We start from the raw sequence: 278,811 nt of genomic DNA on the forward strand, positions 1-278,811 counted from the left end.
GGTCCACGGGCCCTAGAGACAACAGCCAAAGTGCATCCACTGGCCTTCACTTCCTGCCAAGTGTGTACAGTGGCCGTCACCACAGGGCTGCTCCTTAAGGAGGTGGCAGATGAAGGGTGTACAGTGGCTGTCCCTTCCTTCCCGGTGTGTACAGTGGCCATCACTGTGGGTCTGCCTTTCCCTGGAATACCAGTCAAAGTGCGTTCAGTGGCTGTCACTTCCTCCCCGGTGCATACAGTGGCCGTCGCCACAGGGTTGGTTCAAGGTGTGGCTGCAGCCGAAATGCATACAGTGGCCATCACTTCCTGTCCAGTGCGTACAGTGGCTGTCACCGTGGTGCTGCTTGGGACTGTACAAGGACAAGTCTCACTCCGATCCTGGCAAGGGCTGGCCAGGCTATGATGTAGTCAGCCGGGACTGCATTCCTGCTGGTGGCCATGCTGAGGGGAAGAGGGGCACAGGGTCGTGGGGAATCTAGGCCCATCTCGCTTGGGCATTGCGCTCTCCATATGCGCCTCCCCGTGGTCTTCTCCTGGAGTGTGTGTGGGGCCGTGGGTCCCTCCTGGGGTTGGAGTTGTGACAACCCTCCCTGGCCTTCCCGTGGGGGTCGGCATTTCAATATCTATCTATCTATCTATCTATTGCCAGATGCATTAATCCCTTGTAATGGGGTGTATAAAAAGCCCGCGTTGCTTAAGCTGCCGTCACACTGGGACAAAAGTGGCTAACATGCTAGCCAGTTTTGAGACCCGCCAGCCAAACTGACTCACGGTGAGCGAGATTTCACCTGCGAGGCAAAATGGATAACAATTCTCGCTCACAGCTTGTTGGTGGGATTAGAACTCAAATGACCCTATATTAATTTTGTAATTGGTGAGAAAATATTCTGTTATTCACAGAAGGAAATTTTAACTAAAATTAAGTAAATACAATTTAATTCTTGTGGTTTTTATTCATTTTTATTTTTTCTTGTAACATGAAATAAATATTCGAACAACACAGAGTCTGTCTGTTTTGTCTCTAAACAACAAGTAGAAATCGGATTTCGATATGGATCCTGTGGCAAGGAAAACTCTGGAAGACTGTCTTGTGGCTCTGGAGTTGCTAAAGTACTTGAGGCGGTTACAGAAACTGAGGAAAAGGGGGTGGGTACTCCATGGTGGTTTGTTTACAAATGACCACGAGGTGCCAAGACAGACAACACTGTCAGCCGTTTCGGCTCACAAGAAAAACACACGAGTGTGACAGACACTCGACTCTGCTAGCCATTTTCACTTGCAAAACTGGATCGCATGTTAGCCACTTTTGGTCTAGTGTGACGCCGCCTTTAGAGGAAAAGCGGAGATGCTGTCTTGGTTCAGCGGTAATGTGCGCGTGTATGATGCACGGGGGCCTGAGATCAAATCCCAGCCAGACCACTGTGATTAATTTGTTAAGTTTCCCTTCAGTTATTACAATGGTGGCAGCAGTGGGATGTGAGGCGGGGCTAGGTTGGCAATTTGATGTTGGTCCTTGGTTAGCTGACAGCGTCCCTGTCCTTACCTCCCGGGGATGGGCTGTTTCGGTGCGATCCACAGCCTCCTGATGGTGGTCTCCGATGCTTACTCAACCCCGTGTGTTCGAAACTGACCAAATTAATCACCAAGGGGAGAAAAGAGGGATGTAATGGGGTGTATAAAAGCCCGCATTGCTTAGAGGTAAAGCGAGGATCCTCTCTTTGGCTCAGTGGTAACGTGCACGCATATGATGAGCGGGGGTCCGAGATTGAATCCCGCCCAGACCACTGTGATTAATTTGTTAAGTTTCACTTCAGTTATTACACCCTTATACGGGGTGGCCACAAACAAATCGCCTCCACGCCACCCTGTCCCCGCCTTTCATGCCCTGCTTCTAATTCACACACCCCATCCCTCCATCTCATCCTTGGCCTTCCCCTCCCTCTCATCCTTGGCCTTCCCCTCCCTCTCTCCCCCTCCACCTCACTCAAATACACTCTCCTAGTCAGTCTCTCACTCTCCATCCTCTCCACATGGCCAAACCACCTCAGTGTGTTTCTCCTAATGCTTCCTATCACATCCACACCACAACGCTCCTTCACATCCTTATTTGTCAGTCTGTCTCTCCATGTGACTCCACAGGCTTCTCTCAAATAACTCGTTTCCACTGCTCTCACTCTTGACTTGTGTCCCTCCAACAAAGTCCAAGCTTCACTTCCATACGTCAGATTTGGTATCACAATACTGTCATGTAATAACTTTTTCACTTCCATGCTAACTTCACTGCCACTGCCTTCAAGGAACCAGCAACCTTTCTTCCTTGTTGTACCCTTTCAAGTACTTCACCCTCCAAACTTCCATCCTTACTCATCACACTACCAGGTACTTAAACGTACCCGCATTTTCCATTTCCTCATCATCCAACCTCACTGTACATTCACTGACTTCACCTCTCTCGAAGACCATAACTTTACTCTTCCCTACATTCAACTTTATACTGTACTGTATATGTATATATATATATATATATATATATATATATATATATATATATATATATATATATATATATATATATATATATTTCAATAACAGAACGGAGGAAGGAAAAACAAATGAATAAAAAAAATAATCCATACACCAGATTACTGGTATCTTCTGTTCATAAAATATCTGTAACAGTTAGATTTGAACAGCTGTGGGTTGAAATTTGGAGGGAAGCAACTCTGGGAAAGCGAGTTCCAGAGAGATGCAGTTCGGTGAATGAAAGAGTTCTGATAGTCAGAAGTTCTGCAATATGGCTGGGTGACATTCCAGTCATGAGCGCTACCAGATGCCCGTGTAGCACGAGGGAAGGCATGGAGAGGTGGCACCATGGACGCAATATATATATATATATATATATATATATATATATATATATATATATATATATATATATATATATATATATATATATAATGTGTGTGTGTGTGTGTGTGTGTGTGTGTGTGTGTGTGTGTGTGTGCTATGCTGGGTGTTTTTAGGTCGGCTTCCCGTCCTAGAAACATCTGGCGTGTAGTTGGGTCCTTTACTAGACCGGATTTAGAACACAAACATAAGAGGAACAGGGCATAAAAACTCCGGGCAACAACCTACACGTGCATTCACCAATTCTAAATTAAAGGAACAACAAACAATCTCACAATATTTATGTTACATCAGTCCTTGGACTGCTAATCAGTTTGAGCATATCGCACAGGATACGAGAGAGACAATCGGTATTATTATATCACGGTGAGTGCGTGTGGGGAGAGTACACTGTCTCTAAGTCTACTAATACCAAGTCGGATCACTTCCATCTAAAACGGGTCCAAGCTGGTGCAGGAGGCGGAGCATCGGAGTGACGTCAGCTGGCACGAAACCCAAGTTCAGTTGATGCCTGACCGTGGTCATGAATGGATGTATGCTGCACTCTCCAGATCATGACACATTTTCAGTCCGAAGTGAGGGAAGGGACTGAAATGTGTGAGGGAAGGTATGGGGGTGTGAGGGAACCTACTGCTATGTTATAATGTTAAACGAGTCTGTATTTCTTCCTTCTCCATTTTCCCTTATTATAAATGTTTAATTTGAGTCTGCCCTTTTATACATTTTCTGTTACTTAAGCTGACTGACGTCACACACAAGCCACGCCTCCCTGCGCCCTGAGGGAAAGTGAACCGATTTGGTATCAGTAGACTTAGGTCTCTAACTCAGTGCTGTATGCTGGGGGGGGGGGGTTAGATCTAGATATTCCCCCAGCACAGTCTCTCGCTTTGGTGGCTCGCAGTTCTGTGGGAGTTCCTTGATTCACTGTTAAACACACTTTCTAAGAGTCTTAACGAGTGTGAGTCTGGTCACTGCAGGGGGTGGGGGTGGGAGAGCTAAGTTGCACGATACATTGGCACAATCATAACAGGGGGGGAGGAAGAGAGAGATCACAGATGGTTTGTCACTGTTGCACTGAATGGGACTTCTCGCGTCTTTCCACTTGGCACTGTATGGCATTATAAGTCACTTATTCACACACACACACCTGAATCACTTAGTCCCGGGCAAGGGTGAGGGTCGTCTTCTTCGGGTTGGGCGTGGTGAGGGGGCCCTTATGTTGGGGGCAGTGGACAGAGATCTGGCCCACGGGACATGGGCCAAACCTAGGTCTGCTAATACCAAGTTGGTTCACTTTCCCTCAGGGTGCAGGGAGGCGTGGCTTGTGTGTGACGTCAGTCGGCTTCAGTAACAGAAAATGTATAGAAGGGCAGACTCAAATTAAACATTTATAATAAGGGAAAACGAAGAAGGGGAAGAAGTGCCGACTCGTTTAACCGTATAACATAGGAGTAGGTTCCCACAAACCCCTTCGCCTTCCCTCACACCCCCATACCTTCCCTCACACCCCCATACCTTCCCTCACACCCCCATACTTCACACATTTCAGTCCCCTCACTTCGGACTGAAAATGTGTCATGATCTGGAGAGTGCAGCATACATCCACTCACCACCATGGTCAGGCGTCAACTGAACTTGGGTTTCGTGCCAGCTGACGTCACTCCAATGCTCCACCCTGTGTGCCAGCTTAGACCCATTTTAGATGGAAGTGATCCGACTTGGTATTAGTAGACTTAGGGCGGAAACTGGGGAAACCTCTTCCTGGGGTGCTGGGGGCGCCGTCAGGATCCCAGAGATTGCGGTCCCCTTCATAGTGTCCCACCGTCAGGACAGGGCTGTGGTGTTGTCTTGGGGAGGGGTCCGTCAGGGGCAGGTCATCCTCAGGCACCAGTTGCAGGGAGAACAGCCCCAGGGATAATACAGGGCCTCTCCACAAGTCCATGATCAGGTCACTCTCTGTCTGGGGGCTGCCACACTCGAGTCTGCTACAGCTGTAGGGGGAGAGATGTTGTGAAGTCACAGGGGATGAAGGGCTTTGGTAGCTCCCCTCCCTGGTGCGGCAGGAGGCCGTCGCCAAGGTCCTTTGGGAAACAGGAGGAGGGCGGCTGGAGGCCGTCCCAACCCTCTTGGTGCGGCAGGAGGTTGTCGCCAAGGTCCTTTGGGCAACAGGAGGAGGGTGGCTGGAGGCCGTCCCAATCCTCTTGGTGCGGCAGGAGGCTGTCGCTGAGGCCTGACTTCCTGATGGGACAGCAGATGGGGCGCGGCTGGAGGCCATAGCCTGAGTCCCGTATGAAGGGTGACGTGCGGGCGTGGAGTGGCTGGAGGCCATCTCCCGTCTGCAGCCGCGGCAGGAGGCCATCACTGGTGTCGTGCCCTCCGTGTCTCCTGCAGGTGGAAAAGGGATTTACCCTTCTTCCCCCATGTGCAGCTGGAGGCCATCACAGGCCCTGAAGGTGGAGTGTGTGGTCCAGGTGGAGCGGCTGGAGGCCATCTCTAAGGTGGAGTGGCTGGAGGCCATCTCTAGGGCGGAGTGGCTGGAGGCCGTCTCCTGGTGTGGGCTGCTGGAGGCCATCTCCTGGTGTAAGCAGCTGGAGGCCGTCCCTGGGGTGCTGTATGGAGCGTAAGGTTCAGCTCCACCTCGAAACTGACGCAGGCCGGGCTGACGAGAGGGTAATGCGCCTGAGCTGAGGTGTTCGGGTCAGACCGGTTCTGGGGAGTAGGGGCACGCGGCTACTAGGGACTTGCGCCCATATAGCACAGACGTCCCTCTCGTTCCGACTAACCCTCCATTGTCGCCTCCTGGGGGTGTCGTGTGGCGCTGGATGTTGCCATTTCAATATATATATATATAATTAAAATGCCCGCCGCCGGACCACTCACCCCGCCACCCCCCACCCCACCACCGGGCCGCTACCACACCACCACCCCAGGAGGACACAATGGTGGGGCTAGTGACCCAGGTCAAGAGGGTCACCGGGACACTACTGCCCTGAGCCCCTTTTCCCCGCAACTATCCTGACACCAGGTGACCGGAGAATGCCAACAACCTTGTGGGCGGGACAACCATCGCCAGAATTGGGGTGGGACTGAACAAGCTTCAGTCCCAAGTAACGTCTTGGCAACGGCCATAGTTACACCCTCAAGGACAGGAGGCCCTAGGCTACGGCCTAATGTGTGCACCAGGGCGGTTGTGCCCTTAGCCACTTCAAGGGCAGGAGGCCCTAGGCTACGGCCTAACGTGTGCACTAAGACGGTTGTGCCCTTAGCCACTTCAAGGGCAGGAGGCCCTAGGCTACGGCCGAACGTGTGCACCAGGGCAGTTGTGCCCTTAGCCACTTCAAGGGCAGGAGGCCCTAGGCTACGGCCTAATGTGTGCACCAGGGCGGTTGTGCCCTTAGCCACTTCAAGGGCAGGAGGCCCTAGGCTACGGCCTAACGTGTGCACCAGGGCGGTAGTGCCCTTAGCCACTCCCAGGGCAGGAGGCCCAAGGCTACGGCCAGAAGAGTGCACCAGGGCAAGGGGGCCCTTAGCCACTCCAAGGGCAGGAGGCCCAAGACTACAGCTAGAAGTGTATAACAGGGTGAGAGGACCTTTGGCCACGGCTGTAGAAAACCCAGGAGAGAGAGTCGCCTCTGCACTTCCCTCCCTGTACATAGGAGAGGACACGGACTCCGTGGACCTTCACGACCCGGGAGTGTTGCCCCGGAGGTGTCGCCAGAGTGGTGGCAAGGACCGAGACCGGGCCTGCCTCCCACGCCTGGGAAATCTCTGTTCTTTGCAGATACCAGACGGAGACGAGGCCGCAGCCCAACCCTGTCGGCGCTTCTCCCAGCAGACGATCGCACCCCCAGGACCCCCAGGCGAGACCAGCAGACTACAGGCAAGGGTAACCCAGACTCCCTCACCCCGCGGAGCCGTAGACGACAGGCCCGCCTCCTCCAGCTATTTGGCCCCAGTCCCGAGGGCCACCTCTCAGGTCGAGGCCCCCAGACAGGAGGGCCTCCCTGCACCCCACCAACGAGGCCCCAAGGCAAGGGCCTCCACTCAGGTCGAGGCCCCCAGACAGGAGGGCCTCCCTGCACCTCACCAACGACCAGGACCCGGGCAGTGACTCCCCTGCGGGTAGTTTGTTGCCCCTTGCAGGTAGAGTCCCCCTAGGGCCCTCTCCTCACGCCCCGACGACAGAGTGTACCCCACCCAGGAAACACGGGTAAATAAGTGACGCCCCTTATAGCGAGAATAAGCCAGGGGAAAAGAACAGTGAACAGTGACCGAGTGAGACCAGTGTAAAACCCGTGACAGTTGTTATTAACCTAGAAGAACTCCATACCCGGCAGAATAGAAAAGTGCTTGGACCGCCAATAAGAGAAGTTAGAGTAATTGTACAAGCCCCAGAATAAAAGAACTTTCAGTAATTGCGAACGGAGACCAGGGTGCGCGGGAGAATCAAAAGCTTGTGTGAAGTGCCGCCGCGACTAGGTGACTGTGTCAAGTGTCGCGATCCGCACCCTGTCTTCTTTATAGTAGTATTTCCCCCAAGGACTCTTAACCTTGTTTATTCCCCTTGTTCTCAAGTGAATATATGTTTTGGCTTTAAATGAAATACTGGTATCTCCATATATAATTAAAGACATTGGTATACATGTATAATATCGTGTGTTAAGTGTAACTGTATCTTGTGGTATCAAAGTCTAACTCTGTCCCTGTCTCCTGTATCTTAAATATCACTCTGTGTTATATTGTAACAGTGTAGAATTAAGGCAATAGATGTGTTAAGGTATACTGCCTGGTTTTTATGTCCTGTTCATTTGTTGGTGCTTTACTTCCGGTCCGGAAGGAGGACCCCGCTCAGTCGCTAGTGTTTTTAGGACGAGAAGTCTACCTAAAAACACACTATATATATATATATATATATATATATATATATATATATATATATATAACGCTATTTATATTGGGATTTGTTACTAATGGGTCAATCTACAGTATGTATATTTTGCAGGATCTAGAGTTGAGGTGGAGTTATTGCCAGAGCTGATAAGAGCTCGGTGGTTGTGACCTACTTCTCTATTTGCTGATATGCCCTGCAGTGAATATGTAGTAGTCAGGCTTAACATTGCATAAAGGTTCGACCGCATATACATACTTTTTAAGTGCTAGAGCAACCAAAGTAGCGAGCAGCTACGGCGCATGAGCAAAGGCTCCGACCAGTCACCAGCCGCTGCCGCAGCAACCAACAATATAAACATTAGTGGAGAATTGGACATCGGAGTGTGAGTACGGAAGATAAGCGTTACGACCATTTATGTGAAACAAACGAGGAGTGTTACTTTAGTTTTATTGAAGTGAAACCAGTTAACCAAAGACTAAGCTTGCATTTGGGCTGCTTCTTAGCAACACATATTTATTGCAAGTGAGCGATCGCAATCTCTGAAACTTATAAAAGGAAAATGTTGCTGAACCTGAAGGGTGCCCAGAAAAAGTGGGATGCTCTTTTCCCTACACAATGGAGCTTCGCGATATTTATCCTCTACATGGCGTTATTTATCTGTCAGGGTAAGTAATCTTGTTATACTTGAAGTTTATCAAAATAAATTGTATACTTCCAGAGTGTCACCGTAATTTAGCATAGCCCACATTGCCTTGGCGATTTGGCCGGCATTTTCAGTTTTGTAATTTAACAAGCAGCAACGTTGGGTCTGGTTAGTACTTGGATGGGTGACCGCCTGGGAACACCAGATGCTGTTGGCATCCCTACGTCAAGTGGGGTTGGTGGAAGATTAGTGCTCCTCCCTGTAAAACAGTTAACTCTAAGCCCTTGGCCACCCCGTCTGGGATACATCGCGTCTGGCAATGAATGAATGAATGAATGAACTAAGGTAGTTCACGTTCAAATGAAACTGGGACAGCAGTAACATGAGTGTGATTATGCAGAGCTGCCAGTAAACCAAGTGAGTAAACACTTTGATGAATGGTGCAAAATTTTAGCGTCGAAAGCATTCTTACTAATGATTGGAAAGCTGCTTAGAGTTGTTTGGGGAAATATTAGTTTTCTTATAGCTCATTTGTGATTGTCGTGATAGCCTCTGTAATTAGACAGACTGTCATGATAGAAAAATGGGTTTTTAACCAAGGGCACATCCAGGAGGGAGGAAAAGGAGCCAACGGACCATAGCTACCCTTATTTCCCTGCTTCAGTTAAAGGGGGAGCTGGCAGAATATCATTTTGCCCTCCCCAGGGGTCAGTACATTCATTGTATAATGAGAGGAGTGAAATACCAGTGCAGTACAGTATTTAGTACTGTGCACTAACTTGGCATTAAAGCAATTCAGCTCATCAAATTGTGATTTGTGATATCTTGTGTGGAAAAACCCTCAGTTCCAGAAGTAATTTTCCATTAGAGGAAATTGTGAACATCTCTATGTATCTATTGCCAGATGCCTTAATCCTATACGGAGTGGCGGCCAACAAATTGCTTCCATGTCACCCTGTCCCCAGCCATTTCAATGCCCTGCTTCCAGCTCAAACCCCCCATCTCATATACCTTTCCACTCCATCCCTCCATCTCATCCATGGCCTCCCTTTCCCTCTTCCCCCGTCCACCTCGCTCACATACACTCCTTGTCAGTCTCTCACTCCATCCTCTCCACGGCCAAACCACCTCAGTGCGTTTTTCTGTAGGTCATGCACTTCATCATAACTTGACCCAGATTTTTTTTTTTTTTTTTTTTAATCTTTTGCAACATAGCTAACTAAGGCAGAAGACAGTGTTATGATTCTTCATCCATGACATAACACCTTTTATGATGGGCACCATATTCTAGCATTAATCTGTTGTTACATCTCAGCATTGATACTGGAGATATGGGCAAGTAAAATTATAAAAATGTATACCATACATTTATAATAGTGTTTTACTTTGCATTTTTGTGTCTTCAGGGATCATAGTGAAGTCATCACAAGAGGGTGATCATAGCTACAGCTACAACACTGTCACTGTTGTCCTGCTCACAGAGGCTACCAAGCTAGTCGCCGCAGTCATCATCTACCTCAAGGAGTACGTCAAGGTGGCTGTAGGGCAGGGATGGTTGATATATGCTACACAGGCCACATCCAGCCTTGCAGATACAGTAATTTTTTAAGTTCATAATGGTCTTCCTTTATATCTGGAAGCAATAGAAAATTGTAGGCATTTTGGCGTAAAATAAGACCATCAAGTTTTGATAATGGCGTGCCTCATGTCAGGAAGTACCTTAGGGATGCCATACGTTACAAAGTTTTTTTTTTTTTTTTTTTTTTTTTTTTTTTTTTAGGAAATGGAAATCTTGGGATCAGGTGAGGGGATGGGGGAAAGGATTCAGTTGTCAGCACACAGCTTGTGTGTGCATCATTTAGTCTAGTCAAGGACAAAGTCATAAAATATTTCGCCTCTTCTACCTCTTACTTTCCTAACTGTCTAATACTACTAGCTGAGAGAGGCATGGTGTGGTATTTGTCTCTGCCCATAGATTTTTTTTTTTTTTTTTAAGTTATGCGATAAGGAGAAAGTAACAGACATCCCCCAAGTGTGAAGTTGATGCAATAGAATAATAAGCATACCGGTACTTTTTTCCCTGACTTTAAATCACTCTTCTTTCCACCTCACAATGTACTGTAACCACAAGCACATCATTCCAGTAAGTAATTCCAGTTCTTGACATTATTTCCTATCTCTAGCAGTTTTAAATCTTTGATTCTGGTGACATTTTTTTTCTACCATCTGATTATTTTATTCAGTTAGTAAATCCTGCCATTGAAGGAATTGAGTAGGCCAAGACTAGGGTACAGTACAGTATCAGACTTGTCCAGTTTGAAAAGTGCATTCTGAGCTTGTCAAAATAAATCATCTGGAGATAGCAAGAATAAAATACTGTACGGTATACAAAACATCATCAAACCAAAGGGGTTAACCCTTATTTTAGGCTCATGCATACATTTGCAGAAATCTCACTTTAGGATGGTGTTTTATGTACTAATCTAGTATTTCCAGTGGCTGTATCTGTTGCTGAAGTTCAGAATGGAATACAGTACTTTGCAGTGCATACAGGACTTGAAGAAGCGTCCATCCATTATCCAATCCTACATTGCCCCGTGAGGAGCGTAGGAGCCCAGAGCTAGGCAAGTTGGTCCTGACATTTAAGATGAGAGTGACCAACCTAACTCATCCCTGAGTGGCATTATGTGAGCAATAACCCCAACCATCCCTTGGATATAAACCTTCACCAGCTCATTCCAATTGGAGCGCTGCAATTACCCGCTAAACCACCAGGCGCCATAATTTGGTTATATGGTTACCACCCAGAGTAGTAAATGGTTTCCTGGTGTATAGGAAACCATTCGGCTTGTCACTTAGTGTAGAGTCACCCACAAGCAGAAGGAACAGGAAAGAATGAAGGAAAGAAAGACAGAAGGGGGAGTGTAAAGTCACCTGTAGGCAGAAGGACAAGGAAGGAATGAAGTAAAGAAAGACAGAAGAGGAAGGAAGGAAAGGAGGGAGGAGAGGAAAGGTTAGACACCTGGGAGTAGCACTACATTGAGTGAGTGGATAGTGAACGCCCCCACCTACCACATAAGAAGTGTCCTTTTATATGCCGATATTTATTTTTTATTCATTTGATGTCAGTTTCATTTTTTGTTTACATTGTTGTTACAGTCCAGAGCATAATTTTTGTATTATCTGATGTGAATAACTCACATGGCTGTCATCATAATCATCATCATCATTTCAGACACTTTGCTCCAGTCTGGGAACCCTGTGATTGAGGATGTCGATTGCAGAACTGTCTCAGTGCTACTCTGTTCTCACCTGCTGTTCTTGGTCTCAGACACCTCTTCTTTCATTTTCCCCATCAGTATACTGCTCCACTCCTCTTCCATTCTACATCAGGTCTGCTGATTCCAGTGTTACCCCCAGTCACACTGTCAGAAACTTTCTTTGACACACTATGTACTATGGGTCACAAATGTATTGGTGCAGAGGGGGTCCAATGCCTTCCGAAAACATTCGAACAACTGTTGCTGTTTATGAACATCTCATTGTGCATGAACATCATCTGTGTATATAAACATAACATTTGCTATATGTTTGCAAGAGGATATTGCTAGTTAGCAATATATGACACCTCTCAACATCAGGGCTACCAACATGTGGTAGATGGGACACTAATATTTCAGTGACCTTCTTTCAGTGGTCGCAAATGTTTCATGCATATTGTGCACCCATAGTTTTGAGACCAGTAGTACATTCATTGATTATATGCATCCCATATCAGTGAATTTCACCATATCCATTCATTAGCTAATTCTGCATGTTTCTTCTATCACCCATTCTACCATTCCAAACTCTGGTACTCTACATTACTTACTGTCCACCCAGGTTATTCATGTAGCTGTTCAGAAGGTCATTTCTACAGCCTGTAACACACAGAGTTCTCTAGGTTACACTCACATACTAGTGTATTGGCAGTATTACTCTTTAATGCAGGGTTCTCTACACCTCCATACTAACCTTCTTACCCTTCAGTAAGACTGTCAAGGTCTGTAATTACTGTTCTCCCCTGAAGTGAACTATCTTGAACCTCACACTTTGTTTGGCCATGTTTACACAATGCAGCTTCCCAAAATATCAAAGTGTCAGCCCCCTCAAACACTTTAATTCCTGCTTGCACCCTGCAGTTCATCTTGCATCCTCCTTTCTGTCGTGTGCTGCATACCAAAGTTTATTATGTTAGTCTTTCTTTTCAGATGCCATTATTTTGCATTTGTTTGGTTTCTCCAGTTTTCTTCTGATGCAGACTCGGTATGACTCGTATGGTAACTTGCAAACCACTCACTTTCTCCCATCAAAATACAGACAAGATTAGTTTCTATGTACTGTATTACCATTTAATTCTAGTTTCTCTCCTGTTCATATTGCCCTCAATAAAGTTGCATAATAAAAGCAGTGCATCCAACTGATTACCAGTGCTTCCCACGCCTTTTTGGCATACCACACATGGCCACTCCCCCTCTTCTTTGACAGTACCACCACCAACCCTAGATACCATCACTGTTGTTTTATCTGCATTTACTCTCGGGCCCTTCTGCCCCACACTATCTCTCCACTTCCTAAATCTTTCCTCTGCCTCCCTTTCATTCTCAGCAATCGACACCAAATTGTCAGCATACAACACCTACAGACGTCCATCTCTGAAGTCATGTTAGAGGGCTTCAGTCACCATGATAAACAATAAGGGGCTCAACACTGACTCCTGATGTATACCAGCATTCATGGAAAACTTATGACTCAAAGCCTCATGCACTCTACCGGGATGTGAACACCCACATACATAGTCATAACCACTCTAACCAGCCATTCCTCAGTCCCAAGCTTTCTCATTGTCCACTTCACCACCTTCCTAGAGACTCCAAAGTTCTCCAAATAAACAAAAACAGTACAGATCCCTTCTCTTTCCTGTGTATTTTTCCTGAAGCTGTTGAACAATGAATATGGCATCTGTGGTCCCTTTCCCTGGCATCTCATCAATATTCACCTTTTCTCTAATCATACCATCTAGAGCTTTCTCCATTACCTTCATTGTCTGATCCAGAATTTGTATGCCTATAATGTCTTCTTTCCAGAGCATCATCCATCCCTGTGTACACATTTACAGTCACACTCTTTAGCCAGTCATCTGGGACAGCATACTCATACATAACTGTATTCATCAAACCAGTAACTAACCCATCCTATATCTTCTGAGGCCTTCCACATTCAGCAGTCAACCCAAGTACACGTGCTACCATTCCCAGTTGTAGCCTGCCTACAGTATTGTCCTCCTCACAGTAGCAGCATCAATCAAAGGCCAAACATTGGATCTGCTGGCTCCAAACCTTCCCTGTTCCAACCCTACTCCTCATTCAGCATCTGGTTATAATGGTCTCTCCAGGCATCTTTAATATCTTCATTGTTCACCATTGCCTTCCATTCATCATTCTTCACACACTTTCACCTATAATATCCCAATTTTCCCTCCTCATTTGATTTGCCACTTTGAATATATTCTTCCTTTCAACACTATTTTGGTTATTCAGTAGAAGTCAGAGACTCAGATATTGCCCTGTATATCACTTTTCTAGCCTTGCGCTTAACAGCCAGGTATTCCACTTTGTTACTACCCCTTTTCCATTCCTGGAAAAGCAGTCTTTTCTCCTTAACTGCATCCTCAGCACCCTCATACCACCACCATGTTACCTTTTATATATATATACGAGGTGTGTCAGAAAAGTTCCAGGACTGATGACACAAAAGATATATTTCAAATCCAAACTACAAACTACAAGTTGTCCCCTTCGAAGTAATCCCCCTGGAGTCTAAAGCACTTTCCCGTCCTCTGCCACGCCTCCATGCACTCCTGGAAGGATTCTTCCGGGATCCTCCGCAACACTGTCGTCATGGCCATCTTGATGTCTTCCACGTCTTCAAAACGGGTCCCCTTGATGACCCCTTTGAGCTTAGGGAAGAGAAAAAAATCACACGGAGCCAGGTCGGGTGAGTAGGGAGGTTGCTCCGGCACGGCAATGTTCCTCTCGGCCAGGAACTGTCGGATGCTAAGGGCACTGTGAGCAGGCGCGTTGTCATGGTGAAGCAGCCACGAGTTGTCCTGCCACAACTCTCGTCTTTTCTCGCGCACTGAACAAAGCAAACACTGCAGGATCTCTTTGTAGGCGTGCTGGTTAATTGTCTGGCCCTGTGGCAAGAACTCGGCATGGACGATGCCCCTCACATCGAAGAATGCGATCAACATGACTTTGACTTTGGACTTCGACTGTCTTGCTTTCTTCGGCCTTGGTGACATCGGACTTTCGCACTGAAGGCTCTGGCGATTGGTCTCCAGGTCATACTCGAAGATCCATGACTCATCACTGGTGCAGACTCTCCTAGCAAGTCTGGTTCGGTTTCAAGACACTCAAGGATGTCCTGACACACCTGCATGCGCTGATCCTTCTGGTCATCATTCAGCAGCTTCGGCACCATCTTTGCGCAGACTTTCCACATACCCAAATCTTCAGTGATAATCTTCCAGACACTGTCCCGGTTCATGCCCAGCTCATTTGCGATCAGTCGAACAGTCAACGGACAATCGCCACGCTCAATCTGTCTGACGCGCTCAACGTTGGCCTCAGTCCTGCTCGTTGAAGGCCTTCCGCTCCTGAGGTCGTCTTCCATGTCCTCGCGTACCTCTTTGAACCTCTTGTACCACTCAAAAACACGTGAGCATGACATCGTCTCATCTCCGTACACTTGTTGCAGCATTCCTAGTGCTTCAGAAGTTTTCCCCAACTGGACCAGAAACTTCAGGTTGGTTCGTTGCTCTGTGCTCATCACTTGACGGCCTGAAACAGAGGACATGTATACAAAAGCATGTGAAAAAAAGATCAATGGCTGCAGAGAGCTGAGATCACAGTCATATACTCCCTGGATATTACGTCACACGGTGACACAACCCGTTAATCCCTCTCCCACTCATAGCTCACACGCACACTCAGTCCTGGAACTTTTCTGACACACCTCATATATATATATATATATATATATATATACACACACAGTAATCCCTCCATTAGCTGATGTAATAGAGCCAAAGGCATGTCTGCAAATTGGGTCTGTCCGGATAGTGGGCCCCAGCCTCCTGAACTGGTACTTGTGGACCCTAACCCAGCCTAACTCAGAAAACCACCTTCATAACTCTCTACCGGACATGCATAACACCTATTTAAGACCCTGTTCACAGAAGTAAGGGACAGAAAGTATGAAATAAATGAAAAGGAACCAGAGAATGAGAAATTAGAGGCGAGTATGGAAAATTTTTAGCGGTGTACAGGGTACTTACAACATGTCCTTGGCCGTTCGTTACAAAAGTTAACCTGCCTCCTCTAAGGCTCTGGCAGTGGTGAAAATGTTCTTGAAGCACGTATAGTAATCCAGTGCTGTGCTGCACCTAATCCTTTGCACTATGAGTTAAAATTGTTTAACACTGCACATTCTGTTCTTGATTGCACCACGCCTGTTTCGACCACCAGTTTCAACCGCCAGTTTACACTCTGTACTTACTGTAAGCCAAGAAACCATTTACAACGCTGGGTGGTAACCATATAACCAAACCATATGTGCTCCCTACGTGTCAACAAGTGGGTTGGTGTCCCTCCCTGTAAAACAACTAACTCAGTGTCAAATGGCCACCCTTTACGGGATTATGGTGTCTGGCAATAGATAGATAGACTTAATCTTTGCACCCTAAATTCTGATTTCATAACACTGCACAACACTGTATATTCTTATGTGGTCAAGTGGTGAGGTATCACAGTTTATTCACTGTTTATTCACAAAAACAAGCACGTGCAGCATCCCTTGAATGAGAGTCTAGTCAGGACTGTAGTTAGGTGGTAACTGGGGAGGGATGGGGGAAGCAGCAGCGAGCGTAAACACAGCTGTTCTGCACTGCGTGCCAATTTCAAAGTATGGTTGAAAAAAATGGATTTTTTTTTTTTTTTTTTTTTTTTGGGGGGGGGGGGGGGGGGGGTCCAAAGGCCTGGGCCCAAAATGTCCAGTAAGTGGGGGGTCCGGATACTGGGCGTCCAGATAGTACAGGGATTACTGTATATATATATATTGCCAGACGCCGTAATCCCATACGGGGTGGCCACAAACAAATCGCCTCCATGTCACCCTGTCCCCTGCCATTTCACTGTCCTGCTCCCAGCTCACACCCCACTCTCTCATATACCTCTCCACTCCATCCCTCCATCTCATCCTTGGCCTTCCCCTCCCTCTCTCCCCCTCTCCTCGTCAGTCTCTCACTCTCCATCCTCTCCACATGGCCAAACCACCTCAATGTGTTTCTTTTAATCCTTCCTGTCACATTCACATCCAGGCCACAATGCTCCCTCACATCCTCATTTGTTAGTCTCTCTTTCCATGTGACTCCACATGCTCCCCTCAAATAACTCATTTCCACTGCTCTCACTCTTGACTTTTGCCCCTCCAACAAGGTCCAAGCTTCGCTTCCATACATTAGAGTTGGTATCACAATACTGTCATGTAGTAACTTTTTCACCTCTATGCTCACTTCCCTGTTTTTTGTCACTGCTTTCAAGGAACCAGCAGCCTTTCTTCCTTTTTGTACCCTTTCAAGCACTTCACCCTCCAAACTTCCATCTTTACTCATTACACTACCCAAGTATTTAAATGCACTGACATTTTCTATTTCCTCCTCATCCAACCTCACTGTACATCACTGGCTTCACTTCTCTTGAAGACCATCACTTTACACTTCCCTACATTCGCATTTAGATTCCGTTTCTCACACACTCTCCCAGACTCATCCACCAAGCCTTGCAGCTCCCCTTCGTCCTCACTTAACAACACAGTATCATCTGCAAACAACAGTACAGGGAGTTTCCAGACACTGCCCTATCTCATTAGGGCCACTCCAGAATCCACTGCCCTACTTTGTATCTCTTTTATAACCCCATCCATGTACAGATTGAACAACCATGGAGACATGACACATCCCTGTTTCAACCCAACCTTCAAATAGAAAAATTCACTCTATCCACTCACACTGCAGCCTTAGCACCTTCATACATATTCTTCGCAGCATTCAACAACTTCCCATCTACTCCATACATTCTTAATACTTTCCACAATCCTTGCCTATCCACCCTGTCATGTGCTTTCTTTAAATCCATGAAGGCCGCATACAACTTCTTTCCTTTCTCTAGAAACTTTTCCATTAAAGATCTAAAAATGAATATCTGATCTTCACAACCTCTTCCCTTCCTAAAGCCTCCCTGTTCTTCTCCAACTAATTCCTCTGTTATTTCCCTAACTCTGTCAGTAAGTTTCTTACCATATACTTTTCCTATTGCACTAAGAAGACAAATGCCCCTATGATTACCACACACTTCATTTTCCCCCTTTCCTTTGTACAGGGGAATAATTATACCTGACTTCCAATCCCCCAGGACTCTACCTTCCTCCCAGGCCAGTCTGCACATCTTCCACATCCATTCTTCTACTATCTCTCCCCCATGCTTCAGCATTTCACCACACATTCCATCAATTCCTGGGGCTTTCCCCATTTTTATTTTCTTCATTGCTTCCACAGCTACCATCCTACTGAGTTCTTCCTGTCTTCTCACCTCCCTCCTTCTCCCAGCCAGTCCCCAGCCACTTGTACTAGCATTACTTTCATTCTCTGTGTTCAACAATTCCTTCAAGTGTTCTCTCCATCTGCTCACTTTTCTCCCTTCTCCACTAGTAATCTACCATTTTTATCTTTCACTCCCCTGCTAACTTCATTGCCACTGTCTCTAACTCTCTTTACCTCTTTCCAGAACATTTTCTTACAGTCTCTCCACTTTACACTCAAATTCCTTCCAAATTCCTCATCCGCTCTCTTCTTACACTCTCTCACCAATCTTTTCACCTCTCTCCCCCTTTCTACATATAATTCTCTCTTCTGTCTCTCAACTTCTTCCACACCCCTATTTCTCATCCATTCATTATATGCTATCTTCTTTGTTCCACAGCCTGTCTCACCTCTTCATTCCACCATGCTGTTCCTTACACCCCCTTTCATCTTTTCACCCCACACACCACCTCACATGCTGCACATATTTCTTCTGTGAATATCTTGCACACACCTTCCATGTCCCCCATCTGCTCCAATTCATATTTACCCAATCGTTCCCCCTTTTCTCTCTTATATTCTGCCTTTCTCTCATCCTCTTGTAACCTTTCCACTCTCCATGCATCTACTCCTTACTCCCATCCTTACCTTCTTCTCTTTCTCCATTTTACTTGGACCTCGATTCTGACCATCACGAAGTGGTTGTCCGAAAGTCCACTTCCCCAACCTCTATATGCTCTTGCATCCACTACACACTTTCTCATCCTTGCATCCACACACACATAATCAATCATTGCCTTCTTTTAAATCAGTTTATCACCCACCGTTCTCATCCCTCACCATGTATACTTGTAGATCATTTTGTGCCTGAAGAGGGTATTAGCTATCACCAATCCCCTCCCAGCACAAATGTCCACTAAAGCACTGCCATTCTTATCTCTCTCAGCAGGCACACCCCACTCACCAACTACTCCATCCTTGTTAACATTCCTTGCTTTACCATTTATATCATCAATCAAAAACGCTCTCTCATTCCTTTCAGACTTTTCCAAGCACACTTCCACATTTGTGCAGAACTCTTCTCTCACTTTGCTTGCACGGTCTTGCATTGTACACGCACACAGTCGCCCACGTGTAGTCCAACTTTTAATCTTACCCACACAATCCTTGAGCCAACTGATCAGTACTCTCTTATATTCTCCGTCCATCAGTTACTCACAACGATGCACACTCCTTTTGCCCTCTCATATATATATATATATATATATATATATATATATATTATACAGTATATATATATATATATATATATATATATATATATATATATATATATATATTTATATATATATATATATATATATATATATATATATATATATATATATATATATATATATATAGATATATAGATATATATATATATATATATATATATATATATATATATATATATATATATATATAGATATATAGATATATATATATATATATATATATATATATATATATATATATATATATATATATATATATATATATATATATTATATATATTATATATATATATATATATATATATATATATATATAGATAGATAGATAGATAGATATATAGATATATATTATATATATTATATATATTATATTATATATATATATATAGATATATAGATATATATTATATATATTATATATATATATATATATATATATATATATATATATATATATATATAGATAGATAGATAGATAGATATATATTATATTATATATATTATATATTATATATATATATATATATATATATATATATATATATATATACTGTATATATATATATATATATATATATACCTGTATATATAGATAGATAGATATATAGATATATATTATATATATACAGTACCCTCGCGTCCAGCACGGTAATATTGTCATGCATGGGTCACGTGTTGGACCAAAAACGTATTGGACTTACAATAGAGCTTATGGGGAAAAATGAATTATGTCAGCAACCCTAGGAAAAGTCACCCTAAATACCTACCATATACCTATACATATGTTGATACTATTGTAATTATAATAAATGGTACTGTGCTATGAATGATAACTAACCTTTTAGGATATTGTTGGTGGGCTTGCTGGGAATGGAAGGTGGTATCCAAGGCTGTAGGTAGTCCTACTGGGTCCCCGGAGGATGGCTGCTGGCGTCACTAGCGGGTAATGGCTGTTGCTCCTCCTCAACCTCCCTCATAAATCCTTTGAAATCACACTCAGAATCACTATCTTCGTCCACAGCCATGGAAAGTCCTGCTTCTGCCTGTCCTAGCACTCTGTAATCCTCGGCAAAATGCATGCTTCTCGCACTGTTGCCAGAGCCCCGTCTCGTGACTGTGGAAAGTGATCGCTGTTGCTGACTCGGTAGAGAATAAGGAGAAGCAACTTTGTTTATAAACTGGTATGCACGCTGATGAGAAGGGTTTCAAAATGATTGATATTTATTCTAAAATATTAATATGTATTCAGTGTCAGGCTAAATGTTCAATGCTGTAATACAATACATTCTCTGTCGAGTCACCTGGGTTTTGGTCACACTTGTTTTGCCCGTCGTATCCTCGGCAGGAATCCATCCAGATGAATTCCAAATGCCCGTGGTATCATCGGCAATTTTACCACGTTACCATTCCGATTTACCATCGTATCCTCGGCAAACCTGGTATGAAGTGCCGTGTGATAGCCTTCGGCTGCCAGGATCTTGTCTTAGTTTTTTATTATGATCCTCACATCGGCTTCATTCATGTCATAGGCCTTGGCAATGTCAACTTTCCTCTCCCCTTTCTTCTTCCTCTTGATGCTTTCTAGCTTGGTGGCCTGAGGGAGGTGCCGACGCTTCTTGGGGTTCTCAGAAGGCTTCCTAGGCATCGTGAGCAGGGTAAAATGCAGTAACAAGGGCAGAAAATGCAGCAAGAAAAAAGCACCTTCCAATGCAATTATGCGACTGAGTGGCGCTGTGGCGGGAGAAATATAAACAAAACATCACGTGACACCAGAAGAGTTTTTAATTGGGCGGGATCACGTCACGATAGCGGGCGGGGAAGGCTACTTGATCAGAAGTTTTCATTGGCTATCATCATCATGGGAATGTCCAGTATGACCGTGTTGGACCGGGGGTGATCGTCCTAGAGTGAACTCTGCGGATTTCGCCCACTTCTTGGAGCTCTGTGTGTGTTATGCTAACACACTCGTGTTGCAGTAATTAAATCGTATTAAATAATACTAATTAATTGCTCTCTGTGCTGGACCCGAATCGTGCTGGACTAACGCATGTTGGACGCGAGAGTACTGTATATATATATATATATTTATACAGTATATATCCTCCACAAAGGTGCCTGTAAGAAGTCTTATAATGTAGAGTCAGCCAAGAAAAAGGAAGATAATGCTTTGTGTCATATTTATGAAAGGTGACTAATTTTGGGAAAATATATTCCATCATCAGATCTAAAAGTTTAAAAAGCACACATTACGGTACAAAAATTTTGCCATACATCAGTTACATTTACATTATTGGAATATCACATTATCAGTTATAAAGAAAATATCTTTCTAAGGTTAAATGTCAGGACCAACTACCTAGCCCCGGGCTCCTATGCTCCTTATGGGGCAACGTAGGATTGGATGATGGATGGATGGATGGATGGTGAACTTGGAGTGAGGACTGAATTCTATAAACAAAAAACAGTCGAGCAAAACTAAGGCATGGATTCCTGATGCCTCTAAGAATAATCAGGTGGATAGTTCAAGACAGTAAAGCTTAAAGCTTTAGGCATGGATTCAGGAAGCTAGGTATCATCATTACACTAGTTCAGAACCAAAGTAGAATTAAATATGATATTGAGTTGTATAGATTTGTATGATTCATAGTTATTTAATGAAGATTTAAAGTTATGGAATGATTGATGGATGGATTAAAATTATCGATATACATTGCTTTAAAATTCCCAAATCAGGCTTGCTATTCAAGTCCTTGTGAGTTTTAAAACTTTTAGATTTGGTGATGGGATATGTTTCCCTGAAACTAGTCACCTTTGATAAATATGAAGTGGAGCATTATCTTCTTGGCTGGCTACCTGTACACTATACCAGTTTGTGTGTGTGTGTGTGTGTGTGTGTGTATGTACATACAGTACCGTATTTCTTGGTGTATACTGTTCTCCGGCGTATAACACACACTCTAGTTTTCAAGAGAGGATTGTGAAAAAAAACTAGGTCTAGGCCTAGCCTAACAAGAACCTGAGGCTGCAGGACTTCCATTATCCTTACCACAATGTTTTGTTGGATACTTACTGTGCTGCTGTTAACAAGTTTCTTTACAAATAATAGCACTCTAATTTCGCATGTACCAGTACCTGTATCATTTCATGCAATAGCATAAAACGATACAGGAGAATCTGAAATCCCAGAGAAAAAATATCAAACCACTCAAAACAACCACCATATGACATTTGCTTTGGTGTGGCAGGTGCCTGACACACCAGCTGCCACATGGCAGTGTTACCAAAGCTGGTGAAAATTCCATTGTAACTCTGACATCATATTCCACTGTTCTCTTTACTTAAAAGCAAAGGAAGTTGCTATTTTTTTATGAATACTCATGCAGCATCATTATTTACAATATAAAGTTAGCAGACAAATCCGTTTAGGAGACATTGCCTTTTTTTTTTGTTCATGGTGAATGTATTTTTTAATTTGCACATTTTACTTTGCCTTTTTTTATTCATGCTGAATGCATTCTTAAATCTGCATTTGGGATGTTAATAATGAAGCTCAAGCACATGGATATTTTCTTTTCCCCAGAAGTAACTTATGAAATATGAATGAATCACTCCTAACCAATATGGGTGTAGTGCTATAGTTTAGCATGTTTTAAAGTCGAGCTTCGTGCTTTTGAAGTTTTCCGTTTTGGCAACACTGTCCATATAGTTGGTGGTAAACAAACCATTCAGAACATCGTCAGTCATGTGAAAAGCATTTTTTGGTTTAAAAAATAAAAATGCATGTTACATGCGGGGAAGTACGGTAGAGAGAAAGAGAGAGAGTATCACATTAAATAGGAGTGCAGAGAGAGAACAGTCCATTCACAGGCCAACATTTTGATTGAACACAAAGATTGATGATTTTTTTTTTTTTTAAACATATAGTAGGAAGAACTGGGAGTGTGGAAAATGGATAGATTCAATTTTAAAATTACTATAAAGTACCCAGTAGTGTATTAATACACGAAAGAGTAATGTAGATGTAAGGCACTGTACTGTACTTCATTCTTGCAGCACCTGAAGTCTAGTTTTTCATGTTAAGTCTATAACTCTAATTTGTCTGCTTGATTTGACTTTCTGAGACGTCATTTAGTATGATTCATTTTAGATGTATACAATACCTGTAGATGAATTATTTTGATAAAATATGATGTGTATGTAAAGGTAACAGACTGAAACATGAATGGTATAATTAACCCCTTTCATCCAGTTTTTTTTTTTTTTTTTCACCCAAAATTATATTATTCTATTTAGAAGAGCATTCGTATAATAAGAGATAATGGTGGTTATACCTAACACCTGTTCAAAATGTGTCCAGAACTGAATAAAGCTGCCAGTTTTTATTGTGGCCTCAGACTTCTTTGGGCTTGGGCTTGGACCCTTTGGACTGCAGACAGAAGTTGCCCTTCTCTTACAGTCTGCCATGTTCTTTTCGGGGAGTAAGGAAAGAGGTGAGAGATGTATGTGTAAGTGGTCGTCGGAGCTTGGTTATATCAGTGCCACTTTGTGAAGGCATCCCTTTCCAGCTCCATGTCTGTATGTGTAAGTGGTCACTGGCACAGCTTGATTATATCAGTGCCACTGTGTGAAGGCATGTCACTCAAGCTCCATGCCTGTAAGCAGCAAGAGTAAAATGGGGAAATGTTGGATTGAAGGGGTTAATATAAAGTGTGCTGGCTCTGGTGGTGTTCTTTTCATTACCCTGTCTTCTTTGTGCCACTAACAGCAGCATGTATTTTTGCAGTAATAAGCTTCGTACACTCATCTCTGACATCAAACTCCATGTCAGAAGTAAGTAAGTTCTTTATTTATTACTTTGAATAGGTGTATATAGCATTTGTGTTTACATCTAGTCATATAGTGAAGGATATGAAAATTTTGATGTAACAGTTTTTATTCAGAATACTGTAGGGTAATTTTTCCTGTGTTGTCATTTTTGCAGTTTAGTCCACAATATCAAAAAAGTTTGCCTTATAATGCTCATTAAACAGTTTCCCAAATTTACATTACTGTACAGGTACTAGGTACTAGGAAAAAGTTGATATTCTGGAACACACCCATGGTTAATGAATGCAGAAATTTATGGTATCTGTTTGTTTTTAGTCACGTACAGTACTTTTTTTTTTTCCCCCAGAGAAATGTGGTCAAAAGGACTTGGTATACTTTGTTATCATATGTCAGTGATGTTTTCAAGGGGAGGGATTCTCAAGGATATTTGCAATAAATTCCCAGTCGTAATTGTGATTTGTTTTCCCAAGAAGGACAGGGAAAGGAAAGAGTAAAGTTGACCTGGCTTCCTCGTCCCTCAAACAGAAGTGAATAATGGTTACAAGAGGAAAGTATTCACGAAAATATATCGTGAAGCAGGGTACTTGCACCAAGTTTGGGATAATTGCACCAATTACTGTACCTGAGAATGTCCATTGTATAAACAGTTGCCAAAAAAACTTTATGTAGTACTTTAGTTATTGAAATATAATCATGTGGAATTTACTCTGTACTCATTGTTCTACATAATCCAAAAATTTCAATGTTACATGCTTGTTTTGCACTTTTTTTTTTTTTTTTTTTTTTTTTTTTTTTTGAAAGAAATGTTTATTATCAGCTTTTGTTAAAAAAAAATGCTGGAAATGCTAAGATTTGGTGCAAAATGAATAAAGCTGCCTGCATACTTCAAAATGCTGTCAGTAAATTGCAGACAGTATTAGATATGGAATGGCAGTCATGTGAATTTATAGCTTTGAACATATAGTTTGCAGTCCCTTATATACACCAATGGGACAATTACTCCAAGGTTGTATGGGGCACATGTAGTGGCAGTAATAGTTTTTGTGAATTTACTGGTATTTCTCACACTGAAAATAAATAGCTAATGAGTTATGTTCATTTACAAGTAAATTCAAGCAGTAACCAATAAGATGGTGAGGACTTACAAGCCACAGCTGTGAGCTGGAAAACGGTGATTGTTCTAGTGCTCTATCCAGGTTGAGGCAATGGCAAAGAATATCATTATACTGTATAGGATTTTACAGAGTTGTAATGTAACCAAACACAGTAAAATTTACTTAAGTAATGTACTTAAGTATCTTTTGTGGGTATCTACTTCTTAAAAAGTACACATTAACTTAAATATTGTTTCAAGTACTTTTACTGATGATAATAATAATAATAATCTGGCCTTTTGTTTCTCAAAAGCGCCAGTTCTTCCTTTGGAAATTCACTAGCGCTCGACACATACATTATTTTTACAATTACAAGAATTGTGACACTTCTTGTATATAAAACAAGCTATATCATATATACATGAAAGTGGCAATAATTAAACCCTATAATCATCCATCATAGTACCTCTTTCCAGGTCATAGCATTTTGAAAAAAGAAAGGCTTTCAGCTGTCTCTTAAAGGATTCAACAGTAGAGAGTTGTCTTATGGACAATGGCAATCTGTTATATAGTCTAGGGGCTCTATACACAAAAGAATGATCAGAGAAGGACGACTGGTGAATGGCTCCTGGCTCGTCAAGACACAAGGAATCATCTTCACTATGTAACATCACACCCGGGTGTGCCGATGGGAGTTTTAACAATTCAGCAAGATACTTCAGTTCACCAAACTGAAGAACCTTAAATGTAATAAGACACAGTTTAAATTCAATTCTAGCCTTTATTGGTAACCAATGCAACTCAGTCAGAAACGGGGTAGTTGAGGTTCTTGGTGGGAGACCAAAGATAAGCCGTGCTGCCGTGTTCAACACAGACTAAAATTTTGTTAGTATATTATTTGGAAGACCAACCCACAGTGAATTACAATAATCAACACAAGACAAGACCACTGTATGGACCAATGTTAAGAGGCACCGTCTGTTCAGGAATTTTCTCACAGAGTACAGATTTCTGATACATAAGTTACACCCTCTTACAACCTGATTAATATGTTCTTTGTAATTTAACTTAGAATTAAAATAACCACCCAGATTTTGAACAGAACTGACTGAATGAAGCTGTAACACGCCAGTGTTCAAAGCCAGGGCGTTGTCAGTGTCATCACCCCTTCTGTTTCCTCTGATGATGATGATCTCAGTTTTACCATCATTCAGCTTAAGTTTCCTTTTAGCCATCCAAATCTTAATATCAGACATTAGAGATTCAAACTTTGTCTTAGTATCGTTGATATCTGACATCTTAACATAGAGCTGGGTGTCATCAGCATAAAAATGATAGGACACATCATGAGCATCAAGTAGAGATGATAAACTACTTGCGTAGATAGTGAATAGAATTGGTCCCAAAACTGATTCTTGAGGGACTCCAAATAGAAGGGGAGCAGAATCAGAGCTTGCGTAATCAACAACCACTCTCTGAGATCTGTCCGACAGATACGACTTAAGGAGCAAAAGGACACTATCACGAATGCCATAAAAATACAGATCATCCAACAGTAGTTTATGATCAGCTGTATCAAAAGCTGCAAACGGATCCAGCAGAACTAGGAGAGAGGACATCCCATGACAGGTGTTTGCCACCAAGTCACTCTGAATCCTTGTTAGTGCAGTTTCAGTTGAATGATATTTTCTGAATGCTGACTGAACAACTGGAACGACTCTGTTGTGTTCCAGTAGTGGTACGAGTTGATCAAGTATGGCCCGCCCAATAATCTTGGATAAAAAAGACAGGTTAGAGATGGGACGATAATTTGTCATGCTCTCGGCATCAAGGCCAGGTTTCTTAATTAGGGGCCTAAGCAAAGCACGTTTCTCAGACTGCACAAAATTACTTTCTAAGAAGCATTTAAGCAACGTTGGGTCTGGTTAGTACTTGGATGGGTGACCGCCTGGGAACACCAGATGCTGTTGGCATCCCTACGTGTCAAGTGGGGTTAGTGGAGGATTAGTGCCCCTCCCTGTAAAACAATTAACTCTAAGCCGTTGGCCACCCTGTTTGGGATACATGGTGTCTGGCAATGAATGAATGAATGAATGAATCTATTTATTATGTTGCAGATGAAGTCTGCAGCGTGCTCATACACACCAAGCAGTTGTGACATGTTACACGGATCGAGTGAGCAAAATGTTTTATTAAGTTCTCTGATGTAACATTTGACTTTGTTTACATCCAGCGGATGAAATGTTGAAAGCAAATAATCCCCATTTGCACCTTGGCTGGAAGTCAACTGAGTACGCTTCACTAGGGGAACTGCTGTCTAAATCACTTCTTATGCGAGATATCTTACTTGTAAAAAATGAGGTAAAATCAGAAGCCAACTGGGTATCAGATACAGAAGTTGGTTTAATAATTACATTCCTCCGACTAACCAAGTTGTTCACAACTGCAGACAGTTTTTTTTTTATCACCACCGCATGAATCAACTTTATTTTGATAATACCTAGCCTTTTGGGTTTTTACAGTGTGAACGACTGCTCTTCTCGCAAAAACATAACGCAAACGAGTTACTTCGGTCAGCTGCAAGCGCCACTCACATTCTGCCTTTCTGCATTGTCCACGCAAAGATTTAATGGATGGACCATACCACGGAGAATTATCACGTACAGTGATTGTTTTTACTACCTCAGGACAATAATGGTCAAAAATTGACCTAAGCTCGTTGTTGTAAATATCAACCAATTCATTGAAAGAAAGACTTGAAGAATCAGTGGAGTTTAAACATTCATCAGTTTCAAGACACATCAACTGGCGGTCAACATTCTTGTAATTTCTGAACCTGATGACCTTTTTATATGAAGGGGATTTCGGTAATTCAAAACTAAGAGTGATCAGAGCATGATCAGAGATGAGGGGATCAAATGAGTCAGCCTCCACATCTGATATACGCCTGCAACCAACAGGGGACAAGATCAAGTCAAGGACATGTCCTGAGACATGAGTTGGATTACTCACATGATTGAACAAATTGTTTTGGGTGATCAACTCAAGGAATTCTGAAGAAAATGGTTTTGACTCTGGACTGTTAACCCAATAATCGAAATCACCACAAACAAGAAGTCCTCCAGGTTTAAGAGAAAACCCTTCAAGAAACTGCCCAAACTCCTCCATAAAACCTCGATCTCTACCCGGATGACCTGGTCGATAGACAATTGCAATTCTAATGGTATTCTGATGGAAATTTATTAATACTTCAATAAATTTAAATGAAGATGGGGTCAGGTCTGAGTCAGAGAGAAACGTTTGCAAGTGCTTCCGAGTGGATGAGTGCTACGCCTCCTCCCGGATAATCAGCAGCAGGCCTGGGAATACTAATAATAGAATGTGTCTTAGGCAAAGCATTACAAATAATATCTATATCAGACTCATACAACCAAGTTTCAGTCAAGCACTAAATGTCAAGCTCGTTCTGATTTAGAATTTCATTAATATAGTCTATCTTATTATGGATAGAATGAATGTTTAAAAGACCCATCCTTAACTGGTTCAAGAGGGATGTAGTCAGTTTTTTGAATGGTCAAAATTGGTGTTTTCAGTCAATTTATTCCTATGAGAAGTTATAATTGGACAGTCTCTACTTGATGCAAAATGGGCAACTGACTGTGAATTTGAATTAGCATCTTGACGTCTTAAAGAAGAGCAGTTGATGCATTTGGGAGAATTTCTGTTACTACAATCCTTAGATTTATGGGCTCCAGCACAAAAAACACATTTAGGTTCATTATTTTTCCTTGAACATCTCTCAAATGTATGACCAAAGCCTTGACAGTGATGACACTGTGTAACCCAGAATCTATTGAAAGTGCGGCATCTTGTGAGATCTACATAGATGTAATTGCCATGTTCTACAGTGGAGGATCTCACCTCTGATTTTGCCATACATCAGCCCAAATGGTGAAGTGCATTGTGTTTTAATATTTCTCATGGTTAGTCATTGCCCCCCCCCCCAATTATATCTCTGGCTGCACCCACGTGTGTGTGAGAGAGAGAGAGGTGATGGAATAACTCAAATCTGATGTATTCAAGTGAGTGCTGTTTGCCTATAATAAATACAAGGTTTCTGGACTGTTGCAGATTTGTTGAGGTCTGTGAGCATTGTGCTTTGATCATAAATGTTATGTCTGGTTAAGGAAAAGCTGATTCCCAGTGTGACGTGATGGTAAATGAAGAAACTTGAATTGAAAAGGGATTTTACTTTTTCCTTGGTGCAAGAACAGAAAAAAGAGGTAAATGCACAAAGAAAGTGGAAATTGCAGTACAGTAGCACATGGAAAATAGTGGATGGTGCTTTGAGGGCTTTGATACCTATCAGAGGTCTGAGTGTTGAGGCTGCAAGAGCATTGCATAGAAGTGTTGTAGTGCCCACATTAAAGTATGGGTGTGTAATTTTACTGTGGCAGGAGAATGAAAGGTCATGAGTAAGAGCAGTGGAAATGGGGCTATTGAGGAACATATGTGAAGTCCGTGAATTAAAGAGTGCAAGATGCGTCTGTGAAAGATGAGGAGTTAGGAAGTATCTTGGCAGCAGTGCTGAAGAGAGTGCGCTACAATGGTATGTTCGGTTGAGAAAAGATATCAGTTGGATGATAAAACAGGTATCTGTGAGTGCATCTGAAGGTGGGAGAGGGCATGATAGGCCAAGAGGATGATGGATCAATATAGGAAATTAGTGAGAAAGAGGGGTATGCAGTAGAGGTAATTGAACTGACAGGAGTGAGCAAGTTTTCAGATTGTCCTTGTCTGATGGTAACGTGAATAACTGTTATATACAGTATGTATATACTGTTCATATATACAATATATATACAGTAACCTCGCGTCCAACACGCGTTAGTCCAGCACGGAGAACAAGTAATTAGTATTATTTAATATGATTTAATTACTGCAACACGAGTGTGTTAGCATAACATGCACAGAGCTCCGAGAAGTGGGCGAAATCCGCAGAGTTCACCTCTAGCACGATCACCCCCGGTCCAACACGGTCATACTGGACATTCCCATGATGATGATAGCCAATGAAAACTTCTGATCAAGTAGCCTTCCCCGCCCGCTATCGTGACGTGATCGTGATGCCGCCCAATTAAAAACGCTTCTGGTGTCATGTGATGTTATGTTTAAATTTCTCCCGCCACAGCGCCACTCAGTCGCATAATTGCATTGGAAGGTGCTTTTTTCTTGCTGCATTTTCTGCCCTTGTTACTGCATTTTACCCTGCTCACGATGCCTAGGAAGCCTTCTGAGAACCCCAAGAAGCGTCGGCACCTCCCTCAGGCCACCAAGCTAGAAAACATCGAGAGGAAGAAGAAAGGGGAGAGGAAAGTTGACATTGCCAAGGTCTACGACATGAATGAAGCCAACGTGAGGACAATAAAAAATCAAGACAAGATCCTGGCAGCCGAAGGCTATCACATGGCACTTCATACCAGGTTTGCCGAGGATACGATGGTAAATCGGAACGGTAACGTGGTAAAATTGCCGACGATACCACGGGCATTTGGAATTCATCTGGATGGATTCCTACCGAGGATACGCCACATATGTTAAAAATTAACAAACATACCATATGTAGATAGTTTTTGGTATGAACTGGATGATTGGCTGAAGAGTGTAATTGTAAATGTGTATAAAGGGAAGGGTGATGCCCTGGAAAGAGGAAATTATAGAGGTATGAAGTTTTTAGATCAGATAATGAAGGTAATGGAGAGAGTTTAAGAAGATATGATTAGAAAAAGAGTGAATACTGATGAGATGCAGTTTGGGTTTATGCCAGGTAGGGGGACCACTGATGCTATATTCATTGTTCATCAGCTTCAGGAAAAATATATTGGTAGGAGAAGGGATCTGTATTTTGTTTTTGTTGATTTGGAAAAGGCCTTTGACAGAGTCCCTAGAGAGGTGGTGAAGTGGGCAATGAGAAAGCTTGGCTTGGAGGAGTGGCTGGTTAGGGTAGTTATGGCTATGTATGTGGGTGCTCACACCCAGGTAAGAGTGAATGGAGTTTTGAGTGATGAGTTTTCCATGAATGTTGGTGTGCATCAGGGGTCAGTCTTGAGTCCCATGTTGTTTATCATGGTACTTGAAGCCCTTTCACATGACTTTAGAAACAGACTCCCGTGGGAGTTGTTGTATGCTGATGATTTGGTGTTGATTGCAGAGAACGAAAGGGAGGTGGAGGAAAGGTTTAGGAAGTGGAGAGATGGTATGGGGCACAAGGGTTTAAGGGTAAATGGAGATAAAACAAAAGTGATGATATCTGGAGTTGGTGGCGGTACTGTCAAAGACGAGGGAGAGTGGCCATGTGCAGTTTGCCACAAGGGCGTGGGAAGTAATTCCATCTTGTGCGGTGTGTGTGATAAATGGGTGCATAAAAGATGTAGTGGTATCAGAGGTAGACTGTGAGATAATGCTGATTTTATGTGTACGGCGTGTCAGGGTGAGCAAGTGGAGATTGTCAGACATGAAAGGATTGAACTTGCTGGTGAATCTCTTGAGTGTGTGGAAGAGTTTTGTTATTTGGGAGACATGTTGTGTGCTGGAGGTGGGGCTGGAGCTAGCTATGTGGCTAGGGTGAGAAGTGGTTGGAAGAAGTTCAGGGAGCTCTTGCCTCTCCTGATTTTGAGAGGACTCTCCCTACGTGCTAAGGGGTCTTTGTATGCAGCATGTGTTAGGAGTGTAATGCTGTATGGTAGTGAGACCTGGGCAGTGAAGGAGGAAGATATTCGCCAGCTCAGATGTACAGAAATGACACTGATTAGGTGGATGTGCAGTGCGTCCCTGCGTCCAAGGCCTGGAGGGGCTGGGTTTACGATGGAGGAGTTGAGAGGTAGGATGGGACTGGAGTGTATTGGCGTTGTAATGAGGAGAGGTAGATTGAGATGGTTTGGACATGTGGAGAGGATGGGGGATGATAATTGGGTGAGGAAGGTGAGAAGTGTTAATACTGGGGGTGAGGTTATGAGATAGACCGAGAAAGCCATGGGACGAGGTCATTAAGTGTGATCTCAGGGTTAAGGGACTGAACAGGGAGGCTGCAATGGATCATGCAGCGTGGAGAACCACCATTAGGTGACCCAGGCTGACACATGCAAGCATGTTGGAGCCTTTAAAAACGAAAAACGTAACTGCAGATTACCCTGATGGTCCGGACAATCTGCTAATTCAGACAACCCTTCCCCCCATATAGTCCAAATGAGAGAGGTTCTACTGTGTATATATATATATATATATATATATATATATATATATATATATATATAACAGAACAGAGGAAGGAAAAACAAATGAATAAAAAAAAATCCATACACCAGATTTATTTACATTTCCTTATACTGTATGGTAAAACCTCACTATAACGGACTATTTGGGGCCCAAGTCAATCCGAAAAAAGTGAAATTCCAATCAAAGTGACATCCGGACTTCCCCATACTAACTTGGACTTTTTCCGATGTATCAGACATTAGTACGGATCGCACCAACGATTTTTAAACTGTTTTCACCATCATTGCAGTACTATACTGTATTATACATTCACTACAGTAATCAAATGGTATAATCTATCTATCTGTCTATTGTCCGACGCCATAATCCCGTAAGGGGTGCCATTTGACTTTGAGTTATTTGTTTTACGGGGAGGGGCACTAACCCTCCACCAATCCACTTGTTGACACATAGGGAGCACATATGGTTTGGTTATATGGTTACACCCAGTGCTGTGAATGGTTTCTTGGCATACAGGAAACCATTTGGCTTGTCACTCAATGTAAAGCCACCTGTAAAGGAAAGAAAAGCAACAAGAAGTGACAGGAAAGATGGGAGAAATAGGAAGAGAGGAGGGCAGGCACAGAAAAAAAATGATAAAGACTAAGGAAGAAGTAGGCAGCACTACATCAAGTGAGTGGATGATGGTCGCCGCTACCTACCACTACATGGAATAATATATATAATAATACTGTACTGTACACTGATAAACATGTGTTTTATTTACTTTGTTGTGGTGAACATAGTTGAAGTGGTCAGGCAGACTGGGCTGCTTCTGCCTTTATCGGACTTTTTCTGATATACAGTATAAGAATTTAGTCCAGTAGCTCCTTGATTCCAATGAAAGTGAATTCAGGTCTATTGAGGTTTTACTGTATTATTTTCATTATATGCACCATTTACACTTCACTAGCAGCTAGTTCATCACTTGGAGGTTCTCCAACTTCAACTGGAGGTCTGGAGTAAGCACATTATCTTTGGCAGCGCGGCATGACCCAGATTTGCATCAGATGGGTACTTTCAGATACTGTCAGCGGTTGTTGTTGATAGATGGTCCATTTTGGTGTAGAATGGGTGGATACATGGAGCATTTATAATATGGAAATGCAATCTGGTGTATGTAATGCAGCCATAGTCGAAACTATGATGATGGGATTAATTTTACATATTTTCACATTCACCTTCTTTTTTATATTTTATTGATATAAGGCATGAGAATGGAGGAGGGGTATTCATCATCCCATTTTTTGTCACACACTAAGGGCGGACTGAAACAATTTTGCGCAAATTGCGAAATACCGTGTATATACAGACTCGGCAATTTATGGTACTGTGAGTTAGTCTGTATATTTATTTGGCAATTTTGACACTATTGGTTTGTCCATATATATACAGACACAGCACAGAAAGCATGAACTTGACTAAAATATTGTAAATGAAATGATAGCTTAAGTCGTTAAGTTGGGTACTTTTAACAGCTCTGGTTTACACTACTTGATCAAGCTTGAAAACATTGCATAGATATTCACTGTTTTTGTAAAATACAGCAATAGAAAGTGCAGCCTGGGTTTCATACTTTCAAGGAGACTGAGGTCCCATACACTGCTGTCACATCTACGGAGCAGACTGTTTTGAAATTAGAAAAACCTGAGTTTGTGAAAGGGAGACACATCTTTAAAGATATTTTTGTTGACTAAGGTCTCATTGTACTGTATACTCAATTGCATACTCTTTGATGCTGCCAATACATTTTCATTAGATTTACCATTGATTCTGTTTATACTACATGTTTTTCAATTATTTCACAATGTTCTGTTCCCCGCAATGATTTAATGTTTGTCTGAAGGTTTAAGTGCCATTGGCAAACAGCATTTTTTTCATAAAAATACTTTAATTTTTATATAGACCAGCATGATTGACCCACAGCAAGGTATATTGCACCATCACGTTTTCCCTTACATCAGTGAAGTTATTATTTTGTGCCGCAGCTCTGTTTTCACAGTGTAATTTCTCATATCTATGCCAACAACTTGAGGTGATAAACTGAAGCAAATCACATTTACAGTTTCAGTGACATTAATAATGAATGACAAAGCAGCAAAAAACTGGCACAATGGCCCTGCCGTATGGTATTTGGCTTTAACAGGAAGGACAGGGAAGAGAGAGTACAGAATTTTCCATACCATACCTCTTGTTTTTCTAGCAAAAACATGTGTGCTTTACATTATGACAGGGAGTCTATTGTAAACATGTTTGTGAATCACCCCAGAATGTCAGCTTTTTCCATATGACTAATACTGTAATTTGGGGGGAACTGGCAAAGCAGCACCATAGGTAACTGGAACTTCAGTAGGCAGATTTTTTATATGCCGTGAATTATTTAAAAAAAAAAAAATTGTCAAAAGACCCAGGATGAAGTCATAGTGTGTCCTCAGGGATAAGAGACTGAATAGGGAGGCTGCCAGAGATCAAGCAGCATGGAGAGCTGCCATTAGGTGACCAGAGCTATCACATACAAGCACGGTGGAGCCTTTATAAATGATACAAAAATAGGTGACAGTGGGATCTTGTCGTAAGTGGTTTTTGAGCATTATGCCATATTTATGTGTTGCTGGTAATAATGATGACTTGTGGTTCTTATAATACTAGACACAGAAAGGTTACTGGATGTCCATGTAATTACAGTAATTGATGAAACAAAAGTGGTGATATCTAGGGATGATGGTGGTGCTGTGAAAGTGGGGGAAGTGTGGCTATGTGCAGTTTGCCACAAGGTTGTGGGAAGTACAGTAACTCCATCTTGTGCAGTGTTTGTGATAAATAAGTGTAAAAGAGATGTAGTGGTATTGGAGGTAGGATGCGAAATCATGCTGATTTCGTGTGTGCAGTGTGTCGATGAGTGCATGTAAAGATTGTCAGGAGTGTTAGGATTGATCTTACTGGAGAAGCTGAGTGTGTGGAGGAGTTGTTTTATTTGGGGGATGTGTACCTCTGTGGCTAGGGTAAGGAGAGGTTGGAAGGTCAGTGAGCTGTTGCCTCTGCCAACATAAAGAGGGTTTGCCTTCCATGTAGAGGAATCTATGTGCATGGCGTGTTAGAAGTGGAATGCTGTATTGTAGTGAAACCTGGGCATTGAAGGAAGAGGATATTCGTAGTTTCAGATGTATGGAAATGAGAATGTTAGATGGATGTGTAGTGCATCCTTGAATGTAAGGCCTGAGGGGACAAGGAAAATGATTGAAGAGTTGAGAGGAAAGATGGGACTCGGATGTACTGTTGTTATGATGAGGAGGGATAGATTGAAATGGTTTGGGCATGTTGAGAGGATGGAGGATGACAGGTAGGTGGAGAAGATGAGAAGTATGATTTTATGTGTGCAGCATAGCGGTGAGAGCAGGTGGAGATTGTCAAGCGTGAAAGGATTGAACTTGCTGGTGAGTCTTTTGAGTGTGTGAAAGAGTTTTTTTTATCTGGGAGACATGTTATGTGCTGGAGGTGGGGCTGGAGCTAGCTCTGGCTAGGGTGAGAAGTGGTTGGAAGAAGTTCAGGGAGCTGTTGCCTCTACTGACACTGAGAGGACTCTCCCTACGTGTTAAGGGGTCTTTGTATGCAGCGTGTGTTAGGAGTGTGATGCTGTATGGTGGTGAGACCTGGGCAGTAAAAGAAGAGGATATTTGCAGGCTCAGACGTACAGAAATGACAATGATTAAGTTGATGTGCAGTGCACCCCTGCGTGCAAGGTCTAGGGGGGCTGGGTTTACGGTGGAAGAGATGAGAGATAGGATGGGACTGGAGTGTATTGGTGTTGTGATGAGGAGAGGATGGGGGATGATAATTGGGTGCAGAAGGTGAGAAGTGTTAATATTGGGGATGGGGTTGCGAGGGATAGACCGAGGAAGACGTGGGACGAGGTCATTAGGTGTGACCTCAGGGTTAAGGGACTGAACAAGGAGGCTGCCATAGATCGTGCATTGTGGAGAGCCACCATTAGGTGACCAAGGTCGACACATGCAAGCATGTTGGAGCCTTTAAAAACAAACTAAACAGACCAACACAAAATCAGGGGTAGAGTTGTGAGAGGCAGACCAAAAAGTCCTGGGACAAGGTCATATAGTGTGTGTGACCTTACAGCTAAGGGACTGAATGGGAAGGCTGCCAGAAATCAAGCAGCATGGAAAGCCACCATTATGTGACCAATGCTGACCCATGCAAACATGTTTGAGCCTTTATAAACGATACAATACAAATTTTAATACTATATTGCACAATGAGAAAGTAAAAGAGTGTTGTGGTATTGATATTGATGTGATTGACAGTGTTGAGAGAAATACAGTGCTTAGAGATGGTTTGGCCATGTGGACAGGATGGAGAATGAGAGGCTGACTAGAAGAGTGTGTGTGAATGAGGTTGTGGGGAAGAGGAGGAGGGGAGACCAAGGATGAGATGAAGGAGGTCGGTGTGAGTTGGAGGGAGGGCATCCAAACAACAGAGGACAGGGCAACTTGGAGGTGATTTGTTTACGGCATCCTCTTACAGGATTAAGGCATCTGGCAATAGATTAATTGATAGAAAGATAGGTAATGTATTTTGAAGTCATACCACAAAGAGTAAGTTTGATGACAAGCATTGTAAAAGTATAATATTATTTGCCCTCCTTCAGTGTACTGCTTGGTGGAACTGGGTCACTCCGACTGACTGAATGCTAAGTCGTAATTGCATGAAGTTCATCAAACTTAATGTATGAGGTACGAATGGGTCTCCTTAGTTATTGGTTACATTGATCCTCGAGTCTAATTACACTTTGCCCATAACTGAGCTGAAATGGGTTAAGGATCCATGTCAGGTAAGAAAGAATGTGCCCCAGTTCTTTACAGTCAAAGCTAATGTTGTACAGTTAGACCCATTTTGTTTCAATTAGTTGTTTGATTTTTAAACTGCTGATGAAGTAACATTTTCTTCGCATGTTTGTGATTCATTATAAAGATGTTTTGAAGTCAGATTTTGTGTGTGTGTGTGTGTGTGTTTTGACCCTGCAGTCAAGAGCCAGAAGTATGTCTCACATAAAGTTGTGTCACATAAATGTGTGCCTGCATACATCAAAGACTATAGTATTGTATAGTTTTACACGTTTTCCATGACACTTCTTTGTAGCTAACAGCAGGGCCTGGAAGAGACTCAATGGAGTCTTAGTACAGTACTAAGAAATGTTACTGGTCCCCCAACCTTCAGCCATACTTAATCTCCCCTCCCCCAGTAAATAAAAAATATTAATTCTGACAATATGTTCTATTCTGTGAGGTTAAAAGTACAGTAGACCCTCACTGTACCAGACTACCATAATTGGAGGAAGCCTGCTCCGATAAAGCTGATAATCTGGTATATTTGATGGTCCACCCCCCTGAAGTGGGATTTTAAGCACATACTGGAAAATTAAGGAGTAAAATCCATTCCCCCTTTGGGGCTAAGATGCGAATGAATGTGTTTGAGTGGATGTGAAATTGGGAGTGTGTCGTCCTGTCTCGGCTACCTCCCTTTCCTTAGGGAAAGCAGCCTAGGTATATAGATAGATAGATAGATTTTACAATTTCTTGGTCCATAATTTCACACCATGTCAGCACTTCATAATTAGCACAGTAATACCATAGTCAGGTATAAAAACTCTGCAGTCGTGATGGGGAGAGGGCCGGGTTGGGGTAAGAAAGGTAGGAAACTCATGTATTGTACATAGTACGTGTACAGATGGATGTACACTGCTCACACTCCCACACTTCTGATATGCTGTAGACTGAATTAACTGTCATTTGTCATCACTATTTGGCAAAGATGGTTTCTGGTGGCTCGTGTCACATCTGGTTGAGAGAATCCTGAGATTCTGTGGGTCGGAGTCCTGGAGGCTCTACTGCTGAAACTTGAGGCTATGTGGAAGCTGGCTGAGGATGATAATGCTGCAGACACATTGGAGGTCTCTGACTGTGTGTGGAGCCTCTTGGCAGCAGGAGAGGACACAGGCTTGAAAAACTGAGAGATCTTTGCCTGGATCTTCCTTGACACCTATAGCTGTATTAGCTCCAACCTGTTGGGCTGCATGACCTCATAGTACAGAGCCAGAGGCCTTCCAGCTTTGTCTGACCACTGTCATGGTCAGAATGATGTTTTTAGCATCAGTGGCTGCTGCAAGGGACAGTCCAAGTGCCTCCTTCTCCTTCTTTTTGTCTTCTTCGTTTGCTGGTGTCATGTCTTCATGTAGTTCAGCCATAGTCTCCTCTTCCATCTGGTGATGGTAACCAGGCACACCAGCATCCTTATCCAGCTCCTTATCCAGCCACTCTTGCAGCTCCTTCTCAGCAAGGTTCACCTGTCGTGCAGCCGCCATCATTTCTGCCATCTTTAGTGGCTCAGACCCCTCAGAATCATGCAGTGCGGCTCAAACCCCTCAAAATCATGCAGTGGTGTTGGAGGCTTGGGGGTTCTGAGGAATTTGCACTACCCATTCTTTAGCATGGCAAGAGACACTTTCTTCCATGCCTCTGCCCAGTTAATGATGGCACACTTTCTTCCATGCCTCTGCCCAGTTAATGATGGCATTCTTGAAGGTGTATATCTTGAAATTGTGCTGGGTTTTCTTGCCTCTGGTGTCCTCTTAGTCTTCTTGGTCCATCCCATGCTCAGTCATAGTGAGACAGTGGTGCAGATAAAGGCTTCTGTAATGCTTTTATTTTTATTTATTTATTTATTTATTTTTTCCATGTCCCCTGTTTTCGATAAAGGCTAAGGCATTGTCCCTGGGTAGAGGGCTTTGGTTTTGGAGTGTGTAGCACTTTATGACCAGATGCCCTTCTTGATGTCTACCGATGACCCTTGGGTGGACTCGAACCTCCGACCCTTCGTTCAGAGCGCTTTGTCCCACTGAGCCACGGCTGCTACAACTAGCAAGGTGACAGGAGATTGCTACCTCTTCCAGCAAGGCAGCTTGCCCTGACAGGAACTCACAACTCTTCGGTCTTGAGTCGGGCACTCTACCACTGAGCCTCCATGCCTCTTTGCAGTCTCTATAACTCCTTGGTCTATAAGCTAGATAAAGGCATTGGTGTTGGCTGGCAGGAGCAAAGCCTTGATTTGTCCATCCTTGCTGCAGAGCTTGTTGGAGGAAGGATGGGCTAGTGCATTGTCCAACAGCATCACTTCCTTCATGTCACCAGGACTGATGCCATACCACTGTTGGTGTTGCCTCATGGAAGGGTAGAAGCTGTGGTGAAACTAGTCATTAATGATATCCAGAGTAAGCCAGGCAGACTCGTTCCCATGGTACTCCACATGAAACCTGGCCATGATGTCCATGATTGACTTGGGTCACTTTCTCTTACCTACCATGACTGGCCGTAGACATTGAGAGCCATCCACATTGGCACAAGCCAGAATGGAGAGATACTCCTTCTTTTTGTATACCTTAAAGTGCTGCCAGTATCTTTGAAAACCCAGGTATTTTGAAGGAGAGCATGTCAGAAGAGCCCAGTTTTGTCAGCGTTGTAAATTTGCAACTCATGCAAGCCTTCATCCTCCATCAGCATCTGAACATAATGGACAAACAGCTCCACATCATTGATGTCAGTGCTGAGCATCTCTCCAGTTATGGCCTTGTTAAAAATGCCATGGTACCTCCTGAACCTCCACAGCCACCCATCACTACACTTGAAATCTATGACCCCAAGGTGAGTAGCAAGCCTTTGTGCTGCATATTGAATGTCCAGGCCACGCACAGGGATACCCTCAGCTCACTCCTGCCTGTACCACTTACATATCACTTCATTGAATTTCTCATTGGGTAACTTCCTGGTCCTGAACAAATTCTTATCCTTCATCATGCCATCCATTTTCTTCATTATCTCCGCTGTTCTGTCCTTTGCCTTCAGGATGTCTTGCAGGGCATACCTCTTAAGGCCATACTTGTGAAGGAAGTTGCCCATGCTTGTGCCTTTCTCATGCGCCTCGATCACTTTCACCTTCTCAGCAGTGGTCATAATAATTTTCATTGCTTTTTCAGTAGAGGAGTTGCAAGGAGATTTCTTACAAGAAGCATTTTTTCACTCATTTTGGGAAAACACTTTCCACACTCAATGGTTGTGAGATATGCAGGCGGATATGTCGATGCAACAGAAAATGCAGCAAGGCTGAATATGTGGTACAGTGTGTCCACATCCTCTGATCCCACCCAGGCCTACCGGAAGCAGCCCCACCCAAAACACCACTGTTTCCCACCTGCTCCTCCCAAACATAGCCCAATTGGGTGGGAAAGACCACCACCAATGTTGTTAATTGCATACTGAGTCACCCCACAGGTGGCGAGCAATCCAGTAAGCCTGCATTATATGCCCCATGTAATGGATAGTGTACATTAAAGTCAAAAGAGTGTGAGGTAGGTCCAGAGTCGTCCGGAAGGTCTGTCTGATTCTTTCCCACTTAACATGGTTTGTCTGAGAGCCTTCAAAATGTCTGTTAACTGTGATATCCAGTCTGCCAAGGGCCGCTAAAGTGAGGGTCTATTGTATTATCAAACTTATTGGGTCAAGATTTTGTGTGATGTTGAAAAATATTTACTGCATATTGGTAAGCCCCTGACTTGTTGTTGAGGCCTACCCCTACACTCAGGCCCCAGTGTTTTGGTACCATGAATACCCTTCTCACTCGGGCCCCAACTAACAGCATATTTTTAGTGTGTGTGTGTGTGTTTTAATTGCAGCATGGCATTCAGGGTGGAGAGATGGCAGTTTTAGGCCAAGTTTAAGTAGACAGATCACTTCTAGTTCATAACAGGCAAAGCTAATACTTATTGTGTTGTTGCAGTCCTGGGGTTATACCTGGTGCCATCATTGCTGTACTGCCTCTACAACAATCTGGCCTTTGTCAACCTAACTGTCTTTGACCCCACCACCTACTTCATGCTCTTACAACTGAGAGTTGTCATCACTGGCATCATTTTCCAGGTAGTGGGGATGTGTCTTAGACTGATTGGTTTGAGAAGTGATTGTTGTCTGAAATGTTGACATTTGGTCTAAAGCTGGTTAAGGACCAGTTCCATGGTGTTTTATTTTTATTTATTTATTTATTTATTTTGCATTATTGATACCATACAGTAAACTGGGGGGGAATGGTATATCAGCTGTATAGATAGCAATGGAAAAGGCATCCCCAGTTGTGTGCTCCTGAGAGGCAGACCACAAATAGGATGGATGGATAGTGTGAAGAGAGCGCTGGATGTGAGAGGGATGTCTGTTGAGCAAGGAAGAGTGGCTGTGCGTGACAGAAATAAATGGAGAGAAATTGTGAATGAATAAGTGATGACGCAGCCCTGAGGGGATATTCTCCCGCATTTGGTCTGATCAGCTAGTCAGGTCAGGTGCGGGTAAGGGGATGGGTCTGTTATGATGTGGCAGGGGTAAACCAGTTCTGCTGTCGGGCCCTGCTGCGGATGTCACTGATTGCATTGCGCAGTTGACCCTTGTGCGGTGTGATGCGGTGAGGATCTGTCCGTTCTCCCCTTTGGAGCTAAGATGCGAATGAATGTGTTTGAATGGATGAGTAAATGGAGAGTGAGTCGTCCTGTCTCGGCTACCTCCCATTCCTTGGGGGAAGCAGCCTAGGTATATAGATAGATAGATAGATATATATATGCAGTTCTTCTCATATATACTACTGTCAGCAGAGAAACAGAACATATAGAAAAAAAGCACTTATACTGAGGCTATAGTATACTAGTGTATACGCTGCTGGAGATGGATGCCTACATGTGGTGGCACTATTATCACTGTGTGGTGGAGGTGCCTGGTTATATAAACGTCTCTCAACTCCCTCCCTGTTCTCCCCAGGAGGAGGATAGTTTGTCTACAGGAACGGGTAGCCTCAACCAGCAGTCCACTGGGTTCACGTTCCAATGAGCCTGAGGCTGCAACTATTCCATGACAACTAAATATAGAGTCAAAGGGGAAGTGTATATATGACATTGTCATTAGAAGTCAGGTATGTGTTGCAAAAGCAAGTAGTAAGAGAATGAGAGCAGTGGAAATGAGTTATTTGAGAAGAGCATGTGAAGTTACATGGAGAGAGACAAATGATGAAGTAGTGTTGTGGTACTGCTGTGAATGTGATTAAAAGCATTAAGAGTATTTCTTAGATGGTTTGATCATGTGGAGAGGATGGAAAATGAGAGACTGACTATGAGAGTGTGAGTGAGGGGGAGGAATGGAATGGAGAAATGTATGGGAGAGGGTTTTGTGAGTTGGAGAGAGGGCAGTTAGATGGCAAGAGATAGAGCAATGTGGAGGCAGTTTGTTTGTGGTCACCACAAAAATGAGATTAAGGCATCTGGCTGTGGATAGATAAACAGACAGTAATTGGTACTGTATACTGTTTTACTCTTATTCCCTGCATAAATAATCAGCTTGGACTGCTTTGGTTTAAGAACAGTGCTCAAAATACGGGAATGTGGGGAGTTTGATGTTGTCACACATAATGAAGACCCACGGAAATAGACTGTGCAAGAGAACCCACCATGGCTCATTATAAGACCCCTTCATATAATGCTTTCATCATTGTCATGAGGGATAACATGAAATTTGTTAACAAAGTTCATTACATTGTCAGGAAGGTCCAAGTCATTAAGTTTATAATATTGTTCCAAAACTTATCACATGATGATTTTTAGCCCCCCTTATGTTATTCAGTGGTGTGGATTTATGGAATCACTTGTAATATGCCATCCATCCATCCATCATCCAATCCTGTGTTGCCTCGAGAGGAGCGTAGGAGCCCAGGACTAGGCAAGTTGGTCCTGACTTTTAAGATGGTAGTGACCAGCCTCACTCATCCCTAAGTGGCATTACATGAACAGTAAACTCCGACCACCCCTTGGATATAAACCTACACAGGCTCAGTCCAACTGGAGAGCCTTAATTACCCACTAAACCACCAGGCACCATAATTTGGTTATATGGTTAGCACCGAGCGTAGTAAATGGTTTCTTGGTGTACAGTCTCTCGTAAAAGAAGTGATCCCTCGCTAGCCAACCCCTCCACATTCATCAGGTAACACTGTAACCTTTACAGCTTCAGGTGATTCGAGCTGGGCTTTGAGATACTGCACCTGAGTGAACCCCAACTCGAATTCAGTTTCACTTCCTGATGAACCAATGTAGCTATGCCATGTGCGTAAATGCTTTTCATAATATTGCTTTGTATATTAAATAATCACACCATAGTGCAAGTAGCAAATCATTTGAATCAGTAGATAATTTAATGTAGAACACTTTCATTATGTAGCATGTATCATTCACATTAAAACATGATGAGTGGATGTATGAAAACAGTTATGATGTATCTGTCAGTGATTTCCAACTATTCCCTACACACTTCAGAACATTCCATTGAAGTGATTGTTATAACTTTCCCCCTGTAAACTAACCTGTGACGTTACATTTAAAAATTTAATGTCACATAACCGACTTGGAGTTTCCATGTCGGTACACCTCCCCAAATAACCAATAATTACTCTTGTACTGACCCCCACGTTATAAACAACTTAAGGCTTTAAAAAAAAAAGAAAAAAAAAGTCATTCACATGAGGCTGCTTATTTTTAAAGGCAGCATGTCTTTATGGTATGTAATATTAAGGTAAGCTTCAACACCGAGGATGAGGTGGAGGGATGGAGTTGAGAGGTATATGAGGGAGGGGGGGGTGAGTTGGGGGGAGGGTAGTCAAATGGTGGGTGACAGAGCGACTTGGAGGCGTTTTGTCTGCGGCCACCCTTTGCGGGATTAGGGCGTCGGGCTATAGATAGATAGATAGATAGATAGATAGATTCAACACCATGATGAAATTGGGACACTTCTTTGACATAATTATAGTTTATTGTTTTGATGAGGTGTGCAAAAACAACTGTGATTTCGACGACCTTGTCAGAAGAAAAATTTTCTTTGATGCCTAATCTCCCTCCAGTTTGTGACCTATTACTGGATAAATTAAATTACCGTGGGAATGATACAGTTATATCTAAAACAGTAGTTGGCTACTAAAATAAAGTTATACTTCTCTTAGGCTGAGTTTCAGATCACTTCTGTAGAAATACTGCATTATGTGCCTCATGACATTTACATTTATGGTTATGTATTTTGTTTCTCTAGAAGAATAATATGGCATTGTAATAAACTACATCAGTGTTTCATTCTTGTGCAATAAGTCTGAGATAATGCATCCTCCTAATATCTTACACGAAACTTTAGCATTTCACTGTTGGCACCGTAATTATCGTGTAGTACAAGAAGAGTTTTTACAGTAGCAAGGTTATATATCAGTGTCTGAGTTGCATTCTAATGTAGATACCACCTTTATCATCTCAGTCATCGAATTTCATAGAGTATGTCTGGTCTTCACGATATACAGTAATTTTAATGTCCGATAGCTGTAGAGATAATATCACTGAATTCAGAGGCTGCAATCTCCATCGTAGACTGTAATCCCAAAGCTTGAAGCTCAAGAGCTGAGTTTGTATGCCCAGCTTAGTATCCATATCAATAATTTCTCCTCTGTAGCCTACCACATATCTGTGAGTGAAGTGATGTGTCAGTGCCAGAGTTAACGCTAGCTTGTCCACATCTCTACAACATATGCATGGGTGAAGGGGATGTGTCACTGCCAGGGCGAGCTCTAGCTTGGCCACGTCTCTACCACATGCGAACGCTAGTCTGGCCACGTCTCTACCACATGCAAACGCTAACCTGGCCATGTCTCTACCACATGCGAACGCTAGCCTGGTCACATCTCTACCACATATGCGTGGGTTGAGGGATGTCTCCCAGCCAGAGCGACAGCTAGCCTGGTCACATCTCTACCACATATGCATGGGTGAATGGCTGTGTCAGTGCTAAATCACTTGCTAATCTGGCCATATCTCTGCTTCATATGCATTGTTGAGGGAAAGTGATAGTGCGTGAATACTCCTTTTCCTGGTTACATCAAGTTCATGGGTTACTGTAGTAGTACACTTATGAATTTCAGAAGGCTTAAGTTCAAAAGGATGGAGGGCATATTCGTGTGCTGGTTCAGTTTGTCTAAGGTCCTACTTTTGGTGGCAATAGGCCCTGTGGGTTGCCCGTGAGTGCACGTTTACACATGCACACATACATACTCGCATACATGCAGACATGCACACACACATGGGTGCACGCACACATGCATACACCCACGAATGCCTGCATACACCCACGAATGCCTGCATACACACACACATACACACGCACACCGGGCACGGATTCTGGGTAGGGAGAGGCATGGGGGGGCATGTGCCCGCTTTCTTTAGGCAGACCAATTAATATTTATGGTAAATGAACTATGACAGCAAGATATAACTATTAAGAATCTTACATAAATGCTTTCATGAAATCATTTCAGTGAAAAGAGAGGATTGGTGATGAATTGTGGAGGGTTCAACAGTGAGTTATCAAGAGTTCATATTTGTAAATCCAGAAGGAATCATGCCACCGTTTTCCAGAGTGCTGCATCTAGCTCTGACCAACCCCCTTCCACATCCACTCACCCCCTGTCCTACACCAAGACATAGGCCTCCCCCCCCTCCCCCCCCCACACACAATATCCACGCATGTTTCTTTGCGGTAATATGATCCTCTTCATTGCTGCTCAGTTTTCATTGTTTTCTGCACCAAAAATCTGAGCCTCTGATTAATGGAGGTTGGACCCATTTGTCCCTTGCACATGTGTTAAGACTTCACACCCTCAAGTATGATGACGTCTAATTATTTTGTTTGCTCATTATTGGTACGATTTTACTTCGTAGATTTATTTTTGGGGTGTTCAATAATAGTACTGAAAAATCCCTGCCACCTTGAGGTCATTTGTAAATTATATAGGATTGCCTATTGGTAGTCAAATAAGTATTATCATGTAATCGTGATGAAGGGGACACTGTTGTTTTATGGAACATTTATACCAAAACTGTGATGTTGCATGTCGGTTAGGGCAACCACTGTCCTGATATGCGGTGGTTTTGGGGCATTGAGTCCATGACGTATTCACTGTAGTTATTATTGTATTAAAAAACTACAAACACTGACACTTCTGGTTGTCATTACCTCTGCCAGCAAAGTTGGACGTGGTTATGTATTCGTCTATGTTTGTTTTTTTGTTTGTTTGTCTATGTGATATCTCCAAAAGTCCTCAATAATTTTCATTGAAATTTTGTGGTAGGTCGGGCCATAGCCATGAAAGAATTGATTACCTGCCACAGTAGCAAAGCTGGTAGTGTTTTCGGTTTGTCTGTGTGTCTGTTAGCACAATAACTTCGCAAGCACTCAAGATATCATCACAGAATTTTACAGGTGTGTATAAGGGAAAAAAAATCGATCAAGAGTTCAAAATTGGCGAAAGTAGGTCAAGGTCTGTGTGTCTGTTAGCCCAATAACTTTGCAACCACACAAGATATCATCACAAAAGTTTACAGGTGTGTAGTAGAGATGAAAATGTCCTTCGTGTTCGAAAATGGTAAAAACAGGTAAAGGTCTGTGTGTCTGTTACCACTGTAACTTTGCAACCGCTGAAGATATTATCAAAAAAATTTACAGATGTCTGGTAGGGATGAAAATCTCCGACGAGTTCAAAATTAGTGAAAGGTCAAGGTCGAGGCCATTTCCCCAGCTGCACTAGATATGTATCAGCTGTCAGCCATAGTTAAATTTTGGGGCGGATCCGGTTCTGGATCCAGATCCTATGTATTCAGCACAATGTAAGTTCTCAGTGAATTTCAATTAAATTTTGTGGAAAGGCAGGCCATGGCCCAAAAAAGAATTAAATTTTGGGGCCAACCTGGATCTGGATCCGGCATTGGTGGAGGCATGCGCTCTGTGAGTGCTTTCTAATCAAAATAAGTGGTGCCCATGACTTCTTATTATATGCACCAAAGTCAGAGAATTTTCTCATCATAATGGATGTTAGCACAATGTAATAGCAAAGTCTAACAAGGCAACCTTCCATCATCATTGTGTCGGAATAGTATGAAAAAAAAATCATGCACTTATTTTTTGATATATAGTAAATTGTTAACACATGTGCTACAATTTGATTAGTAGATAAGAAGTTATGGACACCACTTAAGAAATTATGGGCACCACTTACTTTAATGATGATCAGAAGCGCCAGTGCGTGTGGTTTTTAATACTGTACAATAATAATTATATAGAGAACAGGTTATGGGCTCAGTACCCAAAGACCATCATATTTGAAGACAGTGGTTGCTCTAACCGACATCCAACATCTTACTTTTGGTATAAAAGTTCCATAAAACAAGTGTCCCCCTCATCATGATTACATGATAATACTTATTTGACTACCAACAGGCAATCCTATGTAAGTTATGAATGATCTCAGGATGGCAGGGGTTTTTCAGTACCATTATCGATCACTCAATAATAAATTTACCAAGTAAAATCGTACCAATAATGAGCAAACAAAATAATTAGACGTCATTGTACTTGAGGGTGTAAAGTCTTAACACATGTGCAAGGAACAAATGGGTCCAACCTCCATCAATCAGATGCTCGGATTTTAGGTGCAGAAAACAATGAAAACTTAGCAGCAGTGAAAAGCATCACAGTACTGCAAAGAAACATACACGTTGATATTGTGTGTTGGGGGGGAGGCCTATGTCTGGGTGTTGGAGGGGGGGTGAGTGGATGTGGAAGGAGGTTGGTCAGAGCTGGATGCAGCACTCTGGAAAATGATTCTTTCTGAATTTACAAATATGAACTCTTGAAAACTCATTGTCAGACCCTGCACAATTTATCACCAATTCCTTCTTTTTATTTAAATGTTTCTATGAAAGCATTTTTGTAAGATACTTAATACTTATATTTTGCCGTCATACTTCGTTTTTAATAAATATTCATTGGTCTGCAAAAATACGGGGACATACACCCCCCACGCCTCTCCCTACCCAGAATTCGTGCTTGGTGTGCGAGAGAGAGAGAGAGAGAGAGAGTGTGTGTGTGTGTGTGTGTGTGTGTGTGTGTGGATGCACGTGCGTTCATGGATGCCTGCGTGCATGTATGTGTGCGTGTGTGTGTAAAAGAACACTCATGGGAAAGCTACTGGGCCTTTTTTTTTTTTTATGTGTCCGACTCTGGGCAAAGGCTTCAGGGCCTATATCTCGGGGGCAGTAGCCTATCCCAAGGCCCAGTAGTCCTCCTACACCTCCACATGTCACCACTTCGGCGCTAATACCCACCGTCCATATTGAATACATGCTAGGGCTGTCTCATACAGGACTGGTGTATTGGTACCATAAGTAGGACATTAGGGAATCTAAACCAGCACATGAATATGTCCTCCATCTTTTTGAGCTTAAGCCTTTTGAAATTCGTATGTGCACAACTATGGTAACCCATGAACTTGTATGTGACAGAGATGTGATCAAGAAAAGGAGTGATCAAGAACTGTCACTTTCCCTCATCAGTGCATATGTGGCAGAGATATAGCCAGATTAGCATGTGACTTAGCACTGACATGTCCCTTCACCCATGCATATGTGGTGGAGATGTGGCCAGGCTAGCTGTTGCTCTGCAGATGAGACATCCCCTCAAGCCATGCATACGTAGTAATGTGACAAGGAAAGTGTTCACTTTAACACTAATCAATTTCCTCAGCCCATGCATGTGGTAGAGGCATGGCCAGGCAGGCGTTCACTTTGGCATTGACACATCTCAACCTATGCATATGTGGTGTAAGTAGATGTAGCCGAGGGGTATAATAATACAGAGAAGGTTATCTGGCCACCAATCTCGATAGCGTGGTTTTAGGTACGTGTAGTGAGATAGGGCACTTGATTATGGATCGTTAAGCTCAGCCAGAATTAAGTAGTGAGACGTAGTGTCAAAGAGGTGAGTTACAGCACTCTTGGGTTACAAAGTTTATTGCACAAAGTTATAAAAAAAAGGTGAGCTACAGTTTAGTAGTGCGTGATACTAACGTCTGACCTTCTCACCAGCCCTTCTCTCCCCTTCCTCTCTCTAACCCCCTTTGTCCCTGTATCGAACCCTCATGTTAACGGGCCTACTTTCCAACCCCTTCTTCTGATCTGAAGGGAATCTCTCCGACATTATATAGAGCATAGGGAGGATGTGTATGGTAAATTTCCTGTCACATAGGCTAACTGGCTAGGGCTGGTTACTCCACGTGTTTCGATATGTCATGAAATTCTTGTTCATCTGGCCTATGAGGAAGTTTGAGATACATCGTATGTTAAGAATTCTTGATGGTCTGGGACAACAAGGGTTGTGGATATACATTATGTGAATTGACATTCCTTCTCTAACTCTTCCGACTTAGACATAACTACCTTTTCTACATATTGTTACCTATAGCTATACACGGTAGTTATATATATAATATTGTGTTATGCTTACAGTGGTAGAGATGTGGCCAGGCTTGCGTTTGCTTTGGCACTGACACATATCCTCGACCCATGCATATGTGGTAGAAACATAACCAAGCTAGCTTTCGCGTTGACACTGACACACCTCCTCAACTCACACATAATGCGGGAGAAACATGGCCAGGCTTACGTTCGTTCCGGCAGTGACACATTCCCTTCACCCACACATAGGTTGTAGAGATATGGATAAGCTAGTGTTTACTCTGGTACTGGCACATCACTTCACTCACAGATATGTGGTAGGCTACAGAGGAGAAATTATTGATATGGATACTAAGCTGGGCATACAAACCCAGCTCTTGAGCTTCAAGCTTTGGGATCACAGTCCACGATGGAGATTGCAACTTCGAAATCAGTGATATTATCTCTACAGTTATCAGACATTAAAATTACTGTATATTGTGAAGAACAGGCATACTCTATGAAATTCAGAGACTGAGATGATAAAAGTAGTATTTGCGTTAGAATGCAACGCAGACAGTGATACGTAACCTAGCTACTGTAAAAATTCTTCTTGTACTGCATGATCATTTTGGCGCCAACAGTGAAATGCTGAAGTTTCATGTAAGATACAGTATTAAGAGGATGCATAATTAAATCTAAGACTTATTGAACAAAAACATATCACTGATGCAGTTACACATATGAGTGCCATAATATTTTTCTGGAGAAACAAAATACATAACCATAAATGGAGGAATAAATGAATAAACGAACGATAATGCAGAAATTAATATTCTGTGAAACTGTCACGAGGCACGTAATGCAGTAATTCTATAGAACCGATCCGAAACTCAGCCTAATAGAAGTATAATTTTCATCTTTATTTTAGCAGTAAACTACTGTTTTCATTACAACAGTATCATTCCCACTGTAATATATTTTATCCAGTAATACATCATAAATTGGATCCATAGGTATACATGGTGAGTGATGAGAAGGGTGGGTGGTGACCTGAATGAATGGAAGGCAATGATTGATTATCTGTGTGTGGATGAAAGGGTAAGAAGGTGGGTAATGGATGGAAGAGTATATAGAGGTTGAGGGAGTGGACTTTCGGACCACCATATGGTGGTTGTCAGAATCAAAGTCCAAATGAAATGGAGAAATAGAAGAAGAGAAGGACAGGAGGAAGTAGTTCTTACAAGGAGGGTGGAAAAGTTACAAGAGGATGGGAAAAAAAAAAAAAAAAAAAAAATATAAGGGGGAAATGGAGGAGTGATTGGGAAAAAATAGATTGGAGCAGATGGGGAGCATGGAAGGTGTGTGCAAGATATTCACAGAAGAAATAATGTGAAGTGGTGTGTGGGGTGAAGAACAGATGAAAGGGGGTGCAGGGAACAGCATGGTGGACTGAAGAGGTGAGAGTGGCTGTGGCACAGTAGAAGAATGCATATAGTGATTGGATGAGAAACGGGCATTGAAGAAGTTGAGAGATGGAAGAGAGAGTTATATGTAGAGAGGAAGAGAGAGGTGAAAAGATTAGTAAGAGAGAGTAAGAAGAAAGTGGATGAGGAATTTGGAAGGAATTTGAGTGTAAAGTGGAGAGACTGTAAGAAAATGTTCTGGAATGAGGTAAAGAGAGTTAGACAGGGTGGCAAAGAAGTTAGTTGGGGTGTGAAAGATAAAAATGATAGATTACTAGTGGAGAAGGGAGAAAAAGTGAGCAGATGGAGAGAACACTTTAAGGAATTGTTGAACATAGAGAATGAAAGTAATGCAAGTATAATTGGCTGGGGAATGGCTGGGAAAAGGAGGGTTGTGAGAAGAGAGGAAGAAATCAGTAGGATGGAAGTTGTGGAAGCAATGAAGAAAGTTAAAATGGGGAAGGCCTCTGGAATTGATGAGGTGTGTGGTGAAATGCTGAAGCATGGGGAAGAGATAGTAATAGAATGGATGTGGAAGATGTGCAGATTGGCCTGCGAGGAAGGTAGAGTTCAGGAGAATTGAAAGTCAGATACAGTCAGGTCGCCTAAGGCGCAGTTAATTGGTTCTGGACTGCACCCGTTCCATAAAAAACTGCGTCATACAAATGACTAAACCTGTGCGAAAAATGCAGTTTGGTTCTGGACGTTTGCCCAAAGTCCCCCTTTTTACCCCACTTTTCCCGATTTTCCCCACTTTACACACTCACACAAGCAGTCAGTCCATGCATGTATTACAATACATAATAATAGTCACAATACATACCGTAACAATAGACACATAAAACGGGAGGATGATCAGATAACAAGCGGTCTGGCTACACACTGAGTGGGGCTTGAACGGTGAGCAGCGAAGGCTGAGGTTCATTCTCCAGCCACCAGGGGAATTTGCCCGCGCATTTCAAACCTTGCCACACCTGCGCCATAGGCATAGTTTATGTGTGTGGTTTGTTTTGGGGGGTCTGTCACCTTTCCGTGTCATAGAAAACTGTGCCGTAGAGGCACACCCCATAGGCGACTTGACTGTATAATTATTCCCCTGTGCAAAGGAAAAGGTGAAAAGGAAGTGCGTGGTAATCGTAGGGGCATTTGCCTTCTTAGTGTAATAGGAAAAGTATATGGTAGGATACTTATTGACATAGTCAGGGAAGTAACTAAGGAATTAGTTGGTCATGAACAGGGAGATTTTAGGAAGGGAAGAGGTTGTGTGGATCAGATATTCATTCTTAGATCTTTAGTGGAAAAGTTTCTAGAGAAGGGAAAGAAGTTGCATGCAGTCTTCATGGATTTGGAGAAAGCATATGACAAGGTGGATAGACAAGGATTGTGGAAAGTATTAAGAATATATGAAGTAGATGGGAAGTTGTTGAATGCCATGGAGAGTATGTATGAGGATGCTAAGGCTGCAGTGTGTGTGGATATTGAACTGAGTGAATTTTTCTATTTGAAGGTTGGATTGAAATGGTGATGTGTCATGTCTCCATTGTTGTTCAATCTGTATATGAATTGGGTTATAAAAGAGATACAAAGTACAGTAGTGGACGTTGGAGTGGCCCTAGTTAGAGGGGGCAGTGTTTGGAGACTGTGTGTACTGTTGTTTGCAGATGATACTGTGTTGTTAAGTGAAGACAAAGGGGAGCTGCAAGGCTTGGTGGATGAGTTTGGGAGAATGTGTAAGAAACGGAATCTAAAGGTGAATGTAAGGAGGAGTAAAGTGATGGTCTTCAAGAGAAGTGAAGTCAGTGAATGTACAGTGAGGTTGGATGAGGAGGAAATGGAAAATGTGAGTGCATTTAAGTACTTGGGTAGTGTGATGAGTAAGGATGGAGGTTTGGAGGGTGAAGTGCTTGAAAGGGTGCAGCAGGGAAGAAAGGTTGCTGGTTCCATGAAAGCAGTGATAAGAAACAGGGAAGTGAGCATGGAAGTGAAAAAGCTACTACATGACAGTATTGTGATACCGACTCTAACATATGGAAGTGATGCTTGGACCTTGCAGGGACAGAAATCAAGAGTGAGAGCAGTGGAAATGAGTTATTTGAGAGGAGCATGTGGAGTCACATGGAGAGATAAACTGACAAATGAGGAAGTGAAGGAGCGTTGTGGTGCGGACGTGGCTGTGGATGTGATAGGAAGCATTAGGAGAAACACATTAAGGTGGTTTGGCCATGGGAAGAGGATGGAGAGTGAAAGACTAATGAGGAGAATGTATATGAGAGATGGAGGAGGGAAGAGGGAGGGGGAGGCCTAGGATGAGATGGAGGGATGGAGTGGAGAGGTATATGAGAGAGGGGGATGTGAGCTGGGAGCAGGGCAGTGAAATGGCTGCGGACAGGGCAACAAGGAGGCGATTTGTTTGTGGCCACGCCTTTACGGGATTAAGGCATCTGGCGATACAGTAGATAGATAGATAAATTAGGCATCAAAGAAAATTTTTCTTCTGACAAGGTCATCGAGATCACAGTTGTTTCACAATCCTCGTCAAAACAATGAAGCCATAATTATGTCAAAGAGATGTCCCTATTTCATCATGGTGTTGAAGCTTACCTCAAAATTACACATCATGAAGACATGCTGCCTTTAAAAATAAGCAGCCTTATGTGAAAAACTTTTTTTTTTTTTTTTTAGCCTAAGATGTTTATAATGTGGGGGTCAGTACAAGATTAATTATTGGTCTTTTGGGGAGGTGTACCGACATAGAAACTCCAAGTCGGGTATGTGACATTAAATTTTTAAATGTAACATCACAAGTTAGTTTATGAGGTGAAAGTTATTATAATCACTTCAATGGGATGTTTTAAATTGTGTTGGGAATAGCTGGAAATCACTGGTAGATACATCATAATTGTTGTTATGCATCCATTCATCATGTTTTAATGTGAATGATAGATGATACATAATGAAAGTGTTCTACATTAGATTATCTACTGAGGTCAAAAGATTTACCGCTTGCACTATGGTGTGATTATTTAATATACAATGCAATATTATGAAGAGCATTTCCACACACAGCATAGCTACATTAGTTCATCAGGCAGTGAAACTGAATTCGAGTTGGGGTTCGCTCAGGCATAGTATCTCAAAGCCCAACTCAAATCACCTGAAGTTGTAAAGGTTACAGTGTTACCAGATGAAATGCAGAGGGGTTGGCTAGCGAGGAATCACTTCTTTTATGAGTGACTGTACAGGAAACCATTTGACTTGTCACTCAGTGTAGAGTCATCCATAGGCAGAAGAAAGAGGAAAGAATGAAAAAAAGAAACATAGAAGAGAGAGTATCAAGTCACCCATAGGCAGACCAAAGAGGAAAGAATGAAGGAAAGAAAGACAGAAGAGGAAGAAGGAAGAGTGGAAAGGGCAGACATCCGAGAGCAGCACTACATTGAGTGAGTGGATGGTGAGTGTCCCCACCTACCACCGTAATATGCTGACTGTATTAAAAGAAAAAAAATTTCAGTATGCTGACTTTAATTAACATTTTTTTTTATCTCATTCACAAGAAAATTTAGAAATATGGTTCCCTATAGGTCATGATTTAGGGGAGACTTTAAAGATGGCACAGAGCATATACTGTATATTTAGATTTTAAAAATATCTAATATTGTGAATACCCCTGTTCCTGCATTCTGAACCTTTGAATAGTGTGTTGGCTTCTGTTACCCACTGCTTATGGCCATATATTGGGGGAATTAAAAAAAATTACTGAACAGGCCATACAGCACGCACCTGTAAAAGGCTTGCTGTACTAGCCTTGCCCCCTTTTCCTGCATGGAAGGCTACCACTGTTGAAGGTGATGACCTCCCCAAATACAATAACCTATTTTGAACACTGGTGAAGAAGTTAATTTAGTTTTTATCTATGTGTTTGTGCGAGTTATTACTATGTTCATACTAGCGTGTTCTTTCAGGTAGTGTTCAAGAAACAGCTGAGTAAGCGTCAGTGGGTGTCCCTCATCATCCTGACTGCAGGGTGCATCATAAAGCAGCTGAGCATCCCTGAGAAAATTAGTATTACTGACCCCACATCCACCACACCTATACTCTCAAAGCTGGCCAGTAACCTACTCTCTCCCAGCATCCTCCTCATCTTGTTTCAGGTGCAGAAAAATGTTCTTGTACTGTTGGCTTCTGTATATCAAGCAGGATATATGATAGTTAATGGCCTGGTAAGAAAATATTTGATGAGAAGAAATGTTTGGTATAGTTTTCGGTCTCACTGGTAGTTACCAACCATAGTGTTTTTTTTTTTTTTTTAAATAATGCTAGGAAGAAGGAACCAAAGGCTATGAGCCCACAATAACTGTTCCTTCCAAGAGAAAAACAAATTACAAGAGAGAGCCAAATTCAAGATCCGATCATTTCGAGATGCCTGGACACAGTGCGTTTGAAAGACTGGAGATCATAGCTAGCAGTAAATACAAGCAGAGGGAGACAGTTCCAGAGTTGACCTGGTACATATGTCATAAAGACTTTGTAGTTACTTGTAGAGAAGTATATTTTAGACTTGTGGTCGAGCGGCTTTTATATCTTGTAGTAGCTTCCCCACCAGATGTCATGTAGTGACGGGAGAGGTAAAGAATAGTATGGGACTATTTTTATTTGTCTTGGAAATATTAAACAGGTCTCTCACACGGAAAGAGTATAAGTCCCGGGTAGCTACCTCCCTGTCTCGCTATCTCTCTCTCTCTCTCTGTTCTAAGGCTAATCTCCGTCTCGACCTCTCTCTAGGGTCGCTTGTCTCCTTCTAAACTCTCTTTCCTAAAATCTGGTGTAGCAGGGGTGTGTCACGTGTGTTCCTCATGGTTACCAGATCTTTGTTCACGAGAGGACTGCTGACAGCTAACTGCATCATCTCCTTACTGGCCGCTGTCGTCAGCTTTCCTCAGTGTTAAGAGTGTGTAAGCATGTTTAGCACTGCTCGATTCTCGCAGACACAACACCTTCTCATCATCTGACTCCCTGCTTCTATCTGTCTCTCTATCTATCCATTTATCTATCTATCTATTATGTAGTCCTACATTTGCTCGGCCGCGCGAAAATGGCGTACCATCGACATTTAATAGTTATAATATATTAATACATACTACATACACATTATAATGAACTTATAAGCTAATTAAGTGAAATACATAATATTGTAAAGTAACATAATTGTATGAATATTGTATACATATATTATTCATAGTAAATAGTGATTATTCAGTAATATTACATTTTAAATAAGTTGTATACATATTTGAATAAATGCATTAAAGTAAATTATTTAACTGTAATACAGTATGTACTTGGGATATTATAGTGAAATGCATACATGCAAGAATAAAAATAGTTTAAAATTAAGATTATTGTAAGAGTTATTAATATTTCATTCAAAGATAATGGTACTGGTCTGTCATATATGGGTCATTCTTCTTTGTATTATTATTATTATTTTTTATTATTTTTTTTTTTTATATATATAATTAATACTATATACAAAATATATACACTTCATTCAGGGTGGTTAACTGTGATGTTAACTCTCCCCCCACTAAATAATGACTCCAAATTAGCAATTCTTGCATGCATTCTGTGCATTGCGAACAGCAGTACTGCAATTACAATGCAGATGATTATAAAGACAGAAGGTGCTTGGCTATACACGTACAGTAATATGGGTTGAACATACTCAAACTCAAATCTTCCCAGGGCTTCATTGTTTCATTGATCAGCTGCATAGTTTCAAACTTAGGTGAAGTCAGCTTAATACTTGTGCTCATGTTTAAGTTCATATTAGGCAGTTGGTGGAAATGTTTGTGTGTATGGTTGATAATGGCGTAGTGATTGATGGTGGAAAAAGTAGACATGGATGGTGTAAAAACCGCACAGTAGTCTGGTGCTATGTATAATCCTGAGGCTGATGTATGAGATGGTGGTATATCTGGACAGACTATGTAAACTGTTTTGTTATGAGGGAAATAAAAAAACTGCGAGTGTCCAATGCGTTGATGGTGTACAAGTTTATCTGGAGCAAAAGGGAAGTTGCAATGATGATGAATATTGTTATTGCTGATGATAGCCATTTCACAAGGGACTGTATCAGTAGGCTGAAACGTGAAAATGTACGCAGGACAAAGATGAACAGCATGTAAGGATGTGCGGCACTTTCACTCAGTCGTTGACTCACTTGCGAAAGTGACAGTGTCTCGTCTCTTGGAGACCATGATGAGTTCGGTGTCTGTGTTGATGTTGATGATGACCAAAGTGTTGTTGTTTCTATAGGGGAAGGGGTGTATTTGGTATACTGTGAACAGGTCTTCAGTGATGAATGGTACATGAACTATCACTGATGTTGGTGTTAGTGTTGCTTCTAAGTACGGGTAATATTGCATAAATTCCCTACTGCGGAACAATGGCTTCAATTTATGTTTATGTATGCCTTGACTAACTATCTGACGTAGCTCATGAACTGGGAGTAAGTCATTTGTGATCTTGCCATCACCAGCATTCGAAATTCCTTGCATAAGTGCCCTGAAACGATCTCTAGTGTTCTCTAATTGTAGTAGAATCGTGTCAATATGTTCTGTGATGATGGAGAAGTGCTGGAAAAGAGTAACGTTGCCCTCTAATTCATTTATTTTATCTACACTCTCGAGAGCTACGTTTTCTGCTTGTTTCAGATTTTTCACAATTGTCTTCATTGCTGAGTTCTGTCCTGTGATGAATTTATCCTGGTATGTTAGTACCTGAGCTATCTTATTAAATTTGTTGTTTATTTCTTTAAGGTCATCCTCTGTAGCCAATCCAAAGATGTTCCCAAGAACTGCGCCGCCCAGATCGAACAAACCGCGCTTTTGGCGAGTACGTGTGATATTGTTCCTGTCGCTCAGTACCTCCGTTCCATAAGATGGGAGATCTTGGATCATGACGAGCATACTTGACTTCGCCTGTTCTAGTTTCCATTTCGCTAACTTCACCATTTCATCCACTTCCTTGGTGTTATGTGCTTGTGAAACATAATTCCCTATCTTGAAGTCCAGAGTTCGCATCGGCGTTGCAAGTCTTTCTAGATAAGTAGGTAAGTCATACAAGTAATCTAGACTTATTTCAGTACTCATGACGTCCTTGACGATTGTAGTCGTGGCCGTTGGAGCTATGAGGCATCCTTGTCGTACTATATGCTTGGGGTCTAGGTGCGCATATACTCTTACTATGTATAGGAGAATCCATAGCATAAGTCCCTTCATCGTAACCTACCGAAAAAAAAAAATCTATTAATTTCCTATAAAGCTGTGGTTGATGATAGTGATGATGTGCGTTACGGTTGGCTGTTATTTCATTTATAGAAGGAGTTTAAATCGATATTTAATTCTCGTAAATGATGTACTGTAGATTTCATTGGAACAGTTGCACCTATGTTCGATTGTTTGGTATATGACCTTAATTTCTTTTTGTAATCATTGTTGTGTTCTTGCTTGGTTTCTTGAGGTACGTTCACCTGTTCGGTTGTATCCAAGGCTGAATAATTATGTGATAATTCCCTTGAAACTCGTTTTAAATGGTCAATATGAACTTGTTTTTCCTCACCACTTGAAAGTGACTTAATTAAAACTTTGTTTGCTTTTATGTAAATTACTCTGTATGGGCCCTCAAATTTTGGGGATAATTTATTGTCTCGTATGAATGACTCCGTAAACAATGTCTCCTAAGCTGATAGGTGAATCTTTTGCCTTCTTGTTAAATGCCTCCGTCATTTCTTCCTTGGACATCGTTAATTGTTTTTTCACTCTTTTGTGAATGTCCTGGAATTCACGTAAACGGAGTTTAGAGTAATCATCGTAATTGTATATAGGCATGCTGTCACCTTCTAGGAGCTCATATGGTAATTTTTTATCTGTGCCATATATACGGTAATGAAATGTGGTGTGTCACCAATGGATTTATTTATAGACCCATTAATGGAGGCCTCTACTCTGGGAATCCAATCATCCCAGCTTGCATAATTTTCACTGAGAATGTGTCGTAGCACATCTAATACCTTTTTATTTTGTCTCTCTACCAACCCATTCGATGCTGGGTGATAGGCCAAAACGTTAACCTTTTTGATGTTGTATTGGTTACATATTTCTTGTAAGATCTCAGAATTAAATTCTCCTCCATTATCACTTATTAATACCTTTGGGGTAGTAAAGCGACATATTACATTATCTGTTATTGCCTTTGCTACGGTCTCTGCTGTCTTATCTTTAATTGGAGCTAAAATGACATAACGGGAAAAACGATCCGTTGCTACGAATAAGTATAGGTTATTATTGTATGATAATGGCATCTTGAGTAAATCAACAGCGACAGCGTCCCATGGTTGATGTGGTACTGGGTAATTACCCATCGGTGCAGGTGTGATTGGGTATCCTTTGTGTTTCACACATGATTCGCATCTGTCTATATGATTGTTTATATCTCTTCGTAATGAAGGCCAGTAATATAATAGCTGGGCTTGGTTGAATGTCTTATCCTTTCCAGGGTGTCCTGCATGTGGGCTGTCGTGTATCATTCGTAATACTTGGGGTATCATGTCATTAGGTACTACCAACTGGTTAGTATTTCTTTGGCGTTTTGGGTGTTTAGAGTTCATTTCATTCATTCATTCATTGCCAGACGCCATGTATCCCAGACAGGGTGGCCAAGGGCTTAGAGTTAATTGTTTTACAGGGAGGGGCACTAATCCTCCACCAACCCCACTAGACGTAGGGATGCCAACAGCATCTGGTGTTCCCAGGCGGTCACCCATCCAAGTACTAACCAGACCCAACGTTGCTTAACTTCGCTGATCGAACGGGAAGCGGTGTACTCAACGTGGTATGGCCGTTAATTTTGTATAATGTATTATTGACCATTGTGAATTGTTCAAGTGGGACATGAAGTTTGGGTAATTGTATGTCATCTCCACTTTCTAACTTGTATATTACTTTTGACCATACTGGGTCAAGTCTTTGTGCCTTTGCGATATCCTCGTGGTTTGGGATATTTCCTTTGAGATCTAACGCCGCGACCTGAATTGTGTTCGGGTTCCTAGATAATGCGTCAGCTACTATGTTCATTTTACCTTGTATATAATGAATTTGTACATTGTAGTTTTCAACTGTACATTTCCATCTTGCTCTCCTCCCAGAGAGGAGTTTTTCTTTAAACATACCCACCAGTGGTTTATGGTCAGAGAATAAGTGGATTTCGTAACTATATACCAAATCTCGAAACTTTTGTAATGCAAAAATCACTGCAAGTGCCTCTAAGTCTGTAGTGCAATAATTTTTCTCCGCACCTCTTGTTTGTCTGCTGGCAAATGCAATTGGTTGATTCTTTCCTCTTTTATCTTCCTGCATCAGTACAGCCCCTAATCCTTTAACTGATGCGTCTGTACAAATAAGAAATGATTTCGTGTAATTCGGATATGCTAAACAAGGTGCATTTGTTAGTTTAATTTTTAGATTGTTAAATGCCCTTTTTTGTTCTTCTTCCCATTGGAATACAGCATCTTTTTTGAGTAGTTGGAATAGAGGGAAGGCTATATGAGAGAACTGTGGTACGAATGACCTATAGTACCCAGCCAGACCTAAAAATTGTCTAACTTCGTCAGTCGTAGTGGGTTCAGGAAAATCTCTCACTGCCTGTATTTTGTCATCAGTGGTGTGAATACCATCAGAACTTAATTTGTGGCCTAAGAAATTTATTTCCTTAAAACAAAATTTGCATTTAGAAAGTTTAATTTTTAATCCAGCATCACTAAGCTTTTGTAAGAGTAAGTCTAATTTCCTGAGATGATCCTTAATATTCTTCGTTGCGATAATAATATCGTCAAGATAAACAAATATTCCTTGTCCTAAAATTCCGGACAATACGTAATTCATAAGACGCTGGAACGTACCGGGGGCTGTCCTCAGTCCCATTGGCATTCTTGTATATTGATAATGGCTTCTGTTTGTTGAAAAGGCAGTGTATTTACGTGACTCCTGAGATACCGGAATCTGATAGTATCCGTTTAGGAGATCGATGGTCGAGAATATATTATTCTCAGGACCAATATTCTGTAGAACATCACTTAGCAATGGCATGGGAAATCTGTCTGGTATAGTGTGATTATTTAGTTTACGGTAATCTACTACCGCACTCATTTCTCCATTTCGCTTGGGCACAAAGAAAAGGGGAGCGTTCCACGGAGAAACTGAAGGCTCAATAATTCCAAGCTTTAACATTTCATCGACATACTGATTTGCAAGTGTACGTTGGGAGTGTGGTATGCGATAAGCTGGTACGAAAATTGGTGGTGTTTCTGGGTGCACATTAATCATGTGATTAATCAAGTTAGTACACCCTAATTGTTCTCCGGGCAATGCTACGGTGTCCCTGTGTGTTTCCAGCAGGGTTAACAAATCATTTTCTTCGTCAAATTCACCTGAGTGAATTAAATTCTTTTATTCTTTCTCTATCCGTAGATTTTATCTCACTTGTTACTCCACCAATATTTATTTCCTTCACAGGGGCGAAACATTTTTCAATATTAACTATGCAAGTTCCCTTCTTCAACTGAACTTCCCCATTCATGTGATTAATAATGAATATCTGAGTTAGCCCTTCGTCGTTCGTATGACATAATGCGTTTTCTACTGACAATCCCTTTACTTTACATAATTCTTCTAAGACAAGAACAGTACTATTCCGTAATTTGCTCTTTATGGTAACCTTCATGTATGAATTAGGTGGTATAACCAAATCATTAGTGAGATGGGCTGGAAAAATTGATAGATCAGTACTGTTATCTGGGTCACTAATTTTGGAGGATGGGGTTGCTGGTGTAAGTGGATTTATACACTCATCTGTTTGTGTATGTTTGTTTAAGCCTTTAATATTACCAATTCTTTTTGGCTCTCTTCTACCAATCGGTGAGGGCTCTGAAAGTATTTCCTCTATGAATTCATTATCAAAGTCTATTCCATTCATTTGTGGGAGTATAGTTATGTTCTCAGTTCTCATGGATCTTAAGCCCAGTAACATATGAGCTTTAATTGCTAAGTTTTCAACAATATAGAACAATGCAGAGAATGGTCTTGTAGTTTCTGTGAAACTGAGATTTAATCTTATCATACCTTTTACTGTAATCTCTTGACCATCTACTGTGTATAATTCTAAATCAGCTTCATCCAGAAAAGTTACTTTCTTTTTATTTTTAAGAATTCTGTTTAGTTCTTCATGTGTTATTAAGTTCACTGGAGAGCCTGTATCTAAAAATAAGGAAACGTTTTGATCCTCACATACCGCTGGTAACAAGATACACTCATTTCCCAACATGCCTCCTATGTGAAGTTTAACCTTGTTCTTCTTTACGTTTGTTCGTTTTTTGTCATGACTTGGTCTTCCCCCGATTTGAACATAGACACAATTTTTTCTACTGTTTTGCAATCACTAGTCCAGTGCCCTTGGTATCTATGATGCCTACAGTAAGGACCAAATCCTTGTGTCTTTTGATTATCCTCTTTTGCCTTGATAAAGCATTCATACCTTGTGTGTCCTGGTTTTGCACAGTAATGACACAGAATGGACCTATCCCTTGACTGTGACCTACGAGGTGATTTCCCATAAGAAGCGTTGTTTATGGCGCGAGACCTGCTCGGGCTGCACGAAAACTTATGAAACTGCCTGTAGGAAGGCGTGTGGGAACGAGGTCTAGGCGTCTTTGTTTGTTTGGGCTGCCTCATTTCTGGTCGCGATCGATTTTGTTCTCTGTTTGGGGTCGGTGTAGATGTTTTCACAGCTGATACTGTCTCAGGTACCCTGATTCTACCAGAATGTGCATGTGTGTCGACCACACCTGCTTTACTGCACTGCATCTCTACCTCGTTCATTAAGTCTAGTAAGCACATTCCTGGGGTGTACGCAATCGTTTTGGCGATCTTAAGGGTCCTATCAGGTAATTTACACAAGGCAGCTACATAACCAATGATGTCCACGACGAGGTCTGGGGACATCTTTCCATCATCTGTTATCCACTTAGAATTCTCCAGAGTAGCTAATAGGGTTCTCTTGATTGTGGAGACATCAGCAGTTATTTCACTGAGCACATGGTTTGTAGTGTGCTCCCTTACAAGATCTACAATTTTATGTAATTCTGGAATTATACCTGGCAAGAAGTTCATACCTCCAGAAAATTTCTTCAGAAATTCAGTTTTAAATTCATCATATGTCCTAGCACGATGTAGCTTATCGGAGCGCAATAAATTGCTTGCTGGACATCTTTCCTGGCTTATGCAAGATGAAAAAATAGCAATTTTCTCTTGTTCATCTAGTATGTGGTGCTTGATGAACATTTGTTCGCACTGACTGATTAATGAAATGACATCAATGCGATCTTTGTCTGTGCCAGAGAATTTTGGGGCAGTCTTATCCTCGTGATACACAAAAACGTGAGGTGTGGTTTTTAGATCAGCAGTATTTGTTTCTTGATTCATTTTTAATGATTGCCCTGTTAATTCAACTTGTACGAGTTTATCGTTATGTGAGGGAATGGTGGAATATGTATGACCGGACCAGTGAACCCTGTTAAGTATATTGGCATACGTATGCAAAGCAGCTGCAAAGTCGTCACTCTCTATGTCTGAAGGGGTTTCCCACTCATCATCCGAAACTCCCGTATTTGTTTCTTTATCTTTAACGTGTGGTGAGGGTTGTACAATGGGTGGGCTGTCTCTTAATTGTGAGTCTGATGTTGTGGCAATTTGTGTGTCATCTGGTATTAACGTGGGTGGTGGCGAAAATATTCCTGTCATTAAGATATGATGTTATGAAATACGCCTCTTGTTTATTTATGTCCTAGCAAACTAGATGAGTAAATAAGTTGAATATAGCTAATTTTAGCACTGAGAAGAAATGAGCAAGTATAATTTTACCCACTTGATACAGATCGTAGAGGTGTGTCGATACAAAAGTCGATCTCGGAAGAAAATACAGGTTTGATTGAAGATCTCTTGATAATTCTAGTGGTGTGTTGATGGACGATATTACTCAAGAAACTCCATGGCCTGGTATTTGTAGTGGTTAACGGCTGTCCCAGGCAAACCTCAGCATAGAACGTCGAATTTCCAACTTAACTGTGAAAATAAGTGAGTATGAGTAGGAGCTATGTGAATAATGAGTAATGAGTAGTGGGTGAGAAGTGCCTGGTGTCAGTCACACGTTGCTTGGCATGGCAGACTCGCGTTTTGATGTCATCTCAGCACATGGTGACGTCGGCTTCCCACACTGGTAGCTGTGGTGAGTGAATGAGTAGCGATGAGTAACTTGAGTGAAGACGAGTGAGTAAGATGAGTTGTGAGTCGTGTCTCACTCTTCGTTTGTTTGTTCCGTTTTTCTGTGTCGATGTTTTCTCGGTCCTTTTCTCTAGTGATTTACTCGTTGTGGGATGAAGACTGCTGCTACTTGTAGGTGCGTGTAGAAGATTATACAGACGACGTAGAGTTGTTAATTGTAGTTGATTGTATATGGCTGTAGTTCGCTGATTCGTCGTAGACTTGTAGACTATTTGCACTGTAGGCTGTATTTTGTAGGATTCAATGTAGAACTGAAGCTAATCTTGTAGTCTTGGTTGCTTTTGTAGAAATTTGCTTTTAATTCGGAGACGATGTCCGCAGATTTGCTGGTTTGTCGTTAAGCTACTTGCAAGGCTTCGAGTGATCTCTTGACCTCTGCATCAGCGTAATGATCTGGGAGACGGAGGGGGCTGGATGGAGAGAATACTGTCAGGAGCTGATGTTGTTGGTTGTTTTCAATCTTGATATTTTGTAGGAATTTAATGTTGATTCGTAGACGAGGTTCGTATACGTTTGCTGCTACCAAATGTCATAAAGACTTTGTAGTTACTTGTAGAGAAGTATATTTTAGACTTGTGGTCGAGCGGCTTTTATATCTTGTAGTAGCTTCCCCACCAGATGTCATGTAGTGACGGGAGAGGTAAAGAATAGTATGGGACTATTTTTATTTGTCTTGGAAATATTAAACAGGTCTCTCACACGGAAAGAGTATAAGTCCCGGGTAGCTACCTCCCTGTCTCGCTATCTCTCTCTCTCTCTCTGTTCTAAGGCTAATCTCCGTCTCGACCTCTCTCTAGGGTTGCTTGTCTCCTTCTAAACTCTCTTTCCTAAAATCTGGTGTAGCAGGGGTGTGTCACGTGTGTTCCTCATGGTTACCAGATCTTTGTTCACGAGAGGACTGCTGACAGCTAACTGCATCATCTCCTTACTGGCCGCTGTCGTCAGCTTTCCTCAGTGTTAAGAGTGTGTAAGCATGTTTAGCACTGCTCGATTCTCGCAGACACAACACCTTCTCATCATCTGACTCCCTGCTTCTATCTGTCTCTCTATCTATCTATTTATCTATCTATCTATTATGTAGTCCTACACATAAATGAAGGACTGGGATTAACAGTTAACTCTTGCATTAGAGATTTGGACAGAAAAGGGATGAGAGTGTTGCCAGACAGGTGCTATGTGCCCATCGTAGTGGTGGAGGGGTGCAAGCAGATAGTTCAGAGGAGCAGTGACCATTGAAGTAGCAATAGAAAAGAGATCAAGATGCATCAGTGAGGCAAAGAAACAGAGGTTGGAGGGAGCTAGTAAGTGGAGGAGAGTTACTGAGACGAAAAGCTTTTGACTCCACTTTAGGTATGGAGTTGGCTTTGCACACCTAATCTCTTGGAAGCAGATTTTACAAGACATGTAATATGATCTTTCCAAGATAAATCCCTAGAGAATGAAACCCCAAGTATGTTTAAACATGATGCAGTATTGAGCTGGATATTATTGAACATTAGTGGGTACTCCTGTGGAAGATTTTGATGGGTTGATAGGTGTAAAAACAGTCATTGATGCATTAAATATAACAAGATTACTTTTACCCTAGTCAGAGGTACAAGCCAAATCAGACATCAGGTGTGCCGTAGCCTCATCCCTTGTTTGTTGAAGTAACTGCTGAGATGGACACTGCAGAAAGCAAATGGAAAGGTGAAAAGTGAATCATCAGTGTACGAGTGGATAGGGTTAGATGTACAGCTTAGAAGGTCATTGAGGAATAAAAGGAAGAGAGTTGGTGATAGGACAGAGCCCTGGGGAACACTTCTGTTGATAGATCTAGGAGAAGAACAGTAGCCGTCAACAACAGCAGCTATAGAATGTCTAGAAAGGAAGTTAGAGATGAAGGCACAGATAGAAGGTTAGAGGGCAGTTTGGAAATTAGAGATTTATGATAGACTCGATCGAAAGCCTCTAAGTTCTCAAGTGCAGTGGCAAAGCTTTCACCAAAGTTCTGAGAGGAGGATGACCAGGAGTCTTAAAAGTAGGTGAGAAGATCGTCAGTGGAGTGTCCCTGATGGAACCCATACTGATGATCAGAAAGAAGGTTGTGAGAAAGATGCTTTAAAAATTTTTTTTGAGACTTAGGATATGAAAGCATTTGGGCAATAGTTAGAGGATTGGGAATGGTCACCCTTCTTTTGGGCATGCTGAATGAGGGCAAACTTCCAGCAAGAAGGCAAGGCATAAATTAATAGACAAAGGCAAAAGAGTTTACCTAGGCAGAGTGTAAGCACAGAAGCACAGTTCTTGAGAACAACAGGAGGGACCCCATCAGGCCCATATGCCTTGTTAGTATTGAGGCCAGTGATGGCAGAAAATACATCAGCTGAAGAAATTTTAATGTCAGCCATGACAAAGTCAGAGGGGGGAAGTGATGGAGGAACAGCACCAGAATCGTCTAAGGTGGAATTGGAGGAGAAAGTCAGAATGAAGAGATCTGCGTTATCAGTAGAAGAAACAGCTACATAGCCATCAAAGTGGAAAAGAGGGAAAGATGATGAGGTAACGTTGTTCGAAAAGTTTTTTGGCAAGGTGCCAGAAGGAGCGGGAAGAATTTGAGCTGGAGAGCTCAGAGCATTTAGTACAGATGAGTGTGGTAGGTGGGGGCGCTCACCATCCACTCACTCAATGTAGTGCTGCTCTCGGGTGTCTGCCCTGTCCTCTCCTCCATCCTTCTTTCCTTCCATCTTCTTCTATCTTTCTTTCCTTCATTCTTTGCTCGTCCTTCTGCCTACGGGTGACTTTACACTCCCTCTTCTGTCTTTCATTCCTTCATGCTTTCCTCTTTCTTCTGCCTATGGGTGACTACACTGAGTGACAAGCCAAATGGTGTCCTGTACACCAGGAAACTACTACGCTGGGTGGTAACCATATAACCAAATTTTGGCGCCTGGTGGTTTAGTGGGTAATTATTGTGCTCCAATCGGATTGAGGCGGTGAAGGTTTATATCCCAGGGGTGGTTGGGGTTTGTTGCTCACGTAATTCCACTCAGGGATGAGTGAGGCTGGTCACTCTCATCTTAAATGTCAGGACCAACTGCCTAGCCCCGGGCTCCTACGCTTCTCATGGGGCAACGTAGGATTGGATGATGGATGGATGGATGGAAGGAAATTATTTTTAGCAGAGCGAAGGACAGACTAAAAACAATCCCAGGCAGAAACATAAAAAAAGATGAGATCCAGGGGTGGGTTGGCTCCAGTACCTTTTGTAGGCCTTCTTCTTCTTGTGGACAGCATTAGAACAAGCCTGTTTAAACAAAGTGATCTTTGCAGTAGTTATAGGATATGAGAAAGGAATGTATGCTTCCATGCTCAAGAGAATAACCTCTGTAATGCTCATGGCACACTCAGATGGCTCTCGGTCATGGAAGCAATAATCATACCAGGGAAAATTAAAGAAGTACTGCCTGAGAGCCTCCCAATCAGCAGCTCCAAAGTTCCACAAGCAACGTTCCTTTGGAGGGTCCACAGGCCTTACTGGAGCAATAGGACAGGTTAAGCTGGTAAGGTTGTAGTCGGAGCCCAACGGAGAGGAAAGATTAACAGTGTAAACGGAAAGATTAGTTGTGTGGAAGAGGTCAAGTATGTTGGAGCTCAGAGAAAGGAGAAATGGATAGGATGTGTTCCATCATAGAAGTAAGATAGTCGAAGAATTTTTAACAATCAGTAGACTATAGGGAATTAGTACACATCACAGATATATTTAGTCAGAGAATGACGGTGAAGCCGAAGCCAAAGTCAAGAATTCTGAAAAATCAAGTTCAGGAACACAAGAGCAAGGTAAGCTGTTTCATACATACAGTATATTAGTACACAACAGCCACCTTTGGCTTTGAAATGAGTATAGAGAAAGTAGGAAAGTAGGAGGATACAGAGAAAGGTTTGCTGTAAGTTGCCTCAGACAGCTGAGTCTCAGTTAGGAAGAGAAGGTGAGGTTTGGAGGAGGAGAGGTGATGCTCAACAGAGAGAAAGTTACAGGAGAGACTGTGAATGTTGCTTAAATGAAGAAGTGAGTCAGACAGTGGTTCCAGGCATCTTGCTCGCCAGGGGAAGGGCAGATGGTGGGGGCATTTATGCCCCCCACCCCCGGGGACTCCGCGGCTTGATTATGAGATGCCATTTTGGTTGAATTTTGAATAGGAACTGTAGCGTGTAATGTGCATGTAGTTTGATGTTGGCAGTTAGAGAAGCTTATATTGGAGAGAATGCAGGCCTACTCTCTGTGTTACTGAAACACTGAAAAGGTTCAGCAAAGGGGGATGGTCAGGAACTAGTCCCAAGAGCTGATGAAATGGGAGCTCCAGCTCTCCCTGTCATCAGCTTTCCATCCACCTTGGGAGTACCGCTCAGCTTGACTGGTGCTACAGCCTGAAATGCACTTATTGCACCCTGGTCAAGCGGTTGTATGAGGGAGGTTGTGTTATGAGGGCAGAAACACCACCTGCACCTCCTCACATAACCCCTCCAGTGATGTTGGGTGGCCCGGAGCATTGTCCAGGACAGGCAGGATTTTGAAGGAAATGCTTGGATCCCACAGGTTGGATTGTACCTCCATCAGGAGGCAGTGGTGGCACCAATTAATAAAAATGCTGCTCGTGGTCTATGCCTTTTAATTACTCATCCAGAACACAGGGAGGAGATCCTTGTTGCGGCACTTGAATGCTCGCAGGTTTTTGGCTTTGTAAATAAACCCAGGCGCAATCTTATGCCCAGCAGCATTGCCACAGACCAGAAGGGTGCAGCAGTCCTTTGCTGCCTTAAACCCGGGTGCCTGCCTTTCCTCCCTCGCAACATAAATTGTGGATGGCGTCTTTTCCTATAAAGGCCTGTCTCGTCCTAATTCCAGACCTACTCTGGCCTGTAGCCCTTCTCAGTGATTTTCTTCTGTTCTGCTGGGAATGCTTTTGCAGCCTTGTGGTTGGCCACAGTGGATTCCCACGTCCTTTTCAGACTGTGCAGGGAGAACCGCTTGCTGAATCGGTTGAACTACCCCTTGCTCGCACCAAATGGGTGAGGGCTGGTGCTAGGATCATCCTGCTGGGCCTGAGCAGCCTCCTTCGCTTTCTCAGCAGCCATCCTTGCATAAAGGGCCATGGACTTCTCCCAGATAATGTTGTTGTCTGTGGGATTGCATTTTCTGTTCTGGTCCACTACCCAAAGATAGCATTCTCCATCGTAGATAGCACCATATCCCTGGCATGCGACACGTACTGTGTTTAGCTGAGGGAGGCACAGTCACTGCCAGCGCCTCCCTAATCTTTTCCTAATTTTTCTTAATGGAGTGTACTGTACTCTTGTTTACATTAAAGAGTTTTCCAGGAGGCACATGTGTCACATATGGTGAGGATATGGAGAATGTGAGTGCATTCAAGTACTTGGGTAGTGTGATGAGTAAGGATGGAACTTTGGGGGATGAAGTACGTGAAAGGGTACAGCAGGGAAGAAAGGTTGTTGGTACACTGAAAGCAGTGATGAGAAATAGGGAGGTGAGTATGGAAGTTAAGAAGTCACTGCATGATGGTATTGTGATCCCTACCCTGACGTATGGAAGCGAGGCGTGGACCTTGCAAGAGGGGAACAAGTCAAGAGTGAGAGCAGTGGAAATGAGTTACTTGAGAGGAGCATGTGGAGTGACGTGGAGGGACAGGTTGACGAATGAAGAAGTGAAGGAACGTTGTGGGGTAGATGTGGATGTGGTTGAAAAGATTAGGAGAAATACACTGAGGTGGTTTGGACATGTGCAGAGAATGGAGAATGAAAGACTGACTAAGAGGGTGTATGTAGGTGAGGTGGAGGGAGGGAGAGGGAGGGGTAGACCGAGGATGAGGTGGAGGGATGGAGTTGAGAGGTATATGAGGGAGGAGGGGGTGAGTTGGGGGGAGGGGAGTCAAATGGTGGGTGACAGAGTGACTTGGAAGTGTTTTGTCTGCGGCCACCCTTTGCGGGATTAGGGCGTCGGGCTATAGATAGACATATGTCATGCTCTCCCTACACTTAGCCAGTAACTTCACCTTGTCTTCTAGAATCATCATTTTCTTATGGCACATAGGGGTGATTCCCTCACCACTAGAAGATATATATATATATACACACACAGTATATATATACAGTAATCCGTCCACTATCCGATGTAATCCAAAGGCATGTCTGGAAAGTGGTCCCGTCCTGATAGTGGGCCCCAGCCTCCTGGACTTGTACTTATGGACCCTAACTCAGAAAAACACCTATACAGCTCCCTCTGGACATGCATAGCACCTATTTAAGACCCAAATCACACCAATAAGGGACATAAAAAACTGAAATAAATGCAAAAGAACCATAAAATGAGGTTTTAGAGGTGATTTTGTACAATATTAAACATTCTGGGTACTTACAACAAGTCCCTGGCTCCTGGACTGGTAGTTATGGACCCTAACCTAGCCTAACTCAGAAAAACACCTCCCTACTGCACATGCATAGTGCCTAAGACCCTATTCACACCAATAAGAGACATAAAAGAGTGAAATGAGGTGTTAGAGGTAAGTATGGAAAATCTATCTATCTATCTATCTATTGCCAGACGCCATAATCCCTTACGGGGTGGCCATCTGACTCTGAGTTATTTGTTTTACAGGGAGGGGCACTAACCCTTCACCAACCCACTTGACACGTAGAGAGCACGTGTGGTTTGGTTATATGGTTACCACCCAGTGTTGTAAATGGTTTCTTGGCTTACAGGAAACCATTTGGCTTGTCACTCAATGTAAAGCCACCTGTAACATAAAGAAAATGAATAAGAAGTGACAGGAAAGATAGGAGAAATAGGAAGAGAGGAGGGCAGGCACAGAAAAAGAATGATAAAGGCTAAGGAAGAAGTAGGCAGCACTACATCAAGTGAGTGGATGATAGTCGCCACCACCTACCACAATTAGTAACTGCGGGGATTCGAACCAGCTATCTAACGTGCGTGAGACCAGCACCTAAGTACAATATTAAACATTCTTGGTACTTACCGCAGATCCCTGGCCATCTTGATGAATAACCCACCTCCTCTCAGACTCTGACAGTAAGGAGTTCCTGAAGCACCTGCAGTACGCTGTACATGAAGTCTTGCACTGAACTTAGTCATTTGAACTCAGAATTCCATTCTCTTAGCACTGTGCACTCTAGTCTTACTTGCACTTCTTTGTACCTTAATGAAATAAGTGTTGCACTCTGCACTTAAGGTCTTTGCACTCATAAATCCATTTTCTAAACATAACACACTCTAGTTTATTAGCACTACATTGAAAATCTATAAAATCAGTGTCTTTTCACTCAGAATTCTAATTTCTTAACACTATGCACTGTTTTTCTTCACTGCACAACACTGTAAATTCCCGTTTGGTCTAGTGGAGAAGTTCTAGTCGTTTAATCACTGTAAGAGTCTGAGAGTAGCTGTTGCAGGTGACCTAGGGGTGCGCCGCTGAGTCGTGGTGATGGAGTACCCACTGCAGACGACTTTGAAGAGAGGCGCAAACTCACGTCGAGTGGTGACTTCACTGTGCCTGATGTGCTGGGCTGTGGCTCGGAGGATGAGGGCCTGTCTTGGGGAGGCAATGGAGTGGAGCCAGGGCTGGGCACAGCGGGGGTCACGGGTCTGAAAAAGCTGTCAGTGGTTGATTGACGCAAGGAACAACGATTTTGATGATTAATGATGCGCTGCCTGAAAGCGCGCACTTCCTCCACAAGTCCCAAGGGCCCCATCTCCCTGTTGCAGTCTGGGTGTTCCAGGTAGTCGAGAACGAACTCTAGGTGTTCCCGGAGTGTGCTCAGCTTGGGGATGGCTGGAATAGTGTCGCGCTGAGAGGAGTCCACATCATCGTCGCCGTCCTCATCGGAATCTTCAAGCTGGGTACTGACACCTGCAACTGAAGATGCGATCGCGATATCAGACATGGTCTGATACCCAGGATCGCCCTCGTCATCATCCAACCACTCATGCACTTCGTCCACATCAACATCGTCCCCATGCGCACATGGACGTGCACGGAAGTCATCCACGTCAAAACCTAGGAAATCGTGTTCCACATCCGTTCCGAGAAGCAAGACCAACCATTTTCTAGAGTCTTGACGGGGACTTCCTTCCATGCACTGGCCCAGTTGTAGATGGCAGACTTGATGTTGTAGCAGCGAAGGTTTTCCAAAGTCCGCTGGCCTCGCGTGTCCCGTCTCTCCCTGCGCTCGTCCTCGTCCTCGAGAACAGCCATCACCCCGTCCACGAACTTCCTTCGGTGCAGCCTCTTCGTTGCCATGATCACTCCTTGGTCCATTGGTTGGATGAGAGCAGTAGTATTAGGTGGCAGAAACATGCACCAAATGCTGCCATTCTCAGCCACCAAGTCATTGTTGCACGGGTGAGCAGGTGCATTGTCGAGGAGAAGGAGGGCCTTTACCTGGTCACGTGGGATTCCTAGTTTCTCCGTCTGGAAATGGATGACTTCCTTGACAAAATGGCGGTGGAATCAGTCTTTGAAGATGTGGGCAGTGAACCATGCCTTCAAGGAATGGTACCAAACGACAGGAAGGACATCCATCACCCCATGAAGACACCGAGACTGCTTTGCACGGCCAACATTAACGGGCTTAAGCCGGTGCATCCCATTAGCATTGGCACTACACAAAGCAGATATCCGTTGCTTGGAGAGCTTGTAGCCAGGTACACGCTTCTCTGTCTCCTTGGCTAGAGTGTTCGTAGGGAAAAGGCGATAGAATAAACCAGTTTCGTCAGCGTTGTAGACTTGACCAAGAGTGAGGCCTTCCCTGTCGATTAAGCGCTTCACCTTGTGCCGAAACTCCTCCACTCCATCCTCATTGGCGTCCAAAGCTTCGCCATGAGACTTACGGTTGGTAAGGCCATGTCATAACGTGAACGCGAAGAGCCAACCCTCGGATGCCTTGAAGTCTAGGATGTTGTGAAGCCTTGCGAACTTCTCAGCAGCAGCCTTCAGCTCCGTGCCACGCACCAGCACACCAGCAGCATGTTGTTGTCGATACCAAATCAACGTGGAGCGGTCGACTTCAGCATACTTGGGAGTAAACATCATCTTCCTCTCCACGTTGCGTTTGCTTTTTGACGAGAAGTCAGCCGTGTACTGCATGAGTTTGTCTCGGGATCTCTTGATATCAAAGTAGATCGGGCCAGGTTGAATTCATGAAGGATGCGTAAGGAAGACCATCCCGCATCCACCTTGTCCAATATCTCCCTCTTCTTCTCCAGAGTCAAGACCACTCTCTTCCTCTTCTCAGGCGGTGGGGCCATCATCACACACACTAATAAGAGGCACAAGAGCAGCAGGAGAGCCTGCAGCAGGTAAGGCATCACCACAAAAGCAAGTACGTGGGCGGCCACGATCATGAGCGTGCACTCACAACAAGAGACGGGCGGTAAGTGGGGAGGATGCAGGGGCGCTCTAGCGGACGGTGGGGGAATGACGCAGCAAAAACCAGCTGGCCTGCGCTGTGAGCGCCAAGTTCAAATTACGGGCAGAAAAAAGTCAGATTTTTTTGTAATTTTTTGCGGTTTTTGGCCCATTTTGGGAACATTGGATCCCGGGACCAAAATATCCGGTAAGTGGGGATGTCCGGAAAGTGGGCGTCCGGATTGTACGGGGATTACTGTATATATATTTATTCTCATCTTAAATGTCAGGACCAACTTGCCTAGCCCTGGGCTCCTACTCTTCTCATGGGGCAATGTAGGATTGGATGATGGATGGATATATGTATACATATATATATATATATATATATGTATACATATATATATATATATATATATATATATATATATATATATATATATATATATATATATATATATATATATATATATATATATATATATATATATATATATATATATATATATATATATATATATATATATATATATACATATATATATATACGTATATATATATATATATATATATATATATATATATATATATATATATATATATATATATATATATATATATATATATATATATATATATATGTATATATATATATATATATATATATATATATATATATATATATATATATATATATATATATATATATATATATATATATATATATATATATATATATGTATATATATATATATATATATATATATATATATATATATATATATATGTATATATATATATATATATATATATATATATACAGTCGGCACAACGGAAGTCTGGACCCTCTAATTCACACCATATATTTTGTAGGGTCCAGGAAATATTGTAGGAAAATTCCTGTAGTTGGTGGATTTTTTTCTGGTGGTTTCTAGCAACTTTACATGCTTACCACCACGTGCTGTGAGTTTATGAGCTCAGTGCCTGCCTGACTTTGGATAGGAGAGCATATCAGACTTTCTTGTCCTGCCTAGCCCTTGTTAATTTCAAAGCTCTCTTTTTCACACCCTCCTCTGCCTTAGTGAATCATTGGAGATGGGTCCCAAGCCACTAACTAATGTAGGAAAAGCCTGAATTTTAACTATGAGAGAGGAAAATGTAAAAATTTAGGATATTTGTATTCGAACTGGGCGAGGAAAATCTACCATTTTGGCACTCCTTGCTGCTGCCCACCACCTGCCAAGCTAGGACCTAAAAGGAAGACATCACAAACTACAGACAGGTTACTGAAGCAAACTGTGATAAAAGACCCATGTTTGACTGCTAGACAACTGAAAGATATGTGTCCTGAATCGCTGAAAGATGTTTCTGAAAGAACCATACAGCATCGACATCAGAAAGACCTCAAGATCCCCAGCTGTACTGCTGCACTGAAGCCTCTCCTGACAGAGAAGATGAGGAAGAAGCAACTTTAATTTGCAAGACAACATCAGCACTGGACTGTCCAAGACTGGAGTGAAGTTATGTTCTCAGATGAAAGTACGTTTCAGGTGCTTAGCTCACATTGAATCAAGGTAAGCAGGCCAGAGGGGACCAACAGGTATGACAGGCGCTACACCATCAAGACCGTAAAGCACAGTCCCTCAGTGATGGTTTGGGCTTGCCAAAATGGGCAGAGGTGGCATATATTTCTTACCGAAAAACTACACAATGAATGCTGCTCAATACAGTGAAGTTCTGAAGAGGCATCTGTTTGATCACATGGTTATCCACAGGACCTCCATCTTCATGTAGGACTCATCCCCCTGCCACACTGCTCAAAAAGCGTAGAAGTTGCTCCAGAGTAAAAATATTCGCATTCTCCCATGGCCAGGCAACAGTCCTAACTAGATGCATGGAAGGAGATCAAGGACATGGCGAAGGCTGTCAAAGTGTTGTCAGTGCCCAAGCTCCAGGAGGTTATCAAGGGTGTGGTGTCTGGAGATTGATATCAATTACTTCACCAATCTAGTAGAGAGTATGCCAAGGAGAATGCAAGAGGTGATCAGGGCCAAGGGGGAGATGACAAAGTACTAAGATAAGCTTCCCGTCCAATCAGCGAAGTTAAGCAACGTTGGGTCTGGTTAGTACTTGGATGGGTGACCGCCTGAGAACACCAGATGCTGTTGGCATCCCTACGTGTCAAGTGGGGTTGGTGGAGGATTAGTGCCCCTCCCTGTAAAACAATTAACTCTAAGCCCTTGGCCACCCCGATTGGGATACATGGCGTCTGGCAATGAATGAATGATGAAAATAGATGTTTTCTGTGATGAGTTGTTGTTTTGGTAGTGCCCTGACCAGGTCCAGACTTCCATTGTGCCAACTGTAAATATATATATATATATATATATATATATATATATATATATATATATATATATATATATATATATATATATATATATATATATATATATATATATATATATATATATATATATATATATATATATATATATATATATATATATATATATATATATATATTATATATATATATATATATATATATATATATATATATATATATATATATATATATATATATATATATATATATATATATATATATATAAGTAATCCCTCCACTATCCGATGCAATAGAGCCAAAGGCATGTCCGAAAAGTGGTCCCGTCTGGAAAGTGGGCCTCTGCCTGCTGGACTGGTACTTATGACCCTAACCCAGCCTAACTTTGAAAGCCACCTAAATAATTCCCTACTGGACATGCATAGCACTTATTTAAATCTATCTTAAGACCCTATTCACACCAGTAATGGACATAAAGCATGAAATAAATGAAAAGGAACCAGAGAATGAGGAATTAGAAGTGAGTATGGAAAATACTTACAGCACGTCTGTGGCCTCCTCCTCTAAGGCTCTGGTACCTGTGAAAATGCTCTTGAAGCACGTTCAGTAATCCAATGTTGTGCTACACGTAATTCTTTGCACTGTGAGTTATAATTGATTAACACTGCACATTCTCTTCATAATTACACCACGCCAGTTTCAACTGCCAGTTTCAACCGCCGCTTTGACTCCACACTTAATCCTTTGCACTCGTTTCGTTTCGTTTTTAAAGGCTCCAACATGCTTGCATGTGTCGGCCTTGGTCACCTAATGGCGGCTCTCCACGCTGCACGATCCATTGCAGCCTCCCTGTTCAGTCCCTTAACCCTAAGGTCACACTTAATGACCTCGTCCCATGTCTTTCTCGGTCTACCCCTCATAACCCCACCCCCAATATTAACACTTCTCACCTTCCTCACCCAATTATCATCCACCATCCTCTCCACATGTCCAAACCACCTCAATCTACCTCTCCTCATCACAACACCAATACACTCCAGTCCCATCCTACCTCTCAACTCTTCCATTGTAAACCCAGCCCCTCCAGGCCTTGGACGCAGGGACGCACTGCACATCCACCTAATCATTGTCATTTCTCTACGTCTGAGCCGGCGAATGTCTTCCTCCTTCACTGCCCAGGTCTCACTGCCATACAGCATTACACTCCTAACACATGCTGCATACAAAGACCCCTTAGCACGTAGGAGAGCCCTCTCAATGTCAGGAGAGGCAAGAGCTCCCTGGAACTTCTTCCAACCACTTCTCACCCTAGCCACAGAGCTAGCTCCAGCCCCACCTCCAGCACACAACATGTCTCCCAAATAACAAAACTCTTCCACACACTCAAGAGATTCACCAGCAAGTTCAATCCTTTCACGTCTGATGATCTCCACCTGCTCACCCCGGCCACGCCGTACACATAAAATCAGCATTATCTTGCAGTCTACCTCTGATACCACTACATCTCTTATGCACCCATTTATCACACACACCGCACAAGATGGAATTACTTCCCACGCCCTTGTGGCAAACTGCACATGGCCACTCTCCCTCGTCTTTGACAGTACCGCCACCAACCCTAGATATCATCACTTTTGTTTTATCTGCATTTACCCTTAAACCCTTTTGCCCCATACCATCTCTCCACTTCCTAAATCTTTCCTCCACCTCCCTTTCATTCTCTGCAATCAACACCAAATCATCAGCATACAACAACTCCCACGGGAGTCCGTTTCTAAAGTCACGTGAAAGGGCTTCAAGTACCATGATAAACAACATGGGACTCAAGACTGACCCCTGATGCACACCAACATTCACGGAAAACTCATCACTCAAATCTCCATTCACTCTCACCTGGGTATGAGCACCCACATACATGGCCATAACCACCCTAACCAGCCACTCCTCCAAGCCAAGCTTTCTCTAAATTCTAATTTCTTAACACTGCACAACACTGTAAATTCCCATGTAATCTAGTGGCGAGGTATTGCAGTTTATTCACAAAACGAGCATGTGCGACATCCATTGCAATGAACGTCTTCCCTGGATGATGGTTAGGCAGTAACTGGGGACAGGGGACATTTGGTAATGAAAAATACCAAATGGCAACCCTGACTGGGGAGGGGGGAGGAAGGAAGGGGTGATGGGGCCATGGTGTAATCAGCTGTTTGGCGCCGTGCGGCAATTTCAAATTATGAATGGGAAAAAAATTCGGATTTTGGGGGGATTTTTTTTCTTTTTTTGACCATTTTTGGGTTCTGAAGGCCCAGCCCCACAATGTCCAGTAAGTGAGGAGTCCGAAAAGTGGGCGTCCGGATAATACAGGGATTACTGTGTGTGTATATATATATATATATATATATATATATATATATATATATATATATATATATATATATATATATATATATATATATATATATATATATATATATATATATATATATATATATATATATATATATATATATATATATATATATATATATATACATATATATATATATATATATATATATATATATATATACATATATATATATATATATATATATATATATATATACATATATATATATATATATATATATATATATATATATATATATATATATATATATATATATATATATATATATATATATATATATATATGTGTATATGTATATATTTATATGTATAAAACTATTGCCAGATGCCTTAATCCCGTAAGGGGTGGCCAAAAACAAATCGCCTCCATGTCGCCCTGTCCCCCGCCATTTCGCAGCCCTGCATCCAGCTCACATCTCCCTCTCTCATATACCTCTCCACTCCATCCCTCCATCTCATCCTGGGCTTCCCCCACCCCCACCCCCCCTCCATCTCACACACATACACTCTCCTCATTAGTCTCACTCTCCATCCTCTCCACATGGCCAAACTACCTCATTGTGTTTCTCCTAATGCTTCCTATAATATCCACATCCACACTGCAACAATGCTTCACTTCCTCATTTGTCAATCTGTCTCTCCATGTGACTCCACATGCTCCTCTTAAATAACTCATTTCCACAGCCCCCACTCTGGACTTCTGTCCCTCCAACAAGGTCCAAGCTTCACTTTCATACGTTAGAGTTGGTCTCACAATACAGTCATGTACTGTAGTAACTTTTTCAATTCAATGCTCACTCCCCTGTTTCTTATCACTGCTTTTTAAGGAACCAGCAACCTTTCTTCCTTGTTGTACCCATTCAAGCTTTACACCCTCTAAACTTCCATCCTTACCCTTCACACTACCCAAGTGCTTAAATGCACTCACATTTTCCATTTCCAACTCATCCAACCTCACTACATTCACTGACATCACCTCTCTTGAAGCCCATAACTTTACTCTTCCCTACATTCACCTTTAGATTCTGTTTCTTACATACTCTCCCAAACTCATCCACCAAGCCTTGCAGCTCCCCTTTGTCTTCACTTAACATCATGGTATCATCTGCAAACAACAGTACAGGGAGTTTCCAAACACAGCCCTCTCTCATTAGGGCCACACCAACATCCTCTGCTCTACCTTGTATCTCTTTTATAACCCCATCCATATACAGATTGAACAACCATGGAGACATGACACATCGCTGTTTCAATCCAACCTTCAAATAGAAAAATTTGCTCAGTTCACTATCCACATGCACTGCAGCCTTAGCATCTTATAATACATACTCTTCACGGCATTCAACAACTTCCCATCTACTCCATATATTCTTAATACTTTCCACAATTCTTGTCTATCCACCCTGTCATATGCTTTCTCCAAATCCATGAAGGCCACATACAACTTCTTTCTCTTCTCAAGAACCTGTTCCACTAAAGATCTACGAATGAATACCTGATCTACACAACCTCTTTCCATCCTAAAACCTCCCTGTTCTCCAGCTAATTCCTCTGTTATTTCCCTAACTCTTGTCAATAAGTATCCTTTCATATACTTTTCCTGTTACACTAAGAAGACAAATGCCGCTTTGATTGCCACCTACTTCTTTTTCCCCTTTTCATTTGTACAGGGGAATAATTGTACCTGACTTCCAATCATCTGGGACTCTACCTTCCTCCTATGCCAATCTTCACATCTTTCACATCCATTCTACTACTATCTCTTCCCCATGCTTCAGCATTTCACCACACACTTCATCAGTTCCTGGGGCTGTCCCCATTTTAACTTTTTTTATCACTTTCACAACTTCCATCCTACTGATTTCTTCCTCTCTTCTCATATCCCTCCGTCTCCCAGCCATTCCCTAGCCACTTATACTCGCTTTACTTTCATTATCTATGTTCAACAATTCCTTAAAAGGTTCTGTCCATCAACTCACTTTTTCTCCCTTCTCCACTAGTAATCTACCATTTTTATCTTTCACTCCCTAACTAACTTCTTTAGTCTCCTGTCTAACTCTCTTTACCTCTTTCCAGAACATTTTCTTACAGTCTCTCCACTTTACATTCAAATTCCTTCCAGATTCCTCATCCACTCTCTTCTTACTCTCTCTTACTAATCTTTTCACCTCTCTCTTCCTGTCTACATTCAACTCTCTCTTCCATCTCTCAACTTCTTCAGTGCCTCTGTGTCTCATCCCTTCATTATATGCTTTCCTCTTTATTTGCCAGTCTCTCTCACCTCTTCATTCCACCATGCTGTTCCCTGCACCCTCTTTCAGCTTCTCTTCACCCAATACACCACCTCACAGATTTCTTCTGTGAATATCTTGCACACACCTTCCACATCCCCCATCTGCTCCAATCCATGTTTACCCAATTGCTCGTCCACTTCCCTCTCATATTCTACCTTTTTTTTCATCCTCCTGTAATCTTTCCACCCTCCTTGTACAAGCTATTTTCTCCTGTCCTTCCCTTCTTCTATTTCTCCATTTCATTTGGACACTGATTCTGATCACCACCAAGTGGTGGTCAGAGAGTCCACTCCCCCAGCCTCTGTATACTCTTGCATCCATGACACACCTTCTCATCCTGACATCCACAGATACGTAATCAGTCAATGCCTTCCGTTCATTCAGTTCACCATCCACCTTTCTTATCACTCGTCACATATACCTGTGGATTATTTGTGCCTGAAGAGGGTATTGACTATCACCAACCCCCTCCCAGCACAAATGTCCACTAAAGCACTGCCATTCTCATCCATCTCTGCAGGAACTCCACTTACACCAACTACTCCATCCACCTTCACATTCCCTACTTTTCCATTCATATCTCCAATCAAAAACACTCTCTCATTCCTTTCAGACTTTTCCATGCACACTTCCACATTTGTCCAGAACTCTTTTCACACTCTGCTTGCACAATCTTGCATTGGCACATACATGCACACAATTGCCTACATTTGTAGTCCAACTTTCAGTCTTACCCATACAATCCTTGAGCCAGCAGATCCATACTTTCTTATATTCTCCTTCCATCTGTTACTCACAACAGTACACATTCCTTTTGCCCTCTCATTCTCACCCACTCCCACGTATATACCCCATCTATACTCCCATTCTCTCACACTCTCACCTCTCCATTTAGTTTCAGTTAATCCACTTTCACACCCTCAAGCACCTGGACAATCTCTCTCACTTTCACCTCATCATTCTCACTCCTTACATTCCATGTAGCTGTCCGTACCATGTCCTTTGTTCAGTCTTTAATTGCCACCTTTTGATCAGTCCTGGACCGAGGCTTATTGTTGGTATTTTTAGGTAGTTGTTTTCCGGGGAGGGGCACTAACCCTCCGCCAACCCACTTGTTGTCATGTAGGGAACATGTGTTGGTTGGTTATAAGGTTACCACCCAGCATTGTAAATAATTTCCTGGTTTACAGGAAAACATTTGGCTTGTCACTCATTGTAGAGTTACCATTAAAACAGAGCAACACTACACTAAGTGGGTGGATGATGGGCTCCCCCACCCACCCCCCAGCTATCACATGTTCTGCTATCGCCATTTACTGCTATCACACACACCCCAAAAGTTGTCATCCTCATCTTATCATGCCCCTGAATGCGTTATCACGCACACAAAACCTGGGTGCGTCGGTGGATTTGAATCGCCCGGGCCATGCGGAGCGCCACAGCTGATTAGTGCTACATCATCGACCATTCTTACACTGTGATCGGCCCACTTCCCCACCAATTCAGTCAAGTACATATCCCCACATGGATAGTGGTGAAAGTCGTGTGCTGTGTACCATTAACTTTTTTTGTGAGAACAATGGGCAACAAACCTCCCAAGAAAACCCAACCATTGCTCAGCGTAAGGCAGCGGGACTTTCAAGAGAGGTGAAGGAGAGAAAGAACCTTACATATGCTCAAAACTAGAGATTTGCAAGTTGATTGATGGTGGTGAGACAAAAAAGAAGGGTTGCAAGGAAATTTGAAGTGAATGAGTGGACAGTGAGAGGCATTTATAAGAACAAGGAACATATTGAGACACACATGAGCCTTGCTGGATGTTCTGCTAAGCGAGGGGCAGGCCAGTGAGGCATCTGGTGCCCATTAACCTACCCGCAAGCCTCGGAACCCTTCAAACCACCCAAGCCTCTATTCATCTTCATAAAGTTAACTGTGATGGCCTTTTATGTTGTCTATTTGTTGTTTATAATGTTGTGGATGTTATTTATCTTCATGTTGAAGCAGTGTTTGGTAAGAAAATATATGCAAAGAGATGTATAAGATGCAAAAAATGTAGGTAGATTCGCCACCCAATAACCAATTAGAATCATTCCCATTGATTCTTCAGTTCAGCTATCACACATTTCTGCTATCATGCGCAGATTTTTAACCAATTAGGCGTGATAGCAGGGGTGTGTGTGTGTGTGTATCTACAGTGCAATCTCACATTTGGTGAGTTTTTATTTGGCGAATTCACTTTTGGAGATGGGATGGGATTGTACACAACACTCTAATTTGGCGACAGAAATCTCACATTTGGCGATTTGTTTATAATAAAAAATATAATAAAAATATATTTTATGCCAATTAATTTCAACAGTTTCTTTATTAATCTGAATTAATTTCAACAAAATTTAGTTTGTATTGTGAAATTCAAGTCTCATCTTCTCAAACCTCTTGAAGTAGCCAGGTTGTGCTACAAGTAGTGTATTGGGCTACTTTTGGAAGCCCTGTGCTACTAAATTTTGAATTTCACTATATATATATATATATATCTATCTATCTATCTATCTATCTATTGCCAGACGCCTCAATCCCGTTTGGGGTGGCCACAAACAAATCGCCTCCAAGTCGCCCTGTCCCCCGCCATTTCACTGCCCTGCTCCCAACTCACACCCCCCCTCTCTCATATACCTCTCCACCCCATCCCTCCATCTCATCCTCGGCCTCCCCCTCCCTCTTCCCCCCTCCACCTCACTCACCTCACTCACATACACTCTCTTCGTCAGTCTTTCACCCTCCATCCTCTCCACATGGCCAAACCACCTCGGTGTGTCCCTCATAACGCTGCCTATCACATCCACATCCACACCACAACGCTCCTTTATATCCTCATTCGTCAGCCTGTCTCTCCATGTGACTCCACAGGCTCCTCTTAAATAACTCATTTCCACTGCTCTCACTCTTGACTTGTGTCCTTCTAACAACGTCCAAGCTTCACTTCCATACGTTAGAGTTGGTATCACAATACTGTCATGTAGTAACTTTTTCACTTCCATGCTCACTTCCCTGTTTCTTATCACTGCTTTCAAAGAACCAGCAACCTTTCTTCCCTGCTGTACCCTTTCAAGCACTTCACCCTCCAAACCTCCATCCTTACTCGTCACACTACCCAAGTACTTAAACGTACTCACATTTTCCAATTCCTCACCATCCAACCTCACTGTACATTCACTGACTTCACCTCTCTCAAAGACCATCACTTTACTCTTCCCTACATTCACCTTTAGATTCCGTTTCTTACACACTCTCCCAAACTCATCCACCAAACCTTGCAGCTCCCCTTCATCTTCACTCAACAACACAGTATCATCTGCAAACAACAGTACAGGGAGTTTCCAAACACTATCATCTCTCACCAGGGCCATTCCAACATCCACTACACTACCTTGTACCTCTTTTATTACCCCATCCATGTACAGATTGAACAACCATGGAGACATGACACATCCCTGTTTCAACCCAACTTTCAAAGAGAAAAATTCACTTAGTTCACCATCCACACGCACTGCAGCCTTCACACCATTGTACATACTCTTCACAGCATTCAACAACTCTCCATCTACTCCATATATTCTTAACACTTTCCACAATCCTTGTCTATCCACCCTGTCATATGCTTTCTCCAAATCCATGAAAACCACATACAACTTCTTTCTCTCAAGAAACTTTTCCACTAAAGATCTAAGAATGAATATCTGATCTACACAACCTCTTCCCTTCCTAAAGCCTCCCTGTTCTTCTCCAACTAATTTCTCTGTTCTTTCTCTAACTCTGTCAATAAGTATCCTACCATACACTTTTTCTATTATACTAAGAATACAACTGCCCCAATGATTACCACAAACTTCTTTTTCCCCTTTTCCTTTGTACAAGGGAATAATTATACCTGACTTCCAATCCTCCGGGACTCTACCTTCCTCCCAGGCCAATCTGCACATCTTCCACATCCATTCTACCACTATCTCTCCCCCATGCTTCAGCATTTCACCACACACTCCATCAATTCCTGGGGCGTTCCCCGATTTAACTTTCTTCATTGCTTCCACAACTTCAATCCTACTGATTTCTTTCTGTCTTCTCACCTCCCTCCTTCTCCCAGCCATTCCCCAGCCACTTATACTCGCATTACTTCCATCCTCTATGTTCAACAATCCCTTAAAGTGTTCTCTCCATCTGCTCACTTTTTCTCCCTTCTCCACTAGTAATCTACCATTTTTATCTTTCACTCCCCTGCTAACTTCACTTCCACCCTGTCTTACTCTTTTCACCTCTTTCCAGAACATTTTCTTACAGTCCCTCCACTTTACACTCAAATTCCTTCCAAATTCCTCATCCACTCTCTTCTTACTCTCTCTTACTTATCTTTTCACCTCTCTCTTTCTTTCTACATATAACTCTCTCTTCCGCCTCTCAACTTCTTTCATGCCCCTATTTCTCATCCATTCATTGTATGCTTTCTTCTTTTGTGCCACAGCCTGTCTCACCTCTTCAGTCCACTACGCTGTTCCTTGCACCCCCCTCCTTCTTCTCTTTCTTCCACACACCACATCACATGCTGCACATATTTCTTCTGTAAATATCCTACACACACCTTCCACGTCTCCCATCTGCTCCAGTTCATATTTGCCCAATCGTTCCTCCACTTCTCTCTTATACGCTGCCTTTTTCTCTTCCTCTTGTAACCTTTCCACTCTCCTTGCAACTACTCCTTCCTCTCGTCTTTCCCTTCTTCTGTTCCTCCATCTTACTTGAATCCTAATTCTGGCCACCACCAAGTAGTGGTCAGAAAGTCCACTCCCCCAACCTCTATAAGCTCTTGCATCCATTACACATCTTCGCATCCTTTCATCCACACACACATAATCAATCATTGCCTTCCTTTCATTCAGTTCACCACCCACCCTTCTCATCACTCGCCATGTATGCCTTTGGATCATTTTATGCCTGAAGAGGGTATTGGCTATCACCAACCCCCTCCCAGCACAAATGTCCACTAACGCACTCCCATTCTCGTCTATCTCAGCAGGCACACCCCACTCACCAACTATTCCATTACTGAAATTCTCTACTTTTGAGGCCTGTTTCTGCTACTTTTGGTCACAAGACTCTGGCAGCCCTGGTTCTAAGACATCTTGTTTACACTTCTCTGCCAGTCACCATCACGTGCAGTATACTTCTCAGCCAACCACCATCACATGTGCAGCATTTTGTCTGTGTTTTATTGTGATTCCTACCTGTGCTGAGGACTTGAGAACACGTAATGGCTGATGAAACACAGAAATGTGGAATGGGTGACCTTGGCAGACCACTAACTAAGGCATCCATGCACCATACATCATATGTACATCAAGCCCATTATTTTCTTTTCTTATGTGAGTTTTTCTGTTTTGTATTGTTTCTTGGGTAAAATAAATTAAATTGAATCGTGTTATGTGTGTTTATCACATGATTTACACTCAGTATTGTTGTAATATAGGTGGAAAATCAGTCCAGTCATGCATGCTCAGAACCAATTTAAGTTTTTCCCATTAGTTATTCAGTTCAGATTTGGCAAATTCCAGTTTGGCGAGTTTTTTTTTGCACCTATTACTCGCCAAATGTGAGTTCACTGTACGGTATATATATATAAATACAGTGCTCATCAAAATTATCGAGCGCCTACCACCGGGCGCGCAATACTTATGGCCAAAAAAGAATCACCCATTTTTGGGGGTAAAAATTGAGCCACAAGTTTGCGGTGCTAGCATGACGTCACGGTAGCCTGAGGCCATCCGACGCGCTGGTTGGTTCCCGCCTCAGTTGCCCACGGGCTGCCTGAGAGAGAGGAACTCCGCCGTGTCTCCCTCTCTTTTTGCGCCATTTTTTACCGAGTGTCCCGCAGTGTTTTGGCTTTCGCCACCTTGTTATGGCACTTACCTGTGAACTATCGAGTAAAATCATATCCCAGATCATTGCTCTAAAGGAGGCAGGCCACCAGACAAAGGAAATTAGTGAATTGGTTGGTGTGGCTCGATCGACAGTGTGTCGGTGGTGCGCGCGGTTTCGAGTGGAAAACGGTGGTGAAGTTCCCACAAGGAAACCGCGGTCTGGTAGGCCTAGGAAAACTTCCCCAAGGTCTGTTAATGTTTTAAAACGTGCAGTGGAGTTTAATCCTCATGTGAGTGCAAGGAAAATAAAGGAGAGCAACCCAGAAGTGTTTGGTGAGGTGTCTGTGAGAACAGTGTCTCGTAGGGTCCTTGAACTTGGTTACACAAGTCACAGGCCTGTGAGAAAGCCTCTTCTCACCAAGAGCTAGCAAATTCGTAGGCTTGCTTTTGCTAACAAATACCTTAACTGGGGTGAGGAGCAGTGGTTGTCAGTGTTGTGGTCTGATGAGGCAACGTTTAGTGTTACCTATAATCGAGGAGCATGGGTGTATCGGCCAAAGGTAGTGACCCGCTTGACCCCCATTACGTGGAAAGCACAGTTAAACACCCTGATTCACTCATGGTATGGGCTTGTTTCTCTGGTAAAGGTTTGGGGAAGCTTGTTGTGCTTCCCAAGAACTGCAGAGTGAATCAGGACATTAATCTGGAGCTTCTTTGTGATCATTTACCTGAGTCCTTCGAGCTCACAGGTGCACGAGTGTTTCAGCAGGACGGTGCACCTGCTCATAAGACCAAATCGGTCACCAGTTGGCTTCATGACTGCGAGGTATCATTCATGAAACACTGGCCAGGCAATTGCCCATACCTCAACCCGATAGAAAACCTCTGGTACCTCGTAAAGAAGAATCTCTAAGGGAAGGACGTGAGCTCTCTGCCTAAGCTGGAAGCAACCATTCGTGACTCCTGGGACAAAATACCCCTCCAGCACCTCAGGAACCTCGCCCTTTCACTTCCAAGTCGTCTCAGGTCAGTGAAGAAGCGTAAAGGATACCCTACGAAGCACTAAAGGTAAATAAAATGCATTATTTATATGTTTTTTCAATGTTGAAAGATTTGTTTCGTAGGAGGGACGCAGGGCGCTCGATACTTCTGACAAGCACTGTATATATATATATGCTGTATGTATATACTGTATATATATATATATATATATATATATATATATATATATATATATATATATATATATATATATATATATATATATATACATATATATATACAGTAGGCCATACCACGTTGAGTACACCGCTTCCCGTGCGATCAGCGAAGTTAAGCAACGTTGGGTCTGGTTAGTACTTGGATGGGTGACCGCCTGGGAACACCAGATGCTGTTGGCATAACGTTCTTCCTACGTGTGAAGTGGGGTTGGTGGAGGATTAGTGCCCCTCCCTGTAAAACAATTAACTCTAAGCCCTTGGCCACCCCGTTTGGGATACAAGGCGTCTGGCAATGAATGAATGATGAATATACAGTAGGCTCGCACAGTGCGCGAGAGATTGGACGGTCCATGATTTCGCACACTGGGAATTCGCGTACTGGGAATACATAATCTTATGGGAATAATTACATATGGGTGGTACCCCCTCATACCTGGACATTTTTTGGCCCTTAGAGACATAAAAAAGGTCAAATTTTTCAGACATTGTACTACAGATATAGCTGCAGTAACAAAAATATGGGGAGTCACCTTAACAACAGTAGACAACAGGCCTGATGGATTTAAACAACAAGAGTTCTGAGGCGCGGCAATGCTCTTACAGTGCCCCCGCCACCACCCCAGCCGCACCATGCTTGTTTAACGGTTGCCAATGTTGTATTATTCCAGGCTTTGACGAAGAAATTTACGGCCTGTTGAATGTTACATTCCTTCCAGAATGCAGCAACAGTCATTATGGTGGGGGTTGCAGTATGCCAGGTGAAGCAGGTGAGTCAGGTGGGGCTATGAAGGTGGAGAGGGAGGCGGCTGGTGAGTCAGGTGGGGCAGTGGAGGACGGCGGTGGGCGAGTCAGGGGAGGTGGTGAGGGGAGGATCCTCCCTCTCCTCCTCGCTACTGCTCACATTTTCGTCAATTTCCTTCATCTCTTTTTGCTTGTTTGTTTCATTCCTCATCTTGTTATGGATGTATTGGCAGTATAACAACTTGGTATTCACGAAATAAACATCATTATTATAGAAACTGGGTATCTATTCTAACTTATTGCTGAAAATGTTATTATTGAAGCTGCTGTTGGCAATATCTTATTGTAGACTCCTCTTGAGTACCTTCCCCATGAGCCTCTAGGTCACTATTGGCGCATTGTGTGGGGAGGGGGTCGCGTACTGATGGAAAATCGCGTTTTTAAGCCACTTCTTGCTTCTACCTCGTGTTTTGTGGGGTAAACTCGCGCATTCAGGGTTTTTTGTTATGATTTTTGGTCACTCACGCACAATACGATTTGCGCACTGTGATGACGCGCACTGGGCGAGCCTACTGTATATATATATATATATATATATATATATATATATATATGTATATATATATATATATACACAGTAATCACTCTAATATCCGGACGCCCAATAACCGAACATCCCCACTAACCGAACCTTATCGTCCTGGGATCAAACATTCCCAAAATGGTCCGAAAATCCAAAAAATAAAAAAAAAAATCAATTTTTTGCCGTTCGTAATTTGAACTTGCCGCGCGCGCCGCGTGAGAGCATTGTTTTGGTTCGTCATTCTTCCGACGTCCGATAGAGCGCCACTGCATCCTCCCCACTTCCCGCCTGTCTCTCACCTGCGACTGGACCTACGCTCTTCGCCATGGCTGCCCACGTGCTCGCTTTTGTGGTGGTGCCGTACTTGCTGCAAGGCCTCCTGCTGCTCTCTGCCCTCCTCTTAGTGTGTGTGATGATGGCCCCGCCTCCTGAGAAAAGGAAGAGAGTGGTGTTGACTCTGGAGAAGAAACGGGAGATATTGGAGAAAGTTGATGCGGGTTGGTCTTCTTCACGCATTCTCAGCGAGTTTAACCTGGCCCGGTCGACTTTGTTCGATATCAAGCGTTCCCGAGACAAGCTCATGCAGTACACGGCTGACTTCTCGTCGAGAAGCAAACGCAACGTGGAAAGGAAGGTTATGTTTACCCCCAAGTTTGCAGAAATCGACCGATCCACGTTGATTTGGTACCGACAGCAACGTGCAGCTGGTGTGATGGTACGTGGAACAGAGCTGAAGGCTGCTGCTGAGAAGTTTGCAAGGCTTCACGACGCCCTAGACTTCAAGGCATCCGAGGGTTGGCTCTTGGCGTTCAAGTTGCGACATGACCTTACTAACCGTAAAGCACATGGCGAAGCATTGGACGCTAACGAGGATGGAGTTGACGAGTTTCGGCACAAGGTGAAAGGCTTGATCGACAGGGAGGGCCTCACTCTTGGTCAAGTCTATAACGCAGACGAAACTGGCCTATTCTATCGCTCAGTGCCAACAAACACTCTAGCCAGTGAGACGGAGAAGCATGTACCTGGCCGCAAGCTTTCTAAGAAACGGATATCTGCTTTGTGTTGTGCCAGTGCTAACGGCATGCACCGGCTTAAGCCCGTTGTTGTTGGCCGTGCAAAGCAGCCTCAGTGCCTTCCTGGGGTGATGGATGTCCTTCCTGTCGTATGGTACCATTCTTTGAAAGCATGGTTCACAGCTGTGATTTTCAAAGACTGGTTTCACCGTCACTTCGTCAAGGAGGTCATCCAGTACCAGACGAAGACACTGGGAATTCCTCGCGACCAGGTAAAGGCTCTCCTTCTCCTTGACAATGCACCAGCCCACCCGTGCGACAAGGACTTGGTTGCTGAGAATGGCCGTATTAGGTGCATGTTTCTGCCACCTAATACGACTGCTCTCATTCAACCCATGGACCAAGGAGTGATCGTGGCAACAAAGCGCCTGTACCGTCGGAAGTTCCTGGACGAGGTGATGGTTGTTCTCGAGGACGAGGACGAGCGCAGGGAAGGACGTGACACTCGAGGCAAGCGGACTTTGGAAAACCTTCGCCGCTACAACATCAAGTCTGCGCTGTACAACTGGGCTAGTGCATGGAAGGAAGTCCCTGTGAAAACTCTTGAAAATGGTTGGTCTCGTCTGCTTCTCGGAACAGATGTGGAGTACGATTTCCTAGGGTTTGACGTGGATGACTTCCATGCACGGCTACGTACGCACGGCGACGATGTTGATGTGGACGATGTTCGTGAGTGGTTGGACGACGACGAGGGAGATCCTGGGTATCAGACGTTGTCTGATATCGAGATCTCGTCTTCGGTTGCTGGTGTCAGTCCCGAACTTGAAGATTCCAACGACGAAGGTGATGATGATGCAGACTCCTCTCAGCAGGACACTACTCCAGCCATCCCGAAGCTGAGCGCACTCCGGGAACATCTAGAGTTCGTCCTAGACTACCTGGAACACCCGGACTGCAACAAGGAGATGGGGCCCTTGGGACTCGTGGAGGAAGTGCGTGCTTTCCGGCAGCGCATGATCAATCGCCAGAATCGTCGGTCCTTGCGTCAGTCAACGATTGACAGTTTTTTCAGGCCCGTGACCCCCGCTGTGCCAAGCCCTGGTTCCACTCCGTTGCCTCCCCAAGACAGGCCCTCATGCTCCGAGCCATAGCCCAGCACATCAGCTACAGTGGAGTCACCGCTCGATGTGAGTTTGCGGCTATCTTCAGAGTCTTCTGTAGTCGGTACGCCATCACCACGACCCACCGATGCACCCCTTGGTCGCCTGCCAGTGATACTCTCGGACTCTGACAGTGAATAAACAGCAAGAACTTCTCCACTAGACCACACGGGAATTTTGAGTGTTGTGCAGTGAAAAAAACGGTGTGTTGTGTTAAGGTTTTCGAAATGAGAGAAAAGACTCTGTGGAAACAAAATTTAACGTAACTAACCTTCTTTGTTGTGGCTTTAGAAATTGAAAAGATTGGGAAAAGTTTATGTGCAACACGAAAATTAACTGGAACATTATTTGGACTAAAGTGAACACTGTGAAGAGAACGGACTTCTGTGTGTTATTGACTAAGTTCAGTGCAAGACTTCAGGAAGAGTGTACTGCAAGTGCTTCAGGAAATCGTTCTTACTGTCAGAGTCCGAGAGGAGGCGGTTATTCATCGAGGTGGCCAGGGACTTGCTGTAAGTAGCCAGAATGTTTCATATTGTACTTTTTTCCATACTATACTTACCAGAATGTGTCATACTGTACTTTTTTCCATACTATACTTACCTCGTGCATGTGCAGTAGGAATGTGTTTTTCAGAGTTAGGTTCGGTTAGGGTCCATAAGTACCAGAATGTTTATTAATGTATGAACATACTTCTAAACCCTCATTTTATGTTTCTTTTGCATTTATTTCAGTCATTTATGTGCCTTATTGGTGTGATTTGGGTGTTAAATAGGTGCTATGTATGTCCGGATGGAGTTGTATAGGTGTTTCTCTGAGTTAGGGTCCATAAGTACAAGTCCATAAGCTGGGGCCCAATATCCGGACGAAACCAATAATCGAACCTACCGATGGCTCTATTGATCCGGATATTGGAGTGATTACTTATATATATATATATATATATATATATACAGGATATAAACTGGTATATACAGTATTCTCTTATTTATATATATATATATATATATATATATATATATATACAGGATATAAACTGGTATATGCAGTATTCTCTTATTTATCTGGACATAATAGAACCAAAGGCATGTAAGGGTAGTGGCAACATATGGTTAATGAACATTATTCGCCTACCATGCCCAGACCCTATCTATACCCAACCTTCAATCTATACCTAACTTATTTGTACAGTACCTGTGCATAAATTGGTGGTGTTTTCCGGTCATTCAGGCACATTTGGATATCAAAACACACAAAGGAATATCCAAAGTAATGCTAAGCACCAAGAAAACCATGCAGAAAAACCAATGAACCCTAAAAAAAAAACTACCAATACACTACTGTATGTACAGTACTCCTCGATATTTTGGCAGTGTTTTCCGGTCATTTTCCCATATTTTGATATCAAAACGTATATATTATTATCAAAAATAATTTTCAATACTATCTATCTATCTATCTATTGCCAGACGCCACAATCCCATAAGGGGTGGCCATTTGACGTTGAGTTATTTGTTTTATGGGGAGGGGCACTAATCCTCCACCAACCCACTTGTTGACACGTAGGGAGCACGTATGGTTTGGTTATATGGTTACCACCCAGTGTAGTAAATGGTTTCTTGGCTTACAGGAAACCATTTGGCTTGTCACTCAATGTAAAGCCACCTGTAAAGGAAAGAAAAGCAATAAGAAGTGACAGGAAAGATGGGAGAAATAGGAAGAGAGGAGGGCAGACACAGAAAAAGAATGATGAAGGCTAAGGAAGAAGTAGGCAGCTCTACATCAAGTGAGTGGATGATGGTCGCTGCCATTTAAAAAAAAAAAAAAAAAAAAAATGAAAACCAGAAAACACCGTACCTATACACTACAGTATATACAGTACCCCTCCTAATTTTGGCATTGTTTTCAGGTCAATCTGCCATATTTAGACATTAAAAGAAACATAGGAATATCCAAAGTAATGTTAGACACCAAGAAAACCATGAAAAAGAAACTACTGAAAACCAAAAAACACCCTACTGTACCTATACGCTACTGTATGTACCGTACCCTACTAATTTTGACAATGTTTTCAGGTCAGTCTGCCATATTGAGACATCAAATCACGCATAGGAATACCCAATGTAATGCTGTACACCAAGAAAGCCATTAAAAAAAAATTGAAAACCAAAAATCACCCAACCTATACACTACTGTATATACAGTACCCCTCCTAATTTTGGCACTGTTTTCAGATCAGTCTGCCATATTTAGACATCAAAACGCACATAGGAATATCCAGAGTATTGCTGAACACCAAGAAGACCATGAAAAAAAAAAACATTGAAAACCAAAAAACTTCCGAGACATACATTACTCTACGTACAGTACCCCTCCTAATTTTGACTGTGTTTTCCGGTCATTGTACCATATTGACACATCAGAGCACACATAGGATTATCCATATTAATGCTAAACATCAAGAAAACAATGCGTAACCAACCAAAATCCACAAAAAAACTGAAAATGGTTTGAAAATCAGTTGTGACGAGTGATCGCTTCTGGGGCTCAGAAAACATTCCACGGCCAAATATGCCATTGGAAATTGGTTACATTGGTATAAATGTTATATCGTCATCTTCACTGGTGCTTATACTATAAGATAAGCTAATACAAACACATAAAACTGATAAGTAAAAGTAAAGTAATACAGTGAGAATAAAGTGTTCAGGACTAAAACTTACCTTCATATAACTCCCCACCATCCTAGTGCAAAATTTGGCAACACATTCCAAGAGTTGATCATATGTCTAGATGCAGAATTTCATGAGCTTTCTCATGGATTATGCGGACTTTTAATATGACAAATAGTAGTTGAATAAATCGCAAAAAGCTTTGAAAGCTAACGAGTCAATATTATTGCCACGGAGGAGAGTAGGAACTAAGGGAGTGAGGGGGAGCCGGAAAGGTATGGAGGAGGAACAAGAGGGGGGGGGGGAGAAACGAGGCTGTGGGCAGGATTCTCCCCCTTCTGTCAAGAGGCAGACGGGCGCTTTTACCTTACATTTACATGTGGCTTGCGTTCTGTTAGACACCGAGTGGCCATGCGGAAACACAACTCAGTGACCAGGAGACTTTGGACACTCAGCAGAGCCTCCACTGTCACTGAGCATGTACTCATGGCTTGTGGTATGTGTTTGATGGTGATGACGGTTGGGAAAGACTTAGCCAGGTGCCCATGCGATATTGAACATTTGGTGGAGATGCATACGGATGTTTTGACACTGCTTGATGGTTACATTCTTATTACTCTTGTGCTGGAGGTTTGTTGGGAGTGATCGGACGAGCATGCTGCTTTGACCATTCAGTACAGGGGCGGACAAACAGTTTAGCTTTGGTTGTGGGTTACAGACTAATTCCCGCTCATGGCTCAAGCCCAACGGCCGCGATACCGAATGTTTGAACATGTCGGCTGGCCAGCCGAAATTCTTGGAGACTTTTACATCCAGATAATAGCAATTAAATTCGGATAAAACATTGAGGTGGTTTGGCCATGTGGAGAGGATGGAGAGTGAGAGACTGACAAGGGAGTGTATGAGAGTGAGGTGGAAGGGGGGAGAGGGAGGGTGAGGCCAAGGATGAGATAGAGGGATAGAGTGGAGAGGTGTATGAGAGAGGGGGGTGTGAGTTGAGAGCAGGGCAATAAAATGGCTGGGGACAGGGCAACATGGAGGCGAGTTGTTTGTGGCCACCCCTTATGGGATTAAGGCATCTGGCAATAGATAGATTGATAGATAGAAATTTGGATAATGGTTTAATAGAGCCAGGGTCAAGCATCTGGATAATGAACAAGTATGGATACCAAGCGTCCGGATAAATGAGGGACTGCTGTATAGAGAGAGAGAGAGAGAGAGAGAGAAAAAAAAAAAATTTTATGCTGTGTCTCCTTTTTTTTTTTAACCCCTTAACCGCGGGGCGTCACTTTCGTGACGCTTGGGAGCAAGGGATCATACCGCGGGGCGTCGCTTTTGTGATTCTGTGTTATTTTGAATTCACCCGGGCTTTCAAGTGGGGGCTTGTATCATCTATCAGTACTGACAATGTCCAACACTAGTCAGCACTCCTAATCTCATCTGTACTCCAATCCATTGTTGACAATTTAGCCATTTCTCCCCGTTCTTGACTCCCCTCCCTACCCCCACTCCATTACCCTATCCTCTCGCCTGCCCGGCCATGCTACGCTAAGTAAATCTTCACTGGAATTTTTCACTGATTTCATCCATTGATATAAGCCCTATGTCGTATTCTTATACCAAATAATATATACAAGAAAGAAATCAGGTAAGTGAGAGTGCCATACACCTGGAATTGGCTAATTATCACCTGACAACACCTCACGTGCACTCGTTCGCTAATTTTCGCTGTTTTTTTCCCCTTGAAATATGCCGTATAATCTATTTTCGTAATAAATATACATGTAAGGAGAGAAGGGAGAACCCTAAGTGATATTTACATTCACCTGGAACTACCTAATTTATAATGTATTGTCTACATTTCCTGCCAATCATATCAGTGCTACACAAAGCTGTTTCAAGATTTAACATTGGTAGCTCTGATTATATATCTCCTAAGTAGGCCTCTAATCTATTTTCGTAATAAATATACATGTAAGAAGGGAAGGGAGAAGCCTAAATGATATTTACATTCACCTGGAACTACCAAATTTATAATGTATTGTCTAGATTTCCTGCCAATCATATCAGTGCTAGGCTTAGCTGTTTCAAGAGCTACGTTGGTAGTGCTGAATAACCCTCAAGTAGGCCTCTCAACCCGGGCCGGCCCTCCTAGCAGTTCTCTCTCAGATTCCGAAGAGGAGGTACGGCTCATCCTCTTGCTGACTTCAGGGCCTTTTTTTCACCCCCATGCAAGGGCCCTGTGACCTTTACCCCTACTAAACCTCGTGTGGAAAGAGGTAAAGGGCTGACAATTGATAAAAGAGTGACTACGATCTTTCTATTGAGTAAAACAGTGCAAGTGGAATTGTAAATAATGTGTAAATAATGTGTAAACAGCAAGTGAAAGTAATGAATGTAAATATACGTGAACAATGGAAAATAGTTTTATAAGTTATTTCAAGTGACAGTGCACAACACAGTGTAAATAAAATAGAAATGTAAATAACGTAAATAAAATAGAGAACGTAAATAGAAATGTAAATGAGTAGTATTATAAGAATACGAGTATATACCCTAGGAGTAATGAAAGTGAAAGTTTCACTCTAGCATGTCTGAATGCTATGAGTTATGAGAGTGAAGATGAAAGTGACATTCACTCTCAGTGCCAGTATACAGGACGAGAAAGTGAATGCTACGTATTTTACTGAAAGAAATTGAATCCCTACAGTGACAATAAACTAATACTACTGAAGGAAACTTATGGATAAAGAATGTAGATATATATAAGCGTTATATAGTAATAGAAATATAAAGTGTGAGGGGTTTTATGAATAATAAATGACAGACTACCATGAGCGAACTAGTGCCAGTGCGACGATCAGACGCGCTCGTAATTTCCATTGCTTTCACAGTGTTTTTTTTTTTGAGTATGGATCCCAAACTACTTGAAAATTGTAGAATAGTGTTTATAGTGTTTGTATCTGGCTGTGGTAATCATATTACGGGTTGTCGGGAAGTGTAAAGTGGAGACTTCGTTACCCTACTTCAGAGGTCTCCACAAGTCCTACGGTAACCGACGAAGGCTCAACAATCATTCCAGGAGAAAGCTGAAGGTATGTGCCATAAGCATATGTAATTTTATTATTCTAGGACTAATAACTGATTTTTGGCAAATATTTTTTGAGAGTCTGTCGGAGCCCAAATAACCCCGCGGCACACGCAAGTCATTGGTAAACAAGCCCGCGGTGTAGGGGTTAATAAGGCCTAAGGCATTGCCCCTAGGTAGAGGGTATAGGTTTGGAACATGTAGCACGTTATGACCGAATTCCCATCCTGATGTCTGCCAATGGCCCTAGAGTGGATTTGGCCCTCCGACCCTTTGACCGGGATGGAGCACTCCAACCCACTGAACCACAGCTGCTACAAATATATGTTTATAAACAGTGTATTATATATATTTATTATATATATAATGTACAGTATATACTGTACACAATTACAGTAATTCCACGATTATTCAGACGTCCATTATCTGGATGCTGTGATCTGACTGTTTGAAACCATTATTCATATATATCTGTATTTTATGTGGACAAAATACTTGTGTCCAGGTGGAAATTATGGCTGCTCGAACATTTTTGCCCAGCCCGGCCTTTTTTTTTTTTTTTTTCAGGGTATGGCCCTGCAGTGGTGATTGTCTGTGGTTGCTGGGTCTGCTTGACCTTGATAATTGCTTGGCTGTGGTTTATAGGTCTGCTTGACCAGATACAGTAATGTAAAACACCAGGAGCAAGTGTTTTATGATGTACTGTAGTGGCCTTTTACAATGCCTTTCAAAGTTAGGGTATGTACGAAGGGGGTCCAGGGGAGAAGTCCATTATCTGGACAGATCCACTATCCGGACGTGCCTTTGGCTCTATTACGTCAGATAATCGAGGGATTACTGTATAATATTTATACAGTAAAACCTCAATATAACAGACTTCAATAGACCGGAATTCGTTTTTATCGGACTCGAGGAGCTACCGGACTAAATTCCTATATGTCAGGAAAAGTCCGATAAAGCCAGAAGCAGTCTGGACTGTCTGACCACTTCAGCTATGTTCACCACCATAAGGTAAATGAAAGACATGATTATCAGTGTACTGTACAGTATTATTATATATATTATACCATTTGAATAATGTAGTGAAGTTACAACACATTACAGTACCACAGTGGTAGTCAAAACAGTTTGAAAACTGTTCATGCGATCTGGACTGATGTCTGATATATTGGAAAAAGTCCGGTTTAGCAGGGGGAAGTCTGGATGTCACTTTTATCGGAATTTCGCATTCTTTGGAGTGGTTTTGGTCCCAAATTATAGTGAGCTCTTATTGTATATATAATGTATATGTACTGTACGTATATAATCTCTGTATACAGTCATTACTCGTTATACGATGGGGTTACGTCAGGTCATACCTTAACGTATAACGATTTAATCGTAAATCGGTAGATTGAAACACATTATAAAAGAGGGGTTATGTCAACTCAGCGTCCCAAAGTCACCTGCCCAAGACTGAAACAAAAATGACAACTCACCTTAATCACTTCCTGTGTCAGTCCAAGTCGTCTCAAAGACCAAAACAAACACTATCACACCAATACAGGCGGCGTTACTCACGTACGGTAAATCATTGCAACAACACAACAGTCACTTGCGTAACGTTGGCCTGGTGCTACACGATGTATAGGCCTACCGCAGCAAGATGCTTGGCTGAGAGGTGACGATAGCAGGGGGGCTCACGTGAACGAGTGGAAAAGACAGGGCTTTGAAGGGGTGGCAGGACTGCAACTGAACCAAAACAATGCTCTGCACGCTGGGGCCGCCATCTTGCCTGAGACAAGCGTCTGTCGCCTTGCATGTGCCCGGCACTTCGTACGAAATTTTCCAAGGAAAATATCGTTATAGTGGGAAATTCATCGCAAATTGGATTTTGGGGTGGAACTTTTCTGTTATCGTTGTAGCAAATTATCGTAAACCTAATCAACTTATAATGAGTAGTGACTGTATACAGTAATTAATCAGTGATGCTTCTTCTATCTATCTATCTATTGCCAGACGCCTCAATCCCCTTTGGGGTGGCCACAAACAAATCGCCTCTAAGTTGCCCTTTCCCCCGCCATTTCACTGCCCTGCTCCCAACTCACACCCCCCTCTCTCGTATACCTCTCCACCCAATCCCTCCATCTCATCCTCGGCCTCCCCCTCCCTCTTCCCCCTTCCACCTCACTCACATACACTCTCTTCATCAGTCTTTCACCCTCCATCCTCTCCACATGGCCAAACCACCTCAGTGTGTTCCTCATAACGCTTCCTATCACATCCACATCCACACCACAACGCTCCTTTATATCCTCATTCGTCGGCCTGTCTCTCCATGTGACTCCACAGGCTCCTCTTAAATAACTCATTTCAACTGCTCTCACTCTTGACTTGTGTCCTTCCAACAACGTCCAAGCTTCACTTCCGTACTTTAGAGTTGGTATCACAATACTGTCATGTAGTAACTTTTTCACTTCCATGCTCACTTCCTGTTTCTTATCACTGCTTTCAAAGAACCAGGAACCTTTCCTCCCTGCTGTACCCTTTCAAGCACTTCACCCTCCAAACCTCCATCCTCATCCATCACACTACCCAAGTACTTAAATGTACTCACATTTTCCAATTCCTCACCATCCAACCTCGCTGTACATTCACTGACTTCACCTCTCTCAAAGACCATCACTTTACTCTTCCCTACATTTACCTTTAGATTCCGTTTCTTACACACTCTCCCAAACTCATCCACCAAGCCTTGCAGCTCCCCTTCGTCTTCACTCAACAACACAGTATCATCTGCAAACAACACTACAGGGAGTTTTCAAACACTGTCCTCTCTCACCAGGGCCACTCCAACATCCACTACCCTACCTTGTACCTCTTTTATTACCCCATCCATGTACAGATTGAACAACCATGGAGACATGACACATCCCTGTTTCAACCCAACTTTCAAAGAGAAAAATTCACTTAGTTCACCATCCACACGCACTGCAGCCTTCGCACCATCGTACATACTCTTCACAGCATTCAACAACTTCCCATCTACCCCATGTATTCTTAACACTTTCCACAATGCTTGTCTATCCACCCTGTCATATGCTTTCTCCAAATCCATGAAAGCCGCATACAACTTCTTTCCCTTCTCTAGAAACTCTTCCACTAAAGATCTAAGAATGAATATCTGATCTACACAACCTCTTCCCTTCCTAAAGCCTCCCTGTTCTTCTCCAACTAATTTCTCTGTTCTTTCTCTAACTCTGTCAATAAGTATCCTACCATACACTTTTCCTATTATACTAAGAAGACAAATGCCCCTATGATTACCAAACACTTCTTTTTCCCCTTTTCCTTTGTACAAGGAATAATTATACCTGACTTCCAATCCTCCGGGACTCTACCTTCCTCCCAGGCCAATCTGCACATCTTCCACGTCCATTCTACTACTATCTCTCCTCTATGCTTCAGCATTTCACCACACACTCCATCAGTTCCTGGGGCTTTCCCCGATTTAATTTTCTTCTTGAACTCAGTATATCATAGCAAAGTACAGTAATCCCTGTACTTTCCGGATGCCCACTTTCCGGACACCCCACTTACCGGACATTATGAGCCTGGACCTTTGAAACCCAACAATGGCCATAAAAAGAAAAAATCCCCCCAAAATCCTAATTTTTTCCCACCCGTAATTTGAAATTGCCGCACGGCACTGAACAACTGTTACATCCCAGACCCTTCACCCTTTCCTTCCTCCCCTCTTCCCCCTCCCCCTCCCCCTCCCCCTCCCCCTCCCCCTCCCCCTCCCCTGTCAGGGTTGCCATTTGGTATTTTTCATTACCAAATGAGGGCCAGTTTGATAATGAAAAATTCGTTTGGTAATGAATCAGAATAATGCATTACCAAACGGATTTTTCACCTATGAGGATAGGTGGGGGCACTCACCATCCTCTTACTCGATGTAGTGTTGCTGTAGGGTGTCTGCCCTTTCCTCTCCTCCACCCTTCTTTCCTTCCATCCTCTTCTGTCTTCCTTTCCTTCATTCTTTCCTTGTCCTTCTGCCTACAACACTCCCTCTTCTGTCTTTCCTTCCTTCATTCTTTCCTCTTCCTTCTGCTTGTGGGTGACTCTACACTGAGTGACAAGCCAAATGGTTTCCTGTACACCAGGGAACCATATACTACGCTGGGTGGTAACCATATAACCAAATTTTGGCGCCTGGTGGTTTAGTGGGTAATTATTGCGCTCCAATCGGATTTAGCCGGTGAAGGTTTATATCCAAGGGGTGGTTGGGGTTGATTGCTCATGTAATGCTACTCAGGGATGAGTGAGGCTGGTCACTCTCATCTTAAATGTCAGGACCAACTTGCCTAGCCCCGGGTTCCTATGCTCCTCTGTGGGGCGACATAGGATTGGATGATGATGATGATGATGATGATATGATGATGATGATGATGATGATGATGATGAGGAGGAGGAGGAGAAGGAGGATACTCAGGATGGAGATGGTGGATTGTTTGCTCTCTCTGATTAATCTGCCAGCCAACATAGCATGAAAATAATCAACATGCTGTTAATTATAAGGAGAATGATTACATTTATTTACACTTGTATTTATGATTAGTGAAGAATAAATGCTAGCTTTACAAAGTAGGTAATGAAAAGTTAAATTTGGCAATGAAAATTGAGGAGTTTGGTAATGTGGCCGTAGTGATCTGGCAACTCTGTTTCCCCCTCACCACCAAAGCACAAACAGTTACTGCCTAACTTCGATCGTGAGCAGATGCTTATCGCAGTGGAAACTACACGTGCTCGTTTTTTGTGAATAAACAGTGAATAAACTGCAATAACTCGCCAGTAGACCACATGGGAATTTACAGTGTTGTGCAGTGTTAAGAAATTAGAATTTAGAATGGAAAGAATTAACTGTGGAGTGCAAACTGATGGTTGAAACTGGCCTGTTGCAATTAACAGTGTGCAGTGTTAAACAATTATAACTCACAGTGGAAAGAATTACTGTAAGTGCAGCACAACACTAGATTACTGTACATGCATCAAGAGCATTTTCTCCACTGCCAAAGCCTTTAGAGAAGGCAGCCACAGACTTGCTGTAAATACCCTGCCTGTGGTACAGTCAATTCTAATTCCTCATTCTTTGGTTCCTTTTCATTTATATCAAGCTTTATGTCCATTATTGGTGTGAATATGGTCTTAATTAGGTTTAAATAGGTGCTATGCGTGTCCAGTAGGGAGCTGTTTAGATGGCTTTCAAAGTTAGGCTGGGTTAGGGTCCATAAGTACCAGTCCAGGAGGCAGGGGCCTCTATCCGGACTGGACCACTTTCCGGACATGCTTTAGCTCTATTACATCGGGTAGTGGAGGGATTACTATACAGTAGTGCACCAACTTTCGCTACAGCAGGATTCGCAGAATCCACTTTCGCGGCATGCACCAAATATTCCCTAACTTCCACTTTCGCTTGAAAAAAATCGATTTTCGCGCACAAATTTTGGGTTTGGGACAATATTTTGAACTTTGAATTTCCTGCACCGCCCGCCCGCAACCCACCGCCATCTTGAATGACGTCATGTCAACACTCTGTCCACCCATTCCCTCCATTGTGTACGAGCGTGCTAGCTCCTTTGTGTTGGATTCTCACAGTTCAATGGCCTCTACTATACCTGGTAGTGTGGGGAAAGGGCCTGGTGGTGTGGAGGGAGAGCCTGGTGGTGTGAGGGGAGGGCCGGGAGGCAGTGGTGGTGATAAAAAGTGGCCGGGACATTCAAAGTCGGGAGGAAAGGCCAAGGCTAAAAGAGAGTATCGTGTTGGAGTGAAGAAACGGCAGTATAATAATGAAATGAAAAGGAAGTTTTTATTGTTTGTATCTCACAATGGAATGTACAATAGTGATTTGATGTACTGTATTGCAAGTGAAAATGAAAATCTGATGTTACTTTAGGATAACCGGGAACCAATTAGCCTTTTTGCCATAAAGACAATGCCCCAACTTTTGCTAATTCCACTTTCGCGCATTATTTTTGGACCCAATTAGGCGCGAAAATTGGTGCCCCACTGTACAGTAGACCTTTGATTTACATGGGACCAATATGTGCTAAACATGTTAGGCACAGAATGATAAACCCTGAACTGGCCCAGTAATTGTTTGTTTTGTTTCATTTATAAAGGCACCAACATGCTTATATGTGACAGCTTTGGTCACTTAATAGCAGCTGTCCACACTGCTTGATCTCTTGCAGCCTCCCTGTTCAGTCCCTTATCCCTGAGGTCAAACTAGGACCTCATCGCAGGTTTTTTCAGTCCCTTATCCTTGAGGTCACACACTGTGACTGTCCCACATCCTTTTCATTTCCACATCCCTGAGGTCACACTTTATAGCCTCATCCCAGGTTTTTATCATCACAACATGAATACATTCTAGTCCCATCCTTTCTATCAACTCTTCTGTCACAGTCCTAGCCCCCCCAGGCCTCAAATTACGTTTTTGCAGGAAAAGCCCAGAAGCTAGTACTCTTGTGTGGCCTTGAAGTTGACTTACCAACACCTTCAGCAGCAAATCCTCAAGTAACGACAGTAAAACAATTTTGCAAGGCATTTGCAATGCTGGGTGGTAACCATATAACCAAACCATACGTGCTTCCTACGTGTCAACAAGTGGGTTGGTGGAGGGTTAGTGCCCCTCCCAGTAAAACAAATAACTCAGAGTCAAATGGCCACCCCTTACGGGATGATGGCGTCTGGCAATAGATAGATGGATAGATTTAATGAAGTAGGGCATTGATTTACCAGTAACACAAGGTAAACAAAACTTTTTTGTTGTATTTTACTAAAATGGCCAATATTCAGCACAGCAATAGTTATGGGATGTGAAATGGTCTCTTTACACTCATTCAGCTGGCCACACACATGTAGGCATGCACACACAAACATCATTTGCTGCCTGCCTCTCCTCTTACCTCAGTGCCATCTCTCTCTGTGTACATTATCTTCTCCGAAGTAAGTTTTTCATTAGAACAGTAAAAAATCAACATGGCTGATATTATGGGGTATGGAATGGTCTGTTTACACTCAGTCAGCTGGCCACGTGGACATACATACACATGCACACATGCATGCATGCATATTTTTTTTTTTATGCAAGAAAGATAGAACCAAAGGCCAGAGGCCTGCAAACCATTCCTTCCAAGAAAAAAACAAAAACAATACAAAAGAGAGCCAAATTCAAGATCTGTTCATTTCGAGATGCCTGGACACACTGCGTTTGAAAGACTGAAGATCATAGGAAGTGGGAAATACAGACAGAGTGAGACAGTTCCAGAGTTGACCTGTTGCATAAATGAAGGAGTGGGAGTAACAGTTAACTCTTGCATTAGGGAATTGGACAGAAAAGGGATGAGAGTTTGTTGCTAGACGGGTGCTATGCGCCTGTCGTAGAGGTGGAGGGATGCAAGCAGACAGTTCAGAGGAGCAGTGACCATTGAAGTAGCGATAGAAAAGAGATAAAGATGCAACAGTGCAGCGAAGAGACAGAGGTTGAAGGGAGCCAGTAAGAGAAGGAGAGTTGATGAGACAAAAAGCCTTTGACTCCACCCTGTTGAGAAGAGCTGTATGTGGGGAGCCTCCCCATACATGAGAGTTGTACTCTACACGGGCAAATAAAACCCATGTATTAAGTCAACAATTGTGCAGGGGTAAAGAAGGTATGGAGTTGGCTTAGCACACCTAATCCCTTGGAAGCAGATTTTACAAGAGATGCAATATGATCTTTCCAAGATAAGTCCTGAGTAAATGAAACCCCAAGCATGTTCAAAGATGATGCAGGGTTGAGCTGGATATTACTAAACATTAGTGGGTACTCCTGTGGAAGATTATGTCAGGTTGATAGGTGTAAAAACTGAGTTTTTGATGCATTAAAAACAAGATTATTTTTACCCGTCTGAGATACGAGCCAAGTCAGACATTAGGTTTGCCATAGCCTCATCCCTTGTTTGTTGAAGTAACTGCTGAGATGGACACTGAAGAAAGCAAATGGAAAGGTGAAGGGTGGAATCATCAGCGTACGAGTGGATAGGGTTAGATGTACAGCTTAGAAGGTCATTGATGAATAAAAGGAAGAGAGTCAGTGATAGGACAGAGCCCTGACGAACACCACTGTTGATAGATCTAGAAGAAGAATGATGGCCGTCTACAACAGTGGCTATAGAACTACCAGAAAGGAGGCTATAGATGAAGACACAGATAGAAGGATGGAAACTGTAAGAGGGCAGTTTGGAAATTAAAAATTTATGCCAGACTCAGTCGAAAGCTTGCTTGCACAGACATATTGTATATTGCTTGCTGCCTGCCTCTCATCCCTCTAACCTCATTGCCGCCACTCACAGTGGACTTTTTCTTCTTTCAGCTAAGTTTTTTGCTGCTTCATAATATCAGAACAATTTTCACCTACCACTAGGTAGGTCTGAAGATGCTGAACATTGCTCCATTCCCTGCCATGGTAAGTGACCATGTACCACTTTGAACACCAGTCAACCTTTTTTATGCACAGTGATATTTCAAGAGGTTGCATGTGTACTACAATGAATGTTAGGTACAATCAGGAGTGAGTACAAATGTTTTAAGAGGCCCAAAGGGTAGGGATTTGGGGTAAATTTGGGGTTTTCACCATACCACTTAGTCATATAACATGAATTTCGGTGATATAATTTGTGTGTTTCAATTGGCACGGTATAGTTCCTTGATACATTAGCCTTGTAAATTGAGAATCTTCTGTATTCATAATGCTTGAACCACTTGTGAAGTAGGTTGTGAGATGAACATGTGGATGATTATGATGGCAGATCAGGAGAACATAATTAGTAGAAGCAAGAGGATTTTTAGGGTATCTTTACTTTTCATTGAGACAGTGATTGGGTTTGAGATATTTTGTTTTAGTCATGTGGAGGTTATTGAGAGTAGGAAACCAGCAGAACATTGTACCATATGATTTTGATGTTGGTAGAGGAAAGATGTTAAGGCAGCCATGATTCTGTTGGAAGCCTAAGACTGAAGAATGTGGATGAGGATTAATGGGATGGGATGGAATGGTTGTTTATAGTGAAGTCAAAACTGTCAGTTTAATACTAGCATGTATGAAGGAGCACATTACAAGTTTGGTACCCCCTTTATAATTTGCTGTTTAGTGGAAAGAAAATTATATTTTGAAAATGTGCAGATAGTTAGCTGGGATCCTGGGGGCTTGACTTTTTTTGTGTCCAACTCTGGGCAAAGGCTTCAGGGATTATTTCTCAGGGGCATTGGTTCATCCCAAGGCCCAGTAGTCCTCCTACACACCTCCACATGTCCCCACTTCACTGCTAACACTCACCATCCATATTGAATACATGCTAGGGCTGTCTCATACAGGACTGGTGTATTGGTATTAGCGGGGGTATGTTTACGACATGTTGGCAGGTCTTCTGGTAGATCCGTGAAGTCTGCATTGTGAAATTCAAATCCTTAAACAATTTCCTGCCCCAGCTGGGATTCAAACCTGGGTCCATTAGGACTGCAGGCCGCCTCTCTACCAATTCAGCCACTGCTGCCCTGATTGGTGTGTAAATGAATGTATGATCCATTTCACTGGGCATGTTGGTTACAGTTTTCCCTCTTTCATGCTTTTTCATGCATTTTTTTTTTTTACATCCTGCCTCACTCTTTCCATAGGGTAGAATAAAGTTCAAGATGATGATCTATGATTTAATTCTTAAATACTTATTGTGCATCTCCTTTGCAGCTGGTGTGTTCATGCCTGGCAGGTGTGTACAACGAAAAGCTGCTAAAGGACACTGGAGCAGAAGTCCACATCATGGTGCAAAATGTGTTCATGTACATTGACTCCATAATGTGTAATGCTGGAGTGCTTGCAGTGAAGGGCGAACTCTTATCTGCCTTCACATCCACTGCCCTAGCACAGGTCAGCAATCCCCAGAAATATCATCAGGTGTTTTAGGTACTGACCTCTGCTGTAACATAGGCCAACACTCTTCAGAAATACAGTATCATCAGTTATCTTAGCTATTTGTTTATACTCTAGCATGGGTCAGCAGTCTCAAAAACATTAGATGTCTTAGCCAAGATATATTGTTTTGCTTTCATTTTTAAAGCTTCCAGCATGCTTGCGTGCATTTCCCTTGGTCACCTAATGGCAGCTGTCCATGCTGCCCGATCCCTAGCGGCCTCCCTATTCAGTCCCTTATCCCTGAGGTCAGGTTTAGTGACTCCATCCCAGGTCTTTTTCGGTCTACCTCTTGCAACCCAACCACTAATGTTAACACTTCTCACTTTCTGCACCCAGTTGTCATTTCCTCATCCCCTCCACATGCCCAAACCACCTCAGTTTACCTCTCCTCATCACGACACCAATACACTCCAGTCCTATCCTACACATGTATAATACTGTATATATATATATATATATATATATATACAGTACCCTCGCGTCCAACACGTGTTAGTCCAGCACGATTCACGTCCAGCACGGAGAGCATTCATTCATTCATTCATTGCCAGACGCCATGTATCCCAGACAGGGTGGCCAAGGGCTTAGAGTTAATTGTTTTACAGGGAGGGGCACTAATCCTCCACCAACCCCACTTGACGTAGGGATGCCAACAGCATCTGGTGTTCCCAGGCGGTCACCCATCCAAGTACTAACCAGACCCAACGTTGCTTAACTTCGCTGATCGAACGGGAAGCGGTGTACTCAACGTGGCATGGCCGTTGGCAGATAATTAGTATTATTTAATACGATTTAATTACTGCAGCACGAGTGTGTTAGCATAACACATACAGAGCTCCGAGAAGTGGGCGAAATCCACAGAGTTCACCTTTAGCATGATCACCCCCGGTCCAACACGGTCATACTGGACATTCCCATGATGATGATAGCCAATGAAAACTTCTGATCAAGTAGCCTTCCCCGCCCGCTATCGTGACGTGATCGTGATGCCGGCCAATTAAAAACGCTTCTGCTGTCGCGTGATGTTTTGTTTAAATTTCTCCCGCCACAGCGCCACTCAGTAGCATAATTTGCATTGGAAGGTGCTTTTTTCTTGCTGCATTTTCTGCCCTTGTTCCTGCATTTTACCCTGCTCATGATGCCTAGGAAGCCTTCTGAGAACCCCAAGAAGCGTCGGCACCTCCCTCAGGCCACCAAGCTAGAAAGCATCGAGAGGAAGAAGAAAGGGGAGAGGAAAGTTGACATTGCCAAGGCCTACGACATGAATGAAGCCAATGTGAGGACCATAATAAAAAACCAAGACAAGATCCTGGCAGCAGTGAAGGCTTACAGAGTGCTAGGACAGGCAGAAGCAGGACCTTCCATGGCTGTGGACGAAGATAGTGATTCTGAATGTGATTTCGAAGGATTTATGAGGGAGGGTGAGGAGGAGCAGCAGCCACTACCCGCTAGTGACGCCAGCAGCCATCCTCCGGGGACCCAGTAGGACTACCTACAGCCTTGGATACCACCTTCCATTCCCAGCAAGCCCACCAACACTATCCTAAAAGGTTAGTTATCATTCATAGCACAGTACCATTTATTATAATTGCAATAGTACCAATATATGTATAGGTATATGGTAGGTATTTAGGGTGACTTTTCCTAGGGTTGCTGACATAATTCATTTTTCCCCATAAGCTCTATTGTTTGTCCAACACGTTTTTGGTCCAACACGTGACCCATGCATGACAATATTACCTTGCTGGACGTGAGGGTACTGTATATATATATTTTTTTTAAATAACAGAATGGAGGAAGGAAAAACAAATGGGTAAAAAAAAATAATCCATACACCAGATTACTGGTGTCCTCTGTTCATAAAATATCTGTAACAGTTAGACTTGAACAGTTGTGGGTTGAAATTTGGAGGAAAACAACTCTGGGGAAGCAAGTTCCAGAGAGATGCAGTTCGGGGAATGAAAGAATTCTGATAGGCAGAAGTTCTGCAATATGGTTGAGTGACATTCCAGTCATGAGCGCTACCAGATGCCCGTGTAGCACGAGGGAAGGCATGGAGAGGTGGCATCATGGACGCAACTTCGTCTGAGCATTTGCCAAAAAAATATCTGTAAAATAATGCAAGGGAGGCAACATTCCTTCTTACTTGCAGGGGAGGTAGTTTATATGTAATGACAGGGTTGTTAATGATTCTAACAGCTTTATTCTGAATTTTGTCTAGTTGTCTTAATGCAACCTCTCCACAACCATTCCACAAGGGTGAGCAATATTCAAGCTGAGAGCGCACATGACTCTTATAAATTATAGCTAACTGCTCATCGGCGAAGAAGTTATGGACTCTGTACAATAATCCAAGTTTCTTTGAGGTGGTTTTAGCAAGTGATCTGACATGAGAGGTCCAGCTGAGGGCACTGTTAATGAGACACCATGTATATATATATATATATATATATATATATATATATACTGTATATGTATATTTATGTATGTATACATGCGGTCCTTGTCACCCTTGTTTCAGTTACTTAACCTGTTAACTGCACATGGCGGTTTTTTGGAGGTGTCCATGGTGTGCTGACATAGGGGTAAAAACGAAATTTCCCAAAGGCCAAATTTTGTCTTAGGAATTGAGAGAACACATGCCAAAGTATATAGTAACGAAATATTAGCTCAAGATTTACCTTGGTAAAGCCATGGATGAACATCAAAGTGTCTGATTCCCTATTGGAATGTATGGTTTTCATTTTCTGTTTCTGTTTTGAAGGCTCAAACATGCTTGCATGGGTTGGTCTTGGTTACCGTGGCACTATATTCAAAATTCACCTGCACAGCCAGGGCTGTATTGAGCAGTCTCACACAGAACAGCCCAGGCTGTATAGAGCAGTTAACGGGTTAACAGTCAGCGAGCACTAACCTGACCCTTGGAGTGGAGGGAGAAACGCCCACCACTCCAAAGCGATGAACCACGACGAGACATCACCATCCATAACTTTGGCTGTTTCAGTTATCAGCTAGAGAATCCCTCTTGAGATATAAGAAGACACTCTTTGCTACAACTACTCCTTCTTTCTGGCTGCCTGTTCCACTAGAGTCTTCTCAATATCGTGAAGGTGAACCCTGCAGGCAATGCCACAAAGGGGGTCCTTAGTAAGACTGCCTTAAGCGATCTTGGGAGTGGGCAAACAGCTTAATAGGTATAGGAAGCAGTGTAGGATATCTTTGATGTCTATTAGCACACAGGATATCCCAAACTACATATGCCTTGGTAGGAGGCCTTCCCTTCCTTAACATGCTGTGTAAATATGGCTAGATTAAAGATCAAAACCAAAGATAACCCTCGAGACAGACGAACCAAGCAGAAACTTCTGGAGCTTCTCTCTGCTGCTTTACACGAAGCCAAAGATGGATTAATTGTTCTTACTGCCTCTGACCAAGATGTTGATAAAATCCTTGAACATGAACTCACCAAGAAGCTCACAGACAACGGCTTCACTCCTACCCTCCTACAGGAAGTAGAAGGTAGGAGGACAATCATCTGCCATAAAGTTAAAGAGCTGGCTTTTGACAACTCCACAAATGACATAGCAGATGAAATTGAATAGCAGCAATCACGGGCTAAAGTTCATGATACCTACAAATTTCCTAACTCGAACATCCGAAGGAATATGCTGAAGATATACAGTAATCACTCTAATATCCGGACGCCCAATATCCGAACATCCCCACTATCCGGACATAAGAATGTTTCATACTGTACTTTTTTCCATACTATACTTACCTCATTTCACTCTTTAATGTCCTTTATTGGTGTGAATAGGGTGTTAGGAGCTACTGTATGCATGTGCAGTAGGAAGGTGTTTTTCTGAGTTAGGCTAGGTTAGGGTCCATAAGTACCGGTCCAGGAGCCAGTCACCAGAATGTTTATTATTGTATGAACCTACTTCTAAACCCTCATTTTGTTTCTTTTGCATTTATTTCAGTCATTTATGTGCCTTATTGGTGTGATTTGGGTCTTAAATAGGTGCTATGCATGTCCAGAGGGAGTTGTATAGGTGTTTCTCTGAGTTAGGGTCCATAAGTACAAGTCCATAAGCTGGGGCCCAATATCCGGACCTACCTATGGCTCTATTACGTCGGATATTGGAGTGATTACTGTAGTTTGAATCTGTCTCTGTGGCCAAAAAAGCAGCCAGCCAAGGACTGAAGCTGTTCCATGTCTCTATTGCCCCTCACCAGATAGCCAAGGAATGCTACATAAGAATCAAGTATTGCATGAGATGCTATGCCATAGAGGATCACACCACTAACCAATGCCCTAAGCCTAGGGACTATGAAGTCTGCTCTGAATGCTCCAGCCACAATCACACTTGGCCACACTGCAACTCTGCACAGAAAAAATGCATAAACTGTGGAGAAGCTCATGGGACCCTGGCATATAAATGCACAAAAAGAAAAGAGAAGGTAAAAACTAAGGAATCAGAGGTAAAGGAAAAGACCAGCTAATCATACTCACAAACTGCATACCCCCCCTACCTCAAACCTTAACCAGAACCTGAATTCCTCTGCTGCCCTCGGCAACAACCAGATTTCCAAAATAATTCTTTGCCTTTCTCATGGTCACTCTCAGAACATAGTTGAGACAGGATCATTCCAAAGAAATTTAATAGAATTATTGAACCTTAACAAACTCCCAACCGTTATCCTTCCTAACAATCCTCCATCACAACAAATACTGCAGAGTTTTATGCCTACAAACCTAGAAATTGGCACTTCTACCGAGGAAAAACCAGACACAGCAGTAATAGAAGATGAATTCAGCACCTCTACAGACGCTGAGGCAGATGAAGAAGCTGCAGATGATGAAGATGACACCGATGAAAATCCCAAAAAAGAAGAAACCAAAGAAACAAACCAGGTCCCAGTCTTAGTGATGTCCCAGGCCTCGTTTACACACTCCCTCACCACAACCAGAAACTACCCCTACCATCAACAGTGGCAAAAACCTGGGAGGCACGAAGCCCTAAACTAACTCTCACCCTCACAAAGCCGCAAATCTGACCTATAAAGAAAGTAACCATCCCTCTCATAATACAAGACAATCAAGGCGTTAAAGATCATTCAGCATAATATTTTGCACTGGAGAGGGAGAAGCACAGGCCTCTGCAACATATACAGAAATTTAAATGCTGATATCATTCTCCTTAACAGCCACGGAGCTACTGACCAAGATCCACCCAAAATTCCCGGTTATAAAACACATACCACTAACTACTTAGGTAACATTCACGACGGAACAGCCATAGCTGTCAGGAACACGATCCCTCACAAAGTTGATGACAGCTACATTTCGAACCTCCTTGCAGTTGAAGTTGACACCACCACAGGCCCCATCCTCATATCTACCTTATACCAACCATCTGCCAGACCCTGCATACCTACACCAGATCTTTACCAGTTATTCCATAGAAACATTCCAGTATACATGATTGCAGACCTTAATGCACATCATCCTACTCTGGGTTACAGAACCACTAATACAAATGGCAAACAAATCAACCACATGATTAGAAACAGAGAAATAAACCACATAGGACCTCACTTCCCAACATACTTTTCACACAGTGCTTCCAATACACCCGACATAATTCTAACCAGCTTCAGAACTTACCATAACACACACACTGAACAAGGCCCACTAACCACAAGCAATCACATACCAGTAATCTTTTCTATCATAGCTGCCCCCATTTTAACTCCTATTGCCTCCAGACCATGGTTCTCCAGAGCAGACTGGGAACAGTTCAAAGAAGATATCACTCTAAATATGTTTGACAATGAGGATATAGCTCAAGATACACTGGAAGAAATAGACTCAGAAATGGATGAATGGTACGCTACCATTAACAGAGCACTAAAAAATCACATTCCCATCACTTACCACATCTCACTTCCACACACACCCCACAGTCATTATGCACAAAATCTCATAGCCCAGTTTAACAACCTAAGGAACCATGCCGCCAGGTTAGGCTGGACACATCCGCATTACCACAGATACATAGAACTACGAAACATAATGCATGAAACCGTCCTAGTAGAAGCCAACGCACACTGGCACAACTCAATTCTCTACCTCTCAACACTCTACAAATACCCACCTGAATTCTGGAGGAAGATCAATCAACTTTCAGGAAACCACACACCAAACACGCACTATTTACTGGACCACAACAGCATTCAACACTACTCACCTGCAGCACAAGAGAGACTACACAGAGCCCTCTGGAGTAGAATATATGAAGACATAGATGGAATAGATGACGAAACAACACAGATGGTCTCAGACTTCCTTAATAACAACATCGAATTACTCCCTACGACCGAGTTGACTCTGAAAGACTAAATCAAGAAAACCCACTTCTCACCTCCCTTATCGTACTGGGAGAAGTTAAAAACATGATCAGCAGAATGAGGAAAACCTGTCCTGGAAGCAGTGAGATAAACAAAACAGTCTTAACTCAGCTTCCAGATATTGCCATCACTAATCTCATAAACATATTTAACGCTGCCCTCTCAGCAGGCTATTTTTCCGACACCTGGAAGAGAGCAACCATCAAATTAATACCAAAACCAAACAAATCTCCCACTCTTCCTGAGAACTTCAGACCAGTTTCGCTACTAGAGGTTCAAGGCAAACCGCTAGAAAGAATAATGAACTGTAGACTAAGAATTCACCTTGAAGATCAAGATTTATACGGTAAACATCAATTTGATTTTCGCGACGAACTAGGAACCACTCATGCACTAGCTATAATAACAGAAAAAATTGCACAAAACAAAGCAGACGGGGGACAGTGCCAAATAACACTTAGAGACATTACCAAAGCCTTCGACAAAGTTTGGCACCTGGGACTAAAATTCAAAATCTTGTATTTAGATCTTCCCACCATTACAGAGAAACTCCTCTGTGACTTTCTAGCTGACAGAGAAGCCAAGATAGCTATCAGTCAATATCTTGGAACACTCTTCCCCCTCGGCTGTGGTGTTCCTCAGAGGAGTGTCCTGTCACCAATTCTGTTTACACTGTACACCAAAGACTTACCCTCTTCAATTAGTGGACTTAACAAAATATATGCAGATGATGTTAATTAAATCATAGGTTACCCTGGCAAATCCAAGAACATGATAAAAATAATAACAGAACATGAAATCAATAGAATCAACCAATATGAAGAAAAATGGAGAATTAAAACAAACATAAACAAATTTACTCCAATAGTATTGGGATCTAAAGCTAACCCTCCATTATCAATAAACGGAAACCTCATTCAGTACCAAGGACAGGAAAAGTCCTTAGGATTAAAAATAACAAAAAATGGATACTGTAAACATGTGCAAGACAGGAAGTATCAAGGAGAACTGGCCCTAAGGAAGTTATATAGATTTAGACATCTACCAGTCAATATAAAAATTCACTTAGTTAAGGCCATCATCATTCCAACTTCAGACTGCCCACCAGTACCAACACACGCTCTCAGTAACACTCAGTTAAGAAAACTTCAGAGAACACAAAACAAAGCTCTCAGATGGGCTACTGAACAAAGATACCCATACAAACTCACTATAAGACAGATACACGAATACACAAACACTGAAGCCATCAACATATGTTTACACAACAAGCACTCAGAATTTGGGAATCCCTCCACCGACAAGACAGTGAAACTTATCAGAACCTAGTTAAAAATTCTGACAACATCACCAGATACAGTAAACTCTTTCCAAGCATCGGTGAAAAAATTCAGACACCCCCAGTCCCATTACACAAATACTGTAGCTAGTTAGTATCACACGAACATTAAAAAATAGTAATAATAGTAATAATAATAATAAAACAAAATAAATAAATAAAAAGTAAAATAAATAAATAAAAAGTAAAATAGATAAATAAAAACCAACTAAAACAAAATAAATAAATACAAACCAAACAAACAAATAAACTCAACTGACCCAGCAAAATGGATTGCCCACCAGCTTTCACCTTTGACTCTCCTTCATCTTTATCCCCCCTTTCACTTCCCCTGATCTTCTCCCATGCTCTAAAATATATATATATATATATATATATATATATATATATATATATATCCACAGGTATACATGGCGAGTGATGAGAAGGGTGGGCAATGATTGATTATGAAAGGAAGGCAATGATTGATTATGTGTGTGTGGATGAAAGGATGCAAAGATATGTAATGGATGCAAGAGCTTATAGAGGTTGGGGGAGTGGACTTTCTGACCACTACTTGGTGGTGGCCAGAATTAGGATTCAAGTAAGATGGAGGAATAGAAGAAGGGAAAGACGAGAGGAAGGAGTAGTTGCAAGGAGAGTGGAAAGGTTACAAGAGGATCAGAAAAAGGCAGAGTATAAGAGAGAAGTGGAGGAACGATTGGGCTAATATGAATTGGAGCAGATGGGAGACGTGGAAAGTGTGTGTAGGATATTTACAGAAGAAATATGTGCAGCATGTGATGTGGTGTTTGGAAGGAAGAGAAGACGGAGGGGGGTGCAAGGAACAGCGTGGTGGACTGAAGAGGTGAGACAGGCTGTGGCACAAAAGAAGAAAGCATTCAATGAATGGATGAGAAATAGGGGCGTGGAGGAAGTTGAGAGGCGGAAGAGAGAGTTATATGTAGAAAGAAAGAGAGAGGTGAAAAGATTAGTAAGAGAGAGTAAGAAGAGAGTGGATGAGGAATTTGGAAGGAATTTGAGTGTAAAGTGGAGGGACTGTAAGAAAATGTTCTGGAAAGAGGTGAAAAGAGTAAGACAGGGTGGAAGTGAAGTTAGCTGGGAGTGAAAGATAAAAATGGTAGATTACTAGTGGAGAAGGGAGAAAAAGTGAGCAGATGGAGAGAACACTTTAAGGGATTGTTGAACATAGAGGATGGAAGTATTGCGAGTATAAGTGGCTGGGGAATGGCTGGGAGAAGGAGGGAGGTGAGAAGACAGGAAGAAATCAGTAGGATAGAAGTTGTGGAAGCAATGAAGAAAATTATATCGGGGAAAGCCCCAGGAATTGATGGAGTGTGTGGTGAAATGCTGAAGCATGGGGGAGAGATAGTAGTAGAATGGATGTGGAAGATGTGCAGATTGGCCTGGGAGGAAGGTAGAGTCCCGGAGGATTGGAAGTCAGGTATAATTATTCCCTTGTACAAAGGAAAAGGGGAAAAAGAAGTGTGTTGTAATCATAGGGGCATTTGTCTTCTTAGTATAATAGAAAAAGTGTATGGTAGGATACTTATTGACAGAGTTAGAGAAAGAACAGAGAAATCAGTTGGAGAAGAACAGGGAGGCTTTAGGAAGGGAAGAGGTTGTGTAGATCAGATATTCATTCTTAGATCTTTAGTGGAAAAGTTTCTAGAGAAGGGAAAGAAGTTGTATGCGGCTTTCATGGATTTGGAGAAAGCATATGACAGGGTGGATAGACAAGGATTGTGGAAAGTGTTAAGAATATATGGAGTAGATGGAAAGTTGTTGAATGCTGTGAAGAGTATGTACGATGGTGCGAAGGCTGCAGTGTGTGTGGATGGTGAACTAAGTGAATTTTTCTCTTTGAAAGTTGGGTTGAAACAGGGATGTGTCATGTTTCCATGGTTGTTCAATCTGTACATGGATGGGATAATAAAATAATAAAAGAGGTACAAGGTAGGGTAGTGGATGTTGGAGTGGCCCTGGTGAGAGAGGATAGTGTTTGGAAACTCCCTGTACTGTTGTTTGCAGATGATACTGTGTTGTTGAGTGAAGACGAGGGGGAGCTGCAAGGTTTGGTGGATGAGTTTGGGAGAGTTTGTAAGAAACGGAATCTAAAGGTGAATGTAGGGAAGAGTAAAGTGATGGTCTTTGAGAGAGGTGAAGTCAGTGAATGTACAGCGAGGTTGGATGGTGAGGAATTGGAAAATGTGAGTACTTTTAAGTACTTGGGTAGTGTGATGAGTAAGGATGGAGGTTTGGAGGGTGAAGTGCTTAAAAGGGTACAGCAGGGAAGAAAGGTTGCTGGTTCTTTGAAAGCAGTGATAAGAAACAGGGAAGTGAGCATGGAAGTGAAAAAGTTACTACATGACAGTATTGTGATACCAACTCTAACGTATGGAAGTGAAGCTTGGACGTTGTTGGAAGGACACAAGTCAAGAGTGAGAGCAGTGGAATTGAGTTATTTAAGAGGAGCCTGTGGAGTCAAATGGAGAGACAGGCTGACGAATGAGGATATAAAGGAGCGTTGTGGTGTGGATGTGGATGTGATAGGAGGCGTTCTGAGGAACACACTAAGGTGGTTTGGCCATGTGGAGAGGATGGAGGGTGAAAGACTGATGAAGAGAGTGTATGTGAGTGAGGTGGAGGGGGGAAGAGGGAGGGGGAGGCCGAGGATGAGATGGAGGGTTGGGGTGGAGAGGTATATGAGAGAGGGGTGTGTGAGTTGGGAGCAGGGCAGTGAAATGGCGGGGGACAGGGCGACTTGAAGGCGATTTGTTTGTGGCCACCCCAAACGGGATTGAGGCGTCTGGCAATAGATAGATAGATAGATATATATAGCTAGATAGATAGATAGATATATGAATATATATTTATATATATGAATATATACCATCATCCACTCACTTGATGAAGTGCTGCCTACTTCTTCCTTAGCCTTTATCATTCTTTTTCTGTGCCTCCCCTCCTCTCTTCCTATTTCTCCCATCTTTCCTGTCACTTCTTATTGCTTTTCTTTCCTTTACAGGTGGCTTTACATTGAGTGACAAGCCAAATGGTTTCCTGTAAGCCAAGAAACCATTTACTACGCTGGGTGGTAACCATATAACCAAACCATACGTGCTCCCTACGTGTGAACAAGTGGGTTGGTGGAGGGTTAGTGCCCCTCCCCTTAAAACAAATAACTCAAAGTCAAGTGGCCATCCCTTAAGGGATTATGGCGTCTGGCAATAGATAGATAGATAGAATATATATTTACCCTTTCAATCTCATGACATACCATTTTATTCTTTCTATCTCTTAATGATTTTATTCAGCTTAGGTGTGACTTTTCAAGTAGGATGGGTTAGATATAGCCTTTACTAACCTCTTTGCCAGTAAAATTCTTTCCCAATTTGAATTATATTGTCTGAAAGTACTAAGGAGAAAGTGGAAAAATGCATCATTGTAGTGAAGGATACTGATTTAAAATTGTTTTAGTGGGTGATGTATGGCCCATAGGGGGCTCAACCTTATCTTCTGTATGTGCCCATTTGTAGGTCAAGAGAAAAGGTTCTATCAGTACTGGAGCTGGAGAAAGGATGGGCGGTAGTGGCTTCTTGAAGTAAGCCAACTGGATTATGACAGTCTTGGAGTCCATGGTTAGATCATTAATATGTAGCTGCCATCAATCATCCAGTTTTTTAATGCCACACTGGCAACACAGCAAAGAATGATGTACAGTACATCAAAGTCAAGATACTCCATGGTCTGTGGGTTGTAAGAAGCAACAGAGCATGTAGCCCTGGTGTGGTTGAATAACTCTACTGTTCTTGTGCAAGACAATGACCACAGTACTACAGCAACCTGTCTGTAGGATTCAAATTGTAAAGAGGCCTGTACATGCTCATTACAGCCTGTCTGGTTGCATGTACTGGCCACCTGAATGCAGCCTGTACAGGCATCCTCCACCAAGGATGAGAGTCTTGGCCTCAACAACCTGCACAAGTTCAGTTTTGCCTGAACAGACAAGTTTGTGCAGGTGACTGGATGGGCTGACCAGGGGATCTGTGGCACCCATTAAACTCCATCATCAGTAAAATAGTAGGCATCAGACATTGTCATACAGTACTGTATGACAATGTGTGTTGCATGTCAAATAAAAATTCTGTTTGTGGCAAACATTTTTATTATGTTTTCTGCTTGCTGGTATGAGTTGCCATGTCAGGTGCCAGTTTGGTTGAAATATCCAGAGGGTCATGTAAATTATTCCTAACTTGAATTATTCCTAATTTATACAGTGCAACCTCAATACAGGTAATTTGAAAAGCTTGTGTTCACAGACTATTCGAACATCAGAAAAATTCATACATTATACAAAGCATTTATCGGGCTCTCCTTAATTCTTGTAGTTTAGATGTGCTTTTGACACGAGCTTTGAGGTATGGGCTGCCTGGCTTGCATAAGTCGTCCTATTTTCCCATTTTTTTTTTTTTTATAACATCATCATCATCATCATCATCATCATCATCATCATCCGGACCTCCTTTTCCACCCAAGGTCAGGGTGAGGAGTAGCAATATCCAGACAGCCCAAAATTGCCCAATCCAATGGGCCATGCTTCAATTCACTCATCATTCAAGCCCCTGGAATCCTGGCTCTATCAGATACTCCAAAAACATTCACCACGTTCTGTAGCTTCACATATCGTATCCGACAGAGTCAATCCAGACGCTGCCACGTTAAAAAGGGGTGCCAAAAATCCCTGATCATGTATATCTCCTCACAAAATTCATCGAGCCAGCTCGATCTCCTGTCAGTTCCCTAGCCTCACTGACTTCCAAACCTCTCTTCCTCACACATTCATCCACCATCTCTCTCCACTTTCTCCTTGGTCTACCTCGCTTCCTCCCTCCTTCGAATTCGCTCAGATATACCTTCCTCGCCACTCTGTTGTTATCCATTCTCTCTGCATGACCATACCATCTCAGTACACTCTCTTCAATTCTGGTGTCCACCGACTTCCTCACTCCGCATCTTTCACGAATCACATTATTTTGTATCCTATCCACCCTTCGTACTCCACTGCTCTTACTCTTGATTTTTCATTGTCATGCCACATCATAGTCTCACATCCATATGTTAAAGTTGGCATTAACACTCCTTCAAGTAAGCCTCGTGCAGCTGCAACACTCAAGCCTCTGTTTCTTATCAAGGCCTTCATTGCACCAGCTACTTTTCTTCCTTGTGTCACTCTACTTTCAACTTCTCTTGCACATTTTCCTCTCTTTTCTATCACTGTACCCAGGTATTTGAACTCTCTCACCAATTCCAGTCTCTCTCCATTCACTGTAACATCGCACTGGGAGTCACCTTCTCTCTCAGTAACCATCACTTTACTCTTTTCTACATTTACTCTCAAGGAACGACGCCTACAGACATCAGCAAAACTCTGCACTAGCCTACCAAGTTCTTGTCCGGTACTTGCAAGCAGTGCTGCATCATCAGCATACAACAAATTTTAGATATTCCATCCATCACCATTCATTACCAATGCCATCCCTCTCTCCATTACTCATGTTTTCACTTCTCTCATTACCCCAACCATATATACATTGAACAACCATGGGGACATCTTACAACCTTGTCGCATGCCCACACTGATTGTGAACCATTCACTTAGATGCCCATTAACCCTGACACATGCTTCACTACCATCATAAAAACTCTTGACGGCACCTAGCAGCTTACCCTCTACACCATACATGTGCAAAACTTTCCACAATCCTTCTCTGTCCACTTTGTCATATGCTTTTTCCAGATCCATGAATGCCATAAACACCTTATGGTCCTTCTCACAAGCCTTCTCTACTATCTGTCTCACTGAAATATTTGGTCCACACATCCTCTGCCACTCCTAAAGCCACCCTGTTCATCACTCACTAGGACTTCTGATATCTCTCTTACTTTCTCTATAATAATTCTTCCATATACCTTCCCTAACACACTCGGTAAGCTTATGCCACGATAATTCTTACACTCACTCCGTTCACCTTTATTTTTGTACGGGGGTACAGTTACAGCCTTTTTCTACTCTGCAGGCACAGTTTCACTCATCCATGCCTTCTTACATATCTCCACCAAGCACTTCATTCCATTCTTTCCACTACATTTAAGCATCTCTGCATACACCTCATCAACCCCAGCTGCTTTCCCATTTTTCAGCCGCTTCACAGCACTCTTCACCTGTGCAAGTGTCATGTCTCCTGGCACTGCATTCCTTCTCTGCACACCCCCAAAACCAATCATGTTTACAGCTGCTCTGTGCTTTCTATCCCCATTCATCAGGCTTTCAAAATATTCTTTCCATCTGGTCCTTACTTCATCTCCATGGGTTAATAATCTACCACCTGCATCCTTCACACCATCCCATTTCTTACCGCTTTCACTTTTACATTTCCGCACCTCTTTCCAGAATAACTTTCTATTTTCAGAGTAGTTCGTATTCATTTTTCTTCCTAGATCCTCATTTACCTCCATCTTTTTCCTCTTCACTAGTCTCTTTATGTGCTTCTTGCTCTCAACATATTCAGTTCTTATTTCAACCGAACCCTTATCCTGTAACCACTTTAGCCACTTCTTCCTCTTTTTCTCTACCACTCTCTTTACCTCCTCATCCCACCATGCCGTACCTTTCTTCTTTGTTGTTACTCTTGCCACACCACATACCGCTTTAGCATTCCTAACTAAGCAGTCCCTATATGCATTCCACAGTCTGTCCACATCCATTTCATTCCAATTCAGTAATTCTAACTCGTCCAATATTTGGTCCTGTATTCATCTGCCATTTCTTTGATCCTTTTTATAACACTACAGCAAATTTTTTATTTCTGTTAACTCAGTGTACAGTAAAAGTCCAATTATTTGGCAGCTCATTATTCGGTAGATCCAACATTTCGGCAGTTTTGAGAAATAGTCCCATTTACAAAAGTCTTTGATTATTTAGCAAGTATTCAGAATCATCTTGGCAGTCCCAGAAGTGTTATCTGTGACCTGTAGGCCTGCTGTTTCATTACACTTGAATATGTTCACTAGTTTTTATATTTTTCAGATTCAGGGATAGTACTATGTTGATTACAATGTTGCACAGTATCATACAGTACAGTAACCACCACCCGAAATTAGCGAGGGTTACGTTCCAAGCCCCCCTCGCTATTTCTTGCAATTTGCTAATTCACGATGCCTTCCTGATAATGACATTTACTGGTAATTGTGTAGCCCATGAACCACTGATACTGTAATGCATTACCCATAAATAAACATTGCATGTTAAATCTGTTTCCCCGTTTATTTTGGCTGCATGGCTGTGACAGCTCATGTTTGATTCCTCAGCATTATGGTGGAAGGGACTATCCTAAGTGTTTAACTAAACCAAACCTAACTGAGTTTAACTGTACCTAATAATCTAACCAAACCTAACCTAACCTTAAATTGGAAAAATGCATAAAATAAACTGGAGGAATATGAATTGGTAAGATCTTTCTGGGGATTGTTAAATGTATATTTAGCGCTCATTCTTTTGTTCATTTTTGTGTTTGTATGTAAAAGAGAGAGTATTGATGCAAATGGTGATGTATTCCATTTACCCCTTAACCGCGGGGCGTCACTCTCATGACGCTCGGGTGCAATGAATCATACCACGGGGCATCACTTTTGCAATTCTGTGTTATTTTGAATTCGCCCGGGCTTTGAAGTGGTTGCTTGTATCATCTGTCAGTACAGCCAGTGTCTAACAGTAGTCAGTGCTGCTATTGTCATCTGTACTCCCATCCATTGTTGACAATTTAGCCATTTCTGCCTGTTCTTGACTCCCCTCCCTACCTCCCCTCCATTACCCTCTCCTCCCACCTGCCCCAGCTGCGCTGCGCTAGGCAAATCTTACCCGGATTTTTCCACTCATTTCATCCATTGGAATGAGCCCTATGCCTTATTCTCATACAGAATAATATATATAAAGAAGAAAAAAGGTAATTGATTGTCCCATGCACCTGGAATTGGCTAATTATCATATGGCAGCACCCCACATGCACTCATTCGTTAATTTTCCCTGTTTATTTCCCCTTGAAATATGCTGTATGACCTGTTCTCATAATAAAAATATATATAAGAAAGGAAGGGAGAAGCCTAGGTGATATTTACATTCACCTGGAACTACCTAATTTCCTGCCAATCATTTCACAGCATATAAATTAGCAGCTGTCACCTCGCTGACGTTGTCAACCCTTGGTGGCCCCATATCCGCCTCATCATTCAGTTGAGTGTTGTCTCTTGAGATGAAAGCACGTAGCACTCGCGATCCTCCATTTCCACCACTTCTAGAGGGCCCTGTGACCTCTACCCCTACTAAACCTCGTGTGGGAAGGGGTAAAGGACTAAGAGACTCTACTGTGGAGCGTGAACTGGCTAATTTATCCGTGATAATGGTGGACAGTGACTACAGTCTTTCTGGTGAATTCATGTGATGAACCAGTGGAGGAAATGATGATAAACTACGAGTGCTTCAGTGTCCCAAGTTCATCCTGGCTCCAAGGGAAAGGAGCCCTTAGTTACTGGAAGTGACAGTGTATATCTAGCCCTCCATCATCCAATCCTACGTTGCCCCATGAGGAACGTAGGAGCCTGGGGCTAGGCAGTTGGTCCTGACATTTAAGATGAGAGTGACCAGTCTCACTCATCCCTGAGTGGCATTACGTGAGCAATAAACCCCAACCATCCCTTGGATATAAACCTTCACCGACTCAATCCGATTGGAGCACAATAATTACCCACTAAACCACCAGGCGCCAAAATTTGGTTATATGGTTACCACCCAGCGTAGTAAATGGTTTCCTGGTGTACAGGAAACCATTTGGCTTGTCACTCAGTGTAGAGTCACCCACGGGCAGAAGGAAGAGGAAAGAATGAAGGAATGAAAGACAGAAGAGGGAGTGTAAAGTCACCTGCAGGCAGAAAGACAAGGAAAGAATGAAGGAAAGAAAGACAGAAGAAGATGGAAGGAAAGAAGAATGGAGGAGAGGACAGCATAGTGTAAATAAAATAGAAATGTAAATAATTACTAATATAAGAAAATGAGTACAAATACTTGGAGTAATGACAGTGAAAGCTTTGCTCTCTACACTAGTTTACTGAACGAGAAAGTTAATGCCTGGAGTGAAAATAAACTACTATTACTGAAGGAAACTTATGGATAAATACTGTATATATATATATATATATATACAAGTTTAATAAAGTAATAGGAATATAAAGTGTGAGTGTGTTTATGAATAATAAATGACAGAGTGCCAGCGGGGAATGAACGCAAGTGGGAAGCTCGTACGTGCTCGTAATTTTCATTGCTTTCACAATGTTTTTTTTTTGGTGTATGGATTCCAAACTACTTGAAAATCATAGAATAGTGTTTCTAGTGATAATATCAGGCTCAGGTAATCATATTATGGGGTGTCAGGATGTGTAAAGTGGAGACTTCGTTACCCAACTTCAGAAGTCTCCATAAGTCCTACGGTAGGCTCAACAAACATCCCAGGAGAAAGCTGAAGGTATGTGCCATATGCATATGTAATTATAATATTGTAGGACTAATAACTGATTTTTGGCAAATATTTTTAAAAAGTCAGTCGGAGAGCGAATATCCCTGCATGAGGTGCATGGACCGCCTCCGACATGCCCACTCTTAAGGGGTTAATAACTCCCGGCATTGAACAACCCTTTACAGTACCAGTGTCAGTGACATCAAGTTAGTGTGAGCTATAAAAACCTGTGAACAATTATGGGAAGAGAACGAAGGTCACTGCTATGTTTACACGACTCTGTGCTACCATTCCAAGCAGTCAGGCGGTCGCTTAATCTCAGATGTTTTTGCCCATGTGGTAAATGCATCGTAACTTTATGAATTCTTCCGTGAATCCTAGTGAATCTTAGCATGGGTTTAGGAAGCAAAAAAAACACATTGCTAGGTGTGCCAGATGATTCTTTTCACATGTTTAAGAAAAATAAATTGATTTCAGAAGAATGGAAAAAACTCGACGTACTCAAAGATGTATTATATTTCTTCCATTCAATTTTCTTAGAGATGTGAAGAGAATCATCTGGTGCACCTGGCAATGTGTTTTTTAGCTTCCTAAACCCATGCTATGATTTGCTATGATTCACAGAAGAATTCATAAAGTTATGGTGCATTTACCATATGGGTGATGACATCTGAGATTAAGCGACCGCTCACTGCTTGGAATGGTAGCGTAGAGTCGCTTAAACTCACCAGTGACCTTTGTTCCCTTCCCATAATTATTCAGTTTTTTATAGCTCACACTAACTCGATGTCACTGACACCGGTACTGTAAAGGGTTGTTCAACACTGGGGGTTATTAAGGGGTTAATGGAATACAGTAATCCCTCCAATAACCAATGTAATAGAGCCAAAGGCATGTCTGGAAATAGAGTTTGTCTGGGAATTGGGAAAATGCCTCCTGGACAGGTACTTATGGACCCTAACACAGCCTAACTCAGAAAACCACCTACATAACTCCCTACCGGACATTCGTAGCACCTATTTAAGACCCTATTCACACAGATAAGGGATAGAAACCATGAAATAAATGAAAACAAACCAGAGAATGAGGAATTAGAAGTGAGTGTGGAAAATATTGAGCAGTGTACAAGGTACAGTAATCCCTCTAATATCCGAACGCCCAATATCCGAACATCCCCACTAACCGGACATAATCCTCCTGGGATCCAATATTCCCAAAATGGGCCAAAAACTGCAAAAAATTCGAAAAAAATCTGACTTTTTTCCCTCCCATAATTTGAAATTCCCGCCTGGCGCCAAACAGCTGTTACACCATGGTCCCTTCACCCCTTCCTTCCTCCCCCTCCCCCCTCCCCTGTCAGGTTGCCATTTGGTATTTTTCATTACCAAGTGTGGGCCAATTTGGTAATGAAAAATTCGTTTGGTAATGCATTAGAATAATGCATTACCAAATGGATTTTTCACATGTATGAGGATACACAGGATAGAGATGGTGGATTGTTTGCTCTCTCTGATTAATCTGCTACCCTACATAGTGTGAAAATAATCAACATGGTGTTAGTTATAAGGAGAGTGATTACATGTATTTCCACTTGTATATATAATTACTGAAGAATATATGCTAGCTTTACGAAATTGGTAATAAAAAGTTATATTTGACAATGAAAGTTGAGGAGATTGGTAATGTGGCTGTTGCGATCTGGCAACTCTGTTACCCCACCAACATCAACAGTCACAGCTTAACTCCGACGGAGAGCAGATACTCATAACAGTGCAAGCCACAGGTGCTTGTTTTTTGTGAATAAACAGTGAATAAACTGCAATACCTTGCCACTAGAACACACAGGAATTTACAGTGTTGTGCAGTGTTAAGAAATTAGAATTTAGAGTGCAGAGGATTAACTGTGGACTGCAAACTGGCGGTTCAAACCAGTCCAAGACCAAGGGACTTGTAAGTACCCAGAATGTTTAATATTGTATAAACTCACCTCTAAAACCTCATGTTATGGTTCTTTTGCATTTATTTCAGTCTTTTATGTCCCTTATTGGTGTGATTTGGGTCTTAAATAGGTGCTATGCATGTCCAGAGGGAGTTGTATAGGTGTTTTTCAGAGTTAGGGTCCGTAAATACTAGTCCATAAGCTGGGGCCCAATATCCGGACAGGACCACTATCCGGACCTGCCTATGGCTCTATTGATCCGGATATTGGAGGGGTTACTGTACTTACAACACGTCCGTGGCCGTTATGAAGATTAACCCGCTTCTAAGGCTCTGGCAGTGGTGAAGATACTCTTGAAGCACGTACAGTAATCCAGTATTGTGCTGCACTTAATCCTTTGCCCAGTGAATTATAACTGTTCAACACTGCAGATTCTGTTCTTACTTCCATCAAGCCAGTTGCAACACGCCAGTTTGCACTCTGCACTTAATCCATTGCACTCTGAATTCTAATTTCTTAACACTTCACAACACTGTAAATTCCCATGTGATCTAGTGGTGAGGTACTGCCGTTTATTCACTGTTTATTCACAAAAACGACCACGTCCGGCAGCCACTGCGATGAGCGTCTAGTCGCAGTGGTAGTTAGGCGGGAACTGGGGAGGAGGGGCAGCAAGGGGCTCCTCTACTATGCGTGAAAGCACAGTTGTTCGACACCACACACCAAGTTCAAAGTACGGTTGAATAAAATGTCGGATTTTTTTTTTTTGGGGGGGGGGGGGGGGGGGGGCTGAAGGAACGGGCCCAAAATGTCCAGAAATTGGGGTGTCTGGGAATTGGGCATCTGGTTATTACAGGGAGTACTGTACATTACTGTTGGCATCAATACTCTCACCTACACACAAAAACGAACAAAAGAATGGGCACTTAATGTACGTTTAACTTTCATCCGAAAGGCTTTACCAGTTCATATTCTATCTCTCTATCTATCTATTGCCGGACACCATAATCCCATATGGGGTGGCCATATGACTTTGAGTTATTTGTTTTACGGGGAGGGGTACTAACCCTCCACCAACCCACTTGCTGACACGTAGGGAGCACGTATGGTTCGGTTATATGGTTACCACCCAGCATTATAAATGGTTTCTTGGCTTACAGGAAACCATTTAGCTTTTCATTCAATGTAAAGCCACCTGTAAAGGAAAGAAAAGCAATAAGAAGTGACAGGAAAAGTGGGAGAAATAGGAAGAGAGGAGGGCAGACAAAGAAAAGGAATGATAAAGTCTAAGGAAGAAGTAGGCAGCACTGCATCAAGTGAGTGGATGATGGTCACCACCACCTACCACTTAACTATTCCTCCACTTTATTTTATGTATTTTTCTGACTATTTTATTTTGTGTTTGGATAGAGTACTGTATACAGTACTCACTCCAAACACATTTGTAATAAGTAGTGATGACAGTGTTTACCAATACAAATGATATACTGAGCAGGTAGATAATATTCTGTATCATTTCGGCCATCCAGGAAGTGTTATCTGTGACTTGTAGGTCCACTGTGTCATTACACTCGTATATGTTGACTAATTTATATATATTTCAGATTCATATATAGTACTGTATTGATTATAGTATTGTACAGTATCATACAGTATACAGTGCTTTCCCCATCCCCAAACACATTTGTAATACCATAAGTGATGATGACAGTGTTCACCAGTATATATAAGGTACTGAGTGGGTAGGTTTTTCGATTATTTGGCAAATCCAATTTCTCAGCATCGGCCCAGTCCCATAGGTGCTGAATAATTGGATTTTTACTGTAATAATAATAATTATCAGTACAATACTCATTACTAACCAAAAAGTATTTTTCTTACACAGGTACCTGTATATCTTTTCTTGTCATCTGTGTGCCCACTTCTGTCCTAAAACGTTTTGCAGTTGTATTCATACGCTGTATTTAACATCCGTCAATAAATTGTAAGGGAGAATAATTTGTGCATTCATTTATTCATATATAACTGAATTACATGAACATACGCATCTTTTACCACTGCCTTATGTTGCATAGCGGGTGATCAACTGATGTTTGTTTACATGATGAGTGTGGCATGATGCTACACTCTGTTCTTCATATCTTGTGCATTGCTTGCCCACAGAATTATTAGTCCCGTACCGGTGAAACCAGTCAGGGACTCTAGGCTATCGTGGTTCCATCGGTACGTCTGCAATTTCTGTCCGTTCTGTAACTTCCACATTCATGGGTAGATTTTTTTTTATATAACTTCACACAGTTGTTCCTGTATACCGTGATGGTGTGTCACGCACAACAACCAGCCATCTGCTCCCAAGGTCAAGGTCACACTTGGGGCTCAACCAAGGTCGGGTGCTGTCTGTCTGCAATTTCGTGTCTATAACTTTCACATGCATCACATGCATAGACTGATTTTAATGTAACTTCACACAGTTGCTCCCCATACCATGACGGTGTGTCACACGCAACAACCAACCATCTGTTCCCAAGGGCAAGGTCACACTTTGGGCTCAAACATGGTCAGGTGCTGTCATACTTAACCTAAATACCTGCATTCGTGTCCACTCTGTAACTTCTGCATGCATGGACAGATATTGATATAACTTCATGCAATTGTTCCCCATACCATGACAGTATGTCGCATGGAACAACCAGCCATCTACTCCCAAGGTCAATTACGTATGTATGGTTATCATCTGGTAGAGGACTTTGTATTGCGTGGCAATACTGAATGCACTTGTTTTATTTATGATGTATTTTATGATACTGTAATGGACATTTATACAAGTTTGCATTACAGAAGTATCAGAATCTCAGATAACAATGCAATATGTATGCATATGCATGTGTGTGAAACAAGTGGTAAAAGATGTCAGAGGTTCATATTTACCATGATGTTACATGGTAATTTGCTCAAATATAGATATTTTGGGAAATTGCTACCTACCAGCAATCATGCATATGTTAAAAGTGAGTAAAATTCATTAAAAATGACACCAGAGTTTTGCATGGTTAAGGCATATTTACTGTACTTTCACTTGGCAGAGAACTTAAAAATCATATCATATTGCTTTGTAATGTCATATACTGTTGTTTGTCTAGCAACATATCTGTCTTTGAGAACACATCCAAAAATAGTTATTTACCCTAGTTTCAGTCTGTACAGAACTTCTGAATACTTTTGTTGTTTTTTTGTTGTACATGGTCGTGTTTCCATCACCACAGTCGTCTTATAACACGTGCACACACATTACCTATTTGTTGCTGGATTGTTACGCATTCATACTTTTTTTCATGGCACTGCACTAATTGATAAAGTTAGGACAACTTTTTGAAGTCACAATTTTGATGAAATATAAGTAGTGTTTAAACTGAATTGAAGAATACAGAGCATCTTGAACAGAAGGAGGAGAGGAAAATTTCATGGGTGATGGACACTATAGTAAGGTTATCAGTACTAGATCAGTGTAGTTGTCAGTTTTAGATGCTTGAGTCTGCAGTCATTTGTGAACTAACTTGGGAGAAATAAAAATGAGATTTCATAAATTATGATATTTGAACTTTAGATGTTTCCATAGCTTAGGCATTCAAATTTTTTAGATTGATCTCTGACAAGGACATAATGTAGAATTCTGTGTGTGTGTGTGTGTGTGTGTGTGTGTGTGTGTGTGTGTGTGTGTGTGTGTGTGTGTGTGTATTTGTATTTACCTATTTGTAGTACTGTATACAGGAATTGAGCAATGCTCGTGTTGTCCTGTCTCCATATCCACATTTATCAAGTCTACCTTTACACACATGAGTGTTTTTCTCATGCACCACCTCTTTGTCTAAGTCGTTCCAAATATTTAATTATTTACCTAATATACCGGTGCCTAATTGTGATATACATGGAATGTACTATGCTCGTGGGTTTCCGTCGCTGTTTCTCAATAAGTCAAATTTAGCTTTAAACTCGTTTAAGTTTTTAGACTGGACGATCTCTTTGTCCAGGCTATTCCATAAGTCTATACTTCTGTAAGGAAAGCTATATTTCTTGATATCCTTCAAGCAGCTTGACTTTTTCAATTTCATTCCGTGTCCTCTTGTTGCTCTCATATCCCATACAAACAGATCTTCTTTGTCAATTTTATCTACTCCCACCATGGTCCTGAACACCGCAATCATGTCTCCCCTTTATCTCCTTTCCTCTAAGGAAGGCAAATCCAGTTTTTCCAGCCTCTCTCTGTATGACAGGTCTGTCAGACTGGGGACCATCTTGGTTGCTGTTCTTTGTATTCTCTCAATCATGTTTATATCTTTCTTTTTGTGTGGGGACCACTCTACCGCTGCATATTCTAACCTGGGGCGGATCATGGCCACTATCAATTTTTTCATCATCTCCTCATCCATATAATGAAATGCTACTCTTATGTTAGTCAAGAGTGTGTGTGTGTGTGTGTGTGTGTGTGTGTGTGTGTGTGTGTGCTCATTTCAGGTATGTGTAATGTCTTGCATCCATTGGCAGGTGTGGCAGCCTGCAGTGCTGGGAATCATTGCCAATAATGCAGCAGTTGGCATCGTCACCAGCTTATTCCTCAAGAGCCTCAACTCCATCCTCAAGACTTTTGCATCTGCCCTTGAGCTCGTCTTTATAGCCATCCTTTCTTGGGTCAGTGGTGTTCATAGTACAGAAAATGCACTCCTTATCTCCTCATTATATGTTAAGAATGTGTTCCATAAAATCATAGTCCCCCCCCCCCCCAAACAACTTGCACTGTAGAGTGGGAGAATTGTTGATTGTTGTTGAGTAATCCAGGTCTGTCTGGCTGAGCAGACCCATCAACCACAGGGAGGCAGCCACCTCTGCAAGTCTGTTCCTTGCAGTAATCTGACATTCTCTTATGGTAGATGTTACCTCATTGTGTTGAGGTGTGGGGAAGCATGTGGTGGTTTGGTCATGGATTGGTGCTGCATTTGCATCTCTCCACCCATTTAACAGGGTTACAATTCTCTGCCCCACATCACCGTGCTATTTGGTTACATTTTTATTTCCTAGCATTTCAAATAGTTTCCTGGGTCACAAGAAACCATTAAGTTTGTCACTCAGTGTAGTGCCACCTGAAGTGGAAAGAAGAGGTATAAAAAGTGAAATGACGGATGGGAGAAATAGGAAGAGAGGAGTGCAGATACAGAAAAAGAAAGATAACAGGCAGCACCACATCAAATGGGTTGTTGTTGTTGGTTAACTCTAGCCTGTCTGGCTGAGCAGACCCATCAACCTCAGACAAGCAACATCACCTGCAGGGTGATCCTATGCAGTGAGCTAACATTCCCTTGCAGTTGATATGACGAGGCAATGGGAGAATTGTGAAGGTTTGGTTCCTGGATGGATGCCTTATCTGTGTCTCCACTTAGTTAACAGGGGCACCTTAGTAAGCTCTATATCTCCTCATGATCTGGTTGTAGGGTTGCCACCATGTGTTGTAAATGGTTTTTCAAGTTTCAAGAAGCCTTTAGACTTGTCACTCAGTGTAGAGCCATCTGAAGTGGAAAGTAGAGTAATAAAAGTGGCTGGATGGAAAGGAGGAAGTAGAAAGAGAGGAGGGCAGACACAGAATGATAAAAGATGAAAGAAGATGAAGGAAGCACTACATCAAGGCAGTGGATAATGGTTGCCACCACCTACCACCAGGGAGAAATGTTAAATCATTTTTATCGGCATCAGTACCAGGGAACTTAAATAGGCAATCTCTGTCATTTGCTGTAGACATAATTGCAGTAAAAGTCATAGAGAAGGCAACGTGTAACAATAGCCCACAGTATAGTCGTATCATATCGTATCATATCATACCATTTATAAAGGTTCCATCATTCTTGCATGCGTTGGCCTTAGTCTCTTCTTAAAATTATTGACAGCTGCTGTGTAACTGCTGTAACTTCCAGTATATATCTTGATTGTACAGTATGTTGTAGAGCTGCCTGCTTACATCTTTAATGTGCAAGCCAGTTGTTACAGTGGATTCCTACATTTATTACAAACATGTAATCCTTTCAGTTTAACTTGGCCTAAAGTTGCTGTCTCTCCAGCTTGATTGCTGATACGTAACACTAGATTAATACTAGAATATAATGCTAGTCACAAAGAAGAGCTGTGGAAGAGATGTTGAACCATAGCATTCCCGCCCCCTGCACTGAACTATTGGAATTTGTCAGTGTACTGAGAGGTACTGCCATCTGGAAGCAGTCTGTGAACTCCCAGATACATATTTTGCGGGTTTCAAAGATAAATTTTTCAGCACACTTTCATGTAGTTTCCTCATATCACAAAATTTTTCAAATGCTTTTGACAATCATGCTATTGTCATGTGTAAGTGGTATTAGAAAAAAGAAATACCCGTAAAACAGGAATCAGCATCTCCATGACATTAACTTCTGCATACACTACATTGTACTATTCAGTAACATCCCAAATAACTGGTGCAAGATTATAACATGGTAAATATTTGGAGAAATGTTTTCATGTACAACTGTCCATACATTTTAACTCACTGTCGTAGCAGTGTACAGCAAGTTTTCCTGAACGTAAACAAAGGCATGTGTACAGCACCCTACTGGCTTAATGAGGAATACACAGCTGATTTTTCTAGCCCAAAGAATTTGATTTACAGTCAGCCACAGCACAAACAAAGTTCACCATTTTGCTAACTTTGTTGCCGTCATTCTCACGTGACCAGTCATTCCTTCAACAGCACACCTCGCCAGTATCGTGTTTGTTTATAATCGTACGTGTGGCAGAGCTGAGTGCCAAATGGAAATATCAAATGGCAAAATTGCCCATATCATTCATCATTATTTTTAAGAAATGGAAATCCTATTACCCTTATTTGAATGATTTACTGTCTTTACACATGCATGAAGAGCAATATTTCCACATAAGCCCTCTTTAATACCTCCCTAGAAAATCACCTGATAGATAGGAGTAGAACATACATTTGAATAGTACCATATTTTTTTTTCCAACCCATCTTTTCTGTAAGGTCATGAATATTGTAGAACCCATAGTTTTGTTAGTGAAAATCTGATGTTCACCATGACAGTGCTCAGCTTTAGCATGTTTTGGATAGAATAACATCAAATCTTGGTAGCTATAACCCTCACACCCGCAGTTCACGTATCTATCAGAAATTCATGGGCTGCCACCAGAAAGCAGGACCTTTCAGTGCACTGGCCAATTGAGCAACATGGAGAAACCCGTGCACTAGCCCTTGATATTCCAGAGTTCTTGCCGGAGTGTGGCACTGTTCCCTGCTGTCCAAACTCGCATGCTACATCCTGTCATCTTTTGTCCCACTGATCTCCTCATATCTCAGCAGCAGAAAGTTAAGAGTAAAGATAGATGATGTATATTTCAATTTCCACTCAGTTAATGCCAGTGTGCCACAAGGATCAGTCCTGACTCCAACCTGTTCTTCATTCAGATGAATGATCTCTTGTTTGTCATCCATAATCCCATATTTCATAAGCAGATTACTCAACGCATAACAGTTCCATTACACTTAATCATCCATTCATGAAGATTATATCTCAGACTCCCAGCTCATCACAGCAATCACCATAAATCAAGACTTATCTGAGATCACTGAGTGGGGACAAAATAACATTGTCTCATTTAATGCTAGAAAAACTAAGTATGTGAGGCCCACCAAACCAGAGGGGGCTAGCCAGCAATAGTATAAAAATGGAGCTAAGTGTGCAAGCAGTATCTGGCATCTATCCTCTGCCTACTACTTGGATATAGATCTCTCTGGCTCCATTTTTGGCATGCTAAAATCGACCTTATACCAGGGTATCTTTAAGGGAATTTTCCCCTGACAAGTACAAGCACAATACACCCGGCCAGAGAGGACCATATTCTCCCGTGCTGCTTTAGGCCGGGCATCCATTGTCTGTGCAGCATGATCCGTGTCTGCGTCCACGTTCGTACCCGTGTCAGTATATCCATGATGTATACATCCATATATCTGTGAACTATGCATGAGGTCCGCATTTTGGTCAGTTGCATTGAGGCATCATGTCGCGGCAGCTGTGTCAAGCATTTGAAGAAAATGACCATTTTCTCCATATGGCTGGGATAATCCTTCAGACACCATGAGAATGCCAAGAAAGGAAAACATAGGTGGTGGATTAATGACATTCTTAAAAAGTGCATTGTGGTAGGTGGGGGGCACTCACCATCCACTCACTTGATGTAGTGCTGCTTTGGGTGACTGACCTTTACTCTCTGCCATCCCTCCTCTTCTGTCTTTCTTTCCTTCATTCTTTCCTCTTTCTTCTGCCTGCAGGTAACTTTACACTCGCTTTTCTGTCTTTCTTTCCTTCATTCTTTCCTCTTCCTTCTGCCTGTGGGTGACTCTACACTAAGTGACAAACCAAGTAGTTTCCTGTACACCTGGAACCATTTACTGTGCTGGGTGGTAACCATATAACCAAATTATGGCACCTGGTAGTTTAGTGGGTAATTAAGGTGCTCCAATCGGATTGAGCGTGTAGGTTTTTATCCAAGGGGTGGTTGGGGTTTATTGCCCATGTAATGCTACTCAGGGATGAGTGAGGCTGGTCACTCTCATCTTAAATGTCAGGACCAGCTTGTCTAGCCCTGGGTTCCTGAACTCTTCATGGGGCGACTTAGGAATGGATGACGTATGGATGGATTAAAAAGCGTAGCTGGGTTTTGTCTCACCTGTTCCACTAAGGCCTCACATACATCTTGGGTGGTCAGTTTGGAGTTTTTAGGCATGGTGGAAGCTGTAGAAAATCATGATAGTTATACTAGTAACTGTGATGTTGTGTGGCTTTCTGTGTAGGTCACGTGGGGCCCACGAGAGCTTCCATGGTCGTCGTGTCCGAGAAAAATCGCTCACTGCATGATTCCTCAGTGTCATGGACCGGATACAGATACGGAATGGATCAATGGATATTTCTTTACCTTTTCCCACGTGTGCGATTTTTCACTGACAGTGATATGGACACAGACATGGATCACGGAGCACGGACAAAGTGATGCCTGGCCATGTCCAGTGGCGGGAGCTCTGGGCCGTGATGTCACAGGCTCGGGGGGGGTAGGGAAGAAGACCCAGGCTGTTTTCCCACATCAGCATTGCAACAACCTAAGGATTACTTACAGTACAGTAATTACACCATCATTTTGGACAGTGACATTGATGACCTATCCTTCCTGGATAACCTCTTGAATGCTGCAACGGAACATGGCAGAAAAAGAAAGCAGAATGTCCAGGAATGGCGTAAGATGGTGACGAAAAGGAGAAATTTGGGGTTGGAGTACATGAGAAGGGCAACAAATAAACTTGTGAAGGCCTCGGAATTTGGACAGCTGTAGATGATCACTGGAGTGGAAACACACACTTGGCTGGTGAGGAACCATGTGACATTGACAGTGAGTTGCTTGAGTACTGCATCTACAGTAGTGTGGGGTAAGGGGGAGTGCTGGGAAGAATGGAGGGGTGGAGTGTGCTGAAAATGCAATATAAGTTTATTATAGTAACCTGCAGTTATAATTTTAGTTAAGAACTCGGTGAAGTGTCTTTAGTTTCTGTCAAGAGTTGGAACATTGGTGTGCCATTAATCATGAAAAAGTGAAGAGTATTGCCAGGAAAGAATGATAGTGTTAGTGATTACCATTTAAGTTTAGTAATGTAGCTTTGTCAGTCATTAATAATTTTAGTTAAGAACACAGTGAAGTGTCTTTAGTTTCTGTCAAGAGTCGGACCATTGTTATGCCAATAATCATGAAAAAATGAAGAGTATTGCCAGGAAAGAATTATACTATTGATGATTACTATTTAACTTTATTATAATAGCCTTGTCAGTCATTAATAATTTTAATTAAGAACACAGTGAAGCATCTTTAGTTTCCTTCGAGAGTTAGAACAATAATATTATTACATCAACAATAATGAAATGAAGTCCATGAAGAGTGCTGCCAGGCAAGAGTGCTGACTCACTGAAAGTGGTGAGCAACCGTTTTTTCCAAATTAAAATTAAATTTTGGGTGATGATTACTTAACAAAATTTATGAACTATCAATATTATTATTTGTTTTTGCCCTAACTTTTGGCAAAATTACAAACAATTAGGCCATCTTTAATTATGACTCAGTTATGATGTAATTATAATTACTGCCTGTGGTTTGTGGGAGATTAGGAGAAATACACTGAGGTGGTTTGGACATGTAAAGAGAATGGAGAATGAAAGACAGACTAAGAGGGTGTATGTAGGTGAGGTGGAGGGAGGGAGAGGGAGAGGTAGACCGAGGATGAGGTGGAGGGATGGAATTGAGAGGTATATGAGGGAGGGGGGGGTGAGTTGGGGGGAGGGTAGTCAAATGGTGGGTGACAGAGCGACTTGGAGGCGTTTTGTCTGCGGCCATCCTTTGAGGGATTAGGGCGTCGGGCTATAGATAGATAGGTTTGTGGGATGAAGAAAAGATGAAAGGGGGTGCAGGGAACAGCATGGTGGAATGAAGAGGTGAGAGAGGCTGTGGCACAAAAGAAGAAAGCGTATAGTGACTGGGTGAGAAACAGGGGCGTGGAAGAAGTTGAGAGACAGAAGAGAGAGTTATATGTAGAGAGGAAGAGATAGGTGAAAACATTAGTAAGAGAGTATAAGAAGAGAGTGGATGAGGAATTTGGAAGGAATTTGAGTGTAAAGTGGAGGGATTGTAAGAAAATGTTCTGGAGAGAGGTAAAGAGAGTTAGGCAGGGTGGCAAAAAAGTTAGTTGAGGAATGAAAGATAAAAATGGTAGATTACTGGTGGAGAAGGGAGAAAAAGTGAGCAAATGGAGAGAACACTTTAAAGAATTGTTAAACATAGAGAATGGAAGTAATGCAAGTGTAAGTGGCTGGGGAATGGCTGGGAGATGGAGGGATGTGAGAAGAGAGGAAGAAGTCGGTAGAATAGAAGTTGTGGAAGCAGTGAAGAAAGTTATAATAGGGAAAGCCACAGGAATTGATGGAGTGTGTGGTGAAATGCTGAAGCATGGAGGAGAGTTAGTGGTGGAGTGGATGTGGAAGATGTGCAGATTGGCCTGGTAGGAAGGTAGAGCCCTGGAGAATTGGAAGTCAGGTACAGTATAATTATTCCTATGTCCAAAGGAAAAAGGGAAAAAGAAGCGTGTGGTAATCATACGGGGCATTTGTCTTCATAGTGTAATAGGAAAAGTATATTGTGGGATACTTATTGACTGAGTTAGGGTACAAACAGAGGAATTAGTTGGAGAAGAACAGGGAGGATTTAGGAAGGGAAGAGGTTGTGTAGATCAGATATTCATTCTTAGATCTTTAGTGGAAAAGTTTCTAGAGAAGGGAAAGAAGTTGTATGCAGCCTTCATGGATTTGGAGAAAGCATATGGCAGGGTGGATAGACAAGGATTGTGGAAAGTATTAAGAATATATGAAGTAGATGGGACGTTGTTGAATGCTGTGAAGAGTATGTATGAGGGTGCTAAGGCTGCAGTGCATGTGGATAGTGAACTGAGTAAATTTTTCTATTTGAAGTTTTGATTGAAACAAGGATGTGTCATGTCTCCATGGTTGTTCAGTCTGTATATGGATGGGGTTATAAAAGAGGTACAAGATAGGGGAGTGGATATGGGAGCAGCCCTAGTGAGAAAGGGCAGTGTTTGGAAACTCCCTGTACTGTTGTTTGCGGATGTTACTGTGTTGTTAAGTGAAGACGAAGGGGAGCTGCAAGGCTTTGTGGCTAAGTTTGGGAGAGTGTGTAAGAAACAGAATCTAAAGGTAAATGTAGGGAAGAGTAAAGTTATGGTCTTTGAGAGAGGTGAAGTCATTGAATGTACAGTGAGGTTGGATGATGAAATGGAAAATGTAAGTGTATTTAAGTACTTGGGTAGTGTGATGAGTAAGGATGGAAGTTTGGAGGGTGAAGTGCTTGAAAGGGTACAACAAGGAAGAAAGGTTGCTGGTTCCTTGAAAGCAGTGATAAGAAACAGGGAAGTGAGCATGGAAGTGAAAAAGTTACTACATGACAGTATTGTGATACCAACTCTAACATATGGAAGTGAAGCTTGGACCTTGTTGGAGGGACAGAAGTCAGTAGTGAGACCAGAGGAAATGAGTTATTTGAGAGGAGCCTGTGGAGTCACATGGAGAGACAGATTGACAAATGAGGAAGTGAAGGAGCATTGTTATGTTAATGTGGATGTGATAGGAAGCATTAGGTGAAACACACTGAGGTGGTTTGGCCTCGTGGAGAGGATGGAGAGTGAGAGACTGATAAGGAGAGTGTATGTGAGTGAGGTGGAGGGAGAGAGGGAGGGGGCAGCTGAGGATGAGATGGAGGGATGAAGTGAAGAGGTATATGAGAGAGGGGGGTGTGAGCTGGGAGCAGGGCAGTGAAATGGTGGGGGACAGGGCGACATGGAGGCAGTTTGTGTGTGGCCACCCCTTATGGGATTGAGGCATCTGACAATAGATAGATAGATAGATTTTTAAAAATTAATTGCCATTCTTTTTTACTTCACACACATCGATAGACAACTTCAGTACAATTATTTTTCATTTATAGCATTTTCTTGTATCTTCAGTGGTTATAATAATAATAATAATAATATGGTCTTTTGTTTCTCAAAAGCGCCAGTTCTTCCATAGGGAATTTCACTAGCGCTCGACACATATATACATTATTTTTTCAGTTACAAGAATTGTGACGTCTCTTATATACAGCACAAACTTCATCAGTAAAAGAAATAAAAATATGAAAGTGGCACCAATTAAACCCTATAATAATCCATCATAGTATCTCTCTTCAGGTCTTGGCAGTTTGAAAAAAGGAATGCTTTCAGCTGTCTCTTAACCCGCCCCATCCCGACGACGTATGGGTACGTTGCAACGATTTGCATTTGCCAGTCCCGGCGACGTACCAGTACGTCGTGCAATTGCAAGGTCGCTAATTTGCACAATTTTCAATTTTCGCACGTGATTTTTCGTATGTATACACGGGACACCTTCCTCTATTCCTGTACAAGATACCAAGCAGGGACAATGCCTTACACTGCATAACCTCCCCCCTCCCCCCCTCACGCCATTGTCTTGGCAAAGGACCTGTTACCAGTGACCTGGCTAGTAAAGTTATTCAGGGCCAGAGTGATTCCCCAATCGATGACAATGTGGAGGACAATGTTTACATAGCATTAGAAGAAGAAACAGCCAGAAATAATGATCAGGTAGTGTGGCAAAAATAGGTCAGGTATGGTGATTAGTTAGTGAGTGAAACAATGCTTATAATGCCTTTATTACTGCTTGAAAACCAATATACTGTCATACTACATATACATTCGTACCAAGTAAATAAATAAATACCGTTTATGAGTAGATAAAATAGTTACCCTCCCGTAGAACTAGTTTTCTTTGGTGCCAGCATGTTAGAAAACCCACTCAGGTAAGGAGGAACTCCTACCTGGATTGGGCGCTTTAAACCTCAGGTGAACGATTTCTCTATGAATTTTCAATGTTTCTCACCAAAAGCGAAGGTTTTAGCCAAAAAAAAAAATTCGAAAATACCTCGGGACTGGGGGATGTCGGAGGTGCGGAAAACCTCGGGATGTGACGGGTTAAAGGATTCAGCAGAAGAGAGTTGTCTCTTGGACAATGGCTATCTGTTGTATAACCTAGGGGCTCTGTACACAAAAGAACGTTCATAGAAAGATGACTGATGAATGGCCTCAGGCTCGTCAAGATGCAAGGAACCATCTTCACTACATAACATCACACCAGGGCGTGTCAGTGGGAGTTTTAACAATTCAGCAAGGTACTTCGGTTTACCAAAGTTAAGAACCTTGAATGTAATAAGACACAGTTTAAATTCATTTCTAACCTTTACTGGCAACCAATGCAGCTCAGCTGGGAATGGTGTAGTTGAGGTTCCCAGGGGGAGACCAAAGATAAGTCATGCTGCCCTGTTCAACACAGGCTGAACTTTTTTTAGTATATTATTTGGATGACCAGTCCATAGTGAATTACAATAGTCAACACGAGACAAGACCGCTGCTTGGACCAATATTAAGAGGCAGTGTCTGTTCAGGAATTTTCTCACAGAGTACAGATTTCTGATATGCAGGTTACACCCTCTCACAACTTGATTAATATGTTCCTTGTAATTTAACTTTGAATTAAAATAAACACCCAGATTTCAAACAGAACTGACTGGATGTAGCTGTGACACGCCAGTGTTCAAAGCTAGGGCAGTTATGGAAATATCGTTCCCCCCAAATTCCAAAATTTTAATTGCGTTTTCTAGCTTTTAATGATTTTGTCAGTTAGTTCCTTCTGGTTGGAGGGGCCTCATGCACAATTTTCTGATTGACAGATATTGCTTTATTCCTGGGTTACCTTTAATGCAACCAGTATTCCCATCTCTAAAAATGATGAAATTCTTGGTGTTTTGCTTAACAGTAGCCTCATTTGGATCTGTCACATTAGATCACTTGCTAAAACTGCTCAGAGAAACATAGAAACATAGGTATTGTACAGAATCCATTACTTCTTCACTGACTAGCAGTTAGTTATAATTTACAAGAGTCAAATACACTCTCAGTGCTGTTATTGCTCACCCTTTTGGAGTGGATTTAGAGAGGTTGCACTGAAGCAACTGAATAAAATTCAGAACATAGCAATAAGAATAAATAATAACCCACCAAGCACAAATGAATTACACTCCCCACAAGTAAGATGGAATGCTGCCTCCCTTCTTTATTTTACATGTACAGTAGACCCTCACAATAACAGGCCCTGATATAGTGGATATCGGATATAACAGACCACGCAAGCCATCAAACAAACCATCGACTGTACCAGACAATGTCCGTTAAATTAGCGCATCATTCGGCCCTTCCTGAGCCCACTGGACAGTTGCTTGGCTATAACCTACAATGTCCATTGCAAAGGGCACATCACAGTCCTTACAAACCGTGCCCCATGCATGGGGTGACTAAAAATACAATTACCAAGGTTGGTGGCAGTTTCTCCCACCCATTTGGATTAGGTGGGAGATCTATGGCCAGGATTAGATGACGGTGGGCTACTTCCAGTAGGCCTGGACAGGACCAGAGTTTGTGGACACACTGTATCTCACATGATTGGCCTAAGTCTTGCTGCAGCTTTCTTTGCATTCAGACAACCATGTGGGTGTATCATGTCTCTCGATTTTGCAAAATGTTTTTCCGTTGTGATTGTGATAAATGGTTTCTAGTAGGGATTCTCCCAGGACCTCCTCTTCTGAAAATGCAGAGGAAGATTATCAACCTTGCTGAGAAGATGGGGATGACTGAGACCTATGAGAAAGGTGCAAGGAGGACCAACCACATGCATAAGTATGGCCTTAAGAAGTCAACCCTTCACAGCATCCTGAAGGCTAAAGAAAAAGCAAAGGAGGCAGTGAAGAAAATGGAAAGCAGGAGGAAGGGGAAGGATGTGTTCAGGACCAGGAAGTTGCCGAGCGAGGACAAAATGGTGTATAAGTGGTACATCCAGGAGTGAGCTGAGGGTGTCCCTGTGCATGGCATCAACATCCAGCACGAAGCACAGAGGCTTGATTTCAAGTATAGGCTGGCTGTGGACATTCAGGAGGCACCATGGGATTGTTAACATGACCATAACTGGAGAGTTGCTCAGCGCCAGTGTTGATGCTGTGGAGCTATTCGTGCATCACCTTCTGAACTGTTGGAGGAGGAGAGCCAGCATGAGTTTCGAATCTACAGTGCAAATGAGATTGGATTCTTCTAGCTTGCTTTTTCTCAAAACACCCAGACTTCTAAAGATATTGGCAGCAGCTAGGTCACAAAACAGTGAAGGGGTATCTCTCCTTTCTGGCTTGTCCCAGTGCTGATGGCTTTCATCACCAACAGCCAGTCGTAGTAGGTAAGAGCAAGCAACTCAGGTCACTCAAGGACTTAATATTCAAGCTTCCCATGGAGTACCACGGGAACAAATCTGCCTGGTTTACCCAGGGTATCATTACTGACTGGTTCCACCACAGCTTTAACCCTTCCTTGAGGTAGCACCAAAAAGGTATGGCATCAGTCCTAATGATATGAAGACACTGCTGTCTAGGACAGTGTACCTGTCCATCCGTTCATCCTCCAGCGAACTCTGCAGCAAGGATGGATGTATCAAAGCCTTGTTCATGCCAGCCAACACCACTGCACTTTTCCAGCCCATGGACCTGGGAGCCATAGAGAGTGCCAAAAGGCACTGTAGAAACCTCAACCTGGAACAGTATCTCATTGTGGCAAGGATGGGATGGACCAGGATTACTATGAGGACACCGTTTCGTTTCATTTTTAAAGGCTCCAACATGCTTGCATCCGTCGGCCTTGGTCACCTAATGGCGGCTTCCCACGCTACACGATCCATTGCAGCCTCTCTTTTCAGTCCCTTAACCCTGAGGTCACACTTAATGACCTCGTCCCATGTCTTTCTCAGTCTACCCTTCATAACTCCACCCCCAGTATTAACACTTCTCACCTTCCTCACCCAATTATCATCCTCCATCCTCTCCACATGTCCAAACCATCTCAATCTACCTCTCCTCAGCACAACACCAATACACTCCAGTCCCATCCTACCTCTCAACTCTTCCATCGTAAACGCAGCCCCCCTGGACCTTGCACGCAGGGGCGCACTACACATCCACCTAATCATTGTCATTTCTGTACGTCTGAGCCGGCGAATATCCTCCTCCTTTACTGCCCAGATCTCACTACCATACAGCATTACACTCCTAACACATGCTGCATACAGAGACCCCTTAGCACGTAGGGAGAGCCCTCTCAATGTCAGAAGAGGCAATAGCTCCCTGAACTTCTTCCAACCACTTCTCACCCAAGCCACAGAGCTAGCTCCAGCCCCACCTCCAGCATACAACATGTCTCCCAAATAACAAAACTCTTCCACACACTCAAGAGATTCACCAGCAAGTTTGATCCTTTCACACCTGACAATCTCCACCTGCTCTCCCCGACACGCCATACACATAAAATTAGCATTATCTCGCGGTCTACCTCTGATACCACTACATCTCTTGTGCACCCATTTATCTCAAACACCGCACAAGATAGAATTACTTCCCACGCCCTTCTGGCAAACTGCACATGGCCACTTTCCCTCGTCTTTGACTACCGCCACCAACTCTAGATATCATCACTTTTGTTTTATCTGCATTTACCCTTAAGCCCTTGTGCCCAATACCATCTCTTCACTTCCTAAATCTTTCCACCGCCTCCCTTTCGTTCTCTGCAATCAGCATCAAATCATCAGCATACAACATCTCCCACGGGAGTCCATTTCTTAAGTCACTTGAGAGGGCTTCAAGTACCATGATAAACAACATGGGACTCAAAACTGACCCCTGATGCACACCAACATTCACGGAAAACTCATCACTCAAATCTCCATTCATTCTTACCTGGGTGCGAGCACCCACATACATGGCCATAACCACCCTAACCAGCCACTCCTCCAAGACAAGCTTTCTTATTGCCCACTTCACCACCTCTCTAGGAACTCTGTCAAAGGCCTTTGCCAAATCAACAAAAACAAAATACAGACCCCTTTTCTTTCCAATATATTTTTCCAGAAGCTGTCGAACAATGAATATGGCATCAGTGGTACCCCTGCCTGGCATAAACCCAAACTGCATCTCATCAATATTCACTCTTTCTCTAATCATACCTTTTAGAACTCTCCCCATTACCTTCATTATCTGATCTAAAAGCTTTATACCTCTACAATTTCCTCTTTCCAGGGCATTGCCCTTCCCTTTGTACACATTTACAATTACACTTTTCAGCCAATCATCTGGGACAACACACTCATAAATAATCATATTTATCAGGTCAGTGACTAACCTCACCCCTATATCTCCTGAGGCCTTCAACATTTCTGCAGTCAACCCAGACACATCTGCTTCCTTCCCCACCTTCAGCCTGCCTATTGCCTCACTGACAGTAGCAGCATCAATCAAAGGCCAACGGTCAAACACTGGATCTGCTGGCTCCAAACTTTCCCTGTCCCAGTCAAACTCCTCATTCAACAACTGGCTATAATGCTCTCTCCATGCATCTTTAATATCCTCACTGTTCACCACTATCCTTCCTTCATCATTCTTCACACATTGCTCACCTTTAATATCCCGATTATCCCTCTTCATCTGATTTGCCACCTTAAATATCATATACTGTATTACCTTTCTCCATGATTTTGGTTATCAGGTAAAAGTCTCTGTGACTCAGTCCTCGCCCTGTATACCTCTCTTCTAGCCCTACGCTTGGCAGCCAAGTATTCCTCCTTGCTACCACCCTTCTTCCATTCCCGGAAAAGCCTTCTTTTCTCCTTAACTGCAGCTTCTACACCCTCATCCCACCACCAAGTTACTTTATGTCTTGGTGGTCCTCTTGTCCAACTGCTTGTTACATCAGTAACTCTCAAGAGATTGTTCTTGAGGGCTCTGTACTGTTCATTAACGCCTCTCTCTACAGCTCCCTTTTCAGCCATCACTCTCCTCATCTCGCTATAGAGGGCATCCCTTACTACTTGGTTTTTCAGCTTCTTTATTTTCCTCCTAGGTACATAAGACCTCTTTTTCATCACTCGTTCTTTAAGCACCATATCACAAATCAATAGTTTGTGTTGCTGCACACACTCCTCACTTCCTATAATTTTAACATCCCTCACTAACCTCCTGTCAGCCCTTCTAACCAGAAAATAATCTATCTGACTGCTATTTCCCCTAGACTCATACGTAAATAACCTACTCTCTCTTTTCCTAGTACTGTATATGTGTTGCACAGAATCACGTCCATTGCCTCCCCAAACTCGAGTATCCTTTCCCCTTCCGCATTCCTTATACCATACACATATCCCCCATGTACTCCTTCATAACCTTGTGCTGCATCACCTACATGACCATCTAAGTCCCCTCCCAAAACCACTATCTCATCATCCCGCATACCACCTACTACACATATTAAATCATCCCAAAATCTATCTTTCTCTGCTTCATCCAATCCTGCCTGTGGAGCATATGCCGATATAACTGCAGCTATATTTCCACCGAATAGAATTTTCACTACCAATATCCTATTCCTTACTCTTATAACACTCATAACATATTCCACCCATTTCTCCGCAACCATCACACCAACATCCTCATATCTGTCTGTCCCCCCCTGCCAATACAACTTATAATAATGGTCCTTCCCAACAATCTTTCTGGCTGATCCAGCCCTGTACCGGACTTCCTGCAAACATGCCACATCCACCCACCTCCTACTGAATGCCTCAACGACTTCCCCTGCTCTTCCCCTCAAACTTCCCACATTCCATGAACCCACCCTCATCCCCTTGGGTGATTTACTGTCCTCAGGCTTGCTTTGAGACTTATTCTTGTGTTCTGTCATTGTCAGGATTATTAAAGGGGGATAGACATACCAAAGGCCCCACTCACTGCACAGTCCCAGGTCCAGGCAATGAATCTGGGACCCCTAGCCCACCAGCTTACCAGTGGCTGTGGTAGTGGCCTCGGGGCACCCTGCCAGGACAGCTGCATGGACACCAGGAGCAAGAAAACCCTGTACTATTTCAAGACACTATCAAGGATGCCACCTTCATTTGTTCAAAGGTGTGAAAGAAAGTGCCACTTGTCACACTCAAGAACCCCCAAGACTCCAACAACACAGCATGATTTTGAGGGGTTTGAGCCACCAAGGATGACTGGAATGTTGGCAGCTGCAGGACAGGGGAACTTTGTTGAGGAAGAGCTGCAAGAGAGGCTGGATGAGGATATTAGTGTGCCTGGGTACCATCACCAGATGGAGGAGGAGGTTGTGGCAGAATGACAGGAAGACAAGATATCAGCAAAAGGGGAAGACTAAGAGGAGGAGGCTCCTGGACAGTCTCTAGCAGAAGGCATTAACCCCGAAGACTCAGTACGACAGCATGATTTTGAGGGGTTTGAGCCACCGAGGATGGCAGATATGTTGGCAGCTGCAGGGCTGGAGAACCTTGTTGAGGAGGAGCTGCAAGAGTGGCTGGATGAGGAGTACAAAGGAGTACAAGGGAAAGCAAACAGCCACAGACATGTTGATCCTTTTGTGGCTGTTTGGTATAGGGAAGGTTATAACTAACAAAACTTATCTATCAACTAAAGACAAGGATAGAAAAGCAGGAAGGCTCCCACCCACCCACCAAACCCTCCAGCTGAAGCCGGCAGGAAATAGTGAGAAGGACCACCATGCAGCATAAAAAAAAACAGTCATGGAAATTTCATAGGAAAGAGGGAAAGGAAGTTTTGTTCTACAATATCTGTCTGAAAGGGAGAGTAACATTAAGTCAGCAGTATTTCTCTATGTTGCTCAGCAGTTGTATCTTCCAGACTCTGAAAAAGAAAAAAGTAACATACACCACTGAAATGTTATTCAGAGGTGAAGATACTTAGCTGGGGGTAAGATGACAGATATGTATCCAATTGAGATTTAAAGGTTAGAATTGTATCACAGTTTACTACTTTTGAAGGCAATTAGTTCCATATATTTACAACTCTGTTAAAGAAAAAATGTTTAGCTTCATGTGTTTGAAATCATTTGCCAGTAATTTATTCCCATTCCCTCTAGTATAATTTGTGCGATCCACTGTGAAATATGCATCGATGTACATAGAATCTTGTCCTTTGAATATTTTGAATACTTGAATTAAATCTCCTCATAACCTTTGTTTAGTTAGGGTAAAGAGATTCAGGGCTTCTAAACGTTCCTCTTATGGGTTATTTCTCAATCTAGGTATCATCTTTGTCACCTTTCACTGTACTCTTTCAAGTTTCTTCATATCCTTTTTGTTATGGTGACCAAAATTAAATACACACTGAGGTGGTTTGGCCATGTGGAGAGGATGGAGAGTGAAAGACTGACGAAGAGAGTGTATGTGAGTGAGGTGGAGGGGGGAAGAGGGAGGGGGAGGCCGATTATGAGATGGAGGGATGGGGTGGAGAGGTATATGAGAGAGGGGGGTATGAGATGGGAGCAGGGCAGTGAAATGGCGGGGGACAGAGCGACTTGTTTGTGGCCACCCCAAACGGGATTGAGGTGTCTGGCAATAGATAGATAGATAGATACTCCAAGTGCAGGCATACTAAGGAATTATGGAAAGTGAGAACAATATTATCGGATTTATATTCAGATGCATTACCTACGAATCCAATCAATTTATTGGCTTTTTTTTTACAGCTTCCGTACATTGTTTGCTTGGTTTCAAATAATTTTTTATTATAGCTCCTAAGTTGTTCTCATGGTTCACCCTATCAAGTTGGACATTATTCATGTTATAACTAGCTCTTACATTTTTACTGCCATTGTTTAGAACTTGACATTTTTTAATATTGAAATCCATTTGCCATGTTTGGGACCAGTTAAACAGTTGATCAAGATCTGTCTGAATTGCCTGCCTCTGCAGGGCTGTATCTGCTTTGTTACCTGTTTTAGTATCCTTAGCAAATTTTAAAATCTTACAACATAATCGTTCATCAGTATCGTTTATATATTTTTAAAAATGAATAGGGCCTAGCACTGAACCCTGCAGCACTCCACTTGTAAGGTTTATCCAGTCTGACTCTTTTCCATTTATTACAACTCTTTTCGTTCGTCCGGTGAGCCAATCTTCTACTCACCCAAGCACACTGCCGCTGAAACCATGTGCCTTTAGCTTCTGAAGTAATAATTTGTGTTGTCAAAAGCCTTTTGAAAATCAGGGTAGACAACATCAGCAGATTTAGTCTCGTCATACATGTTCAAGATATCACTGAAAAAGTTCAGCAGATTCGTGAGGCAAGAGCGATTATTTCAAAAAACATGTTGCAAATCTTTGATGAAATTGTTTGTTTCTAAGTGTTTTGCAAACTTTCTCTGATAATAGTTTCAAGCACTTTGCAAACCACTGATGTTAAACTAACTAGGTGGTAGTTCTCTGGTTGTGATCTGCTGCCCTTTTTGAATATTGAGGCTATGTTTGCAAGCTTCCATTCGTATGGCACCTTACTGCTCTTTAGTGGTAGGTTAAAAAGTTAAAATAAAGGCTTTCATATTTCAATCTGTAGATCCTTTAATACCCAATATGTAGAGATACTTTGTCTGGTCCTGGTCATATCACCAAATGGAGGAGGAGATTGTGACAGAACTACAGGAAGCCAAGGCACCAGCAAAGGAAGAAGACAAAGAGGAGGAGGAGGAGGAAGAGGCAACTTGACTGCCTCTAGCTGCTGGCATTGATGCTACAGACACAGTCCTAACCATCATAGACAAAGTTGGAGGACTTCTGGCTCAACATTGTCATGTGCCTCATCAGGCTGGAGTTAATGCAGCAGTAGCAGCAAAGGAAATCCAACCTATGTTACTTCAGTTTTTCAAGTCTGTGCTCTCACTTGCTGCCAAGAGGCTTTGCACAAAATCAAAGACCTCCATTGTGTGTGTAGCATCCTCAGCCAGCCTCCACAATGCTCTAGGATCTAGCATTACAGCCCCCAGGATCCCAACCCCCAACACTTTGCTATTATTACCAGTTGTAACTCCTAATATAACCAAATTTTGGCACCTAGTGGTTTAGTCAGTAATTACGGCGCTCCAGTCAGATTGAGCCAGTGAAGGTTTATATCCAAGTGGTGGCTGGGGTTTATTGCTTACATAATGCTGGATGAGTGAGGCTGGTCACTCTCATCTTAAATATCAGGACCAACTTGCCTAGCCCAGGCCCCTGCGCTCCTCATGGGGCAACGTAGGATTGGATAATGATGATGATGATGAACACCTGAGCCATCAGAAGCCAGCTTTGCTGACAGTGATAATGAATGATGGTTAACTCAGTTTACAGCCTACAAGAGGAGGGACAGTGTAAGCAGTGTAAATGCATTTATACAGGTACAGTATACAGTACATGCGTTTTCTACCCTTTTCACTCCAAACTTGCCTGAAATTGCCCTCTCCCCATCATGACTGTTGAGTTTTAATAACAGTTCAAAATTATACTGTACTGGTCATGAAGAAGTGCTGTGTCAAGGATGTAAAATAAGCTGCATAAGGGTGAAATACTGTAATTAGCCAAATTTGTATAAAATGGGTGTAGTTCTCATTTTTAATACTAGAATATGCTCTTGCCCTCATTTATTTTCAAATATACTTGAAGTCCCACTTTGGGGGGACCCTCAGATATAATGACTACAGTATCGGCCATAATGAACCTGGCTTTCCCCAAGTTAATCTTTTATAATGAGGGTCTACTGTATTTTTATGGCAGATGCTCAGAGGATGCTGCATTCATTATGCCACCTCTCCAAACCACCCAGCATACTACTGTACACAGGCATCTGGTAGTGCTTATGACTTGCCATCACACTGCCTTATTGCAGAACTTCTGTTCATCAGAATTCCTTCTTTCCCCAAACTGCTTCTTTGAAACATGCTTCCCCAGATTAGTTTCCCTCTAAACTTCAACTTATAGCAGTTCAAATCCAACTGTTACAGACTTGTAATGAGTGGAGAACACTTGTTATCTGGTGAATAGATTTTTTTTTCTTTTTTCAATGCTTTCCTTGCTCTGTTAATTTTCAGTTTAAAAAAAAAAAAAAAAAAGTGAAACATGCTGCTAGATGACAAAACTTTGATTCAAGTTACAGTGAACATATTATAATGAGAATTCCTTGGGTTGATTCTCCATCCTCTTCCGGCAGATAATTCTTGGAATCCCAGTGGATATGTGGACTGCAGCAGCAATTGCTCTTGTCACGTATGCATCATTCATGTATGCACAGAACCCTGTAGTGAACCGAGGAAGGCTGGATGAGGTGGAGAGGACCAGAGAGGGATGGCAAGAAGCAGTGGAAGAAGGAGAGAGGTTGATTCACAAGGTCTCCACTCCCACAGGATAGGGTTTTTCTTATTATCGTCATCATCATGCTAACCTCTTTTTCTTTCCTTCTAAGAATGGGGTGATAAGGTTTTTAACCTACTATGTTAGGAGAAATGATAGTGTATGATATACAATTCTCACTTGATCTTGGATGTGTGCTGGCCAAATGTACTTGAAGTGAAATAATATTTTAGCTCTTGGGTGTGAGGTTAAAAAGCTCATAAAAAGTCCTCTTTGACCTTAAAACAATTTGATCATGAAAAAGTTTTAAATGAAGAAAGGTGTTAATTCATCAGCAACTTGATTTTGAAACACCTTTAAATGAAGGGGACTTACAAGTATTGAATTTATTGCTTGGTGTGTATATATATATACAGTAATCCCTCTACTATCCGATGTAATAGAGCCAAAGGCATGTCCGGAAAGTGGTCCTGTCCGGATAATGGGCCCCTGGCTCCTGGGCTGGTACTTAAGGACCGTAACCCAGCCTAACTTTGAAAGCCACCTAAATAACTCCCTACCGGACATGCATAGCACCTATTTAAACCTATTTAAGACCCTATTCATACCAATAATGGACATAAAGCATGAAATAAATGAAAAGGAACCAAAGAATGAGGAATTAGAAGTGACTGTACCTCAGCCAGGGTACTTACAGCATATTTGTAGCTGCCTTTTCTAAGGTTTTGGCAGTGGTGAAAATGCTCTTGAAGCACGTACAGTAATCCAGTGTTGTGTTGCACTTAATTCTTTGCACTATGAGTTATAATTGTTTAACACTGCACATTGTTCTTAACTGCACCATGCCAGTTTCAACTGCCAATTTGCACTCCACAGTTAATCCTTTTCACTCTAAATTCTAATTTCTTAACACTGCACAACACTGTAAATTCCTGTGTGGTCTTGTGGCCAGGTATTGCAGTTTATTCACTGGTTATTCACAAAAAATGAGCACATGTGGCTTCCATTGCGATAAGCATCTACTCGCCATCCAAGTTTGGCATTAACTGTTGGAGTGTTGGTGACGGGGAAACAAAGTCTCAGATCGTAACAGCTACATTACCAAACTCCTCAATTTTCATTACTAAATTTAACTTTTCGTTACCAAATTCGTGAAGCTAGCAATTATTCACTAGTTATATATACAAGTGGAAATACATGTAATCACTCTTCTTATAATTAACAGCATGTTGATTATTTTCACGCTATGTTGGCTAACAGATTAATCAGAGAGAGCAAACAATCCACCATCTCCATCCAGTGTATCCTCACACATGTGAAAAATTCGTTTGGTAATGCATTATTTTGATTTATTACCTAACGAATTTTTCATTACCAAATTCGCCCACATTCGGTAATGAAAAATACCAAATGGCAACCCTGACAGGGGAGGGAGGAGGGGGGAGGAAGGAAGGGGTGAAGGGTCCGTGGTGTAACATCTGTTCGGTGCCACACGGCAATTTCAAATTATGGGTGGGAAAAAAGTCAGATTTTTTTTTTATTTTTTGCGTTTTTTGGCCCATTTTGGGAATACTGGATCCCGGGACGATTATGTCCGGTTAGTGGGGATGTTCGGATATTGGACGTTTGGATAGTAGAGGGATTACTTATATATGTACATATATATATATATATATATATATATATATATAGGTGGAGGATTAGTGCCCCTCCCTGTAAAACAATTAACTCTAAGCCTTTGGCCACCCTGTTGGGATACATGGCGTCTGGCAATGAATGAATGAATGAATATTTATATATATATATATATATATACAGTAAGCCCTTGTATTTGGATGCATTTTACTTCGACACCTTGTTTTTCACACAAGAAAAAAGTTTCCGAGCTGTCTCACAATTTGCAGATTTCCCCACAGTTCAGTGCTCCCAGCCGGCAGCCGACACTCAGCAGACGATGTGTTCCGATGCTCAGTTAAGGCACTGTCCATTTTTCTATGCAACAATTTTCCATGATCTTTATACACTGGTCCAGCAGGGCAGTAGACATACGTGAGTTTGTTAGTTTTTGATCGTAAAGTATGATCTTCAGCCGTGTCTTGAATACACAGCAGGTCCAGCTGGGCAGTAGACATATGTGAGTTTGTTATTGCTTGTAATCATAACGTACAATCTTCAGCCGTGTCGTGCTGCCGTTTCTTAACAAAGAATCGTTACATGTTTCTTGTAACACTATTCATTTTTGTTTTGATGGACAAATACCTGAAATGGATGTAAAATAAAGCTTATCGATATTTCAGGAAGGAAAGAATAATAAACGTCCCAATACAGATATGGTAGACTCAGCTCACCAATTTTTTATTCCATTTGACTACAGTATATTACAGCCTTTCTTCCTTGTAGCAGTGAGTAAAATAATGTTGTTATAATTTCTCTCTTCCTTTTAGTGACAAAGAGGACACATAAAATGACCGGGGATTAGTTGCCCTACTTTGATGTCGAAAATTAAATAATCTGGTGAAAAGTGGCAGCTTTTCCTCAGTTAGTGACATCAGGAAATAGCCCATCCACTCTCAACACATCTTTACTTGCCACTCAGGCCAGTCTTCACTTTATTTCTTGTAAGGGTTTTTGTTGTTGCAGCTCTTTATAACAGTTTAACTGTCTTTTCAGGCACATGTTTATTGTGTTATGCTGTTTTAGCAGTAGCAAACACTCTTCATTTAATTTTGGGTAGGGCCTGTTTGGTGTTATAGTTCTTTCTGATAGGGTAGGTACATGTCCCACCGGAACACTTCTCTATTTTTCCCATTGATTCTTAACTTCACAATTCGATGTTTCATGGTTCGTGAGGTTTTGGCAGAACATCCAAGACGCAAAAAACGAGAATTTACTGTATACTGTATATAGATATATATATAGTGGGTTTGAGCGCTCCGCTCTGACCGAAGGGTCGGAGGATCGAATCCACCCAAGAGTCATTGGTAGACATCAGGAAGGGCATCCGGTCATATAATGCTACACACTCCAAACCAAAGTCCTCTACCCAGGGGCAACGCCTTAGACCTTATCCAAAAAAGGGGTACCTGGCGTAAAACTCACTAGGATACAGTATATATATATATATATACATACAGTGGGCTCGCACAGTGCGCGTCACCGCAGTGCGCGATTCGCCTTGTGCACGAGTGACCAAAAATCATAACCAAAAACCCTTTAATGCGCGAGTATACCGCACAGAACGCAAGGCAGAGGCAAGGAGTGGCTCAAAAATGCCATTTTCTACTTGTGCGCAACCACACCTCACAGAGCGCGTCACGTGTTGTCATGTTGATGCGCAGAAATTCCCGGGCATTCTACTGCGCAGCTTGGGGTACAAGGGAGCGGGCGCGCCATAACAGTCCCGGCTCGTGCACTGTGTTGATCTGCTCTCTACAGCTAACCTGTCATGTACAACGTGTGGTGTTTTTTGTGCTGCCTGTACTTTGCTGCACCATGGCTCCAACCCCAAGAGTAAAGAAACTTCTGACGCACGCCACCAAGTTAAAGATAATTAAGATGGAGGACGGCCAAGGAAACACGGCTATCAGGAGAACCCTGGGACTGGCTGAATCTACAATGAGAACTGTGTGGAAGAACCGTGAAGCCATAAAGGCTGTAGTGAAGACGTACGGTGCCTCTGACCTAGACAGCTGTTCGCGGGTGGGAAATCGTGCTATGATATTAATGGAGCGCTAGCTTGCCACCTTCATAATGCAGAAAGAAAAGGAAGGTGTTCCACCCAGTGGAAGATTTATTTGGAACCAAGCCCAGTTCTTTTACAAGGCTGCATCTCAAAGGTTAAAAGTGGAAAAACCGTTCAGGGCATCGGTTGGATGGCTGGACCATTTTCTCAAGTGCAAGGAACTCCGTTACGTGAAATTGTCTGGTGAACGTGCCTCTGCCGATGAGCTGGCCGCGAGAGACTATCCTGCAATATTTAAAACGATTATTGAAGAGGGACAGTACACCAAGGACCAGATCTACAACATCGATGAAACGTCCTTATATTACAAGGCCATGCCAAAATCAACTTACATTGCTAAAAGACAGAAACAAGCCCTTGGTCGCAAGCTCTAGAAGTGTAAGATGACTGTAATGTTCGCTGTAAACCTGTCTGGGAGCCACAAGATGAGGCCATTGTTGTACACACAGCTTCACATCCAAGGTGCTACAAAAACCTCACGAACATGGATGCAAGTGGCGTGTATTGGTATAAGTCCGTAAATGGTTGGATGACCGGGAACATTATGGCAGACTGGTTAACGAGGCGGTGTGTCCCTGATGCGAGAGCCAAGTGTCGGGAACTGGGCATTCCATTTAAGATGTTCCTTGTGCTTGATAACATGCCAAGTCACCCTCCATACCTGGAAGATCTTCACAAGGATTGTCGTGTTGTGTTTCTGCCGCCCCCCACAACGTCACTAATACAGCCACTCGATCAAGAACTAATCGCCACAGTGAAGCATTTCTACCACAAGGAAGTGTACAACTACCTACGCAGGAAGACTGACACACGAGAAGCTTCATGCCCTACAAGAAGATCACGACGAAGACCTTGATGAGGCATCTGCTCCCGTTCCATCTCCACCAGCACCTCTATCCTGACCTACCACAGATGCCATGACTGTTGAGGCTTTTTGGCGTAACTTTACGGTGAAGGACGCAGTTGAATTTCTCCTTCAAGCCTGGCACCAGATTACACCTGCAACGGTGAACCATGCGTGGCGAATGCTCGTGCCTCACCTGTGCATCACCCAGGAGATGGCCATTCAACCACTGGCCGATGCCAAGGCGGCAACATTGACAGCAGCACAAGCTGTACCAGGTTTCGAGGATGTTACATTGGCGGACATACAAGAAGTGCACACTGCTACTGAGGAACAACCTCCTGAGGAAGTGTTGCAACGGATAGACGAGGCTGACGCCGAGCCCGACGCCAGACAGAGTCAAGTTGAGCAGCCTAGTGTGATGGAAGGCAGGACTGAGCTGTGTATGTCAAACATTAGCGAGATCCTTGCTGCCGTGGATAAGCTCAAGGAAGAGGTGAAGGCACAGGAAGTGAGCAACCTAAGAACGGAGGAACTTCTGGTTGGTATCGACAAACTCTTCCGTTTCCACACAGACAGGCACAGGGAAGAAATAAAGAGGAGAAGACAGACGCTCATAACAAGTTACACACAGCGGGCTCAAGTTGGTGAAATAGCAGAACCATCGACATCGTCTGCTCCTGATCCTGTTGAGGATGAAGAGGATGCAATATCAGATGTGTCAGCATTTGACTTTGAAGGGTTTATGGCCGAAGTGAGTGACTTTGATGCTCCTGGGGAAGGTGATCAAGAGGAGTCTGCGGAGGGAAGTGTTGGTGCGGTGGGGAGTGCGGCGCTGTAAGTGTTGCCGCGCCTCGGAACCCCTGTTATTTAAAGTCATCAGGCCTGTTGACTATTGTTGTTAAGGTAACTACCCATATTTTTGTTATTGTAGCTATAGCTTTAGTACAATGTCTGAAACATATGACCTTTATTATGTCTCTAAGGGCCAAGAAATGTCCAGGTATGAGGGGGTAACGCCCATATGTAATTATTCCCATAAGATTATGTATTCCTAGTATGCGAATTCCCAGTGCGCGAGCGCCTGCACTGCACAATCTCTTGCGTACTATGCGAGCCCACTGTATATATATATATATATATATATATATATATATATATATATTTATATATATAAAATATACACAAGTATATAGATAGGTATAGAGACAGCAAGTACAGTACTTTTTTACAGTAATCTGACTACAAACATATACAGTATTGATGAGCCCAGATTACCATACTGGAACTGAAATATGACTAATGGTTGCCCAAGTGCAGTAGAAACCAGTGCACCACAAGTAATGTTTTTATTTGTGTTAGGTTGTTGTTGGCATGTTAAGAACAAGACATTGGGTGGGATTCTCAGGCATACTTTAAGTTGATTCCCCATTGTTACTTAGATATGTTTTTGCAAGAAGAGCAGGAGAAATGGGTAGATTTTGCGCTGTCATTAACCTGTTCTTGTTGAGGAAACATATCACAGTTATGACAGAGGATTGATATTAAGAGTGTTTGTGACTGGCCCCTGGGTCATGCACTCCTGTCACCTAATTCAGTCAGAGTGAGAGTGCAATTCATCCTGACTGGGTCATTCGGTAAGTTATGGAGAGATCCTGCAATTCCACATGCTTGTAATTGTTTATTTTAAACCAACTCTAGATGCTGTAGAGAGATGCCTTCATGGGGTGGTACAGATTTAAATAGGCTACCAAGTTATAAATCCTCAGCATTCCCCCCACATCCTCCCTGAAAGAGGATGTTGGGCTGTGGGAGAAGGGTCACTTAAACTAGCAGTCCACCAGGTTCACATTCATTTGACCCTGGGACCACAGCAGCAATAAACCATTCCTAAAGTTTTGTTTGCCCTGATGGTTGACTGTAGTTTTGAGCCGCAACAAAAATGATCTACCCATTCATGCATAAACTGTATTCTTCCCATGCACTGCTGTTGCCTTTATTCTCTCATTACATTTCATACTGTAAACACCTCAACAGGGAGGCTTGTATTCATTTACTTAGTATCTCCATTATGTAGTCATATTACTTTCAGTATTTTGGATTCTCCCAAGCATATTTCCCAACAGGGCAGAAGTTTTATTTAAGATTTCCTCCTGCAAGGCTCCCAGAAGAGTTGCAACTTGATATAAGGCCTAGCTGCTGACCGTTCACTCTGATGGCAGCCCTTTCGAGGGAGGCAGTTCATGTTGTCTGATGGCCCTGTTGGTCATTCATGGTTAAGAATATAGTGCATCCTCCATCAGGAGCTCTTCTCTGGTTGTTGGACATTTTGTATGGTTTCTCTGTCACCTGAAGAAATGAGCAGGTTGAATTTTGCACCTGGGTAGCATTAGGTAAAATTTTATCCCTTTGTGCATCCAGTGTATTTACTTTGTAGGTGCAGTATCCTGATTTTCTTGTAGTAGCTTGTGGGAGTGCATGTAGTCCATCCTTCTATCAAAAGCCACACCCTACACTGGGATAGCTCCTGCACCTCCATTAATCAATTAATTAATATGTGGGTAATATGTATGACATTTTTTCTCTGGTTTATTTCATATGTCACATATGACAAATGGGTATCCCACCAAGGTTTTTTTTTTTTTTTTTTTTTTTTTATGCGAGGAAGAAGGAATCAAAGGCCATGAGCCCGCAGTAACAGTTCCCTCCAAGAGAAAAACAAAATACAATAGAGAGCCAAATTCAAGATCCGATCATTTTGAGATGCCTGGACACACTGCGTTTGAAAGACTGGAGATCATAGGCAGGAGGAAATACAGACAGAGGGAGACAGTTCCAGAGCTGACCTGTTGCATGAATGAAAGACTGGGAGTAACGGTTAACTCTTGCATTAGAGAGTTGGACAGAAAAGGGATGAGAGTTTGCTGCCAGACGGGTGCTACGCGCCCGTCGTAGAGGTGGAGGAATGCAAGCAGACAGTTCAGAGGAGCAGTGACCATTAAAGTAGCGATAGAAAAGAGATAAAGATGCAACAGTGCGGCGAAGAGACAGAGGTTGAAGGGAGTCAGTAAGAGGAGGAGAGTTAATGAGACGAAAAGCCTTTGACTCCACCCTATTGAGAAGAGCTGTATGTGGGGAGCCTCCCCACACATGAGAGTTGTACTCCACACAGGGGCGGATAAAACCCCTGTATAGAGTCAACAACTGTGCAGGGGTAAAGAAAGAGCGGAGTCGGCTTAGCACACCCAATCTCTTGGAAGCAGATTTTACAAGAGATGTAATATGATCTTTCCAAGATAAGTCCCGAGTAAATGAAACCCCAAGCATGTTCAAGGATGATGCAGGATTAATCTGAATATTATTAAACATTAGTGGGTATACCTGTGGAAGATTTTGTCGGGTTGATAGGTGTAAGAACTGAGTCTTAGAAGCATTAAAGACAACCATATTATTTTTACCCCAGTCAGAGATATGAGCCAAGTCAGACATTAGGTGTGCCATAGCCTCATCCCTTGTTTCTTGAAGTAACTGTTGAGATGGGCGTTGCAGGAACCGAATGGAAAGGTGAAGGGTGGAGTCATCAGCGTATGAGTGGATAGGGTTAGATGTACAGCTTAGAAGATCATTGATGAATAAAAGGAAGAGAGTTGGAGATAGGACAGAGCCCTGAGGAACACCACTGTTGATAGATCTAGGAGAAGAACGATGGCCGTCTACGACAGCAGCTATAGAACGACCAGAAAGGAAGCTAGCGATGAAGGTACAGATAGAAGGATAGAAACCGTAGGAGGGCAGTTTGGAAATTAAAGATTTATGCCAGACTCGATCGAAAGCCTTTGAGATGTCAAGTGCAATGGCAAAGCTTTCGCCAAAGTCCCGAAAGGAGGATGACCAGGAGTCTGAAAGGTAGGTGAGAAGATCGCCAGTGGAGCGTCCCTGACGGAACCCATACTGACGATCGGAAAGAAGGTTGTGATAGGAAAGATGCCTTAAAATTTTTTTATTAAGAATTGACTCGAAAACTTTTGAAATACAGGACGTTAAAGCAATTGGACGATAGTTGGAGGGTTGGGAGTGGTCACCCTTCTTTGGGACTGGCTGAATGAGAGCAAACTTCCAGCAAGAAGGAAAGGTACAAGTTGACAGACAAAGGCGAAATATCAGAGAAATTACCAATATGCCGGGAATCGAACCCGGGACTCTCAGGTGAGAGCCAGGCAGCATACCACTACACCACGACCAGGTAAAAGTTAACTCACGTTGTCACAATCTTGTAACCAACGTCCCTCCGCCCCCACTGTGGGCATCAAGAGGATGAGTTAACCCCCTGGCACTCGGAGTAATTTCTCTGATGATTTTTCCTGTGAAAAAAAATACAGGTTCTCTCTTCATTCTGACTTGCCGTAAGTGTTTGGATAGATTAAAAGCATCTACTTGCCCGAGTGCCAGGGGGTTAACTCATCCTCTTGATGCCCACAGTGGGGGCGGAGGGACGTTGGTTACAAGATTGTGACAACGTGAGTTAACTTTTACCTGGTCGTGGTGTAGTGGTATGCTGCCTGGCTCTCACCTGAGAGTCCCGGGTTCGATTCCCGGCATATTGGTAATTTCTCTGATGATTTTTCCTGTGAAAAAAATACAGGTTCTCTCTTCAAAGGAGAAATAGTTTGCCTAGGCAGGGTGTAAGCACAGAAGCACAGTTTTTGAGAACAACAGGAGGGACCCCATCAGGCCCATATGCCTTGTTAGTACTGAGGCCAGTAATGGCAGAAAATACATCAACTGAAGAAATTTTAATGTCAGCCATGAGGAAGTCAGAGGGGGGAAGTGATGGAGGAACAGCACCGGAATCGTCTAAGGTGGAATTGGAGGAGAAAGTCTGTGCGAAGAGATCTGCTTTATCAGTAGAAGAAATAGCTACAGAACCATCAGAGTAGAAAAGAGGAGGGAAGGATGATGAGGTAAAGATGTGCCAGATGTAAAAAAGTACATATTTTGCATGGCCAGAATCCCATTTTCCAAATTGGGAGGTTCTGGAGGCTCCATAATGTGTTTCACTCAAATCATCACACTGCCCATTCTTCCTTCACCCTGTTCACTCAAGGTGTAGTCACCTGACTGTGTGCACCCTAGCCACTGCAGAATAAAGGTAATGGTAGTACAAGGCAGGAATGCAGCCAACATTAGAATGGGTAGATAGTTTCAGCAGTAGCTCACAACAGCATTTTCAGTTATCACAGGAAATCAAATTTTAGGGATGATTTAAACAATTTTACAAAAGCAGGGGAGTTGTATTTCCCCTCTTACTGACTTAAAAATCTAATGCGATGAATTCCTCACCTTGCATACATTTGTGTGTGGTGATATGGTGTGGAGGCCTTTAACTCTTTCCTGAAATATCACCACAGCATAATTGGAGGAAATATGAGTTTTGAGACTCACAGAAGCCCATAATTTCTCATATTACATAAAGAATGCTAGCAATATATTTCTTGGAAAATTTTAAAGAAATAGCATACTGTACAACTATTCTTGTCAGGATTGTTTCATGGTGAATTTGAGAGGTGAAAGTAAAGGACATAATTGAAGGATTTCTATGAAAGCCATGGTGTAGTTTGGTCATATGAAAACTGTTGGTTGAGAATATGATATTATCATCCTTTTTTTTCACACCCCAGTAATTTACCACTCACAAAGCAGCAATCCTGTAATTGTGTGATAATTTAGGCTAAGGTTATCTGATAATACATTCAGGTATTTAGTCCAATATTTGGAGCAAATTCATAGAAAAGATGGAACGTAGAACTGAAAGTGCATATTAGGAACTGGTAATACTTCTAATCACATGTTTCAAGCATAAGCCTCTGCAGAGCTTTGGCACTTTTGAATGTTACCCCTGGCAAGAAATTGTCATATTCCAAATTAATGTCCAAGTAATTCACCAGTTAGAGACAGTGTGCGAGATTGCCACTGAATGAACATGATGTGCAGAATTTTAGTAGTTATAACCTGATACAGTACTTAAGTCTTTGAGTGATGTGTGACAATAACTGTTTTGAGCAGTATAATGGAGTGATGAGCAATGGATTTTTAGTAGTGACTTTTATACATCTAGGTTTACTCCGCCAGTATTCTACAAGTGCTCACATCCCAGTACAGTAGTGCCATTTTTGCTGTGATACAGATACAGTAGTTACTCTAGTCACTGTGGTTGGTTCATTTTCATCTGACAGAAATGAGCCATGCTAACGGCCTGAATACTAAGTCATGGTTGCATGAAATTTGACAATCCCTAGTTATGAGGTAGAAATGAGTCTTCGGTTACTTATCAAACTGACCAAAAATATGAGTTCGTGTTACTTGTCAAATTACCCCTCTAGTCTAATTACGCTTGTCAGTTAGCCAAGCTGAAAGGGGTTAAGAATCTTCTTCAGGTTAGAATAAGGCACCAGTAACAAAAGTGTTGAGATGGTCATTTGCCCGGCAGATACTGCTGTAAATTGTATTAGTTTTGATATGCAAAAACCAAGTAGTACCTGGTCATAGCACACCATGATTGATGGTACAGTCTCCTGTGCTGAAGTGTATTGTCTATCAATATTACCATACTATTTTTGTCATCAGTCCATCCATTCCTTTATTACCCTGTTAGGAGCATATGGGCCCAGGGCTAGGCTACTCAGTCCAGACATTATTGTTAATCAGTAATAGCAGTACAGTATAACTCTTAGTCAGAGAAAGGAGGAGGTTAACATTTTAAATCCAGTAGGTGGTCAGAGCCAATTTTTGTCATGTAAACAAACTACCAGGGACAAGGTGGGTCTCCTGTGGCTCAAATGACTTGGGCTACAACAATCTAGCCCTGGGCCATCCTACACCCTGAGACCTCTAAGCCTACAGAAGTAAAAAAGTTTTTTTTTAATATGTATAGTTTGTTTGTTTTATGTTGGGACTTGATTTCGTAGCACTGTGCACTGTTGTGAAGATGCAACAATTTTGGCTTAAGTTGGTCCCCCTTCACATCACTTACTGAAATTGTGGTTGTGAAGATACATCAGTAATTTGCTCCCACTCGAGGTGAAAAGGGTTCAAGTTCAACCAAAACTGCTGTCTCTTCACAACAGTTTCTGGATGTGGGTTATATTTCTTCCATTTATGTGTGGTATTTGAGTGATTTCTTTTTCCCCCTTAAAGAAATTAAAATCTTTTTAGATTTAGTTTCCCATAACATAAAAGTTCACAGTGAACTGTAGTATTGCAGTACTCACTCAGGTCAGCAGTGGCATTTGCTTCTAGTCAGAGCTTAGATGTGTCTTGTCAGCTTGTCTCCAGCTTTATTCTCACACTGAATTGGTAGCACTTTATTTTTTATAAAATACTGGCAAGTAGAACTCAGGTTTTGTTGACCATCAGTGTAGTGGCATATTTTCAGAAAAATAAATAAATAAATAAAATAAAAAATAATGTTGCTACATTCTTGTGCATCATTGCTTCATTACTAAACAGTATTATACAGTAAGACCTCACTATAATGGACTAACTGGGGCCCAAACCATTCTGAAAAATGGGAAATTCTGATAAAAGCAACATCCTGACTTCTCCCTGCTAATCCGGACTTTTTCCGATATATCAGACATTAGTCCAGATTGAATGAACAGTTTTTAAACTGTTTTGACGACCATTGTGGTACTGTACTGTGTTATAACTTCACTACCTTAATCAGATGGCATAATATATATAATAATACTGTACTGTACACTGATAAACATGTCTTTTATTTACCTTATTGTGGTGAACATAGCTGAAGTGGTCAGGCAGTCCGGACTGCTTCTGGCTTTATCAGACTTTTTCCAATATATAGGAATTTAGTCCGGTAGCTCCTTGAGTCCAATAAAAGCGAATTCCGGTCTATTGAAGCCTGTTATATCGAGGTTTTACTGTAATTAGATTTTAGCCTTCAAGAAGATATATATATATGATAGAAAATAATACCTTATCTGTGATGCAATCCTATGAACCATAGCCATCTTTATTGCAATATATAAACCCTCACTCTATTCTTATAAATTTCAAACAGCAAGCATATTTGCGACTCCTGCCCTCCACCAAAGCAGTGGTTTTACCTAGTTGTTTAAACTATGATGAGGTAAAATAATGTGCTCATATTTTTGTCCTGTATGGTTTTCTGGTGTACAGAACCATTTGGCTTGTCACTCAGTGTAAAGTCATCCACAGACAGAAGGAAAAGGAAAGAATGAAGGGAAAAAAGAAGAGGGAGTGTAGGGTCACCCGTAGGCATAAGGAAGAGGAATGATGAGAGTAGTGCAGGAAAAGAGGGAGAAGTGGTAGAGTGGTTACAGGACTGGGGTTCAATTGAAATAACTGAATATATATAGTACTGAGAGCAAAAAGCACATAAAGAAACTAGCGAAGAGGAAAAATAAGGAGGTAAATGATGATCTAGGAAGAAAAATTAATACAAACTACTCTGAAAATAAGATGTTATTCTGAAAGAGGTGTGGAAATGTAGAAGTGACAGCAGAAAGAAATGTGAAAGTGTGAAGGATGTAAGTGGAAGATTATTAACCCACGGGGATAAAGTAAGGACCAGATGGAAAGAATATTTTGAAAGTCTGATGAATGGAAATAGAGAGAGCAATGTGACTGTTAACATGACTTGTTTTGGGGGTATGCAGAGAAGGAATGCAGTGACACGAAATGTGACACTGGCACAGGTGAAAAGTAATCCCTCTAATATCCGGACGCCCACTATCTGGACATCCCCACTAACCGGACATAATCGTCCTGGGATCCAATATTCCCAAAATGGTCTGGGGGGGGGGGAATCCCGCCCGTAATTTGAATTTGGCGCGCGGGGCGTGGGACAGCTTTGTTGTGGCCCGTCATTCCTCCGATGTCTGCTAGAGCGCCCCTGCATCCTCCCCACTTTCCGCCTGTCTCTCGTCGCAAGTGAACGCTCGTCGACATGGCTGCCCACGTGCTTGCTTTTGTGGTGGTTCCTTACCTGCTGCAGGCACTCCTGGTGCTCTCGTGCCTCTCCTTCATGTGTGTGGTGGTGGCCCCGCCGCATGAGAAGAGGAAGAGAGTGGTACTGACTCTGGAGAAGAAGCGGGAGATATTGGAGAAAGTAGATGTGGGATGGTCTTCTTCACGCATCCTTCGTGAGTTTAACCTGGCCCGATCTACTTTGTTTGATATTAAGAGATCCCGAGACAAACTCATCGAGTACATGGCTGACTTCTTGTCGAGAAGCAAACACAACGTGGAAGGAAGGTGATGTTTACTCTCAAGTTTGCTGAAGTCGACCGCTCCACGTTGATTTGGTATTGACAGCAACGTGCTGCTGGTGTGATGGTACGTGGTACGGAGCTGAAGGCTGCTGCTGAGAAGTTCGCCAGGCTTCATGACGCCCTAGACTTCAAGGCATCCGAGGGTTGGCTCTTCGCGTTTAAGTTACGGCATGGCCTTACCAACCATAAGCCTCATGGCGAAGCTTTAGACGCTAACAAGGATGCAGTTGACGAGTTTCGGCACAAGGTGAAGGGCTTGATCGACAGGGAGGGCCTCACTCTCGGTCAAGTCTACAACACTGACGAAACTGGTTTATTCTATCGCTCTTTGCCAACGAACACTCTAGCCTAGGAGATGGAGAAGCGTTTACCTGGCCACAAGCTCTCCAAGCAACGGATATCTGCTTTGTGTTGTGCTCATGCTAAAGGCATGCACCGGCTTAAGCCCGTTATTGTTGGCCGTGCAAAGCAGCCTCAGTGTCTCCGTGGGGTGATGGATGTCCTTCCTGTCGTCTGGTACCATTCTTTGAAGGCATGGTTCACAGCCCAGATCTTCAAAGACTGGTTCCACCGCCATTTCGTCAAGGAGGTCATCCATTACCAGACGGAGAAACTGGGAATCCCACGCAACCAGGTAAAGGCCCTCCTTCTCCTCGATAATACACCTGCCCACCCATGCGACAAGGACTTGGTGGCTGAGAATGGCTGCATTAGGTGCATGTTTCTGCCACCTAATACTACTGCTCTCATCCAAGGAGTGATCGTGGCAACGAAGCGCCTATACCGCCGGAAGTTGCTGGACGAGGTGATGGTTGTTCTTGAGGACGAGGACAAGCGCAGGGAGGGACGGGACACGTGAGGACAGCGGACTTTGGAAAACCTTCGCCGCTACAACATCAAGTCTGCAATCTACAACTGGGCCAGTGCATGGAAGGAAATCCCTGTCAAGACTAGAAAATGGTTGGTCTCGTCTGCTTCTCAGAACGGATGCGGAGTACGATTTCCTAGGTTTCGACGTGGATGACTTCCATGCACGTCTTCATACGCACGGCAACGATGTTGATGTGGACGAAGTGCGTGAGTGGTTGGATGACAACGAGGGCAATCCTGGGTATCAGACCCTGTCTGATATCGAGATCGCATCTTCAGTTGCAGATGTCAGTACCCAGCTTGAAGATTCCAACGAGGACGGTGACGATGATGCGGACTCCTCTCAGCATGACACAACTCCAGCCATCCCCAAGCTGAGCACACTCCGGGAACACCTAAAGTTCGTTCTCGACTACCTGGAACACCCGGACTGCGACAGGGAGATGGGGCCCTTGGGACGTGTGGAGGAAGTGCGCGCCTTCAGGCAGCGCATCATAAATCGTCAGAATCGTCGTTCCTTGCGTCAATCAACGATTGACAGCTTTTTCAGGCTCGTGCCCCCGGTGTGCCCAGCCCTGGCTCCACTCCGTTGCCTCCCCAAGACAGGCCCTCATGCTCCGAGCCACAGCCCAGCACATCAGCCACGGTGGAGTCACCGCTTGACGTGAGTTTGTGTCTGTCTTCAGAGTCATCTGCAGTGGGTACACCATCACCACGACCCATAGACGCACCCCAAGGTCACCTCCCTGTGCTACTTTCAGACTCTGACAGTGATTAGACGCCAAGAACTTCTCCATTAGACCACACGGGAATTTACAGTGTTGTGCAGTGAAAGAAACAGTGCATTGTGTTAAGGATTTAGAGTTGTGAGTGAAAAGACAAAAATTTAATGGACTGTAACTGTAACATAAATTAACTTGAGTGTTTTTGGTTTAGAAAATGGTTTTAAGAGTGGAAAGACTTAAAGTGCAGAGTGCAACACTTATTTCATTAAGGTACAATGGAGCGCAAGTAAGACAAGAGTTCGCACTGTGAAGAGAATGGATTTCTGAGTGCAAATGACTAAGTTCAGTGCAAGACTTCATGAACAGTGTACTGCAAGTGCTTCAGGAAATCCTTCTTACTGTCAGAGTCTGAGAGGAGGCGGTTATTCATTGAGATGGCCATGAACTTGCTGTAAGTAGGCAGAATGTTTCATTTTTTTTTTTTTTTTTAAATTTTTTTTTTATGCGAGGAAGAAGGAACCAAAGGCCATGAGCCCGCAGTAACAGTTCCCTCCAAGAGAAAAACAAAATACAATAGAGAGCCAAATTCAAGATCCGATCATTTTGAGATGCCTGGACACACTGCGTTTGAAAGACTGGAGATCATAGGCAGGAGGAAATACAGACAGAGGGAGACAGTTCCAGAGCTGACCTGTTGCATGAATGAAAGACTGGGAGTAACGGTTAACTCTTGCATTAGAGAGTTGGACAGAAAAGGGATGAGAGTTTGCTGCCAGACGGGTGCTACGCGCCCGTCGTAGAGGTGGAGGAATGCAAGCAGACAGTTCAGAGGAGCAGTGACCATTAAAGTAGCGATAGAAAAGAGATAAAGATGCAACAGTGCGGCGAAGAGACAGAGGTTGAAGGGAGTCAGTAAGAGGAGGAGAGTTAATGAGACGAAAAGCCTTTGACTCCACCCTATTGAGAAGAGCTGTATGTGGGGAGCCTCCCCACACATGAGAGTTGTACTCCACACAGGGGCGGATAAAACCCCTGTATAGAGTCAACAATTGTGCAGGGGTAAAGAAAGAGCGGAGTCGGCTTAGCACACCCAATCTCTTGGAAGCAGATTTTACAAGAGATGCAATATGATCTTTCCAAGATAAGTCCCGAGTAAATGAAACCCCAAGCATGTTCAAGGATGATGCAGGATTAATCTGAATATTATTAAACATTAGTGGGTATACCTGTGGAAGATTTTGTCGGGTTGATAGGTGTAAGAACTGAGTCTTAGAAGCATTAAAGACAACCATATTATTTTTACCCCAGTCAGAGATATGAGCCAAGTCAGACATTAGGTGTGCCATAGCCTCATCCCTTGTTTCTTGAAGTAACTGTTGAGATGGGCGTTGCGGGAACCGAATGGAAAGGTGAAGGGTGGAGTCATCAGCGTATGAGTGGATAGAGTTAGATGTACAGCTTAGAAGATCATTGATGAATAAAAGGAAGAGAGTTGGTGATAGGACAGAGCCCTGAGGAACACCACTGTTGATAGATCTAGGAGAAGAACGATGGCCGTCTACGACAGCAGCTATAGAACGACCAGAAAGGAAGCTAGCGATGAAGGTACAGATAGAAGGATAGAAACCGTAGGAGGGCAGTTTGGAAATTAAAGATTTATGCCAGACTCGATCGAAAGCCTTTGAGATGTCAAGTGCAATGGCAAAGCTTTCGCCAAAGTCCCGAAAGGAGGATGACCAGGAGTCTGAAAGGTAGGTGAGAAGATCGCCAGTGGAGCGTCCCTGACGGAACCCATACTGACGATCGGAAAGAAGGTTGTGATAGGAAAGATGCCTTAAAATTTTTTTATTAAGAATTGACTCGAAAACTTTTGAAATACAGGACGTTAAAGCAATTGGACGATAGTTGGAGGGTTGGGAGTGGTCACCCTTCTTTGGGACTGGCTGAATGAGAGCAAACTTCCAGCAAGAAGGAAAGGTACAAGTTGACAGACAAAGGCGAAATAGTTTGCCTAGGCAGGGTGTAAGCACAGAAGCACAGTTTTTGAGAACAACAGGAGGGACCCCATCAGGCCCATATGCCTTGTTAGTACTGAGGCCAGTAATGGCAGAAAATACATCAACTGAAGACATTTTAATGTCAGCCATGAGGAAGTCAGAGGGGGAAGTGATGGAGGAACAGCACCGGAATCGTCTAAGGTGGAATTGGAGGAGAAAGTCTGTGCGAAGAGATCTGCTTTATCAGTAGAAGAAATAGCTACAGAACCATCAGAGTAGAAAAGAGGAGGGAAGGATGATGAGGTAAAGTTGTTAGAAAGATTTTTGGCAAGGTGCCAGAAGGAGCGGGAAGAATTCGAGTTGGAGAGTTGAGAGCATTTAGTATGGATGAAATTATTTTTAGTAGAGCGAAGAACAGACTTAGCACGATTCCGGGCAGAAACGTAAAGATTATGTGATTCAGGGATGGGTTGGCTCCGGTACCTTTTGTAGGCCTTCTCCTTGTTGCGGACAGCATTAGAACAAGCGTGATTAAACCAAGGCTTTCTTGCGTTAGTCAAAGGATATGAGAAAGGAATGTATGCTTCCATGCCCGAGAGAATAACCTCCGTAATGCGCAAGGCACACTCAGATGGCTCACGGCCATGGAAGCAATAATCATTCCATTCCATTTTCCATACTATACTTACCTCAAACACCTCATTTCACTCTTTTATGTCCCTTATTGGTGTGAATATGCTGTGTCTTAGGTGCTATGCATGTGCAGTAGGGAGGTGTTTTTTTGAGTTAGGCTAGGTTAGAGTCCATAACTACCAGTCCAGGAGCCAGGGACTTGTAAGTACCCAGAATGTTTAATATTGTATGAACCTACCTCAAAAACCTTATTTTATGCTTCTTTTGCATTTATTTCAGTCTTTTATGTCCCTTATTGGTGTGATTTGGTTCTTAAACAGGTGCTATGCATGTCCAGAGGGAGTTGTATAGGTGTTTTTCTGAGTTAGGCTAGGTTAGGGTCCATAACTACCAGTCCAGGAGCCAGGGACTTGTAAGTACCCAGAATGTTGAATATTGTATGAACCTACCTCAAAAACCTCATTTTATGCTTCTTTTGCATTTATTTCAGTCTTTTATGTCCCTTATTGGTGTGATTTGGGTCTTAAATAGGTGCTATGCATGTCCAGAGGGAGTTGTATAGGTGTTTTTCTGAGTTAGGGTCCATAAGTACAAGTCCAGAAGGCTGGGGCCCAATATCCAGACAGGACCACTATCCGGACATGCCTATGGCTCTATTACGTCGGTTATTGGAGGGATTACTCGTGAAGTGGCTGAAAAATGGGAAAGCTGCTGGAGTTGACGAGGTGTATGCAGAGATGATTAAGTGTAGTAGAGAGAGCAGAATGAAGTGCTTGTTGGAGATATGTAGGAAGGCATGGATGGGTGAAACTGTACCAGGAGAGTGGAAAAAGGCTGTGATTGTACCTTTGTACAAGAATAAAGGATGAGCTAAGTGAATGCAGGAATTATCATGATGTAAGTTTATTGAGTGTTGTAGGAAAAGTTAGTGGTAGGTGGGGGCACTCACCATCCACTCACTCAATGTAGTGCTGCTCTCGGGTGTATGCCCTTTCCTCTCCTCCTGCTTTCCTTCCTTCCTCTTCTAACTTTTTTACTTCATTCTTTCCTTGTCCTTCTGCCTACAGGTGACTTTACATTCCCTCTTTTGTCTTTCTTTCCTGTCCCTTCTGCCTGTGGGTAAGCCTACACTGAGTGACAAGCCAAATGGTTTCCTGTACACCAGGAAACCATTTACTATGCTGAGTGGTAACCATATAACCAAATTATGGTGCCTGTTGGTTTAGTGGGTAATTGTGGCACTCCAATCAGATTGAGCCAGTGAAGGTTTATATTCAAGGGGTGGTTGGGGTTATTGCTCATGTAATGCCACTCAGGGATGAGTGAGGCTGGTCACTTTCATCTTAAATGTCAGGATGAACATGCCTAGCCCCGGGCTCCTACGCTCCTCATGGGGCAACGTAGAATTGGATGATGGATAGATGGATGGATGTATGGGAGGTATATGGAAGAATTATTATACAGAAAGTAAGAGAGATATTAGAAGTCCTGGTGAGTGATGAACAGGGTGGCATTAGGAGTGGCAGAGGATGTATGGATCAAATATTTGCAGAGAGGCAGATAGTGAAGAAGGCCTGTGAAAAGGACTATAAGGTGTTTATGGGATTTATGGATCTGGCAAATGCATACGACAAAGTAGACTGAGAAGGACTGTGGAAGATTTTGTGCATGTACAGTGAAGATGGTAAGCTGCTAGGTGCTGTCAAGTTTTTATGAAGGTAGTGAGGCATGTGTAAGGGTAAATGGGCATCTAATGCCAATACACCAGTGCTGTATGAGATAGCACTAGCATGTATCCAATATGGACGGTGGGTGTTAGCACCGAAGTGGTGACATGTGAAGGTGTATGGTATGTAGGACTACTAGGCCTTGGGTGCAGGCTGTATGCCCAGAATCACACACATCTTAAAAAAAAAAAAAAAAAAAAAAAAATCTAAGTGATTGGGTCACGATCAATGTGGGCATGCAACAGGGTTGTGTGATGTCCCCATGGTTGTTCGATGTACTGTATATATCGATGGGGTGATGAGAGAAGTAAAAACATGAGTAATGGAGAGAGAGGGATGGCACTGGTATTGAATGGTGATGGATGGAATATCTCAAATTTGTTGTATGCTGACGATGCAGTGCTACTTGCAAATACCAGACAAGAACTTGGTAGACTAATGCAGAGTTTTGTTGATGTCTGTGAGTGTCGTGCCTTGAGAGTAAATGTACAAAAGAGTAAAGTGATGGTAATCAAGAATGAAGGTGACTCCCAGTGTGATGTTACATTGAATGGAGAGAGAATGGAATTGGTGAGAGAGTTCAAATACCTGGATACATTGACAGAAAAGAGAGAAAACTATGCAAAAGTAAGTGGAAAGTAGAGTAACATACGGGAGGAAAGCAGCTGGTGCTATGAAGGCCTTGATAAGTAACAGAACCTTGACTGTTGCAGCTGTGCGAGGTTTCCATGAAGGAGTGTTAGTGCCAACTTTCAAATACGGATGAGAGACAATGATGTGGCATGAAAATGAAAAATCAAAGAGTGAGAGCAGTGGAGATGGGACTGTGGAGCGAGGAAGTTTGTGGACACCAGAATCATGTACTGTCAAGTGGAAAGAATGGATAATAATAGAGTCGTGAAAAAGGTATATCTGAGTGAATATGAAGGAGGGAGGAGGCGAGGTAGGCCAAGGAGAAGGTGGAGGAATATAGTGGATGAGTGTGTGAGGAAGAGAGGTATAGATGTCAGTGAGGCTAGGGAACTGACAAGAGATCAAGCTGGCTGGATGAACATTGTAAGAAGTGCATGATCAGGGATTTGGCTCCCCTTTTTAACATGACAGCATCCGGATTGACTCTATCGGATACATTTATGTGAAGGTACAGAATGTGGTGAAAGTTTTTGGTGTATCAGATAGAACCAGGATTCCAGGGGCTTGAATGATGAATGAATGGAAGCATGGACCATTGGACTGGTCAAACTTAGGTTGTCTGGACGCTGCTACTCCTCACCCTGCCCTACGGTGGGAAAAGAGGTCTGGATGATGATGATGATTATTATTATTATTATTTTTTTTTTTTTTTCCCAAACCATCACCCGACCCTCAGGAACATCCTTGCGACCCTCATTAGGTTCGTGACCACTGTTTTGGGAACCACTGGTTTAGATGGTATGGTCAAGTGGAGAGAAGAGTTGTAGACGGAGAGAATGGATATATCTGAACGAGTCTGAATGTGGGAAATGGTGTGGTTGACCAGATGGAGGATAGATATGGTAAATGAATGTGTCCAGAAGCGAGATATGGTGAGTGATAAGACTAGGGGACTGAGCTAGATGGAAGAATTTTGTATGAATGTATGCAAATGGCAAGGGATTGGCACCACTGTTCTTTCCTGGTGAATGACAGTCGTCAAACTGACTCAAGATGCCAGGTGGTATGAAGCATGTAAGCGTGGATGTGCCCCGTGAGGTGGGGTCAGGACACTGAGGGTTTGAATGGTAAGTGAATGAGAGGGTACCCCATTCAACTGGCTAGACTTAGAGTTAGTTTCTTCTATCATTTTTCTTCTGACTCCCTAAACCCTACCTCATCCCAACCTTAGGTGAGAAAAGAGGTTTGGATATTGGCCATGACAATGATGATGATGACTGATAAAATAATAAATAAATCTGAAACTCATCAATGCATAAAGTAACAAAATAGTGAAGATTTTCTTGAACTTCATAAAGTTGATTACTGGTACTTTCTCTGCCAATCGCAAATTTAACATGGTCAACATAGTTTCTTCGCTCTTTCCTCAGAGTAACACAACAAAGTGAATAAGGGAAAGTCAATGAATATTGAGAAAGCAGTGCAGCAGTGTATAGGAGTGAGATGAATTCATTAGTCCTCAGGACTATCCGACATAAACTTCCAAAGCTAGATCAGAGTAAAAGCTCAAGCACGGATGGAAGTACTCTTCAAGCAAATTGTACCACTGCTGCCTAGTACACTTAACAGTTTCAGTCCCTATAACCAATAAATGACTACAATACTTTACAGTCATTCTGATAGTCAATCTTGCATGCTATTAAAAAAAAGGAGTATGTATAGTTGTGAGTAAAAGATGGAAGAGGAGCATAAGACAGTATGGATCAGTTGGGTCAAGGATTGTGTGGGTAAAGTTGAAAGTTGGAATCAAATGTGGGTGATTGTGTGTGTGTATGCACCAACGCAAGATCGTGCTAGAAGAGTGAGAGAAGAGTTCTGGACAAATGTGGAAGTGTGCATGGAAAAGTTTGGAAGGAATGAGAGAGTGTTTTTGATTGGTGATATGAATGGTAAAGTTGGGAATATGAAGGTGGATGGAATAGTTGGTGAGTGGGGTGTGCCTGCTGAGATAGATGAGAATGGGAGTGCGTTAGTGGACATTTGTGCTGGGAGGGGGTTGGTGATAGCCAATACCCTCTTCAGGCATAAAATGATCCACAGGTATACATGGCGAGTGATGAGAAGGGTGGGTGGTGAACTGAATGAAAGGAAGGCAGTGATTGATTATGTGTGTGTGGATGAAAGGATGCGAAGATGTGTAAAGGATGCAAGAGTGTATAGAGGTTGGGGAATTGGACTTTCTGACCACTACTTGGTGGTGGCCAGAATTAGAATGTAAGTAAGATGGAAGAATAGGAGAAGGGAAAGACGAGAGGAAGGAGTAGTTGCAAGGAGAGTGGAAAGGTTACAAGAGGATGAGAAAAAGGCAGAGTATAAGAGAGAAGTGGAGGAACGATTGGGCAAATATGAACTGGAGCAGATGGGAGGCGTGGAAGGTGTGTGTAAGATATTTACAGAAGAAATATGTGCAGCATGTGATGTGGTGTGCGGAAGGAAGAGAAGACGGAGGGGGGTGCAAGGAACAGCGTGGTGGAGTGAAGAGGTGAAACAGGCTGTGGCACAAAAGAAGAAAGCATACAATGAATGGATGAGAAATAGGGTCGTGGAAGAAGTTGAGAGGCGGAAGAGAGAGTTATATGAGGAAAGAAAGAGGGAGGTGAAAAGATTAGTAAAAGAGAGTAAGAAGAGAGTGGATGAGGAATTTGGAAGGAATTTGAGTGTAAAGTGGAGGGACTGTAAGAAAATATTCTGGAGAGAAGTGAAAAGAGTAAGACAGGGTGGAAGTGAAGTTAGCAGGGGAGTGAAAGATAAAAATGGTAGATTACTAGTGGAGAAGGGAGAAAAAGTGAGCAGATGGAGAGAACACTTTAAGGAATTGTTGAACGTAGAGGATGGAGGTAATGCGAGTATAAGTGGCTGGGGAATGGCTGGGAGAAGGAGGGAGGTGAGAAGACAGGAAGAAATCAGTAGGATAGAAGTTGTGGAAGCAATGATGAAAGTTAAATCGGGGAAAGCCCTAGGAATTGATGGAGTGTGTGGTGAAATGCAGAAGCATGGGGGAGAGATAGTAGTAGAATGGATGTGGAAGATGTGCAGATTGGCCTGGGAGGAAGGCAGAGTCCTGGAGGATTGGAAGTCAGGTATAATTATTCCCTTGTACAAAGGAAAAGGGGAAAAAGAAGTGTGTGGTAATCATAAGGGCATTTGTCTTCTTAGTATAATAGGAAAAGTGTATGGTAGGATACTTATAGACAGAGTTAGAGAAAGAACAGAAAAATTAGTTGGAGAAGAACAGGGAGGCTTTAGGAAGGGAAGAGGTTGTGTAGATCAGATATTCATTCTTAGATCTTTGGTGGAAAAGTTTCTAGAGAAGGGAAAGAAGTTGTATGCGGCTTTCATGGATTTGGAGAAAACATATGACAGGGTGGATGGACAAGGATTGTGGAAAGTGTTAAGAATATATGGAGTAGATGGGAAGTTGTTGAATGCTGTGAAGAGTATGTACGATGGTGCGAAGGCTGCAGTGCTTGTGGATGGTGAACTTAGTGAATTTTTCTCTTTGAAAGTTGGTTTGAAACAGGGATGTGTCATGTCTCCATGGTTGTTCAATCTGTACATGGATGGGGTAATAAAAGAGGTACAAGGTAGGGTAGTGGATGTTGGAGTGGCCCTGGTGAGAGAGGATAGTGTTTGGAAACTCCCTGTACTGTTGTTTGCAGATGATACTGTGTTGTTGAGTGAAGACGAAGGGGAGCTGCAAGGCTTGGTGGATGAGTTTGAGAGAGTGTGTAAGAAACGGAATCTAAAGGTGAATGTAGGGAAGAGTAAAGTGATGGTCTTTGAGAGAGGTGAAGTTAGTGAATGTACAGCGAGGTTGGATGGTGAGGAATTGGAAAATGTGAGTACGTTTAAGTACTTGGGTAGTGTGATGAGTAAGGATGGAGGTTTGGAGGGTGAAGTGCTTGAAAGGGTACAGCAGGGAAGAAAGGTTGCTGGTTCTTTGAAAGCAGTGATAAGAAACAGGGAAGTGAGCATGGAAGTGAAAAAGTTACTACATGACAGTATTGTGATACCAACTCTAACGTACGGAAGTGAAGCTTGGACATTGTTGGAAGGACATAAGTCAAGAGTGAGAGCAGTGGAAATGAGTTATTTAAGAGGAGCCTGTGGAGTCACGTGGAGAGACAGGCTGACGAATGAGGATATAAAGGAGCGTTGTGGTGTGGATGTGATAGGAAGCGTTATGAGGAACACACTGAGGTGGTTTGGCCATGTGGAGAGGATGGAGGGTGAAAGACTGACGGAGAGTGTATGTGAGTGAGGTGGAGGGGGGAAGAGGGAGGGGGAGGCCGAGGATGAGATGGAGGGATGGGGTGGAGAGGTATATGAGAGAGGGGGGCGTGAGTTGGGAGCAGGGCAGTGAAATGGCGGGGGACAGGGCGATTTGTTTGTGGCCACCCCAAACGGGATTGAGGCATCTGGCAATAGATAGATAGTCTGTTTCCTGAGATACAGTAAGTGACTGCTGGAAATAAACACCATTCTTGTTTAAAACATATGATTTTCAAGGAAGAGGATATATTTGGTAGGGTACCGGTACTTCCATTTCTGTATCTTTTGCTTTAGCCCAGTAATATGGAGGAGCCTCTCCTAAGCCATATAATTTAATTTTGTGTGACAGCAGCCTGACTAAAATAAAAACATCATTACATTATACAGTACAATATGTCATATTTGCAGAAAAACTCTGAAAATACTAAAATGTGTTTCAATAAATAAATATCCTTAATTGTGATTATTTTAACATTTTTCCTTTAACTGCCATTCACTGCTTCATGTTACTGTGTTATTCAGTATTATACAACAGTGTACCTATATGGCTCCACTGGTTTAAAGAATGTGTTAACATATCAGCAGTCAAATAATTAATGTCATAAGGAAGATTCACAACATCTGACATAAGGAACTATCACAGGAATGCTTGTAATGAGCAAACTTTACCATGCCAAAGTACAGCATTATTTGTACAAAAAAATCTTTTGTACATCCTAACCCTTCTTATTATTGTCTCACAAGGTGGAGAGATGAAGATATTTTGTATCTTTTTCAGCCAACCATCATAGAATGAAATTACTGTGACAGCCTATCTCTTATGCTATACAAGATAACAGGTCCAGGATTTGCACCAAAAGTAGCAGCCAATGTGGTTGCCACAGCATTACATCAACAGAACAAGATGAAATTTCAGTTCCTGGCTGCTACTCCTTTTACAATATACTGTACTGTATAAGAAATATGTGGGTAGTAAGCCAGCCACTACAATACATGCTTACATTCAATGTACACCCGCGAACCAAAGTTTCGGTACCCCCCTCGATGGAAGGAAGTGGAAGTCAGGGTTAGAGAGAGGGTAGGTGAACGGACAACCGTGATTGGTACTTTGGAACTGAGCTACGAGGCGAATAGTGAGAAACCTAATGAGACTGGATTCGAAACATTTCCATGCTATTCACCTGCAAAACATTATGCGTTCGTAACATACATACAGTAACATATAACATAGACTACTGTGTTATCATGGTGTCCTGTGATACTGACCCATCTGTTTCGGATCCTCATCACACAAACAAAGCACCGAGCCAGTTGTATATAAGTTGCAACTTGTCATTATAACTGCAGTTATAATTTTTGTGAATGTTATCCCTGGATTGTCTAAGGCTATAATATAGAATGATTGTGAATTTAATGTTGATTCTCACAGTAGTTGTGCGGATGGTTATATATGTGGCAATTATTTTATGTGGACGACTAAACCACATTGTGATGGACAGTGGACAGCATTCGCCAATAATTCACTATAACTAGATGAAATTAGATGCAAACAACACAAAATATTATGAGACAACGAAGACACAGCTGTGGTATCCTGCTCCGCCTTGTTATCAAGGCCTTAACTGGGGCTTCACCTCATACGTGCATTATTTTCCTTCCGTCTCTGCCTCTTTTATTACTCGTACTTCCCGGTATCCTCATAGTGCGAGTCGTCATAATCCTTGGAGGGTTTCTTGTCGTCCGGTCCTATAACCCGTACTGTATTACATTATTCCTCGCATCATCACTCCCAGACAAACAACGTTAGCCCAAGACTGCTGAATCTGTTAATACCATTATTGCCACTGCCACTACTATTCCCCCTTTCCCCATTGTGTCTACTGCAATTCCCCTCACAGTACTACTACTGCTACTCCTATTACTACTCAACTATAAATCTGTATAATAATACATATGATTGTCCTTATGTCTGTGTATCTGTTAATCATATTGTCCCTGTCCCACCGTCGACAACTCGTCACTTACCCCGCACCGCTACCCCAGTTGCACCCCACCCCCCTCTCTCCCACCTGCCATGAGCTCTATTCCTCCCCCACTCCGAACCATTTTACCCCTCACCTCCTTCTTGGGCCACCAGGCCTGTTGTTCACCTTTTACCGGTGAATATACGTGGCATGCATTAATAAGAATAATTATAAAATTGACAACAACAACATACATCTGCAGTATTCCGAACATTACATAATTATAAAAGTCGCAGACCCAAACGTGCCTATATTACGGAGCTCTGATATATTAACCACAGAACCGACCACAGACCGTTCCTATCATTGCCACTGGACCTTACCTGTAGCACTTCACCATAGTAATACAACCCACTGAAGTCTTTTGTGGGATCACTACACATGTTTGGGAAAAATAACAGTGCACAACATGCCTACAACCCATTAAAATACACCTGTGACGTTTCACTGACATCCATTAAATTGCCTAGAAGTTAGCGGACAAACAAACACACGGCTGGACATAGACTGAGGCCGAATGTCTCTCATCGGTATATGACAACCTGACAAAACTATTACGATCCTGCTTTGTAGGTGTTATCATAGTTATAATAATAATAATAATACAGTAATAATAATCGTAGTAGTAGTAGTAGCAGTAGTAGTAGTAGTAGTAGTAGTAATAGTAGTAGTAGTAGTAGTAGTAATCACATGTTAATATCCATGATACAGAGGAGGACAAACACCATAATCTCCCTGATAAAACAAGTGAAAACAGCTGTGACATATAAAACCAAACAGTGCCATAATATGCTGTAATGGTAGGGTTATAGTAATACTAAATTAATGTTTGACCGCAACCCAACCTTCTGTCATGGCAAACAGATTCTGCATTGCGTCGACACATGGTATTCCAGTGTGTGTCCTTCTCAGTATCGTGCCTAATAACATGTGATTAATTATTATTATTATTATTATTATTATTATTATTACTGTGATGACACCTGCAATGCAGGATCACAAGAGTTTTGTCAGGTCGTTACATACCGATGCGAGACATTCCATTTCTGTCTGTCTGTGTCCAGTCGTTTGTTTGTTTGTCCACTAATTCTCCTGGGCTATTTGATGGATGTCAGTGAAACATCATATGCTTATTTTAGTGGTTTGTAGGCATGTTGTGCACTGTTATTTTTCCCAAACACGTGTAGCGATCTCACAGAGGACTACAGTGGGTTGTATTACCATGGTGAAGTGCTATAGGGAAGATGCAGTGGTAATGATAAGAACGGTCTGTGGTCGGTTTTGTGGTAAATATCTCAGTGCTCCGTAAAATAAGCATGTTTGGGTCTGCAGTTATTAAATGTAATGTTAGGAACACTACAGTACACATCTACGATGTTGTTATTATTATATTATTATCGCCTACCTTTAGGAGGCAGAGCGATCATGTTTTTAACTGCATCTGTGTGTGTGTGTGTGTGTGTGTGTGTGTGTGTGTGTGTGTGTGTGTGTGTGTGTGTGTGTGTGTGTGTGTTCCTATTATATCTCATGAACGGCTTGAGCTATCAACATGAAGCCTTCAGCGAATCAAGATATGGCCAAAATCTTGGAGGAGTTCGAAAATGGCAACTCGGGGTCAAAGTCAAGGTCACCAAACTAACTGGTAAAGGTCAACTAGTTTTTATTGCCTGCCTTTAGCACCATTAAATCTCCTGAATGGCTTGAGCTATCAACATAAAACCTTCATGGTATCAAAATATGGCCTAAATGTTGGACTTGGCAAACAGAATATTTTAGAGGGCGATTACCGTTTAGCTCTCAAATGCCTTCTTTTTTATTATTAATGCATGCCACGTATATTCACCGATAAAGGGTGAACAACAGGCCTTCTGGCCCAAGGATGAGGTGAAGGGTAATGTGGTGTCGGAGTGGGGGAGAAGTAGAATCCATGGTGGGTGGGAACTGGAGTAGCGGTGCCGGGTCAGTGACGAGTTGTCGACGGTGGGACAGGGACAATAATTATGATTAACAGATAGACATAAGGACAATCATATTTATTATTATACAGATTTATAGTGGAGTAGTAATAGGAGCAGCAGTAGTAGTACCGTGAGGGTAATTAGACACAATAGGAAAAGGGGGATTACAGTAGTAGTGGCAGTGGCAATAATGGTATTAACAGATTCAGCTGTCTTGGGCTAACGTTGTTTGTCTGGGAGTGATGATGCGAGGAATAATGTAATACAGTACGGGTTATAGGACCGGACGACAAGAAACCCTCCAAGGATTATGACGACTCACACTATGAGGATACCGGGAAGTACGAGTAATAAAAGAGGCAGAGACAGAAGGAAAATAATGCACGTATGAGGTGAAGCCCCAGTTAAGGCCTTGATAACAAGGCAGAGCAGGATACCACAGCTGTGTCTTCGTTGTCTCATAATATTTTGTGTTGTTTGCATCTAATTTCATCTGGTTATAGTAAATTATTGGCGAATGCTCTCCGCTGTCCATCACAATGTGGTTTAGTCGTCCACATAAAATAATTGCCACATATATAACCATCCGCACAACTACTGTGAGAATCAACATTAAATTCACAATCATTCTATATTATAGCCTTAGACAATCCAGGGATAACATTCACAAAAATTATGACTGCAGTTATAATGACAAGTTGCAACTTATATACAACTGGCTCGGTGCTTTGTTTGTGTGATGAGGATCCGAAACAGATGGGTCAGTATCACAGGACACCATGATAACACAGTAGTCTATGTTATATGTTACAGTATGTATGTTACAAACGCATAATGTTTTGCAGGTGAATAGCATGGAAATGTTTCGAATCCAGTCTCATTAGGTTTCTCACTATTCGCCTCGTAGCTCAGTTCCAAAGTACCAATCACGGTTGTCCGTTCACCTACCCTCTCTCTAACACCGACTTCCACTTCCTTCCATCGAGGGGGGTACCGAAACTTTGGTTCGCGGGTGTACCAGAATTTCTTTGTGATGACAGACACTCGAGATTTTGCCACAAGCAACAATTACTGTATGGTCTGCTGTTGTACTTGGGTACTTTACCCTTTAAGGGACAACTCTCTAATGCCCATAGGGAGGTCAAGGGTGAGCCTTCATGCTGTGTACTGATGGAATGCATTAGCCACATTGTCCTAAAACAATTTTTACATGCCTGGTGGTTTAGTAAGTTACAGGACTGCAATTAGATGTAGCCCATAAGGGTTTCTTTCTGAGGGATGAATCAGGTTTATTACACACATAATGCTACTCTGAGATGAGCAACTGGCCACTCTTGCCTTAAATGTCTGGAGTGAGGAGCCTATTCCCAGGCCCCTACATTCATGATGGGGCATGAATGGACTGGATTATGAATGATAACACTGCCATGCCATAAGGCTCAAAATAATGAGTTGTATAGTTGTATGTCAGAATGGAATGCTAACTATATTACCTATTGTACTGAAAACAGATCTGGAATGTTTGCAACAATGCTGAGCATGTACCCATACATAGAACATCTTTAGCTTCTCCTAAGCTAAGAATCATTCATCCTGTTTAATTCACTGTTCAGTACTGAACTTTAGAATTATGTACACCACCAATGCAAGAAAAACTTCCCTTATAAATAGGACTTTTATATATTCATAAAAATTATTTTTATATATGTCATACATGCTTGAGACCAAAAAGTTACTTGGGTCACTTAGAAAAATATTGCATAATTTGTGTAATACGGTACACTAAACTTTAAATCTAATACCTAAACAATAATTTACATAAAAACTGTCATTCATCATTGTCTCAGAGGTCTCTCTTTCATTATGTAATTGGAAGACTTATATCATCCCTGCTAAATTGCATTAAACATCAGTATAGGTCACACAGGTTCAGTAATACTCATATAACCACACATGCAATATAAAAAATGTATAGAGAAATATATGAAAACTGATCCTGATAGCAACAGGTAGAAGTGAATATTACGATGCCAACTTGCTACTTGCAAGAAAGTAATGCCATATATTTTGAGCAATCAGTTACAGTTCTTTACTGATTTTTTTCCTATGAAGTCATATACTGTACTGTATATAAAGATACAGTACTGTTTTCTGTTTACAATTACAGGTCACCTGCAGAAACTGTTCCAACTCAACAAAACTGACCGACTACTCGAGACTAACGGAACTGCAGTACTTCTCTGCACATGGGGAATTGAATAATAAAGAACTTTTTAATATCTTGATAAGGACTATATCTATGATTATGTGATAAAATTTATCAATCAGTAAACTTTAAATATTTGGTAAGTTTGTATACAGTAGTGTATACAGTACAATAGTTTAAAGCATGGCACCTAATGGTCTAGTATTTAGAATCCCCCAGTAAGTGTGACTGCCATACTCTGCACATTGGTCTGATCTCCAAGGGGTGAGTAGTTTGTCTGTCTGTCTGTCAAGAACAGCAGGATGGTCTTTTACCTTTACGTAATGGATTATGGCAGTACAATCTCAGAGCCCCTATACCTTAGAAGGATGATGATGAATATTATGATGTACAGAATTTATCATATTTACCAATTACTTATTATTATTATTATTATTATTATTATTATTATTATCATCATCACCATCATCATACTATAACTAATGAATAAGGGTTTATACTGGTAAAAAAAATAAATAAAATTTGTAAACATTCTTCCTACACAATGAACTAATGCTCAAACTTCCATATATTGTACAGTACATCAAACACAATACTGTATTACTTTAAAGGTATAATTGGTGCTACTGGGATCCCAGCTGACATTCCACTGGCAGCTGCCAATCCTGTATGCCTACAGTCCTTTGTTGAAGTACACTGTATGTGGGACCTCCTCTCTGCACCGCTTCACCAGTTCACCATGGGCTTCAGGTTCTAGTCTGGCCAGTGTCCCCGTGCTTATTGAGCTGACAGGGAGAAAGGAGTTGATTATATACCAATGGTGCAGTACAGTCAAGAGAAAGAGTTCACCTAATATTTCACCTCCTGTACTTCTCAGTTTCCTTTGGTGGCTAATATTCCTAAGCTGAGAGATGATACTCTTTGATAGGGTGCATCAGCAAGGAAAATGTCCGGGACACCCTTTACATGAAGCAGATGCAGTGGAACAGTCCATATGCAAACTTTTATCCCCGACTGTATAACCAGATTAATGTAGAAAATACACAGTGTCAATAGCTATCCAGTAATGGTATTCCCTTTGCATATATATTTTTTAAAATGCCCATGCTCATTGCTCCCTCTTCAATGGAATGCTTCTCAAAAACATGAAAAAACAACCTCATTCACTCATATTTAGTCTCAGCTGTTGTATATAATGGCCTACACCCAATTAAATATGACCCTTCCACAACCAGACCCCAATGACCAACCGAATCTGAAGTTTAAGATAGATCATTAACCCCTCCCTGTAAAACATATAACTCAGAGTCATTGGCCACCCCATGCGGGATTATGGCGTCTGGCAATAGATAGATATAGATAGATATTCCCACAAACCATTTCATTCTAATTTGCTCTGTTCCATACATGCCTCTCACCCTCCTGGATGCTCAGATCTCAGTGACTCAATATCCTTCAAACCATACACAGGTGGTCCTAGTTTTATGTAAGAGATCTGTTCTAAAATATCAGTGTTTCTACAAATCTGATAATGTTGTTGCTGAACAACCCATAGTAGGTTTGCCTGGCCCAGCAGACCCATCAACTATAGGCAAGTAACTGCCCCTATAGGGCCACCCCATACACTGAACCGATGCTTCCTTGTGGCCGCGGAGAAAAGTGGAAGTTTGGTTCCTGGATGGATGTCGCATTTGTGTCTCTTCACCAAGCCAACAGAAGCACCATAGTAGGCCCCACATCACCCCATTCTTTAATTATATTTCACCGAAGCTGGCTTCTTCAGGAATAGCATACAATGTTTACACTCAGTGCCTTAACCCATCCCGTCCAGGTGACATGTATACATGTCCTCCTGGGGCCATCCGGGTGTCATGAATACATGATCTAGTAATTCACGCCATTGTTTGAATACTCAGCTGATTATTTTCACCACACGCACCTGCTGGCAACCCCCCACACGCATCCCAGTCATGCTCCAGTTGCCTGCCTACCTCCGTGATGGATAGGCCTATGCGTAAAGATATTCCTGTGTCCCAACCCTCGGCCGACCGACCGCGACCTCCGATTTCCACACCTATGAAGTCCAAAGGCCCTCGGAGGAAAGGCCTTAGTGATAGTGCAATAGGGAGGGAGTTAGATGTACAATTATTACCAATTGTGAGTGGGGAAAGTGACTCTTCCTTTGAAGAACCAGACTTTGCCATGTTGAGTTTGGAAAAATACGCGTCACAGGAGGAGAGTGACTGTGAATTCGCCACTGTGCGGCGATATTTTCCGTCTGCAGGATCGTCAGCCTTTTCTGGTGATGAAGGATCAGATGTAGTTGATGATCCTGCAGAGGGTGATATATGCACAATGGAGAAAGTGATGGGGGAGGTAGAGAGTAAAGGAAACGAGGAGGCTGGCAGGAGGAGAAAACACCGCAGGCTGAGCCACCGGGCAGGAAAGCGGCATAGGGTGGAATTTTCCACACATACACCATCACCACCATGTTCACTCACAAGGCCTGCATCACTTCAATCATCACCCCATTCATCACCACGCCGGCCTGCATCACTCCAGGCCTCACCACACCGACCTCCCTCACCATGTGCATCACTACGCCAACCTGCCTCACCACGTGTATCACCACGTCAACCTGCCTCACTTCAGGCCTCACCACGTGCTTAACCACGCTAACTTGCCTCACCACGTGCTTTACCACGCTAACCTCCCTCACCACGTGCCTCACCAAGCTGACCTGCCTCATCCCCTGCATCACCATGCTGACCTGCCTCACTTCAGGCCTCACCATGTGCCTCACCACACCGACCTGCATCATTACAGGCCTCACCATGTGCCTCACCACACCGACCTGCATCATTACAGGCCTCACCATGCCAGTCTGCATCATTACGGGCCTCACCACGTGGTGTGCCATGCCGGCCTGCCTCACCGTGTGTCACTTCATCACAACCTGGCCCATCTGGATATGTTGGTGCAGGTGCACGCCGGCAGGCACGTGCCCGCCAACGTCTTTCACCAACACCATCACCATCACCACCATGATCGTGGTCACCAGCATCATCACCTGCCTCATCTAATGGTGAGTCGGTGGAATTGCCACCACACCGCCATGCTAGGGGCCGTGGCAGGGCACGGGGCAGGTCACGTGCACGGCAGGTAAGACAGGAACCACGGACTGGTAGGTTTGAAATCTTTGTGTGGGAGGAAGGGATGGGGTTTCAGCCTGAAATACCTGTTTTTGACAACACAAACACAGGTGTGCAGCCAGAATTTCCCTGCAACAGAGTTTCTTCAGCAGTGGACTTCTTCCTTGCTTTTTTCACAACAGCAGTGATGGAGTTCATTGTGAAAGAAGTGAACAATTTCAGGGATTTCTGCTGCAACTGGGCTGAAACCTCACACATGAGAGAGAGTGCGAAAATGAAGGAATGGACTGCAACGAATGTTAGTGAAATGTATGTTTGGCTAGGCTTGACAATGTTGATGCCTCACGTTAGGAAACATAACATACATGATTGCTGGCTTGTGGATGATATTGCTGCGATGCCAGTATCCAGTAAGTATATGCCACGTGACCGATATCTTGACAGCTTGAGGAATTTACATTTTCCACCAATATGGGCCCACATCTGAACAATAGGCTGTGAAAAATTCGCTCAATTCTAGAGATGATGATGGAGAATTTCGATAATTTTTCAGGCCATTTCAGAAGGTTGTTATCGACGAGTCGCTTGTTTTGTTCAGGGGATGTCTTGCCTTCATTCAGTACATTCCATCTAAGAGACATCGTTTCAGAATAAAGTTCTTTGCTTGTGTGATTGCAAGACTGGGTATGTGCTTGATTTCATTGTGTATACAGCGAGTGATGCAGTGCTGTCGAAGAATGACCCCCATGGTTTTTCTGGCTCTGTGGTCAAGAAACTAATAGACAGGTACTTCGGTGGCAACCATATCCTTTACACTGATAATTATTACACAGCACCAAGTCTTGCAAAGTACCTGCAAGAACACCAAATTGGATCATGTGGCACTGTCCATGCAAAGAGGAAGCATTGGCCATCCTTTCCCAAAGGCACCATGAAGGGGGGAGTGCAGGACCTTGCAGTCAGGTAAACTCCTGGCAATTCACTGGCTTTTTTTTTTTTTTTTTATGCGAGGAAGAAGGAACCAAAGGCCATGAGCCCGCAATAAGAGTTCCCTCCAAGAGAAAAACAAAATACAAGAGAGAGCCAAATTCAAGATCCATTCATTTCGAGATGCCTGGACACACTGTGTTTGAAAGACTGGAGATCATAAGCAGCAGGAAATACAGACAGAGGGAGACAGTTCCAGAGCTGACCTGTTACATAAATGAAGGAGTGGGAGTAATGGTTAACTCTTGCATTAGAGAGTTGGACAGAAAAGGGATGAGAGTTTGCTGCTAGACGGGTGCTATGTGCCCATCGTAGAGGTGGAGGAATACATGAAGACAGTTCAGAGGAGCAGTGACCATTAAAGTTGCGATAGAAAAAAGATAAAGATGCAACAGTGTGGCGAAGAGACAGAGGTTGAAGGGAGTCAGTAAGAGGAGGAGAGTTAATAAGATGAAAAGCCTTTGACTCCACCCTCTTGAGAAGAGCTATATGTGGGGAGCCTCCCCATATATGAGAGTTGTACTCCACACAGGGGCGGATAAAACCCCTGTATAGAGTCAACAATTGTGCAGGGGTAAAGAAAGAATGGAGTCGGCTTAGCACACCCAATCTCTTGGAAGCAGATTTTACAAGAGATGTAGTATGATCTTTCCAAGATAAGTCCTGAGTAAATGAAACCCCAAGCATGTTCAACGATGATGCAGGATTAAGCTGAATATTATTAAACATTAGTGGGTATACCTGTGGAAGATTTTGATGTGTTGATAGGTGTAAGAACTGAGTCTTAGATGCATTAAAAACAAGATTATTTTTACCCCAGTCAGAGATACGAGCCAAGTCAGACATTAGGTGTGCCATAGCCTCATCCCTTGTTTGTTGTAGTAACTGCTGAGATGGGCGTTGCGGGAACCAAATGGAAAGGTGAAGGGTGGAGTCATCAGCGTATGAGTGGATAGGGTTAAATGTACAGTACAGCTTAGAAGGTCACTGATGAATAAAAGGAAGAGAGTTGGTGATAGGACAGAGCCCTGAGGAACACCACTGTTGATAGATCTAGAAGAAGAATGATGGCCGTCTACAACAGCAGCTACAGAATGACCAGAAAGGAAGCTAGCGATGAAGGCAAAGATAGGAGGATAAAAACCGTACGAGGGCAGTTTGGAAATTAAAGATTTATGTCAGACTCGATCGAAAGCCTTTGAGATGTCAAGTGCAATGGCAAAGCCTCCCGAAAGGAGGATGACCAGGAGTCTGAAAGGTAGGTGAGAAGATTGCCAGTGAAGCGTCCCTGACGGAACCCATACTGATGATCAGAAAGAAGGTTGTGAGAGGAAAGATGCCTTAAAATTTTTCTATTGAGAATTGACTCAAAAACTTTTGAAATACAGGACATTAAAGCAATTGGACGATAGTTGGAGGGTTGAGAGTGGTCACTCTTCTTTGGGACTGGCTGAATGAGAGCAAACTTCCAGCAAGAAGGAAAGGTACAAGTTGACAGACAAAGGTGAAAGAGTTTGCCTAGGCAGGGTGTAAGCACAGAAGCACAGTTCTTGAGTACAACAGGAGGGACTCCATCAGGCCCATATGCCTTGTTAGTACTGAGGCCAGTGATGGCAGAAAATACATCAGCTGAAGAAATTTTTATGTCAGCCATGAGGAAGTCAGAGGCGGGAAGTGATAGAGGAACAGCACTGGAATCGTCTAATGTGGAACTGGAGGAGAAAGTCTGTGTGAAGAGATCTGCTTTATCAATAGAAGAAATAGCTACAGAACCATCAGAGTAGAAAAGAGGAGGGAAGGATGATGAGGTAAAGTTGTTAGAAAGGTTTTTGGCAAGGTGCCAGAAGGAGCGGGAAGAATTCGAGTTGGAGAGTTGAGAGCATTTAGTACGGATGAAATTATTTTTGGCAGAGCGAAGAACAGACTTAACACGATTCATGGCAGAAACGTAAAGATGATGTGATTCAGGGGTGGGTTGGCTCAAGTACCTTTTGTAGGCCCTCTCCTTGTTGCAGACAGCATTAGAACAAGCATGATTAAACCAAGGCTTTCTTATGTTAGTCAAAGGATATGAGAAAGATATGTATGCTTCCATGCCCGAGAGAATAACCATCGCAAGGCACACTCAGATGGCTCCCGGCCATGGAAGCAATAATCATTCCAGGGAAAATCAAAGAAGTACTGCCTGAGGGCCTCCCAATCCGTGGCTCCAAAATGCCACAGGTGACGTTTCCCTGGGGGATCCACAGGCCATACCGGAGTGATAGGACAGGTTAAGGTGATAAGGTTTTGATCGGAGGAGCCCAACGGAGAGAAAAGATTGTGTAAGCAGAAGGATTAGTTATAAGGAAGAGGTCAAGTAAGTTGGAGCTCTCTCCAAGGCGGTCTGGGATATGGGTAGGGTGCTGTACAAGCTGCTCTAGGTCATTAAGGATAGAAAAGATGTAGGCTTGTTCACCAGGTGGATCAGTGAAAGGAAATAAGAGAAAGGTGAATGTCCTCTTCACGGTCCATGAAGGTAGGTTGATTGACACAGGCAAGGTCGACAGAAGAATGAGGCAGCTAGTCTTCAAGCCTGATGCTGTTCTGGACTATAACATGAACATGCGACTCGTTGATAAATCAGATACGCAGATCGGCACAATCGACTGTCTGAGGAGGTGCTGTAAGTGGTATAAGAAGGCATTCCTACATGTATTGGACATCTGTGTACTGAATGCCTTTATTCTGTACAAGGAGTTTACACAGACCAGCACATCCCTCAAACAGTTCAAGAAGGACATGATTTACGGCCTTCTGGAGAGGTTTGGACAGGTTATTCCTTCCGTGAAACGTAGGCACAGTGTACAGCAACTGCCTGACCGCCTGCAGTGCAGGGACTACTTCAGCAGGCAATTCATGGAAATATTACCTCGCACACCTGCTGGCAAAGAAGCTTTCCAGCTTTGCTTTGTTTGCGCCAAGTCATCATCCCAACCACAGCAACACCGTATGACGAAGTGGTGATGTGCTGAATGTTAGGTTGCACTGTGTACTGACTGTTTCTTTGATTTCCACGCAAAGACCGAGTGGTAGGAGTCTGGGTGTTATGAATAATTTAGTTTTGTACATACCGGTATGTTGTTTTTTGTTGAAATAGATAATATGATTTCACTGCTCTGTGTATATTTATGTGAACAATGGAGGCGGAAAGTATGTTTCATGATAAACTCGCAGCCTTATTTTATTTGAGAAACATTTGCTTATACATAATTATGATGAAAAATTATAACTCAAAGGAAAGAGAAAGTCACAGTGGTAAGTATTTCCGTTTGTGGGCAGTACGTAAATGGCTACCGGTACTTGGTTCACATTTTATTTTATTTTTTTTTCCAGTAGTACTTGTAGTGGTAGTAGTAGTGGTAGTATGTGTAGTAGGTGTGGTAGTAATAGCAGTAGATGTGGTAGTTGTAATAGTAGTAGTTGTGGTAGTGGTAGTAGTACTTGTAGTAATGGTAGTTGTAGTATTAGTAGTATATAGTTGTTTTAGTGGTAGTTGTACTTGTACTTCTAGTAGTAATAGTATTATTTCTAGGAGTTGCAATACTCAGACTTCTACTCAATCACCAATGCCAGAATCATGCAAAAATCCTAGCCAAACATACATTTCCATGTGTGTGTGTATTTACCTAATTTACCTAATTGTGATATAGAGGAAATGAGCTACGCTCGTGGGGTCCCGTCTCCATTTCTCAATAAGTCAAATTTAGCTTTAAACTCGTTTAAGTTTTTAGACTGGACGATCTCTTTGTCCAGGCTATTCCACAGGTCTGTACATCTATAGGGAAAACTATATTTCTTGATATCCTTCAAGCAGCTTGGCTTCTTCAGTTTCATCCCGTGTCCTCTTGTTACTATCTTATCCCATAAAAACAGATCTTCTTTGTCAATTTTATCTACTCCCATCATGGTCCTGAACACTGCAATCACATCGCCTCTCTTTCTTCTTTCTTCTAAGGAAGGCAACTCCAGCTTTTCCAGCCTCTTTCTGTACGAAAAATCAGACAGACTGGGGATCATTTTGGTTGCTGTTTTTTGTATTCTCTCAATCTTGTTTATATCTTTCTTTTTGTGTGGGGACCACACTACTGCTGCATATTCTAACCTAGGGCGAATCATGGCCACTATCAATTTTTTCATCTCCTCATCCATGTAATGAAAAGCTACTCTTATTTTTGTCAGGAGTTTATATGTCTCTCTAACTGTCTTGTTAATGTGTTTTTCAGGTGACAAACTGTCCTGGACCAGCACACCCAAATCTTTCTCTTCTCTCGCTTTTGTGATTGGTTCATTACCCATCAAATAATTCAATGATGGCCTCTTGGTACTTTTACCCATTTCCAATATTTTACATTTCTTTGCATTGAATTTCATTTCCCACATCTGGCTCCATTCGTGTATCCTATCCAGATCCTCCTGCAGCATTTTACAATCCTCCTCAACCTCTACCTTCCTCAAGATCTTTGCATCATCAGCAAACAGATTTGCATAACTGTTCATTCCATCTACCATATCATTTATGTAAATCAGGAACATTACTGGTGCCAACACCGAGCCCTGTGGGACTCCATTTGTTACTTCCCTCCATCCAGACATCTTATCCTTTATTACTGTCCTCATTTGTCTGTCTCTCAAAAAGTCTCTCATCCATTCCAAGAGGTTCCCCCTCAGTCCTCCTATATGCTCTAGTTTCCACATTAGTCTCTTATGGGGTACCTTGTCAAAGGCCTTCTCCAAATCTAAATACACACAATCCACCCAACCATCTCTGTAGCACATCAATCGCTCGAGTAAAAACTCAACAAGTTGGAAACACATGACCTTCCACTTCTAAATCCAAACTGACTATCAGCCAAAATATTCATCTCTTCCAGATATTTTATCCATCTATCTTTCAGAATTCTTTCGCACAATTTTGCGACCACACTGGTTAGGGACACTGGTGTGTGTGAAAGAGAGAGAGAGAGAGAGAGAGAGAGAGAGAGTCTGTCTGTCTGTAACGAGGAAGACGAGCAGCATGAGTTCAAGGTTGCTGCTACTGTGACCAGCCACCATTCACCCAATATGACCGATTATGGAAATATATTCATGGAAACAGTGTTTCTAGTGCATTTTGGTGTCCTGGAAGTGTCATCAAAGTGATATAAGTATGGTGGGCTAATGTAAGCCATTGTTGTGTCACTGAACCTCCGCCACGCATACAGACACCGGCAAAAAAACACCAAAATTTGCCCTCATTCCACACTCACTCACTCTCCCTGTCTGCACTTCACGAACCATCTATTGCCATCAACTTGAAGTCGAAGGATTGGTGAGTAATATGAAACCTTATTTGTTGCAACTGGTTACGTATTAACAGGGATATGAAGTATTAACGATAAACGATTTTGCCGATTTCTGTCGGGAATGCCCGGCTGTGGGGAGCGCTCGCGACAACATCTGCCGGGGTACCTGGGAGTGGCTTCGGTCCCCCGGGCAAGTACCACATCTCCCAACACAGCACACACAACACCACCATTTTTCCTACACCAAGAAATGACTCCCCGGCTGTCATTTCTCGACGACTTCTTCAAGCCGGGGACATTGAGAGCAATCCAGGACCCACCACCAAATACATATGTACAACATGCTCAAAACCTATCACGTCGAGCCAACAAACAAAGGGTTCAGTTCAGTGCAATTCCTGCAAGAACTGGACCCACTGCACTTGCACAACACTTGCATCCAGAAAACATTACACAAATACCTGGACCTTCTCCTTATGCTCCTTCCCCCCACCCACTAACCCCCCCACCAATCCTATTCCTACTTCCTTCACACCTCCACAGCCAAACCCACCGATCCTTCCCACACCATCCAGTCCAACCCCCCAACTCCTCCCATGCATTGTTTTCTTGGTGTTCAGTATTATACTGCATATTCCAATGTGTGTTTTTTGTCTAAAAACAGTTGAAGGACTGCAGAACAGTAACAAAATTAGGAGGGGTACTGTGCATATAGGTTTTGTTATGGATTTTTGTTGTTTATGCATTGTTTTCTTAGTGTTTAGGATTATACTGCATATTCCAATGTGTGTTTTGATGTCTAAAAATGCTGAAAGACCAAAGAACACTGCCAATATTAGGAGAGGTACTGTACATATGGGTTGGGTATAGGTATAGGGTTGGGCATGGGTAGGGTATGGGTACAGCAGAGGATACTGCTTCGTACCCAAACTTTGCCCCTATAGAGATAAGCCTTTGGCTCTATTATGTCAGATAATTGAGTGGTTACTGTATAAAATAATATTTAAAATATATACTTAAGTTCTACTATAAACATAATTTTATCTCAGTACTGCAACCAATTTCCAAACTTCATTAAGTCACCTATTGTTAGTCAGAATAGAGAAAATAAAGATATAATTGTGGTGGATGAGTAACTAGAGATGATTTTTAACCCCTTGATTATTCAAAATATTATCCTAAACTTAATAATATCCTCTAATGGTATCCAGAATAATATGAAACTGATGCCGTGGTACTGAAAGGGATACAAATGGTTTGCGTTTGTGGAAAGGCAAATTTCAAGGAGTTTGCGTATTTCTGGTTGAGGAAGGTACAATAATGGTTTGAGTTTGGAGATTTGCATTTGCAGAAAAGAATTTTCATTTGCGGTGCCCAGCCCTGGTATGTGATAACTTTCATCAGAATTGGCGATTTTGTACACTGACCAAACCTTTAGCCTACTGGTACCTGTAACCAGCAATAAACCTGGTTTGGCACATTTTTTTTTTGATAGTTTGAATGTATGATGTCATTGTCACGAGACTGTGGGACCTACTTAAGACACTGACTGTAAACACTGTATGCCACTGTTGAAGAAGCCAGCCCTCGCAAATCGTCAATATAAACTGAGTCTCTACTCTGCACTTTTTGTCTTCCTCATGGTTATATGGTTACCATCCAGTGTTATAAATGGTTTCATGGGTTACTGAAGACAATGGGGTGCTTCTGAAAAGCCTAGTACTGTATTCCGCTACATGGCTTCATGATTAGGCCTAGTACTGTATTCCGCTACATAGCTTCATGATTAGGACAAACACATTCCCTGCGCTGTTTAAAAAGCATATTTTTCTTTGTTAAATAACTACACTGTTGTGTGAATCTGTGAATCACTGTAATGTCATATATCATAATGTAAATAATGCAAATAGAACACGTATGTATAACATAGCACGAATAGTTTTATATTTATCATAAACAGAAATTACAATATCATTGAAGGCATGTGATGGCAACTCGCCATTTCAGCAGTCCTATACTATTTAATTTCTGCTACATTTAGTGCAAGTTAGGTTCTTAATACATTATTTGTTCAGACTGTAAATTATGCCTTGTGGATATGTTGACTCATTCAGTCTCTATGTGGGCAGAAATTTAATGTTAAGTAAATACCGGGACTCAACATTCTGCTCACTCCCTTCATGCATGCACACTACAAGACAGTCCCATGTTGCCCCTACTGAGCTCTATAACCTCAGACCCTCCAAAGCAATTACAGTACCTTACTTCAGCTAAATTGTATTATTTTAAGCATTAGACCTCGTGTGTTTGTTTTGAAAACAAATCTCGTGAAAAAAAATTAAACACGGGACTGTCTTGTGGTGCGCATGCGTGAAGGGAGTGAGCACAATGTTGAGTCCCAGTATTTACTCAGCATTAAATTTCTGCCCACATAGAGACTAAATGAGTCAAGATACCCACTAGGTGTAATTTACAGTCTGAACAAACAATGTATTCAGAACCAAACTTGCACTAAATGTAGCAGAAATTAAAAAATATACAGTAGGACCACTGAAAGGGTGGGTTACCATCACATGCCATCAATGATATTTTAATTTCCGTTTATGATAAATATAAACAATTCACGCTACGTTATATATACATGTTCTATTTGTACAGTATTACTTATATTACAGTATATGACATTACCTGATTCACAGTTTCACACAAAAGTGGATATTTTTACAAAGAAAAATATGCTTTTTAAACAGCACGGAGAATGTGTTTGTCCTAATCGTGGAGCCATCTAATGGAATACTAGCTTTGAAAGCATCCCATTAGGCTTGTCCCTCAGAGCAGATCTACCTGAAGTGGAAAGAAAAGTAATGAAAAATGACAGGACAGATGGGAAAAAATAGGAAGATACAGTAAGTGGACAAACACAGAAAAAGAATGGTAAGGGTGAAGAAAGAAGCAGGCAATACTACGTCAAGTGAGTGGACGATGGTTGCCACCATGTTATAAACTGAGGGGAACTGGCGAATTAATGTATAAGTACTTTATACAAGAAGGGTGGAAGGTTACAAGAGGATGGAAAAATAGGAGAATATAAGAGAGAAATGGAGGATAAATTGAGTAAATATGGATTGGAGCTGATGGGGAACATGGGAAGTGAGTGGAAGATATTCACAGAAGAAATATGTGCAGCATGTGAGGTGGTGTGTGGAATGAAAAGAAGATGAAAGGGAGTGCAAGGAACACCATAGTGGAATGAAGAGGAGACAGGCTATGGCACAAAAAAAGAAAGCATATAGTGAGTGGATGGGAAACAGGGGTGTGGAAGAAGTTGAGAGACAAGAGAGTTATATGCAGAGAGGAAGAGAGAAGTGAAAAAATTAATACCGTAAGAGAGAGTAAGAAGAGAGTAGATGAGGAATTTGGAAGGAATTTGAGTGTAGAGTGAAGGGAATTAAGTAAATGTTTTGGAAAGAGGTAAAGTGAGTTAGAAAGTGAAAGATGAAAATGGTAGATTACTGGTCGAGAAGGGAGAAAAAGTGAGCAGATGGAAAGAACACTTTAAGGAATTGCTGAACATAAAGAATGAAAGTAATGCGAGTATAAGTGGCTGGGGAATAGCTGGGTGATCAGCAGGATGGAAGTTGTGGAAGCAATGAAGAAAGTCCAAATGAGGAAAGCCCCAGGAATTGATGGAGTGTGTGGTGAAATGCTGAAGAATGGGATAGAGATAGTAGTACAATGGATATGGAAGATGTGCAGATTGGCCTGGAAGGAAGGTAGAGTCCCACAGGATTGGAAGACAGGTATAATTATTTCCCTTTACAAGAGAAAAGGGGAAAAAGAGATGTGTTATAATCATAGGGGCATTTTTCTCAGTGTAACAGGAAAAGTATATGTTACGATACTTATTGACAGAGTTAGAGAAATAACAGAAGAATCAGTTGGAGAACAGGGAGGTTTTAGGTAGGGAAGAGGTTATGTTGATCAGATATTCATTCTTAGGTCTTTAGTGGAAAAGTTTCTAGAGAAGGGAAAGAAGTTGCATGCAGCCTTCATGGATTTGGAGAAAGCATATGACAGGGTGGATAGACAAGGACTGTGGAAAGCATTAAGAATATTTGGAGTAAATGGCAAGTTGTTGAATGCCGTGAAGAGTATGTATGAGGGTGCTAAGGCTGCAGTGCGTGTGGACAGTGAGTGAATTTTTCTATTTGAAGATTGGACTGAAACAGGGATGTGTCATGTCTCCATGGTTGTTCAATCTGCATATGGATGGAGTTATAAATGAGAGACAAGGTAAGGCAGTGGATGTTGGAGCAGCCCTAATGAGAGAGGGCAGTGTCTGGAAACTCCCTGTACTGTTGTTTGCAGATGATACCGTGTTGTTAAGTAAAGACGAAGAGGAGCTGCAAGGCTTGGTGGGATGAGTTTGAGTGTGTGTGTAAGGAACGGAATCTAAAGGTGAATGTAGGGAAGAGTATTGTTATGGTCTTCGAGAGAAACGAAGTCAGTGAATGTACAGTGTGGCTGGATGAGGAGGAAATGGAAAATGTGAGTGCATTTAAGTACTTCGGTAGTGTGATGAGTCAGGATGGAAGTTTAAAGGGCAACGTGCTTGAAGGGTACAACACAGAAGAAAGGTTGCTCAGTCCTTGAAAGCAGTGATAAGAAGCAGGGATGTGAGCATGGAAGTGAAAAAGTTACTACACAACAGTACAGTATTTTGATACCAACTCTAACGTATGGAAGTGAAGCTTGGACCTTATTGGACGGACAGAAGTCAAGAGTGAGAGCAGTGGAAATGAGTTATTTGAAAGGAGCATGTGAGTAACATGGAGAGACAGACTGACAAATGAGGAAATAAAAGAACATTGTGGTGTGGATGTGGATGTGATAGGATGCATCAGGAGAAACACACTGAGGTGGTTTGGCCATATAGAAAGGATGGAGAGTGAGAGACTGACAAGGAGAGTGTGTGAGGTGGAGGGGAGGAGAGGAGGGGAAGGCCAAGGATGAGATGGAGGGATGGAGTGGAGAAAGTAATCCCTCCAATATCCGACGTAATAGAGCCATAGGCAGGTCCAGATAGTGGTCCTGTCCGGATATTGGGCCCCAGCTTATGGACTTGTACTTATGGACCCTAACTCAGAGAAACACCTATACAACTCCCTCTGGACATGCACAGCACCTATTTAAGACCCAAATCACACCAATAAGGCACATAAAAGACTGAAATAAATGCAAAAGAAGCATAAAATGAGGGTTTTGAGGTAGGTTCATACAATATTAAACATTCCGAGTACAGTAATCACTCCAATATCCGGATCAATAGAGCCATCGGTAGGTTCGGATATTGGTTTTGTCCGGATATTGGGCCCCAGCTTATGGACTTGTACTTACGGACCCTAACACAGAGAAACACCTATACAACTCCCTCCGGACATGCATAGCACCTATTTAACACCCAAATCACACCAATAAGGCACATAAATGACTGAAATAAATGCAATAGACACATAAAATGTGGGTTTAGAAGTATGTTCATACATTAATAAACATTCTGGTACTTATGGACTCTAACCGAACCTAACCTAACCGAACCTAACCGAACTCTGAAAAACACATTCCTACTGCACATGCATGAGGTAAGTTTAGTATGGAAAGAAGTACAGTATGACACTTTCTGGTAAGTATAGTATGGGAAAAAATACAATATGAAACATTCTGGTAAATATAGTATGGAAAATAGTACAACATGAAACATTTTGGCTACTTACAGCAAGTCCCTGGCCACCTCGATGAATAACCGCCTCCTCTCGGACTCTGACAGTAAGAACGATTTCCTGAAGCACTTGCACTACACTCTTCCTGAAGTCTTGCACTGAACTTAGTCACTAACACACAGAAGTCCGTTCTTTTCACAGTGTTCACTTTAGTCCAAATAATGTTCCATTAAATTTAAGTGTTGCACATTAACTTTTCCCAAGTTTTTTAAGTTTCCAAAGCCAAAACAAAGAAGGTTAGTTACGTTAAATTTCTTTTCTACTTAGTCTTTTCTCCCAACTTGAAAACCTTAACACAACACACCGTTTTTTTCACTGCACAACACTCAAAATTCCCGTGTGGTCTAGTGGAGAAGTTCTTGCTGTTTATTCACTGTCAGAGCCCGAGAGTATCACTGGCAGGCGTCCAAGGTGTGCATCGGTGGGTAGTGGTGATGGCGTACCGACTACAGAAGACTCTGAAGACAGCCGCAAACTCACGTCGAGCGGTGACTCCACTGTAGCTGATGTGCTGGGCTGTGGCTCGGAGCATGAGGGCCTGTCTTGGGGAGGCAACGGAGTGGAACCAGGGCTTGGCACAGCGGGGGTCACGGGCCTGAAAAAACTGTCAATCGTTGACTGACGCAAGGACCGACGATTCTGGCGATTGATGATGCGCTGCCGGAAAGCACGCACTTCCTCCACGAGTCCCAAGGGCCCCATCTCCCTGTCGCAGTCCGGGTGTTCCAGGTAGTCTAGGACGAACTCTAGATGTTCCCGGAGTGCGCTCAGCTTGGGGATGGCTGGAGTAGTGTCCTGCTGGGCGGAGTCTGCATCATCATCGCCTTCGTCGTCGGAATCTTCAAGTTCGGGACTGACACCAGCAACCGAAGACGCGATCTCGATATCAGACAACGTCTGATACCCAGGATCGCTCTCGTCGTCGTCCAACCACTCACGAACATCGTCCACATCAACATCGTAGCCGTGCATGGAAGTCATCCACGTCAAACCCTAGGAAATCGTACTCCACATCTGTTCCGAGAAGCAGACGAGACCAACCATTTTCAAGAGTTTTCACAGGGACTTCCTTCCATGCACTAGCCCAGTTGTACAGCACAGACTTGATGTTGTAGCGGCGAAGGTTTTCCAAAGTCCGCTTGCCTCGAGTGTCACGTCCTTCCCTGCGCTCGTCCTCGTCCTCGAGAACCACCATCACCTCGTCCAGGAACTTCCGACGGTACAGGCGCTTTGTTGCCACGATCACTCCTTGGTCCATTGGTTGAATGAGAGCAGTCGTATTAGGTGGCAGAAACATGCACCTAATACGGCCATTCTCAGCAACCAAGTCCTTGTCGCACGGGTGGGCAGGTGCATTGTCGAGGAGAAGGAGAGCCTTTACCTGGTCGCGAGGAATTCCCAGTGTCTTCGTCTGGTAATGTATGACCTCCTTGACGAAGTGATGGTGAAACCAGTCTTTGAAAATCACAGCTGTGAACCATGCTTTCAAAGAATGGTACCATACGACAGGAAGGACATCCATCACCCCACGAAGGCACCGAGGCTGCTTTGCACGGCCAACAATAACGGGCTTAAGCCGGTGCATGCCGTTAGCATTGGCACAACACAAAGCAGATATCCGTTCCTTAGAAAGCTTGCGGCCAGGTACACGCTTCTCCGTCTCATCGGCGAGAGTGTTCGTTGGCACCGAGCGATAGAATAGGCCAGTTTCGTCAGCGTTATAGACTTGACCGAGAGTGAGGCCCTCCCTGTCGATCAAGCCTTTCATCTTGTGCCGAAACTCGTCCACTCCATCCTCGTTAGCGTCCAATGCTTCGCCATGTGCTTTACGGTTAGTAAGGCCATGTCGCAACTTGAACGCGAAGAGCCAACCCTCGGATGCCTTGAAGTCTAGGGCGTCGTGAAGCCTTGCAAACTTCTCAGCAGCAGCCTTCAGCTCCGTTCCACGTACCATCACACCAGCTGCACGTTGCTGTCGATACCAAATCAACGTGGAGCGGTCGATCTCTGCATACTTGGGAGTAAACATAACCTTCCTCTCCACGTTGCGTTTGCTTCTCGACGAGAAGTCAGCCGTGTACTGCATGAGCTTGTCTCGGGAACGCTTGATATCAAACAAAGTCGACCGGGCCAGGTTGAACTCGCGGAGAATGCGAGAGGAAGACCAACCCGCATCAACCTTCTCCAATATCTCCCGTTTCTTCTCCAGAGTCAACACCACTCTCTTCCTTTTCTCAGGAGGCGGGGCCATCATCACACACACTAAGAGTAGGGCAGAGAGCAGCAGGAGGCCTTGCAGCAAGTACGGCACCACCACAAAAGCGAGCACGTGGGCAGCCATGACGAAGAGCGTAGGTCTTGTCGCGGTGAGAGACAGGCGGGAAGTGGGGAGGATGCAGCGGCGCTCTATCGGACGTCGGAGGAATGACGAACCAAAACAATGCTCTCACGCGGCGCGCGCGGCAAGTTCAAATTACGGACGGCAAAAAATCGATTTTTTTTCCAATTTTTTTGGATTTTCGGACCATTTTGGGAATGTTTGATCCCAGGACGATAAGGTTCGGTTAGTGGGGATGTTCGGTTATTGGGCGTCCGGATATTAGAGGGATTACTGTACTTAAAAGTGCCTGGCTCCTGGACTGGTACTTATGGACCCTAACCTAGCCTAACTCAGAAAAACATCTTCCTACTGCACATGCATAGCTCCTAACACCTTATTCACACCAATAAAGGACAGTAAAGACTGAAATGAGGTGTTTGAGGTAAGTATAGTATGGAAAAAGTACAGTATGAAACATTCTGCCTACTTACAGCAAGTCCATGGCCATCTCGATGAGTAACCGCCTCCTCTCGGACTCTGACAGTAAGAAGGATTTCCTGAAGCACTTGCAGTACACTGTTCATGAAGTCTTGCACTGAACTTAGTCAATCGCACTCGGAAGTCCATTCTCTTTACAGTGCGCACTCTTGTCTAACTTATGCTCCATTGTAACTTACTAAGTGTTGCACTCTGCACTTTAACTTTTCCCACTCTTCTAACCATTTTCTAAAGCAAAAACAAACAAGTCTATTTACGTTAAATTTTGTTCCAAAATTGTATTCTCACTCACAACTGTAAATCCTTAACACAACACACTGTTTTTTTCACTGCACAACGCTGTAAATTCCCGTGTGGTCTAGTGGAGAAGTTCTTGCTGTTTAATCACTGTCAGAGTCCGAGAGTATCACTGGCAGGTGACCTAGGGGTGCGTTGCTGGGTCGTGGTGATGGCGTACCCACTGCAGACGACTCTGAAGACAGACGCAAACTCACGTCGAGCGGTGACTCCACCGTGCCTGATGTGCTGGGCTGTGGCTCGGAGCATGAGGGCCTGTCTTGGAGAGGCAACGGAGTGGAGCCAGGGCTGGGCTCAGCGGGAGTCACGGGCCTGAAAAAATTGTCAATCGTTGATTGACGCAAGGACCGACGATTCTGACAACTGATGATGCGCTGCCTGAAAGCACGCACTTCCTCCACAAGTCCCAAGGGCCATTTTCTAGAGTCTTGACAGGGACTTCCTTCCATGCACTGGCCCAGTTGTACAGCACAGACTTGATGTTGTAGCGGCGAAGGTTTTCCAAAGTCCGCTGGCCTCACGTGTCCCGTCCCTCCCTGCGCTCGTCCTCGTCCTCGAGAACAACCATCACCTCGTCCAGGAACTTCCGTCGGTATAGGCGCTTTGTTGCCATGATCACTCCTTGGTCCATTGGTTGGATGAGAGCAGTCGTATTAGGTGGCAGAAACATGCACCTAATCCGGCCATTCTCAGCCACCAACTCCTTGTCGCACGGGTGGGCAGGTGCATTGTCGAGGAGAAGGAGGGCCTTTACCTGATTGTGCGGGATTCCCAGTGTCTTCGTCTGGTAACGTATGACCTCCTTGACGAAGTGGCAGTGGAACCAGTCTTTGAAGATCACAGCTGGAAACCATGCCTTCAAAGAATGGTACCAGATGACAGGAAGGACATCCATCACCCCACGAAGACACCAAGGCTGCTTTGCACGGCCATCAATGACGGGCTTAAGCCGGTGCATGCCGTTAGCATTGGCACAACACAAAGCAGATATCCGTTGCTTGGAGAGCTTGCAGCCAGGTACATGCTTCTCCATCTCCTCGGCTAGAGTGTTCGTTGGCAAAGAGCGACAGAATAAACCAGTTTCGTCAACATTGTAGACTTGACCGAGAATAAGGCCCTCCCTGTCGATCAAGCCCTTCACCTTGTGCCAAAACTCGTCAACTCAATCCTCGTTAGCGTCCAAAGCTTCGCCATGAGCTTTACGGTTGGTAAGGCCATGACGTAACTTGAACGCGAAGAGCCAACCCTCGGATGCCTTGAAGTCTAGGGCGTCATGAAGCCTGGCGAACTTCTCAGCAGCAGCCTTCAGCTCTGTACCACGTACCATCACACCAGCAGCACGTTGCTGTCGATACCAAATCAACGTGAAGTGGTCGACTTCAGCAAACTTGGGAGTAATCATCACCTTCCTCTCCACGTTGCGTTTGCTTCTCGACGAGAAGTCAGCCGTGTACTACATGAATTTGTCTCTGGATCTCTTGATATCGAACAAAGTAGATCGGGCCAGGTTGAACTCGGGGAGGATGTGGGAAGAAGACCACCCCGCATCTACTTTCTCCAATATCTCCCGTTTCTTCTCCAGAGTCAACACCACTCTCTTCCTCTTCTCAGGCGGTAGGGCCATCATCACACACACTAATAAGAGGCACAAGAGCAGCAGGAGTGCCTGCAGCAGGTAAGGAACCACCACAAAAGCGAGCACGTGGGCAGCCATGATGACGAGCGTGCACTCTCGACGAGAGACAGGTGGAAAGTGGGGAGGATGCAGGGGCGCTCTATCAGACGTCAGAGGAATGACGCGCCACAACAAAGCTGTCCCGCGCCGCGCGCACCAAGTTCAAATTATGGGCGGGAACAATTCATTTTTTTTTTCGAATTTTTTGCGGTTTTCGGACCATTTTGGGAATATTGGATCCTGGGACGATTATGTCCGGTTAGTGGGGATATTCGGATATTGGGCGTTCGGATATTAGAGGGATTTCTGTATATGAGAGAGGGGGGTGTAAGCTGGGAGCAGGGCAGTGGAACAGGGTGACATGGAGGCGATCTGTTTGTGGCCATCCCTTACAGGATTAAGGCGTCTGGCAATAGATAGACAGAAACTTCAAGTAGTCTGTATTTCAGCAAGTCACTGAAGAATTAATCTCTTCTATCCAATGGCATAGTATTGCATTATAATGAAGCTGTCACTGTACAACTTTAAAGATAATTAAATACACTGTACAGTGGAATCTCTTAAATTGTGACTCTAAACAGCAGATTCATAATACATGGCAACATCATGCAAGTTTGCAACATCTGTAAATCACTGAAATTACATAAAATTTGGGGATGCAGGCATCAAAAGTGATGCTTTACTGATGCCTCGTGTAATACACGCCACCATTACCTCGAGTCCATGTATCTAGCTGGGCGTAAACCAATCTTGGTCAAGCATGGCAATTATGAAACAATCATATTCAAGCACTGCACTTACCATAGGCCAATCACAGTTCTTCTTTCCCACGTCAAGCATGGTTGTTAGTGTTAACTGGTGACCAGTTTAATGTAGGTTTGGGGATATGGGGGGTAACTTTTCTGAGATGACAGACCCATTTGTAAGTTTCCCCATAAGATAAGTTATATCTAAATCACAGAATTCTCAAATTGCAGAGTGAGCCCAGTCTCATAAGACTGCAATTTAGGAGATTCTACTGCAATTGTAAGAAAGAAGGGATTAACCAAAGTTATATCTAAACCCTCCAGTTACAAAGTTATCTCCCAAGCTGCATGTAATTATCTGGAGGTAGCAAGAATAAAAATACAAATTACATTATTAGAGTGATGGGGTCCAAAGCCACAAGAAGATAAAAAGCCATCATATAATAATAATGACTTGCTGTATACCTTTCTAAGAAACAACCCCTCACCAAGCTGGTATTTATAATGGCACAGGCTCATTTGAATCATCAATCCAGTGGACAGTAAGCTTACACTGCCTTTCTGCATGCAACCACTCTCTTTCAGGGGGATGGGAAAATAGTTGAGGGATGTGTATAACCAGGCAGTTGAACCACCTAGTGATTATATGTCAATCCCTTGAAAATCCTATCACATGAAACACCAACTCCTCTCCAGCACCACCTACCAAGTTTGATTGAAGACCGCACAAGCTGTGGGTGTCATGAAGGTGAGGATGGCTCCACACGCAAGGACCTGGAATGGAGCATTGAGGCGCGGGTTGGAGCGAAGCCACCGCTGCTTCTCCAAACGCTCCATCACTACTGGCAACAGTGTCATACCTGGTGCCGCCATCAGGATTCGTGAGAACACCACCTGTGAAATACCCTTCACTGCCGCAACCTGCAAAATAGTCATATCCTCTTTACAGGTACAGGATGTATTATAAACTATCAAAATTATGTAACTACAACTGCTGCTACAAACTGAAGGGAAACTAGTAAATAAGCTTCACAGATAACAATGAAACTTTATTAGGCAATTTTTCTTAAATTTGCTGAGTATTTTCTAGCAAAAATCAATGCAAAAATGACAACTTATAGCGAGGACTTTGCTACTGTATCTATCTAGATGACACCCAAGTCTTTGCTACTCCTTCAAGAATATAAGGGCTCAGGATCAGGCTACTTACTCAAGATATTTAAAGTAAGAGTAACCAACTGCCTGTCCCTCCACTGCATTATAATCACGAAACCCCAACTATACCAGTACCTCTTGGATGTAAACCATCATGGGCCACATATGGCTGGAGCAGCTTAAACTACTGGACCACCAGGTATATGTTTCAAACTGCCACAAATTATTGCCACACCTCTTTCTCATTCATATAAATGACCTCCTATCTAACAGTCACAACCCAATACACTCTTATGCTGATGACTTAACCCTTCATGATTCTTTCACATTGAGTATCTCCTTTACACAATTTGATATTATAAATTCCCAAATAAACACAGCAATTTCTCTGAACCAGGACCTTTCTAAAATTAATCAATGGGGACAAACAAATCTGGTCTCCTAAATACATTAATTTCTCCAACAGAAAGAATCCCTCTGACTCTCACATAATTTTAAATGTTGTCAATATTCCCATATCCACTACAACTGATGTCCTAGGTGTTACTCTAAACCCCAACCTAAGCTGGACAGCTTATGTTAAATCCCTTGTTAAAAATGCTTCCAAAACACTGGGACTTATGTACAGAGTTTGAGTTCTTCACTGACGAGCAGATGGCCACAATATACAAAAGTCACGTGCGTTCTCAGTTCGAATACTGTTCACCACTGTGGAGTGGATGTGGAGCAGTTGCTTTGAGGCAGCTGAACAAAATTCAAAATAAAGCCATTAGATTAATCAATAATCCTGCCATTACGCAGGACCTTCCTTCATTATCAATACATATAGATGTTGCTTCTTTAGCATTATTTTATCGATATTTTTACCGTAAGTGCTCTGATGGACTGGCTTCAATTGTGCCTCCCCTTCACATTTTCTCCTGAAATAATCGGGCACCTGGGAGCGCCCATGAACTCACACTCTTTACCCTGCAATGCAGAACCTCTGCTTATCAAAATTCATTTATCCCCATAACTACTACTCTCTGGAATTCACTTTCCGGGAGTTGTTTCCCACAAACATTTAATCCACTTCAATATAAAACCAGTTGTTATAAAAATTTTATGAATGGAGGATGCCTTTAGGCACATGGACTTATTTTTTTTCTTCTTTTGTTTTCCTTCCTCCATTCATTATCTATTAAAAAAAAAAAAAATCAGAAATTCTACATACAGTACTCACCCTAGAATTAACCAATTCATTACCATCCTCATCAGAGACTGGGATGCCATATATTATTTCATTTTGGCGCATCAGTGGAATATTGATGCAGTTAGCCGCAGCCACAGCAGCAAATGGAACATACCTCTGGAAAAGACCAATTCACAAATTAATTATATCTCTTCCTTCAGCTAACTCTTCCCTAACCCTGTATCTAGAAGCATCGTTTAGGGTCATTTTACAAGTAACCCTCTCGCGCACCATTAATTTTCTATAAGTTTGTGGGACATGATCAGAGAAAATGCCGTGATGGCAGCCTGGACCTGGGCATAAAGGAAAACATTCCTGTGGATTCTATTTGCCCCAGAAATTGGCTATACTGGTATAAACTGTATACCATCATCTTCACTGATGTTTATACTATATGATAAGCTAATAAAAACGCATAAAACTGATGAGTAAAAGTACTGTGTAGTGAAGGTTCTGGAATCCAGTGATAATAATGCTGTTCCACAGCAAAAATAACTTCCCAACACCCTAAGGCAGTACTTTACCTGCACCATGCAAGCACATGTCTATGGGCAGAATTTCACGAGTTTTCACATGGTGCCTTTGGAATTTTGATTAGACCAATAGTTTTTGAGTAAATCACCAAAAATTGGGTGCGTGCAGCCTTCCCCCACAATGAAAGCCGAGAGAAAGCAGAATATTTGAGATTGGTGACCTTGAAAAAGACACCCTCCTCTATGACGCACCAAAAAACTTAATTTTTGGTGAATATTTTTGTCCAAAATTGTCTAATTGGCATCCCTTCAGACCAACACTGATAATGATGCAAAGTGCATCATTTGTTACTTTTCAGCCTAACACCATTTTGACTCATTTTGCATCAACGTGTGTGAAAAGGTTAACTAGATGTTACAGGATGCCCTCAAAGTAATTAGTCTATTCTGCCACAAACATCATAATCTCAAACTCAAGCTGGACTCCCAGACATAAATTAGCCAAACCTGCCTTTTAAACCTCTGTCTATCTATCTATACAAAGTTTCTGGATAGCTGCAATCAAAGTTTTCCCCCAGTAGGAGATTGTGAAAGCACCTAGCAAAGTGCAGCTTTAACTGTCTAAGAACTGCCATTCACGGACATATTAGCAATGATGGGACGACTTTAACATACTGTAGTCACTACGGTCAACACAGTCACTACAGTAAACCAGTGAAACAAGTACAGTACTGCAACTCTACTGTACTAGTAGGATTAAAAATGAAGCGATCATTGAAGTTTAAAAAAATTTCAGCAGGGTGTGGAACTCTCCATGTGTCATGATCTTCCTTAGCCCTTTAGCCCTGAAGTCACCATAATGGACTTAACTCCACATTTTTCCTCAGTCTGTCCCTGGGCAGTCTTTCTTCCATACTGGAGTCAGATTTGGAAAATGAACTTAAAAAACATACTTTAGAAATGACAGTGAGTGAGACGAGCTAGATATATAAAATGGGCAGAGAGAAAATCAGCAAAGCAAAAGAAGAGAAGGACTTGGGAGTGACCATACAGGGTGACCTACCACAGAAATGTATATAAACAGGGTAACTGGAGGGATGAATGGACTCGTGATGAACATAAGAGTGGCTTTAAATTACAGTAAGCCCTTGATATACCAAACCCTCTCTTACTGAATTTCGGTTTTAACGATCACCTTGAGCTGACCGAACGTTATGTTCATTTAACAAATTTTCTTCAGTGGCGCCTGGTGGTTTAGTGAGCATTTAAGGCACTACAATTGGACTGAGCCGGTGCAGGTTTATATCCAAGGGGTGGTTGGGGTTTATTGCTCACATAATGCCACTCAAGGACGAGTGAGGCTGGTCACTCTCATCTTAAATGTCAGGACCAACTTGCCTAGCCCCAGGCTCCTACGCTCCTCATGGAGGCAATGATGGATGGATGGAATAGAATGGACACGCGTGAAACGCTGACCAGTGCGACATGACAAATGAACATAGGTTTATTCAAGGCCTACTTGCAGTCTTTATTTGCAGTGCAAATACTTTCTGAAAGGTAAGAATAAACGCATAAGTTAGTAGGAGTAGACTGTCTCACCAGTCGAGCAGGGCAGTACTCCCAAGGTGGACGGAAAGCTGATGACAGGGAGAGCTGGAGCTCCAGTTTCATCAGCCCTCGGGACTAGTTCCTGACCATCCCCCTTTGCTGAACTTTTTCAGTGTTTCAGTAACATAGAGAGTAGGCCAGCATGCTCTCTAACACATGTTTCTCTAACTATCAACACCAAACTACATGTACAGTACATACTACATGTCTTTTTCCAAAATTCAAAAACAAAAAAATGGCTTCACAACATATAGCCTCGGAGTCCCCACGGGGAGGGGGACCATAAACACCTCCACCTTCCGCCCCTCTCCTGGTGACAACTTGAGCTGCCTGGAGCCACTGTCTAACTCACTTCTTCTTCATTTCTGCACCATTCGTGGCCTTTCCTCTAACTTTCAGTCTGTTGTGCACCACCTCTCCTCCTCTAAACCTCCCCTTCCTTTCCTAACTGAGACTTAGCTCTCTGAGGCAAAGGTGGCTGTTGTGTACATATATGCAATGACTTACCTTGCTCTCATGTTCCTGAACTCGATTCTTCTGAATTCTCTAAACTCTGGCTTCGGTTTTCCTGTCATTTTCTGATTAAAAATATCTGCGTTGTTTACTTATCCCCTAATTCTACTGACAATCAACAATTCTTCAACTATCTTACTTCTAAGATGGAACACATTCTATCCACTTCTCCTTTCTCTGAAATCTCCATTCTAGGTGATTTCAATGTTCACCACCACCGTTGGGTCTCCTCTCCTTTCACTGATCCACCTGGTGAACAAACCTACTTCTTTTCTATCCTCAATGACCTAAAGCAGCTTGTCCAGCACCCTATTCGTATCCCTGACCGCCTTGGAGAGAGCTCCAACATACTTGACCTCTTCCTTACAACTAATCCTTCTGCTTACATTGTTAATCTTTTCTCACCGTTGGGCTCCTCCAATCACAACCTTATTATCTTAACCTGTCCTATTGCTCCGGTCTGGCCTGTGGACCCTCCGAAGAAACATTATCTGTGGCACTTTGGAGCTGTGGATTGGGAGGCCCTCAGGCAGTACTTCTTTGATTTTCCCTGAAATGATTATTGCTTCCATGGCCGGGAGTCATCTGAGTGTGCCTTGTGCATTACAAAGGTTATTCTCTCGGGCATGGACGCATGCATTCCTTTCTCATATCCTTTGACTAATGCAAGAAAGCCTTGGTTTAATCATGAAAAATTCTAATGCTATCCACAACAAGGAGAGGGCCTATAAAAGGTACCAGGGCCAACCCACCTCTAAATCACATCTTTTTTATGTTTCTGCCCAGAATCGTGCTAAGTCTGTTCTTCGCTCTGCTAAAAATAATTTCATCTGTAATAAATGCTCTCAACTTTCCAACTCAAACTCTTCCTGCTCCTTCTGGCACCTTTCTAACAACTTTACCTCATCATCCTTACCTTCTCTTTTCTACTCTGATGGTTCTATAGCTATTTCTTCTACTAATAAAGCAGATCTCTTTGCTCAGACTTTCTCCTCCAATTCCACCTTATACGATTCCGGTGCTGTTCCTCCATCACTTCCCCTCTCTGACTTCCTCATACCCGACATTAGAATTTCTTCAGCTGATGTATTTTCTGCCATCACAGGCCTCAATATTATCAAGGCATATGGGCCTGATGGACTCCCTCCTGTTGTCCTCAAGAACTGTGCTTCTGTGCTTACACCCTGCCAAGGTAGGCTCTTTCGCATTTGTCTATCAACTTGCACCTTTCCTTCTTGCTGGAAGTTTGCTCTCATTCAGCCAGTCCCAAAGAAGGGTGACCATTCCCAACCCTCTAACTATCATCCAATTGCTTTAACATCCTGTATCTCAAAAGTTTTGAGTCAATTCTTAATAGAAAAATTTTAAAGCATCTTTCCTATCACAACCTTCTTTCTGATCATCAGTATGGGTTCTGTCAGAGATGCTCCACTGGCGATCTTCTCACCTACCTTTCAGACTCCTGGTCATCCTCCTTTTGGGACTTTGGCAAAAGCTTTGCCACTGCACTTGACATCTCGAAGGCTTTCAATCGAGTCTGACATAAATCTTTAATTTCCAACCTGCCCTCCTATGGTTTCTATCCTTCTATCTGTGCCTTCATCTATAGCTTCCTTTCTGGTCGTTCTATAGCCGCTGTTGTAGACGACCATCATTCTTCTCCTAAATTTATCGACAGTAGTGTTCCTCAGGGCTCTGTCCTATCACCAACTCTCTTCCTTTTATTCATCAATGACCTTCTAAGCTGTACATCTAACCCTATCCAATCGTATGCTGATGACTCCACCCTTCACCTTTCCATTCGGTTCCAGCAACATCCATCTCAGCAGTTACTTCAACAAACAAGAGATGAGGCCATGGCACACCTAATGTCTGACTTGGCTTGTATCTCTGACTGGGGTAAAAATAATCTTGTTGTTTTTAATGCATCAAAGACTCAGTTCTTACACTTATCAACCGAACAAAATCTTCCACAGGTGTACCCACTAATGTTTAGTAATATTCAGCTTAATCCTACATCATCCTTGAACTTGCTTGGGGTTTCATTCACTCGGGACTTATCTTGGAAAGATCGTATTACATCTCTTGTAAAATCTGCTTCCAAGAGGTTAGGTGTGCTAAGCCAACTCCATTCCTTCTTTACCCCTGCCCAGTTGTTGACTCTATACACGGGTTTTAACTGCCCCTGTGTAGAGTACAACTCTCATGTGAAGGGAGGCTCCCCACATACAGCTATTCTCAATAGGGTGGAATCAAAGGCTTTTCGTCTTATTAACTCTCCTCCTCTTACTGGCTCCCTTCAACCTCTGTCTCTTCACCACAATGTTGCATCTTTAACACTTTTCTATTGCTACTTCAACGGTCACTGCTCCTCTGAACTGTCTCCTTGTATTCCTCCACCTCTACGACGGGCGCGCAGCACCCGTTTGGCAGCAAACTCTCACCCCCTTTCTGTCCAACTCTCTAATGCAAAAGTTAACCATTACTCCCAGTCCTTCATTTATGTAACAGGTCAGCTCTGGAACTGTCTCCCTCTGTCTGTATTCCCTGCTAGCTATGATCTCTAGTCTTTCAAATGCAGTGTGTCCAGGCATCTCGAAATGACTGGATCTTGAATTTGGCTCTCTCTTTATTTTGTTTTTCTCGAACAATTATTGCAGGCTCATGGCCTTTGGTTCCTTCTTCCTAACAAAAAAAAAAAAAAAAAAAAAATGGACATTTACTGAGAACGAGCCATGTAGACCTAGCTGTAAGTTACTGTGTATGAGTGTATGGCTGAACGACGTTCTATATCCGGTATTTAATTATCTTTGTTCGGTAAAAACCAAGACGCCTAGGAAATTACCAAACAGCATGATATCTGGCTTTAATAAACTACTGTACTGGCTTAACATCAAAGGTGTGGTATCAATTACAGACATACCTCAACTTATGAGCATTCAAGATCTGAGCATTTCAAAGATGCAAACACGAAAAAAATAACAAACATTTCACAGGTACGAACGTAACCACAAAAAACTAATTTAGCTTGTAGTGGTCTGTTGCGACTGCTTTTGAATGTGGCGGGTAACAGTAGTTATGAGGCGGGTTGCTAGGCGGCAGTGTGGGAGCTACAGGGCTAACCCATCATCTTTTGTTTTTGTTTTGTTCACCTGGAGGAGAGAGGATCGCTGCTCAGTGCTTTTAGCACTTTCACTCCATTTAATATGGCTGATAAATGCATGCGCTTTGGTAGTGGTGCTTCTAGCTCATCTAGAAAGCAACGTGCCATCTCTATTGAACAAAAACTCGAAATAATAAGGCATATTGAACGAGGTAAAAGAATTAGTGCAGTGGCGGATTTATTTGGGATGAACAGATCAACTGTGGGACTACTATTAAGGATAAGGAGTGTATTCTTAAGCATGTGATGGGTTCTGTGTTCATGGAGTCCACCATCATTGCCAAAAAACGTGGGCTTATTATGGAGGAGATGGAGAAACTTCTGAGCGTGTGGATAGACAACTAGATTCACCAGAGCATCCCTATCAGCACAGGGCTGATACAGGAGAAGGCCACTAAGCTGTTCCAAGACCTATATCCTGAGGAAAAGGATGTAGAGTTTAATGCAAGTCTTGGATGGTTTTACCGCTTTAAATTATGGGCTAACCTCCATAAGATGAAGATAAACGGTGAGGCAGCCAGCGCAGACGCAGTAGCAGCGAAGGAGTTCCAATCTACATTGGCAGAGATGATTGAGAAGATGATTGAGAACAGTATGCCAGGATTTAAAGTCTCTAAGGACAGGCTAACTCTCCTGCTGGGTGGCAATGCTTCAGGTGACTACAAACTGAAGCCTCTCCTCATGTATTACTCAGCCAACCTCCATGCCCTGAAGAACATCCCTAAGGCATCCCTCCCAGTGATATGGATGGTGAACAACATGGCACGGATTACTCTTGCCCTTTCTGAGGTCTGGTTCTTCAACCACTTTGTGCCACAAGTGAAGAAATACAGTAATCCTTCCACTATCCGACGTAATAGAGCCAAAGGCATGTCTGGAATGTGATCCCGTCTGGATAGTGGTCCCCAGCCTCCTGGACTTGTACTTATGGACCCTAACCCAGCCTAACTTTGAAAGCCACCTAAATAACTCCCTACTGGACATGCATAGCAGCTATTTAAACCTATTTAAGACCCTATTCACACCAATAATGGACATAAAGGATGAAATAAATGAAAAGAAACTAGAGAATCAGGAATTAGAAGTGGTTACGGAAAACAGCAGTGTACAGGTACTTACAGCACGTCTGTGGTCGCCTTCTCTAAGGCTTTGGCAGTGGCGAAAATGCTCTTGAAGCACGTACAGTAATCCAGTGTTGTGCTGCACTTACAGTAATTCTTTGCACTGTGAGTTATAATTGTTTAACACTGAACATTCTGCTCTTAATTGCACCACGCCAGTTTCAACCGTCAGTTTGCACTCCACAGTTAATCCTTTGCACTCTAAATTCTAATGTCTTAATACTGCACAACACTGTAAATTCCTGTGTGGTCTAGTGACGAGGTATTGCAGTTTATTCACTGTTTATTCACAAAAATGAGCACGTGCAGCATCCACTGCGATGAGCATTCACTCGTGATGACAGTTAGGGGGTAACTGGTGGTGAGGGAGGTGCAGGGTTGCCACATCGAAACTCGGCCACGTTACCAAACTCCTCAATATTCATTACCAAATTTAACTTTTCATTACCAAATTTATAAAGCAAGCATTTATTTTTCACTAATTATATATATACAAGTGGAATATTAATCACTCTCCTTATAATTAACGGCATGTTGATCATTTCCACACTAAGTAGGCTAGCAGATTAATCAGAAAGAGCAGACAATCCACCATCTCCATCCTGTGTATCCTCATACATGTGAAAAATCCATCTGGTAATGCATTATTCTGATTCATTACCAAACAAATTTTTCATTACCAAACTGGCCCACATTTGGTAACAAAAAGTACCAAATGGTAACCCTGACAGGGGAGGGAGGAGGAAGGAAAGGGTGAAGGGGCTGTGGTATAAACAGCTGTTCGGCGCCGCGCGGCAATTTCAAATTACAGGTGGGAAAAAATTCAGATTTTGGGCGGATTTTTTCTTTTTTTTTGGCCATTTTGGGGTTCCGAAGGTCCAGGCCCACAATGTCCGGTAAGTGGGGTGTCCAGAAAGTGGGCGTCCGGATAGTACAAGGATTACTGTACTGCAAGAAGGAGAACATTCCCTTCAAAATTCTCCTTGTCCTTGATAATGCCCCTGAACACATTCCCAACCTTAATGATTATCACCCCAACATTAAGGTTGTGTACCTGCCACCAAACACAACCTCACTTCTCCAACCCATGGATCAGGGAGTTATTGCCACCTTCAAGAGGTATTACCTCTGCCGTACATTGAGACAGGTAGTTGCAGCTACTGAAGCTGGGGAAAACAAGACTTTGCATGATTTTGGGAAGGATTATAACATCTACAAGGCCATCCAAAACATTGTTGCTTCCTGGCGTGAGGTGAAACAGACTAACATGAATGGTGTGTGGAAGCACCTTTGCCCCCAATTTGTGCAAGACTTCAGAGACTTCACAGACCCTGACATTGTTGCTAACATGGTGACGCTGAGTAAGGAACTAAGTATGGATCTGGAGGAAGAGGACTTTGATGAGTTACTGGAGGCTCATAAGAAGGAACTGACCAATAAGGAGTTAAAGGAGTTAGACTTACAGCGGAAGGAGGAAGGGACTGAGCCAGGACTTCAGAGCAAGAAAATGACTATCAAGGGATTAACAGGTGCCTTTGGAATGATAGAGAAAGGGCTTGAGTCCTTTGAAGAACAGGATCCAAACGCCTACCGGTTTGGCAGAGTCTATGCTGCTGTGCATGATGCCCTGGCCTGTTGTCATCTCATCTTTGACGAGAAAAAGAACGCTTCCCAGTCGTCAATCACGAGGTTTTTCTCAAGGGTGGAAATGAAATTAGACAAACCACAGCCTTCACCCACCTATGCTGAGCCTTCAACCTCCTATGCTGAGCCTTCAACCTCCTATGCTGAGCCTTCAACCTCCTATGCTAAGCCTTCAACTTCCTTTGCTGAGCCTTCAGCCACATCCGTTCAGCCTGCTTCTCCTGAAAATCTCAACTTGCCCACTGCTCTCTCCTCACCCACATCTTCCAACTAACTCCACTCCTTCACCTGTCTCCTCTCACTTCCTGCAAGTCCTGCTATGTCTGCCCTCAGGTGAGCTACAATAATATTTATAAAATAACTGTTATCGCTTATGTCCAATGTATATTTACAACTAACGAAACAAAATGAAATGCATACCACATCCACATCTTTGCAGGTGGCAAACATTCCATTATCTTTCGTCAGTTGTAAATACAGCAGACATCAGACAATAGCAGGAACTGAGTTGTGTCTAATGCTGTACGTTTTTCTTGTGTATTTCTTGTGTTAATTTATGCAGTAATCCCTTTATTATCCGGACACCCCACTACCCGGACATTTTGGGCCTGGGCCTTCGGAACCCCAAGATCGCCAAAAAACAAAAAAAAATTAAGAAATAAAAAAAATAAAAATTTTTCCCACCCGTAATTTGAACCTGGTGCTCGGTGCCAAACAGCTGTGTTTACGCACGACCACCAGCCCCCTGCTGTTTCTCCCCTCCCCAGTTACCGCCTAACTACCATCGTGAGTAGACGCTCATCGCAATGAATGCCGCACGTACTCTTTTTTGTGAATAAACAGTGAATAAACTGCAATACTTCACCACAAGATCATATGGGAATTTACAGTGTTGTGCAGCATTAAGAAATTAGAATTTAGAGTGCAAAGGATTAAATGTGGAGTGGAAACTGGCGGTTGAAACTGCCATGGTGCAATTAAGAACAGAATATGCAGTGCTAAACAATTATAACTCACAGTGCAAAGACGTAAGTGCAGCACAACACTGGATTACTGTACATGCTTCAAGGGCATTTTCACCACTGCCAGAGCCTTAGAGAAGGTGGCCACGGATGTGCTGTAAGTACCCTGTATATTGCTAAGTACTGTATTTTCCATACTCACTTCTAATTCCTCATTCTCTGGTTCTTTTTCATTTATTTCATGCATTATGTCTCTTATTTGTGTGAACAGGGTCTTAAATGGGTGCTATGCATGTCCGGTAGGGAGTTATTTAGGTGGCTTTCAAAGTTAGGCTGGATTAGGGTCCACAAGTACCAGCCCAGGAGGCAGGGTCCCAGTATCCGGACAAACCCACTTCCCAGACATGCCTTTAACTACAGTATATTACATCGGATATTGGGAAGATTACAGTATTTCATAATATAATATAAACTGCTTAAGAACATTTAAAACCCTACCGACAGATCAGTGAAAAGTATAGTGTTTTTTATGTTGTACGTGCAGTATTGTAAGGGATTTTCATTTTGCAAACAAAATAAACTTGCGAATGGCCTCTTTGAACCAATTATGTTTGTAAGTTGAGGTATGCCTGTAGTATATCAAGGGTGTACTGTATATGGATAAGGAAATGCTGAGAGAGTTGATAATGTTTATGATAAGGCTTAGATCAGGATATGCAGCAGTGATATGGTTGCTACATCTGAAAAAAACACATTAAGAAACTAGAAATTATTCAAAAATTATTATGAGGATGGTGCCCAGGTTCAGTGTTACACTATGAGGAGAGATGGAAGATGATAAAGTTACCAACCTCAAAAGAGAAGAGGAAGAGGATTTTTTATTATGATGTCAAAGGTATAAGAAGACTGGACCATGTACATGAAGTGGATTTTCTTGTGATGGATGATGAAAGACTAAGAGGACATGGACTTAAATTGAGAAAAATCAGTGCCTTAAAGATTTTACATATATATATATATATATATATATATATATATATATATATATATATATATATATATATATACATATATATATATATATATATATATATATATATATATATAATATATATATATATATATATATATATATATATATATATATATATATATATATATATATATATATATATATATACATATATCTATATCTATCTATATATATATACTGGTATTTAAACATATATATATACATATACAGTAATCCCTCCAATATCCGATGTAATAGAGCCATAGGCTGGTCAAGATATTGGTACTGTCCGGATATTGGGCCCAAGCTTATGGACTTGTACTTATGGACCCTAACTCAGCGAAACACCTATACAACTCCCTCTGGACATGCGTTGCACCTATTTAAGACCCAAATTACACAAATAAGGGGCATAAAAGACTGAAATAAATGAAAAAGAACCATAAAATGAGGTTTTAGAGGTGAGTTTATACAATATTAAACATTCTGGGTACTTACAAGTCCCTGGCTCCTGAACTGGTTTGAACTGCCAGTTTGCAGTCCACAGTTAATCCTCTGCACTCTAAATTCTAATTTCTTAACACTGCACAACACTGTAAATTCCTGTGTGTTCTAGTGGCGAGGTATTGCAGTTTATTCACTGTTTATTCACAAAAAACAAGCACCTGTGGCTTGCACTGCTATGAGCAACTGCTCTCAATTGAAGTTAGACTGTGACCGTTGATGATGGCGGGGTAACAGAGTTGCCAGATCGCAACGGCCACATTACCAATCTCCTAAACTTTCATTACCAAATTTAACTTTTCATTACCAAATTCGTAAAGCTAGCATTTATTCTTCACTAATTATATATACAAGTGAAAATACATGTAATCACTCTCCTTATAATTAACACCATGTTGATTATTTTCACGCTATGTAGGGTAGCAGATTAATCAGAGAGAGCAAACAATCCACCATCTCCATCCTGTGTATCCTCATACATGTGAAAAATCCATTTGGTAATACATTATTCTGATTCATTACCAAACGAATTTTTCATTACCAAATTGGCCCACACTTGGTAATGAAAAATACCAAATGGCAACCCTGAGGGGGGAGGGGGGAGGAAGGAAGGGGTGAAGGGACCATGGTGTAACAGCTGTTCAGTGCCAGGTGGCAATTTCAAACTACGGGTGGGAAAAAAGTCAGATTTTTTTCAAATTTTTTGCGGTTCTAGGCCCATTTTGGGAATACTGGATCCCAGGACGATTATGTCCGGTTAGTGGGGATGTTCGGATATTGGGTGTTCGGATATTAGAGGGATTACTTATATACAAACATACATACATATATATATATATATATATATATATATATATATATATATATATATATACAGTGGGGCACCAATTTTCGCGCCTAATTGGGTCCAAAAATAATGCGCGAAAGTGGAATTAGCGAAAGTTGGGGCATTGTCTTTATGGCAAAAAGGCTAATTGGTTCCCGGTTATCCTAAAGTAACATCAGATTTTCATTTTCACTTGCAATACAGTACATCAAATCACTATTGTACATTGCATTGTGAGATACAAACAATACAAACTGTACAGTACACATTATATGAGGAGAAACATACCACAGAGACCAGGTTGAGGTGTTTAATGGATGTTGGGGGTAAGTATCCGAGGTGTGTGGTGGGCTTATTTAGCCACGCCAGACGTATTGGCGCCACCTGTTGCTGCCTCGCTACCACCATGCTTTTTCCTCATACTACGCACTGTCGATTCTGGGATGTTAAATATACGGCAGATTTCACTGTTTTTTGTGCCCTTGTCAATGTGCTCAACTATCTTCCTTTTCATTTCATTATTATACTGCCGTTTCTTCACTCCAACACGATACTCTCTTTTAGCCTTGGCCTTTCCTCCCGACTCTGAATGTCTATCTATCTATCTATCTATTGCCAGACGCCTCAATCCCGTTTGGGGTGGCCACAAACAAATCGCCTCCAAGTCGCCCTGTCCCCCGCCATTTCACTGCCCTGCTCCCAACTCACACCCCCCTCTCTCATATACCTCTCCACCCCATCCCTCCATCTCATCCTCGGTCTCCCCCTCCCTCTTCCACCCTCCACCTCACTCACATACACTCTCTTCGTCAATCTTTCACCCTCCATCCTCTCCACATGGCCAAACCACCTCAGTGTGTTCCTCACAACGCTTCCTATCACATCCACATCCACACCACAACGCTCCTTTATATCCTCATTCGTCAGCCTGTCTCTCCACGTGACTCCACAGGCTCCTCTTAAATAACTCATTTCCACTGCTCTCACTCTTGACTTGTGTCCTTCCAACAATGTCCAAGCTTCACTTCCGTACGTTAGAGTTGGTATCACAATACTGTCATGTAGTAACTTTTTTACTTCCATGCTCACTTACCTGTTTCTTATCACTGCTTTTAAGGAACCAGCAACCTTTCTTCCCTGCTGTACCCTTTCAAGCACTTCATCCTCCAAACCTCCATCCTTACTCATCACACTACCCAAATACTTAAACGTACTCACATTTTCCAATTCCTCACCATCCAACCTCGCTGTACATTCACTGACTTCACCTCTCTCAAAGACCATCACTTTACTCTTCCCTACATTCACCTTTAGGTTCCGTTTCTTACACACTCTCTCAAACTCATCCACCAAGCCTTGCAGCTCCCCTTCGTCTTCACTCAACAACACAGTATCATCTGCAAACAACAGTACAGGGAGTTTCCAAACACTATCCTCTCTCACCAGGGCCACTCCAACACCCACTACCCTACCTTGTACCTCTTTTATTACCCCATCCATGTACAGATTAAACAACCATGGAGACATGACACATCCCTGTTTCAAACCAACTTTCACAGAGAAAAATTCACTTAGTTCACCATCCACACGCACTGCAGCCTTCGCACCATCGTACATACTCTTCACAGCATTCAACAACTTCCCATCTACTCCATATATTCTTAACACTTTCCACAATCCTTGTCTATCCACCCTGTCATATGCTTTCTCCAAATCCATGAAAGCCGCATACAACTTCTTTCCCTTCTCTAGAAACTTTTCCACTAAAGATCTAAGAATGAATATCTGATCTACACAACCTCTTCCCTTCCTAAAGCCTCCCTGTTCTTCTCCAACTAATTTCTCTGTTCTTTCTCTAACTCTGTCTATAAGTAACCTACCATACACTTTTCCTATTATACTAAGAAGACAAATGCCCCTATGATTACCACACACTTCTTTTTCCCCTTTTCCTTTGTACAAGGGAATAATTATACCTGACTTCCAATCCTCCGGGACTCTACCTTCCTCCCAGGCCAATCTGCACATCTTCCACATCCATTCTACTACTATCTCTCCCCCATGCTTCAGCATTTCACCACACACTCCATCAATTCCTGGGGCTTTCCCCGATTTAACTTTCTTCATTGCTTCCACAACTTCCATCCTACTGATTTCTTCCTGTCTTTTCACCTCCCTCCTTCTCCCAGCCATTCCCCAGCCACTTATACTAGCATTACTTCCATCCTCCACGTTCAACAATTCCTTAAAGTGTTCTCTCCATCTGCTCACTTTTTCTCCCTTCTCCACTAGTAATCTACCATTTTTATCTTTCACTCCCCTGCTAACTTCACTTCCACCCTGTCTTACTCTTTTCACTTCTCTCCAGAACATTTTCTTACAGTCCCTCCACTTTACACTCAAATTCCTTCCAAATTCCTCATCCACTCTCTTCTTACTCTCTCTTACTAATCTTTTCACCTCTCTCTTCCTTTCCACATATAACTCTCTCTTCCGCCTCTCAACTTCTTCCACGCCCCTATTTCTCATCCATTCATTGTATGCTTTCTTCTTTTGTGCCACAGCCTGTTTCACCTCTTCAGTCCACCACGCTGTTCCTTGCACCCCCCTCCGTCTTCTCTTCCTTCCACACACCACATCACATGCTGCACATATTTCTTCTGTAAATATCTTACACACACCTTCCACGTCTCCCATCTGCTCCAATTCATATTTGCCCAATCGTTCCTCCACTTCTCTCTTATACTCTGCCTTTTTCTCATCCTCCTGTAACCTTTCCACTCTCCTTGCAACTACTCCTTCCTCTCGTCTTTCCCTTCTTCTATTCCTCCATCTTACTTGCAACCTAATTCTGGCCACCACGAAGTAGTGGTCAGAAAGTCCACTCCCCCAACCTCTATACACTCTTGCATCCTTTACACATCTTCGCATCCTTTCATCCACACACACATAATCAATCATTGCCTTCCTTTCATTCAGTTCACCACCCACCCTTCTCATCACTCGCCATGTATACCTGTGGATCATTTTATGCCTGAAGAGGGTATTGGCTATTACCAACCCCCTCCCAGCACAAATGTCCACTAGCGCACTCCCATTCTCATCTATCTCAGCAGGCACACCCCACTCACCAACTATTCCATCCACCTTCACATTACCAACTTTACCATTCATATCACCAATCAAAAACACTCTCTCACTCCTTCCAAACTTTTCCATGCACACTTCCACATTTGTCCAGAACTCTTCTCTCACTCTTCTAGCACGATCTTGCGTTGGCGCATACACACACACAATCGCCCACATTTGTATTCCAACTTTCAACTTTACCCACACAATCCTTGACCCAACTGATCCATACTGTCTTATGCTCTTCTTCCATCTTTTACTCACAACTATACACACTCCTTCCTTTGCCCTCTCATTCTCATCTACTCCTGCACATATACCCCATCCATACTCCCATTCTCTCACACTTTCTCCTCTCCATTTTGTTTCAGTTATTCCACATACATCCACTTTCGCATCCTCAAGCACCTGGACAATCTCTCTCTCTTTCACCTCATCATTCGCTCCTCTTACATTCCATGTACACATTACCAAGTCCTTTGTCCGGTCCTGGGTCGTCAACGTTTGGTCAGTCCTTGTCCGAGGCTTCTTGTTTGTTTTTTTAGTTAGTTGTTTTCCGGGGAGGGGCACTAACCCTCCGCCAACCCTTTTAGTCGCCTTTTACGACAAGCAGGGATACTGGGGGAGTATTCTTGAAAACCCCCCTACCCCCAGGGGGGCCACTTTTTATCACCACCACTGCCTTCCGGCCCTCCCCCCACACCACCAGGCTCTCCCCCCCACACCACCAGGCCCTTTCCCCACACTACCAGGTATAGTAGAGGCCATTGAACCGTGAGAATCCAACACAATGGAGCTAGCACGCTCGTACACAATGGCGGGAATGGGTGGACAGAGTGTTGACATGATGTCATTCAAGATGGCGGTGGGTTGCGGGCGGGCGGTGCAGGAAATTCAAAATTCAAAATATTGTCCCAAACCCAAAATTTGTGCGCGAAAATCGATTTTTTTTCAAGCGAAAGTGGAAGTTAGGGAATATTTGGTGCATGCCGCGAAAGTGGATTCCGTGAATCCTGCTGTAGCGAAAGTTGGTGCAATACTGTATATATATATATATATATATATAAATACAGTATATCGATGTAGTGCTGCTCTCGGGTATCTGCCCTTTCCTCTCCAGCCTTCTTTCCTTCCATTCTCTTCTGTCTTTCTTTCTTTCATTCTTTCCTTGTCCTTCTGCCTACGGATGACTTTACACTCCCTCTTCTGTCTTTCTTTCCTTCATTCTTTCCTCTTCCTTCAGCCTGTGGGTGACTCTACACTGACTGACAAGCCAAATGGTTTCCTGTACACCAGGAAAGCATTTACTATGCTGGGTGGTAACCATATAACCAGATATTGGCGCCTGGTGGTTTTAGTGGGTAATTATTGCGCTCCAACTGGATTGAGCTGGGGAAGGTTTATATCCAAGGGGTGGTTGGGGTTGACTGCTCATGTAATACCACTCAGGGATGAGTGAGGCTGGTCACTCTCATCTTAAATGTCAGGACCAACTGCCTAGCCCGGGGGTCCTATGCTCCTGATGGGGCAATGTAAGACTGGATGATGATGGATGGATGGATATATACTGTATATATATATATATATATATATATATATATATACACACATATACTGTATATATATATATACAGTGGGCTCGCACAGTGCGCGAGAGATTGGGCGGTGCACGAGCTTGCACACTGGGAATTCGCTTACTAGGAATACATAATCTTATGGGAATAATTACATATGGGCGGTACCCCCTCATACCTGGACATTTTTCGGCCCTTAGAGACATAATAAAGGTCATATGTTTCAGACATTGTACTAAAGCTATACCTACAATAACAAAAATATGGGTAGTCACCTTAACAACAGTAGACAACAGGCCTGATGACCTTAAATAACAGGGGTTCCGAGGCATGGCAACACTTACAGCGCCGCACTCCCCACCGCACCAACACTTCCCTCCGCAGACTCCTCTTGAGCACCTTCCCCAGGAGCATCAAAGTCACTCACTTCAGCCATAAACCCTTCAAAGTCCAATGCTGACACTTCTGACATTGCATCCTCTTCATCCTCAACAGGATCAGGAGCAGACGATGTCGATGGTTCCGCTATTTCACCAACTTGAGCCCGCTGTGTGTAGCTTGTTATGAGCGTCTGTCTTCTCCTGTTTATTTCTTCCCTGTGACTGTCTGTGTAGAAATGGAAGAGTTTGTCGATACCAACCAGAAGTTCCTCTGTTCTTAGGTTCCTCACTTCCTGTTCCTTCACCTCTTCTTTGAGCTTATCCACGGCAGCAAGGATCTTGCTAATGTTTGACATACACAGCTCAGTCCTGCCTTCCATCAAGCTGGCGTCGGGCTCTGCGTCAGCCTCGTCCATCCGTTGCAACACTTCCTCAGGAGGCTGTTCCTCAGTAGCAGTGTGCACTTCTTGTATGTCCGCCAATGTAACGTCCTCGAAACCCGGTACAGCTTGTGCTGCTGTCAATGTTGCTGCCTCAGCATCAACCAGTGGTTGAATGGCCGTCTCCTGGGTGATGCATAGGTGAGGCACGAGCATTCGCCACGCATGATTCACCATTGCAGGTGTAATCTGGTGCCAGGCTTGAAGGAGAAATTCAACTGCGTCCTTCACCATAAAGTTACACCAAAATGCCTCAACAGTCATGGCATCTGTGGTAGGTCGGGATACAGGTGCTGGTGGAGATGGAAAGGGAGCAGATGCCTCATCGAGGTCTTCATCGTGATCTTCTTGTAGGGCATGAAGCTCCTCTTGTGTGTTGGTCTTCCTGCATAGGTAGTTGTACACTTGCTTATGGTAGAAATGCTTCACTGTGGCGATTAGTTCTTGATCGAGTGGCTGCACTAGTGATGTTGTGCGGGGCGGCAGAAACACAACACGACAATCCTTGTGAAGATCTTCCAGGTATGGAGAGTGACTTGGTGCGTTATCAAGCACAAGGAGCATCTTATATGGAATGCCCAGTTCCCGACACTTGGCTCTCGCATCAGGGACACACCACCTCGTTAACCAGTCTGCCATAATGTTCCCGGTCATCCAACCATGTACGAACTTGTACCAATACACGGCACTTGCATCCATGTTTGTGAGGTTTTTGTAGCACCTTGGATGTGATGCTGTGTGTACAACAACTGGCCTCATCTTGTGGTTCCCAGACAGGTTTACAGCGAACATTACCGTCATCTTACACTTCTGGAGCTTGCGACTAGGGGCTTGTTTCTGTCTTTTAGCAATGTAAGTTGATTTTGGCATGGCCTTGTAATATAAGGATGTTTCATCGATATTGTAGATCTGGTCCTTGGTGTACTGTCCCTCTTCAATAATCATTTTAAATATTACAGGATCGTCTCTTGCGGCCAGCTCATCGGCAGAGGCACGTTCACCAGACAATTTCAAGTAACAGAGTTCCTTGCGCTTGAGAAAACGGTCCAGCCATCCAACCGATGCCCTGAACGGTTTTTCCACTTTTAACCTTCGAGATGCAGCCTCGTAAAAGAGCTGGGCTTGGTTCCGAATAAATCTTCTATTGAGTGGAACACCTTCCTTTTGTTTCCGCATTATGAAGGTGGCAAGATAGCGCTCCATTAGTATCATAGAACGATTTCCCACCCGCGAACGGCCGTCTAGGTCAGAGGCACTGTACGTCTTCACTACAGCCTTTATGGCTTCACGGTTCTTCCACACAGTTCTCACTGTAGATTCAGCCAGTCCCAGGGTTCTCCCGATAGCCGTGTTTCCTTGACCCTCCTCCTTCATCTTAATGATCTTTAACTTGGTGGCGTGCGTTAGAAGTTTCTTAACTCTTGGGGGTTGGAGCCATGGTGCGGTGAAGTACAGGCAGCACAAAAAACACCACATGTTGTACACGACAGGTTAGCTGTAGAGAGCGGATTCGCATAGTGCACGAGTCGGGACTGTTATGGCGCGCCCGCTCCCTTGTACCCCAAGCTGCGCAGCAGAATGCCCGGGAATTTCTGCGCATCAACATGATGACACATGACACGCTCTGTGAGGGGTGGTCGCGCACTAGTAGAAAATGGCATTTTTGAGCCACTCCTTGCCTCTGCCTCACGTTCTGTGCGGTAAATTCGTGCATTAAAGGGTTTTTGGTTATGATTTTTGGTCACTTGTGCACAAGGCGAATCACGCACTGCGGTGACGCGCACTGTGCGAACCCACTGTATATATATATATATATATATATATATATGTTTTTATGTATATATATATATATATATATATATATATATATATATATACAACATTTATATATATATATATATATATATATCTATATATATATATATACAGAATATATATATATATATATATATATATATATATATATATATATATATATATATATACAGAATATATATATATATATATATATATATATATATATATATATATATATATATATGTATATATATATATATATATATATATATATATATATATCTTTCCTAGCAGAAGTACAGACACTTCAAACAAACTAAATGAGAAGGTGGTGAGACCAAAGGACATCCATGTGGTTAAAGCTGGATTAGATAAAAGCAGACTCAGAGAAAGCAGTAGAACTTTAGCTCACTTCCAGTATGCTACAACTAGGTAAATACACCCTCCTTTCAACATGTCCAATTAATCTCAGCTGTCTGGTTTGCATCTTTAATTCACATGCCAAATCTCTCTTGCAGCCCATTACTCAAGGGCCATACCTGCAGGAGTGTGGATGCTCGCCCAGCTAGGTAACTCTTCAATCCCAAAGCAGTAGCCAAAGCAGCACCTGTAGCTGAGACATATGCCATCCCAAGTTGCATCTCACTCAGTGCTGACTTGGCATTGCGGTTGGTGAAGTTGACTAGAGCATTGAAAGACTGGTTTGCCCACTGCCAGAACACTACTGCAGGAGTTGACCTTGAAGGAGGAAGAATAACTGATAGCTTTGAGCACCTAATTAAGCCATCATTACATCGAAGGTCATTGCTGTTTAATAACTATATGAGTAATAAAAATATTGTACATACCATAAACTGGCATTATTTCAGATGAAATCATTCCTTGTTTTGTAATGAAAATGATGGGGAGTAAATAGAGAGATGCAAACTTCATTTATTTATTAGAGACATTTATAGGTACGATAAATGTAATATGTGGTAGGTGGGGGTGCTCACCATCCACTCACTCGATGTAGTGTTGCTCTCAGGTGTCTGCCCTTTCCTCTCCTCTATCCTTCTTTCCTTCCATCCTCTCTTGTTTTTCATTCCTTCATTCTTTCCTTGTCCTTCTGCCTACGGCTGATTTTACACTCCCTCTTCTGTCTTTCTTTCCTTCATTCTTTCTCTTCCTTCTGCCTGTGGGTGACTCTATACTAAGTGACAAGCCAAATGGTTTCCTGTACACCAGGAAACCAGTTACTACGCTGGGTGATAACCATATAACCAAATTTTGGCACCTGGTGGCTTAGTGGGTGATTATGGCGGTCCAATTGGATTGAGCCGGTGAAGGTTTATGTCCAAGGGATGGTTGGAGTTTATTGCTCACTTTATGCCAATCAGGGATGAGTGAGGCTGGTCACTCTCATGTTAAATGTCTGGACCAACTTGCCTAGCCCCGGGTTCCTACGCTCCTCGTGGGGCAACATAGGACTGGATGATGAATGAATGAATGGATGTTACCCCTCCAATCTTACCAAACCACTATATGTTTATGGCTGACCTTTGAAAATGCAACTCCAGCCTTCATCACATGCTTATGGGGGTTTTTAACAACTGACCCAAGACATTTTAGTAATGTGTTTTCTGAATCCAGGCTATCTGCTCAAATCTCCACATGTTCAGGATTAACAAATTGATAAATTCCATACTTTCTAAATCCTACCCTGCAGATACTGACCATTCTGATTCCATCATTTTTGTCAATTTGAGCAGAAGTCATGGAAAAATTATCTTTAAGAGACTGGCAAGTTTCATCTCTTCACATGTCTTCCACCTCTTCTAAGATGGGCCTTCACTCTCTTTTCAGCATTCCAAAAACTGAGCCACCTAATGGCTGTAAGAGCTGTGCTGAGTTAGGTGGCACAAATACCATCCTGATTCTGTGTTATTTGCAGAGTGATACCACTTCATATAACAAATGAGATGGAAAACTATCACCTGCCAGTACTTTAGTTTCATCTTTAGGCTTACACTGGAAGTAATGGATGGCAATTTTCTTGATCCACCCTGCAAATGTATGCAAGTCAAACCATCCCATCACTGAACAGTTGTAGTGAGTGCTAAATGGTTCATCTACCACCCATAAGTCTATCATTCTCTCAACTTTGTACACAACATAAAAACTGAGCATGTCGCCTGCTGCACTTCCAGCATACATGACAGATGACTTAGTGGTACTCATGATTCTTTCTGGATGCTATGCACCTTTCTTGAATAAATGGAGTTTTCACTTTGACCTGTCTCTTAAACTGGTCTCATGAAATAATCACATTAACATGAAATAAGCATGTCAACTGCTAGTTCACAGTGTGATCATATCATAATTTCCATTTTGGTAAATGTGTGTCTGAATTAAACATAAAAAATATATAAATAAATAAAGTAGAGATTGGCTGCCAATGCTTGGCACTTCTTGCTAAAAATGTACTGGAAAAAAACTAACAGGCTACTCTTGTTTAAAGAGACATAGGAATGCACTTTAAATAATGAAATTTTGTAAAAATACCATATAACGAAATGCATAAAAAAAAAAAACTTCGAGGCAATATTGAGTAAATACACTGATTACTATTAGAGGATTTAAGATTTAATGGGACAAGACTCAATTTATTTGTAACAGCCATGTTTGTCCGTAATAACCTCATTTTACAGAAGAATATGATATACAGTAAAAAACATATAAATACAAAATGGTCATGATAATTAACTGGCACAAACGGGAGGATATACAGAATCTTAGATATGGAAGTTTTAATATTATTTGCAAGGAACAGGAGACATCATCATCTTCATCTAATCCCGTGTTGCCCAATGAGGAGCGTAGGAGCCCAGGGCTAGGCAAGTCAGTCCTGACATTTAAGATGAGAGTGACCCACTCATCCCTGAGTGGTATTACATGAGCAATAAACCTCAAACGCCCCTTGGATATACACCTGCACAGGCTCAATTCAACTGGAGGGCCTTAATTACCCGCTAAACCACCAGGCGCCATAATTTGGTTAAATGGTTGCCACCTAGAGTAGTAAATGGTTTCCTGGTGTACAGGAAACCATTTAGCTTGTCACTCAGCGTAGAGTCACTGACAGAAGGAAGAGGAAAGAATGAAGGAATGAAAGGCAAAAGAGGAAGGAAAGAAAGAATGAAGGAAGAGAGGAAGGACAGTCACACGAGCAGCACTACTTCAAAAGAGTGGATGGTGAGCACCCCCACCTACCACATAATATCTATTTTAAAAACAATGAAAAATGCAGAAAACTAGCAGATTAGTTCAACAGGTGGCAATGAAACCTGAATGTACAATTTTTATGTAAATATGGTGCACCTGAAAAAGTAAAAACCACAGTGTACATAAAAAGCATCATAAACAAAAATTTACTGAACAATATTCTACAGCCATCCTGTACACAAACTTACTAAAATATGTACAGTAAGTAAAACAAGCTACAGCATCCACAAACTAGAGGTATTTACAAAAGAACTGCCAATATGTCTTACCTGTAGAATGTGAGCATGGCTCCAGTGAGCAGCATGCCACCTGGCACTTGGAAGCTCATGCGGCCAATCACGTTCTGTTTCTCTCCAGTGTCAGGGTGGAAGGCAGACTCATACACCCGCTTGGCATACCACACCTGCTCTTCTGTAGTTCCAGGTGGCTCTACACCCAACCTGTTATTATTATTTCAATTCTTTCAATTTAAGGACACCCAATCTGACATTATTTCATTCCTTCAATCCAAGAACACGAAATCTAACATTAATAACATTTTAATTCCTTATCTTTTTGATAATCCTTCTGAAAGTGCCAACATTTAATTCCCACAAAACAGCGAGTTCAAAGGATAAATGACCAGGATAGAAAAGCTGCACCAGAAGAGAGGGAGAGATTCTACACAACACTACAGTGAAAAGAGAGAGGATGAAGGGAGTCAGAGAGAGGAAGATAGTCTATACCTATATAAACCATGAACCAACCAGGTGCAAACACACACTAGCATTGACACACTGTACTGTACTGTATAAGCAGCACCCACTTTTAGTGTCTTCCATAGATGGATTCACAACCAGACTCAGGGCATCAGAGACTGGAAGTTGCATTACATAACCACTAACCCATGATCAGCCTTTCTTGTCTGTCAGTGTACAACATACAAAATATTAGCCCTTCGACTACACAGAAATTCTTTGTACTGAAGTAAGCAGTGTGTCATAAGCTGAAATACTATGCAGAGTACTATATTCTTGAAATAAGAAAAGAAAAAAAGGGTTACTTGCAGTAATTATTCACCTTCTGGCATCCCCCCCACCCCACACCTTTTCTAGTGTAGTAAAACTGTCTCATGTTTCCCAAAATAACATGCAGTGTAAGTAATTTGCAGTCAAAGGGTTAAGGATGAAGAGAAACACTAACAAAGTTCCTCTGAATAATTACTGGTACTGCACACAATTCTCACCGGTACATCTGCAGCAGATCCTTAGCTTCATCAAGTTGCTTATCTGTTTTGAAGCAAAGACGCCAGTCAGTGATGCCAAAGAAGTGTCTCAGACGACCACTAAACTTCGACTGATCATATCGTGGGGCATCTAAATTGATCCTCTCTGTCTGATTCATCTCCTGTTAAGCAAAATGTACCGTTCTATTTCTCCATTTTATTTGGATCAAAGTCCAAACAAAATGGAGAGATAGAAGAAGGGAAGGACAAAAAGAAGTAGTTCTTACAAGGAGGGAAGAAAAGTTACAAGAGGATGGAAAAATGGCAGAATATAAGAGGGAAGTGGAGGAGTGATTGGGTAAATATAGACTGGAACAGATGGGGGATGTGGAAGGTGTGTGCACGATATTCACAGAAGAAATCTGTGCAGCATGTGAGGTAGTGTGTGGGGTGAAGAAAAGATGAAAGGGGATGCAGGGAACAGCATGGTGGACTGAAGAGGTGAGAGAGGCTGTGGCACAAAAGAAGAAAGCATATAGTGAATGGATAAGAAACAGGGACGTCGAAGAAGTTACGAGACGGAAGAGAGAGTTATATGTAGAGAGGAAGAAAGAGGTGAAAAGATTAGTAAGACAGAGTAAGAAGTGAGTGGATGAGGAATTTGGAAGGAATTTGAGCATAAAGTGGAGGGAATGTAAGAAAATGGTCTGGAAAGAGGTAAAGAGAGTTAGACAGGGTGCCAAAGAAGCTAGTTGAGGAGTGAAAGATAAAAATGGTAGATTACTAGTGGAGAAGGGAGAAAAAGTGAGCAGATGGAGTGAACATTTTAATGAACTGTTGAACAGAATGAAAGTAAGGCAAGTATAAGTGGCTGGGGAATGGCTGGGAGAAGGAGGGATGTGAGAAGAGAGGAAGAAATCAGTAGGATGGAAGTTGTGGAAGCAATGAAGAAAGTTACAATGTGGAAAGACCCAGGAATTGGTGGAGTGTGTGGTGAAATGCTGAAGCATGGGGGAGAGAAAGTAACAGAACCGATGTGGAATATTGACCTGAGAGGAGGGTAGAGTCCCGGACAATTGGAAGTCAGGTAAAATTGTTCCCCTGTATAAAGGAAAGGGGGTAAAAAGAAGTGTGTGGTAATCACAGGGGCATTTGCCTTCTTAGTGTAATAGGAAAAGTATATAGTAGGATACTTATTGACAGAGTTAGGGAAATAACAGAGGAATTAGTTGGAAAAGAACAGGGAAGTTTTAGAAAGGGAAGAGGTTGTGTAGATCAGATATGCATTCTCAGATCTTTAGTGGAAAAGTTTCTAGAGAAGGGAAAGAAGTTGTATGCAGCCTTCATGGATTTGGAAAAAGCATATGACAGGGTGGATAGACAAGGATTATGGAAAGTATTAAGAATATATGAAGTAGATGGGAAATTGTTGAAGGCTGTGAAGAGTATGTATGAGGGTGCTACGGCTGCAGGGCGAGTGGATGGTGAACTGAGCGAATTTTTCTATTTGATGGTTGGATTGAAACAAGGATGTGTCATGTCTCCATGACTGTTCAATCTGTATATGGATGAGGTTATAAAAGAGATATATACAAGGTAGGGCAATGGATGTTGGAGTGCCCCTAGACAGAGAGGGCAGTGTTTGGAAACTCCCTGTACTGTTGTTTGCAGATGATACTGTGTTGTTGAGTGAAGACGAAGGGGAGCTGCAAGATTTGGTGGATGAGTTTGGGAAATGTGTAAGAAACGGAATCTAAAGGTGAATGTAGGGAAGAGTAAAGTTATGGTCTTCGAGAGAAGTGAATTCAGTGAACGTACAGTAAGACTGGATGGGGAGGAAATGGAGAATGTGAGTGCATTTAAGTACTTGGGGAGTGTGATGAATAAGGATGGAAGTTTAGAGGGTGAAGTGCTTGAAAGAGTGCAGCAGGGAAGAAAGGTTGCTGGTTCCTTGAAAGCAATGATAAGAAATAGGGAAGTGAGCATGGAAGTGGAAAAGCTACTACATGACAATATTGTGATACCGACTCTAACGTATGTAAGTGAAGCTTGGACCATGTTGGGCAGACAGAAGTCAAGAGTGAGAGCAGTGGAAATGAGTTATTTGAAGAGGAGCATGTGGAGTCACATGGAGAGGCAGACTTACTGATGAGAAAGTGAAGGAATGTTGTGGTGTGGATGTGGATGAGATAGGAAACGTTAGGGAAACACATTAAGGTGTTTTGGCCATGTGGAGATAATGGAGAGTGAGAGACTGACACGGTGAGTGTATGTGAGTGAGGTGGAGAAGCGAGAGAAAGGGGGAAGCCAGTGATTAGATGGAGGGATGGAGTGGATAAGTAGATGAGAGAGGCAAGTGTGAGCTGGATGCAGGGCAGTGAAGTGGAAGGGGACAGAGCGACATGAAGGCGTTTTGTTTGTGGCCACCCCTTACGGGATTAATGCGTCTGGCAATTCACCAGATTCACACTCAAGATAAGCAACAGGTTGGCATGACTATCACTCCACATACACACAAAAGACTTCAGGAAGAGACCCAGTTAACTAAACCAGATAATTCCACTTCTAAATTTTCACTTACTACAATTTTGTACTCAGTATGATGGTTGACTTGGTCCAGTACTATTGATGCTTCATAATTAAACCTCTCATCTTCATATTTCCACACTCTACCAGGTATCTAATTGCTTCCTAAAACTATCATATATTTTATGTGCTGTTTATGAATACTGTCTTGCTGAATGCTTAGTTACCCAGCGTGGATTTTTTTTTTACGTTATTATTCCCACAGGTTTTCTTCCCGCAATGTAACAATATTCTTGGCAGCACACATGTTGCATGTCAGCTATTTCTGTATTATGTATTGGGTTGTTGTTGTTGTTTGTCATTCCCAGTCTATCTGATCAAGCAGACTTGTCAACCACAGGTATACAACCACCTCTATAGGGATGTCTCGTAGGTTCTCGACACCACTGCTAGTACTGGAATGTCTAGATGTGGGATATTGTTGCAGAGGGTTTGACAATGTTTGTGTAGTGACTGTTTTATATGCCTTGGTGTGCTGTATGTCTCTAGCATGTAATGACAGGGGCGTTGTGTATGGACACATGCTGCTGCAAAGAATTGTGTGCCCCTCATATCAAGACAGTCTCTGACAGGGAGGACTTTAGTTTCAGAGTGTAAGTGGGCTTTGGGAGTGGTTTTGGTGCAGCCAGTGGTGATTTAAAAAACACTGTGCTGCATGATTTGCATGGTATTATAGTGAATATTATGGTAAACAGGAAGGCAGCCCATGCTGGAGAGGCATGAGACATCACTGATCTAATGTATTTTTTGTAGAGGAAAGAAAGCGTTTCTTTTTGTTGCCCAAAGTCTCGCTCTGTAGATGCACTGAGTGCACTGAACCTGGGGACGCACTGCTTCTTGATGTCTGGTATATGACCCTTGAAGTTGAGTCCAGTGTCATACATCACTCAAGGATCTTAGTGGAGGTGTGTGTGTGTGTGTGTGTGTGTGTGTGTGTGTGTGTGTGTGTGTGTGTGTGTGTGTGTGTGTGTGTTCTTACCTTACCTAATTGTTCTTACCTAATTGTATCTTTATAGACGAGGCAAACTCGTATCGTCCCATGTCTTAAACCATTTTTATCATTCATTCATTCATTGCCAGATGCCATGTATCCCAAACGGGGTGGCCAAGGGCTTAGAGTTAATTGTTTTACAGGGAGGGGCACTAATCCTCCACCAACCCCACTTGACACTTAGGGATGCCAACAGCATCTGGTGTTCCCAGGCAGTCACCCATCCAAGTACTAACCAGACCCAACGTTGCTTAACTTCGCTGATCGGACGGGAAGCGGTGTACTCAACGTGGTATGGCCGTTCAAATCCTTAAATTGTCCCCTGCCCCAACCAGGATTCGAACCTGGGTCCATCAGGACAGCAAGCCGCCTCTATTTCATACATATCCTTAAATTTATTACTGTAATTCTTTTGGCACACACTATTTCATTTGGTAGTGCATTCCACTGTTCAATTGCCCTATTTGGGAAACTAAATTTCCTTCCTTCTTTATCGCCTCTCTTTTTATGCAGTTTTTGCAGTGTCCTCTTGCTGATGCTTCCCCATAGATTATATATTCATTTATATCTATTTTCTCCTTCCCTGATATGCATTTACATAGCATAATCATGTCTCCTATTTTCCTTCTCTCCTGTAGTATCGGTAGATTCAGTTTTTCTAGTCTTTCTTCGTAGCTTAGATCCCTTAAGCTTGGTACCCATCTTGTTGCGGCCCTTTGAACTTTTTCAATCTTATCTATGTGTTTTTTGAGATGAGGATTCTAGACTACTGATGCATACTCCAGGTTTGGTCTGATGAATGATGTTAATATCTTTCTCAGCATGTTTTCATTTATATACTGTATGTGAATGCTGTTCTAATAGCTGCAAGCAGCGTAGACATGTTACGTACCATCTCGCTGATGTGATCAGCCGGAGATAGTCTGTTATTGATAATCACTCCTAGGTCCTTCTCGCTGATATGTGTAGGGTTGAACTTCCTGACTTATAATCCAAATCTGGTCTTTTTTCACTTTTACCAAACTTAATTACATGACACTTGTCCACATTAAATTCCATTTGCCATTTTGTGTGTGTGTGGGGGGGGGGGCACATGTACACTGTTAAGTGTGATGTGGGGGGACTACATGTATTCATGTTTACTTCCGGGGATGAGTGTGGTGATGGATTTAGCAGGGGCGACTGTCAGTCTGTTGTCCTCAACCTAAGTCTGCAGTGTGTTAAGGTTGTCCTCATGCAGTGTGCAAGCTGTGTCTCCAGTGTGTGTTTGGTTGTTGAGGTACTGTCATGTGCCCACAAGGCAATGTTTGTGGGTGGTTGGAGATATAAGAATATGGAATTATGCATATACAGTATAGGTTGAAGAATGGGTGAGGGAATGAAGCCCTGTGGAACTAAATGATAGAAGCTCTGTGATTGTGATGACCTGCCCTGGAGTACTGGCTATGTGAATGCCTACTAGACAATTAGTTGGTAAGCCAGTCTTTGTTGTTCTCCATGTCTGTATTGTATATCTTGGAATTTGCATCAGAGTATAGCAATGAAGACTCTTCTAATATCTACTGTTATGAAAAGTGTGTGTTGTGCATGTGTTGGAGAGTTGATTCCATCCGATGCTTGTTGTATGATATTAGTCATTAAGGCATTTAACCCGTGGATTGCTAGCCGCAACTCAGGCTGTGCTGGCCATGCATCATCGTAAACAACTCGACCTCTATGCAAACTTATGCATGATGCTATGCAAAGACGGAGAGAGAGAGATTTTATTTTTCTTTTCACCAGATGATGCCCTGTATGTTTATCTTCAAGCTTATAATAATAAAAAAAAAAAAAAAAATTATTTTTAAAAATTTTTTCACTACAGTATTCCCATACGTAAACTTACGCATAGCCCTATGCAAAGACGGAAAGAGAAAGATTTTTTTCTTTTCATCAGATGATGCCCTGGATGTTTATCTTCAAGTTTATAATAAACAAAAACTAAAAAAAAAAACTTTTTTCCCTTCATTTTTTTACACACCATGGGGTGGGATAAAAAAAGGTAACTGTGCAATCAACAGGTTAAAGAGTGTAGTATTCTGAATCTGTGCTGTGAAGGAGCAAGGGGGAGTGACTGTTGGGAATGAGGTGTTCAGTTATTCTGGATGGCTTGCTAAGTTGTGTAATAGGTGTGTATGAAGAAGGGGGTGCTGTCTTTTTTTGGTTTAAGTATAGTGATGAATGTTCGATGCTTCCAAATACTGGGAATACTACAATGAGTGTATCTGTAGTTACTCACATCTGAGTGGGCCTAGAAGCCTTGTGGTCCTAAATGTTGCAGGTGCAAGTTGCTGATGCCATCCAGCCCTGTTCTTGTAGAGTTCTTTGTTTCACTGAAAATGTTACATGTCTATTCTGGAGTGAAGGGGGTTGTGTTGTGAATGGGGAAAAGGACAGCTTAAGTTGAAAGGGTTGTTTTTCAGATTCGGTGAGTGCTGAGGAATGTGACTTATGTTTACTTAGTTGTTTACAAGTAGGTCTGCTTGTTCTTTGTAGGAAGGGATGTGTTGAGTGTTGGAGAACTGATGGTGGCATGGGTCTTGGAAGTGCATGTTTGTGATTTAGTGATACTATTATTGTATGTACAGGTGTATTTTTTAAAGCCAAGAGGGTTATGTGATTAATTCACTACCCAACAAATAATTCAGTGATGGCCTCCTGGTACTTTTACCCATTTCCAATATTTTACATTTCTTTACATTGAATTTCATTTCCCACGTCCGGCTCCAATTGTGTATCCTATCCAAATCCTCCTGCAGTATTTTACAATCCTTCTCAACCTCTACCTTCCTCAAGATCTTTACATCATCAGCAAACAGACTTGCATAACTGTTCTCTCCATCTACCATATCATTTACGTAAATCAGGAACATTACTGGCACCAACACCGAGCCTTGAGGGACTCCACTTGTTACTTCCCTCCATCCAGACATCCTATCCTTTATTACTGTCCTCATTTGTCTGTCTCTCAAAAAGTCTCTCATCCATTCCAGAAGTTTCCCCTTCAGTCCTCCTATATATTCTAGTTTCCACATTAGTCTCCTATGAGGTACCTTGTCAAAGGCCTTCTCTAAGTACACACAATCCACCCAACCATCTCTCTCCTGTACCACGTCAATCGCTCTTGAGTAAAAGCTCAACAAGTTAGAAACACATGACCTTCCACTTCTGAATCCAAACTGACATTCAGCCAAAATATTCATCTCTTCCAGATATTATATCCATCTGTCTTTCAGGATTCTCTCACACAATTTTGCAACCATGCTGGTTAGAGACACTGGTCTATAATTCAGGGGTTCTTCCCTGTTTCCTCCCTTGTAAATTGGTACCACATTTCCCCTCTTCCATTCTTGTGGCACTTTCCCCTCTTCCAGTGAGCATACGATTAAACTGTGAATTTTATCCGCCAGTTGTTCTCTGCATTCCTTCAGTACCCAATTAGAAATTCCATCAGGTCCTGGGGCTTTCCTTACATCTTGAGTTTCCAGTAATTTATACACTTCCTGTACCTCCACTTTTATATCTTTTATCACCGGAACATTTCTAATCACTCCCTCCCCTTCCACAAGCTCCTTTTCTTTAGTGAAAACTGACTGGAAACGTTTGTTCATTATTTCTGCTTGCATTGCCGCATCCTTAAAGACCTCTCCTTCTACTTTCAGTTTGGTGATTCCTTCCTTTTGTTTCAGTTTGCCATTAACAAATCTATAAAACAGTTTGGGTTCTTGCATTTGTCTATTATACCTTTTTCAAAATTCCTTTCTTCTTCTCTACATATTCTTGTGTATTCATTTCTTGTTCTTTTATATTCTTCCTTTGTTTCTTTTGTTACCTCTCTTTCTCCAATTGTTCCACGCCTTATCTCTCTCTTTTTTTGCTATCATACACCTTCTATTAAACCACTCCTTTTTCCTGTTTTCTTTCCCTCTTACTCTTGGTACAAATTTTTCCTCTCCCAAATTATAGAGGTCTAGAAAGATATCCCACTTCCTCTGTATCTCTCTTGTTTCTCTGAATTTTTTCTAATCCGCATTTTCAAAAAAGTTTCTCAATCCTGTAAAATTTGCTTTCCCAGAGTTGTATCTTCCCTGTCTATGAAGCTCGTCTCTTGGCTCGACATTCCCTATTAACATCTGGAACTCAATGACCACATGATCACTTTTTCCTAAAGGACAGAGATATTTCAATGATTCTATTACATCGGGTTCTTTGGTGAACAGTAAATCTGACCTTGCTGGTGTGTCCTCACCTCGAAACCGTGTCTCTTCTTTGATCCATTGCGTCATCATATTATTCATTATTATATTTAATAACATAGTGCCCCATGAATCCTCGCCGCCTCCCGAGTACCATTCCTCCCAGTTCACGTCTTTACAGTTAAAGTCATCCACTAAAATTATATTATTGCTTTTCTCAATTATTTTTTGCAAGTAGCTAGCCATATCTGACACCATCTCATGGTATTCGTCATCCTTCCATGCTCTTGTCTTTGGGGGAACATACACTACCGCCATATCTCTCTTAACATTCTCTCCAGTTTCTAATTTCATATATATCACTTCAGCCCTGCCTTCTCCCATTTCCACAGTATCTACATTTACGTTGTTCATCACTGCTATCATCACTCCTCCTTTTTTTCGTTCCTGTCTTTTCTCCACAGTTTGTATTTGCCATCTCCCAAATGAACATCAATATCTTCTCTTAATTTGGTCTCTACAAAGCACATGACATCAGGTTCATGTTCTCTCAAGAAATCGTTAATTTCGATCCTTGTCAATATGAAACCATCGACATTTGTATATATCACCTTCAAATTATTTTTGACGTTTTTAATACCCTCTTCTCTCCTACTCTCTATCTGTACCACTTCCTCAACTTCTGATCTTTCGCAGCCATCCCCCTTAATTTCCTTCACTTCTATTTCCTTAAATACCACTTCCTTACTTTCATATCCAATACTCCCCAAAAAAAAGTATTACATTCTTCCCCTGTCCTCTTATCATTTTTTCCCTTTACTTCTTCCTTTAATGATTTTAAAACTTCTCTTTCTTCTTCATTCAGATCTTTTCTTATTATAATATTTTCCATCCCCACCTCTTTGCTTAATTTCCAGGTCACTTTAAATATCTCATTTATTACACTTTCTGATGTAAAGTTGACTCTCATTGGTCTTGTTTCCCCTTTCTTATAAGGCCCTATCCTCCTTACTTCCTCAATTTCTTTTACCCACTTGTCTCCTTCGGGGTCAATCTTGCCTAATATTCCTCTCACCAGGTTCATGTCTCTCTCGAGTGTTACGAACCTAACCTTTTCTTCCTCTTCCCTGTTTCCAAATATTACTACACATCTGTTCCTTTCTACAGTTTCTCTCACTATTTTATCTTTTTTCTTGTGTGTGTGTGTAATTCACCGGGTCGGTCAGGATCACTTGATGGTCGTGATCGTCAGCTTTTACCCTCCCGGAAGGGAGCTGAGAGCTCATATAGTCCGATCTAAGGGCAAGGCTGTGACCTTCACACATGCACACACTCCCGTCTACCAGATGGCATGCGAGAACGTTACCACTGTACCAGCGAGCGGTGTGTGTGTGTGTGTGTGTGTGTGTAATTCACCGGGTTGGTCAGGATCACTTGATGGTCGTGATCGTCAGTTTTTACCCTCCTGGAAGGGAGCTGAGAGCTCATATAGTCCGATCTAAGAGCAAGGCTGTGACCTTCACACACGCACACACCCGTCCCCTTGCTCAAGGGGGACAGTAGCCACCCACTTCATCAGTGAAACTTTTCGCAACCTGAGCGAGGCGCAAACTCCCGTCCACCAGTTGGCAAGCGAGAACGTTACCACTGCACCAGCGAGCGGTGTGTGTGTGTGTGTGTGTGTGTGTGTGTGTGTGTGTGTATGTGTGTGTGTGTGTGAGTTTTGTCTTTATAGGAGTGCCACATGTATGTCGTGGTCGTGAAGGATTTGTTCGATTTCTAATGTTTTTTGTGGAGGCCATCAACATTTAGCTGCAGTATGTTTACATGTGTTCAAGGCAGTGTTCATCTAGTGTGTGTCTGTGATGCAGATGTAGTGCTTGTGTACAGGAACTAGGCAGTGTTCATCTAGTGTGTGTCTGTGATGCAGATGTAGTGCTTGTGTACAGGAACTGAGTTGTGATGTCTGTGGTTGTGTGAGTGGAAGAGTTGTTGGAAGGAATGGGGAAAATTGTTTGGTGTGACAGGAGGAGTGTTTGTGGATGTGTTGCACCTGTCGCATCCCCCCTGTGCTGTGGTGTAATGCATGTGATATGAATCTATTCTCGGCATAAAGTGCATTCAACAGATTCGTGTGTACATCTTGCACTTGTAATGTATAGGGACCAAACAGGGGATATGTATTGTGTTTGGGGCCCAGGACTGCTCTCGATGACTCAGCTGTGTGAGAAGTTGGGAAATGACCACCAGAGTTTAAAAAACAGTGTGTTGGGAGCAGCTGCCCTTACGAAGGAGACAACATCCTGCCAGGCTGTACCAGGGTCCTCCTCACAGGACACAGGGCAGGATGAGGAGGTTCTGTGCCCAGGCAGGAATCTCATCTGCTTCTTTCCACTCAACGCAACAGTGGCACCACAGGAAGGCTCCCCTCCACCACCATAAATTGGGTAAATTGGGTAAAATTAACATGCATTCTCATCCCCAAATTTTAGTTTTTGGTCATTTTCTTTTCAGGGACCTCAGTGACACCTCCACTTAGTTGATAATTATAAACACTGAACATATGTGATATGGCTATGACTTACATCTGAAGTATGCACAGAACAAGCTCAATGGAAAATAAAAAGAACAAGATGTGCAGTTTATGTCCAAAGAATGACAGTCAGGTCTGAAGGATGTGGCTTTTACTTTTTATCTTTTTTAACTTTTTGCAGAATGCTCTGATAAAGTTCAAAGGATGTTAAAATCAAGTCTTAATGATACTGGGGTTAGGTGAAAAGGATGTCAAGGTTACAAAAAATTTTTTCAGATATGTCTGACCTGAAGGATGCTAGGTAAGTTTAGGTTTTATGGATTCTTTAAACATAAGTCCAATATGGAAACAGCATTCCCTGGAAAAAAAAAAAAAAAAAAAAAAAAAAAAAAAAAAAAAAATATTATTTAAAATCTACTTCAGATGGAGTGTACAACTTTCCTCATCAATAACTATTCTTCAGTTTTTGGTATATTTTCAGAATTGTACCCAAATAATTGCACTGAAATTAATATGCTCATTACTGAACTTAGGCAATTTTGGACACTTTCTCTTCTGTAAGCAACCACCACACATGCTTTTTTACACATTTAGTAAATAATGATGTGTGGGTGTTTCCCAGCTCCTATTTCTATCATTTATTGCATCTACATTAAAACCTAACCTAACCTCACTCAATCTAATTTTAACTAACCAAACCTAATTTTCACAAAGATACGATAATGTACGAAGCAATAAGCAGGACACCCCCTCCCTCCTTATGCACAAAGTTATAAAAAGCGCATTTGCAATGGATGTACAGAGAAGAGAAATTGAAACTATCTCTCTATATATTGACAGATGCCACAATCCTTTGGTTGAAACTGTGTAGGCTAAATGGTGACCATATTACTTTCACTCCATTAACTGGTTGTAATTCCAAAATACACGTGTACCGGTATTATGGTACACACTGTGGTAAATGGTGGCAACCGTCATACACTCACTAGATGCAGTGCTGCCTACTTCTTCCTTCACATTTATCATTCTATTTCTGTGTCTGCCCTCCTCTCTTCTGATTTTTCTCATCTTTTCTGCCACTTTTTGTTACTCTTCTTTCCTTTTCTTGTGACTTTACATTGAGTGACAACCCTAATGGTTTCCTGTAACCCAGGAAACCATTTACAGTGCTGGATATTACATAACCATATGACTAACCCACACATGTTCCCTACCAGTATGGGTCAACCAGTGAGTTGGTGGGGGGTTAAAGCCCCTCATTGTAAAACAGCTAACAAACTCCCCTACAGGGTTATGATGTCTGGCTATAAATAGATTAAGAGGGGTGCAACAAAATATCAGATTGGCTGTCATTTACTGAATCGGCATTATTAATTGGAAAATGTTAAAATTCTTATTATTGTATAGGTTCATACATACCTAATTATCTGATACCTAGTCAAAATTTTTGTTTAGTTTAACTGTTCATAAAAAAATAAGGATTTAGAGGGAAAACTACAGTAAGACCTCACTATAACTGACTATCTGGGGCCCAAACCATTCAAAAAAAAAAATCCGATAAAAGCGACATCCGGACTTCCCCCTGCTATCCCAGACTTTTCCCAATTTATCAGACATTAGTTTGGATCACACCAACAGTTTTTAAACTGTTTTCACTACCACTGCAGTGCTGTACTGTATTATACCTTCCCTACAATAATAAATTGGTATATATATATAAAATAATACTGTACTGTACACTGATAAATATATATATATATACTGTATATATATATAAAACATAATACTGTACTGTACACTGATAAACACGTCTTCTATTTACCTCATTGTGGTGAACATAGCTGAAATGGTCAGGCAGTCCGGACTGCTTCTGGCTTTATCGGACTTTTTCCGATATATAGGAATTTAGTTTGGTAGCTCCTCAATTTTGATAAAAGCAAATTTCAGTCTACTGAAGTCCGTTATATTGGGGTTTTACTGTACCTAAAGCTTTTTGTCTTTACTAGACAACTCACCTTCGGGGACATGTTGGTGGTATAAATATTGATTTAACGCAAATAAATTTATTTGCAATGCAAATCAATATTTATGCAAAACAGAAGGCTATCAAGGCATACTAACTATTTAAAGGGGAAGTTCCTGCCAAGTTTAGCATGTTTTCACTCTGAAACCTGATATTTTATTCATCATCTGGACCTCCATTTCCACCCTAGGGCAGGGTGGGGAGTAGCAATGATCACACAGCCCAAATTTGCCCAGTCCTATGGGCCATGCTTCCATTCACTCATCATTGAAGCCCCCGGGATCTTGGCTGTATTGGATACGCCAAAAACATTCACCACGTTTTGTAACTTCACATAGCCTAAACGTATCCGACAGAGTCAATCTGATATTCTTATTAATAGTTAAATTATGCACCATTTTTTTACTGGATTTCAGATAATTAGGAGTGTACCAACCTACAGTATATGGTGAAAATAATAATATTTGCCCATTAAATGGACCTATTCGATAAATGACCGCCGATTTGGTATTTCATCGCACCAGATAGACAGTACACATTATCTTTTTTTCTAAACTACAATATGTTTTTCACTGTTTCAGGTTAGACACAATCATTACCAACTCCTTGTTATTTTTCTGTTTTTTCCTGGCGACAGAAGATTTTATTCAACTTCAGGTGGACCTATTGATGAGAAGGGCTACATTTTTGTAACTTAGTCATGATATGGTACTGGCATTGTACTAGTGGATGTGTCAACTGATATTACGAACTGACACACTTTAAAAATCTGTCTCTTAAGATTCAAATGTATGTCATTGCTCATGGCACAAAATAAATTTTGGGCTGTTTTCCATATAATGACTTACCTGGAATGAATACAGTACACTACCGGTATTTTGTGTCAGCAGGCATGGTGGGAACATGGTTAAAGGGCAGGAATGGAAAGTCTGTTCAGAATGTTAAAGCAAAGATATTGAACTACATTTAATGCCAAAAGGTTGTATAAATAAGAGGTACTATAAATGAAGTACAGTACTCGTAAACTCATACTTCTATGAGGATGGCACTCCTTGCAGTTACAGCTAGCCCCCCAAACCTGTTATCTCGGTCAGCATGCAGCTCACATATGCCTCTGGCTGTCCTCCGAGTAGATGGTGGGAATATGTTTATTTGCTTCTGTTGCTGACGAAATGAAAACCACATTTAAGTACTGGAAATGCAATAGAATCTCTATTTGTGGTACCTGGAAGACGAGGTTCATAATCCCCGGAAAATTTCTGATGCCAAAAAGTGAACGGTAATCATCAAACTCTACTAATATTGATATACTTAAATACTGTTAGTTAATTCGAATAAAAATTATAATTCCATGTATACATCAGTTGCATTTATTTTTAAGTGGAATGTATCGAATAATGGGTTGCCAAAAGTGCTAAGTATGTTGACCTTCCGTGGTTTACCGAGAAGTAAATAATTGCGTGGAGAAAATTTGAGTGAAATACAAAATATAACCATAATGCTGTGTAGGCGATCAAAAATAATTTAACCATTTTATTGTTACTATGTTGACGGAGAGATGTTGTTGGTTCAGTTGGTCGCTTTTGCACCCAATCTTACGGCCAGCCCAGAAGCAACTTGTAAACATGCGAATGTAATCAACCTCACACAACATAATAATTTTCAGCAGCTACTTATGATAATGCGAAGGTGAAATCGATCTGCCTTGCCACATTTTCAAGAATCTCATCGTCCAAAAGTGAGTCATGTCTGATACGTGGAAAATGTTTGTTCAAGCATATCTCGTGATAGTCTTCTCATCAGATAATTACAGTGTTCACTTGAATACATGTCGGGAACAGTTACAAATAATAGAATGTCTTATAATCAGCATTTACCAAGTCAAGGTTTGTACATGCTTTCATTGTCAGTTTGCTGTGTACGGGCATGTATTCTTTAAGGTTAAACTACAAAAAGTGGTGTAATCACACACGTAGCATATATCTATCTATCTATCTATTGCCAGACGCCTCAATCCCGTTTGCGGTGGCCACAAACAAACTGCCTCCAAGTTGCCCTGTCCCCCGCCATTTCACTGCCCTGTTCCCAACTCACACCCCCCTCTCTCATATACCTCTCTACCCCATCCCTCCATCTCATCCTTGGCCTCCCCCTCCCTCTTCCCCCCTCCACCTCACTCACATACACTCTCTTTGTCAGTCTTTCACCCTGCATCCTCTCCACATGGCCAAACCACCTCAGTGTGTTCCTCATAACTCTTCCTATCACATCCACATCCACACCACAACGCTCCTTTATATCCTCATTCGTCAGCCTGTCTCTCCTTGTGACTCCACAGGCTCCTCTTAAATAACTCATTTCGACTGCTCTCACTCTTGACTTGTGTCCTTCCAACAACGTCCAAGCTTCACTTCCCTTCCATACGTTAGAGTTGGTATCACAGTACTGTCATGTAGTAACTTTTTCACTTCCATGCTCAATTCCCTATTTCTTATCACTGCTTTCAAAGAACCAGCAACCTTTCTTCCCTGCTGTACCCTTTCAAGCACTTCACCCTCCAAACCTCCATCCTTACTCATCACACTACCCAAGTACTTAAATGTACTCACATTTTCCAATTCCTCACCATCCAACCTCGCTGTACATTCACTGACTTCACTTCTCTCAAAGACCATCACTTTACTCTTCCCTACATTCACCTTTAGATTCCGTTTCTTACACACTCTCCCAAACTCATCCACCAAGCCTTGCAGCTCCCCTTCATCTTCACTCAACAACACAGTATCATCTGCAAACAACAGTACAGGGAGTTTCCAAACACTATCCTCTCTCACCAGGGCCACTCCAACATCCACTACCCTACCTTGTACCTCTTTTTTTACCCCATCCATGTACAGATTGAACAACCATGGAGACATGACACATCCCTGTTTCAACCCAACTTTCTAAAATAAAAATTCACTTAGTTCACCATCCACACGCACTGCAGCCTTCGCACCATCGTACATACTCTTCACAGCATTCAACGACTTCCCATCTACTCCATATATTCTTAACACTTTCCACAATCCTTGTCTATCCACCCTGTCATATGCTTTCTCCAAATCCATGAAAGCCACATACAACTTCTTTCCCTTCTCTAGAAACTTTTCCACTAAAGATCTAAGAATGAATATCTGATCTGCACAACCTCTTCCCTTCCTAAAGCCTCCCTGTTCTTCTCCAACTAATTTCTCTGTTCTTTCTCTAACTCTGTCAATAAGTATCCTACCATACACTTTTCCTATTATACTAAGAAGACAAATGCCCCTATGATTACCACACACTTCTTTTTCCCCTTTTCCTTTGTATAGGGGAATAATTATACCTGACTTCCAATCCTCCGGGACTCTACCTTCCTCCCAGGCCAATCTGCACATCTTCCACATCCATTCTACTACTATCTCTCCCCCATGCTTCAGCATTTCACCACACACTCCATCAATTCCTGGGGCTTTCCCTGATATAACTTTCTTCATTGCTACCGCAACTTCTATCCTACTGATTTCTTCCTGTCTTCTCACCTCCCTCCTTCTCCCAGCCATTCCCCAGCCACTTATATTCGCATTACTTCCATCCTCTACGTTCAACAATTCCTTAAAGTGTTCTCTCCATCTGCTCACTTTTTCTCCCTTCTCCACTAGTAATCTACCATTTTTATCTTTCACTCCTCTGCTAACTTCACTTCCACCCTGTCTTACTCTTTTCACTTCTCCAGAACATTTTCTTACAGTCCCTCCACTTTACACTCAAATTCCTTCCAAATTCCTCATCCACTCTCTTCTTACTCTCTCTTACTAATCTTTTCACCTCTCTCTTTCTTTCCACATATAACTCTCTCTTCCGCCTCTCAACTTCTTCCACGCCCCTATTTCTCATCCATTCATTGTATGCTCTCTTCTTTTGTGCCACAGCCTGTTTCACCTCTTCAGTCCACCACGCTGTTCCTTGCACCCCCCTCCGTCTTCTCTTCCTTCCACACACCACATCACATGCTGCACATATTTCTTCTATAAATAAGTTACACACACCTTCCACAACTCCCATCTGCTCCAATTCATATTTGCCCAATCGTTCCTCCACTTCTCTCTTATACTCTGCCTTTTTCTCATCCTCTTGTAACCTTTCCACTCTCCTTGCAACTACTCCTTCCTCTCGTCTTTCCCTTCTTCTATTCCTCCATCTTACTTGCATTCTAATTCTGACCACCACCAAGTAGTGGTCAGAAAGTCCACTCCCCCAACCTCTATACACTCTTGCATCCTTTACACATCTTCGCATCCTCTCATCCACACACACATAATCAATCATTGCCTTCCTTTCATTCAGTTCACCACCCACCCTTCTCATCACTCGCCATGTATACCCTACGAAGCACTAAAGGTAAATAAAATGCATTGTTTATGTTTTTTCAATGTTGAAAGGTTTGTTTCGTAGGAGGGACGCAGGGCGCTCGATACTTCTGACGAGCACTGTATAGTACTGTACTGTACTGTACTCTGCTGTACTGTACTGTACTGTACTATATTGTGCCTGTAGGATGGCCCCACAGAATTACCATTGCTGTGGTAGTACAGTAAACCCTCTCTAATTCGAACCGCTATATCTCAGATATCAGGTAATTCGGATCTTTTCGACCGCCGGACAAATAATTTTAATTCGGATTGAAATATGATTTAAGCGACATTAGACCAAAGAAGGGTTCCTGCCCGTGGAATTCCCGCCAAATAATGTCTCCGCGCCACACTGCTCAGTTCATCCCATGTCTCTTTCCGTAACGGACGTGTTCTGAGTGGTCTCCATCCTTCACTTATTACAGTATTCGTGAACTTTGTTGCCCCTCAGCCATGGTTTATAGCATCGTGATGGCTTCCAGGAATACAAGCGTGCCTTCTACTTCCTCTCTTACAGACACACACACACACACCGAAAAACACAGACATACACACCCAAACACACTAGCACAGACATTCATGCATGCAAGCACCCAATGCATGAGGCCTGGTATGGCCATTGTTAACATTCTTGTTTTTTGTCAACATAATAATGCATTAATTTCTTGGTGCAGTGGGTTCATATTTATATTATATACATTTTACATATCCTAGTGTTTTGTCTGTGGATAGTAATGTGACTGTGAGAGTAAAGTATGAGGTTAGCTTGAGATGTAACTGGCAGTTAAGAATGATGAGGGGGGGTTTGGGGGGGTAGGGATATGGGGGAGGATTGGGAGCTGGGGTAGAGGCAGGTGGAACTCGTTTTTCCCCCCCTCCCGTCATCCCTGGGTATATAGGAGTACGAAGGGGGCACCCCTGAGCAGAAATTAGTGATTTTGTGTTCATAATCATTAAATAAACACTTAAAATGATATGGGTTATTGTCTTACTCACTGAAAATTTTCAAGAACTGCACAGTACCTTTAGTACAGTTAAGTGTACTCCACTGTACTACTGTGTTGCAAGACTTCAGTTTCACGGTTTGCCATTACAGTATTTTATTTATATCATTGTGCACTATTTTAGTATAAATAAAGCAGTCATTACTTGTTTTATGATGGGGTTACGTCAGGTCATACCTAATCATGTACCGATTTTATCGTAAATTGGGAGATTGAAACCCATTATAAAAGGGGGGGTTACGTCAACTCAGCTTCCCAAAGTCACCTAACCAAGACTGAACCATAAATAACAACCCACCTTCATTCCTTCCTGTGTTGGTCCAAGTTGTCTCCAAGCCATCCCCCCCGAGGCTGGGGGAGAGCCTGTGCTTACAGGCACTAGTGGTCAGCCTCTGAGTCAGACAGGAACAGGTCGGGGGAGGGGAATCCGGCCCATACCTGCACCAACCTTAGCACTGGGACTCATACGTGCACCAACCTTAGCACTGGTACCCATACCTGCACCAACCATAGCACTGGGGCCTACACTGGCACTGACCGTACCACTGGGCATGCAAATCACAGTATCATAGTATGATGTTTAGCTGAGAGGTGACGATAACGCGGGCACACATGAACAAGTTGAAAAGACAGGGCTTTGAAGGGGTGGCGGAACCTGGACCATAACAATGCCTGCACGCCGGGGCCGCCATCTTGCCTGAGACAAGCAATGGTCACCTTGCGTGTGCCTGGCGCTTTCCAGTGGCAAAATTGTCATAGTGGGATATTTATTGTAAATCGAATGTTGGGGTGAAACTTTTGTTATCATTGTAGCGAATTATCGTAAACCGAATCATCATAAAACAAGTAATGACTGTGCAGTATACTGTACTGTTCAATGTTTTTGTGAAATAGCCATGTTTTAGTGAGTGTGGGTGTGCTTTGGGGACAGGGGCAGACATGAGCTCTGATAATTTGGATTTTTGAATATTTCAACATGGGGTTCCCCCCCCAATTAATCTGAATTAGAGAGGGTTTACTGTAGTAATAGTAGTAGTTTTTTCCTAGGCAGTCTGGCCAAACAGCCCCAAGCCCCTATGGAAGGCCACGGCTGAGACCAGGCTTTCCCACAGAGTTCTCAAGGAGTGTATGTTGTGTTGTTGCCGCAGGTGATTGTGGTCAATACAGTCTTTTATAATGTGCCTAATATTTTGGGGTGCTGTGTTGCATCCTGGACAGGCATCAGCAGTGGAGTCATCCACCCTCTTCTGATAACTCAAGAGGGCTGGATGATGCCCACATCTCAGCCTGGTCAGGTGGGCCTTGTCCTAACAAGGAAGGTAGGATTCAGAAGGGTGGATATCAGGAGGCCATGCATGCAGCTGTGTGTTATCTTGAACCCCTTAACCACGGGGCTTCACTTTCACGACGCTTGGGAGCAAGGAATCATACCGCAGGGCGTCACTTTAGCGATTCTGTGTTATTTAGAATTCGCCCAGGCTTTCAAGTGATAGCTTGTATCATCTATCAGTACTGCCAATGTCCAACACTAGTCAGTACTCCTAATCTCATCTGGACTCCCATCCATTGTTGACAATTTAGCCATTTCTCCCCATTCTTGACTCCCCTCCCTACCTTCCCTCCATTACCCTCTCCTCTCGCCTACCTGGCTGTGCTATGCTAAGTAAATCTTCCCTGGAATTTTCCAGTGATTTCATCCATTGAAATAAGCCCTATGCCCTATTCTTATACCAAATAATATATACCAAAAAGAAATAAGGTAAGTGAGAGTGCCATACACCTGGAATTGGCTAATTATCACCTGACAACACCTCATGTGCACTCGTTCGCTAATTTTCGCTGTTTTTTTCCCCTTGAAATATGCCGTATAATCTATTCTCATACTAAAAATATATATAAGGAGGGAAGGGAGAAGCCTAAGCGATATTTACATTCACCTGGAACTACCTAATTTATAATGTATTGTCTAGATTTCCTGCCAATCATTTCACTGCTATATATTATTAGCAGCTGTCAAGAGGCTGACATTGGCAGTAATGCATTTCCCTAGGTAGGCCACCCCGGCCCACCCCTATCAGTTCACTGTCATCTTCCAAGGTGAAGATACGTCTGTTTGCTCCTGCTAACTTCCACCGCTTTTTAGCCCCATGCAAAGGGCCCTGTGACCTTTACCCCCTACTGAACCTCGTGTGGAAAGAGGTAAAGGGCTGACAATTGAAAGAGAGTGACTACGATCTTTCTGTTGAGTAAAACAGTGCAAGTGGAATTGTAAATAATGTGTAAACAGCAAATGAAAGCAGTGAATGTAAATATAAGTGAACAGTGGAAAATAGTTTTATAAGTTACTTCAAGTGACAGTGCATAACACAGTGTAAATAAAATAGAAATGTAAATAATGTAAATAAAATAGAGAACGTAAATAGAAATGTAAATGAGTAGTATTATAAGAATACGAGTATATATACTAGGAGTAATGAAAGTGAAAGTTTCACTCTAGCATGTATGAATACTATGAGTTATGAGAGTGAAGGTGAAAGTGACATTCACTCTCAGTGCTAGTATACAGGACGAGAAAGTGAATGCTACGTATTTTACTGAAAGAAATTGAATGCCTACAGTGACAATAAACTACTATTACTGAAGGAAAATTATGGATAAAGACTGTAGATATATATGTGTTATATAGTAATAGAAATATAAACTGTGAGTGTTTTTATGAATAATAAATGACAACACCAGCGGCGAACTAGCGCAAGTGGGAAGGTCATACGCCCTCGTAATTTTCATTGCTTTCACAGTTTTTTTTTTTTTTTTGGAATATGGATTCCAAACTATTTGAGAATCATAGAATAGTGTTTCTAGTGATAACATCAGGCTGTGGTAATCATATTACGGGTTGTTGGGAAGTGTAAAGTGGAGACTTCGTTACCCAACTTCGGAGGTCTCCACAAGTCCTACGGTACTCGACGAAGGCTCAACAAACACCCCAGGAGAAAGCTGAAGGTATGTGCCATAAGCAAATGTGATTTTAATATTCTAGGACTAATAACTGATTTTTGGCAAATATTTTTTGAGAGTCTGTCGTAGCACGAATATGCCCGCGGGTGGCACAAGGAAAAGCAAATCAAGTCCGCAGTTAAAGGGTTAAATGACTGAATAGAGCGGCAAGTGATTTGAGTATGGATATGCTTCTGGAAGCTGGTTTGAGGTGGGTAAGGAGGGATAGATGACAGTATCTGTTTATGATATTGTGTGCTGGGTGTTATTTTGATGCTTCTTGGTGTGTGTGGATGTGCTGCCATGTTATGTAGTGGTATGGGTTTGTGGAGGCTGCTGCAAGAATTTGGGTGCCTCTTATGTCTAGAAGATCCTTGACTTTGAGGACTTTGATATCTTGGTGTAGGTGGTCTGTGGATGTGGTAGCTGTGCAGCCTGTGATTATTTTTAGGGCCTTGTTCTGTATGGTCTGTAGAGTGTTGTAGTGTGTTTTAATGAGGTTAGAAGCCCAAGCAGGGCTTGCATAATTCATCACTGAATATATATATTGTTTGTGTACTGTGGTGGTGTTTTCTTTGTTGTGTCTAAATGTTGTATGGGTAAGTGACCTTAAGGCTTTGAGTCTTAGTGTTAATTTATCTTTAATGTTTGTGATATGTTTGAATGAAGTAATGTATGTTACACCAAGGATTTTGGGTGTGTGTGCATGTGTGGTAGGGGAGTGTTGTTTATGGTGAGGTGTGGAATGTGACTGTGTACTGCTGTCCAGTTTGTGAGATGGGTCACTGTAGCTTTGGCTGAGGCTATTTTGAGCCAGTTTATGATGATCCATTCATGTAATGTGTTGACGTGAGGTTGGAGGATGTGTGCAGCTGTGCTTTCATTTTGGTGTGTATATGTAAGTGTTATGTCATCCGCATAGGAAGCTATGTGTATTTGTGGTGTGTGAGGTGTGGGTGTCATGCATATATAGATCAAAGAAAGTAATGGACAAATCAGATTCTTGGGGGATGCCGTTTTTGAAGTTTCTGATGTTTGATGACTGACCGGCAAATGTCAAATGTGCACATCTCCCAGCGAAATAGTTTGCCAGCCATCTTATTGTGGTATTGTACATGTTTGTGTTGAATGTTTTGTTTGTGAGGTTGTGGAGGGGGATGGCATCAAAGGCTTTGCTGATGTTTGGTGTGACTAGGAGTGTTCTGTGTGGTGGCCTAGTTGAATTCATGCCATCAAAAACTCTCTGTGTAAGGTCTGTAAGAAGTGTGCTTGTGGAGTGTAGCAGCCCAAAACCATGTTGTGATGGGGCATGGAGGATGTGAGGTGTAACTACCAGTCATTCAGTGACTGGACAGGGTGCAGAGGAGTGTAATGGGGTGGTGTGAGGAAGGTAACGTGTGATCTTCATTGGGGTTGGGTATAATAATGATAGTACCATGCTTCCAGATGTTGGGTACTATGTTGTGTGTGTAGCTGTAATTTGATATGTTGGTGAGTGCTTGTATGCCTTGTGGTCCAAGGTGTTTAACCCGCGGCGTCCCGTCGACGTACTTCCATGTCCTCACGTTTTGTCACTGCCAATCCCGTTGACATACTTCAACGTCCTGCAATTGCAAGGTTCATAATTTCCACAATTTTCAAAATTCGCACAAGATTTTCGATTTGCCCACCTACCCAAGCCTCCCCTACCTGCCGCCAGGCGGGCAGCGTCCCAGACCCCGCGTGACCCGCGCTCGCCCTTGTCTCGGTCACTCACCTGTTAGCAGTGACCCAGGTCAGACATGGCGCGGAAAGGTCTCTCAGACGACGAAATAGCATCCACCCTGGAGGCCTTCACTGGAGATAGTGATTCTCCACTTGATGATGATGTGGTGGATCGAGATTACGTCCAGCCAGAGGAAGAAATAACAAGCAGTGATGAGGAGGTCCCTTCGCCCCGGAAAAAGCGGTGTGACATATCGTAAGGCAAGGGAAGGCCAGCCTGCACCCAAACCACCTGCACGGACCTCTGTCCATCCCCTAGAGAGAGATTCTGATGAGGACGAGGACGAGGACGGCGGCTTAGGACGTGATGTTGCCTCGTGGTTGGGGAAGGAAAAAATCTCACCCCGAGGATCAGAAGGTGGGGCGAGAAGGCAAATAAGGTATGGTCCTAGTGTTTTGTCTGGGGAAGGCGAAAGTGGTGTGGTGGGAGTGCGGGGTGAAAGGGAAAGTGGTGTGGCGGGAGCGCGGGGTGAAAGGGAAAGTGGTGTGGCGGGAGTGCGGGGTGAAAGGGAAAGTGGTGTGAGGGAGGCAGCATGAGCACGTGGTGCACGTAGGCCAAGGGGAGAGGAGGAGGAGCCACTCCCCAGCACATTTTTTGCCACACAATATTCCCAAACTTCCTCCCCACAGCCCCAGGATGTGGGGAAAGGAAGGAAAGGGAAGGGAAAGGGTAAAGGAAAAGGGAGAGGGAAGAGAAGTGCGAGTGATGAAAGGCACCGCTCTCCACCTCCCCAACCTCCCCCACCACCACCAATGTTGCGTTGTGCCTTCAGCCATGTTTCAGAGAGTACCATAACTTCCTACACTACTGAAACTGTGTGGGATGGCGATATGACGCTCAATATAATGGTAAGGCCAGTCAGTATTTTCTAAGTCTTATATAAAGTTGAAATGGGTGTCATGTTTGCAGGAAAGTACCTAATGTATAAGTTGAGAAATAGTGTAAGTTGAAAGAAGTGATATCAAAACTACACCCACTGTGTAAATCTGCGAAAATATGACGCTCAGTATAACACTCTGGTCAGTAAATATGTGATAGCAAGAATATAAAGTGGAAACGGGTGTAATGTTAGCAGGAAAGTAACGTATAAGTTGAAAAATAGTGTAAGTTGTAACAAATGATGTCACGAGTACGCCCACTGTGTAAATCTGCGAAAATATTACGTTCAGTAGAACATTCTGGTCTGTAAGTATGTGATAGGAATTATATAAAGTGGAAAAGGGTGTAATGTTAGTAGGAAAGTAATTTATAAGTTGATTTTTTTTTTTTTTTTTTTTTTTTTTTTTTTTAAATAACAGAACGGAGGAAGGAAAAACAAATGGAGAAAAAAAATAATCCATACACCAGATTACTGGTGTCCTCTGTTCATAAAATATCTATAACAGTTAGACTTGAACAGTTGTAGGTTGAAATTTGGAGGAAAACAACTCTGGGGAAGCGTGTTCCAGAGAGATGCAGTTCGGGGAATGAAAGAATTCTGATAGGCTGAAGTTCTGCAATATGGTTGAGTGACATTCCAGTCATGAGCGCTACCAGATGCCCGTGTAGCACGAGGGAAGACATGGAGAGGTGGCACCATGGACGCAACTTCGTCTGAGCATTTGCCAAAAAAATATCTGTAAAATAATGCAAGGGAGGCAACATTCCTTCTTACTTGCAGGGGAGGTAGTTTATATGTAATGGCAGGGTTGTTAATGATTCTAACAGCTTTATTCTGAATTTTGTCTAGTTGTCTTAATGCAACCTCTCCACAACCATTCCACAAGGGTGAGCAATATTCAAGCTGAGAGCGCACATGACTCTTATAAATTATAGCTAACTGCTCATCGGCGAAGAAGTTACGGACTCTGTACAGTAATCCAAGTTTCTTTGAGGCGGTTTTAGCAAGTGATCTGACATGAGAGGTCCAGCTGAGGGCACTGTTAAGTGAGACACCAAGAATTTCAATACTTTTGGAGATGGGAATATTAGTAGCACTGAAGGTAATGTACGAATCTGGCAATATCTGTCTATTAGTAAACTGTATATATTTAGTTTTACTAGCATTAAAAGAGACAAGGTTGTTTTGTCCCCATTCACTGATTGTAGATAGATCTTGATTTATGGAGATGGCTGTATTGAGTTGAGAGGTAGAGATATTAGACTTTGTAAATGGATGTCTGAGTGTGTATGAACTACAGGTATGTAGTGTTGAGTCATCTGCATATGAGTGAATGGGATTGTGAGTGACAGATAAGAGATCATTAATATGAACCAGAAATAGGGTTGGCGCCAGAACTGATCCCTGCGGCACGCCGGCGTTAATTGAGTGGAAACTCGAATATACATCATCTACTTTTACTCTTATTTTCCTGTCACTAAGATAAGAAGAAATCAAAGGAACAAAAGACGTTAGTCCATAGCAAGGGAGTTTGGACAGCAGGGAACGGTGCCGTACTCTGTCGAAAGCTTTAGAGATATCAAGAGCTACCGCATGAGTTTCTCCAAAAAGATCAATTGATTGATGGATAGTATGAGTTAAGAGATTGAGTATGTCAATGGTGGATCTTTCGTGGCGAAAACCGTATTGTCTATCATTAATTAAGTTGTTGGATTCAAGATGTTTAACAATATGCTTATTAATTAAGGTTTCAAATACCTTACCAAGAGAAGATGTGATAGCTATTGGTCTGTAATTGGAGGGGTCAGACGAACTTCCTTTCTTCGGAACTGGGTGGATATTGGCTTCTTTCCATGAATTTGGGAATAAAGAAGTACGTATGCATAGTCTGAATAATTTAGCTAGGACAGAGGCAAGTTCAGGGGAACACTTTTTCAAAACAATTGGCGGAATTCCATCTGGACCTGGAGCTTTGTTGGTAGGTAAATTGTCTAGGATGGATTTTACAAATCTTGTATGTATTTTAAGTGGGGCAATTTCGGGAGAATCAAGTTCCAGTACTGAGACATTCTGGCTGGTATCATCTATGGTGGAGTTTCTTGCAAAGGTACCAGCAAAGATATCTGCTTTCCCACATGGGTCATTTGTAATATTGCCATCTGAAGATTTTAGTGGGGGAATGGAAGATGACTTGTTAAAGTTATTATTGAAAGAATTAAGAGGTGACCAGAATATTCTATTGTCATTAGGGTTGTTAAGTAGTTTTGATGCTTGCTTTTGAAGAAAGTTTGATTTAGATAGATTTAATACAGCTTTTGCATGATTTCTAGCAATTTTAAATTGGGAGAGTGATTCAGGTGTTTTTGATTTTAAGTAAGAGTTATATGCTAATGACTTTTGGGCTGTTGCTCTGGCACAATTGCCATCAAACCATTTTGGAGAGTTTGATCTTTTAGTGAATTGTTGACTTGGTATGAATAAATCCATACCAGCTAGTATTAAGTCACAAATGTGGGACTGGGTAGAATTGGGATCACTAGAGAAGAAAGACTGCCATGGAACATCAGCAAGATAATTTCTAAATCCATCCCAGTCTGCCCTGTCAAAGTGCCATCGGGTCACCCTGACAGGTTCGGCATGGGGAGGTGTAGGAGGGTTAACTAATGAGGCTTTGATGAGATTGTGGTCAGAGGATCCAAGTGGTGACAGTACCTCTATCCTGTATTGATCTGGATTATTTATCAAGAATAAATCCAAGAGATGGGCATTATGGTCAGGATTATCAGGTATTCTGGTTGGTTGCTTTACCAACTGGGTGAGATTAAACGATTCCCCAAACAGCTCGCATTCTAGACCAGCGTCGTCAGTGCGGGCAGAATGCAATAACCATTCAACATTGTGTATGTTAAAATCACCCAAAATGGTAATTTCATTGCCAAGGGCAAGGTCAAGGTTACTCAACTGAGTGGATATGGAATCAAATACACTGGGTTCCGAAGAAGCACTGGGGGAACGATAAACTACACAGATATATTTGGTAATGTTTTGGCAATTTAATTTATATAATGAGTAATCAAAACTGGATGAAGTGAAGTTTAAAATAGCGTCAACTGCATATTGGGATTTGATATAACAACAGGTGCCGCCCTTGTTTCGAAAGTTTGTAAGGAGATGGTAACCGGGAAAACAAAATGGTGTAAGATGAAACAAATGATATCGCGATAACACTCACTGTGTAAATATGCGATAATATGACGCTCAGTAGAATAGTAAGGTCTCCTATTATGTGATAGCAATTATATCAAGTGGAAACATGTGCAATGTTAGTGGAGAAGTATTATATAAGTACAAAAATAGGTTGTAAGTTGAAATAATACTCTTAGCGACTTCACCCTCTGTGTTATTATGCGCTATTATTACGCTAAATATTTACGTAAGGCCTGAAACTATCTCAAAACAGTTCTCTAAAGTGGAAAAGTGTATAATGTTATTAGGAAAGTATTATGTAAGTTGAAAAAACACAATACGAGTTGAAACAACAGTCACAGCGAGTTCACGCACTACATAAATAAGCGCTAACATTACGCTAAATGTTATCGAAAGGCCTGTGAATACGTAAAAACAGTTCAATAAAATGTAAAATGGTATAATGTTATTGGAGATGTATTATGTTAGTAGAAAAAATGATATGTATCATGATTCAACAATGTTAGCGATTCATCGTGAATAGTTTGGCCAATTTCGCTCGGTTCACCCGATGGTACAATGCTTATTTCACCTCTATTTTTGTATAAAATCCAATTTACTCTTGTATCACATGTTTTTATGTTTGTAATAAATACATATCTACTTACTTTCATTGGTTTCCCAGACTTATAATACCATAGAAAATGTGAGAGCCTCAGACCACCTACAGAGAACACGGTACCAGGTGTGACGAAGGTATACCTGTTTAGGCAACTTATGGACCCCAGTGAACACTTTCTTCATGATTGACCATTGTTTCTGACCAAAAGCGAAAGTTTTAGCAAAAAAAATTGGGGTCCAAAAATGGTCGGGATTGGGGGGTACCAGTGGTGAAAAAGTGGTCAGGACGGGGCGGGTTAAGGTGTATGTTGCTTTATGTTGTCTGGTCCACAGGCCGGTGAGTGTTTGAGGTTGCTAGTGATTCGCTTTGTCTGGTTGAAAGGGGAAGGTGCGAAGTCCGGGTCTGTAGGGAACTGTCTCTTGTGTCGGATGACACGTCGAACGTCGCAATGGGAGTTGAGATGGCTGACATGTCAAAAGTGATCGGCAAAAGTGTTTGCTTGTTGTTTGTTTGATGGTATGGTGTCTGTTGTTGTGATGGCAACGTGTGATTGTGTAGTGTTGCTGTTGGAGACTATGATGCTGTTTAGTGTTTTGTAGAGGTTGCTGGTGTTTGTTTTGTGATCAAGTGTTTGGAGATAATTATCCCAATTTAGTGTTTGCTGTTCTGATATTTTATTGTTTATCTGAGTGTTGAGTTCTTGTATTTGTTGTATGGTGTCTTGTGTGTGGGGTGTTGGGGAGTGTCATCATGTGTCTCATTGACTGATGAGGTCTTGAATTCCAGGTGTGAAGTTGGGGTTGTGTCTCTTTTTGTTGCCTCTAGCGGATGTCTTTTGTCTGCATTTTGAATAATTGTATTGAAGATGAGCACAGTGGTGTTGATGTTTGTGATGGATGTACTGTTTAATGTTTCAAAGTGTTGTTCTGTTTCAGTTGTGAAGGCCTTCCAGTTGGCTGTTTTATAATTAGTGTGTGTGCGTCTGTGGCCAGCTGGGGTGATTCTGGTTTTGGTAGTGATGATGATTGTGAGGTGGTCAGAGCCAAGGGTTTTGACCATCTCCCAGGATGTTGTGGGGGTGAGGTTCGGAGAGCAAATGGTGATGTCTGGGGATGATGGGAGGAAGAGAGCATGGTGTGGGATAGTGGTATGTTGCTGGAGATTGTTGAGGGTGAAAAGATTATCCATTTGGGATTGTAGAACCAGCCATCTGTCTGTGTCAGGGTTGTTGACATGCCAGGCCGATGCCTTAGCATTGAAATCACCAGCCAGGATGATGTTGGGTATGTTAGTGATGTGGTGTATTTGAGAAACATAATTGTGTGGTACTGTTGGGGACAGTTGGGGGAGAATGTATGTATTGGTGATTGTTATGTGTGATTTGTTACCGGTGCATATTTTAATTGATTGTATTTCTGTTGTTGTGTCATGTGGGGGGAGAAGTGACTTTTGTGTGCACTAGTATCTGGGAAGTTGATGGATTGGTGTATCAGGGTGATGAGGCCACCACCACCGCCGTCGGTCCAGTCTTGTCTAATGGTGGTGAAATGATGCAATGTAGGTGTCTTTTGAGTGTAGTTTTGTTGTTGTAAGAAGGCAATGTGTATGTTTTGTTGTTTGATAAATTGTGTGAGTTCTTGTTTTGTGGTGTTTATGCCATCTATGTTTATTTGAAGAATGTTTATGATGTGTGTTGGGTGCTGCAGCATGGGGGGGGAGGTTGGGGTGTGGGTGGAGGGGAAGGGGTAGGAAAAGTTTGTGATGGAGATAAGGGTTGGGGTGAATTAGATTGGGATGGAATGGGAGGGGTTTGGGGGATTGGATGGTGTCAGTAGGATCGGTGGGTTAGGCTGAGGAGGTGTGGAGGAAGTAGGAGTAGGGTTGGTGGGGTGTTAGTGGGTGGGGGGAAGGAGCATAAGGAGCAGGTCCAGGTGTTTGTGTAATATTCTCTGGATGCAAGTGTTGTGCTGGTGTAATGGGCCCAGTTCTTGCAATAATTGCACTGAACTGAACCCTTCGTCTGTTGGCTTGAAGTGATATTTTTTGAGCATGCTGGACATATGTATTTGTTGATGGATCCTGGATTGCTCTCAGTGTCACTGGCTAGAAGAAGTCTTTGAGAAATGGCTGCCGGGAAGTCATTTCTCAGTGTAGAAAAAAGTGTTGTTGTATATGTTGTGTTGAGAGATATGGTACTTGCCCAGGTGACCGAAGCCACTCCCAGGCTCTCAGGCCCTGTGAGGGGCCAGGGGGGGAGGGGTTTGTGGTGGTTTGGTTCCCATGCTGTCCTCCTTCTCTGCTTTTACAGCCTGTGGGGGGTAGACCCACGGTGCAGACGCCACCACTTCAGGTCTAGCTTAGCTGTGGTTGACAGGTATGCATATCAAGACAGACTGGGGTTAAGCAACAGTAACAACAACATTACCATCCATTTGGGCCTAGTCAGGTAATTACATGTCCTGTAAGGACATTATATTATATTAGTTTAGGGCCAGTTTGTTCCAGTTAGTCCCATGTAGGTTTATTCAGGTTGTTTACGTCCATTTAGAGTCAGTCAGATCTGTTCAGGACCTTTCAGGCCAGTGTAGGTCCTTTTACATTCAGTCACCACAGTGAGGTCTGGTCCAGCCTTTTCAGAACTGTTGTGGTCCTGTTGGGTTAGTTCAGGTCTGAAGGAAAGATTTCATCATACACATCCTAGACCATATTCTTGTAGCACCTCTTTCTGAGCAGTATGTCTTACATACCAATAGAATGCTTAAGCATTCCCTTTTATGCTGCATAAATTGTCAGTAGTAATTTAGATTACGTAAATACTACAAGAAAACGTTAATGCAGCAGCTACAAAAATATACCTGTATATACCATACTATTAAAGAAGATGCACTAGGAAGCCTCCTGTACCAACAAGAGTACAGACCCATCATGATGTTAAGTTGTAATGGTAGGGGTCCCAGTCAGAATCTGGTGTCTTTACCAGTAGCTATACCCACTAGCAGAATCGAGGTTGGCTGTGTCATCACCACTTATAGCAATAACATCATCAACCTTAATACACCATTACCACTACGTGCAGTACACAGCATATTGCATGTAGTTACCTTATTTTCTATACTCATGTATTTAAGTCTCTGATAAATTTATTCAAATGATATGCTAGTAATACTTTAAATATTCATAATATTTATGGTAATTATCAGTATGTTTAACTTATCATTGTGTGTTGGTGGTTTGGTGGGTTTAGTGGTCATTGATCTCAGTTCTTATCACAGATGGTTTTTATTTATACCAGTGCTCATTTTACTCTAATTTAGACCCAGATCTTTGTCCTTTTGCAGCATATTTCATGTGGCTCGGTGACAGAAAAAGACACACACACACACACACACACACACACACACACACACACACACACACACACACACACACACACACACACACACACACACACACACACCGGAGAGAGCGGACGTCCCAGGCATCGCTCCTAACCTTGAGTAGTTTCAGGAATTTTGTCTGTCCTGTCTCCTAGGGTCTTTAAATTTAAAATAATGAAAGTTAGTAGACTACCAAAAATGTAAAGATTTGTTGGCAATAGCATACATGAATGTTTGTGGCTTATTCGGTAACAGCTGTTTAGGTACGTTACATTAAACATGGCCGAAAATGTAAACAATGGGGGAATGGAATTTCAAGGATTTGATGCTAATACTAATGTCATGGACCTGGTGAAAACATTAATTATGAGGATTAGTGAACTCGAAAAAAAAGTAGAGAATCTAGTGATAAAGGATGTGTCAGGAAATACGGAAACCACCATACAGAGTCTAATCCAGTCCAACGAAACAGCCAATGAAGAGATTAGGAATTTGAAGAGGGAAAATGTTGAACTGAGGAGGAAACTTGAAGAGAGTACTAATAAAACGGAGAAGGTGAGTAATGTATTAGAAGAACATAAGGCAAAGTGGGCACACGTAGAAGAAGAATAGAAAGAAGTGGTCAGCTTAAGAGAGATCATCCAGGAAGAAAGGGAAATGAACAAGAAAGAAATGGAAGAAAATGTAGTGAAAATACTGAAGAAAAAAGAGAAAATAGTGAGAGAAACTGTAGAAAGGAACAGATGTGTGGTAGTATTTGGAAACAGGGAAGAGGAAGAAAAGGTTAGGTTCGCAAGACTCGAGAGAGACACGAACATGGTGAGAGGAATATTAGGCAAGATTGACCCCGAAGGAGACAAGTGGGTAAAAGAAATTGAGGAAGTAAGGAGGATAGGGCCTTATAAGAAAGGGGAAAACCAATGAGAGTCAAGTTTACATAAGAAAGTGTAATAAATGAGATACTTAAAGTGACCTGGAAATTAAGCAAAGAGGCGGGGATGGAAAATATTATAATAAGAAAAGATCTGAATGAAGAAGAAAGAGAAGTTTTAAAATCATTAAAGGAACAAGTAAAGGAAAAAAATGATAAGAGGACGGAGGAAGAACGTAATACTTTTTTTTGGAGAGTATTGGATATGAAAGTAAGGAAATGGTATTTAAGGAAATAGAAGTGAAGGAAACTAGGGGGGATGGTTGTGAAAGATCAGAAGTTGAGGAAGTGGTACAGACAGAGAGTAGGAGAGAAGAGGGTATTAATAATGTCAAAAATAATTTGAAGGTGATATATACTAATGTTGATGGTTTCATATCGACAAGGATCGAAATTAATGATTTCTTAAGAGAACATGAACCTGATGTCATGTGCTTTGTAGAGACCAAATTAAGAGAAGATATTGATGTTCATTTGGGAGATGGTAAATACAAACTGTGGAGAAAAGACAGAAAAGAAAAAAAGGGAGGAGGAGTGATGATAGCAGTGAAGAACAACATAAATGTAGATACTGTGGAAATGGGAGAAGGCAGGGCTGAAGTGATATATATGAAATTAGAAACTAGAGAGAATGTTAAGAGAGATATGGCGGTAGTGTATGTTCCCCCGAAGACGAGAGCATGGAAGGATGACGAATACCATGAGATGTTGTCAGATATGGCTAGCTACTTGCAAAAAATAATTGAGAAAAGCAATAATATAATTTTGGTTGGTGACTTTAATTGTAAAGAGGTGAAATGGGAGGAATGGTACTCGGGAGGCGGCGAGGATTCGTGGGGCACTATGTTATTAAATAATAATGAATAATGTGATGACGCAATGGGTCAAAGAAGAGACACGGTTTCGAGGTGAGGACACACCAGCAAGGTTAGATTTACTGTTCACCAAAGAACCCGATGTAATAGAATCATTGGAATATCTCTGTCCTTTGGGAAAAAGTGATCACGTGGTCATTGAGTTCCAGATGTTAATAGGAAACGTCGAGCCAAGAGACGAGCTTCATAGACAGGGAAGATACAACTTTGGCAAAGCAAATTTTACAGGATTGAGAAACTTTTTTGAAAATGCGGATTGGAGCAAATTCAGAGAAACAAGAGAGATACAGAGGAAGTGGGTTATCTTTCTAGACCTCTATAATTTGGGAGTGGAAAAATTTGTACCAAGAGTAAGAGGGAAAGAAAACAGGAAAAAGGAGTGGTTTAATAGAAGGTGTATGATAGCCAAAAAAGAGAGAGATAAGGCGTGGAAGAATTGGAGAAAGAGAGGTAACGACAGAACAAAGGAAGAATATAAAAGAACAAGAAACGAATACACAAGAATACATAGGGAAGAAGAAAGGAATTTTGAAAAAGGTATAATTGACAAATGCAAGGATGAACCCTAACTGTTTTATAGATTTGTTAATGGCAAACTGAAACAAAAGGAAGGAATCACCAAGCTGAAAGAAGATGGAGAGGTCTTTAAAGATGCGGCAATGCAAGCAGAAATAATGAACAAATGTTTCCAGTCAGTTTTCACTAAAGAAAAGGAGCTTGTGGAAGGGGAGGGAGTGATTAGAAATGTTCCGGTGATGAAAGATATAAAAGTGGAGGTGCAGGAAGTGTATAAATTACTGGAAACTCAAGATGTAAGGAAAGCCCCAGGATCTGATGGAATTTCTAATTGGGTACTGAAGGAATGCAGAGAACAACTGGCGGATAAAATTCACAGCTTAATTGTATGCTCACTGGAAGAGGGGAAAGTGCCAAAAGAATGGAAGAGGGCAAATGTGGTACCAATTTACAAGGGAGGAAACAGGGAAGAACCCCTGAATTATAGACCAGTGTCTCTAACCAGCATGGTCACAAAATTGTGTGAGAGAATCCTGAAAGACAGATGGATAAAATACCTGGAAGAGATGAATATTTTGGCTGAATGTCAGTTTGGATTCAGAAGTGGAAGGTCATGTTTTTCAAACTTGTTGAGCTTTTACTCAAGAGCGATTGATGTGGTACAGGAGAGAGATGGTTGGGTGGATTGTGTGTACTTGACTTAGAGAAGGTCTTTGACAAGGTACCTCATAAGAGACTAATATGGAAACTAGAATAAATAGGAGGACTAAAAGGGAAACTTCTGGAATGGATGAGAGACTTTTTGAGAGACAGACAAATGAGGACAGTAATAAAGGAAAAGATGTCTGGATGGAGGGAAGTAACAAGTGGAGTCCCTCAGGGCTCAGTGTTGGCGCCAGTAATGTTCCTGATTTACGTAAATGGTATGGTAGATGGAGTGAACAGTTATGCAAGTCTGTTTGCTGATGATGTAAAGATCTTGAGGAAGATAGAGGTTGAGGAAGATTGTAAAATACTGCAGGAGGATTTGGATAGGATACACAATTGGAGCCGGACGTGGGAAATGAAATTTAATGTAAAGAAATGTAAAATATTGGAAATGGGTAAAAGTACCAGGAGGCCATCACTGAATTATTTTTTGAGCAATGAATTAATCACAAAAAGGAGAGAAGAGAAAGATTTGGGAGTGCTGGTCCAAGATAGTTTGTCACCAGAAAAGCACATTAACAAGATAGTTGGAGAGACTTATAAGCTCTTGACTAACATAAGAGTAGCATTTCATTATATGGATGAGGAAATGATGAAAAAATTGATAGTGGCCATGATCCGCCCCAGGTTAGAATATGCAGCGGTAGTGTGGTGCCCACACAAAAAGAAAGATATAAACAAGATTGAGAGAATACAAAGAACAGCAACCAAGATGGTCCCCAGTCTGACAGACCTGTCATACAGAGAGAGGCTGGAAAAACTGGATTTGCCTTCGTTGGAGGAAAGGAGAAAGAGGGGAGACATGATTGCGGTGTTCAGGACCATGGTGGGAGTAGATAAAATTGACAAAGAAGATCTGTTTGTATGGGATAAGAGAGCAACAAGAGGACATGGAATGAAATTGAAAAAGTCAAGCTGCTTGAAGGATATCAAGAAATATAGCTTTCCTTACAGAAGTATAGACTTATGGAATAGCCTGGACAAAGAGATCGTCCAGTCTAAAAACTTAAACGAGTTTAAAGTTAAATTCGACTTATTGAGAAACAGCGACGGAAACCCACGAGCATAGTACATTCCGTGTATATCACAATTAGGTATATTCTTAAATATTTGGAACGACTTAGACAAAGAGGTGGTGCATGAGAAAAACATTCATGTGTGTAAAGGTAGACTTGATAAATGTGGATATGGAGACAGGACAACACGAGCATTGCTCAATTCCTGCATACTACAAATAGGTAAATTCACACACACACACACACACACACACACTAACACACACCAGGACCATGGTGGGAGTAGATAGAATTGACCAAGAAGATCTGTTTCTATGGGATAAGAGAGTAACAAGAGGACGCAGAATGAAATTGAAAAAGTCAAGCTGCTTGAAGGATATCAAGAAACATACCTTTCCTTACAGAAGTATAGATTTATGGAATAGCCTTGACAAAGAGATCGTCCAGTCTAAAAACTTAAATGAGTTTAAAGCTAAATTTGACTTACTGAGAAACAGCGATGGGAACCCACGAGCATAGCATATTTCGTGTGTATCTCAATTAGGTATATTGGGTAAATACATAAGTATTTGGAACGACTTAGACGAAAAGGTGGTGCAGGAGAAAAACATTCATGTGTGTAAAAGTAAACTAGATAAATGTAGATATGGAGACAGGACAACACGAGCATCGCTCAATTCCTGTATACTACAAATAGGTAAATACACACACACACACACACACAGTACTATGGCTCAGCCTCATTTCCATAACAATTCCTTGTGATAAGAATCATGCTCTTTTGCTAATGTGTTGTTATTACTCAGCTGTCATGTTGGAGAGATATTAGGCATAGATGGTGTGAAAAAATAAGTACAATTCATCCCCCTAGTACGGTCCTGTGTGGGTGGCAAACATGCTCACGTACTAGGAATACATAAACTAACAGGAAAATTAACAAATGGGCGGCACCCCCTTCTATCAGTGACCATTTTGACCCGTTTGAGGGAAAATATCTAAGACATATATGGTACAGCACTTAAGATATAACTTTTGCATCCCTCCCATCACTATTTTTTTTTTTTTTTCCCTGCAATAATAAGATTTGTTGTTAAATTGTCATGTGTAATATAAAACTCACCTTAAACGAGTTAATAAGGTGTTTGGTGTGATGATTGTTTCAAGGCCTGTGCATGGAGGCTACTGCAGCGTACCCCCTGACCCCCCACTAGCCTCGTCCCCATTCCTGCCTCTCGTGCCAGGGTCACCTACTTCCGTCAACAGATCATCAAACCCCACTAAGTCAAAATCTTCAGGAAAGTCCCCAGTGTCATCAGTGTTACCATCTACTCAACTCCTGTCTGTTGTTCTTCCTCAGCTGGCCGGCATTGTGAAAGAGAGTGAGTGATGAGCGATTGAAGGTGGGCATTCACTCAGTCGCGATACTGTTTCTGGCATTTTCTTGAAATCTGATCCACAAGTCCAGTCATTAGTCATTTATTCTGATAGCTGCTCTCTCTCCATCTCAACAGTCTTGAGTTGTGGCAGGAGTGCTGACCACTCTTGTTTAACGGTTGCCAATGTCACATTATTCCAGGCTTTGACGAAGAAATTTACAGCCTGTTGAATGTTATATTTCATCCAGAATACAGCAACAGTAATTATGGTCAGGGTTGCAGGTATGCCAGGTGGAGCAGGTGAATCAGGTGGGGCTGTGGAGGTGGAGGGGGAGGCAGCTGGTGAGTCAGGTGGGACAGTGGAGGTGGAGGGGATGGCAGTGGGTGAGTCAGGGGAGGTGATGAGAGGAGGATCCTCCATCTCCTCACTACTGCTCACATTTTTGGCAATTTTCTTCACCTCTTCTTGTTTGTCTGTTTCATTCCTCATCGTGTTATGGACATATTTGTAGTTAAACAACCTGGCTTTTGTGAAATAACCGTTATTTGTGTGGATCCTCTTCCATTCGTTGCTGGCACACAGTTCCATGCTCTTGAATTCCTCCTTGAACCTCTTCAGGGCGCACAGGATTCAATCAATCCTAGGCACAAAGTGGACGGAGTGTGGCGCGTAGTGGAGAGGCAGGAGTTACTCACCGGAAAACACCCGTTTGGGGCAGTTTTTTTCTGCCGCCTCGTGTCGTGTGGGTTTGACTCGCGTACTCTAGTAAGGAAAATATTAAAAACAGGTCCTCGTGCACTACGGGTTTCATGTACTAGGATCTTGTGTACTAGGGGGATGTACTGTACAGTGGGCTCGCACAGTACACAAGTGGATGGGCGGTCCATGACCTCGTTCACTGTGATTTTGCGTACTGTGAATACATAATCTTATGGGAAAATTAACATTCTGCTGGGTCCCCCTCAAACCTTGATATTTTTTTAACCTAGAGATATAATAAAGGGAGAATTTTTAAGACATATACTACAGAGATGGCTAAAATAAAAAAAATGTGGTCAGTCTTCATAAAAACAGTAGAAGACAGGTCTGATGGACTTAAATAGATGGGATTCCAAGGCGCAGCAACACACTTAGAGTGCCCCCACCGCCCCAGCCACACAATGTGTGGTTCACGGTTGCTAATTTTGTATTATTCCAGGCTTTGACAAAGAAATGAAGCAACAGTCATTATGGTGGGGATTGCAGGTATGTCAGGTAGAGCTGGTGAGTGAGGTGGGACAGTGGAGTTGGAGGGGGAGGTGGGTGGTGAGCAAGGTGGAGCAGTGGAGGTGAAGCGAGTGGCGGTGGGCAAGTCAGGGGAGGTGGTGAGGAGAGGATTCTCCATCTCCTCCCCGCTACTCCTCACATTTTCGGCAATTTCCTTCATCTCTTCTTGTTTGTTGTTTCAATCTTCATCTTGTTGTGGACGTATTTGCAGTATAACAACTTGGCATTCGCAAAATAGCCCTTATTCAGGTGGATCCAAATGTTATTATAGAAGCAGGGTATCTGTTATACCTTATCGTTTTTGCCCAAAAAATTATTGTCAAAGTCGTTATCGGTGAGATCATACTGTAGACTTCTCTTGAGCACCTTTCCCACAAGCCTCTAACATCACAATGGGTGCATCGTGCAGGGGGGGGGGGGTCGCGTAGTCTGGGAAAATAGCGGTTTGGGCCACATCTTGCCTCTGCTTCGCGTATTGTTGGCTAAACTCAAGCATTCAAAGTTTTATTGGTTCATTTGTTTATTTGGTCATTTGTTCACTATGCGATTGGGGCACTGTGATCATGCGCACTGTGCGAGTCCACTGTACAGTTTAGTGGAATTTACTTATACTGCAGATATGAGGTAAAACAATGAAGTGTAGGCTGGTATTAGAACCCCTATCTTCTCCAAAGGTCATTTAATGTGCCATAATATTTGTGTTTTATACTGTCACGTGCTGTTCTGATTTGCTGTAAGTAGATTTAATGTGCACACTCTGATAGATTTATTTAGCTGTGTATTTAACAGCAAAAACTAGCTTTTGAAAAGCTTGTATATATAACATGTTTACCTTCTTGTTGCATCAGATTTTACCAAATTTGGAGTATGTGGATGGTGTGGAAATTGCAGATAAATGGTAAACATAAGAGATAAGTGTGTGATCACAAAAGCAGATCCACTGATACCAGGTGTATTTGCTGTTCAGAGGTCATTGTTAAATTTCACCTTTGCATGTAGTTTTGCTAGTTGGTGCAAACAGCCAGGTGTGTGAAAAGAGACTTCAGTACTGCAGCCTTTTCATTCCAGATTAAGTTTTCTTAGTAATACAGTGACTATATTAAGTTCACACAAATAGTTTTTCATGTGAATCATCATTTTTATATTACGGTACTCAGGTACTATATACTTTTTTTTTTTTTTTTTTTTTTTTTTTTTTTTTTTGTAATGCCATTCTGGCACATTAAGCATCAGTACTCATCATGTAGATTCATATTATTCTGTGGTAGTTTTCAGAATACAGTTAAGCAGATTCACATGATGATGCGGTCAAATTTTACACATTGCTCTCATCCAATTTTTTACTTTTCGTTAACATTTAATAGTAGAATTGGTCATTCTAAGAATCTTTTCTTCTATGACATTTCTCTCGCAAATTGATAATAAACGAGTTACACGCAATTTACTTCCGCCAATCACAATCACAGATAGGTGGTATTATTTCGTACTTACACCCAACTCACTGACAACAGAAGTGGCTAACTCAATCTATACTTACGCAATTCTAAGGATTTTTTCTTCTATTACACTTCCATCTTAAATCAACCATTGATGAGTTATGTAATTTATTACACTTACTATTTTTTATGGGAGAGATTTTCCCTGCCGTGGTCAGACAGTTGTGTGTTCGTTGGTGTATGTTATGTGTGTGGGTTGGATAAAGCGCATGCGTAGCACATGAATCAGCCAATTGCAAAGTAGAATTTCAAATGCACCACGCTAGGACCCTCAAGATTTGAAAGGCAGTGCGTCTCCAACCATGGACTGGGAAGCCTGCAAAATTTATTACTTCACTGCTATTTCACAGTTCTACCAGCAAGAAGATAAAGCTGTAGCCTTTGTGCAGTCGCATGGTATTTTTCCATCAACAGGAACAAAGTACCCAAATCAAGGCAAAAGTCTCATTTTACGTGAGGATCAGAAAGTGTTGCACTGTCGCCCGTCACCAGTTGCCATTACAGCTACAGACAACTCCTCAGGTGCAGACGAGGAACTGTAAACTGCTAGGTAAATGCATTATTTCGTATTTACACCCGGATAGGTTAGGTTAGATGAGGTTTGGTTAATGTTGTAGGGGGTCTTGGGGGTGAAGCCCCCCAGTTAGGAAACACGGCCAGGGTTGGGGGGTTTGGGGGGCGAAGGCCTCCAGTTAGGAAACACGAACTACCTAAGAAGCTTAAAATTATTTTCTTCTGAAGGATTTTAGTGTTTTTCGTTTGATTTTGATAACAGTTCCCGTAGGAAATTACTCGCTTTTGCGTTTTTCCCCCATCCAAAACCCCGGTTTCCCACAGGTCCCCCAGTATTCTTGGGGGGAGGGGGAAGAACCGCAAAAAAATACGTTTCACGTGATAACAGGCATCCAACCTGAGTGTTTTCTGTTGTTTTTGGTGTGATTTTTGTTGATTTGGACCGGTCCTTTCCACCGGAAGTAGCTAATGGCGTTCAACAAAAACTAGCGACTTGCGATAGAAACGAAGGTCAAAATCGATATATATGAATGTGTTGTCCCAGATGATTCGCTGAAGATTGGATGAAAAGATCGGATGAGGGCAACGTGTAAAAATTGACAGATGATACTTATGTACATCACCACCAAAGTGAAATTTTAATTTAGTCATTTTGAGAGATTTTTAAAAGTAAGTTACCACATAGAATCCAAGGAGGTTAATTTTTGAAGATGGAGGCTTAAATTACCAGTTTCTCATCAACATTTAGGCCACTTGCCCAGGCTTGCGTTTTATATGCCACACCTCCACCTGCTCTTGCCACCTTGTGGTACGATTGAATGGGGGGCTTTCAGAGTGTTGTCTGCTACCTAGCTGGCAAGCCTAACTCGGTCCTAAGCCCGAATGAGTAACATAGCTCTTGTCGTTATTATAGATGTCTGGGTGAATTTATGGGATTCGGCAAGACCTTAGACCACCCTGTCTATCTATCTATCTATTGCCAGACGCCTCAATCCCGTTTGGGGTGGCCACAAACAAATCACCTCCAAGTTGCCCTGTCCTCCGCCATTTCACTGCCCTGCTCCCAACTCACACCCCCCTCTCTCATATACCTCTCCACCCCATCCCTCCATCTCATCCTCGGCCTCCCCCTCCCTCTTCCCCCCTCCACCTCACTCACATACACTCTCTTCATCAGTCTTTCACCCTCCATTCTCTCCACATGGCCAAACCACCTCAGTGTGTTCGTCATAACACTTCCTATCACATCCACATCATCACCACAACGCTCCTTTATATCCTCATTTGTCAGCCTGTCTCTCCATGTGACTCCACATGCTCCTCTTAAATAACTCATTTCCACTGCTCTCACTCTTGACTTGTGTCCTTCCAACAACGTCCAAGCTTCACTTCCGTACGTTAGAGTTGGTATCACAGTACTGTCGTGTAGTAACTTTTTCACTTCCATGCTCACTTCCCTGTTTCTTATCACTGCTTTCAAGGAACCAGCAACCTTTCTTCCCTGCTGTACCCTTTCAAGCACTTCACCCTCCAAACCTCCATCCTTACTCCTCACACTACCCAAGTACTTAAACGTACTCATATTTTCCAATTCCTCACCATCCAACCTCGCTGTACATTCACTGACTTCACCTCTCTCAAAGACCATCACTTTACTCTTCCCTACATTCACCTTTAGATTCCGTTTCTTACACACTCTCTCAAACTCATCCACCAAGCCTTGCAGCTCCCCTTCATCTTCACTCAACAACACAGTATCATCTGCAAACAACAGTACAGGGAGTTTCCAAACACTATCCTCTCTCACCAGGGCCACTCCAACATCCACTACCCTACCTTGCACTGTACCTCTTTTATTACCCCATCCATGTACAGATTGAACAACCATGGAGACATGACACATCCCTGTTTGAAACCAACTTTCAAAGAGAAAAATTCACTTAGTTCACCATCCACACGCACTGCAGCCTTCGCACCATCGTACATACTCTTCACAGCATTCAGCAACTTCCCATCTACTCCATATATTCTTAACACTTTCCACAATCCTTGTCTATCCACCCTGTCATATGCTTTCTCCAAATCCATGAAAGCCGCATACAACTTCTTTCCCTTCTCTAGAAACTGTTCCACTAAAGATCTAAGAATGAATATCTGATCTACACAGCCTCTTCCATTCCTAAAGCCTCCCTGTTCTTCTCCAACTAATTTCTCTGTTCTTTCTCTAACTCTGTCAATAAGTATCCTGCCATACACTTTTCCTATTATACTAAGAAGACAAATGCCCCTATGATTACCACACACTTCTTTTTCCCCTTTTCCTTTGTACAAGTCACTAAAATATGCCCTGAAAAAAAAAGAAAGAAAATCACACATGAATGAACAGTTTTGACTGGCCAATTTACATTTGTGTAAATTGATCTCCCATCCATCCTTCCACTCTGTCATTTTGTTATACTGTATTACTAGTGAGCTCTGTGTAGTTGATGTTCATATCTACATTTTTATTATATTTCTGAGTAAGAGTAGTGCTTTATTGATGCTTTTCAGTGCTTTAGTGTAATATTCACCAAATACCACCACTTTCATATTCACCAAATACCACCACTTGACATATCTTACCACATTTCATGGACAGCTGTCCCTAAGTTAGGATAATGCATAGCACACTTTTCCCTAGCCCTTGGTACAGGCAGATGTTCATTTGGTTCAATTAGTAGAAGACCATTGTGGCCAGTGATAAAGGTTTTGAAGCCCAGTATTCGTTTGATTCTTATGATGTACAGTACTGTCCCAGATATCCGATATCTAGATAACTGGGATTATCAGACAACCAGGAAAGCTTATAGCAGATATAAATATAAAAATGTAACTGTACACCACTTTGAGTGTATGCCCTTTGACGTTTTAGTCACATGTCACATGAGACTGAGTGATGGCCAGTCATTTCCTAGTTAATCCTCTTTCCTTATCCTCCTCCCCCTACTTTCCCCCTCCTTAATTCAATCGCCCTCCATACCTCCATAAACCGCCAGTCTACTAACCCCCACCAATCAATAGGCAGGCACGCCTGCTGTTGTGTTATTTATGATATACGGTGATTTCTACACATGGTGATGCTTAAAGTGTACACTAGTTGTAGAGCGCATTATGCTTACCTCAGAACAGAAGCTGGACAAGACTCGAAAAAGGTGAATATTATTAAGGCACTGATGACAGAATTTAATGTAGGAAATTTCACAATTTATAATATCAGGTCCCAGGGACCCAAGCTCATGAAAGTTTTTGTGAAAAGCAAGACAAATAAGTCCACTGAAAAAAAGCCATACTATTCATTGGACAATAATGTGTAGTATAGGTGCACTTTTGTACCTAGCGAACCTACTATACTCACGAGCTTGCAATAACTTACGCTACCTTGGCAAGTTCATTCTGTTAAATATTGGTATTTTATTCATAATAACATGGAAAAATAAACTAAGGAATAAATCTTGAGCAATTATTGGTGAACTGATAATTTGGAAAAAAATGTACAATAGTATTATCATGACTCCATTGCTCACACATCAGCTGTATATATGGCCTTGGCCCATCCATTTCTTTCTCACCTGACCACTGTCACTCTACCCCTCACTCGCCACTCAGATGTTTTGCGGATAATAAAGTACATACTTAGGAACTGCAAGCGCAGTAGTGAGTCACAGAGACTTTTACTTGAGAATCTAAATTGTGTGGAAGGGAAGAATATGATTTTTTAAGGTGGCAGATCAGATGAAGGGCAAAGAACAGGGATATCATAGGTGAGCAGTGTGTGAAGAATGGTGAAGGAAAGGTTGTGGTGAACAGTGGGGATATTTGAGACACATGGAGAGAGCATTACAGCCAGTTGTTGAATGAGGAGTTTGACTGGGACAAGGAAGGTTTGGAGCCAGCAGATCCAGTGTTTGGCTCTTTGCCTTTGATTGATGCTGCTACTGTGAGTGGGGCAATAGGCAGGATGCTGGTGGGGAAGACAGCAGGTGTGTCTGGGTTGACTGCTGAAATGTTGAAAGCTTCAGGAGATAGAGGAGTGAGACTAGTCACAGACCTGATAGACACAGTTATATATGAATGTGTTGTCCCAGATGATTCGCTGAAGAGTGTGATTGTAAATGTGTGCAAGGGGAAGGTTGATGCCCTAGAAAGAGGAAATTATAGGGACATAAAGCTTTTAGATCAGCTAATGAAGGTAATTTAGAGGGTTCTAGAAGGTATAATTAGAGAAAGAGTGAATATTGATGAGATGTAGTTTGGGTTTATGCCAGGGAGAGGGACCATTAATGCCATATTCATTGTTTGACAGGTTCAGGAAAAATATATATTAAAGAAAAGGGAATTGTACTTTGTTTTTGCCGATTTGGAGAAGGCCTTTGACAGAAAGGTTGTGAGGTGGGCAATGAGAAAGCTTGGGATCAAGGAGTGGCTGGTCAGGGTTGTTATGTCCATGTATGTGGGTGCTCACACCCAGTTAAGGGTGAATGGAGAGATGAGTGATGAGTTTTCTGTTAATGTTGGTGTGCATCAGCGATCAGTCTTGAGCCCCTTGTTGTGTATCATGGTATTTGAAGCCTTCTCGCGTAACTTCAAAAACGGACTCCCATAGGAGATGTTGTATGCTGATGATTTGGTGTTGGTTGCAAAGAATGATAGGAAGGCGGAGGAAAGACTTATGAAGTGGAGAGATGGTATGGGGTACAAGGGCTTAAGACTAAATGCAGATAAAACAAAAGTAATTGTATCTAGGACTGAAGGCGGCACTGTCAAAGAACAGGCAGAGTTACCATGTGCAATTTGTCACAAGGGTGTGGGAAGTAATTCCATCTTGTGCAGTGTTTATGATACATGGGTGCATAAGAGATGTAGTGGTATTAGAGGTAGACTGCGAGAGAATGCTGATTTCATGTGTGCGGTGTGTCGGGGAGAGCATGTGGATATTGCCAGGGGTGAAAGGCTTGAACTTGCTGGTGAATCTCTTGAGTGTGTGGAAGAGTTTTGTTATTTGGAAGACGTGCTGGAGGTGGGGCAGGGGCTAGCTCTGTGGCTAGAGTGAGGAGTGGTTGGAAGAAGTTCAGAAGGCTGTTGCCTCTCCTGACATTGAGAGGGCTTTCCCTCCGTGCTAAGGGACCTTTGTATAAGGCATGTGTTAGGAATGTAATTTTGCATGGTAGTGAGACCTGGGCATTAAAGGAAGAGGATATTCTCAGGCTCAGATGTACAGAAATGACAGTGATTAGGTGAATGTGCAGTGCATCCATGAGCACAAGGCCTGGGGGGGGGCTAGGTTTATGATGGAAGAGTTGAGAGGTAGGATGGGACTGGAGTGTATTGGTGTTGTGATGAGGAGAGGTAGATTGAGATGGTTTGGGCATGTGGAGAGGATGGGGGATGATAATTGAGTGCAGCAAGTGAGAAGTGTTAATGTTGGGGGTAGGGTAGTGAGAGAGAGACCGAAAACGACCTGGGATGAGGTCATTGAGTGTGACCTCAGGGTTAAGGGTCTAAAGAGGGAAGCTGCCAGAGATTGAGCAGCATGGAGAGCTGCCATTAGGTGACCAAGGCTGACACATGCAGGCATGGTGGAGCCTTCAGAACGAAAACAAAAACAAACCTTCATTTCTATCTACTAGATTATATCTTCTCTGGCAGCAAACTCTCATCCCTTTTCTGTCCAACTCTCTAATGCAAGAGTTAACCGTTACTCCCAGTCTTTCATTTATGCAACAGGTCAGCTCTGGAACTGTCTCCCTCTGTCTGTATTTCCTGCTGCCTATGATCTCCAGTCTTTCAAACGCAGAGTGTCCAGGCATCTCAAAATGATCGGATCTTGAATTTGGCTCTCTATTGTATTTTGTTTTTCTCTTGGAGGGAACTGTTACTGCGGACTCATGGCCTTTGGTTCCTTCTTCCTCGCATAAAAAAAAAAAAGAAATGCATTCCAAGATTAAGTTAGTCATCTGTATAATAAAGTGCTCCCCTTTAGGAACCTCTGTCATTGCACAACAGAGGAAAAATGACTTTTTGGCTTTTCATATTGCAGAATTGTTTCTGTCATTATTGGTGGTAAGTGGGGACACTCACCATCCACTCACTCGATGTAGTGCTGCTTTAGGTGTCTGCCTTTTCCTGTTTTCCTTCCTTCCTCTTCTGTCTTTCTTTCCTTCATTGTTTCCTCTTCTTTCTGCCTTTGGGTGACTCTATAATGAGTGACAAGCCAAATGGTTTCCTGTACACCAGGAAACCATTTACTATGCTGGGTGGTAACCATACAGGTATAACCAAATTATGGCACCTGGTGGTTTAGTGGGTAATTAAGGTGCTCCAGTTAGATTGAGCCTGTATAGCATTATATCCAAGGGGTGGTTGGGGTTTATGGCTCATGTAATTCCACTTAGAGATGAGTGAGGCTGGTCACTCTCACCTTAACCCTTTCAGGTCTCAAGTAGGTCCGAAGGTCACGTTTGACAGATGCGTTTTTTTTTTTTTTTTTTTTTTTTTTTTTTTTTAAGTTAGGGTGTGCAAATAAAGAAAAATATCATATTCATGCACTAGGAAACATTACACATCTGCCTGTAAAACATTAGAGCTCTGCTCACCATACAAGTGCTGCAAAAATAATGGGAAGTTGCATAGCAAGTGGTGTGTGGTAGCATGGTGTGTTGCCATCTCGGTGGGTAGGTGATTTCTTGGCACATAGGCAACATGATTACAATATTTGTTTCCATGTTTTTCCATAAAAAACAGTGCACTAATATATGTACATTGTATCTCATGTGATTTGTGAATGATTCTTGAGATGTTTTCTTTACAAACAACAAACTAAACAGTTACAAGATCCTTATAAAACTATCACATACTTACTAGTTACTACTGACTAATTTATTTTACTTTGCTCTTATTTTGCTTAGTACTGTCCAAGGCTGTGGGGGTGAGGACATGGGGGTAAGCCTACAAGCTTGCCTTTTGTATGTACGAATGTTTGTTTTATTGTTGCTAACTGCATCATCCTGTGTACTTACAGGCAGCAGTAGAGACGGTGATCAAATATTTATTATTTCTCAAAACTGACGGTGTTATAACCATGAAATGTGAGAAACTCATGAAATATAAATCAGAAAAAAGTAAGGAGTCACTAGCAATCATTTGTCAATGAAAAAGGCAACACTTGCTGCATGTGTATGTCCGCCTGGTAACAAATAAATGCATGGTATGTGTATAAAGGCTACAGAAACAACCTTAGAAACCTAAAATCATAAATCTGTATTTATTTTCCCTCAGTCAGACTCTCTGACACCCAGGAAATTATTAAATATTGAGACATACAATGCGGAAATCTATTGCATGCCTGTGACCCGGCAGCTATGTGTGTCGGTGGGAGGCAGGGGGTGGGGGATTGGAGGGAGAGTGGAGAGTGGAGGGTGGGAGGTAGAGTGGTTGGGGATTGGTGGGAGGTAGGAGGATGGAGGAAGTAGGGGGTGGGGGATTGCAGGGAGAGTGGAGGGTGGAAGGGTGGGAGGCAGAGGGGTGAGGGATCAGTGGGAGGTAGGGAGGTGGAGGAAGGGGGATATGAAAGGGAGGAGGGAGGAGAGAGAGAGAGAGTGGGGCCAATGGGGGTGTGTGCTATGTATCCTCCAGAGCAGTAAAAATATATTGCAAACAATATTCTTTTGCTAAGTGAACTGTCTGATACCAAAATTGTAAAAAATATTGCCAGCTCAACAGTGTAATAAAATCAGTACATGCAGCCCAAACCCCCACCATGATTAGCGTAAACTAAAATATTGCGATCTGCTCATGCCTGGTGGAAGTGGAGTGGTCTGGGGAGCGTCTTGTATCCTTACTTCATTCACCAGCCTCATGCAACAGTTTTCATTCATGTCTAAATATGGTGCCACAGGAGTGGCTAGGAGACCCTTACCGAGAAAGCCACTATAGTGGCAAGGAGACCTGAAAGGGTTAAATGTCAGGACCAACTTGCCAAGCCCCAGGCTTCTACACTCCTCATAGGGCAACATAGGATTGGGTGATGGATGGTTGGATTATTATTATTATTATTATTATTATTATTATATATAATGAAAGTCTGACTAGGAGGGTGTATGTAGGTGAGGTGGAGGGAGGGAGAGGGAGAGGTAGACCGAGGATGAGGTGGAGGGATGGAGTTGAGAGGTATATGAGGGAGGGGGGGTGAGTTGGGGGAAGGGTAGTCAAATGGTGGGTGACAGAGCGACTTGGAGGCGTTTTGTCTGCGGCCACCCTTTGCGGCATTAGGGCGTCGGGCTATAGATAGATAGATAGATAGATTATTATTATTATTATATTATTACTATTATCATATTACAGTATTATGAAAGAAAGTTATATTGGGGAAAGCCCCAGGAATTGATGGAGTGTGTGGTGAAATGCTGAAGTATGAGGGAGAGATAGTAGAAGAATGGATGTGGAAAATGTGCAGTTTGGCCTGGGAGGAAGGTAGAGTCCCGGAGGATTGAAAATCAGGTATAATTTTTCCCTTGTACAAAGGAATAGGGGAAAAAGAAGTGTGTGGTAATCATAGGGGCATCTGTCTTCTTAGTATAATTGGAATAGTGTATGGTAGGATACTTATTGACAGAGTTAGAGAAAGAACAGAGAAATTAGTTGGAGAAGAACAGGGAGGCTTTAGGAAGGGAAGGGGTTGTGTAGATCAGATATTCATTCTTAGATCTTTAGTGGAAAAGTTTCTAGAGAAAGGAAAGAAGTTGTATGCGGCTTTCATGGATTTGGAGAAAGCATGTGACAGGGTGGATAGACAAGGATTGTGAAAAGTATTAAGAGTATATGGAGTAGATGGGAAGTTGTTGAATGCTGTGAAGAGTATGTATGTTGGTGCTAAGGTTGCAGTGCGTGTGGATGGTGAACTGAGTGAATTTTTCTCACTGAAGGTTGGGTTGAAACAGGGATGTGTCATGTCTCCATGGTTGTTCAATCTGTACATGGATGGGGTAATAAAAGAGGTACAAGGTAGGGTAGTGGATGTTGGAGTGGCCCTGGTGAGAGAGGGTTGTGTTTGGAAACTCCCTGTACTGTTGTTTGCTGATAATACTGTGTTGTTGAGTGAAGACGAAGGAGAGCTGCAAGGCTTGGTGGATGAGTTTGGTAGTGTGTGTAAGAAACGGAATCTAAAGGTGAATGTAGGGAAGAGTAAAGTGATGGTCTTTAAGAGAGGTGAAGTCATTGAATGTACAGCGAGGTTGGATGGTGAGGAATTGGAAAATGTAAGTACGTCTAAGTACTTGGGTAGTGTGATGAGTAAGGATGGAGGTTTGGAGGGTGAAGTGCTTGGAAGGGTACAACAGGGAAGAAAGGTTGCTGGTTCCTTGAAAGCAGTGATAAGAAACAGGGAAGTGAGTATGGAAGTGAAAAAGTTACTACATGACAGTACAGTACTGTGATACCAACTCTAACGTATGGAAGTGAAGCTTGGATGTTGCTGGAAGGACACAAGTCAAGAGTGAGAGCAGTGGAAATGAGTTATTTAAGAGGAGCCTGTGGAGTCACATGGAGAGACAGGCTGACAAATGAGGATATAAAGGAGCGTTGTGGTGATGATGTGGATGTGATAGGAAGCGTTAGGAGGAATACACTGAGGTGGTTTGGCCATGTGGAGAGGATGGAGGGTGAAAGACTGACGAAGAGAGTGTATGTGAGTGAGGTGGAGGGGGGAAGAGGGAGGGGGAGGCCGAGGATGAGATGGAGGGATGGGGTGGAGAGGTATTTGAGAGAGGGAGGTGTGAGTTGGGAGCGGGGCAGTGAAATGGAGGGGGACAGGGCGACGTGGAGGCGATTTGTTTGTGGCCACCCCGAACGGGATTGAGGCGTATGGCAATAGATAGATAGATATTGTTATTATTGCTATTATTATGTCTTTCTTTACTTCATTTTTCCTTTGTCCTTCTGCCTACGGGTGACTTTACGCTCCCTCTTTTGTCTGTCTTTCCCTCATTTTTTCCTGTTCCTTCTGCCTGTGGGTGACTGCACTGAGTAACAAGCTGAATGGTTTCCTCTACACCAGGAAACCATGTACTATGCTGAGTGGTAACCATATAACCAAATTATGGTGCATGGTGGTTTAGTGGGTAATTGTGGCACCCCAGTCGGATTGAGCCAATGAAGGTTTACATCCAAGGGGTGGTTGGAGTTATTGCTCAAGTAATGCCACACAGTGATGAGTGAGGCTGGTCACTCTCATCTTAAATGTCAGGACCAACTTGCCTAGCCCCAGGCTTCTATGCTTCTCATGGGGCAACATAGGATTGGATGGTGATGATGATTAGTATCACCAGTTATTATTATGATTATTTTAGAGAATTTTTATTCATTTTACTAAAAGGATCTTCTGTATGCTCCTGATGATTCTTACCAGTATGTGGTTTTTGCTTTTGGACTTTCTTTACCATCCATCATCTAATCCTCATTTGCTCCATTAGGAGCTAAAGGACCTGGGCCTAGACTACTCACTCCTGACATTTAAGACAAGGGTGACCAGCCTAACTGGTCCCTGAGTGGCATTATGTGAGCAGTAAACCCCAACCATTCCTCAGATAGAAACCATTACAGGCTCCATGCAGTTGGAGTATCTTAACCCACAAGACCACAAAGTATTATTTAGCTTTGGTTATGTGGTTATTACCCAGCATAATAAATGGTTTCCTGGAGCACAAAAAACCATTTT

At 42.4% G+C, this 278,811-nt stretch overlaps 2 protein-coding genes and 4 non-coding genes across 6 annotated transcripts; 2 read left to right on the plus strand and 4 right to left on the minus strand.

Moving 5' to 3' along the window:
• Positions 1 to 1,050: 1,050 nt before the first annotated feature.
• Positions 1,051 to 151,008, plus strand: LOC145403742 (UDP-galactose transporter senju-like). Its single transcript, XM_080275420.1, has 10 exons — positions 1,051 to 1,145; positions 3,201 to 3,231; positions 8,384 to 8,462; positions 9,847 to 9,964; positions 24,180 to 24,226; positions 41,473 to 41,612; positions 55,452 to 55,640; positions 107,505 to 107,684; positions 131,530 to 131,673; positions 150,811 to 151,008. The coding sequence occupies exons 1-10, from the start codon at positions 1,051 to 1,053 to the stop codon at positions 151,006 to 151,008; spliced, it is 1,221 nt and encodes a 406-aa protein (XP_080131546.1).
• Positions 60,277 to 60,395, minus strand: LOC145403866 (5S ribosomal RNA). Its single transcript, XR_013898061.1, has one exon. It is a non-coding gene; the product is annotated as a 5S ribosomal RNA (ribosomal RNA).
• On the plus strand, positions 88,542 to 88,661 carry LOC145403910 (5S ribosomal RNA). Its single transcript, XR_013898102.1, has one exon. It is a non-coding gene; the product is annotated as a 5S ribosomal RNA (ribosomal RNA).
• On the minus strand, positions 108,377 to 108,495 carry LOC145403836 (5S ribosomal RNA). Its single transcript, XR_013898053.1, has one exon. It is a non-coding gene; the product is annotated as a 5S ribosomal RNA (ribosomal RNA).
• A 31,467-nt stretch (positions 151,009 to 182,475) lies between the features above and the next one.
• Positions 182,476 to 228,910, minus strand: Sfxn2 (sideroflexin 2). Its single transcript, XM_080275318.1, has 6 exons — positions 228,753 to 228,910; positions 227,797 to 227,967; positions 224,803 to 225,001; positions 205,109 to 205,234; positions 203,438 to 203,652; positions 182,476 to 182,737 (listed from the first exon to the last, which is right to left on the minus strand). The coding sequence occupies exons 1-6, from the start codon at positions 228,908 to 228,910 to the stop codon at positions 182,626 to 182,628; spliced, it is 981 nt and encodes a 326-aa protein (XP_080131444.1). The 3' UTR covers positions 182,476 to 182,625.
• Positions 228,911 to 232,495: 3,585 nt separating this feature from the next.
• Positions 232,496 to 232,614, minus strand: LOC145403896 (5S ribosomal RNA). Its single transcript, XR_013898088.1, has one exon. It is a non-coding gene; the product is annotated as a 5S ribosomal RNA (ribosomal RNA).
• Positions 232,615 to 278,811: the final 46,197 nt, after the last annotated feature.

Source organism: Coenobita brevimanus, chromosome 61 (genome assembly GCF_032717465.1).
Source record: "Coenobita brevimanus isolate Jiangsu-jjx chromosome 61, ASM3271746v2, whole genome shotgun sequence".
NCBI classification, from domain to species: domain Eukaryota; kingdom Metazoa; phylum Arthropoda; class Malacostraca; order Decapoda; family Coenobitidae; genus Coenobita; species Coenobita brevimanus.

What these genes read in the sequence shown, in the direction of transcription:
- LOC145403742 (XM_080275420.1), top strand. Translation starts at nt 1,051, where the DNA reads ATGGATCCTGTGGCAAGGAAAACTCTGGAAGACTGTCTTGTGGCTCTG. An exon ending in CAGAAACTGAGGAAAAGGGG is followed by an intron (nt 1,146 to 3,200) that starts GTGGGTACTCCA and finishes ATGTTACATCAG; the next exon opens with TCCTTGGACTGCTAATCAGT. An exon ending in TCACTGGCATCATTTTCCAG is followed by an intron (nt 41,613 to 55,451) that starts GTAGTGGGGATG and finishes GTGTTCTTTCAG; the next exon opens with GTAGTGTTCAAGAAACAGCT.
- Sfxn2 (XM_080275318.1), bottom strand. Translation starts at nt 228,910, where the DNA reads ATGAATCAGACAGAGAGGATCAATTTAGATGCCCCACGATATGATCAG. An exon ending in GCCATGCTCACATTCTACAG is followed by an intron (nt 225,002 to 227,796) that starts GTAAGACATATT and finishes TCCTCCTTCAAG; the next exon opens with GTCAACTCCTGCAGTAGTGT. An exon ending in GCGGTCTTCAATCAAACTTG is followed by an intron (nt 182,738 to 203,437) that starts GTAGGTGGTGCT and finishes TCTCCCTGTCAG; the next exon opens with CTCAATAAGCACGGGGACAC.